Source organism: Numenius arquata, chromosome 15 (assembly GCF_964106895.1).
Source record: "Numenius arquata chromosome 15, bNumArq3.hap1.1, whole genome shotgun sequence".
Classification (NCBI taxonomy): Eukaryota; Metazoa; Chordata; class Aves; order Charadriiformes; family Scolopacidae; genus Numenius; species Numenius arquata.
In genome coordinates, this window is record NC_133590.1 from 9,525,264 (window position 1) to 9,795,638 (window position 270,375).

At 38.8% G+C, this 270,375-nt stretch overlaps 2 protein-coding genes across 2 annotated transcripts; one reads left to right on the forward strand and one right to left on the reverse strand.

Moving 5' to 3' along the window:
- Positions 1-56,101: 56,101 nt before the first annotated feature.
- Positions 56,102-199,180, reverse strand: GFRA1 (GDNF family receptor alpha 1). Its single transcript, XM_074158963.1, has 9 exons — positions 199,079-199,180; positions 197,697-197,999; positions 196,327-196,410; positions 108,867-109,206; positions 92,019-92,128; positions 86,667-86,801; positions 81,996-82,174; positions 58,291-58,347; positions 56,102-56,263 (listed from the first exon to the last, which is right to left on the reverse strand). The coding sequence occupies exons 1-9, from the start codon at positions 199,116-199,118 to the stop codon at positions 56,102-56,104; spliced, it is 1,410 nt and encodes a 469-aa protein (XP_074015064.1). The 5' UTR covers positions 199,119-199,180.
- Positions 199,181-225,060: 25,880 nt separating this feature from the next.
- On the forward strand, positions 225,061-246,066 carry CCDC172 (coiled-coil domain containing 172). The gene is made up of 8 exons (XM_074159141.1): positions 225,061-225,139; positions 225,375-225,460; positions 228,880-228,996; positions 230,888-231,053; positions 233,007-233,108; positions 234,078-234,180; positions 245,106-245,193; positions 246,034-246,066. The coding sequence occupies exons 1-8, from the start codon at positions 225,061-225,063 to the stop codon at positions 246,064-246,066; spliced, it is 774 nt and encodes a 257-aa protein (XP_074015242.1).
- Positions 246,067-270,375: the final 24,309 nt, after the last annotated feature.

The following is a 270,375-nucleotide window of genomic DNA, read 5'->3' on the forward strand; positions in this document are numbered from 1 at the left end:
AGAAAAAATAAACACAGTTTTGGAACATAATGTTTAGGTTAACCAGTATGGATGTTCTTATGACAGAATACCAAAAATTGTCTGTATCCTAACGTTTTCTCTTAGAAATTCGTTAATATTCCTGCAATTGTCCTCTTCCCCTCTCCCCAAAGCACAAAGAGCCAGATTGTTAGATATAAAAATCTTTCCCAATGTAAAAATCTTTCTCAATGTATTAACACAGGTAATTTTGTTTCTGCTTCTAAATAGATGGCTGGAACATGGCAAATCATTTTTCTGCTTCAGGTTTCCTAACTGAATACTTAGGAATGATGAAATTAACCTTACTAATGACATGGGAATATTGAAGATTAATTAATTAATGTTTAGAGAGTGCTCAGAGCTCTTTAGTGGTCTAAAAATAACAGTCACTGTATGAGTGCTAAGTATATTTTAGCTAAGTCATTTAGTATCAGATTTATTTAATAGTGCTAGATGTTGCAGTTTTCTCTACCGCAACCTGTGACATAATTAAAAAAAAAAAAAAAAAAGGAAACTAAAATAAACACTTGTTGGCAGATATTAAATAATTCATACTCTGTGCGTTTCAGACAATAGCGGTCACAGAATTTGCTCTCAATTTCTCATATCAAGGTAATTTCCCCATTGTTGGTAAATCATTTTACTAATCTACTCAATTTACTGATATCTTTGATTAGTCAGGCTTCTCAGATATCTGATTTTATTTGTTCTTTGTTTTTCTTCCTCAAGTAGCCATTCTTTGTACAATACCTTCTGCTTCATTCACAATTGCCCAGGCCGTAGGATCCCAAAGGTGCTCCACTATTTTGATGTTCATTGTAGTCTGAAAATGTCAGTGATTGTACTGTTTTAACCATGTTGAAGAATATCGTGGATAATGCATTTCCATGCCTTAATCCTTCATTTATAGTAAATGGGCCAGAAATTTTACACTCTCTTCATGCTCCATCTTCTCCATTAAAAATAGTGTCTATGCCTTTTTAAAATGTTTTATGAATTTATAAGTTCTTCAAATGTAGCTCAAAGGCCATGATATACCATCATAAGGTTTCTTAAAATCTATAAGTCTGCGTATTCATTCTGATTATAGTGTTATATGTTGTCAAATATCTCATGAAAATATTTAATTTTGGTAGCACTCTTTTCCAGAATCCTCATGGGTGTTATTGAACTGTTCCTGCTTTATTTAAAACAAACAAACAAAAAAGTTAAAAAAAAAAAACCAAACAACCAAAAAAACCAAAAACGTAAAGCCTTCTGAGAGAGCTTTATAGATTTAAGAAAAAGACTCTACACTAGCTTTTACATTTCATTTATGAAAACCACCTTTCATTGCTCTGAAACTTTTTCAGATATCTGAAAACAACAGAATTACTCTGTACAGCCTTTGGCTTCATTTACCTCCTCCTGATTTTAATAATTTAATAGCAACCCTGTCAACACATGGTACCGAGCTCTTCCCAAAGGGTTGTAATTGTTTTTTGGATCTTTTCAGAACTGAGCTCCACGAACAACTCCGGTCCATCCCTCTGTAACTTCCTTCTTTGAAATCTTTGAAAAGATTTTCATTTTTTGGCAGATTTGCAAGAAAATTATACCCTTTCCTCCAGACATAGATTCTGCCTTCTCAGGCATTAACGTTCCTCTTCTGCTCCATTCTCTCCACCATGCCATTCAAATATTGTCTTTTGCGTTGGCTTTCTCTCTTGGTATTTTCTTTTGATTCAGTCTTTTCGTGAAACCAATCCAGCCGCATGGTGATCCTGATTCCTTTCCAAATTCTTTTATCTTTGCTCTTGGAAATTTGCTGTTGGCTTCTTCAGCAGTTCTCCTACTGTATGTATGATCATCTTACACTTAGTGTCAGCATCATCTGTGCACTTCATATAGAAATCCTTCAAAGCTTCAAACTTGTCCTTAGCTGCTACTCAGTGGTTACCCAACCCCTCAGAACTTGTAAGTTTTGTTTGGAGCATGTGTGTTTAACCTGACTCAGATAGGACAAAGCTGCCTCCTGTATAGGCCCTTAAAGTTTTGATATCCAGACAGTTGTTCCCGTTCCCTCACCCTGCATTTTTGCTTCTCTTGCACTATATACGCTCAAAACATTCTGTGTCCCTGGTTTCCATCCTTTCCTTAGAGCTCTGCCATTTTATCTGCTTTCCCAAGACTTATTTATGTGTTTTCTAAGATTTTTTGCTTCTTTGTGAAGAAAAGGCCTTCAAATCCAAGCAATATTACTATAATATGAGCCCAATCCTTTATCCTGCCCAGGTTTTTAAAGTCAGCAGAGCTTTTGGAGTCACACACGTATCCGAGGTATTCTGTTATGTCAAGATCCAGGCAACTCCAGCCAGAGCAGGTGTGCTAAACCATTGCCTAATTTCTGTAGTACTGCAGGTCTAGCAGTTGTATTGCAAAATACTTGCAGAGTGAGGGAGAATACTTGAGAAATTTAAGTATTTTAAGTGAATTAATCATATTGCTATATAGATGTTCTTGTCTTACATAGCCTGACTGCCATTTTATCCAGTTTGCCTCCCACTGTACCTCTGCCAGACTCATCCAAAGGAAAACATATGGCTTTATGGTCTCTTCACCACTGAGCCACTGATACTGCTAATGGTAGACTTCATGTTGTTATTTAGTTTATTTTATAAACGAATCAACTTTTCAAAAGGGGCCTTTAAAATTGTATGGCTCAATGGTAGCTCAAAATTGAAGCATTCAGAACTTGTGATTTACCTTGTCTTTGCTCAACCTTCTGTTACAACAAACTGCCTTTGTTATAAAAATTACCAACCCACAAGGAGTGCTTTGAAGCTTGGTTGGCTTTTGCCTGCTTTGCAAAACCTTGCTTTGATGGCAAACAATATACAATTGCAAAGGTTTCTTTATTTGTGTTCATGTGACAGTGCAATGTGCAAGCAGTAGTTTCGCTGTCTGGGAAGATCAACTTGTTTGGTTTATAGACTCTAAAAATGAAGGCCAACAGGAAGGGCATCAGTAGCTGTACCCATACAGACTATTATTTCAACAACAACGAAACTGGCATCAGTAAACTCTAGATAAGTAAAACTTAAAACCAGTAAACAACATGACATTTTGCTTTCTGATTTCTCACTTGGTTGTTAGGAGTGTGATACACAGGTGAAGCTCTGTTTCAGAGGAGGAGAGACAAAAAAAGTGCTAATCTAACTCATATTTACCCCAAATAGTGCATTTGTGCTCACACACACACATATTTATATGTGTGCCTCATCTATAGAAGTATTAGTTTGTCTCAAGGTCTGTGTTTTTGTTTGCAAATATATATGATAGCTTTCTACACAGGGAGCAATGTCCTCCAGGGGCTTGAGTATTTTTCTGACTTTTCTTTCTAGTTTTAAATAGACTGTAGCTAAAAGGGGGTTTTGCTGTATGAGTGCATACCATCTGTAGTTATCTAGGAGAAGAATGAGACCCAATGAAATCTTTGAAATCTCCAGGTGTCCGGTTAGATAGAAATTCATAGCTATGGACTCAAACCAGCATAAGGGTCTGGATGTGGCATTCTTCTCTTTCAGGTGCCAGGGTGCAAAGGCCAGAGCGTAACATTTAGATCAGGTTTGTTAGTGGATCTTAGAACCACCTGTCTGAAGTACGTCAGCAAAAATTTATTGATGACAGAGGAATGGCACAGTTTTCTAGGAAGTGGGAGCAAGCCCAAAACTTTCCTGTGGTATAGGGACTCTTTTTTTCAATTTATTACTGTGGTGTTTGTATTGGGATCATCTTTTTGTATCGACTGCATATGTTGTATTACATTGCATCAGGGTTTTGTATGCCAAAGATTGTAAGAGTGCGCCTAGATAGCGTAAGATATTACGGTGCAGATCTCTCCAGCTAACTCCAGGTGAGTTAGTCTGGGTACCAGAAGGGCATAGTTGCATCAGCACTGTACTGCAACCCTGCTAATAGCCTACTGCTCTGCAGAGCTAATTAGCTCAGCGAGAGAGCACAGGATACTGGCACTGGTACAAGCCAGCTTGTTCCCAGCTAGCTCAGGTAATTCTGCACCGCATTTAATTTTGCTGTCTCCTTTCTAAGTTAGCAACACTTGCTGGATTAGCCTTAGTGCCAAAGCAATGTAAATAACAGCCATGCTCCAGGAACACGTTCAGTGCTATTGAGTAACATTTTTCTGCAGGATTTCTTCTATAAACTGGTGAAGCAAAACAAATGTTAAGATATTCATATTAGTAAGTATATTGTGCCCTTAAAAAAGTCAGTTACTCCTTCTCCTATGAAGGCTGGCACTAACCATGCTGATCTGTGGAATCTGAGTCATAGCTTAAAAAACAGCAGTGAGAACTGTGTACCAAAGAACAAGGAACCAAGGAATAGCAAATATTCCTTGGATTCCTTTTGAGCCAGGTTTTATGAAAGTTTGTTGCCTTTTTGTCTGCTATTTCAAGCTGCACAGTTACTCTCTGTACCTATGTGTCTGACATTTTGTTAGGTGTATCTGAGTAAAATGCTCCAGAAGTATTTAAATTTGTATCAATAATGAAAAGCTTTCATTCTTTCTCAGTCAATGTTGGCATATGCAAAGCAAATTGAAAGCTATGATCAACATAATAAACTGACACATCTATCTCTTCCAGTCAGCCGTTACCTTGCCTTTTTTTTTTTTCACTTTAGATAAACAATCTACAATGTGTTTACTGAGGCTTGTACTGATATCCCTCAATGGTATAGGCGAGTCTACTTTTATTCCAGCAGACACAAAGAATAAGCCCATGGTGCACAGTGCGTGCAAACCCCTTTGAAACCTAAGATTATTTGTTCTCTGACTGTTCTAAGGTAATTAAGGAGCATTGCATGTTTCTCAATTAATGATTCCTCATTCAGCTGGGGATCTTTGATGCTAATTTGTTTTAATCAGGACAGAGACTGCTAAAAAACTAAACAATTCAGTGAAGAGGAACTAGGAATTTTTAATCAAGTGGAAAAGATCTAAATGCTATGAGGGACACATCCATCATAAGTTTTCACTTCTTGTTCATTTAACTTCGTTCTTTCAGGTCTCATAAAACACTGTGTTAATCAATGAAAGAAAGTTCGTTAAGATGAAGAATGTGCGGTATTTTTTTCCTCCAGCTGATGTGAACATTTGTGCAAACATGAGGAGCTGGAATGAGAGTCATGATATTAAAAAGCATTCACCACTGGTTCTTAGTTATGCACTAAAATTATAGTTTAATGTTTTGTCAAATATCGCATAGAAAGTTGTCAATAGTTGTGGTGTTAATATGCTGGGGAGTCACTGGAAGAGAATGCTGGTTGTGTGGGGGATAAAATGCTCTCCATTTAAATGCTAATTTTTTAATTATTTTGGTATCACACTACATGCATATGTTGAGCAAAGTGACATTCTGTATTCTTCTGCACATGGAATTAGTATTTCAAATGCTGCAGCTCGTGCTACTTGAAATCACGTGGTTTCCGAGTAGACCATGTATATGCTTGATAAAATCATGTTTTATTCCTAAGTACATTTATTTATAGCATTAAGCAAAAGCACTTCACAGTTCTGCCTCCTCCAGCTGCTTTACCATGATAGACTTCGTGTCTTCCACCATGCAAATAGTACCAATGTGCATCTTCTATTCCCGTAGTTTCAAGAGAGGGGGGTGCTCCCAAGCCTTGGCTTCCAGGAGTCTTCAGTCATGTGACAGTTTTAAAGCCATGAAGGACACTTAAATCCAAAAAGTAGATCTTCCTGTATAAGCACTAACTCGGTACCTGTTCAATTAAAGGCAAATTGTAGGTGCTAAGGAATTTCCAGATCAGAAGGTGAGGCGTTTAATAGCTTTGAGGGTTTTAGTGTTAAGAAACATTCTCAGATTGCAAATTCTCATGTGACCTCCAGCATCTTCCCAATTACTGCTTTTAATGCACAACCGCTCATTTGGACTGGTACCTAACTTCTAGTTCTGAATCAGTTCCTGGCGAGGTGCTGTGTACTAAGCTCTAAACACCACCAAAATTATGCAGAGAGCCCAGATGGCTCCCTGCCACCTTGCCCTTCTTTCTTTAAAACTGTGAACTGTGTTCATTTTGTAGTTCAGAGGTCCAAAACAACAGAAAAATCCTGCTAATAAATTCCTAATGTCCTATCTTCAGGATGAATTTTATGTAATATAATAGCAGCAAATTCTCAATTTTCTATAGTTGTTTTTTTTTTAAGCAAGCTTAAATACACCACAGCTAAAAGTAGAATTCTATATGTTAAACGATTCCTGTGCAAATGGAAGCACAGCTCTTTAAGAGTTTTCTATAGAAGATGGCTTTTTTTCACTCAAAAGCTGTCTGTACACTGTGAAACACAGTTCAGATGCTTGAACTTATGCTAATTGAAAGATCAACATTTTTCTTTCTTCAGTGAGTACCCTGCTCTTTTCGTCTTCAAGATGGCTCTCCCATGTGCAAAAAATGAGCTGTAATTATGCCCAGCTCAAGGCAATCTCAGGATCTAAAATATCCTGCCAACCAGTGTGTTCTCAATCTGCCTTGTTAGTTCACAAAATTGTGCATGTGCCTTTGCTACAGTCTCAAACCTGATAATGTCACATCATTGGGACAGGAAGCATCCTCTGATCTTATCTGAAGTGACACTTGCAATTTCAAGTTCTAGCTTGATGAGATCACATTGTCAGGGCTCCACGTAAGTGTGATCTTTCCTGATTTGCAATTGTATCTGTTTTGAACGATCTTTACACTGTTCAAGCAAAAACATATGATAATATATTTTGTCAGATGCAAGGATAATGAAAGGGTGATTTCATGTTTCCACTTTTAGAAAACCCAATTCATGTGACTAAACTCAGTTTTCTTATGAGTTCCACCCCATCTGTGTAATCCTATTTGCACCTGGAAACCCTAGTACACACAAAATATGAGCATGTCAAGGTAGCTCATCCCCTTCATAAAATATACAAGCCTTATTGCCTTTAAACCTCTATTAATTCCATGAAGCTCAGGGCTATAAAATGGTTTGAACATGGTAGAGTTTTTAAAAACGTATATTATGCCTTAAGTAAAAATATTTAACATAGTAAAAGCTTGTAAAGTTGAAGAATACTTAAATACCTACATCGTGTTATTGGCAGTAAGAAAGTCTGTAATATTTAAAAACTCTGACTCTGAAGTCACATTTCAAATGTTTTTATTCATGATATTAATTTTCTTCAGATTTACAACATTTTGGAAGGAAAGAGCTGTTGCAAATGCTGTATTTCCCTTTTTACCATATAGATTACTGAATCCTGTAACACCAAGTAAAAATAGAAGAGGGAAGAAATATTGCATATAGCTAACCTGTTGAGACTTCAGGAGTTTCTGAATAAAACTATGGTGGTAAGGTCAAGAGACTTAGACCTTCAACCCCTCTTTAATATGCATTATTACAACAGAGCCGTACATCAATGTGGACGACCAAGACAAAGTACAAGTTTTGACCTCTCTTTTTGACAATAACATGATAATGCATTTAATTTTCTGGACCGTGGCATAAGGATCATAGTCACAAGCAAGAAAAACCACGGCTATTTGACTAAACTGCTGCAAAGCTAAAAAGTGAAAAAATATGTATTTGTCCATTTAAAGTGCCAAAAATTGAAGGCAATAAGAATCTAGAGTATTTGACTTTCTTGAATAATAAGGTGAGCCTGGAGTCTTGGTCCTGAAAGGCTGGAGGAGTGGAAATAGAGGACTTTCTTGGCAAACAGTTTTGAAATCCATACAAAACCTTTGACAATTATATTTTCGGCTGAATGTTATTCCTAAATAGTCATGTCCAAGCCAGAAGGAACACGATTTATTAGTTATTTCCATATTGCAATAATAATTGTATCCCTCCTACTACAAGATTGCGATATACAACAAAACTGTTTATTTATCTATACTGATATATGACCCAGATAAATCACTAAAAATTAAACCTAAGGTGTTGCATTTGGACTGACTAATCCTAGACAAATACTATTTCTTTAATAATGAATCCAAGCCCAAAATTCATTGTATTGTAAGGGAAGTGACAGTTCTGCCAAAACCCTACATAACTTGCAAGATGCGTGCTCATGTGAGATTACTGTGTACTGTGCTGACTAAGAAAAAGAAAGGACAGAATTAGGTTATTGTGATGCTACCATATATATTAGGCCATTGCTGTGATGAGAAATGTATATATAGTGCTGCCTCTGTGCATCCCTTCCAGAGTCAAAGCACTTTCCAAGTTTTGATTGTATTTTGGGGAAGAAGTGGGCAGATGCCTCTGTCTATCCAATATGTAGGATATTAAAAGTACTTTTACTGAATATTGTTTTGTCATATTTATTACAAAGCTAGTTGGATTAATACAGCTGAAGGAGGAAACTGTCTTGTGTTATTTCTAACAGACTGGATTTCTTCAGTTTCACAATGTGGTTTAGTATTTATTCCCATGCTGATGTTCAAACTTTATGACTGGATAGTCTAAAATGTTATTAGATGGCAACAATAGCTTCCAATCTATTGCCTGGTCAGCTAGATTTTTATTGTTTAAAACAGCTTAACCTTTCCCTACCATTTTATAGTGTATATAGAGCTTATTCCAAACCCCTTTATGCTTTGACTGAAAGACGTATTTAGTAGATAGATTTCAAAAGTGCTGTGATTGAAAATCTGCATCCTATGGAGACATTTGCAGTAATCTATTCTTGGCCTAATGCTAGTTATTCTTTAGCAATGATCTGGAAGAAAACAGAAAATCTCTGCTGGTAAATATTGCAGATGACATAAAAATTAGTGGAGTGGTAAATAATGACAGGGCAGATCATTTCTATATTCTGGTTTTGCATCATTCAGTAAGGTGAGCTCATCTGAACAATATGCATTTCAAATACAAAGTCATATGCCTGGGAACAAAGGATTCCAATCACACGTACAGAATAGCAGAAAAGTACCCTTGAAATACAGTGGTACTGATGAAGATTTAGAGTTTGTGATAGGTAGTGTCTGAATATGAGCTCCCTGTTCAATATAATGGCTAAGAGAAAAACATTAGCTCTGAATGGGTAAGCAGTGAATGTCATGCAGGAGGGAGATGAGTTCGTGGTATGACTGAGATAATTGCTAGCATTCTCTGTCCAGATCTTGTTTTCATCCATTAAGAAAAAATCTGAAAAACAGAAAAGACTCAGAGGAACAAAAGAATGATGCAGAGCCTGCGGAAAAAACTTCCAACAACATGTGATTTAACAAGATTAATCTACCTAATTCATATAAGAGTAGGTTAATAGATGAATTGATAGCCTTCAATATCTACATAAAATAGCTACTTTATGATTGTGAAGAAGTGTGAATCATAGAATCCTAGAATAGTTTGGGTTAGAAGGGACCTTTAAAGGCCATCTAGTCCAATCCCCCTGCAATGAGCAGGGGCATCTTCAACTAGATCAGGTTGTTCAGACTCCCTTCCAACCTGACCAGGGATGGGGCATCTACCACATCTCTGGGAAACCTGTGCCAGTGTTTCACCACCCTCAGAATAAAAAAAATCTTCCTTGTATCTAGCCTGATTTTACCCTCATTTAGTTTAAAACCCATTACGCTTTGTCCTACACAACAGGCCCTACTAAAAAGTGTGTTCTCATCTTTCTTACAAGCCCCCTTTAAGTATTGAAAGGCCGCTATAAAGTCTCCCCAGAGCCTTGCCTTCTCCAGGCTGAACAACCCCAACTCTCTCAGCCTGTCCTCGTAGGAGAGGTGCTCCAGCCCCCAGGTTGTTTTCGTGGCTCTCCTCTGGATCCGCTCCAACAGGTCCATGTCTTTTCTGTTCTGAGGATTCCAGAGCTGGACTCTGCACTCCAGGTGGGGTCTCACCAGCCTGGAGCACAGGGCCAAAATCACCTCCCTTGACCTGCTGGCCACGCTGGTTTTGATGCAGCCCAGGATACAGTTGGCTTCCTGGGCTGTGAGAGCACATTGTTGGCTCATGTCTGGCTTCTCATCCACCAGTACCCTCCAGGTCCTTCTCGGCAGGGCTGCTCTCCACCCCTTCATCACCCAGCCTGTATTGATACTGGGGGTTGCCCTGACCCAGGTGCAAGACCCTGCACTTGGCCTTGTTGAACCTCATGAAGTTCACACAGGCCCACTTCTTGAGCTTGTCCAGGTCCCTCTGGATGGCACCCTGTCCCTCAGGCATATCATACATCACTAAAAAGGGTAACAGTGTCTAGTGGATGGAAGCTGGAGCTAAACAAATACAGACTTAAAATAAAACACACAATGTTTTAAAATGGAGGGTAATCAATTACCAGAACGATTTATCTAGCATTAGAATGTATTTTCCCCCTCTGATTATCTTTTTGAAAAACGTACTATTGTTTAAGCAGAAGTTAATTTAAAATAGATTATCGTAACAATCCCTTTGGTTTTACAATCCATTAAAGAGACATTACAAATCTCCAAATATGACCCAGAATGCAGATTTTTGTTTGAAGAAGAAAATATTTACAAAACGAAAGACCTATAGGAATATGTGCTTGATTCATTTTAAAACTCCAAAAGAAGTGTTTAAAAGAAATAAGAAACCTCCAGTGATAGCTGCAACCCAAATATTATGCATCAGAATTTAAAAGGGAAAGCAGAAAAACAGCGACATAACTTTTTGTAAACTGTCTAAGCTGTCCCAAAATGCCAAAGGGAAGTAACAAACTGGGAAGGTACAGCACTAAGAATTGAATGCAGTAATGGCATAACTATTGGCATATTGCTTATGATACATCTTGTTTATTGCCCTTTTTAACTTGCCACTGACTTTCTCTTTTTAACACTGAAATGTAGCCAAGATTGTGACATAAAACTATAGCTATTAAATGAAAGAGTTTTGATGAGACATTTTTCTGAAATATTGGTATCGCTGCTCTATATTTCTGTGGCTCGTCATGTGAGAGAAATAAAGAAAAATATTAGTGAGGCATTAGAAAATGTTTGACTCTCTAGTAATGCTCTGTACTAAGTCATGCGAAAGAACTGCTCTCATTGCTGAAGACACACAAGGTAAAAGATATTAGTATGATAATGACACCAGGAAGGGTCAAAGGATGAAGAAGTAATGAGAACAGATATGTCAGAAGGATGAATAGGTGTGGTCATTAATTTCAGTTGAAGAGGCAAAAATGTAGATTCTGGCAAGATTTAGAGGACAAGTAGAGGCTGAATATGATGCAATAGCTATAGGACAGACAAGAGTAGAACACATTTGGATGGGGCAAGAGAGAAGAGAAACACTCGCCCTGAATGTAACATTTATTCTTTTTTACAGGGTAACACTTCATTCTGCTACAGGATGAGCTCAGGGACAGAAAAGGAAAGAGAGCTGCCAAAAGGCAGACTGCTTTTGTCTACCAGGTATAGCTTTTCAAAAACTGCTCACCTGAGTTGATTCAGGGTAGCGTCTGTTCCAGAGCAAATGGTGGTAAATGCAATGACTGAACTACTTGTGAAAGAAAGTGCTTAAGTACAGAAACTCATGGAAGATAAATTTCCCAGATTCAAGAACAGGAGCAGCAGCAAGAGAGAGTTTATCATTTTGTACCTCTCCTCTTGCTTTAGAGCCATTATTAACACTTCTAGGTAACAAGAATGTATAGAAACTGGGGGCAAGGATCTCAGCAGGGTACCATCACAGCAGCCCTGAATTCCTAGTGAGTGCATATGTTGGTTTTATAGCTTTGATATGTGTGATTCTCACCTAATCATTTTTCTGGCTGAGTATGTACAGGAATGTAGTAATCCTAGAAATGCAGTGACGATGAGAGGATATGTATATATATTTTAATGGCAAGGTCTTGAGCACTGAGGTAATAGAAATAATTATCCAAATATCTTTGACATTCTGATCAAACACACTCAAAAGCAAAGAGTTCAGTTACTTAGTTTAAACTCCCACATTTCAATTAACTTTCAAAGGAATCTCTCCTTCTAAGATGCACAGAAATGAGTTATTGATATAATTATACTAACGAGGAGAAAAAAACCTTAAAATGCTAGTTTTACCAACAGATACTAGGAACCTATTTCTTTTCAATTTCCCATTAAAGGCTTTTTCTTTTTCTATTTGCCAGGGCCTCAGTTCAGAAAAACATTTAAACGTATGAGGTAACTTATTCTATTCAATGAAACACACAGTTACATACTTACCCATATGTCCCGTTGACATTAAGCACATACTTAAAGTTAAGCACACAATTAAAGGCTTAGCTGAACTAGAGACTAAGCTCTTTATACAAGAAGTTAGTTCCAAAGAGAAAATGAGCAGGGGTTCATTTCTACTCAGTTGCACTTTACAGCTAGATCTGTGTTTAAAGAATATAGTGTCTAAAAAGAAATAGGTAATCCTAATTTGTCTTGCAGGAGTCTCTAGACAGAGCGAGCTGCAAAGAAAGACTGATTGGAAAATTAGGATTTTAGGACTGGCACATCAAGAACCATCAATTCTGTCACCCAATGACTGTAGACAATCATGTTACCTAACCCTTGTTAGCTCTTTGGGTCTAGTGGCCAGATAGGTCCGGAACTGAGGAACCATTGCCTGCCTGGTTACCTGGGCCAAAACCAAGACTTTGATGGCATTTTATAGAAGCTAGTGTTTCTGAAAAGATGTCACAGTAGTGTATAATCAGGAAGGTAAAAAAAAAAAAATAATACGCATCCTTTTAGTTTGTGAAATCTTTAGCTAACTTCCATCTTGTACTGCTTTCTCACTTCTGAGAGTTCTTATGTAGACTTAGATGTGATGCAGACCCACCACCATGGTTAGACAGTAAAGTTCATAATTTTAAAAGATTAAACTGTTGTTGCAGTTTTTGAAAAGTGTTTGGAAGAGATGGTGATTTTCCTTTTTGAACTGTCAGGCACTTTTATCCTAAATTCCCTAAACCACAGATTGATATCTGAGTGTATGTACGTGTTATCTTTTAGACCTCACACCGTTCTCATAACCATTTATGATTACTGTTATTAGTTTGGGTTTCGTATCACCTACAAGTCTGTTCTTGTAATAAACAGCGTTACTTATGTATGCTTATCTAATTTGATAAACAAAAGATTCCAAGAGAATTTTTATGCTACAGTTGGGTTCAGATAAATAGTCTTTTCAGCACTGCTGTGAGTACAAGTGACATTTTTGAACCAAAACTTAATAGAGAGAGACTGGAATAGCTGAGTCCTGATTTTTTGTGGAGATAAAATGAAACTTCAGTCTTCAGACAGTCCTATCATTGATTTTAGTCTTTTATCTCCCATGAAAACATCCCCCTCAAATATCATTTAGCTGTGGATTTAGCAAAAACAGAAAGCAGATTTCGTCTGTTTTCAAGCTACCCCAGTAATACAGTTATCTGGCTTTATTAGGGCATACAGATGCTAGTTGGAGAACAAACCCGATTCTAAGCTAACTTAACCCATTTCTTACCCTGACAGGAAGAACTATATTTAGTATGTAACCTTGAAAAGTCACACAGAAAGAACAAAACAGAGGGCAAAAAAGAGCAAGTGGAATAATAAGTGGAATGAGGTGTTCTGGCTGACCCATAGTCCAAAATTGTGGGTTCCCAGCAGCTTCATGTTGGTGATTGTAGCCTTGCTGCTGACCACGTAGTACAGATCCTCCTGCCATCTGTCCTCCTTACCTATCATGTTTACTTAAGCCTAACTGGCATTGCAAGCTTCATAGGAGTATTTAATCACCTGCTTCCCATAGGTTGCCAGGATTCATCAAGTCCGTGGTCCTGCGGTAGGCCAGTGCATGTGGCTAATGCAGGGGACCACCATAACTGGAACAGAAGAGCCAGGAGAGGAAGGTTGCTAGCTCTCATCGGAAATGTTGTTGTGCTTTTTCCTCTGCTGACACATATATACTTCTGTGGCCAGAAATGCTGTCCTCACCTAGGGCTGGTGTTGGTGTTCCTGTAGAGGTGCTGGCTGGCTTGTGTGCCCCTGCACAATGACCTCCAGGACCCAGTTATCGTCATGTCAGCCCACTTCACCTGCATAGCTGTACTCCTGTAAGTTAGTAGTAGTACACTGTTGATAACTCTCAGGCTGTGCAAAATCTGGGACAAAGTCATGGAACAAGGCTGTCATTCTCTGGTGAGTCCAACAGCATGCTCTGCTTGACAGGAGTACAATATTCCTGAGTACATGAGTACAGCAATCTGCTCATGCACTCTAATCCCCACGCATGGTCACGAAGTACCACTTGTGAAACTGTGGTCTAGGAGCACACTTTATCTTTTGGCTGAAAATGCTGTGGATAGTGACTATGACCATGTGAAGCTTGCACCTGAGACTGATTCTGTGGGTACTTCCTGTTCTTGGACACCCCTCCAATTATGCAACCAGTCTTTCAGAGGAGTGCTCCCGGTCTGCCGGCTGTAAGTTGCCAGTGTGGCTGGTTTAGTACGGTGGGATCATCTTATTAAAAATGGGAAGAGTATGTGTCCTGCTTGTGCCATGGAGTACGTGAAGATACATGCTACTAACTGTGCTCTGATTGTGCAGGCCTTATTAATTAGCCTTGTCAGACATATGGTGGCAGATATCAGGCACGAAAGCCTTAGAGCATGGAACATGTAGATTTCACATACCAGTACCTCAGCCAGGTCTTCTTCCCTACCAGGAACATACAGGCCAGAGTGCTTTCCAAAAACCTTCTACTGTTGAGAAAGACTGTGGCAAGTCAGAGATCTGAACTGCAAAAATGGGAGCACTACAACAGCACGATGTGGACAATGCCAGGTAGCCTCTGCATCACTGCATGGACTTGTAGGTCTGTTCCTGAAGGACTCTGCCTGCAGGAATGGACCTTCAACATGCAGACTTTGCAGGTGTCTAGTTTCAAGAATGTGAGGAGATTCAAGCAGTGAAATGAATTTCTGGATGCTCAGTATGATAACAAGGGAACAGGATAAAAGCTTCTCTCTAGTTCAAGATGAACACAGGAGGGAAGGAGGGAAGAAACAGAATTTGCTTATGAATACATAGTAAAGCCTGAAGCAAGTGTACTGGATGAAGGAGCAGAGAATCTATTTGCATTAGCTTAGCTGTGTGTGGTTATGTTTGTCTAGTAATTGGGCAACTAAAACCTTTGGGAAGTCTTTCCCTAAGCGCAAGTTAAATGAAAGGCAGTAGTTACAGAACGAATGTGTGCAGGGATGTGGAGAGGAGGAGGATAGAGGTTGGGTTTGTCAGCGTTCTGCAGAGAGAGGTGGGAAACTGCTGCTCTTTGTTTAAATGCCGGATCCCACTGTGGAAATTCTTCACTGCTATAAAAAAAAATGCAGTGGGGACAGAATTTAATTGCCTAGTTACTGAAGAGGAGAAAATGGTGACTCTATTGGAAACAATGGTAATAAGGTGATAGCTCACGATCCTGCCACGGGCTTTTCTTTGGTAGAGTCCTGATCCTCAAAGTTGCTGAGTGCTAAGGTAATTTATAGAGTGGGACTCCGTATGGAAACAGGTTGAAGGAGGTCAAGTTTTCATGGTGACCTTTGCAGTCATCACCAATCGGGTGGTGTCTCAGTGTATCGCTCAGAATGGCCCACATCTCACCATTTTCCCAGAGCATTACTAGAGCTAGCTGGTAGAGTTGGCATATTTGCCTGTTTGCAAAAGGTAAAATATTGAGGAAGCCAACTATTGCTTTCATTTTGATAAAAATTTGATTGTGCATCCTGTGCTAATTGTAACAGAGCTCTTCTGCTGTCTGTCCCTGCACATGCATCTCTTGCAAACCACTGCTTACTGCAACTCTCTTCACAGTGCCTGGCAGCTGGTGCTGCGAACAAAGAGGCTTATTGAGCACTTCTTGGTGCTGGGCACTGCTCTGGTGGCTGGAGCTGAGAGAACTGCATGATTCAGTGTTTGTTGATCCTCCCCTATTGCACTCTACGCTTTGTCCTGAGCTTGAACCCCAGCTTTCAGTGCTGGTTCATCTACCCTGTATAAAGCACCGGGACAGCTGCTGGTTGTAGCTTTTGATCTGTTACAGTACATCCCCCATGGATGATCCCCATGTCCTCATACATACCCTAAATTCTCGTCTCGCTCCTGTGCACTCAGAGTGTGAGGACAGGGAGGAGTGAGAGCTGGGAGCACAGCCCCCCCCTCCCCTCCTTGCAGAGCACAGACTGCTTCTGGCTTGCCCATGCCATTTTGTTTTGGCTTGTTTTGTTTTCCCCTCATCTAACCCCTTACAAAAAATTACCGATGAGCTCTAAATCCTAGGGGCAAGCCATCCTGCTCAGTGCTTTGTTGCAGCCCATGTTTGCCTGGTGCAGAAAAACCTGTGTGCAGCCCGAGCTGTGTACCGTACATGACAGACCTCAGCGTTGTACAATGCTGAGATCATCCCAGGGATGTGAAAATAACAATCAGGCAGTGAAGATCTCTGACAGTCAATACATAAAACCAAAACTTGTAGAGGGGGAGAGTGGATGTGAAAGAAAGTAATACGTAAAATTTAATGTGGTGGTTTTTTTTTTCATTTAAAGCTAGATATGCAGTTTCCATGGACACCCATTTTTATCTTATAGTATGTTTCCTTTTATTAAATATGCATAACCAGGCTTGCTCAGGATGTGAAGTCTGGTGTTTGATTTTTCTTTACGTTGTCACTAGGGAATTACTAATAGGAAAGCAGGTTTCTGAAGACATTTAGGACAGTTTTACCTTCCTGCTATCAAAGATGGCTTAACCCTTAGGAAGCCAGCCAAATATAGGGAAAGGCCAAAGAATACAGGGAAGGCAAACTCCTGCAGGCAGTGTGAAAGGTTCATCTTCCCCTAGCACAGCCCAATTTTACACTGGAGTGGTCTTTTCTTTCAGCAGGCTTTCTCACCATCTAGTCCTCCTTGTTTTGCCTTTTTTTCCATAGCCTTGATAGCAGCAATTAGTTATTGCTGATAAAATCTGACTGCCATGAGAGGTGTTGGCCATGGGACTTGAAAACTTGTGGCTGCATGGGGAGCAGGTATGTGAAGCAAGAAAGCCCAGTGTTTAAGGGGGAGGACTTGGGGGTTTTATTTTGGTTGTTTTATTTTGGAGACATCTTGGTTTAGAAGAGGAACGTTTAAAAAGAGAAAAGGCCTCATCTGCTTTTTAGGATAGCCTAGGAGGTACAGTGATGTCTTACTAAGGTGTCCTACTTCAGAAACCCTAAGCAGTGAGTTACACTGAACTTAATATAGTGCATAACCAAAGAGAAAAAGTAGATGTGCAGAGGGGTGGGGTCTTTCTTTTTGAGTTTTCTTAAATTTTAGTGCAGAATTATTTCTTCTGGCTTGCTGATGAGAAGGAATTATATGTGGCAGGCAGTTTTCTAGAAGTTTTCCTTCTGTTTTCCAGTTAGCACAAAAGCTCAGTGTTCTGAATATCTTCAACTTAGGGAACAGCATTCTTCATTGATCTGACCTTCAGTTAGCTTATACCACAGATGAGTGGTTATGAAAAGCTATCTCACCCATATGGAAACTCAGCTTTGGCCTTAGAGAGGGGGGAAAGAAAAGAATAGCTAAAGTATCTTGATTCAAGTGATGGTATTTCCTATACTTATGTAAAGTCAAAGAGGATGCAGAAAAAAAATGGTTCTGTTATTCTCTTTTTCTTTTTTTTTTTTTTTTTTTTTTTTTAATCCAGATGCCTTCTTTAAAGTAATTTCTGCTTTGATGTTCAGGAACAACTGGTGCCAAATTCAGCAAGTTTATTAAAAGCTATTGATCTCACATTGTTCTGTGTTCAGGTCCCCACCTGGTCATCTAGTTCAGATTCGTACTGCTTTTTACATTATTGCAGCCTTCTGGAATCAGGGAACATATATTTCTCTGTCAGGTTTAATGGTGAAAACCTTGTCAGTGTCTCACTGATGTGCCATTTAGAAGAGAGAAGGTAAAAAATTCAGAATTATTCTATCAACTTCATTTTACTCTTCCTGTTAAAAAGGAAGAATATAGGGCAGGCTCCCCACAAATGTCATCACTTATATCTGCTCATGCTGCAAAGTCTTCTACCTGAAAGCTCTCATGAAGTTTTTATCCATTAGCTCCTTCTTTATCAGGTCCATTTTATATTATCTTGGACACTGTGCTGAGCAGCAACCTATGAAAGCCAAGAGGCAGAGCAAAGGGCAAGTGGCATAGAGGCTGATGCGGAAGGAGGTGACTCATTTGGCATTTCATCCTGATCAGATTACTACATTTAATTTAGACATTGGAATCTGACGTCTTCTGACACTTCTTATGGCAGACAGGAGGAGAGGTGGATGGGGGAAGAAAATGCTGTATGATGCGTCAGGGCAAAAGAGATTTGTTGCCACTCTTGTATTGTTACACTGGCAAATAGTAAATAATTGCTTTCTGGCACAGGTATAGGGTCCCTTGGATGTGACTAGGAGGCAGGTTACGCTGAGTTCTGTGCATGTCCTTTCTGGCAAAGGAGATCAGGCCTGAAAATGCATCTATGGAGATTGCATAACTCTGTCTTCATGAAAGGCACGGACAAAGCGATCTGAGTTATAAGAAGCCCTGGTGGCCTTAGTTCCTTCTCTGTTATATAGCAAGTACAGGATCCTGTCGAAAGTCTGTGGTCTGACCAGGTGTATAGTCATGTGCCTTAAAGTTCTGTTATTAATCAGTGTTAGTTTACAGCCTAAATGTGAGTTGGGTGGTTCTTCAATAAGGCAGAAATGGATTCTGCATAGTGAAATCTTGAATTCCTTATCCCAGTGCTACTGATGAGAGCGTGAAAAGGACTTAGAGAGGTATGTTTTTATCCCGTTATCTGTGCCGAGGTAAATGCACATGCCTGTCGCTTACCTGCCTCAGGGAGCTCCCTTGTGCATCCTCCTTTTACCATCACTGTCCCGCTGTCTTGTGGGAGGCAAGGAATCAGAATTAGCGATTAACATTGTTTCACTAAAGTGCCTTTAGAAGTGAGATTTTTTAGCTGAAGCCTCTCCAGTGATAATGATTTCCAGCAGGGCTAGTGATAACCTGCCGCCAAAGGACTAAGCAATGCTTCGATTAGCGCAGCTCACTGCAGTGTGTTCAATTTGCACTCAGTGTGTAGATGCACTCTTGAGTTACTTTTCACACCAATCTTCTTTGGCATGGAAAGATACTAGTGAGCTGCATTGCTTTAAGCATGTAGACACGGTAGTATATGTAGTTTTGATGACAAACAGGGATCTATATCAATGCCCCTTCTCTGAGAAGGTGGTCTATGGTCTACAGCTGCCAGGGCTGCGTATGATTAGTCAGCCCTAATGCTGAACTCTGCAGATTAATGTGTTGCTCTTCTCCCATTATATCCCTTCTCCATGAGGCAGTCTATCTCTTGCATCAGTAATGACCAGCTGCAGAGCCTCAGGGTTTTCTCTAGCTGCTTTTAACTGATCTAGCAATTCTTATTTTTTCCATGCTCTGCCCTTTCCTTGATTGGTAAATTCCCCAATGGCTTTAATCAAGCTGTGTTGAGCCTAGCAGCTCTGGCGAGTTTTCTTTTGTTTTAATAAAAGGTGAGTTTGTTCCCCAGGCAGGTTCTGCCAGCTCAATTTCAACTATTGCCCATTTGTCTTTAAAAAAGGGGCCTCCCATCTCACAACCATAGGCAATACAATATCCTGGGTGAACTCCTGCAACCTGCCCTTTCTCCTGCAGACGAAAAAGGGACTTTTCCCTCCCACTTCACTGAGGTCAGTGTTTTGCCCAGTGCATTCTTCATGCACAGCTTCAGGCTAATGGACCCAAAGGATTTAGTTGTGTGACTGGTGTTCAGCCCAGCCTCAGACCTCAGCTGGCCACTTGGGCTCTCCAGAAATGTCCTTAATTAATACGGATATAATGAAGTTTGAACCTGCAAAGGCAAAGTTAAGCATCCCTGAGATCTCTCTGCCTGTCTCAGTTCTCAGCCTATCCCTTTTTCAGTCATTTGATCAAAGCTGGGAGAAATGCTTCAAGTAAACAGGCTCTTTGGAAAATTGCACCTAAAATGGGAGAGTTCTTGATACTTACAAACAGACACATTGGTTATGGAACTGGATCCCGAATATCCCTGTAACTTTTCCTAGTGTTCCATCTAGGATATGTTGTTCCTTCTGCCAAGGTTGTTTTAAAAACCATTCTCAGATTTATTTATTATTTTTTTAAGCTTCCAGCTGACAGTAAAGCCAGAAAATTCAAAGGCAAGGCTGATTTATTAGGAGTACTTCCAAAATGTAGACACTAGAAGTGTGCAAATGGCTATTAAGACATCTCCGTAATGCATCCAGTCCTGTATAAAGAGACGTGCAGTGAAAAGTCAAGATGAGAGGAATTTAGGGCTGTTTCAGGCAGGAGAAATCAAAATTGAAATACTGAACCAACTGGAGCGAGAAATCATCAAAATTTATAAAATGCAGTAATTTGTTTAGTTCTATGAATATAACCCAAAATCTGTCATTCTTTAAACACTGCTTACAGAAAACAGTGATGGCTAATTAACAAAAGCAGGAGGGTTTAGATACCTTCGTCCTCTTGTTCCGTAGGTCATTGATTAGAAATTGTCACCACAAGATGGAAATCCAGATTTAGCTTCTTTCCTGCCTGATGGAGATAGAAACCACCTCCCCACCTCCCAGGAGAAGCAGCTGCTGGATGCCATGCACTGAACCAGTCCCACCTGTGTAAAACACTTCAGCGCTCTCAGGAAGAGTGAGGAAGGAAGGGAGAAGCTGTGAACCTTCTGAAACCTCGGGTCAGGGTTTTCAGCCGGGATGTGGAACTGCCCCACAGGTCTTGCTCCAATTAACATATGCACGGACAGTGTCAGAGGACAAATTACCTCATGTCCCAGGAGGGATGTATGAACCCTTAAAGCAAGGCCATGCCAGGATGGGCTGGATCAGGTCCTGTGCTCATTTCTCTGATGCATCACTGCAGTTCCGGATATACAATTCAAGCAAGAGACCCCAAATTTCTTGTTGCTCACCATTCTCTAAAGACTTGCTAAGTGGGAAGGCAGGAAAATGAGGGAAGAGCTGCAATGGTCCATCTTGGCTGAAAAGACAACATGCAAATCCTGGCAGGGTGGGAGATGGCATTCTGCTTTCTGCTGGACCTCAGTAAGAATTAATTGAGTGGGTCTGCATTAAATTGTTGGATAAAAGGTAACAAAACCATCTACCATTTCTTCTGAGAGTCCTGGCTCAATATTTTTTTCTCAGGTGGAACCATTAGGAAATTCGACCTGAATTCAGAAGTAGTTTCTGCACAATGGAAAGTATGTTTTTGGGTGACTTTATTATTGACTGAAAAAAATATGTTTACCCAGCACCACAGCAATATAAATAGCTTTTATCTCCATTACAAACATGCTTATTTTATCTATCAGTGATGTACTTTAAATCTCATATTTCTGTTGAAAACAGGTTTTACTGGTGACTTACTTTAAATCTTGTAGTAGAGTTCTGCCAACCCTGATTTTCTTTATAGCCAGACGCAGACCAAAGAAAAGTAGGTGCCATATACTCCACATTCACATATAAAAAATAGTGGGCTTGGTGGCTTTCCTTCCCCGTTCAGACTTTTTCTGTACAAAACAGAATTTGAGGGAGGTATTGGGGCAATTCCTGAGGCTTTCCAGTCATGGAGGAGGGAGAACTGGTTAAGTTTGGGACTCCTGCAAATAGGGATTGAGACATGGAGAAGCTCATGCCTCAGCCACCATGCTGGGGGCTCCGACAACTCTAATGCTGCCTCTGCATGGACCACCAATTATACAAATGTCATTAGATATAGGACGCAGTGTGTCTGCATAAATAAACCTCCCAGGCCCTGATCAGGAAATTATTGCACTTTCTTTCTGAACAGAACAAAGATTAGCGTGGTGATGAAGCTGTGCACTTAGCATTGAGGACATGAATGTATGAAGTCAATTATAAAAGGAAAGCTCTGTGGTGCACAAATAATTGGTACGACTACAGTGGCTCTTCTGTGTGGAATATATCCTTAGTGTATTGCTGCAGCCTTCCTACACAAGCCAAGAAAAATAAGTGATTAGGAAAAATAAACACACCTTACAAAGTAAGTGTGAGTGGAACAAAGATGGGGAGTTGGGGGGGTTAGCAGTGGGGTATGTATTAATTAATATTTTGAAAGCCCAACATGAATTTCCATACTTTGAGATATTTGAGGTTCTTTTAAGTACAGCCAGAACTCAAAATCCTCTGGGTCGTTAATGGCTGTGGTGATCATTAGTGCTGGGCTCCCAGTGAGTGTTAGAAACAAATAAAGACATAGTTTATGTTCAGAAGTATTTACAATCTGAATTGAAACAGGGTGCAGTGAGCAGAAATGATGAGCAAACAAAATACAAGAGAGAGGTTGTTAAGTCAGAGTTTTGGTATGGCTTCAACACTCCAATGAGACTATTTCAAGTGTGCAGGTTGCGGTGGTGTTACTGCATCACCCCTCTGCATCCCTTCTCCACAGCGCACCTTGGCCAGAGTTAGTACCCAAGGCTTCTCCTGCCAAAGTTTCAAGGGTATGAAATTCAGGAAAAGTCACATAAACTGTCATAACATCATTCCCTCAAATCTTTGAATTAGCTGATCTAATTTAGTCACTTAGACTACGGTCATTTCAGGGTATACACAGCCTGTCAGAGAACAAGTTGCTTCAAAAGTTCTTGTGGGGTTGATTCACATCAGTACCTCTCCTGGCATCTTGGTGAGTCCAGCACTTTTCATCCTGTCATGTGTCTCTTGAGTGCCTGATTTCCCTCTCACCTCATCGGCCATCGAGGTAAGAAGGCTGCAGATAAGCAGGTTCTTGAGGATGCTCCATCTGAAGCCTTCGCAGTAGGAATGGCTGGCAGGCAACACCAGCACCAGCCATGAGAGTGCTCCAGCTCCCCTCGGGAGCCACAGAAGTGGCCGTGGCCCTCTGCGGAGCTACCTACTGGTTGAAGAGGAGGAGGATATTGCCTCCTGAGAACTAAGGGCTCCCCCGGTGTATTATTCATGGTGTTCCGTGTTTGGGATGGAGGATTTCACTACGTAGATGGGATTTTGGGGATGTCTTGGTGCTAAGCAGTGCAGTGCTTAATTACAGCTATATCCAGAGAGTGTAAGTACCACGTTCCATGCCTCATCTGTTATGAGTCTCATTAATGGGCCTAGTTTAAAACTGTTTAAAACCCAAAAAAGACTCATGTTAGCTCTTGCTTCAAGGAGCAGAGGAGCACAAGAAGTATTTAAACAGTGTTCAGTATTCAGTATTAAACTCAAGTTAAATAGAATTCTTTGTCTAAATGATAGGCAGCCTTTTCCACAGCCATTTAGAATTGAAGTGAGACTAGCATAATACAGACAAGAAATTAAGGCAATATTAAAAAAGATTCAAATGACATTTCAAAGGAACTCTAGCTGCACACGTAGTTGCTTGCACAGTGGATGGTCCATCTGGCAAGTCATTAGAAGGCTGGAGAAAAAGGAAAATGGGCATTGAATAACAAGATGGTATAAATTTTTTAGACATGGTGAACTATTGGTCCATTATCTAATTGGGTTTTCCTCTCTCCCTCCTCCTTGTTTTTAGGGTTTATAATTTTATCCACTGTCATAGTCTTGAGGGGATTTTGTGGAGTCTCTGGCATGTCTTAGTTTTTTTAGATTTCATTCATTAACTCTCCTTCCTTCATTTAGCGGTGGGAGGGGAAGATTCTGTCCTGTTCCAGGCCAGAAGGAGGTGTTGGAGCTTGGATAGCTGCAGTGACATTTCCCACTTAACCTCTTGGCTGCTTTCTCTTTGGTGGAGGACGGTGACTGTGGAAGAGCCCCCAGGGTAGATCCTACCACAGCTGATTACTTCTCTTCAGGAGCAGAACCTGGGCAGGCAGTGGGGCTCTGGCAAGCTCTCCTGGCTCATAGGTAGCACAGCAGGATTTGGACAACTTTTAGTCTTTCTCTGGTGCTTCTGCTAAATATGCACCTTTCCCTGAGCTGCCCTAGTACTGCAGAGGTAAGAAGAGGTTACGAACAGAAGTCTTAATTCCTTGCACAGCATGGAAGTAACACTCAGCATCTAGTTGCCAAGGAACAAAGTTCTTCCTAAGGAATAATGAACAATGGAGAAGCCAAAAATACTACTAGAAACTATTTGGCAATATACCATGTTTTTACTTTGTCTCAAGCCTTCATCTTATGATTGCCTTGATAAAGGTGTAGAGCACAGAATAAAATGATGGAACAGGCAAGGAGTATAGATCATTTGTTTCGTGTTCTATGTCACTGCTTTGCAGAGAGGATGTTCCTGCCAGGGGACATGTGCATCATTTTTCAAGTTCTGTGTCGATCTTCTAAAGAAGATATCTGTTGATCATGCTCAAATTTATCTAGGGAGTATATCTGTCTCAGCAGAGAGAAAAATAACTCATTTTTTAGATCTGCCAGTCAGAGCAAACATCTGTCCTTACAGTGAGGAAAAATGATAGGATCCATATCCATATCCTCTGTGACAAGTTATCCCCAAGGAAGGGCTGAGTCTCACTGTTAACATGATCTGCAGGAGAAATAGTGGTATGTAGCAGTAACAAGAATCACTTTCCTAAACCAAAGAATATTTATCACTAAAATTTCTGATTTACACTCTGCATCATTGCTGGGAGAATTTCATACCATCTCCAGAAAACCTTCAACCCTTTTTTGTCTGCAGAAATGGAGTATGTTGTGTCAGAGAGGGGTCTCACGACCTGCATGAGACTACAGACTGCAAGGAGACACCTTCTGTTATTGAGTCCCAGTTGTAGACTGTGGCCTTCCCAATCTTATCAAGGTGTTTAGGACAATAGAGTGTCTTTAAAAAGTAAATCAGACTTTGAAGTAAGACAACAAAGCTTATCATGTCAAGTGGCAGGACACAGGAGGAAAGGAATAGTGGCTATAGACTTTGATGAAGACACAGGAAGGAGAAAGATAAAATGAATGATAATCAGGTTGTCATGTTTACAGTTTTATGACCTGTACAAGCTTAATAGAGTTTAATAGAGTGGAAAATCCATACCTTTGAAGCTGCTATTGGAATGGATATTGCCTTATGGGGTTAATTGAGGAAGGCCCAGAATTCTGTAAAATCTCAATAGTGCCATATAAATGGGTAAAATAAATAGTCATGGTTATGCTGACAGAATAAAACAATTAAAGCAGTGGCTGTACTCATAGACTATCTGCTGTATATTATCTTATCCAACTTTAATATGTTTTCTTTATCCTCCCTGTGTGCTGTCAAACCATCCCTCTCCTACTTTCCTTGTCTTTTTTGTAACTGTAGACACTGTGTTCCTCTCCTTCCCCTTTCTCTGCCCACAGCGCTGCATTCTGTACCCCTTGCATTTTGCCATAGACTACACAGGGTTCTGTTTTGGAGCCCTAGTTATAAGGGAGTGGAGAGATGAGCAGCAGCACCTCTGGAAATGTGCTGCAAAGCCCTTTCGCCAAAGCTATTGGGATGTCATATTTATCATTGTTGGCTTTGAAAGTTTACAGCAATTTGAGACAGAGCTACTGATGCAAAACCTTTATTACAGGAGGAAGCTTTAAACCTGAGAAAATATGGGAACAAGTATGACTATAATATTTTTGTGAGGAGTGGGGGAGGTTCGTGTTGCTTTTCTCAGCTGAATTTCAGTTTTGACTTGGTTTTGCCTTATTGGGTCGATTCTGCTAATGCTTCACTAGGATATACCTATACAACTATAATTCTTAAGGCTCATTAGTTACGTAGTCATGTTTAGACTTTTGAAAACAAGTAACATATCCTTAAGGACTCTTAAGTACACTAGCGATAATAATAACCGAAACAGTGAGAGATCTTTCCTTTCTTGGGTAAAATACTTCTGCAGGACAGTGCCACAACCCTGGCTATATTCCATCAGTCTCATCTTCCCTGGCTCACTGTCATGGCTTGCTAGTCCGGAACAAAGCTCTCAGACGTGTTGCAAGAAATAAAAAATCTTAGAGAGAAAGAGAGTTAATGACCACAGTCAGAACTATTAACATCAACCAAAGCCGAGTTAAAGGAACATGTGGCAGATCTACACACTGGGCTCCCTTTGTGACTCTTTGATCCTGTGCAGCTGTAGAACAATTCAGCATAGCAACACCTCCTGTAAAACAGCTCAGTGACTGTGCTAATTGCTGAACTGAGGAAAAACAGCATTAAATAACACGAGGGTGACCACACTGTTTCCGCCTTCAATCACTCGACAACAGATCAAACACGGAGCTCTGCTGATGAAATGCAGTGAGAAGGAACAGGAGACCTGGCACTTGTACTGTACTTAGAGCCTGGGTCTCATCTGATACACTTGAGGGAAGAAGTTGAGGATAACTTTTAGTCATTTGGGGTGTTTGGGGACCATCTTTTCTGCTCTTCCATCAACGCAGAATATTTCTGATGAATGGGTCTGGGGGCTGGAAGGAAGCAAGTGTCTGCAAAACCGTAAACGTGCATCAGCCAGCCCCAGGTTTCTGATGAAGGAGAGTCAGTGAGGAGCTGTGAAACCAGCTCTTCACAGACGGGACAAAACTTCTGGCCAGAGGGATTTTTCTCAGTAATGTTTTTGACCATGCTGTAAGAAGTCTTTAGGAAAAGATTTTAGCGTGTCTGAAATGGACTGGTAGGTGCTGGGCTGAACTACATTGAAAAATGTAGTGGATCACCTACCATGGATGTGGGTAACTATTATTCAAATTACAGGGCATTTTTCATCATGAATTTAAGGTAGGTTTGAACTACAGGAGTGGGATATTACCTTACTTGCTTTTTTTCCCCTTGCAATAGGTGTTACACTGGTTGCTATTTGCAGATCTGAAGCAGGCAGCCTTTTGTCAACTACAGTCATTGCAGGTGTTTTCACTGTAAAGATCCAGGGAATGCAACAAGATGGAGATTAATTTGCAGGTCTTACCTAAAATAGCCCAGTCCATGTATTTTAAGCATTCTTTCCAATGCGAGACAGTGATAAATTAGAAATCCCTGCCCCAGTAAGGCTTGTTAGTAAATCTGATACACAGTTAGCTGACAAGGCTGATGCATGGAGTTTCAAACCTGCTCTTTGGAAACCCTGCCTTCTGCCCACCTCCCAGCCCATTGTTAGAAAGTATATCCATCAAATTTTACATGGGATAGCTCAGATTGCTATCTGGATGATAGCAGCAGCATTTTCTACATTAGCAGCTCTCTGCAGATAATGTCTTGAGGATTGAGAGAGGGAGATTAAGTCTGAATAAATATCCCATGGTATTCATATTTAATCATTGTACTTAGAGACTGTCTAATCAGTCAAAGCAACAACTGTTACTGACGTATAGGTTTCATAAAAATATATACTAAACTGAAGCAATAAGCCTTGTCCCTTTAAATTCACCTTGAGCCTGGAAGCGGCTCCCAGACAGAACAAACCGTGACCTTAGAAATAGAAACTGATGGCTGCAATGAAAGAGCCATGTTACCCAGGAACGACAAAGAGTAACTTTGGACATATCTACATGGCTGGAGGAAGGGGAAAGGAGAAATTGTTCTTTGAGTAGCTTTGGCAAATTGTGTACATTTGTAACCCTATTAGCTTCTGAGTTTGGGACAGATTAAAGCTGTTAAACCCATCTACTCAAGTACACATTTTAAGATCACCATTGTAAAGTCTTTTTCTCTAGAGTATTTTCCTCCTCTTAGGAGGAAGGGGAGAAACAGCAGGGGTGGGGGGGTTGGTTTTGGGGAGACTAAAATGTTTTTGTTTCTCTGGATACAGAACTACAGTACTTGGCAAAAGGCTGGGGAGGGATATCTGGGGGAAAAAGGGAGAAGACGGTGAAAAAGTGCTGAGAGAGGGACAGAGATGGGGATTTGAAAATTTCCAGAAGACACAGAGCAGATATATTGCTGATGTGCCGTAAGCAGAATGCACCATAACCAGTTCGGATGAGGTGAGCTGGTATGTGCTTTCACAATGAAATTTGGCCTCTCCATCCCATGAAATATTCTCTGGTTGCTGCCCCATCATTTAACAGCATGGCATTCTGCTCAGGAGAGAGCAAGCTGTTCTGTACCTTTGAAGACAGTGAGTACGTGTAGCTATGTCTTGAATGTTTTCACTGTAGCATATAATAGAAAGCCTCTCCACTGTAAGCATTAGCAATGCAATTTCATAACTATCTGTTCAGACAGTGCACAGGAGCTTGAAAAACAACTTGAGACACTTTATTCCCTCTGGGAAATGCCATCCGAGAATATGTTAATCTGACAAATATGCAAAAGGCTGTCCCCTATTGGTGAACCATGAAGAATACCACCTTCTTTTTTTTGTACGTATGTGAGATGTGCTCCTCCCTGCCCAGAGTGGAACAATCCTTACACCCTCATCAAACCAGACAGCTGAAAAGTACAGAGACATTGTGCTGCCTCTTTTGCCTTGCTATGTGAATTTGATATTATCTGTATCACCTTTGACAATGCACTTGAAATTAATCAGAGGAGAAATGTCTTATTTGATTATATTTAACCATGAACATTGATCAGTTGCATGCAATTTTAACTTCAGAGCCGTGTGTCCAAAGTCCTTTCTAAAAAGGGCAAAACGTTACCCAGAGATATATGGGATCTTGCATTATCTGAGTCTCTGAAAAGACACACTCAGGGGAAATAACTGTACATCTGGGAAATTAAGAATCATTTACTATGAGACTCTCTTTGAGACATGGACAGTATCAAAAGAAAGATCCCCAAAACATCAGTTGCCTGCCCATTCTGTGTTTTCATTGCAGTTCTCTTAGCTTGTCTTACTCTAAGATTCTTGCATTAATTTCCGGCAGACTAGAGACTCAGTCAAGTCTCTGAGGAGACCACAGCAAGACCCACTGTTTCTCAGCATTTCAAGTGGCACTGGAAGCATCTGACTTCCCTGTCTGTAGTCTAAAAAAAAAAAATCTGTGGAAACTACATAGTCCTCTAGTCCTTTTTCAGGCCTCCTTTCTGCCACAGAAAGCTGGCACCTAGCTGGTGTGCACCAAAACTGCTCCGTAGAATGAACCAGCACAGAACTGCACTGCACTGCTCTATGGAGCAAAATGATTGTGTTCATGAGTACTTTGTAGAATGGCAGTGGAAAACTTTCTACTGTTATTACTTGTATCTTAAATAAGTAGAGATCATCACTTGTCAGTCCTGGCCCTTCTCCTCCTATGTCTTTGGATAGGGTAGATCTCCCAAATTTGTTTTATCTCACGATGCTTACATAGGCCAGCCCTTTTCAATGATGAAAATAATTTAGCTTAGGGTGAAAAAAGGAAGAAAGGCAGAGAGGAGCTGCTTACTGTAGCATGTAGCAGGATAGAGGCCTGAAGGTCAAAATACGTCTGCCCTAGTCTGCTGTGATAACTTATCATTCCTCAACTGCACGGGATCTGTGAACTCAAATAGGCTCCTCTTTTCCTGAGAGAGAGTTAGGATTGCCATGTTTCTCCCATCTTTCTCAAAGACAGGAGACTTCAGTGTAGTGAGGCAAATTTACATGTCCTGACAGGTTTTCCTTGACTCTCAGATTCATCATTCCTTCGTAAAGGGCAATAGCTTTTCCTACCTCTCACCCCCTAACCTTCCTGCTCTCCAGACACCCTAAGGGTCTCGGATGGCATTTCCTGGAGGGAGAAAAGTGTCTCAAGCTGTTTTTCAATAGCTTTTTTTGGAACTTGAGGATGAATTAATATTACACAAAAGTGACTGGGTGGGTGGAGAGGGGGGAGCCTAAATACAAAATCCACTTGTTGATTGGGATTCTGGGGTGGGAGCAAAGGAAGAAAGCTTTGCAGGGAGTGTTTTCAAGCTCTTAAGAGCATGTTTTTCCAAGTGCTGTTCTTAAGCATAAAACTGTTAATAATAAGAGCACAGTAGGGTAATATAAATGACACAAAAGGCACTCTTTCATTGCAAAGCTGAACGGTTTGTGGTTTAGTAGATTTTTATGATAAAAGAGACAAAGGAATAAAAGTTTTTCCTTCTCAAAAGCTACCATGCCTAGTAACATCTTTTGCTAATAAAAAAACCCCAGCCTCCACCCTCTCCTGACGTGTTCTTACCCAATTAAAGTCCTCCTGCAGATCTGTAGGCCTATTGACAACTTGTTCCATGTCACTAAGCTTGGTTTGCTGCCCTGATACAGAAATAACAATGCAGTGCCTCTTAAATGGTCTTAGTGTTAATAAGTGGCAGAAGAGATGGAGTTTTGCAGGCTGGCAGCTTCCTACCTGGAATCTTCATTCAATCGCTTATCTTTCTCTTTGTTTTCTCTTCCAACTTGCTCTTTGTCAGCAGCAGGGCTTACATACCAACAGGAGGAGATGCAGGTTTCCTTTGTATTGTAGAAAATCAATTTTTGTAGTTGTTGCTGCTGTTGTTGTTGGGTTTTGCCTTTTTTTTTTTTTTTTTTTTTTGTGGCCAATTTGCCCAAGGCAGGTCGGAGGTGAGAAGCTCTGACGTGTGAAAATCTTCCACGAAGGTACACAGAGAGGTTGCTATCTGTGACCACATGGAAAGGGGAAAGAAACTGTGGGAAAGAGTAGCCAGTGTCCCTTAATGTGAAATCAGTCTGTAAAATCCTGATGGAAAGGAGGCAATCCGTTTCTGTGCACAATACAAGAGCCCAATTCTAGTCCAAAGAATGAAACCCTCTTAAAGTAGCCCCGTAGATAAGCTGTGCAAGCAGCATTAATGCCAACTATGATTTCAGCTGCAGCCCACCAGCTGGTGCAGGCTATTTGTAAATCTGTGTATGCTGTTGAAAGTGAGGCGGTGTCCCCCATTAGCAGTTCAGTCACCTTCTCATACAAATGTACAGAATCCAAATAAAACCAACTTCATGCCCTTTTCAACAGGAGCATTAGGAAAAGGGTGTCACAAGTTCAAAACATTGAACTGAGGTTCTCCAGCCACGTCCTCCTGAAGAGTTCACTTGGTGGTGAAATCTAAGGATGAAACCACGAGGCTCTAAAGAGGATACACGTGATTGTAATACCTACAAGAGGGCTTTGTAGTCGTTTCCCATCTCTTTCACAGACTTGGGTGAGTATCTCGCAAGGTTTCTGTGAGTCACTGCAATATTTAACTCCCACTGAAATTAAGGCAAAGGCCTTAAATAACTTTCTGAGGAGCTGTGCTATGTTTTATTATTGATATATAAAAGTGAAATGATGATAACATATCGGGGTTTCTTTTTCTCCTGTTTATGTATATTGCTTGTTTATCATCCTTGCTGAATGAGCTTTTTCCAACCACATACAGAGCTTGGAGGCCCCACCTTTTGGCACCACAGCAGTTTTAAGCATGGCTCTACTCTACAGACAGAAGGGTATAAGCAGCCTGTATTCCTTGAGTTACCAGGATCTAGCACAGTGCTTGCAGCAGAACACTTTCCCTCTCTGCCCAGCTGGTGGATCCAGTCCTGGCCACACATCTGGTACAATAACCCTGGGTGAATCACCAATGGATCTGTGAAAATGCATGCACGAAGGAAAGAGCTGTACCTTGCTGCATGGCTCGAGGCCAGCTCACACTGCAGCATGAGAGAAAATACCTAATACACTGTTAGTCTTGGTCTTTGTTTTATTTCTCTGATTAAAGGCAAAACTTTGTCTCCTCCACTGGATGCATTTGTTATCATTAGTTCATTGACTAGTGCATATACAGCTGGTTTTAGCCTCCATTTAAAATGCAGTGAGTTTAAATACTGATGTGTAGAGTGCAGCAAGATAAACAAAGACGTACTTGAGCAAACATACATTTAGTCATTTATTTTTCTACCAGCAGGTTTAGAGAGTTCTGGGGTTTTTTTAATCTAATCCATTCAGTCAGCAGTCTCAAGAGTAAAACCTTCTGCCTCAGCTTGGTGTTGATGCTTGGTCGAGTTTTAAAGCTTCATGGTTTTTTGACACTGCACTGAGTCTGAAGCTTTGATGTCTGAGACTGCTGCCTGCACAGAGTAAATCATATTTTAAAGTTTATCAGTATGAAGAGTGTGCTGTTTCTCAGGCATACACACATGCATCCACACACAGCATCTTTCAACTTCTTTTAGCTACCTAGTAGTTTCCCTAGAATTAAGTGATTCTTTGACTTACTGTTTCCACCCAGATGTTACCATCTTTAATTGAAAGCTCGCAGCGTTTGTGGGCTAAGGTAATACATACTTGTGCTTAGCAGTGCCAGTTGAGGGCCTAAAGAGAAAAAAAAATATTTCTTCTCACTCCACTACTGTAGCCACTGTGCCTGCTCCATGCTGGCTATGTAGCTCCATGTAAAAGCAGTTGCTGAAACTGGTGGCACTAAAGTGAAGGCTGGAGATAGATAGCTTCTGTACATCAGCAGATACTTACTCCAGTGACAGTGCTGGCTCACTCTGCTCTTAACAGTGTCATGAAATAATAAGTTTCTTCAATGACAACCAGGAGCCGCCACAGAGACTGACAGTCACTTTTGGTGTGTGCATACAGATGAGACCAGCCTCTATGGACCTCCAGGGAGCTAATTTCACAGGTTGGCACAATTGCCGTGTAGCTCCTTTGGCTGCAGTCTCGCTGGTCCCCTTTTGGTTGGGTCTGGGGAAATGTATGAACCACCTTTCTCAAGCGTAGTGTGCCACCAGTCGTGAAAGTCCAAATCTGCCTTTCACAGGCTAATGGAGCACATCGGGGCATGGGATTAGTGGGATTAGTGGGATCAGTGTCTGAATTGTAGCTGTTCAAAGCTTTCTCCAGTGTACAGATGACTGCTGTCAGGAAAGAGCCCCATGTGAAGAACAAGACACTGACTCAGCAGCCACAGCAGCCACTCTTCTGTTACAGTAAGTTTCTCTTTTCCCAAATGTGCTTTATATAAGAAGCAGATTGTACATTTTGCACGTGCTCATGTGCCTTTGTACCAGGTGTAAACTTCTGGAGAAGCTATTCAAACCCTTGTGACTGTCTTCGGATGTCTCCTGGTTTCCATCCACACAAGTGAGAGTACAAAGAGATTGTGCAGGCTAAAAATAGTGCTGAATTTCTTTGCACAAAGTTGTAAATCAGAGAGAAGCATCCAACATAAGTCAGTGTACTTGGCACGGAGGGCTAAAGAAGTTGTTTTTCAGTTTAGTGTCTTTTGAGCAGACACTGGTGAGACTATGAAGGAAGGTTGGAAATGGGAGTTTCTGGTGAATGTATGGTTCGAGCCACAGTTACCCCATGACCGAGAGTCCTTAGAAATGTAAGGCTGTGACACTGAAGAGCTGAAAGAGCAGAACTTCATTCCCAGCACAAGTAAAAAAACCTCTTAGCATAATAAAAAAATTAAATCTAATCCAACATCACCTGTAGTTATGAAGGATAATGCACAAAATCTGCTGTTCCAGGTGTTAATTGTAGTATGGCATTTCAGGTAAACCTAAGGAATGTAGTACCTGTCAGTGGGACTTATGGTCCTAAATCCCATAAGCCCTTTAAAAAAATCCTCCCTGGCTTCCTCAACCATTACAGTTACCACTGCCAATGTCTCCTGAGGTCTTTTGCCCCTACTGGGGAATGTCTGGAAGTTCTCAGGGCAAGAAATAAAGCATAGGGGCTTTCTTCTCTTATTTTTAATAAAACCCTTTCTTTATCAGTCATTCTTTAAAGAACTGGGACAGTCTCTCTTTAGCACCTAACACAGCTGTTACCAAAAGGAAAAAGCCAAGTACTCAGCCTTTTTCTCTCTTTCTTCAGAGTAGCTACCCAGAGCTCAGATGAGGAGTATATTGAAATACATTAATGGCATAGAAAACCTCCTCCACCTACTCTATCATCTCGGCATTTTTCCTCCAGCTTCTATTTATCTTCTATGTACAGATTCCCTGAATGAAGAAAATTCTTCAAGAATTCATGATTCAGGCTGTGGGGCCAGGAGGTAACCGGGGACAAAGAAAGAAAGGGCAGGTAAAACATAATTAATTGTACACTGCTTTCTGTCAGCCATCTATATAATGTTTTCCTATGGAAGTTTAAATGCCTTGATATAAAGGTCAAGATATTAGCGCACTGGGCATGATTCAGACAATCTTTGTTCAATTCCTGCTATTGACTCTTTGTATGACCTGAGGTAAGTCCCTCATTTCTCTCTGTCTTAGATCTCTATCTGTAAAGTAAGGATAAGCGAATTTCTTCTCCTTTCTCTAGTCTATTTGAACTGTCAGCTCTTCAAGCCTTGGTGTTAGGAGTGGATGCAAACACATCCACAGCCATGGCTCTCAAACTAAAGTGATGGGAATCCAGATATATAAGACTGTGCCTAAGCTTCAAAATCTGAAATCACAGTTTACCTGGCCTCAGTGTTTCCTATATTTATTATTATTTATATTGTTTGTATTAGTTACAATCCATGCTTTTAAAACAGTAAACTAAGTATGAGCTCTTCTGTAAAGCACAGGGTGTTTGTGATAATTTTAAGCCACCTTCAGACCACTGAAGCCAGTAAGAAACTTCCCAGGCAACAGGTTCATGTCTAACTGCTGCTTTGAGCTGTACAGACTTTCTTTGGAAATGCCTTGCTGGCCAGGTTTACAACAAGGCACTGGACTACAGAGATCACAGGCTGATCTGGCGCTGAATTCCCTGTCGTCCTCAAAGGTACTATAAGAAAGTGTAGCAGAAAGCAGTATGCTATTTAAATTCGCAGCAGTAACAGCAATAAAAGGTTTAAATATCCCCATGAACCAGCTTCTTAATATCTATGTGGATATTAATATCTTAATATCCCATCAATGCTACTTCACTAACACCCCTGCTGTAACCGAGAGGAGCAATCAGGGAGATAACGGGTTTCAGCAGCAAAGCTGGCCAAAGATGCATTTTCCCCCTGGCCAATTCCCACCTACCTTCTTGCAGTTCATCACCCCTCAGCTGTGTTGATACAACAGTTTATTATTAACAGCTATTTTCAGGCTGTTCATTTCAGGAATCCAGGTTGCGGCTCAGCTCCACAAACAACCCCAATGGCACAAGCGAGGCAAATCAGTCAGGGGGGTCAGGAGGGGACAGGCAGAACGAGCAGCTGGGGAGCGGGGACTTTTGAGGCTGGGCTTGCTGCTGAACCAGGACACAGAGCAATGACCCAGGTCTCACTGCATGCAGCCTGATGTCATCCTGTTAGCAGCATGTGAACGAGCGTATGTGCTTTCCTACCTTGGGTGCCTAACGAATTCCTAAGGCTATTCACGGCATAGCGTTCCTTGGGAGCATATCTATGCTAATTCAAATGTTCATCTCACAGTATCTAGGAGTTGGAGGCACTGCTAGGCAACATCAGACATCTGGACACATGTGGCACTTTGTGACAAAGAACTGAGGACACTGAACACAGACTCTGAGAAATCATAAACAGGGGAGTCAAATAGAAAAGGAACAGATTATTATATAAACTAACTTTTCCTGATTTTTTTTTCCTTTTATTCTTTTTAAAGGGTGAATAGGAATGATGGCTCAGGTTCCAGCTTGTAACCTGTAATTTTAACAACAATCTTACTAAAACATTGTTGAACCTCATTACGCCTGAGTTACCAAAATTGACTTCAATTTGCATGCTTGTGCAGAAGCATGTAGGATCACAACATTTATGGTCTCCAGATGGTAGCTGTTTTGATACATGAAGGTCACATCTTTTTTAGATCCGTTTGTTCTGTATCCATAGGCAAATTGGTTGAGATTTGGGGCTGCTTTGAATCAGAATGAATGGCTGAATGATGGAACCTCAGCTTCCGTGCAGGACAAGAGGGTAAAAATTGAGAGCTACTAAGGATACATGTATGGATCAACAGATTGCCAATGCCAACAAGCACTTTTTTCATCAGAAAAAAGCCATACCTGGGGATACATGCTATGAAAATTACTGGCAGGGGAAGGAAGTGATTTCACAATGAGAATATTGCTAAATTTAACCTTCCTAACAGAAATTGTAGAGATAAGCCCATTAACAACCTTCTGTTTCTGCTTCTCTTTGCATTATTTTTCTCTTTCTTAGTTGCAAAGTTAAAGAAAGCATTTAATACTTACACATCATATAGTTTTATGTCTACTTGTCTACTTACTTCCATTAGCAAGGGTAGAAAGAATTTTTTGTCAGTTATCATATCATTAATCCTGAGCTTCTAGGCTTGATTTGACTCTTGTGAATAGAATCGCTTCTAGAATCTATTTGAAAATTATTATATCCATGCTTTTCTTGTGCGGAAAAATTGGCCAGCTTTCTGAAAAATGGTGTTCATAACACCCAGTTGCGTTCTCACAGGTGGAGACATGAAACCTTAACACAACAGAATCAAAGCCCATGAGAAAGTACAGACTGAAGAGAGCAGAACAAGGCTGGATTCTCAGAAGTGACTAATGATAAGAGGGGCCTAGAAGAAGATCTGGCTTTCAGCTAGCTTTGAATGCCTGACCTCTGAAGATTAGAAACATTTAAGATGTCTCAAACCTGAGCCAAAATCATCTCTGACTCTAGAGTTTTTTCACTGATACTTCTCCTCTCTTTGGGCTGATGACTTCATTTGTCCCACAGGTCCTTTATCAATGCATTTCCATATCATGCCTGTACTCCTTTCATCTCGCCTCATTTCCTGAGAGAGCTAAACTACTTGGAATTCTTTTCTTTTTCCAAATTGAGAGTTCAAAGGATGGATTTTTAATTAACTATTCCTGCTGAGTGGTTTCATTAAACGAACAGAAGGGAAATTGTTCTAATAACCTTCTGTGTTGTAGAGGAGAGGGACAGTGAATTCAACATCCTATGAATAAAGGGGCAGCCTCCCACAGTATCGAGAACTTCCCCGAACTGTAATATGTATTTTTCTGCAGAAGGATGTGGATGGTTTGGCATGCTGCTACACCTCTGCTTTGTTGAAATCAAGATGACCTCCACTACTGAAGACAGTGCCCTTCATTGTTCACTGTGGGGATTGTTCACTAGAACTAGGACAATTTCTCCATGAGGAAAGATCATAGATGTAGAGCAAAAATCTTAGTGCATCTCAAAGCCTATGGGCTCATTAAGAGAATATTTGTACAAGGAAATGCAGTATTTGCATGCACTATGACTATTTTTGGGTAACATACATGTTAGCTATAGACCATGTAGTACACTTCCTTCCAAAATAATTGGAGTATTGCCACTACACAGTGATCTGAACTGTGTGAATAAACACAATGGGACTTCCTAAAGCTGTGATGGCATCAACCATGCTCTTAACAACAAACAACTTATTAGTATGATAGATGGGATTTATTCTACTGTATTTAGAGGGTAAGACTAGCCTAGGAGAGTCTGTGGTGCATAAAGCTTAGAAGAAAGGGTAGTACCTACTCACTAACGGTCACTGGGTCAAACTCCAGAATGCCTGCAAACCTCTCTGATGAGGCAAAAAAGGGCTGCTAGCCATGGATTTTCATGAGTTAACCTTTTATCCTGTCCTTTTCAAAATGCTGTCACGTAACATGAGTTATATGCTACCAGATAGTTTTCCTAAAGTGGTTACAATATGCACCAATGATAGCTATGCTTTTTGTCTGGACTATCATTTTAGAATATGCTTTAACTGCATCTTCTGTAGGATGTAGACACTCAGGAAGCCTTTCAGAGACACAATTCACTGCAGACAATCCATCTCTTATGTATAGTCATGGAAAAGGAAATAAAACAAATTAAGAATGAAGGTATCGGTCGTCTTTGAATTTATCCAAATTCTTTCTTCCAGGAGAAGACAGAAAGACAGTTATCATAATCTTGCTGTAGCTTGTGCAACACTTACAACGCTGATTAACACTTATACACATGTTCTCCCAGATTTCAGTGGAAATTCTATGTGGGCCCTGTGCATTTTGAAACTTTCAGGTGAGGAACTTGATAAGCATTAGCAGCTACAAGGAAACAACAACTAGCTCAACCGGCATTGATTCCTGAAGCAGCTTCAGCACAGGAACCCAACATCGCCAGGCCTGGCTTTGGCCATAGTCTCATGGTTTGTCCGCCTCTGAAAGGCACAGTATGAGTTCGAACTTCTTCAGGCCAAGCAGGGTCTAGTCTCTCGGTTTCCCACGTTTTGCAGAGGTCTTTAAGAAACAGCGATTAGCAGTAGGAGGCAGCACCAGCACAGCACCCTGCTCCACCAGTGTTTTCCATTGAGATCCTGGGCAGAGTTGGGGTGTTCTGTGTATCCTTGAGGCATGATAGCACTTTAGATAGGAGACAGGCGCCTTTCTGTTCCATCCAGGAAGCCGCCCAGCATGCAAAAGTGCTTAATGAGCTCTGGAGTCCAGCATGGAGGCGCTGACTCAATTAAGTCATCTTTGGGATTAGGAAGTGTGGAGAGCAAACACTGTACATCACCTTCTAAGAGTCTGGCTCCTAACTTCAGACTGTTTGAATCTTTATGTCCTCATCCATAAAATGGATTTAACAGCATTTGCCTGCCTCTCCAGACAGCTGAATAAGCACATAAAGGTAGTGTGCTTTAGCACGGATGAGATCTTATGAATACTGTAAATGAGTACCCTCTGGATTAAAAAGCTAGGGGACTTTTATTTATTTTGCTGAAAGTAACTGAATCACTAAGATCACTTTTGAGGGGGTATTCCAGAAGAAACCTTTATATTTTGTGGAGAGAAGAGTAGGGCCAAAACCCATCAATTGTAGACGTTAATGCATAAATACCCATAGAGCAGTCGAACATTTTCACCCTGGAGAACCACTTTATTATTTTATTTTATTTTATTTATCTTATTTTTTTTTCCCACAGCAAGAAGACTTGAGTAGGGGCAACTACACTAGGGAGAGAGCAGATCACTGTCTTTGGGCTTTGAACCCCAAAAGCGATGTAAAAATTCCCAGGCTTTTCAGTCCTCCCTTTGTCATAGAAACAGAGGGTCAAATGAGAGAAGAAAAAACCCCATTGTTTCATACACAAATTATTTAATCCAAATCCACCAATTATTATGATATGTGCTTGTAGACTTTGACTAGTGTGAAATATGTGAAACACATTTACTCTTTATCAGAATATTGTACAGTGCAGAAGAAGGGACAAACATGAGTTTGAATTGCATATGTGACAGCAGCCTGTACCTGCTTGCCCAAAGATACAGAGGAGCTATTCCTCTTGCGCCTGGTTTTCCTTTTGCTCTTTGCTCATGTGTGTATCCCTTCCTATGCTTGTGCCCATCACTAATGGTCGATGCAATAAAATGTTAATTTGTGTGAGGAGCAGGAAGCGATAACTCTAAGCAAGAGAGGAATATCATGGCATAAAATGGCTTGAACTTTAAATTGCTACTTGGGGCTTGAATCCAGTGGACTTTATAGCTTATAATTTGAAATTGAACAAAAACTCTCTTCTTTTCTTGGTTTTTCTTTCCCAGGTGTTTGAAGTATGATCTTTTGAAGCATCCTCTGCTGTTTATCAAAAAACAGCTGCAGAGCAGAAACATGTAAGACGTACAAGGCAAAATGAATAGAGGTTGTCATTCTTTTTGATTTGTCTCTTCCTTTAGGCTTTCTGAGGTTCCCTTGCAGCGATACCAATCATGTGTGATTATAGTGAGTATGTTTATGTCTGTATGCTTAGTACCAATTTCCAAGCTGAAGACTATGATTTTATTGTGTATTATTTATAAAGTTCCTGCTAGGCCTAATGCTTGCTTCACAAGAAATCATCGCTGACTATTTGAACTGAATGTGTCTCATTCCACGTAACAACCCACTTTATCAACATACTGTCCACAGTCACGCTGACCCGGGCCCGCTTCACACTGGGGTAAATTTTAACTGTTCCGTTACTTTTTCAGAAGATTGGCCTTCCTTGTTGATAAATACCTTCCTAACACCTTGTACCGAGTGTGCCACCTGAAAACAGGATCAGTGTTTCTTGCACGCAGTTGAATGTTATTTCATCACCAGCATTTTACACTCGAAACTTTGGACTATTCTGAGATTTTTGAGTCAGCAATTGGATCATATTTATTTAGGTCTGGCTGTGCAAATGTATTGATTTGTAGCCTGTTATTGTTTTGTACTTTGTGTTTATGTAGCTCTAATGGACTGAAAGTGTTTCAAAACTGAAAGGGATTAAAATATAGAGCTTTTTCTCTGAGTAAGTGTAGGGAATATCGGCAACTTGAAATCTGTTTTAAAATGTGAATTTACAGCATATATACTGTTATTTTAAACCTAGAGACACTTTGCCATCCAGTAATTGAGTACAAAGCCAGGAAAAGAGCAGACAGAACGTAGCGTACAGAGAGGAAACAATGAAGCTGGCAACACAAACCCTTGTCAAATGTGAAGAATGAGCTCTGAAACAAGCTCTGACTTTGCCTTAGAGTCACTTGCTTGGTCGACCAATCTCAACCCCTAGCCAGACGTCACCATATGGCTGGTGACTACTTTCCATTAAAGGCCTGTTGTGTTTATCATCTCCTTTTACATGTGGATAAAAAGCAGTCCTGTGATCTGTCTGTTGTCTCCGAGTGGTGTTTGTGCTCCTTCTTTAAAAGACACATGTGCCTAGGCTCGACCTACCCTTACTGCTTTAAGTTTCCAACCCCAGTTTTAGTGTTTTGAACCCTTGTTCAGACATCACCTACCCTGAAAACTGAAGTGAACCTGCATTTTCAGCAGTCCCTGGGTGTTGAGGATGGTTTTTGGAGAAGCGTAGGGCTCAACTCTGAAAATGGCACTACAGAGTTTACTCAAGCCCCACATGTTGCTGCACCTGCTTCAGCTGCCCACGTATCCAAGGGGAATTTTCAGGGCATGGCTACACAAATACGAATGTTGTGTCGTGCACTTCAACTATGGAGCAAGGAACCCACTGTGTTGTAACAGCACCAGTCACACGTATTAAGGAGTCCTGGTACCCTTAATGAATGAGGGAAAGGCGCTAATGATCCAATCACCCACTCATTCCTGAAATTGGTTAATCTTTATACAACAAATTTGATTATAGGAATTACCATGTGCTTTAAGTTAACTGGATGTCCTCATATGCATGGCTGGGCTTTCCTAGTAATCCTATACAGTGCATGTATCCAAGGCACCGTTCAGCAGCTCCTTGCAAATCCCCGCAAAGCAATTATTGGCCTTTCGACATATTCAGGAATTGTCAGTTTCAGATGCAATTAAAGTAAAACTGCTTTCAGTAGGTACTTGGCTATGATGACTTTTGCCAGTCATAATTCTCCCTACACTTTGTTGTTTCTTCAGATATAAATTATGTTTCTCTTGTGCCCTGGAATCTCAGGCTCATTTTTGACCCAAAGTATCCTCAGAGAGTTATAAAACTTAGATGATATAACTGCACATTACCTAGTAATGAACATTGTGAGAATCAGGTTGGGAAGATGAAGACAAGAGATATGAATTAATGTTTTAATAATCTTCCTCAGATTAGTACAAGTCATACAGGCTGGGATCCCAGTAACTGCTGGTAAGTGATGCAGCTCCTCCAGTATGGACCAATATTGCTTTATAACTCTCCAAGGAGATGATACTCTAATGTCTGCAAGGACAGATGGTCACTCAGCTACCAATAAAGTTATGACCTTGTCCCAGCAGTATGGTGCAACTGTGTACTTTGGACAGAACTGCCATTTACAATGCCACAGCTTTTGCTGAAGACACAGGAAGCTGATTAGTTTATTTTCACTTCTATTTAACTCTAGGCTATGCAAGATCCAGAGCATTAACTTTTTTTGTAATGGAATGTGAAGACCTGTTCAATTTCTGATAGACTAACACTAGACTGAATTGAAATACAGCTGTGAATCATAAATATCGGAGAATGGGCTTTATCCATTATCGACTAAGAGGCTGTCTTCTGGCACTATGCAAGGTGTAGGACTTTCCTGAATTATGCTTTGAACACAGCTTTTCTCTGGGAAAAACACCTTGTCTGGTTTTAAAGATTTTGTTCAATGGTGGAGAACACAGTACAAATCTTGTTTACTTGTTCCTATGTTTGCTTACATTCTCTGGTAAAAATGTGACACTTTTCTATTCTAAGATGGCTTAGATTTAACATCCATCTATCCAGCTTTGTTAAAGCTTTATCTATCAGATGGAAAACTTTCTATTTTCTAATTTCTGTTCCTTGTTAGGTACCTAAAGTCACTGCTCAAGACAATACACAGTGGTTTTGTGATGAGATTGCACTCTTAGAGATTTACTATTAGCCATGCTTTTCACAGACTCTTTAAATCATCCTTGTGGCTCTTCTTGGAACCATCTTCAATTTTTCAGCACCAGTTTGATAACATTTACTGAAAAGGGACAATACTGACCTAGATGATGTCCTAGCCAGGGCTTTCAAACCAGACAACACAACTTCTGTGCCATGCACATTACTATCAGTATAGCAACAAACACTAAAAAGGATTTAATCTTACATTTTTTAAGGTCCCAACTGCTGTGAGGTGGGTGCAATCTCACAGAAATAGCACTCAGCAAAGACCGTGTGCCTCAGTAGACTCTATTCCTCCATTTAGGTTGTCCAGAACATTTGGTTTCAGTACAAAAGGGCATACATCTGTATTGGCCTAGCATGTATAATCTTTTGAGCACATTTCACTGATGTCAGTAAACTAGGAAATTGGAAACGGGGCAGTTAGCTGAGAAACTGTTATCACTGTAACCTCCTATGTTTTCTTTAATATAACTCTTGATATGTTCAGTGTTCAAGAGTTACCTTCCAGTTCGTCAGCCACTGTTAGTCCTGCTCCTGGTTGCTGAGTGTTTAAAAAAGTCCGTTAACCAATAAAAACCTCAGCCAAGCTCCAAATGAGCATCTGGCATTGGTTGTTTATATGTGTCTGTGAGTAATGGCAAGCTACGGGAAAGCCAAGCCAGTATTCAGACATTACTTTTTGGCAATGGGGTTTGCTGTGTTATTTCTCTTCTGTATTAACAGAAAGGGTCTGGCTTTTGTTTTTTAACCTTGTTGTTTCAATGCCAGAACAGCAGAAATATAACACAAGTTAAAACAATAGCTCTTTAAAGATGTGATATTTTCTTTCATCTCCTGTTTAGTAAGCAGCCTTGGTAGTGCCATTTCATATAAAGAACTGCAAAAGTCACAAGGTCCAGAAATACAATAATTCAAGCAATGACAAAAAAAAATGACCTGCTTTGTCTTTTTATTGACTATGAACGTGGTGAAAAAGGCCATTCCACATCCTCAGCCATAACTAGTTAATTATTTTCTGTTGTTTTTTTGTGGATGTTTCTAACCAACATTAAGCAAAATGTACATTGTGGAACAAACCATCCATACAGTATATGCCATAATTACTGTTTAGCAATTTCACACTAGCAAAAATTTATTAAAACTTCATGACTCATTAATAGTAAGTGATCATAATCGCTTAATAGAAAAGGAAACTGAGCTAATGATAGAAGTGCTGATTAATGTTTTTGACCTTAAGACAGGAAGTCAAGTGAAATTAATGTCACTGGGTGTTGAAAGTTAAGTTATTGTCAAGTGTAGATAGTCTGTAATCACACAAGAAACTCCCCAACTACACAAATTTTGTGTTCTTCAGCAGAAAAATATTCATTTTCTGCACTGAGTGACATTTTTGAAAATCTCACTGCTACATTTCAAGTAAGTGCAAGATTTTTTCATTTATTATAAATATTGGTTAAAAAAAAAAAAGAAGTTATCTAAACATGCTTCCTTCAGTAGGAAATCTCACAGCAATATTTAATGTGCTAGCAACCAAGGGGTGTTATATGTAGCTATTTGTCTCTTCTTTGGTCAACAGGATTTCTTTCCTGAGCTCAGGTTAAATATTATTCAAGGGAATAGCACAGCACAGCTCACCAGTCAGTTGCCTATTCACATATCAGATAGTTGGGCACCACCGGACCTGACAGGACGACTGTTTCTACGGCCAGCTGTGTGCCTGGAAAGCATCTTCCTCAGCTTAGCATCTGGCTGCTTCTGATGCCCACAGGGCCTGTAGCAAGTGGTGGCATTTGAGGCACAGCAGGCATTGGGCTGCACTAAGAGGGCTTGGACCAATCTTGGGTCAGAGTAATGTGGCAGTAAGACAACTGTGTAGACCCCAATGCACAAGGGTCCCAATGTCTGAGGTAACACAACTACCAGGCTCTAGGTGGAAAAGTCTCCTTCTTCAGCAATAAATATATTTTTTTTACATGTGCTTCTTTCTTTTTTTGAAATGAGACATTAATTTAAATCAGAGTCACCAGGACATGCTTGCTCTTAATTATGCCATAGTCCTGTGTGTGGCATGTAAGGAGGACGAAAGCTCTGGAGCCTCCCACAAATTGCTCTAATCCCATCCTACTGAAGATGTTGAACAGAGATAACTCAACCTTTCACCCAAGAAGGCAAACTTCTTTCTGTATGCTAACACAGGTTGCTAGTGTTCCTAAACTTAGTTTGAGTAATCTTCCTTAGGTTATTCAACAGCTCCCATGATGGACAGAAAGGGAGAGACAATTCCTTGCAAGTACAAGCAGAATCCTGGCTACTTGTTAGTAGGCTTTAAGTTCATTTGATATCAGTCAAAGTCACAGAGGGAAGGACAATCCCCTTCTAATAACGTCACTCAATATTTAGCCTGTCTATATTTGTATTAATAATAAAGCCCTCAGGCAGTGAGTTATGTAGAGCCATTGATCTGCTTAAAACTCAGCACTGCAGTATTGACAAATATTGTTTTGGAGATGAATAAAAGCTAAACTGTATTTATAGCCACCAGCTTCTGACTTCTGACAAACAGACAAATATCACTGCTCAGCCAGGTTAATACTACCTTTGAGGCCTCTCCCATCCAGAATGAAGCCAGCAGTGGATTGGTGAATGTAGATTTATTTTTTAATTTTTGTTTTTATCCTTGTATATCTGTGTGTGTGCTTTGTGATACACTTTTGCAACTACCTCTCTTTAAGATTTTTGGCGTTAAAGTCTCTTTTGAAAGCAAGAGGGATGTGGCACCCTTGCAAAGCCAGAAATAAATGCCATCTGTTTAGCTAACCTCACTGAGAATGTTGGTGGAATTTTGTTGTTTTTTTTAAAAAAAATATATACAATAGCAATTCAGAGGCTTGAATGCAAGGTCCTTCCAAAGCACTTGTCTTTATTTTATAATGCTATGAAGCATAAATGAGTTCTTTTATTAAAGACTGTGAATTATGCTTTCTACCTTAAAGCAACATACTTTCTAGCACCTGCTTTGGAAAAAAAAAAAAAAAAAAGCAAGCAAAAAAGGAAAAACAAAAACAAAAACAAAACAACCCAGAAACCTTCTGCACAATTACTTTGGAGCAACATTTCCCAGTGCTGACTTTGGCTGGTTCCTGGCTGTTGCTCTGCAGTTTTCGGTAATTAATATAGATAAGAAAATTTGGCGATGCAGAATTAGGGGGTGTAATTTGTATTTGGGGCCAAAAAAGACATGTGTATCACCAAAACAATTGAGTTGATTGTTACCAAAAAATTGTTTCAGGAAATCATACTCCTGTCCCTGAATGTAGAACAGAATTCAGCATGAAGCAGACAATAACACAGACAGTTTTTGTTGCCAGCACAGAGGAGCTGTGCGAGTGTCGGGGCTGGACGATTGTTTGGGCAGGGTGGCCTGGAGAGCTGTAGGAGCATGCTTGGAAAATTGTTTGGACCACCTTTCAGTGTCCGTGTCCTATACAGCTGAGACCCTCGAATAGTTTAATGACACACTGGAACTGCATCTCTGAGAAAATTCCTAATGAGAAGTTGGCCAATTTGCCCCCTATAACACATCCATCGTATCCCCGCTTTGAAGATGTCAAACCACTTTCTTCATCTGCTTAGCAGGGTGTCTTTTAAAATGTCTCTGCATAAGTAAGTCAACCCACTTAACTGAAATGATTCTATAGATGTCATTAAAAGCAGATAACCCTACTTATCTGAGTATCACTAGACATTTCTAACATTCCTACTGAAAGTCAGATAAATTGCCTGGTGTGATGGGCGCTGTTGCTTTAACACCTAGCAACCAGGAGAGTAGAGAGAGAACCCAGGTTTATCACGAGTACACCGGTCCTCTCTGTCATGAGAAGAGGTTGATGCTATGAGGCATCATTCTTTATTACTGGTGTAACATATACATGTGGAGGAAGGGCAATGTGGCACAATGGCTTACGTTTGTGCACCTTTTAGACAGGCCCCTGGTCCTGACTTGCCCAGTTGGCCTTTGTCCAGTAAAAGTAGCTCTGTTACCATTATCTCTCAACTGAGAGGGAAATTGTCAAAGGGAGCCTGTGTGTAAATAGTAACAATTAAATGTAAAAAAAAAAAAAAAAAAAAAAAAAAAACACCCAACAAACAAAAACCAGCAAAACAAAACCTAAAAACCAAGCCCACAGATGATACACACAAAAGAACCCATCTGGTCATGCATAGCTGGCTGCTTCGTGGTGTTGAACACAGCTTGGTTTCATCTGTCCCCGGAGAGGCTGCTGCTCAGCGAGTTTGTGGTGGAGCTGTACCTCCTGAACGGAGGCTTCGCTGCTGTCCCCCCCAGCCTGTGCACCTCTTTCACAGCCCTGGTGCTGTGGCACCGTAGAGAAAGAGGGAAAGCAAGTAGAAGGAAGCCCCAATGTAAAACATTTTGATTGGTTTTTTGCATGACGTTTCCCAATTCTGTGTCTTTAAAATGGTGAAACACTTGGAGCTGGCACTGCAGGCACTGAAGTACCTGCAGCACTTACTCCACAGGACCATAATAGCAGGAGAGTGACTCCTAAATCAAAGCAACCTCAACAGGCAGCCCAGGAACCCAAGCTGAGGTGTCGGATGCTCCCATACAGATTCTGCTGCCTGCCCTTCCCACCTCCAGAAACACAGAACATCTGAGCAGCAAACGAACTTCAGGACAGCTAAACATCTCCTCCTGCTTGCATCACCCCATGCAACTCTAGCCCCTTCTGGAGCTGCAAAAAACATGGTGGTGAACATGTAGGACAGTGCCCTGCTGCTTAGCCGGGAAAGTATTTTCAGCCCTAAAAGAGCAGCCCTTTCATCTTGGATTATGTGCATTTCTACCACTCCCATCTTTCCTTCCTGCACCCTGTCCCCACACCTGGCTTCCCCTCTCTGAGGTGACACCAACTGAAACACTCTGGTCTTAAAATGGTAGGAGGCTCTGGCCCGCCCTTTGCTGTGCAGCAGCTTTTTGTAGGGGGGTGTGATTGCTCTCTGCCCATAATATATTCATTTGTTAAGTCTCAGTTTGACTATGAGTAAACGCTGAAACAATTTTCCTGGTTTCTAGTCATCAACATGAGCAAGTGTGTCATGAAAGCATGTTTGTCCACCTTCCCCTTCCAGCACAGTGTGCACATCCTAAAATATCCCCCACCGCTGGCCCTTTTGTCCTTTGCAGCTCTTTTGCTCCCATTGTGTGAAAATAGGGGGGAGGCCTTTCTTTCTGGCCTGGCAGGACGGAGGGGTGGGAAGGGTGCGGAGGCGTGTTTGCGTGCCAGAGAGTGAACAAGGATGAATAGGGCCAGCTGGCCACTCTTGTGCCCGTCTTTCCATCATTTCCATCTGATACTCCTTGCTCATTGTAATTTTGCAGGCCACATTCACTAACAGAAAAAAAAAAACAAACTAGGGAGCAAGCAAATGCACGGATATTTAAAGGGAAAAGCTTTATTTCTTATTTTCTGAGATCATAGTGGACTGTAAAACAACAGGGAACAATGAGATCAACCTTTTAATAAGCTTGTTTTCCTTCTTTTCTTTTTTTTTTTTTTTTTGCCAGTCAAGCTTCCTTTTTTTTGGTATAAATCAAAACAGAACAACCAACCAGGATTCTTTTTCTCACAAAACCCATGCTTTTTAATAAAAAAAGAGAATAATGTTTATTAAGAGGGACTGTTTTCTGGATATGTACAATACTAATGCAGGAGGATTATGCTAACAGAAAATGCCAAACATGAATTGACTTCCAAAGTGGGGACAGTCCAAAGAGCATTGTCCTCAGAGCAACGTCTGAGTAAAGTCAACAGGAACAAGTGAACAGTGCTTTCATTTTTTTACAACAAATTACCAGCCATTATGACTGAAGACCTGACACATAATAACCCGCAGTGAGATGTACAGAAATCCATAAGACAGGATAGAATTTACACATGAAGGTAACTATTTGTGTAAGAATTTCCTCCAGAAAATGGAAGCATGTTCTAGACAGATAGTTTTGGAAAAAGAGAAGGAAAAAAAGAAGAAAAAAAAAAGCAGAACAAAAAAACCAGGAAAATACTAACATTGGATATTCTCAGTTCACAGTGAATGCCAGTCTTCCTGGGTCCAAATGCTACCTGTTACCTTTGTCTGCATCCTTTCTGCCTACCCTCAATTAATCCCTTTGTCATTGTGATGTAAGAAAAACTACTTTTACCTGAGACTTCCCCTGCTATTTCCTCTTTGCTGCAGCTCCTGTCAGCTTGCACTTTGTACAAAAAGTGCAAACCTAGACATACCCTCAGGTGAAAGACACATACACCTTCCCAGCATGAGTGGTACTAATCACAGCTAATCATTTCAGCACTAAGTAATGCTACGCTAAACATCACAAACCATGTTAAGCAAACTCAGTAGCAATAATTTTGGGGGAGGGGAGAACACGGAGATTAATAATTACCACCAGTTAAGTTTCCCAAGTGTTGCAGTGCTTTGAAGCAATTTCTTCCACTGCCTGCCTTTTGGATTTATTGGTTCTTTTTTTCCTTACCCAGAAACAGCAGAGGGTACTGGGAAGAGGTAAGAGGTTTATTTTATGCCTCACTTCTACTGTGACCCTCTAAGAGAGGAGGCAATATAAAATTCAAGACCATATTTTTTGCTTTCAATTTTTACCTCCACTTACTTTTCTTTATAAGCAGTATGTGACTCAGCTCAGTCCAGGTTGTGCACTCCCGACTGCCAGATGCCATCCACTGCGGGGCTTTGTTCCACCTCTAACAATCCTTACAAACACTCTTCCTGAATTAACTTTCACTTAAGGGTTAAAGCCTCTGTTGCACCCCAAAATGTGCAGAGCATGTCATTACTGCTAATCAGGTTTAGGGCTGTGGGAGGAAGATGCTGTGCTCCCATCAGCTGCATTTTGGTCAGCGTACTCCTAAGAGAACTGCTTCACCTCTCAAAAGGGAGAAGAGTTTCCATGGGCCAGTTCATGAAGCCAAATAAAGTATGATTTCGCTGTCTTCTATCGATTTGGACACACATTTCTGTTTCTCAGCAGTGTGCTCTCTGCAGCGTCTCCTGCTAAAATAAATGGTGGTTCCCTAAACAGTAATTTTTGCATCTTCAGCCTTTCTCCTGTTTTTGACAAAAAAAGCTTCCTTCTGTCATATATATCCCATTCCATAAATACTTTCAGGAGATGACCATGATGTTTTAATTTTATTTTGAAAATTACTCCATAGTTTCAGCAGATTTGCTGGCTTCTGTGCTTGAAGGAGTTTACATCTCCCCGTGGTTCAGTAAATCTATGGGGTTTAGCTTTTGTACGTTTTAGATTTCCATCTAAGAACATGTGCAGTGGTCAAAATCAACTTCTTTTTCCTTGCAGACCAGCTAAAGAGCTGGAGCTAGAAAACCTGGCATGACCTCCTTGTCGGCTTGTAGCTCTGAATTAGTATGGTCTTTAGTAGTATGGTCTCGGTGAACTTTGCACTGCCTAGACAGGCCTGGGTGATGGAATAGACACAAAGACTAGGTACAATACAGACCAGGCAGTACCATCATACCTCCTGTTACCCGTCTGTGGTCAGCCAGAAGAACGCTGCTGCCTGTTAGTGCCCACTCTGGTACTTTTCTGGTGCTTTTATGCACCTGGCCAGTAAATATGGACTGAGATCACTGACCTGAGGTGGTCTTAGGTTACTGAGACTGACACCAAGAACTTGGTGGCATCAGTCAACCATTTCAGCTCTTTAGTGCTTCCAAGCAGATCGAGCAAATGAACTCAGAAAAGGGTGGAGCAGGGGCTGTATTTCAGACAAGAATAAAACAATAAAGATATTACATTTTTCCACTTACAACAGCAGAACTTTGAATGTCATCTCCTATTGTCAAAGCTATGTCCAGCTGAAGGAGTCATGAGGAACTTTGCATCATTGGTACCGATACTGGAAAACTGCTTGGCCAACATGGAGAGCAGTGTAATGCCATGACACCATCTCTAATTACTTAAGTTTATCCATAATATTAATTTGTAGAATGAGTGGCTTGAAGAAGTCAAAGAAGAAGAAACCAAACATGACCTCATTTATTGAAGTTGAATCCCCAAAACTCCTGCTCAGTTTCATAAGGACTGAAGGTGCTGGGCAGGGGGTATTCAACACTTTTTGGAGGACCGAAGTCTGTAAGAAGTCAATTACTGTATTCTGGCAGGAGGCATTTGAAGAAAATTGCCCTTAAATGTGTGACTCATTTTCTCCTGGGTTTTAGGAAATACTCCTTTTGACAGATTAAAAAGTAATGCAAAAGAATTAAGGTGTGCCGGAATCACTAAAAACAGGAAAAAATGAGCTAAGGGGAACCCTTGCTGAAGCGGGATCAGGTTTGGCAGCTGTAATCTCAGCAGCGATTAGCTGCCAGTGTAACACACGGCAAAATTCAGCTGCTGGCACCTGGCACAGGTAAAACAGCAGGAACCGCAGCTGCTCTGGTTAAATAAATGTACTCGGAGAACTTCAGTGACTAGTCTGGGTGATACCGATTAATAACACACAATCTATATTGATCAGAAATGCTACTGAGAAATTGGTCGACTCTGTGCTCTTTTAAACTTCAGATAATCTTTAGGCTACATCTTGAATTTGTTACTCTGGCTTTTATGAATTATAAAAGAGATGGAGCACCTTATTAGGAGATATAGGACTTGGCTTCCGATTACTGAGGTGACCATATCTAATATGTATCTATTAAGCATAACGGTCCCCTAAAGGCAAACACACTCAGATGAAGAGAACACGGAACAAGGGTGTATGAAAGTCAAGATAATATTGAGTTAAAAATGAGGACTCACCACTCTCCCTGATTTTACCTTAAAAATGGACCCATAAAATTTCCCAATGAAACTTCTTACTCTTGAAAAAACCCACTACTTAGTAAGACTTTATCTATTTGACTGAAAATCCAACTGGAAAATACATTAGAACTATTTAAATATTTCTAAAAGATTGTGAGAGTTTAAAACTTTTTAATCCTTATTCAGTACCAAACTAAATTTTAAATTCCATCTGGGGAATAGCAACATCATGTTTTAGCTTGTTCTACTCAAACGAGTGCTAAACAGATAAAATAGGAACTTGCAATTTCCTCCCCCGTAAAGGTGTTGGTCATTCAGTAGATATATATTCCTGATCACAATTTTTTTCCTCAAAAACGAAGGCTGTAATTAAAAAAAAAAAAAACACCCAAAACCAACACTGAGGCAAATCTATAAAGTGGATTAGAGGATGGAGAAAATGACCTTCCGAAGTTAAAGGAGAAGCTGAAATAGCCAATAATTGAAATGTCATAGAAAGAACTGAGCTGGTAAGAGAAAGCAAATATTTAAAGATGAGAAATATTTAACAAGTCACTGGATTAATTTTTCTGCCAAGTTCATCAGAAGCAAATATATTTTTATTTGATGTCAAGGACATCAGGTAGGATCTGACTAACCTTATGGGTATAAAACAACCTTGGGGGCCTCTTTATCCCAGAATAGCTTTAATGCAGAAGTCCTGTCAGTAAACATGTATTTTTCAGTGAGGTAGATCCACCTTGGTGTTGAAGACAAACAGTTGCATTTGACAAAAGAAAGTTATAATTGCTGTACAAATAACTGCTCACTCTTCCATCTTTTCCTGCTTCCTCTGAAAGAGCTGCTGTTCCTACCCGAACCCAGCTCTTCTATTTCAAGCTAAGCGTGAGATACTCCCATCTCTTGACATAAACAAAATTTATGACCCTTCAGGGAGCTGTTCTGAGTATTTGCTCTTCGCCTTCACTGGTTTCTCGCCATCTCTCCTTCGTGGAAATAGCGTCCTGATTAAGCAAACAATCACAAATGAAAATTAGATTGTGATTTCAAGGTGATTCCTTCTCTGTTTTCTTCATCTCCAGCCTGATTGCACCGGCTTAGCAAAGGTGTGTACTCTCATGTTTTCAGTCTGCTTATTCAAACTGCAACATCACTTCAATTGTGAACAGCCTCATAATGAAAATGCTGGGTTTTGGAGGGACATAATTTCATTTAAAAACAAGGCTTGGAGCAGGTCTCCAGACAGAGTCTGCCCATGCAATGCTTTGAAATGATTTAGAATTCCTGTTCCTCCTAACTCTTCCTAATGACAGAGTGGGAACAAAGCTGCTCAATGGAAAGAGGCCGCTGCCCCAGTGAAGATGGATGGACGGTGCCTGCTCAGTGCTCAGTACCTCCCTCCTCATTCCCTTGGAGCAGCCAGGATCTCAGGGAGCTGGGTCAGTGGAAGGAGGGCTGCACCCCTCCTTAGTGACCAAATCACTGCGCGGCCACTCTGGGAGGACTGCTGCTGCCGTCGGTGGATGGCACTGCCTGCGCTGGCTCCCCTGCACTGGGGCAAGGGAAAGCCACAATTGCTATTACTTTTACTAATATCTGAAAGGTTCAACTTCAGTGCCTCTTTCATTGGACTGGCTCGTGGAATTAACTTCTACCTTAAATACTGCAAAACTGTAGCCATATATTTCAATCTGAATTTTATCTTTGTACTACTTTTAAGAAATATAAACATAATAATGAGGTTATTTAACATGGCAGAGTATACACACTCCTAATAATACTAATGACAATGTCTGTTCCATTATGTTAAATGAAAAAGATGATTTGTATATGTTTATGGTAGCCCATGATTTAATTTACACACAACTGAATTGGTTAAATTTACAATTTAAACAGTAGGTCATCTGTACATACATCCTGTATTTGGACAGTTCCTATATTATTCTTATATTGATAAAATTAATGTATTAAAGGAATATATAAGGCCCAGCCTAAGCTTGTTCATTGAGCACTCAACACATGGCATTCTAGTAACTGGGAGGGGAAAAAAATTAAACAATTTGCATAATTCAGTACTGTAGCAAATAACAGCATTGACAAGGTCACCATGCTAAATTGACATCATCCACACCTCACCCAACTTCTAAAAATCCTCCAATATTTGCACAGTATGCCTGTAGAAACCTCAATAAGTGTCAAACTCTTAGGGTTTATTTTCCCTCTCACCTGTTTAATAAGCCATTTATTTTTTTTAATTAAGAATTCAGTATGCTTTTAATTTACACGGGAAAAAAAGCTTGAGTGCTCTGTTTTGTTTGTGGTAACGTGGCTATCTCTATAAAACACCATTTCTTTCTCTACTACATACATAATTGTATTTCCAAAGGTAACTCTCATTGAATCAGATAACTAGCAATTTCTTTTGTAATCAGAACCTAATTAGGTTGTTGTTTACAGTATAAGTGATCAATAGCTTTTATTCTGGATCACACAGTGTCAAAGCTCTAATAATTGATATTAAATGTAATAGAGATATTGTAATCAAACCAAATGTAAAAAAATCTTCAAAAGGTATGTACTATACTGGGAGGTTATTAAAATTCCCGATACTGCTTAAAATGTTTAATGTGCTGAATACAAATGATATTTTAAAGAAAGCTTTGTGGATCAAAGATGGATTTAATAATTGTAATGTTTATGAATTTGTTTTGAAAATATTTTTAATTGGATAATGTCAGGTTTGAAATATAATGCTATTTCATTAGCATTTTAATAGGTTATACTATTAACTCCTTTTGACAAAAAAAGAATTTGATTTATTTTTTAAATCATGAATCTCGTAAGCTTCTTTCTGTTGTCACTAGTTTTCAATAATTTGATTAGCTTCTAGAAGAAGAGCAACAGGAACCACATGGGCTTTGCTGGTAATGATGTGCTACATATTTCTTCTCTGAAAGCAGCTCTGATGCCTTTGAAAGTAATTTGCAGTTTCTTATCAGCACAGAATTAAAGAGTAATATTGTCTAATTTGTTATGTTCAGTGGCACAGAATATCCTAGAATTCTATCACATATACAGTGCTTTGAAACCTATATTATGTGACCATAATCAAGAGTACGTAAGTGAATTTCAGAATTTATGAAAGTGTTTATTATTAGCTATGAAATGCTCAGAAGATGAACTTGTCAATAGTTTAATATTCTCTTAGTAAGATGTGCATTTTGCACACTCCCAAACTTGATTGCAGTTTATAAAACAGTAATTTGTACTTTATAGTTGTATTGCAAATAACTGATCTGGACATTTCAGAGCAGGCCAGGGAGTAATTGTGCAAGTCTCAATGTAAATCTGTAAATTCAACATGATGAACTTCTTGCTTGGTGAAGTTATCTTCTACTTTCAATAGAAACAAAAACTGATTACTGTTGATCATTTAGACATAAGTGCTTGTAACAGTCAACAAGCCATCACAGTAAGGTATAAAGACAGTCTTTAGGAGAAATGCTGCCTATTTGGTGACATTTAAAGCTTTAAAGAATTCCTTCTAGATACCCCAGAAAATCATCATGAGCCAGCACAGGCTGTCAATCTCACTGAATGAAAACCAAAGCCATCAAATCATGTGTACTGGCAATATTGCCATCCAAACCATTAAAACAATTTGTGGAACTGGTCTTGCAAGCAGTTCATCGTGTCAGCAATGCTGAGGTCTGCAGCAGGAACTACCAAGGTGAGAGAAGCCTGACACGTGGGCAAGTGTGCGGCGCTGCCTTGTAATTGGATTAACCATCCTTTTATATTGATTTTAGCAGTCTAAGAAATAAAACACAGTTTAAATGATATCCTACTAACTCTTTTCCCTCTATGATGTTGTGATAAGAGAAGTAAAGCATAAAGTTCCTGTAACTTTTTGAGCTGACATTACCAGCTATGTATGAACAGATAATGCTGTTTTAGTAGAGCAAATTAATTGTATGTAATTTTTTATTAAACAAACAGTATAATAACTGGACTATATTATCACAATGGAAGCATAGAAGACCATAGACTGTACAGCTGAAACCCTGTAGCAAAATTTGTTTCTACCGCTTATCCTCAAATTTAAAGAAATGTAGCTTTATCAAGCTTTCACAATGGCTGCTCTTTGTTAAAGAATCTTCACCCTTGTTAAGGCTAGATGATTATAATTAAAAGATAAATGTACTGTTAGAAAGTTCTATGCCACACTCTATAAGATTTTAACTGAAAGACGTACATTATACCTGTATGCGAATTATAATGGCTTCTCAGCAGGGAACGCAGAATCACTTACAGTATGTAAACATTTAAAGAGGAAAATGCTAATACACTGAAAGAGTTTAACATCAGTAGCAATTTATCAAATGAAGAAGTTTCATAAAGTCCACTCTCTGGGAGAACATTCACCATTAGACAAAAGCCTGGCATCCTTGATAGTCTGAACTTCAATCAATTCGAAAACCAAAATCATTCAATGAGATAAATAGGATCTTAAGAAAACTGCCATCCTCCTCCCCAGGTAAAAGCCAGAATTAAAATAATTATTATTAAAATAATCCAACCAGGTCGCTTTACAGGCAAATTTACACACCGTCTCTTTAAAACACTGCATGCCCAAAAGCCTTTTGGGTTTGGAATGTAGCACTGCACCAAGTATTTCACAAAGCCTCTAAATATCACAAGAAGCTTTTTTAGAGAGAGAAAAAAAATTCCAGCTGACTGAAACTGTTCTAGCAGGAGTGCCTCAGCTTAGCTCCCAGACCTGGAATTCCAGATAAACAACAGAGGACAGGAAACAGAATTTTTTTTTTTTTTTTTTTTTTTACATGTCCTTTTGTAAAGCAGCTACAAGACGACTGATGAGCTTAGGAACAAACAGAGTGAGAGTGCAAGTGTCATCAGAGTGAGCGATGTGCTTAGATAGAAGCTTGTAGGAAGAGCGAGCGAATTCTCCGAAGATATGTGACTGGTGGAGACTCCTGCTGTGTTGTCTTTCCCAATAGTGTTCTGCAAGACACAATACCTTCCTTGGTCACTATTACACATTTTCATTGCAATATATTTAAATATACAGCATGAAATTAATCTTTTATTTCGCGTCCCACCCTCCACTATTACCTATATCTCACTGTCACAGATTGAAAGATACAAAAGGCATAAAAACAGATGCTAAAATGACAGTATTTTGAAGTTAATTTAAAGGATAACAACACCATTACAGCACAATTTAAAAAAAAAAAAAAAAAAAGAAGAAGAAAGTATTAAAAAATTCCCTACTTTAGCAGTGGTAAAACCTACTGTTATTAAGTACGGCAATTTTTTTAGTAATCTGTGTTTATCATGCCAGTTTATTTTAAAAAGAAAATGCAGGTCCTGCAGCGAAACTGCAACTTCTGCAGAGTCAACAGAACAACTTTGTTTGGTAACAAGTTCCTTCTGGATAACAATAGATAAAGTCTAATCCATGGGATCAGAAAGACAGACATTTATAGCTTATGAAAATATTTCTTTCTCAAGCCTCTTTCCCTTAATTGATGCATTATTTAAGTGCCTTGTCTTTTTTTGTCTCAATAATTAAGCACTACACGTATGCAAGTATGGGTTGGCAGATTATAGCGAGCTATTTAAGGAGGAGGTCCAACAGAATATTTCTCATTGCTTACCATCTTCAGTTTAAAAAAAAAAAACAACAAATATACAGGTCTAATCACAGAACTAGAACAATTTAGACTAGAAGGGACCTCTAAGGTTATTAAGTCCAACCTACTCCATGCAAAGTTGCTCAGACCCCGTCCACTCAGGATTTGAAAATCTCCAAAGATGCAACTTCTACAAAGGGGACAAGCCTCCCTCCACCCTTGGCAGACAATGGACCAAGGTACAAGCTGAGAGTACCCAGAAAAGCAGATATAAAGAATGAGTAGAGAGCATCAGTTTACATAGGAATGACTGTTCTACAGAGCCAGGGAAGCATTAATGGATAATACCTCCCTCATGGGGGGAGCATGGATAATGCTATTCCCCCACTTTCCTATCACCTGCTAGCACTAGTTAATTGGAAGGCCTTGAGATGTAAACTGTTAGAATAGAGGCATTGGTGGGATTATCACGATATGCTTTCTTATACCCAACCGTGGGCATTTGCTTTTTGGAAACTGTCACAGACAGAGCATGGGATAAGACAGACCAGCAGCTCTTACAGCAAGCTACAGTTACTGTGGACTTCTTTGAAAGGTCTTCTAGCCAGCAGAAGATGTCAACAGATCTGTTAACATTACTGCATTTTTCCCCCACAGGTTATTAGGCTTCATTCAAGCACTGTGCAAATTCGTACTGGCAAAGGAGAACCGGAAAGATATGGTCACATCCATTTGGTGGTTTATGCCAGTGCAGCTGGTCTTGCTCTGATGCCTTGGCTACGTGCTTACACATTGTAAAAATTAATTTATGTACCTCTAATTATTAAGCTTCCTGAGAGACTCAATACAAAGGATATGGACTGGCAGACATGGAAACTGATGTAATGTTTACGTCTGAAAGGGGGCCTTGGAGGTCAGGCTGAGCAGACTGCTCAAACAGCACTGGGAGGTTCATGTCTCTTGGGGCTGTCAATCTGTCTTCTGATGTATGAGCATCACATCTCCTCATGCGAACATCATTTCATGCCCTAAATTGGCCATTTTTGCTAGCCACAGAACGATGTCCAGTATGCTTCTATGAATTTGTTAAAAGCTGTATCATCTTGTGTTCCTGTGGATTATTAACTAATTATACTTGCTAGGTGCGATGGTAATTACCAGAGGATCTGCCTAAACATGCACAGCAGAGCTATTAAAATATAGTCAGCAGAGGCCACTTTGCGCCCAGCTCCAGATTTCTGAGTAAGATCATTCTTTAATACATGATGGTACCCAAACATAACACTATCAAGGCTTTAGTGTGAGGTAAGCCCATTGTAATCTTGACAGACGTTGAACCTTTTATATTATGGGGAGCCACCTGTGCTGTGAAATATACGGGATCCACACTCTTACCTCATTAAGACAGAGCTCTGTGTCTACAGATTCATTGGATTTCCTCTTCTTCTGTGCCTATGAACAAACACGAAATTTATTCCCTGTAAAATTTAAATTTACACATACAGCAACACAACACAATTAGGTAAATTCACATGGGCTGTCATACTCCTATAATTTTGACTGTGATTTGCACATGATTAGCAAATAAATTCTCCAAATGTAACTGCATGTTTTCCAATAACATTCACATTCGGATTTGAATTTACAGCAAAACTTCAAACAGTCAGCTAAGGGTACTTAGTAATTACAATGATGAGTGCCATCAGTTGCAGAGAACATTTCATGTTCTGTGGCCCCTTAAAAATGGTGCTGGATGTTCATGAGAAGAAATGAAATACGACAGTTAATAATTACCAAAATGCCACTGCATATTAACAAAAGACCTATAATATTTGTCAGTTTTAGGAAAATATACCACACAGGAGTATTTTATCCTTAATGATTCTTGCAATTTCTTCAAGTATTATTATGAAAATACACATAAAATTTTAATATATTCCATGGCTGCCACACAGTCTCTTCTAGAAAGTTACAAAAAGAACATTTCATGTCTTTTAACATATATAGCTGTAAGTCAAATTGAGCTCCTTGTTTACATTGCCTTCACTGATTATTATACATAGAATATTATTAAATGCAGAATACTTTAGATGATCAAAGCCTAAGAAATGAATCTGCTATATCTTCAGCCATGTCTTATGATCATCTGTTGCTATTACTGTGTGCTCTCCACACTGAGTCAAGTAAGAAACATTTCTGGTGGCAGCATCATCCAAAATGAAAGCAATAGTATGCACTCCGTCTAGCATCATAAGGTGTTTAATATTTCCATTGCTCAAGTGAACATGACTGGGCTGGGAGTTTTCTGCTTTTCTATAATAGCAATAGCAATCCCCACAGTGCTGAAGATATTTTCAGTAAATGGTGCTGTGGTTGATTTAAGTACTTCAGTGACTCTCAATATCATTTATTTCTTTGTATATTCCAGAAATATAAACAGCACTCTTTTATAGGAGCTACCAATGTTAAACGTACAATCAAGTCTTCTAACAGAAGAATTGGATTCACACACTGAAACTACTGACTGCACTGAGCACGTCTGATATTCCTGGAAGTTTCGTTGGACTTGCACTTTATTTCCTGCAAAAATTGAGGATCTGAATCTCACTGTGTTGCATTCAAATTACACTACAGAATCCCACTGGGTTTGGCAGAGATGGACTGGACTAAAGCTGGTGCAAGGAAGTGCTGAGCATTCTGATTTTATACCCTCAGAAAATTCAGTTCCACATACGGATATTTTATTTTATATCTGAGAGCCATTGGTACTGCCCATGGATACAAAATACTCTTCGACCTAATTACTGATTTTAGACTCCAAATGAAGGAATTGAACTTCTCATTAGGAAGAACATTTTCTGCTTTTCATGATACTTTTATGTTTATAAATAGATATGTTAGAGACAACTGAAAAACTAAACTAGCTGGGACTTAAGAGAAAGACAGCTTAACTATAGTAAGAATGCATACTGTATATATGTTGATAGTTTTCAAATATATGACAAAATAATAGCTCAATTCATTAATAAACACCCTCAGTGAAATCTCTCTCTTACATACCCTTCCTTCTAATTAGTACCATTAAAGTGGTTATGGTAAGCATATATTTAACTATTTAAATGGAAAAAGAAATGCCTGGAAGTAAATTTGCTGCAACAAGAAGGAACACAGTGAAGCCTTCCTGCTGTGTTTGCAGTGCTGGTGGCATTCATAGAGGTTAGGAAGCTTCTTTTAATGGCAAGTGGGTAGATTTCAACTCCTAAATGGATGGTTGCAAGGAGATGGGTAAAGAAGGAGAAACTGATTTTCTTATGTCCTAAACACCCATACTACATTGAATTGGAACGTGAGGATTCATAGGAGGCGTCAGGTTCAGAGCTTCAAATCTTGACAGTGTAAGCTCTAAGGATGGTAAAAGCCTCGTATTTCTCAGTTCATCAGTCAGTGCTAAATTTCCTAATTCACGCAAGCATCTGCCTATTGGAAACATTGTGCTTTGCTGCTTACGCCTCCTCTGGATTCATAACACTGTGCTAACTACAGGTCTGCTCTTGGTAGTTGGTCTCAACACCAAAGGATTTTTGTTCCTTCTGTACTGTGTTTCTCAAAAGAGAAAAGAGATGCAGTAAAGTCTTTCTTTACTTCATTCAGCCTGTTAAACAACAGAGTGCAGCAGATAAAACATATTTACCTTTGAGAACAGTACTTTAAGGGTAAAATCAACAGCTAGAAACAAAGTCAACACACAAAAAAAAAGCTTTTCAATCATTTTGATCAATATTCCCTAGCTTTCATTTGGAAGGTAATACTTCTCTGTATCCATATACCTAATGTTGTCATTCTAACATCAACAACGCTTATTCACATGCGTCCTGTATTATGAAGTCCTCCTTTCGTAGAATTGAAAAGTAATTTTAATAAATAGGCAGGCTTTTCTCTTATCAAAACAGAAAGGACAGTATCTTCCATTTAAAAATACAGCAAAAATGCAACCTCTTTTTTTTTGGGGGGGGGGGGGCGGGGGGAGGAAGCAGAGGGAAAGAAAAAACTACCATTTCAAGGATGAGATGAGATGTTATATGCCAAGTTTCAAATTGGAAGAGTACGTTTTTACTGTCGAGTTATAAACCTGTAAAAATGGGTTATAATGGAAATGCTGGCATAGGCTGCACTACTATGATACAACAGTGCATTACTAAATCACAAGTAATGGAAAAAAAACCCTACCTACATGTTGAAGAGAGTGCTATAGAAAGCGTATATCCTGTAATTACAACCTAAGGGGAAAATTCTTCCTGCCCCACTCTTGGGCAGAAAGGACTCTACATGTAGCAGAAATGCTGTATTTGTGCTACACCTTATTAGAGGTAAAAAATCAGGACTTGGAGATTATGCAGATAGCCTTGGTGGAAATATATCCAGGCTGGGAGACATGTATTTGTATTGTGAAAGATATCCTCAGCCATTGGATATTTACCTTACAGCATCTTCCATTATCCAAAAAGATTAAACAATAGAAATGTGTGCCCATCATGTACAGCTGCAGACAATTCTGACACGGAATATCTAAGCCATCAACAAATTTGGGAAATGAGAGTTCATTATGCCAGATGCCAAAGATTCACTGCCAACTCCCATCTCAGGTCTCCTACCTGCTTAACATACAGGCAAGAAGGTACTTTCAAAGGTGCTAGAAGTATCTAATTCCACAGGAGTAAAATAGCACACACAAATGGCTAATAAGTCTGTATTCAAACTTTTTTTTTTTTTTTTTTAAATTTTAATATAAACCTCTTATCTGCTGAAAAAAAGATCTATGGGAATTTCATCATTAAACAAAAGCAAGGCTGGGCTGATAAAAATAATAATGAAAATAACAGTGAAAAAAAGCAGCTTAAAAGAACTGGCTAAACATATGGAAAGAGGTATGAGATCTTTTCTACTGAGGTAAAACAGCATTTGCTAATGACTTATACGCTCAGCTGTGACATGACTGTAACACAAAGTACGTAAGTCGGGTTGACACTCACCCCGGCTTCACAGGGAACTGTAATTCAGTGATGTGGGCTTCTCTGACGAAGCTGCCCCCCATATCGCCAACAAACTTGCACTCACCTAAGCTTTTATGGTCTGTAAAAATGAACATCTGCTTTTACAGAGCATCTTATCACTGTGGTAGTAAGCAACAGATGTTATTTAGAAATAATTATATTCATGCAACTTCTGATGAGCTCTTCAGTATCTCATACGTTAGTCACACAAGCCATGTTTTGGTCTTTGCAACCTTTAGCTTTTAATATCCAAACTTAAGTGTTGGATTTAGTCAAGAGCTGGTAAAGAAACCAACTGCGTGTCCAGAAAAGAAAAAATTCTCATGAGCAGAAGCAGAATATTACTTATTTCTTTCCTAGAAAGGAAGGAGAATCAGGGCCAGCAGAGGAACTAGTGGTTTTCTGAAAAGAGAAAGAAACATTGTTTATAGAGATATTTCTCCCCCAGACACAGGACCCTGTGGACCTCCATGTTTTGTTCTAATCCCAATGGCTCCTCGATGAATTCAATCATATGTCCTTGCTCACGACATCCTCTAACCTAGTCTTCTCTTGTCTTCACCTAATAACCGCCATAAGATCCTCCCAAATCTAGTCACTCTCTACTTCCCATCCCCCAAATCCCTCTACCTCCATCCTTTGCAGACACTATAGCCCTGGATTTATTCCCAGAAACGCTATCTTGCAATTATGCATCCAGCTCCTACAAATCACAGCACTACACGGTTAATAAATGCATTAAACACTGCAGTGGTATCTCACCAGGAGTCAGTACACACATTATTTATGCCTTGTCATCCAGCAGTATTTTCATATATCTAGTACAGCATGCATATCTGTGTTACTCACAGTAAGGAAAAGGTCTGACTGGGGATGGCTCCAGATGGAGGTAAGCTTTAATTTGGAGGAGGGGAGGAAAGGAGAAGCACGTAAAGGGAAATAAATGCATTGGACCTGAATGCGAACAGGCACAGAGCGAGCATCCCAACTCAGAAACCAGTCCCTTGCTGTTAGCTACACACTTTGGGCCTTGTGTGCTTTATGAAACATATTGCTTAGACATTACAGTGAGAGACAACAGAAGTATCATTCCGATAGATATCTGTTATGTGGGTTGTTTTTTCAGCTAATTTTAATGAGTGTGCCTTTGTCCTCTCCTGAGATGCCTGGTTAGTTATGTTCATATTAACAAGCCTTTCTGAAGAAGAGGGACAAATCTCCCAGAATACATCCTTCAAATGACCACGCTTCTGAAGTAGCTATAACAAATGAGGGTGCTTGTTCTTTTTGTTCTTCTCTTGTGTTGATTAGAGAGATTTACTATGCAACTAACCTGTTTTTCCACCAGCAGGACACAAACAATAAGTGGAGAAATATATAGACTGTAAAAATGCAATCAGTTTAACTCTTCTGCGCTCACTAAGCGGTAGGTGCATTTATCACAATTGTCAATAGTATTTTCTTATTAGCACAGTAGTACTGTGCCATGCTGGAGTATAAATTACTTTCAACAGGGAAGATAAGCAAAGTGTGGGTCAGAGACACAGGCCACTAAAATAAGGATCCAATTCAGCGCAGAGTAATTTTGAAACCCATACCATACTGCCAGGGTGCAAAGCTATTTAAGCTATAAAAACAATCAGCTTTGCATAATCCTATAACAAAGAAGTTAGACCTTTTTTTCTGCTGCTTTGGTTTTTTTTCTCTGCTGAATCAGCCCTCAAGATACAAGCTTGGGGCATGAAATTATCAGTCATCATTCTGCATAAAAGCACTACAGTGCTGTCATCCCACTTTGCACAGTGAAGAAAGTATCTTTTAAAAACAAGCATTACCAAGATGTTGCTGGCACTAGTATCCAAAGCTATGTAGGTAACACCCAGCACAGTAAGAATCAAATCACAAGTTTTTCAGTTGGGAAATATTAAATAAAGCAAATCAATTATCCCCTTGTGCCCAAATACACACTGGGGAAACACACACAGAGCTTTACAGGCTGCAATACAGTGCAATGAACAGTTTATCAGCCAGTCCCTTCAGATCCCATCACCTCCCAGCACTAAGCTCCTGTCCCCCATAGCTGTGTACATGTCCTAAAATCACGCAGTCTTTCCCCGTTCTCTCACAGGGGTCTTGTCTGGCAGCGGACCCCAGGCAGCCCTGAGCACTGCAGGATGCCCCGGCTGCCCCCAGGCCCAGCCACCCTCTGGTTTGCCAGTTCGAGCATTCAGAAATCATGAATCAGGCCCCATAAAAAACCAGCAGATAGCTGCTCAGTGAGGAACACCACGCAGTGACAGATCTACCTTCACAAAGCTCTGGGTTTTTTAAACGAATAAGCATGGCACTTTAGAAGTCCCCTTATCCCTCAACATTAATAGATTCTTGCTGGTTTTGAGTACTTAAGCAGCAGAAACAAGAGACAGAGGGCAACCTCAAAGCAAGGGCGTTTGTTTTATGGTCAGGAAAGGGAAAAAGTGATGGTGAGTTTCCTGAGATAGTTCCCACACATTCCTTCAAGAGGAAAGGGGATTGAAAAGAAAAGGCTCCAGCCCAGGGCAGACAGGTGGAATCCTCTTGGAAGAGGAGCTGGGACACATGTAGGTCCCTGTTTTGCTAAAGCCAGTTTTCCAGCTCTTCAGGCACCAACAAGGTAGCACGGCCCAGTCCTTCTGGAAAGGGCCAGGTGGGCTGGGAACAGTGTCTCTTCCCCAGACCACTGGGTAATGATGGGCCAAATTAGCTCTGGTCTAACAGGTATCCAGTGCAGAGACCTGGATCTCTTGATAGCTGTAGCTAAAAACATACTTAGCAGCAGACATGACTTTAGAAATCTGAGAAACAGGCCTATTAGTTGATAAAATCAAAATTAGTTGATAAAATCAACAAGTAGAGAAAAACCTCCTCCCTCCAACCTCTTCAATCTTAAAATTATGAGAAAATTTGATTGGGCTGGTAAGGTGGGGGTTGGGGAGTAATTCCTCCAAAACAAGTGTGGAAATACCTGTTCTGTATGAACTATTGCTGGACCATTCCCAGGTCCTTATGTTAGTAAAGATGAGACCTAATTAAGCCCCATCTCTCACTGCACTTACATGGCTGAGACAATATGGCACAGAAAACTGCCTAACAGCAATCTTAAAGGTTTTATAAAAAACAGATCCTATCAGAAACACCAAACTGATCAAACAGCTTACAAGGACCAGACACAGAGATCTTCAAATATTTATTTCAAGCAATTAGTCTCCCAGTGAGCACAGCGCAAAATATGACACCCAGCCAAGACAACGGCACTGACTGACTTACCTTTCATGGCAGTACAGTAACTTGCTAACAATTTTGTTTTCGTGTTCAGTCATTCATTTATCTGAGCAAAATGAATTTCTATAGTCCTAGATTCTTGCTTCCTATTTTTAGGGGATATTATGCAATTCTCCTAATATGGTCTTTTTATGGATTTGCCTCAAGCAAATATTTTTTGCATTAAGAAGGGCAGAGGAGAAAACAGAATACTAAAAAGCATAGAAGGAATAAGTTTTGTTAGGTTACTATCTCAATGGTTTAGGTTTTCTTTTTTTTTCTTTTTTTCTCTAGTTACAAAACGGAACAGCCATGTAATCCAAAGTCAAGTTGTTTGGAATTTTATTATTAAAACCCATTTCCCTGGTGATTCACTACAGCTATCAACCCAGTGCATACATAGCAGTTACAGGTAGCATCTGGCTGTTGCGCACTGAACAGCATCTAAAAAAAGCAGCACAAACACAAAGCCATTACAATCCCGGTTAAGAGACATACTCAGCTTTTGATTTTGAACAAAGGTAAGCCATTGAAGAACTGCAGATCCCACAACACTTCCCCAGGCTGGAGTGTGTGCCCTTGCGTGTCCCAATATGCAAACAGAGTTGTTCTGTCTGGCAGCAGGCGAAGTACCTACCTCCCCTATTAGACCGGGCTACGTGGTGCACTGGAGTGTGCCGCAAACACTCCTGAGCAGCTGTCAGCCATGGCTAGTCGGGGACTAAAAGCAGCTCAGCCAGAACAGCACGGGCCTGCGTCGCGCTAATGAGCCTTGAAAAGAAGCACCGCACAGTAACGCGGCTCCCGCGCATCCACACCGCATCTCGCGCCTCCAGGTGTGCCTCGGCAGGTCGCTGCCGGTGCGAGGGCGGCTGGGAGGTGTTGCTCTGTGCCAGGGAGATGGGCACTACGCCTGGTGCTCATAGCCACATTCTCCTTCGCACCGAGATGACAGGACGGTCTGTGGCTGGGACTCTCTGCTGAGGAAAACTTGGGAGCCTCCCAAGCCCAAGAGCAGAGCTGCAGGGAGAGAGCTCAGTAGGGATGCTGGCCGCATCGGTCAGCCTCGTGAGACATCCAGCTCCCAGCCATCAGCAGGTGGAAGAGATTGAGAAAACAAGGTCACACGTTGCCTCCACGCTCGGGCAGCAGGACCAGGGGTGCTGTCCTCTGGTTCTGCAGCTGGAAGGAAAGATCAGGCAAGCTTGCTTGAACACCAGCCTGCATGAAGCCTTGAGCGCTGAGCATTACAGGAAGCTTCTGCTCCTGCTATGCCAACCTTAAGCAACTGATATTATTGCTGGTTTCTTGAGCACCACATTCACTCATAAATTTTAAAAGGGAAGGGAAGAGAATGACCATGAACATCTGCTTTGGGTTAAGTGACTGCAAACGTTCAAGAATTTTCTCTTTATTAACCATGCAGATATGCGCGTTTGTGTTGTGAGTAGTGGCATGGTTACGCACAGAAAGAAAACACAGAAAGCCTTAAAAGGCTTTCAAAACACTGCAGATAACAAGTGGCTTCGCTGCACTTCGGAGGAGGAAAAAGCAAAGCTGCTGATACTAAAGTATCCTTGCACAGAAAGGCAGAAGAAACTCACCCCTTAGTTGAGGCGCCCGTCATACAGCTATGCCCTCCCCTCCTCTGTCTTATTTACACTTTTCGAGCCCATTTCCTTACAGCCGCAGTTGTGTGACTATGCCTGTACCTGAGTCCCATCAAATCATGGCATTATTTAGAGATTTTTTTTTTCTTTTAAAGTAATTCTGTCTTTAACAGCTGTGATTTGCATTAATTGGTGAATTTTGCATTTTTGGCACAATCTGCTCTTCAGAAGCGCCACTGAAATAAAAATTTAAAGCATTTTCTCCCCGTTCCTCTAATCCTGTGGCTGAATTCTGCAGGTGCACAGACACATCCTCAGAATGGGCAGGGCTAAAATTTTACTGAAGTTGCTGCAGTACTTGCCTCAATATCCATGTTCTTTTCTAGCACTGAAAATACCATTCAGGATAAAAATATCAGAGAGATTGTTTTTAAATAACGCAATCAAATTTACCAAGGTGAGTCTATAACAAAACCAGGCTATGGCATACTGTGGCCTTGACAGGCAGCTCTTCCCCAGGAATTCAGGCAGAGCCACAAACATAACATGAAAAATTTCACCCAAATAGTTAATGTTTTGGTGAAGTTCAAAGTCACTGAACACAGGATTTTTTTAAAAGCAAAATGTAAGACTTCAGCTTTAAGCATAGCTGCTCTGTGTCTATAATAATTTTTATTTTCATTAGGATATATGCCTTTATACTTGTGTAGAAAGGTATTCAAATTCACTGTTAGCATTCCTGATTAATAAATTTTGATAGCATTTTAATTTCTAAAACTGAATTAATATCATAAAATTTTGATTGTTGGCATTTTATTTTTCTACGACAAGCATATGTTTCAACAGCTTTAAGTCATACTGAAAAAAAATAAACATGCAGCTGTCCCTGTCCACAGATCTCCATTAGCTAAGCTAGACCTTGGTTTGTCCTGTCAGCTTCCTAAACATTATTAAAAGGCCCTTCCAGTATGGATCTTAAAATTCAATACTTGCGAGAGAGTTTGATGTAGCATCCCACATTCATTCTTCCCCTGCTGAAGTGAGTGAAGGAGAGAAAAATCATCCCTTCTCAAAAACACTAGGAGTGAAATCCTAACACTAATTCTCTTTAATGGGCTATACTATAGCAGACTACACTTTAACGGATGATGTTACAGTGGCCTTCCTCACACCCATTATTTACACGTGAACGATGCTCACACACAACAGTTACGCTGTAATTAATGATGCTCTTCAAATAAGCAGAGAAATTCTCATGTAAGAGGAATCTGCAGAATCCTGACCTTATTAAAAAGGTGCCTTATTCTTTACTGCCCTGATCCCACTGCACCCACAGGAATTCTTCCACTGACCAGGCAGCAGCAAGTGAAAATGAAAAGTAACTTCCTAATATCATCTGCATATATGGTCTCAAATTTGAACTCAGTAAGAAGCACTGAGAACTTTTTTCCATCACTGAAACAATCTCTTAGACACAGAAAGTATTGTGAATGTTAAATGTTTAACAATTATAACCCTATTAAAACAAATCTGAGCCTATAATAACCAGATTATGCAAATAATTATCAGATTATGAAAAATTGTATTCACAGGATGTGATCCTGCTTTGTTTCATCACAAAGATCATTCACAGAAGGACAGAAGGCTTACATTTCTGTTTACATTTAATAAGCCAGAAAATACAGAGACGAATGCTAATAATGCAAGTAACGGAGATCAACAGGATCACTTTGGGTATATTTTGTAAGGTTTCCATTGGAAGGTTTCCACTAAAGTGGAAGAAGCTTTTGAAGATTTATTGTGAGTAGTTTGCCTACTTTTTGAAGTATTATGTTGTGGCAGACTGGATAGTTCAGGGGATTATTAATGGGATATACAGCCTTATATTCTGAGGTAGCTAGTTTAATCTAGCTCAGGTCAATACTGACAACTATTCTGTAGTATTTTTGAAATGAGGAGGCGGTTCTGGAGCACTTCTTCTCTTAAGAGGACAGGTTCAATGCACAAAAGTGGCACTAATTTGCACCTCAGGCAGTGCACTTCATCAAAGAGACTGAGGAATTAATGGGATATAGGTTTCTAACGTTGCAAAGCACTCAGGATGTTTCCCCATGCCCTTCATTTCCCTTTCTGGGAGATGAGCTGTTCTGTTAAAAAGGGACAAGTCCTCCTATACCATCAGATTTTTCTAATTCCACTGCAAACCCTACAAGAAAAATCTTGAAGGTGCCCTATGCTACCAAATTTTAACATCCTTTAGTGGGACTCAAGAGAGAGATAGAAGATTTCACCTAGAAAAACATCTTGAGAGTGCTATCTGAAGAGAATCTTGATTGATGATGGTTGGCAGCAAATATTTCCCTGAATGCATAACAGTTTTATTAATAGCTCTGGACTGAGCTGAGGCAAGTAGAAAACAGCACCAAGTGAGGGGTGTTTTTTGTCGTCTACCTACTCATGCATCTAATACGTGCAAGCATCAGCTTTGTCTTACTAGGAAGCCTCAGTGTCAACATGTTGTCATCAAGTTTCCAAAGAGGAAGCATTCCAAAAAAAAGTACATCTGGGTGTGTGTCAACTACAGCAACAATATTGTGTTACTCCAACCTCCAGACCAGGGGGTGGAAAGTCAGAACTAAGACAGCATTACGAGGGATGAGTATAATACAGACTGCGTCTACTGTATATGAATGTATATTGTATATATGCAGGCTGCATATGCACACCAGCACTGACATCGCACGAGTGTATTGAGCTGTCCCAGTGAGAAGTGAGTTTAATGGGTTGAAGAGATGCCACCATCAGTGGCCAAGACGGGATTAGCCTCTCTAGTATTTGAGAGCAGTGTGCTTAAAAGGGATCTGGGATATCACTGTGCTGCTCACACTCAGTGGCCTCTTGAACACCATAGGACATCACGTTTCTGATACGCTGTGCATGGATGAACGTAATTGCACTACAACAGGCTTTGAACATAACAAAGGGCAGCAGATGATGAACGAGGACTTGCAGAGCACATAGGAGCAGATGCGTCTCACTGGCTTGGAGATTATTTTGGAGTTGCAGCTTTGCCAGTTGCTCTCTTTAAACGTTCATGAAACACCAAAGTCCAGTCCCCTGTTACGCTGACATGAGCCAGCATGACTTGATTTCAGGGGTTGTCCCTGGGATGGGGACCCAGGGTGACCAGTTCAGCTTCCAAAGAGCAGAGCTCTCTCACTAAGGGCACTTACCAAAGAGTTGTACTGCTGCTAAGTACAACATTGTATCTGAGCCATCAGCCTGAAGGTGAAAAGCCTGTGCTTAATTAATGCTTCCTAAGTATCCTCATTAAGCTGTTCTCTGGCTATAGACCGTGTGTGTTTTTTATCTAAACCTTTTCAGTTGTGCCTGTAACAATCTGAATTTCTCATCTGCAAATAACCGTGACTGAATGCTTAGGAATAATCAGGAAATCTTAATTAAAAGTAATAGGGGTTAAGCCAACTCTTGATGAGAGCATGATTCCGCAGATAGTTGCAAGAATTTGTCAAACTAATTAAGTTCAAAATCAATATGAAAAAAAGGACAATTTTTCCTTCTGAATTTGCATTTGACTTCTGAAATTGTATATAGGCAGTTAGCTCCCTGCAGGAACAGATCCCTAAATTCGCTCTCACAACCAGATAATTACAGTGCACATGTGACTGAAGTGTGCAGAGCAGCATACTTACATAGAATTCATTATATCACGGTCTTCAGATACACAGAACTTTTAATGCACTATTTTTTCCTAAAGGAGGGCCAGCAATTGTAAAAAACGTACTAAAGACTGATCATCAGAAGAGTTCTGATCAAACTTTTTTATATTTGTGCAAACACGAATTTAAGAATGGGTTTTCACAGATACTTGTAACCGCTTTGCTTTCATCCGTGCACACTTAATTTATATGCCACTTATCCAACTCTGCACAAATTAGGTACTTAGGACTGCAGGTAGCTATTTAGATCCTACCTGGTACACATCTTACCTGCCATGTACGTAAAAACTTTGAATGCACACATTTCAAATCTGAGCATGAATGCAGTACATCCAAATGTTTATGTGCATGTGGTAATGCCTATCTTGCCTTGAATTAGAGGCAACGTGAGGCTTCTGAAAATGTCAAGCTGGAAAAATAAAGAAGTACCATGTAATGCACAGTATTTAGTAAATTACTGCCCTGAATACCTAATTCTGTTTTAAGAAAGACATGAGGGAGGATAATCCTATAATTCTTTAGGACACATGCTGAGTGAACCTATGAAAAAATATCCCGCATTATGCACAACAGTCAGTCTGTTTACTCGTGGCTCACAGAAACAGCTAAGCACGCAGGAGGGCTTAACCTGAGGTGGAGTTATTAGGCCAAATCCACTGACTAGAACTACAATTTGGTGTGAAACAGTTAAGCTCTCCTCCAAAGTACAGACTAAAATAAACTTTTTGAACTCCTACTGGTTTTGAAGGCAAGGAACTGAAATGGGCGACAGCATCTCACGTTCTGGAACTCAACAGCAAGTTGAAAACTGCTGTAGAGTACATAGTTTGATAGTAACATAGAGATCTATTATTCCGGTAAAACAGCTGATTAGGAGTCATAGGGATAAAAAGTAGGAGATAAAGGGTGTGATTTATTATCAGTATTTGATTAATAATGTACAGTGAAGACTATAAGTAAAATGAGCAGAAAGGTTAAAAGCAGAACAAAAATATATTTCTGTTCAGATGTTTTGTTGTAATTAATTTTTTATTAAGAGTATATGTTAGCCAATTTGGTTAAAAGGCTGTTTTTCATCTTCTGTCCTATAAACTTGGTTTGACTACTTGAAAAATGTAGGCATGCTATGGAAAATGTTCCAAATTTGAGCTCTTCCACAGTATATTTTTGCAGCTATGCTGCCTTGTCACCAATGTATGATTTAGAATGATTACTTATTATTGTATTCTAATTTCCATTGGGCTTTTCTATATTTCATTTGCTGCTGCTTACAAGGAAGAAACTATTCCTAAAAAATCTTCTTTATTACCACTGAAATGCTTTTGATCATATCTGCCACATGATAACTATGAGCCCAGGTAGTTCATTTTTTAAGAACAGTAGTTTATGGGTTACATAGAAACATCAAAGAATGATGCATATATATGTAAGGAGAAACTGATAATTACAACGTACACTTAAGGGATAATTGTAGTGTACACAACTGTGGAGTTATTCCATTTTTACAAGTGTATAAACAAAAGCAGAATTTGATTAGGTCGTGTGATTGCCTCTTTAGACTCAAATGACTTTATACGCGTAAACATACTTCATGTACTTGGGTTTGCTGTTGGCAGAGGAAGGCAATGTATACTCTTTAATCAAGGATAAGGAAGCAGGGTTGCCTCAGAATTTTTTCCCAAATCAAAATACAGACATACTCCAATCTGTTAATCACACCTCAGTATGGTCACAACCCCCAGCCCCTTCCTCCTTCCTCACTGGAGCTTCCAAGGCAGCCAAGCCAGTGATGGCACGGTGACTCCTCCTGTCACCTCCGTACAGGCTCAACATACCTTAACATCCCTCCTGATCAGTCTTGTGCAGTCTTTTTTTCTCTCTCAATCTGCATTTAGCCATTACATCATTAGAGGAAATATAGAAAAATTTATACTGATAAATTTCATAGCAGAATAAGTCTATGAGGCAGTTGAGTGCCCAAAGATTACAGAACGGATCTGCAAGAAGGACACACACACAACATGAAATATAAAGAATGGACAGACAGGAAAAGGATCTAATAGAGACTAATGCTTAACTGGAAGTGAGGATTCAGAGATGGAATAGATATGCCAGTAAATTGAGAATAATAGTCTAACAAAAATAGGCAGAACTAGGCAGTCACACAAATAGGCAGAACTAGTCTTGGTTCTCGTTTCCCGAAGGAGAATTCTCCTCCACGGTAAAACAGTGTATTTCTTGATTTTCTATTATTTGTAATAGGGAGGGTTTCCAAGAGTACAGGAAGGTGTTTAAAAAAAGGTCTTGGTGTTTAGAGCTGCTATCTGTGTATGAGTTGAAGGGAATCTATCTCTCTAAAAGCACTGTGATTTTCTTTGCTGGAACTGCAGAGATGTTTAGACCTCCAGAGGAAAGCTTACAGTTCTGTGCCAGGGAAAGTAATGTTGCCACAAGACTGAGTGTAAGAGGATGAACAAAGCTGCCACATCCACTTCCACAATTGGCATGTTCTGCAAGATGCATAAAAGGACAGAATATGGTAAATGCCTTCCATTTTCATCCAGTGGGTAACATCAGGTTATCCTTTCTACTTTTCTGAGCGCTGGAGTACTCAAATTCTTACATCCTCTTCAAATGCTTTAATTCTACTATATTCTTCATAATGATTCAGCTAAAACCAGCAACAAAGCAGTCTGAACACTTCAAACTACTAAGAAATAGACAATTAAATGGGCACAAGGCTCCTGAGCCTTGTGGGAACTCTATTTGCCAGATACCTGCTAAGGACCTACCACAACAGGGCAGTGGCTTCTGCATACTACCCAAGTCTTATCTTCTTTAAGATTACTTTGGATTGAAAATAAACCAGACTGAGCTGTGAGCATAAGACAGGGAACTTTAATCAACACTTTGCTGTAGCAGTAGACAGAATACCATCAACTACTTGTCCCAAAGAACAGTATAGGCTTGCTGTGCTCTAGGAAATAGATAGCTGATCTACGCAAACAACCTCTTGATCATTAAGAAGCACAGAAGTGTCCAGAAGTGTCTGCAACAAGCAGACTGCAAGAGTCAACAAACGTGACAGCAAATCAAAGAATTATAGCCCAATTTGTACACAGTGATCATCCACGAGCTGTTCTCTACCCACTCATATACCCAAGGACTCATCAGAATACCAGGGAGCAAAGGTTTTGGGAAAAGACTCTGGGGTGGGCAGCCCCACAACACTACTTCAGTATCTGAGACCATCTCTCCAACCTCTGGGGATTTCAGGGAGCAGGACAAGCAATGAGGGAAACCTCATGACCCTGCACCAGGATTGTGCACGACGCATTAGGGTGCCTCTGGGAGTGAGCCTTCTCCCCCATGGAACGAGGAGGTCGTGCAACAAATTGCTATGCTGCTCCCCTGACTTCTCACCCTTCAGCACCATCCCCCCACAAGATGGAGAAGGCATGGAATTTGTAAAACTGTATGCATCTGTGATTAAAATGCTTCACTATCCAAAATTGTTTAGCCTCCATGCTATTATTTGTCTTGAACTGTCACACTACAAAACAAAACATCAATATCTGCTTCAATAACAGTGTACAAAAATACATTTCAATTATAAAAATCTTGTGAAATCCTTTTGCTTGCCTAGCAACTAGCAATTCTTTGCAAAAATGGCAGAATTGATAAAGAAAGATTTTATTTGTTAAGTTTTGATCTATTCTGGCAACTGCCGAGCTATTTTCATACTTCAGAAATAAACACCTCTGTATTGACAACTGTATCAATTATCTGAGATAGTACCAGTCTTTTACCTTGGTTTTCCTCATGTTATCTCTGTGGATATACTTTCTGAGGATGACATAGTGCATTAACATAGTTTATAAAAGTAAAATATTTATTGTCTCTAGAGCACTCAAATACACTATGTGTTTTTCAGAATAAAGAAAGGCTGTGAGGTGACATCGTAGCTTCACAGAATGGGTTTTTAAGGTCAGGAGTAGCACTTCATTATGAGCCTGTGGAACAGCTGGTATGATGGGAGTCTGGTCTATAAGTAGGACTCCTGCAAGCTATTCCTATTAAAATAAAAAAGTACTAATGATTTCAAGGATTCTATTCTTGTTCTTTGTTCCATTAGAAACCCTGGTGGCATGGTGGCTTTTGCCTGCACTTGCTTTGCAACAGGGCCAGCCTGCTGGCATAACCAGAGTTACTTGTACTTGCACAAGTGTAAATGGAAGCAGAATCATGGCAAAAACCTAGTATTTGCAACAGCAAACTATATGTCTTAAAGAAAGCACTTTGTCAAGTCCCATAAACGCACAGTATATTATGAACTATACTTCCAAAGACAATATGATTAAACATCTACCATCACAATGCAATGACCTAGAATTTTTATTAGTAGTAGTTATGCCTTAAAATTAAATTATAATACTGTACTCCATTTTATGGCTGTTTTTTGCAGCTACTTTTTGCAGGCTATAGTGAGCTATCTGTTTTGAAAGGGAAATACATGATGGACTAGATATCTGATTGAGAACTAAAATTGGCTGACATTAGGAATGCCTTCAGTATGATGAAGAACCACGTAAAGTAATAACACGGGCTATGAATAGTTCGATTTGGCTTATCTGATGTGATCCAATTTTCTGATTCCGGTTTATTCTAGCACTTTGTATTTTTGTGGGTATTCCTATAAAAGGATACCGATGTGAAATGTAGAAACAACTTTGGCTTGGGGGAACATTGCAAATGCTACATCTGCTTTTAGTAGCAATAATTTGCAAAATTCTTTCTGAGGACAAAAACTATAATCTGTCCATAGAAATTTCAATTTTCTGTAAAGGTGTGTAGTACATTTTAATAAAGTTGTATTTTTGTAAGTCATTAAATTGGTTTTTAGTAACCTCATACTCATTTTCAATTGAACAATTATTAAACTATAAAACAAAATTGCATGATTCCTAAAACTGTAGTCTGGAGTTTTACAGTCTGCTATAAAGCGCTGTATTATTATAATACACTAAAGATGCTCAGACTATTAAAACTTTTTTTAAATGAACTGTAAAATATTTTATCATTGATGAAATAATTCCAAAGTATTATTCTCTCCAGCAGTATATATGCACAATATTTTGGTATAATGAAAAGCATGCTAATCAAAAAACCATAATTTAAACTGTAATTCTAATATGCAAAATAAACCATTTTGCTGTCTTTCAGTAACAGAATTTTATTACACCCATCTTCCAACATTAAAAATATTTCATCAGAGTAGTGATCATTAAATACAAGGTCCAGCCTCACAGAGAGCTGTACTTGCAAAAGAGTGGTCGTTAACCGGTGTACATCTGTGAAGCTCTGATGATAACACCAGAGATGTGCTGACTTACACTGTCAAGAATGTTTTAGCCTGTAGTTTACTCCACAAATCATGACTGATTATGCAAGGGGCCCGGCATTCAACTAAGAAGTTCAACCAAGGCTGGTAAATGAGAACAATTTCCTACTGACTACTGATGGCTGATGTCTCATAGCAACGCTGACACTATGACACATCTGAGCCTATAGGGTATGATACTTGGCTACATCCTCAAACTGTTCCTCTGATGTTCAAAAGAGAGGCAGAAGACCCCCTGTACTTTGAAATTAATCAGCTGTATTAATCACATCTTAAACTTCAGCAGGATTTCAACAAGCTTGAAAATGATCTATCTTGGGTGGTCCTGAAAGTCTTTGGCAAAGATGGTGATGAACCCAAGCGCAGCCTTGCTCCGAGTGGGAGCAGTCTCCATGATCAGACCATCGGTACATATGTATGTATATGTTCACTGCAAAGCAGCCCTTTGCCACTGAGGTCCACTGTTTGCACAGTAATGCCGGTGGACTGCTGATCGCTTCCCTGCCTGTGAGCACCGAGACTGCCATACAGACTGGAACCCCAAACCCATCCCTCACTCATGGTGACCTGACCTTCTCTGGTTCTGTCTGAAAAGTGCAAGAGACATGTCGTAAATGAATGCAGTCTCAGGGAATTTTATACTTCCACATTTTTGAGGACCCACTGCAGCATGGTGCCGAAGCAAACAAGGATTAACTTTGCTGAAATCAATGTCAATGAAATCAATGGACAAAACTGCCTCTGTTTTGGTAAAACACAGAATTTTGTTCAGTGCTCCCCAAATTAGGAGTATAAAATCAAAGACGAAACTTGAAATTATCCCTGGCTGTCAGATTTTACTCTGAAGATGCAAAGCATTCAAGACTTCCTTAGGTACAACGGAATTGCTACTGAAGCAAATTAAAGATGTTGCTTTTTCAGAATAAAAGCTGCCAATAGGTATTCTGTAAATCACTTGTACCAACAGGCTGACCCCATTATGTCAGCTAATCCTGGAAATACAGGAGGAAAATTTAAATCTTTTCATTTGAAACATTTAGTCAATATTCTTTTTTCTATTTTTTTTTTTATTTTGTTCAGGCACAGCATTGGGAGTTTTATATTCCTGTCCATCTTTTGCCCCAGACTAATACTTTCTGCTTAGTTGCAATGCCTGGAGGAAGAGGTCCAAGTACAACTTCTCCCAAGGGACAGAGCAGACGGGGCATTTGAAAGGACTTGTTTTCACAAAAGAAACAGAAAGCACACAGGCTGTGTGAAGGGATGGGGAGAAGAGGGTGCCAGATATGGGCGAACTGACACTGGTCCACAGGGGATAAATCAAGTTCCCTTTGTCTCTATTCCAGCGTACCGTCTCAGCAGATGTACCGTCCCCTCATCAACAACACACCTACATGCTGCCTGCGTTTCCTGCTTACGTTCACCCACCACCCAATTACCAGCCCATGAAGCTCCACACCCGCTGTGTCTTGATCCTCAGAACACTATGCTGAAGCTTTTAACCCTCTCCAAACACCTACACAATGCTTTATAATAATAATACTTAGCACATGGGAAGCTACATTAAATAATTACAGACAGTACTTCAAACACCAGCTTAGCAGATCCTTACAAAGGGCTGAAGATCTGCAAAAGACAGACCTACAAGGGAAAAGCACGGTCATTTTCAGCCTGTGAGTCGTGTTTGAGTCCTAGTCTCCCCAGAGAACTTTGAGCCCTGTCTCCTGTTCTTGTCCTAAGATTTGCCATAATAGATATTTTTTGAAGTCCCAAGCTCATGTAGAATTATGTGAATTTGTGGAAGAACAGCTTGCGATATGACCCATGTCTATTCTAAACACTCGCTAATTTTACATGTAAATAGAAAGAATTGACATATTTAAGTATCTAGATTTCACTTTTCGTCCTTGTTCCCCACAAAATATTCGAGCTCTTTAATTCCTATCTCATAATTTTTAAATTTTGCTGCTGAGAGAATAGAGACATTCACGTTCTGGACTTGACTGAAAAGTACTTGCCTTCAGTCTTAAGGGCCATGTGTCTCAATTACATGTGTCCACCGCTCACGCTTCTTCAAAAGCACCAAAACCTTGAATTCCCTCTGAATGCTGAACTATGGTAAATTGGAGCAAGACATTTATAACAAACATGGGAAAACAAAGTATAGAGCTAGCTAGGGAGCTGATAGATTTCAGTACATAAATTTAGACTTAAGTGTCCTTAACCATCCTGACTTCTAACATTTTTGTCCTGTACAAAATGTCCTCTAAAATATTACAGCAAAGCCACTATGAAAATCTTAAGTTTTTTTATCTCTGATGATGATGTAGTAACAATTGGTCTAATCCAGTTTCATCTATCACTTGAAGTTTATTTCATTACCATCTTTCAGTTCCATGTGTCTCTCCTAAATGCAAAAGCAGCATTTTTCTTGAAGAATATATGGTGTGAGTACACATCCAAATTCATTCTTTTGTCCTTTTCGAATAATCCAACATGACGGTTCAAGCAGTGGTGGTAGAACATGAGACTGAAAGACCATAACCATTTTTTGACTGGCCTACTGAACACAAGTTACAATTGAGAATGAAGGATGAACAAATACATCAGTTACATAGAAAACATTACAGCGAAGCAATCAGAAAAAAAATGATAGGGATGGCAATTACTTAATAAAATACGCCTATATAAGGAAAACACTATTGGCATTCACCTTTTTTGTTCACAGTATTTTATAAATTATTTTATGTGGTGCTAGGATCCTTTTCAAGATGTCAAGCACCTGAAAAAATGCTTGAATTCAGAATTTTATATAAAACTAACCACTATTTACTCTCTGTGTTTAGCAAGCTTCATTAGAAGCCAGGTTTGTAAAGAGTTTATAGGATGCTTGATGAAGTTAAGCATATCCCTAGCAAAGCTGGAGTGCTGATTTAATTTAGGGAAAGAAATAAAGAGTATATTACACAAATACATGCATATGGAAACATAAAATAAGCATAAACATAAAATAAAAATAATTAAAAAAGAAATTAAAGCTAAACATAAAATAAGCATATGTATCAGAAATCAGTATTTCTCTGTATTGATTTGAAATAAGAAAATACCACCATAATGGGAAAACTGTAAATTCTTGTAGCCATGGTAAATTGAAATGAAGAACAATTTCTAAACAGCATGACTGAAACAAAAATTATTTCGAAGTCCAAACCTTCAACAGCTATTAAAATAAATACTGAGTACAGGTAAACAAAGAGCATCTCGTTATTTTCTTTAAGCATTCACAACCCTTCCCATTCCCAGGTTTGCACGTGTGCAGAAGAACATGGCACAGCGACAAAACCCTGAGCGTATTCTTGCTTTTCATACAACCACTCTGAACAAGTCAGAAAAAAAATGTATCAAAAACTGTTCAGCCGGCAACACTCTTGGCAGATTGGGTTAGTGCCCTGTATTTTGCAACCCCAGGAGGTTAGTATTTGTTCATTTCTATGGCAATTTATACTAATCAATCACTTCCTGCTCTTTCTTCCCTTACTGTATTTATTTCTATGGCAATTTATACTAATCAATCACTTCCTGCTCTTTCTTCCTTCACCCTATTTTTAAACCCACTAACTAGGATATGCAGCCATGTAGCATCTCAATGATCATTTCCTTATCCCCTCTCTGCCATTGTCTTTCTGTGCTGAGACTAATGCTTTTAATTTGACTTTTCACAGCGTTTAGGCTATATGGCCTTTTTGAAACCTTTCAGCTCAACTGCTAAGCGTACAACAAAGCCCTTCAGATTGCTTTTGGTCGTACTAGTTCATGTTTTGAAAATACTACAAAGGCATATTTTTCATGGGAGGAGAGCCTTGGAATGAATACCCTTCTCCAAGAGCGATATGAATGCCTCCAGTTCTTTTGTAAAATTTGCATTGAGGTTTAAGTCCCACATGCAAAGTGGCACCATACTGTCCAAAAAACATAGGTTTCTTTTTAAAAAATTGTGGGCTTGTTTTGGCTCTATTCATAAGTTATTTTTTTGAAAAATACATTAAAATATAAGAGCTTTGCTCTTCATGTTTCAGTTCTGACACAAGGAAGGAGCAAGCCCCACAATGTTGTATTTCACAAGAATAAAACTACTTGATTCACATAACTTCAGTGACCTTTTAGTGCAAACTTACCTACAGTTTCTACAAAACAGCAGAGATCATTTATTTAAAAGAAGCTGTTTTTCCTACAGACCTCTACGTCTGGTGTCAAGTATATCAGGGGTGCACCTGAAGTCGTAACAGAGCTTTAAACCAGCGCTGATAAACGCACGTGGGATGTGACTTCGAAATGCCAGAGTAACAGGAGTAAGGACAGGGTAGAACTTAATTTATTTTCAAAATACTGGAAACATCTATTCAGCCTTGAGGAACATTTGCAAATCAAACTGAATCCAATGAGATTTGTGATCACTTGCCATTTCTTCAGTTCATTATTTATCATGTGTATTTTGTTAGCTTCTGGAGGCCTTACTCTATAGGGAACTGTGCAAGCACTGAAGGAGAACGTGCTCCCATAAAACAACATTTTAATATAACTTGAAGTGAATTAATAATATCCCATCAAGGTCTTGCTTTAAATGCAAGATGTTCCAAGTTACAGGTTTAAAAGCTTATGTAACTTTTTAGCATATTCTATTTGGTCAAGTGACCATATAGAAATATTATCTCCCTCTCATCAATAACTTACAAAGCTTAACAAATAATGAATGCACAGATATGAAAAATAGAATTAAACCAGAAGGACCTAAACTCAACACCACCTACCATTAACCCCACACTTTGTGACTCCATAATGCCTCTGATAAATGTTAATTCGTATGCAATGTGCTAAGGCAAAATAAATGGAAAAACTAGGAAAGGATGAAGATGAGAGAGTGGTGCAGGAAAAATTAAGAAGCAAAGTACATTTCCGAGGGATACAAATTGTCCGTTTTAGTGTATGTGGAAACTTTGATACAGTGTAATGCAAAGAATATAAAATCAATTTTTTAAAAGTAAGTGAAATGTCAATGCTATGAGTGTGGAGGAGTTTGGCAATCCGGAAAAGAAGTATCTTAATACCAGATGAGACCTTAAAACTTGGACACTTTCATTTGTGTCACATAGCAATCTTCCTTCTGCAAGACAAAAATAAACAGGCCAAGCTCATCTACCCCTTACCTAATTTTCAGTGCAGACCACCAGAAATTTTTATAAGCCCTGGCCTAAGGATGTTTCCATCTTACATTTCCTGTTACCTCTTTCCTGCCTCGATTTTGCGGTTGTCTCCTGCCCAAATTCTTCAAACTTTCTAAGAGCTGCACATACTACCTTCAGCAAGCGACGAGCCTCTTTAAACCCGGAATCAATGACACACCGTGAAGAGCCTAATTGAAGTGTCAAAGAAAATCGCTACAGCCATTGGCCAAAATGACTTCACGACCTTGACTCCCAGTTCAGGAAAGTACCTGATTCAAAACAGCTTCTATCTTTGTCCAGCTTCTTCACCATGTAGTTTGTAGCAACACATATTCTCTGATATCTAGACCTACTAAGCCAAAAAACCTCTTAAATTTACTGCCAATAACATAAGAAAGAAGGCAGCAGGACATGCTAGCTGACATTAAGAGTTCCCACTGCATTTGGATTACTCAAGGGATTAATTTAATCTGACGTATCCTGGCAGGGACTGAAGAATGCCACATTCATATCCAAACCTGTGATAACAAATTAAATACTATGCCCTGTTTCAGAGTCAGAGAGGCAATAAAGACCACTTTGAAATATGCATTTTTTTGATTTAAAATAAAGAGTGTCTGATATTTTGCAATATATCTGGATAGTAAGTACAACATGGGAATAAACAGATATTCCAATTTAAGCAGGCATCTACTTATGCAGTAGGAGACTACTCTGAATACATATCTATGAAAAACTTTCATTTACGCGCTGCAACAAGTACAAGACTCTCTTACCTGCAGGTTTGCACATGCTGGTGAATCGTTGTGGGTGGGTATTTCATTGTTGGTGGTCTCTGAACCTGTGTTTTTAAGTCTGGAAGCTGTTGTAGTTGTGGCTGTAGTGGTCTGTACTGGTAAGATTGGCTGCCACACATTCACATCAGTACCATTGCCGAAGGCCTGAATTGCATTTTCTGTAAAAATAAATAACAGGCAATTTTCTATTTCTAAACAAATGGCAGAATGCAGAATTGACTTTTTAATCACTGTTATTATTATTTCATTGAAAATGAGTATATTTAGACATTCAATTTTTATGCTGAAAAATGTGTCTTAATTTTGAACATATCAGAAACATGAACTGAGAGTCTGGGGTCACAGAATTATCTGGTGCAGCCTGCTCTTTGTAATGTTCCCAGTAATTCTTGACAGAAGTTCTAGGACTTACTGTAATCATATTCATTACCATCCAAAAGCCTCAAAAATTCACTTTTAAGATTTAAAATACAGTTTCAATATTATGTCCTAATTCAGGGAGGTGATGTTACATAGCAAACTAAAAAGAGAGAGCAGGCAAAAGATTAATTTATTTCTACAGCTTGTTGCAGTAAAACTAATATGCCTGTAACTAAAAAATGGTTTAACTAAGACAATCTTTTCCTTACAGTTTTCAATCAAAATCTGCATAATTAGGTGAGGGAAGCATGCTTACACTAAAACTTTAGAATATAAAAGTTAAAAAGCTTATCATAGTTTCATGGGATTAAAGAGTGTGTTTATGGCAAGAGTAAATTGGTTGGGCTTTTTTATAAACAAATAGAAAAACAGTTTTAATCAGGTCTTTGGGGATTCAACATGGATTTAGGGATTTCTTATTTCAAATTCTTTGTACAAGAAATCAAACAATTTCACTGGGGACTAATATGTGGAAGTTATTAATACTTCTTCTCAGTGGTATTCCTTGCCTTATAAAATAATTTACATTTAATTCTCATCTGAAAAAAAAAAAAAAGATGTATTTTATTCTGATATTAGTTCTTAGAACTCCAACATGCAAAGAGAAAAATTTGTAAAAGACACAAGAATCAGCTGGGTTGATGGAGACAAAGTGGAAAGAGTGGAATGGTATTTTTCTTGGTTTTACATGAATAAGGCAATATATAAAGCAGTATTTTCCTATGGCTTCCTAAATTAACAGTAACTCTTTGTTTCCATTATTGCAAGAAGGATCACAGAAACACATGCAATCCTTCCAGTTTTCTAAGTAAAAGCGATCTTTACAATTAGCCTTCTTTAATTATTTCATAGAATCCTACTTGGTGATTGTCGCAGATGGAAACATTTGACACAGTTATGATTTATCAGAAATTCAAAATTTATTAATGGGGAAGTTGCACCACCACAATGATACTTATCGGTCCCTTCCAACTAGAGATATTCTATGATTTTATGATAGATTCATAGAATAGTTTGGGTGGGAAGAAACCTTTAAAGCCCATCTAGTCCAACCACCCTGCCATAAGCAGGGACATCTCCAACTACATCAGGTTGCTCAGAGCCCCGTCCAACCTGACTTTGAATGTTTCCAGGAACAGGGCATCTACCACCTCTCTGGGCAACCAGTGCCAGGGTATCACCACCCTCAGTGTAAAAAATTTCTTCTTTATATCTAGCCTGAATCTACCTTCTTTTAGTATAAACCCATTACCCCTTGTCCTATTGCAACAAGCCCTGCTAAAAAGTGTGTCCTCATCTTTCTTATAAGCCCCCTTTAAGCATTGAAAGGCTGCAATAAGGTCTCCCCGGAGCCTTCTCTTCTCCAGGCTGAACAACCCCAACTCTCTCAGTCTGCCCACATAGGAGAGGCGTTCCATCCCTCCTCATATTTTTGTAATATTTCAAACACATGTTTTAAATATATATTATATATATAATTTTCATACGTATTTTTAAAAAAATAATGACTGTAAGGAGGTGCTTCAAATGTCTAACTGCTCTAGTAAAGGTCCTCTCAATGATTTTTATTAACTAACTCACTGCTTTATGCTTTTCCTCCCACTTGTCAACTCTTTTTACTGCAGTATAAAGCAGATGTGAGCAAATCCTTTGAGCAGATAGGTAGATACACTGAATCTCATTCAGTTCAGTAGGAATTCTAGAGTATGTAAACGAATGTCAGGACACTGAATTTCAGAGAAGTTAAAATAAAGTCTTAAGATGGATTTCTAGAATTTAAAATTTACCGAAGCCTAACTGGAGAGGCAGCCATTAGGACCACTCTAACATTACCTACAAACTTGCATCTTCCAAGAAAGAGGATAAAAGTACAAGCAAGGCAATACACAGGCCCAAATTTTAGGGTGAAATATATCTTATTTAGGGCCTATTAATTTGGATGTTTAGCTTTCTTAAGATTGGGCCAATTTCACAGTTCTGATATAAATTCATATTCTGCAGGACGATGCTGAGATAAACAAACATTTTACCTGATACATGTAAAAAGAAAATGATACAATTTTTGTCTTTATTGGGACTAATTGTTAAAACAGACTGGAATTTTCACTTGAATTTTCACACCCACCTTTTGAAATCAAAACCTCCACTCTAGTTTCATCTGTTGCAAAAGGCTTTTCAGCTCTAGAGTGGAATTTCTAGGCAAGTGCACACAGGACCAGGATTTCAGGTGTGTATGTGGGACATGGTAAACTCGGCTTCATATCCCAGCTCCGCATCAAGCGCAGTACGAATGGGATCCTGGGTCTCCTGCTTTCTCAGCCCCCTGGCCCTCAGGGTACAGTCTCAGTTATTCCAGTTTCAATAAAGAATAAACATTTAAGCTAAGTTTTCCATATCTTCTGTAAATGCCCCAAATCACTGGTTTATTTTCCAGTTTGAAGGGGAAATACACTTCAGCAAAAAATTCCTAGTTTCATCCCATTGTGGAAAAAGGATTTTTGTTTTGTCTAAAAAAAGCGGGAGGGATTTTAATCTCATCCAATAAACAAATGACATTTTCTTCAGGCACTGTAAGGCCCATTAAAGACAATAACAATTAAAAAAATAATTGGAACTTTTCCCATTTTCTGTAAGAGAAACAACTTTTTATTAAACCAGAAACATCTTTAATTTCTTCATGACGAAGACATCTCTTACAGCTAGGATGACTATAATTTGTCTTACAGCAACCTCTAATGTCTTTGATTTGCCTTCATTAATGATTTTATACTGATAGCAAAAGAAGGGACAGGGGATCGCTCTGTCTTTATGTTCTAAAAGGAACCTGTAACATTCTAGCAATTAATATATTCACAAATGAATAAAATCTGATGTATTGCAGTATATACAAATGGCAGCCCCACTAGGTTTGAAGTTTTGATATTATATTGTTAACTTTTACCTAATCACAGCCTGAATTATTTTCTGGGTTCTTCTTTTAAATGATCTTGAGTAATTGATTCATTCTTCCAAAGCTTCAAAAATAGCGTATCAAATAGCAACTCAAGTCACTCACTTTTTCTACGCAGATCTCCCCATGTCTTCACAACACGCTGCCTGTTGAGAAGCTACCAATGGAGATTTTCAGACCACTATACTAAAATACAGAACCTGCATTAGCATTAGCTCAAGTACATTGGGCTGGATGGGACAGTCTCGATTATCAAGTTCGTTCGCTATTTTTGAAAAAAGCAATAATATATGCTTCTTTTCATAAGCCGATGAAACTTGACTTTTGAAACCAGTCAAAATTTTTTACCTTCAGAACTACTGCTGGAAGCCTATTTCTTAACTTTAGCTTGATGGTTAAAAACTTTCCAATTTCGAGCCTAAATATGTATGGCCGATACCTCCAATTTTGATCTTGTGCCAACATTGTCCTCTAGGTTAAGTAATCCTTTTCCCTCCCTGGGCTTGCCCCTCTAATGCAATTTTCAGAGGACAATCACATATCCTTTCAACTTCTGTTCTGCTAGGCTAGGGAAGCCAAGCTCTTTTGGTCTCCTCATTTATCTGAAATTAAAACTCTGATGCACACTCCGCATCATCCAATTATGCTGCTCCAGGCAGACAGGAAATTTGAAAAGAGAACCTGCCAAAATTGACTCCACTGAGCCATTCTGAATTTTATAATAGTCCCTAATTTGGAAGTGAGTTTGACTGAAAAAAAATTCAATAATTTAACAAAATCTTGAAAATAGGTACCATCCAGACCTGTGTTAAAACCAGGCATCTGAGATCAAGTAGCCTAAAAAACCTAAAGCTTGGCTATAAACTGCAAACACAATCCAATTTATACTTACCTACAGCAAATCCTTCAAATCATAAACTACATGTCTTTTTTATATGAAGTTCCTAAATTATACAGAAGCCCCTTAGGTGTTGCAATCTTTTGGTACAGATGCTGCCTGACTTTTTGTGTGTGAACATGATCTGTGATATAAACATATTTCTATAGGATACAACTTTGTTATTTGAATTTTTTTCCAAGAGCTTCTCATGTTTGCAATCTTCGCCATCAACCGCAGCATCAGGCGTATTTGTTCATTTGTTTAATTCTTACACCTACAGCAGAACCATGGTTACAAAGCGCAAAGAGACAGCCTTGATGTAACATGACATACTTAAACAGTAAAGAAAGTCTGGTAAACATGCTGAAACACATTTAAAGACATCTAATTTTGTACTCACTAAGGCATGTATTGTCCTGGAAGAAATTCAGAAATTTCAGGCATTCATCTATGTCATTTCCACTGTTGCTGCAGTCACACCATGGGGCAACGCTGAGACTATTTGAGTCTATGTAGTTTGGTGTCATCACTGTGCCTATTAACAAAGAGTGAAGTGCAGCACCATGAACAACTTTTGTACTGAAATATTCTTTCCATACTAAGAAGAGAACAAACAGCACTTGGTAAGTCGTGTATTCAGAGCTGGATTCACAATGCAGACCCATGGCAGGGCTCTGACTCCCAGACTTACCTGGCTGCCTTTACCCTTGAACACCCAGCCCTGTGCCATACTTTACACCCTTGGCTGTTTGAATGCAACCACATTAGGGACTGTAACATGACTCACACATTAAAGACCTGTTCCTTTCCTCCCGAAAGGTTTAGATTGCATTCTCACAGAGAGCTTCATCAGCAGAACTGACAGGTGGAAAACCGTGACAAATGAGAAGGATGGATTGGGAGAAGGTGGGAACCTCTTAAAAGGGCTTTGCTACTAAATCAAACATAGGTGGGACCTGTGCCCTTAGAGTTGCACTCTAAAAATCCAATTTTTTTCCTCGCTTGTGTTTTTCCTCATTTTTGTCCTAAACTGCAAATAAATGGCTGAAGCTAGACATGCAGACCTGAGCTTCCCCCTTGCGTCTGCAGCCAGCCTAGAACCAGTTCTGAAACACATGAGCGAGGAGAACACTAGTCATGCTGTGAGGAGCCCTAATATGTCTTGGAGGAGCACTGACCCCAAGGTGCTCGTTAGGGACCACTAACAGTGAACAAAGGAAAAACTTAATGAGCATGCATAAAACGCTACAGCAGATTGCTTGCAGGTAATAAAATTACTATTAATCTTGCTGTGTCACTGCCTTTTCAATACAGTGATTGTTTCCTAAACATTGTCAACAACTTGCAACCACAGGTTCACTCTAACTCTGTTACAAATTCTTGGGTAAATATTTGCACATTTATATGTCAACTCAAGGCTATATGTCAACTCAAGGCTAACGAGCATGAAATGAAACCAAAGAATACTTTTTGTCTCCTAAAAGATATACAGCAACTGCTCATCACTCAGGCAACTGTTATATGATCAGCACTTACTCAGACCAGTAGTCTCACTGAAGGCATCTCCCCAGCAGGTCAGAGATTTCAAACTCCCCTAAGGACCGAGAAGTTTCACTGAATTTCACTGAATTTTTAGAGTTGGAAGGGACCGGTTTGAACCTTTATTTTATTTGTCTGACCAAAGAGGAAAAATTAAATATAAAAGGGAGGGTATTCCAGACTTGTACTGATGACAGCTTTTCCAGGAAACATGTTCCTCACTAGGTAATCTACAGTTCTTGGTATCATGAGGCAATGTGATCACATCTCCTCAAAACTGACATCAAAGTAGTCACTAAGAAGACGGAATAGATGAAGGATAAAGAGACCCAAAGTGTACACTAGCAGAAAAATTTGGTCCATAGGCCCAGGGTCCCAGAGTCTGCAATAACACACAGGAAAGGGCTATGAACCACCAAGCTAAAAAAGGAACATTAGAAATAACACAAATCACAGAATGACATCAAATAGCCTTTCAGACACCACGCAGCGCTGGGAACTGAACAAACCAACATGCAAATCGCTTCATACATGACATGGGAGACAAAGGAGAAGAGTCATTAAGGGCTGGCCTGAGAAAGGCAGTAATGTATGTGAAAATGAACGCGGTCTCACTGCCAAACTCACAAAAAGCATCTTTTGTCTTGTTTTGGGATGTTCTTAAATTAGAATGCAATCCCATACCTTTATGCACTTCCAACTTTTAACAGAGTTGCAGTAATGATTGCTCTACATGAGCAAAATTCTACATGAGATAAGCATGTGAGTAAATAGCACAGGTCAAGATGTATTAAACGGAGGCAGAGAACTTAGTAAAATAGGCAAATATAATTTGCACCATTAATGGAAACTTGACAGTAAATAAATAAGAAGAGGAATGATGTTAAAATAAAATAAACCAAATGAAAATATCTGGCTATTATCCATTTGATGGTTCAGTACACTATTTCAACCATGTGACATAATCTGAAAAGAAGTGAGAGAAAATGAAAATCAAGAGGATTTTGCAAATGGAAAGAAAACAGTAGGGTTCAAAAAAAAAAAAAAGGCTAAGTAGCAAACGCTTAGTTAAGGGTTAAAAAAACAGGAAAGTATTGAGGCAATTAAAAAGGTCACTGAGGTAAGACTTTCTTATCATGAAAAGGCAATAAAGTAATAAAATGGGTCAAGACAGGGGCTAAAAGTGTAACAGATACAAAGCTACTATTGGGGTTGAACGCAGGAAAGACAGGACAAGGAATGTGTATACGCAGCACACAAACTGTACATCCAGCAAAAACAGAGTGGCTGAAAGAGTAGCTAGTAGAAAATCAGCCTGTCATTTAAACCTGGGGGCAGATGTGAACCCAAGCGGATTATATGCTTGGTTTCCTGGGGTGGATTTTCTTTTTTCCCTGCAATGCGTGTGCCTTCCCCTCCTCCCCCCGCTAGCTGGCATCTTTGAAATTCTGCTGAAGGACACTAACGGATCAGAGAAACCATGGTGGTTGGCAGTAAAATAGGACATGCTTGGTTTTCTGCATTCTCTCTATCAAATATTTCTGTGACAGTCTCAGTAGTAGGCAGTCGGGTCTCCATATTTTAGACAGAAGCAGAGTTCACCTGAATGCAGCCAAAAGGTTGCTCAAATTAGGGTCAATTAAGAAGGAGGAGATGGATGGTGAGTCCAGGAGGAGGGGCACACGGCTTAAGTTCCTTTGGCCCAATGCAACTCCAGTTTATTCACATAAAATCTATGTAATTCCTGGGAATCTCAGGGAAATTAGATGGATTTTACAGAAAACAGGTGAAAAAGTGTCAGAAAGTGAATGCTAAAGCAGGTCTTGAAGTCAGCAGTTAGAACAATACCTAACTGATGTGGGTGTGTGGACAGGTCCAGATGGCTTAACTAGGCTGTAACCAAAGCACTGAATCTCAAACATGGCTATCTCCAATCTTATTCTACATTTAATAATTTTTATAGGTTTCCTTTAATTTTTTTAAAGAATCTGAATTTAGCCCTATTACTATAACAAGGAGCCCAAAAAATGAATTAAGATTTTCAAAATTCCTGTAAAATATATATAACTTTAAAATTGTATATATAACACCTTGATGCAAACCTTAAAGAATCCTTTATAAACTGTTCTCCATTTAACCGGTAAAGCACCTGATGCAAAAACTCCCTAACTCTATTCCCACTTAAGTAATTTATTTCAGGTGGGATTCCAGTAATTTCAGTGAAGTTAACGCTGATTTACATCAATGTATGCGACAGCAGAATCACATCCACTGTACCCTCCACAGAGAATCCTCAATTTCCTGAACAAACTCTATGGAGGCACGTTTTTTTGCTACATTTAATGAAATGGCTAAATGAAATAATATTTTATCTTAATGAACAATATTTTATCTTAATTAAAACACCTGGAGATCCCGAAGCTCTAATGAATGAATGGATCTGTAACAGCTTCTTACCCACAGTCTATCTCTTCTTCCTGTGTTTTATATATTGAGCAGACATTTGAAAGATTGTACCTCTGACTTCTATCTCAGCATCTTACAAATTTGATCATCTTCACATAATTTACTCCACTTTTATATCAGCTTGATATCAGAAGCAGGAATTTACTGCTTCAGCACATAAAAGTTTTGTTGTGGTAATTTCCTTGGTTTATCAGAAGTACTACCAAGTAAAAGCTCTTGTAACTCTAGTCAGTACCCACCTTTTTGCATGTGTCTAGGGGCTAGCAGGAAGGAAGACAAATAATTATTTTTCCCTTCGAAAATTAGATCTCCTATTGATTTCAACTCCCTAGTGATCCATTCCACATTTCTGATGTGTGACAGTGTTTTGCGGCATGGTCATCCACAGTAACACAGAAACACCTGACTACTGGACTGGGTCATCCTTGGGGTTACATCGAAAAATGGATCCAACAAAACTGCCAGCAAAATTCACTAGGTCCAGCAAGAACTTCTTGGCAGGTCTTACCCAGAAGTATCTATTAGTAACATTTACCCTTTGCCAGCAGCTAGACTTCTTCATCTCATTGACTAGATCAGATTTCAAGGCTATTCAATTCTTTGTTTTAGAGTCAAATGACATTCTGTCATAACTGTTCATCTGTTATACCCTTTGCATACTGTCTTCATCTCTTAAATCGTAAAAGCATATCCTTTGAAACCATCACATCTTATTTTACCAGTTGCCACAGGGACTTACCTCACTTGTTAGCTGCTAGAGTAATAAGAATGATAACAATAAGCCTATGAATATAGCTTTCAGTCATTTTTCAGCAAAATCAACCTATTTTAGAAATATTTTATTTTGGATATTATCTCCAGAGACATTTATTTAACAGCAGGATCTGCTTCAGGGCCTCAGCTGGGACCTTCACGCCCAACAGAAGGGGATATTACTGCATCGCAGCAGGTGCAGGCTGTAAGCTTAAAAACATCTTATCTGGTGGCCTTTAAAAATTGTTTGTTTCAGAGTTTTGACATTCACTTATACTTTATTGCCCAACCACGGTATTTCTACAAGTTCACCTTCCTGAGACGATTTCTCTCTTTCAGGAATCAAATGCTGCGGGTGGTGTATAGAATCTGGCTTGCATAAAAGCATCCTTGTGCCTGTTGACAGTCAGGAAGGTGATAGCAAAGAAAATTAATTATTTTGGGGAGGGAAGGGGATTTCAGAAGATAAATTTGGTCTCAGTTCACTTCCATGGACAGGCATCTTAGAAAACATTTAGAGTGGACCGAAGGACATCATGGAAATAATAGCAGCTGGAAGTGAAACATGGTTGGGTTGGTCTATTGTCTCATTCCTCAAGTGTCCTGCAGACTTTCCCTGAAGACCAAAAGGTATTTACCCAACCTTGTGATGACAGCTGGAAAATCAACCAAGCTGCAGTTTCACTTCTTTTTAACTTCCTACTTCACCATCCCGTACAAATTCAACCGCCTTAATAAGCTTTACTTTGTTAGCTTGAATTTATTTGATTCAAGCACCTTATCTTCTATCCTTAATTTCCTTGCAATGTACAAATTTACCCCAGGAATCTCTGGAAGACAAAACAGGGCCGATACGCTTAGGTGGAGAATTTTGCCTAGTATCATATTGAAGAGTATTATATTCCACAGTTTTTATTTCATGTAGGCCTTCAAGATATAGTTTTGGTGTTTTTCTTAAGACTGAGCAAGCCCCCGCCCTTCCCTGCCTTCTTACCAATAAGCCCGGAGTAGGCGAGGAGGCAGTCAGCATAGTTCTCCTTCAGACAGCTACTAACAGACCGTGACTCGGGCTGGCAGTTTGTGAAGAAATCTGCAAGGCGAGATCTGCAACATGAAGAAAAATGCGTATCTTTAAAAACCAAGCCTGCAGGCATTCTTACCTTTTACACACTTTTTGGTTTTGGACAAGGCTTAATATTCTTTACCTTAAATATACATTGGACGCATTTCAGCTCGTGAGAGTGTCTTTCTAAGGCACATCTCTTTCCAGAATCCATTTTTGAAGTCAGAACAAGAAAGTGTAAGAAAACAGTAAGAAGGGACAGAACAACAGGGAAATGCCTGCCCTTTACTAAAAGAAATGCTCTGGATTTTCATGCCAAAAAGAAAGACAAAGAGTGATTTTATCATAAGAGCAGTCCTTTTGAATGGATCTGAACTCTAACTGGAATCTGTTACTCTACAGATTCAGAACACAGCTTCTGCTGTTTTACTGATTACACAAAACTGTATGTTTGTGCTCATAGAGTCCTCTTACTACATGACTTGAGGCAGGACCTGCTTTGGTACTGCCCTCACTTTCCAGGGAACGGGCTTACCCCTGCTCTGGACTGGCTGCAGAACCAGCTGGCGTTGGCTCCACAGCCCCCCAGAGCCATGGTACTGAGAATCCATTTGTTCTTGTAAAATGTGCGTTTATTCAAAGTCTACAGTATTGAGACCAGGGCTGAGAAGAAGGGAACACGTGCTCTGTATCGAGTTCTGCTGCTGAATGGCTATATTATCTTCACATACCTCAGTTACCCCATGTCCAAGAGGGGAAGAGCACTGTTTACTTGCAGAAAGTGCTTTAAGACTAGGACTGAAGCTGTATTGCACCTAACAGATCACTGCTACGTTGGGAAACAAGAAAAGGACTAACAGCCAGGAAGTCTTCTGGTTATTCATGCATTAAAGGCCACATAATGCGCTCATTCAGGTCTGTAAAATTTGAGAGGCATCACTGAGGTGGGTCAAGGTCCCACATCCTACAGCTGCTCTCCTCACCTCCACTAGTGCTTTCATTTGGACTTGTAAACTCGGAGCAGTGGCTTTTGTTTATTTATGAAGTGTAATTTAGACCTTTATCTCCATGAAAAAAATTATTTAACCTCCCAACTTCGATCTTCTCTTCTGTGAAAAAAGGGATGAAAATATTCTTTTGCATATAACAACTCACAGCGATGTTTCAGGATCAGGTGCTTAATCTTTGCAAAGCCCTCTCAAAATCAGAATAGTACAAGCTATGCATTTTCAGCACTGCTTTAGCATTATGTAGATTTGCAATATAAATGCTCTTCTTCAGTTCTGCAACAAACCCACAGAAGTTAGCAGAAACAAGTGATTTGCAAGAGATTTACTTTATTTGTTTACGTGCTCCAGAGACTAATTATCTTTGTTTGCTTTATTGCTTTACCTATCTCAGAATGGGATTGGATGTACATCATTAATTGGCCTGAAAGTAGTGATGGGCAAACTTCAAAAGGTTCACAGGCTTAGTTTGAGAAAGCATCCTATAAATAGACTGTATGCAAACTGTACCCGAATTTATCTGAGCTATTCTCATGACCTCTTTTTAGTTCCATCCCTCACTGACTGGACTGACAACAGCAAATTCATGGTTGCCCTCAAACCACAGTCAACTGTAAGCTGTTCATTCCCTTCCTTCCCTTATTTAACCATATAACCTTGAGATGGACATCTGCACCAAGTTGCCTTTAACAGCTTTAAAAAGACGAGCTCTCCATCGATCCTTCAAGATGCCCTATATGTATACACAAATTTCTAAATTTCCATAAAATCTCTACTTTGCTGGTGAATATATACTGTACTTACCACGGGACAGGCTGAGAAAAATTGGTTTGCAAGGTACGGGAAGAGATAAATAGCAGCACCGTGAAGACATCATAGGCAAGGAAACCCTATGTCACTGCAGTGATTCCTCTCTCAATCAATAATTAAGATAGTGGCTCAGATCCAGCCTTCTGAGCAACTGGGAACAAAGGCAGTTGACAGTTTCTAAGGTTTTTACAAATTCTACTAATACCTGGATGAAGTCTGTTTTAGGACAGAAGAGAACTTATTACATCTATCTAGTATGAAAAATCTTTGCCATGGTAGAAAGAGCAAGCCTGCTGTACGTGCAGTATTTTTGTGTTTCTAAAACAAAGCAGCTCCTCAGATTTAAATTTCATTATTTATGTGACCACAAATAAATCTTTTTGGAGAAGCAATTGTACAATCAGCACCTTGATAATCCTGAAAACATTTCTTACGATCATCTCACTATTCTTAAATGTCCAGTTCTCCCTTAGATTATTAGGTGCATTGGTCCAGAGATCATTTACTACATTCCTCTTCTCTAAATGTTTTTAAGGACTGATAAGTATGGAATAACACCAGTCATTTACTACCCAGTCTGCTTAAAGAATTTATTTGTTGTAAACCCTAAAGGAGGCTAAAAATTGCTCTGCTGATCTGTTTTGCCTACAGCTTGATTTCTATGTTAATTTCCAAAGAATTTTTGTGGTCATAAAAGGTAATGATGTGACAATGTTGCACATTTAAGTTTTCATAAGCCAAATATAGTTCAGATAGCTCTGGACCAAGCACTACTGGACATCACCATAAACCTCCTCCCTAGCGAGCCATCCAAACTCCATACTATTAGAGTTCTCACTCTCTCCTGAGCTGTTAACTACACCTGGTATTTATGTGGGTGCATTTCCACTGGAAGTAAAGTTAAGACCAGCAAATAAAAACAGAGACAGACCGCCATCTGCCATAAAATAACTCCATTATTTTCAGCGAAGATCTGCAGACTAACACTCACTGAAGATCTAGCCCCAAACATTTCCAGTAGACTGGCACTGATGAAAGTGTGCTCATCAGCAATACCAAAGCAGTGGTACTGCTCTTTATCTATCTAGAGAGAGACAATTAGCCTAATTAGGAACACAGAATCATTTATCCTAAAGTATTGCACGTGTTAATAAGAACTGTTTCGGTAAAAGAGACAATCCTTTTAGGGATGCTAAAAAAGATCAATCAGACGACAGCAGTGCTATAAAAAATACGGATACTGTGTTAACTACAGCAGGAAGCAACTTGTAGGTAGTAACTGGTGGGTAAGTGTCTAACCCCTGAGTGAGCAGTTTGGTGATCTAGAGAACAAACAGAACTCGCAACACCTGTGCCTTCAAGTGTGCACAATTTTACCTGTGCAATGTACATATATGTATCTATTTGCTAGATGGCTGGATGGAGACAGGCAGTTTTATATTGTACATAACAAGTAGCAGGACCAAATTTAAAAGGAACTATTAATTTCTTTTTTTTGTTGAAGAATCACAAATCCTCTTTGTGCACAGCAGCATTAATGATTTTTTTTCCCTTTCTTTGCATAAAGAAAAGGAACTGAAGAGAATCACACAGAAATCTTCTCCTTGAAAGCAAGACATTCCTCTCTTTGTAGGGCAAAAAACCCACAAAGTCCTATCTTAGCCCTGGAAAATCTTCTCAAAGTAAAATGCAGATCTTCTGGAAAGCTTGCTTTAAATATTTTGTATACCACTAACTGAAAAAATAAGAATAATCCTATTGGCAAATTCAAAGAACGGTCTTTCTGAGAAGAAGAGGAAAAAATCCCAAACCTGCTATTCTCTAATGCTTTGTATTAGCACCAGTAAAATCATTTGTAACAGTTAAAAATACAAAGAAAAGAAAGTTAATTTGTTTTCCTTATGATAGTGGTTCTTCAAATACTCAGCAGGATAAATCAAAACTTTCAAATTGTGCTTACAAATAAGCTTTGTTAATAGCAGTATTGCGTTTAATCTGCATATAATTTTTGAGGCAACTTGATTTTATATTAGCACAGGCTATTGCGTAGGCAACATTGATTCAGTTTTCACTATTTTTTATTCTCAAGGTTTTGTAAAAGTTCTTTGATGTTCTGAAATTATCTTTGATATTTATCAGTTCTCCCTCTTTAAAGTTGGTCAACTCAGCTTCAGTACTGGTGCAATATTTAAAAGCATGATATAAATGATGAAGTTGCAGAAAATTTCTAAAACTCCATTTTTAGTTTGGATCAGTTGTAAATCACGTCCTACTGGAAGGCAGCTCTACAAACCAGCCATGAGTCCTCCCCAGGAAATACTACTTTTGATGGGCTGGCAGGATTTGATTTCTCGTAGTTCTTTTTTTCTCTCTGGCTGTATGTGTCTTCAGTTGCTGGTACACAGGGGCTGAGCCTTGAGAGAGAGAGGTCTTCTCTCACAGCCTTGCCCTTGCATCAGGCATCTTCAGACCAAGGAGGACATTGAATCTGGATCTCCTGCTGACTGCATGCATGTATGCTGGGATGTCCAAGTGGGTGGTTACAACTACTTGCCCCGTTAGTGAGTGCAGGGAGTGATGACTGCTGTGCCCTGCGCACACCTCGGTGATGTTCGGTGAAGACGGGACACGCTCACTACCACCTCTCTTTACATTGCTGCTTGTGTTCAGGTACCTATTTATGGCTCGACAGCAGTAACATAAAGAGTACGTAAATGCCAGAGCTGAGTGACTGGGGTGACTACACTAATTAGTCAAAGCTGCTCTAGCGTCTAGACACCATTTGGCAGACACAGTATAGTCACGTAAGGGAAGTGCAGCATCAATATTCAAAGCAGCAAAGAAGTATAAATCTGACACTGAAAAAATTCAGACTAAGTCAATGAATATGTGTCATAGTGATAAATGACACCATTATAGAAAAAAAACAAGCCAAAATACTTGTTCTTCCTTTGTGGGGGTCAAATGCAGTATCCTCCTCTGTAGCTACAAATAGCTCCTGTATAGCTTGGGTGGTGCTAGTTCTGCTGGCATACAATAGTGGCAAGAGGGGTTGGTATGTGGCCAAACTAATGGCTTCATTGTTGGAGGAGCTTTTCATTTTCTCTGTTTCATAAACACACAGTGAGTGGGCAGCAAGAAAATGAGGCAAAGGCTACGTAAGAAACTCTATCAACCAGTGAGCCGAAAAAACCTCAGAGCAGCTCCATCACAAGAGAGATGACCCTCCCAGCACCTAGTAATAGAGCTTTGACCCATTTTTTTTTTTTAATTAAAAGACGCTAGAGCTGGGTAATGCTAATACATCTCATACCTCCTTAGTTACATACACACACCATTGAGCACCTGTGAGCAACTATAAATTTTGACAGTTTTTTTAAATGGTCATTTTTACATATCGTTATTAAACAGCAACTCCATTAATTTTTTTCAGCAAAAAGGTTATTTTTTTCTTTGGTTGCTACCTTCCTTCTCAAACAGTGACAGTGTCTGGGCTCTGAGTGCACTAATGTCCCTGCCCACCCCCAGAGCTTCTCCTACCCAGCCTATCGCCCAAGACCCTATTCCAGCCCCTCCAGGCCTCAGCCCCTGTCCCAGCAATGCTGTAGGACCTTGGACCTCTGCCCCCCACAGCCCTGCCCTGGCCAGCCATGGGGCCCCATTGAGCCAGGTCCACCCACGGGCCGACATCCCAGCCAGTCCCCAGGGAGGCGCCTGATGGCTGTCCCCCTCCCCGGCTGGGGTGGTGGGGCGAGCCCTGCCTGCAAGGTCCTGCCCTGCCTGTCCTAGGGGGGGTCCCCACCAACCCCAGGGAAACCCCCAGCCCACACTGCACCCTGACACTCAACTCAGAGTTTGTACCTTCTGGGAGGTGGGAAGGAAAGGTAAAAAAGTAAAGATCTGATGGCAGACCATTTGGCTCCCAGGACCTGAATACTGAAAGCGGCTTCTCTCACATGAGCAGACCCAAATCTTTTGCAACACTGGGAGAAACCATTACAGGATCTTGGACACCAAATACCAGCTACTAACCAAAAGAAGCTGCTTTTTATCTGTTTTTGCTTCTGCTTTGTTATTTTAAATGACTGGCAACCTAAGCCCATGCAAACATTTAACTCTGGATTTGATTTATCTCTAAAAATTTTGTTGTTCATCTGGAAATAAAATACAGATGATCCTCAATTACATACAGGCAGCCTATTTGGATTGTGGAATAACTGGATACAGAAACAACCAAAGACCACACAAGATACGTTCAGATGACTCTGAGCATCACAAATGCTTGCTCAGAGCATCGGGCACAGCCACAGGAGTCCACCAAAGCTGGTTCCTCCAGCTGAGCACCCACACTCACTCCAAACTGGCTGGCTGGCTGGCTGTACCGCCTTCCCCACCAGGTCTGCCAGTACCTTTGTTATCCAGGCTTTTTGTTTACCAGGGGCCTCTTAGACATGTAGTGCCCCAGATAACAGAGCTAACTATTAGAAATTCAGTCACAAAAAATGAACTGAACCTATGCATATTTATCTTTAAAAATTAACAGTACAAGGATGGTATTCTCTATATTCTTCTATTAAAAACCCAATTTTTCTGAGTAATAAGTGCTCTAAAATAATCACACCCCACACCCATGTTCTATCACTGTATTTTATGCAAAGCAAAATAAAGTAAGTTATGTACCATTTTCTGTTAATGTTACCCCTTCCCCGTGCTCGTCATCTGCTAGAGACCTGTTAGTTCTTTTTAGGCAATGTCTGCTACAGAAAATCAAAAGAACTTAACAAAGCACTAATCTCATAGCTTATCAATGTTAGTTAAATCTTCTAAGTGACTCAAGATCGTGCACGAGAGTAATTTTAATTTAATATATTAGGTCTCCTCTGGGTTTAAGGAAAACTACTAAGCTCAAACGTGATTCTAAACAAGTATGATTTATTTGCAATTGGCTAATATAAATATTTTTATGCTGCTGACCTTTTGTATAATAAAACCAATTTTGAAAAATATGGTGCAAATCCTGAGCACAAGGTAATGCAATAAAGAATTAGAACAGTGATTCTCAGATGCAGTGACACAAACCAGAATTTTCTCTTTCTGTTTGCAAAAAAATTACCTCAGACCATTTTTTAGAAGCCTGTTTGAGAGAACATCTGGAAAGCATTCCACAGGAAATCAAACCTATATTAAATATGTTTTGCGGGGCTCTGTTTCCTTGCATTGACTTTAAGCATGCATAATGTGTTTCTGTCTTCTCAGTTGCAAAGAAAACACTTCTCTGAGAATATTCTACAAAATGACAGGCTGGACTGTCAGGCTGCGACTTCTATCAGGGGATGCTGGTAAGGCTTCTATTTAGTCTATCTGTCTCTCTACCAAAGCTCTCCAATAACATGAACAAATCCACTAGCTGCGTTCCGAGTACCATGAGGTTGTACATTTTCATTTTATTTCATTTCCTTTATGCTGTTTAATTTGAAGCTTCTAAATATAAACGACTGTCATGTTTAAAGATGTCCAAGCCTCAGAGTGTCTCTTGGTAGCAAGTTACTCAGGAAAGAACAAGTGCATTACGGATAGAGTTGTTCTCACTTCATTAGCTGGGCAGACAGGAGTGTCTTTGAATTACAGGCTGGAAACCTAAGAAAATCATTGTCACCCTCAAAAAGCAAGCCAAAGAAATTAGTGCCACAAGTCCTTGAGGGTGCCGCTGGATGCTTAGGTGTTTATTAACAACTATATCGTGAGTGCTCAATGAAAGGATGTGGATCCAAGCATCTGAGAAAGACATCCATGACAATAATATTCTCTGTAACCACTTGAATAAACTACAATAGAGTATTTCTGGCTCAAGCATGAAGCCGTTGTGGAGTCTGGAGACAGAAAGCCATCTTAAAAGTCCAATACAAGTTTTCTCGTTACCAGAAAAGTTTCTGTTGGCAGATGCACTGGATCGTCAGGTTTCCTAAAGTTATGTAGGGATGCTTTTTGCATAGGAAAATCCCTCAGTGGCACCATGATATGTGTGGTGGCATTCCTGAATGAAACAGCTCCATGTCCCCCTGTCAGAGACCTGGCTCAAGGAAAGAAAGGGTGCCCAGTCTGTCCTTGCACTCAATCGTGCAGGGTCTGTAGGCAGCCAGCATACTTGAAACTCATCCCAAAGCTACTTGAAAAACTGTTCTGACTCCAGGAGTAAGACAACGCATATAAAATCAGAACTACAGCAGATAAAAGCAGATTAGAGTCTCTTTTATGTGAACCCTTTTTTTCATGCACAAAATAGCCCCATCAAACAGCAAGTCAAAAAGCTCTGGCAGTAGCAAACCAATATAGCATTGATCTTATTCAACACATTTTACTTGCTTTTAGAAGCTATATGTATATATAATGCTAGTACAAAAAGCACTGACTTGTAGTAAATGATTGGAAAATAAACCATTTTTACCAGTTAAGAATGATGTGGCTGTCGTAAGAGGGTTTTCCTGTCTCCACTGTCAAAAAACCTGAACACGGCCACTGAGGCTGAGAGCTGACAGCCTGTGCTATATCCAGATGTTTATAGAAGTTGCTCTAAAAGACACTGTCCATTCTGAAGAATATATTGCAATGCGGCACGATGGCCAGTTACTGAGATGCATCTTCACCATTTCACAATGCTTAATTAGAAAAGGGAGCATTGTAACTGAGAGGACAACCACTTTAATTTATGCTTAGATTGGAACAAAAGAAAATGAACTGAACATTCAAACGCTACGGTCAAGTTTTAATTTAACAGAAGTCTTAGTCACATGTGCTTTATAATAGAAATGCTTCTTGTAATGGTTTATAGAATGTGCTCGAACAAATGTAGTGTAACCACAAACATGTGAATGTAAGGTCATCTATTAATAATCTTAGGCAAGGGTCACAGCCAGCTCACACAGAAAATCTATATTCAACTGTAAACATGCACCAGAAAACTTTTTCTGTGTCACTTGTTTTGAGGCCAGCAGATAATCAAAGCACAGGAAACAACCACCACCTCTGCTGAGAAGTCTTTGCAGATAGTGGTACATTTACATCTGACTTCCACTTACCAGCAGTTACTCCATCAGTAACATGGTAGTGCTTAAAGCATAATGAAAGCAATGCAATTTCTATTCAGTAAACATTAAAATGCTAAAATTTGAAAATATACATGTGGATGTCACTTGCTCTGTTGAGAAACAAAGTTTTATTTTTAGTTCCAGTGCTTACATTTTCTTGCAGCTATTTTAACAGATGAACTGCCACCAGAAATATTCTCTTACTGGGGCCTGATGTAGAATGATATAAATAACCTTTACAAAGTCCAGCATAATGGAATGGTAAAATCAGTTGACATTCTTTTAATTAGCACTGCCTGAAGATTTACCTACACAGAACAGGAATAGCCAAATTCATCCCTGGAATAAATCCACTGAAGTCACTGATGTCAGGGGAAGTACACTGGGAATGGACTTGATATAATAGCTCTGTTATTCACATTAAACATACAGCAACTTCTTGCCTGTAGCATATACATGATTTGAGGTAAATGAGAAAACATTTTGATTTATTTAAGCAAATGCTATTGTGTGATATATACACCCTTTCTTTGCCCCAGAAAAATCAAGTTAGGCAAACCTGACTGGGTGTACATTAAAAGGGATCAAAAATCTTCTCTTTGCCAGACTCAACAGATTAGTGGGTGGAAGCTACTCATGCAAACCAATGGATGTTAAAACTCCTGCTCTCTACAAAAGCCTCTCAACTAACAGTTCAACAAAACAGCGGTAGCAGTACTCTTACCGGAACCCCATCCAGCAAAGCAATTAAGTGCTTGCTTAACTGTGGGAACAAGGGTAGCTCCAAATTTAGATCTCTATTAAAGTTTAATGCCAAATTTAACTTTTCTGGATTTCAATATTTTTGACTAAACATGGGTGAAACTGCTTCCTTAACATATATAATTTAATCTTCCCCCCCCCCCGATAAACAAACAAAACAAAATGGGTCACATTTGCCCTGCCATAAGCCCCTTCCTGGCTGGTCTTTCTAATCTGTAGTCTTTTTTTCTGATATTATAGAGGCAGTTTTCCTTTCTCACTTAGAATAACAAAACAAACAAAATGATGATGAAGGACCACATTTGGATGATACAGCCCATAGAATCATTTTGGCTAAAAAGGGACTGACATGGAAGGCAGGGTATCTAAATATGGCCTATAAAACTCTAATCCAAGTTTATTTTATGTTTGCTGTGTGTTCACACATACGTACTTTAATCCCTCTTTCACTTTTTCAACAGGTAATAATGAATATTCAGTGCCACAGTTTGTTCTCATCCTTAACAGTAACCAGAAAGGACTAGCAGGACCTCGGCCACGCCAGGGATGCTGCCAAAGCTACACCACGCACACCAGAAGTCGGCTGATTCAAACGGCTGACAATGTTGAGGTAGAAATTGTGTTTTGCAAATAATGGGCACAAAAGAATTACACTCCCTCTTCGTGGAGACTGGGTTTCAGGAATCAGCAGAGGTTCTAGCTGACTGAAGGGATGCCGCTTGGAGAGTTTCAAGCTTGCCTGACAAGGGACGTCAGCATAAAGATACTGTCTAGTTACGGCTTCTTGGAGCATAAACCCCTTGTGTGTGAGGATCTCTTCGTTGATAAAGCACAAAGTGATGTGAAAATTGGGTGCAGGAATAAAGCTGAACCATTTTTCTAATTACTATATCCTTGCATCTTTGCTTCTTTTGGAGAAATGTCAATCATCCAGCAAGCTTTTTAATCTTCAAGACCCTCTTAAGCAGAGAGGGAGCATAAATGAGGACTGGCCAAGCAGATCCGGGCACCACAGAATGAGATCCATCTACACATTAACAGGGACAAAGCAGTCTTGTTTTGCTGGGTGTTCTGATTTTTGGATTCCAAAGGCATTTATGGATATGTTTTAAGGAGGAACTGCTTGATTCATTCTGAGATTTATTCAAAGGAGAGAAATTTAAAATGGCCTTTGTTTATGAGGAGAGGGGAGAGTAATACTCTGTTTTACTCTGCTAACGAAAGACATCAGTGTAATGAATCATATAAGGGACCAGAAGGGAAGAAAATAATACAATATTGCAGCACTTTCTATCTTTACTTTTCCTTCACTTGAAAGGGTTTTTTGCTTATTTTGCAGAGACTGCATTAATATTTTTTTCCAGGCTAGCAATTCCCCACTCACATACTCCACTACACCATCATGTTTTCTCTGCAGAACACAGCAGCTTCTGTCCCAGCTCCCCCCAGATCTCATTTTTTTTAATTTTCTGAACTGTGATCATACCTGGTTGGGGTTTTTTTCACTTAAATAAATACGGTACCTCTAGCAATATATACATACATGCATATATATACACACACTTACATACACTTCTACATATAAAAATCATACTTCAAATTCAGGCTATGCTTACAGATGCGAGGTGAGCTTGTGGGCATGCTGCAGTATTTGGGCCAAAAGGTAGCTTTACATTTTTTCCTCTCCCACTTGGTGCTGTGCAGACGCAGGTCCTTTCCTGGCAAAGCCCCTGTGTCCCGCACAGGGAGGGCAGGGGGGGTTTGCAGGTGGCCTGAGCTCAGGCTACCCCCATTGCACTGCAAACACCCCACATCTATTGCGGGGTGAGTCAGGCAGCACATGGGGTTTTTTTTGCTCGCTCCCTCACTCAGTCTCCAAACATACAATATAGGCAGAGCCTGCACGTCTCTAGAAGTCAAGTGTCCCTGTTTTAATGTCCTTTTAACAGCATTACAAAAACTATGTTGTTGCCCTGGTTTTGCATACCCACAGCAAAACAATCATCTCAAGGAGCTGCCAGACAACTCTGAGTGCCAAACTGATATAAATACCCCGGAGGGATGCAAATCCAGCTCTGTTACACAGAACTGTATAATGCTACTGTGTCCTTCAAGAAAAAATCCACTAAGTGTCCTTTTAACACATAAAGCTAGAGCCAGTCTGAGACCGAGCAGTCCGGCTCAGTAGATGGGCAACTGAATTGTAACCAATATAAGCTACAAGGCTCAGAAAGGGAGGTAGGACCTGTGTTTTCCCCCTCCTTTTCTGAATTACAGATGGTCACTGGACTGTGGCAGGATATCGAGAGAGGAAAAGAACAACACACAGAGGAGCAGGTGAGGAGGGACTGTAAGCGGCCGTTATAGAGAGAATTCAAATGCGGCAGAGAGGTGGTGAAAGTCAGGTAATGACTGGGAGATCTGGAAAAAGGAGATGAAAGGAGACTAAGCAAGGGGAAGAGGCATGAGAAAATAGCAAGGGAGAAAGTGAGAAAAATGAGATTAGTCTAAGGAATAGAAAATTTGAGGAAAAAGGCATATTTCTTCTTCCCCTCTTCCCTCTCCCCTCACAGATCCCCTTAGTGCGCTCCTGCTCCCTGCTCAGGGCTCCCACCTAACACAAGGTGCTGGGCTCCCCCTCTGCTACAGCAGGACAAAAAAAGGCTGACTGCATTTATAACACCTCATTGTAGACCTGCCTACGGCGTTGAACCAGCCCCTTCTCTGGCAACTCTTACCCACGAGGGTGGAGGGTTTGCAGTCAGTAATGGTACGTGTCACAGGAACAGCCCACAAGTTGTAGGCAGAGAAGCCACTTTTACAAACAGTTACTTGGTCTAAAGCACTTGCAGATTTGCACATGCCTTACGGAAAAGGAGCAGATACAGTGCCTCCCTTTCCCTGGTAAATTATCATTAAAAATATTCAATGGAATATAAAGAAGGAAAATTAATTTTTTGGCAAGTTTCTTACGTTTTCAGGAAACATAGCAAGCAGCTGAGCTTTTATTCTGGCTTCTACTGTGGATGAACTCTTTTACACACTGATGAAAATGTTTGCATATCTTCACCCAGTGTTCTTATACCTGTAGCTGCAGATATCTTTCATACAGAATTGAATGGGTGGTTGCAACAAAATCAGGGCTGGACAGGATAGGTGACCAGAAACTGCTCAAGAGGTAAAAAACAACCAATGAAAGCACATTTATAAAGAATCAGCTCTCTGAATACACAGTGCTGAAAACATCTTTATTGTCTTTTCAGAGAGATGACCCATCTACTGAAACCTAATAGGACATTTCATTATTATCCTTCAGACATCCCACAAGGAAAAGTTATTTAACTACATTATGCAGCCATTTTATCTTTTTTTTCCCCAGTATCGAATAGCTGTAGCCATCAACATGTGCTTTTTACAGAACTAAAGGCAAAACATTGAGTTGTATTTCTTTTAGCCAAAAAGTCCAAACAGCTGTTTTCTGAAATTAGTCAAGAACTACTTTCTGGCTATTTTACCTTAAAAATGAGCTTCAGTGATTTGACCAACCATTTTGAATACAGTAATTGTGGAGGACAAGAAACATGCTGTTACTAGATTCTTATATTAACAAAAAAATGCTTCATTTTATGCTATCCTTCTTTTCAGATCTTTGCAGCACATGACTAGATTGATACTGTTTTTTTAATAAATAATGTGTCTGTATCATTATCACTCTGGTCAGTGCCTTCTGAATATATCCAGGAGACACAGGAAGGATGCAAATTCAAAACACAGATTATTAAAAAGACCAAACTAATGACTCACACTTTCATTACTCAAAGAAAATAGTATTTGAAATACTGTCAAAGGTGGCAAAAATGAAGCACACTGCCCTACATTTACAGCAGAATGATATTTTTAGAACATGCCAGGCAACTTTCTGAAGTTTAATTGGTGGCTGAAGTGATCAGAACAGATGGTTCCTCATAGATTTGAGCTATTCCAGGACAACATCATTGGTGAAAGTTTTTGACAGTATATTGACTTTCCTTAGAAGATTTGTTTATCTTCATGAGAAAACAGAACTCTAATGGCTTCTTTTTGCTCTTTGTCTTTTTTGCCTTTCTTTTCAGTGAGCATTGACAGGCATGCCTGAGAGACTTCAATCAGTTTCAAAGCTGGATAGGGACTGGGATACAAGTAGAGGCAGCAGAAAAGTCATAATGAAAGTGAACCATTCAGTATTCTGATGAAGTTGAAAAATTAGGACTGTTTACATAAGTTAGAACTTATTTGCATTTCCTGACATTTCTGGTCTCTTTTTCCCCTTAATCGAGAGTTTATGTTACATAACAGATAAGTTAATGAATAAAAAAGAATAAAATAAGCAAAGCATCCTGCCATCTCAGTTAGTGGTACCTGAAGTTTGGCCAAATTGGTTCCCTGCTCTTAACTGTTTCAAAAACAGATTCAGTGATGTAAGCATCCAGGACAAAGCTTTTAAACAGCATCCTAAACAGAATGTTTAAATACTTATTTGCACAGGCCCAGTTGATATTTTATACAGAGTATGGGCAGATTCAAATCTTGCATTTCTGAGTAAGCAGCATTTGTAAACCATTTGTGAGTGCACTTTCAGAAACCTTCCAGAACTTGTCGCCTTTGTCTTAACTAGCATTAGGAAGAAGCTTTAATAGATGTAATAGGCACAAAAATAATAGCTTCTAAATGACTTGGTTTCACAGTAGGCAGAACATATTCTCAAATTACTCTTCCATTTTGATACTCTTTCTAATTTCAAAATGAAATAGAAGTTATCAAAGCTAGAATTATATGCTTACTGACTACTGCTTTTAATTATTCTAAACACATCTGGAATTACTATGTAGACTGATATTTATCAGTGCCAATACTTTAAATAGCAGGGAGGAGATCTTCTCCCCTTCCTCTCCTCTGTTGCCCAAGTCCCTGTTTTCCTGTGGAACAAAGGGAACAAATCACCCCAACTCCCTCTAAGTGCACAACAAGTCACAGAGATAAAATGTCTTTCACCGTGCTATGGATAGGCTGGAACAGCTCTGCTGCTGCTTCCTCCTCTCCATGACAGTAGTGAGGGAAGGTATTAAATACACTAGCCGAGTGTATTAAATACACTAGCCGAGGAGGTATTAACACCTACATGAGATGACTCTCAGCAGCACATCAAGCTTGCTTTCCCTCCAGCATAGGACCTAAGTGCCGCACTCACTGACTCTGCCCCAGACCCCGCAGGCATTTGCCCACCCGCTCCCTTCTACCACTGCTCCTCCTCACCCTCAAGCCAGGTCTCACTCAGCCTTGGAATCCGAGTCCAAACTTTTTTATTTCCGGTATTTTAAAGAAAAGAAGCCACAGGAAGAACCCCTAAAGAAATCCGTTTTCAATCCAGTGCCAACCGCAACTTAGGGCAACAGGAGCAAAGATTTTACCAAGCTTCCCTCTGCAGCATTGCAATGGAGAAAGCACACCACCACACTCGTGAAGTCAAATTAAACAAAATGCCATTAAAAACTTAAGATACTGAGACAACGTAGATCAAAGCTGACCAAAGGAAAACAGAGTCATGACAGAAGTAATGGCATTAATTTAACTAAGTAATTCCTGAACACTACAGCCTGAATAATAGGAAGAAGTCTCCCTATAAAATCCTCTCTCCAATTTCATTAGCACTACAACGCACTGGAAATTTGGCAGAAAACACAGTAAAGATATTGTAACTCTATTAATTAACAGGGCCTGTGTATAGGGAAGACAAAATATATAAGCAAAAAGAGTAATGGCACAACATGGAAATGGAAAACAGGTGGTTCTGAGACTACTTGTATCCAGCTTTCATAAACTGCTATAGCATCAGCCAAGAAGCTGCTGGATGCAAACTCATGGGACTGAAATGAGAATCCTGCTCTGATTTAAATCTTCTCCAGTTTGGGGCAGCATGAAACTGTCTCCAGATTTCCCCTGAGCCGTTAAGGATAGGGAGCTCCTCGCCTCGTCACCTCTGAACACCACTCGGGCACATCTGAGGTGCTATGGCTAAATGTTTAAGATCAGCAGTGAAGATCTCAGAAACAAACTTCAAAGTAAATATTTTACCAGGCATATTTAAGCACTTACTAAGATTTATATCATATCTTCAGTGTCCTTCACATTTTACAATAGTGTTTATTTCCTTGCTTGCTAATTCACAGAATTGGATAATCTACAAGGAAATTACACATTAAAAATAAGCAAGATTCTTGGGCATAACTTCATAAATATGACATTAGCACAACAACATTCTAATACAAACATACACAATGTTAAGTAGGAATAAAGCATTTCCTAAGGGCAGAGGAGGCCCTGTCTGCCACTGAATAAGCGTTCTATGACAACCTGGAGGGAACTGGCTGAAGGCGAAGGAGCCCGGTTTGTCCTGTGAAGCAGCGCTCTGTCCTGCCTCTCCGGGCTGAACACGCAGAGGAAAAAGGCTGGGAATTAGGTCAGCGAATCAATGACCCTCCAGTTGTATCAGCCCAGCACTCTTGTCAGGGGAGGGGAGATAAAACAATTCCAAGGCTAAAACAGCTCTACGAAGATAGTAGGATCTAGTCTGCAAACATGGACTCCTTTTTTTCCAGTAAAGAAAAAACCCATGAGTAGTCTGTGTATTGTGACCATTTATAAAGTCCAATGTGTGGCTTGTATTCCCAGTTATTAGTGCTCAGACATAAGATTACAACGGAAATAAATCCCATTATAATTAATAATTCTCTTTCCACCTGGTCACTAATGGGACATAAAAATCATTCTGAGATACCATTTACTAGAGACACCTAATGAAAATGTTTCCAATGAAAATCTGTAAAAATTATACTGGGGGTTTAAAGATTCCTCTGTAACGCGAGGGAGTAGCTGGGAACAGTTCTGGAGAAGGCACACGCTGCAACCAGGTGCAGGCTTTTGTTATTCTGTTAAGGGTGACAGAGTCGTTTGATTTTTTCCCTGACTCATCCTTTTCCCTAGTGGATATTCTGACCCTTAGCCCTGGCAAATCCAGCAGTACCAAAAAGTTCTCTCTGGTCCCTCATTAATCACTCCCCTGCCATGTGCTATCTTACCTGCAGATGTAATTCTTCTTGCAGGATTCTTGTAAATTCAGGCAGTTTGGTTTCTCCCTGTCCTCATATGAACACACAGGAACAATAGTCTGCCGTCTCCTTTCTGTACAGGCTACGTCTCGACAGGAGCAGAAGAGCATCCCGTAGCTGTGCTTTGGGGGAACTTTGTCAAAAAATAGCCGGAGGGCCTTATGACACTTCCGCTTGTTACAGATTTCATTAGACGTGCTGCTGGTGCAGGGGGTAATGTAAGCAGATCTGAACCTCTTGCAGGTATCATTTAGGTTACAAGCTTTTGCTGCATCCAAGCAATTGTTCCCCTTTGAAAGTACTGGCTCCACTAGAAAAAACAACACAACAGCAGTAAGAAATGCGTCACATTTATACTGTGTTTCCATGTTTGTGTTTATTTCACTGTTAATGAGATCCTGATTATATATTTGTTACATACAAAACTTTCAGTGCCAGAAACTGTGACCAGTCCTTTTGTTTCTTAGGGTAATGGCTTAATTAGTGAACAAGAGCACAGGCATGTGTTAAGATCAGAATGCTGGCAAATAAATGATGATTACACCGAGCAGGCTGTACTTCACCCCCTTCGTAGCAGACAAGCAGGATGAATATTGGGTAAGACTTGGCCTCACTAAGAAGCTATTAAAATTGCTGGTAAATTGGAAGGGATACATTTGGCCCATCGCACAGGAACACAGCGACAACGTGGGCTCCTAACTCTAGTTTTGTAAAGCTCTGACATTTTTTTATTTTTCCCTTGAATGGTATAAATGACATTCAGTGTCTACACCGGAGTAACAACATTTAGATACAATCCGAGTACTCTGCAGAATGTAAAAGCCACATGCCTGTTACTACAGTTTTTGAGGTATGAAAACAGCCCACCCGGCCAGAAAGGAAAGCAGGTGCAGCCCCAGGACTGTGAGCTCTCTAAGGCCACTCACAAGGTCTGTAAGCTCCACGCTCAGTTAAAGACATTGTTATAAGGTCTATAGATGCCACCTGAACCCTGGAAGTTTTATGAAGTTTACAAGCTCTGAAGAAGCTGATGTAGAATTAACAAGCGACTGTGAAAGAAACATTTTAAAACAAGGAGTATGCCTCTCTCTCACACACACGCTACAAGAAGTTATAGAAAAAATGAAACTCAGATAAAAGTTAAGACTATAATTACACATTTAATTTTGCAATACATTATCCAGATATTAAAACCCAATATATGCTTTCCTTGAAAATGAAGGCAACTGGCATTAGAATGCAAAATTCAATTAAGAATAATCGTAACGCTGCTTTGGATATTAGGAATGCCAAGATCACAGATCCAAGAAAATACATTAACTTCCCATTGCTACAGAATCTGCAAACTGAACAAAACATTTTGCAAATATCTAAAACTCTGCAGCAACCTCGCAGGGGGGCTGGCCAAAGATAAAACCTCTCAAATGATCTACAGCCCTAAGTTCTTCTTAAAAAAAGCTTTTTTTCTAGATCTTCCACCTTTCCCAAAAACTCAGTCCAAGGCCCTTCCACAACTCAGTGCCATTCTTCTCCATTCTCCTACCGCTTCGCTTCCCATTCTCAGATCAAGAAATCAACCTTTTATCTTTTTCCATGGCAGGAAAAGATGGTGTAGCTTGGCTGACATGCTGCACTGAGGTACTGCAACTGCCTGAAATGACTGTGCCCAGGATGGGCCGTGGTACCAGCACGCGCTTCACATCATACAAATAAAATATATAACCTGCTACTACCCCACATATCTTACCTATCCAGAAATAGAGCAACGCTTAAGTAGCATTAGATCTGTTTTTCACTCTCACGATACACTGCAACTATATTCAGTGGGTTTGTACATTTAACCTTTGTACATTTAACATTCATACTCCAAGTCCCTACCAGTCCCAGTTTCTTGCACAATAAACTGCAACTTTTTTCTTCTTATCTTCACAAATTACAAAATTATAAACATGCAACATTTGACTATAAATTAACAGAGCCAAGCATTTCTTATAATAGCAGCCTACCACAGTTTAAGCAACACCAGATGCAGAAGAGATGAGATACCCAAAACACAACCCTCTCATAAAATTGTAACATTTTTATATAAAATGCTGTATTACATTAGCATACAACTATAATCTTAACTATGAACTCTCAAAGTTTTTTTTATACAGCATATAGAATGATATGTTTAGTACAAATATAATTACTATGTAATCTGCAGGGCATGTAATTATGCAATATATGAATAGTACATGCTAATTACTATGTGATTGCAGAGTAATTACATAGTTATTTGTGCCTGGGAGTCAACTGCTGAATTCCACTCTTTAAAACAAGATTCTGTGGAAGAGCTCTGAATAGGGCATTTCAATACGAACAGACACCAGCTTACTGTATATTAGCATTCTTTAAAAGAAAACCCAAGATGTAATAAAGCACCTCTTTGCTGATAATCATATACATGTTTTCCATTAAAGGTCCAAAATGTAGTAAATGCTGATACAGAATTAAAAAGCGCTGTGAGTGTGAACACCTCAAGAATCAAAAGTGACAGGTTAATCAATCTTTTTAAAAAATAGAGCATAAGCCAATTCACTGACCACACAAACAGCAGTGAAAGTTATCTTGGATGAAAGTAGAATGAGGTACGAATTGTTCGTAACAATAGTTGTGTTCATTCACACCATTCATATAATTTATATCTACCCTAGACTCACATTCCTCTACATGTCAGCTCTGAACAGGCCTTTTGGTGTTTGTTTGTTTAGGTTTTTTTCTAAAACTACCCCTGGCTGTAACTTGCCACTTTCCTTTTCTATTTCGGTACATATGTCTCTAGCTATTGTTTCTGGCATATTTATCATCACTTCATAGAAATCATTTCTATATTTTAAAGTCGACTGACATACAGCACATAAGAGAGATGCATCAACTGCATTTGAATTGAACAAGACTGTCTAAACCAACTCTTCTCATTAATGCCTACTTCTCCCAAGCTTTTAAATCATGTTTTAATGCAAAATTTACAATCCGGAACAGACTTTATGCTTTATTTTTATTGCAAAAGTACAACATAAGTATTCGTAAGTCCTGTGGTAACTACAAACAGTTAACAATACTGAGAGTGTTTCTGAGGATTACTTACGCAGCAGTAATACATAAGGTCAAAATTTCACCCAGCTTCTGTTCTGCAAAGCTTAAATTATTAAGACAGGCAGGAGTTTGGCTCTTACTAGGTAGTGACTACGTTAAGAGCAAATGGATCTAATCCAGAGCTACTTTCCTGCCAGCATCCTTTGGGAAAGGTCTGTGTAAGGAGATCTTTTTCAGTTCCCCCCTCTCTCAGGGCACTTGGATACGAACGGAGGGTGGTCAGAGCAGCAGTCTGGGACAAGTAACAATTCCTTCCCACCACCATTTCCCCACCTAGAGCTTCCTCTCTCACAAGTCCGCTTTGCCTTGGACCCATTCTGGAAATCTCTGCCAAGCCATGCAAGCTCTCTGCTCCTGCCAAATCACTGTAGACTGTGAGGTAAGTTACTTCCAGGCAGGTGATAAGTGATGCCTCATGCCTGTATGCGAGGGACTGGTTCCCACCCACGGCAAGGGGCCCAGCAGAGCAGCTCTGCAATCACCAGGATGCTGCCTCCTGGCAGAAGTCACCAGTGGCTGCATGTTGTTTTGCTGCTACGGTTGCTACCTTGATGAGGTGCACAGCCAGAGCCAGGAGCTGCTGCCTTGGTGGGAAAGCAGCAGCTCCCAACATCCACAGAGTTAGGATGCCTAAGAACATCCTCCTACCAGGCAGTTTGCTGTCCCCTATGTGCAAAAACTCTGGGGCAATAATAATTTGGTTACTGATGCTAACACTAATTTACCTCTACATCGATCACTGGCTCACAGCTCTTCGAATGCACGTGTAGCATGTGCATGCAAGGCGAGATGTTTTTCTGATAAATTTTACTGATGAGAAAACAGGCCTTGTATTATAGTATTTTTGATATTTGTTATCTCCTGAACCCCCTCTCTCTCTGGACCAACATAGTTACAGCTGCAACCATTCTGGACTCGAGCTCCCGTATGACAGCAGAAAGAAGCCAGCCAAACGCGCCAGTCTTTCATCCAGAGATGTTCCTAAAGTTTTAATAGGGCTTCCTCTGCCATGTGTGATCTTCCTTATGCTTCCCCCTCTTTCACAGTCTCTTCACCTTAGTCTTTCATCTTCCTTGCATTTCCATTTCTATTTCATTTCTGCACCTACTGAGTCTTTGGCTGTCTCCCCAACTCCTGTTAACCCCATGGTGCACAAGAAGGGATTCTCGGTGGAAATTGGGAGCTTCTTATTCGTGCTCCCACTAGATGGAAGGAGTGAAAGGGCTATTACTTGTTCTATAAGATTCTTTTTAAGCAGCAAAATGGACACTTAGTTTTCAATTTTCTTACAGTACATAAAAAGCAATTTACTGAGGTTGCCATTAAAATTACAATTACTATTTGCAAGTAATTAGCATTAGTAGGTTTTCTAGGGGTTTTAGTGAAGGGAATGCTGTAAAGAGAGCTGTAAATGTTAATGAGATGGAAGGCAAAATTACAAAGTGATAGAGGCGACCACACGGGTATGGGCCTGCTTCAATGCAGATGCGGAATATGGCATATAGGAACCTAAAACCAACCAGAATAAAGATGAGAACCATGATCCCACTTTAACAGAAGTACTGCTATGGGGTTCACCAAAGTACTTCTGCTTTGTGAGAAGAATAGATCAAAAAAATATGGAAAGCATGGGAAATATTGTGATCTGCATCTAATGGATTCAAATAAACTACAATTTTCCTGAGCAAATTATTTCTAATCCCAAATAGCAGAGAAAAAACAAGTCATCCCTGAGAAATCATGAGACTGATGCACATACTTTTCATGTTATTCTGAGGTGGTTCTTGTCTTCTACTCAGTCTTTAGAGAAGTCAGGCTTACTTCAAACCTTTTCCACAATCATGATAAGCAGGTGCTTTACTTTTTAAAATTAAAGCTAATGCATTATCAGCTATACCCAGAGCTTTCAGAGTACTACCAAATACAGTAATATGCATGTTGAAATTACAATAGATGGCAGCAGTAGGTACACCAGGTGGCAAGGATGTTGAGACTGACTCCTGTGTGCAGAAGAGCACGCCCAGGGCTAGAGCAACAAAAGGACTTAAACCAAAACTGCCTAAACTGAGACTTTAAGTTCTGAGACCAAAGCTGGAACATTTTACATTCCCGGTTGGTCCTCCCCAGTGCTGGGAATGCAAGCCTTCGATAACAAAAATTCCACAGGTCGCTAGAATTCTTTTCTGACTACACCAATAAATCCACCTGAGGAGGTAAAGACTATCACTTGTGCAAGCCCTGTAGAGATCAAGAACGTCTACATTGCTTAGTGTGAACGAACAGACATGATTTGGAAGTGTTCATCACTATGTTGTTCTGTACAACCGCTACACCCAAAGTCTTTTTTGATACACCCTGGGCTTTGTTTTTATGAGACTCCACTGATGAATCATCAGTCAGTATCTAGGAGACTTTGGTTTGATGCCTTCCCTGACCTAGAGGCTCAGAACCACTGTTCTCATTTCCCAGAAGGGTTCTCAAACATCTCGCTGTAGGGTGTTCTCAAGAAGGTGCAGAGGAAATAGTGTATATTACAAAACACAAGAGAGAGCATGTTTCAGCCCAAGGATGAGAACTCTGGCAGCAGATTGCTGGGTTCTGGCCTGCACCCAGAAAAGAGAGATATTTCTCTTGCAAGAGCAATGACTGGAAACCAGGATTCCCTTCTTGAAGATGACTCCCTTAATTGTAAGTCTGCAGAGGCGTGATTCCACTTGTACTCTCTTCTTCTAATCCCTTCTAAAAAAATATAATACATTCTATACCACAGCTCCTCCCCTTCCTTCCAGACTAACCTACTGCCTAATCCATAACGTAGTCTCCCAGGCTTTGTGAAAACCCATAGAGGAGAGCACAGAGCACAGGCATCCCACTTCCTCGAAGACTATTCTGATGTCACGCACCATGACATCTTCTGTTAGATGCCCATTAAAGAAGAGTGGCTCTCTACTACCAAGAGCGTGTGTGGACAGACGTACCTGCCTGAGGCCATGAATCTGACTCCTCAGGTCCAAGGGCTTCCAACAAATCTGTTTCTGTATTTCATATCATCTATCCAGAGATTTATTGTGCAGGGTTTTTTGTTGGTTGGTTTTTTTTTTGTTGTTGTTCTGGTTTTGGTTTTTTGTTGTGGGTTTTTTGTTTGTTTGTTTGTTTTTCCCCACACAGTATTCCCTTAGCACTTTATAAAGATTCTGGACATTTTAGATATCACCTGGAATCAGGGGCTCCTGACTTCATGTGCTTAAATCTATCTCTTGGTCTGTTTCTGGATGTAATTCTACTAAGAGGGCCACATGCCCGATGTGCTGCACTTTGCATTACCCAAGTCCACCACTAGATCTGGCCTCTAGTACTTGGCAGGACTCTTGTCTCCATTTAGAGTTAGATCCCGATACCTTTAGTTGACCATTTTCTGGTGCATTTAATAGACATTACAGATAAAGACTGCAAGAGGAAACTCCTATGCTGGATATTTATTGATGAAAAAGGGGAGAAATGATGTCTTAAGATTTCCTTTGGTATTTTCAGTCTTTTCTGGGGAGGAATGGGGAAAGGCTGAGCAGAAAAAACGGGGGCTGAGCCCTGTGGGTTGGCTGAGGGACATCTGCTCGACTTACAGGTTATGTCAACGGAAAGTCTTGCAACCCCAGAGTGAACTGATTTAAATTTTTGTTCCATGAGAGCAGCCAGGGAGAGGAGAGCCTGCTCCCCAGTGTTAACAACATTGTGGTCTGCTGCTGAAATTCCTTCTGTCTTCACTCACACAAATATCCTTATCTATCACCTTCTATTTCTGCTACAAATCTAAAGGTTATGCCATGCCAGGGTCCCTAATTTCCACATGGCACTGAGGTAGCTCTGCATTATATTCACATCAACATAGTCAAATCCATTTTATTCACTACAGTTATTCTGAATTTTCAATAATCTAAGTTCAAGAACTCGGTTCTTTAATGCTTCTTTTACTTCTTCCGTCCAAGGTATCTCACGTAGGAGGCAGAAATGTATGAATTAAATCAGAGGCTGCTAAACAAAGACACATCCAATTGTTGCAAACTGATCCAGTCGCTGTTTCTCACATTACTGCACCGATGACTTCAGTTCTACCCTAAAGAGTTTTAGGGTGTAAAGGTCATTTTAACGTGTCTACACTGCACTAGCATTAGGGATGGATTATGCATGACTGGGACCATATACAGAATATATTTTTTTCTGAGGGAGTGATCTCAGTTATTCCATATACAATTCATGCTCTGTACTGAGTCAGAGGCTGGTTTTGTGATGTGGAAGGCTACCGCCACGGTTTCAGCTGAGTTCTTCTAATTAGTTTCCCCTTAAAATATTCAAAGTGAGAATGTGTTACTGCATATGCTCTCATGTTATACAGTTCAGCATTTTATTATTACCTAAATACTAAGTCTACAGAATGGTGAAGGAACTAGCACACACAGAAATACAGAATAAACCTGTGAAAATAGCCAAACCTACACGGTTGCCATGAGAAGTGATTTACTGCATGCAAGTTCTCAAGACACAGTGAGGGACTGTTTACCAAAGTCATGCCAATTTACAGGGCAACTTTCAGCATTTCTTTTTATTACTGCAGAATTGAATTCACAACTTGTTTCCTCTTTTCCTCGGGCTTGATTAATTACCGTGTTAACATAACTACTGTTCTCCTGCTTATAATGGGCTCCCTCTAAAGTGCTGCCCCAGCAAAATAAACCAGGAGAAATCTTCTAGCTCTTTGGTCTAGCACTGCAATCCTTTCTAATCTCACTATTTTTCAAATTTATGTTCCATTCCAATAAAGCTTGTGTGAATATTATAGCAAATCAGATAATACAAGGTTATGACCCTTGTAATTGATCCTTCAAGGTTCTTTTTGCCTTTTTCCAGTTGACGTGGTAAAAATTACATTTAGATGTGCTTGTTGACACTTGAGAATTCACTTTGTTGGTCATATACACTGTTTCAGAGAGATCACATTACATAGTGATGTATTTCTAGTGCTTTATTTCTTCTATACCTACAACCCCATTAAGCTGTAAGCAAACCTCCCGTGGGGCTGTAAGACTACAAGTATCAAGGGGGCAATGCTCCCATACTGTTCACAGGGAGCATAGCTGGGGAAAGTATTATGTGAGGATACAGGGTTAAACATCAGCTACTATTTTAAAATATTTTCAAATAAATAAAAGGACCTTTAAAAAAAAAAGTTAAATTTCCATTTGTGAAAAATACACATTTTAATGAACACAGACCATGTATCCCAGCACTAAAAATCAGTTATCTGTAGCAATGGTTTCTGTATCACATGACCACTGGAATAAAGTGATTAATTGGACTGTCTCAGTAAATGCGATCATTACACTTTTAATTAACCTTTTCAACCTCTTGCACCTTTTAGTTTTGTTATACATTATATTTTTGCAGTTTTCCAGTTATTATGCTTGACTAAGCTTAAAACAATGCAGAGTTGTGTTAGAAAGATAAGAAAAACAATTCAAGCAACTCTGACTGTTCCTAACAAGAAAATACTGCTGATACTGTCATCATAAGGGTAGTTATAAATCAGGTGGACAGACACTCTGAACTCTGTGGCTATGTTCCCACCTAATTTTTGTTTTGGCAGCACACTGTTATTTAATGGCTCTGGCTACCAGGAAACTAGCTTTTGAAAATTCTTTCTCAACCTAGTTATAATTACTCCATATAAATCATACAATGATCAATTATAATAATCTTAGCTTCATCCATTATTTAAACTTAGCATTTGAATCTACACAGCAGGAGTGCAGGAAATTCCAAAGTCCTTTCCCTGCTCGCTAACAACTGCTTTACTCCTGAAGTCCTGCCAGTTACAGACAAAAAGGGGCCAGATATGCTCTTAGCTATGCCATCGAAACCTGAAATAACCACAGATTTCTGGTGAGGAAAGGGGTTTGGCTCTGAATATAGTATTTTTTTCTAACCACACTAGCTTCCTGTTGTTGAAAATAAATTCAACATGCGATTTTGCTTTCTTTACATTTGTGCCCCAAAATCAGAGTTCTACAATTAAATACAGTGACAGCACAGTATATTCTTACCTTAAAATGGCCTAGATCTTTCTCATATATAAGCATAGACACTTTTATATACACACATGCATATGTACATAAAATGTTTCACTACTATTTGGCTTCATTTCTCATTTCACAAGATAGCTACTTATGTATTTATTGATAAGCATGAGAAATAATCCAAATGTTTTTGTCTAAATTAAAGTTGATTCTGAAGTATCTGAGCTCAGTGTGATACAAGCAATAAGTCTCATGGAAGGAGGAAAGACACTTCAAAGAAATGAACTTTCAAAAAGGCTCAAGCAAAACATCCAAACATTTTTCAGAAAAAACTTCAGAGCTATAACTGGATTTTGCATTAGTAACAAGGATTTTTAGAGCATTTTAATAAACTAACTATATATTTTTGATGATGGAAAATATTAAGCTTATGATTATTGCTTTTTTGTACCTTGTCCTATTTCAGTCTCAGCCATAATATGTGCTATAAAATGTAAACAATTGGGTCTGTTTTGTTTTGAGGTTTAATATTTTGAAATTTTCCCACACGTATTTCAGTGTTTCAACTACATGCCAAGAACTGCTTTGTCAATAAAGCTATATTTTTCTGTTTTACCTTTTTCATTGCATTAAACAATAAAGCTGTTAAAATGTGGGAAGCGAACATATAAAAAGTGTTAGGATTTACTAAAAAAAAAAATAAAGTGATGCTTTTGCACATACAGAATCACACTTGTTCTCACCATCAAAAGGAAGAGTAATAGGTGAATCAAAGAGGAAGAAGTCAAAGATGGGAATGTGAACACTGTCTGGCACAACAGGAAAAGGGCTGAGAAAGCCCTCAACTTAGACATTAAATGTACATACAAATGGGCACAACTCCAACACCAGGAACAAAAATATAAATCCCTATGTCCAAAATTGGACATCACATGAAATTTGTATATGGGTAAAGCACAAGCAGGAGCTCAGCAAATGGTGCATAAGTAGAAATTAACTGGTAGGATTTTCAATATATTTTGCTTTTAAACAAGAGATAAATATGAACCACAGCAACTCTCCTCAAGAGATATAAAAACTCTTCTTAAAAGTCTTAACTGGGAACTCCATTTAGCTCACTCAATGGATAAGCGCACAGTGGAGAAACCAAGGAACCTCTCCGTGCTCCTTATGTGGGCATACCATGGTCTGCCCAAAGCCCTAAAAAACTTCTGGCATTTAGATTCAATCAGACAAAGGAGATGCCAAGGAAGGACAGTTTGTCAGAGCAGGAAGGAAATTCTAGAAAGACAAGATCTCCTACATGATAAAGCTGGCATTCACATTTGAGCTTAGAATCACAAGGTTGGAAGGGATTTCATAAAATCTTCCAGACTTCTGCCCCATGGAAAGACCAGCTATAGCCAGAACAAACCCTGAGTGATGCTGTGTTAGACATACCCAAGTCCATAAGACCAGAGGGTATGCATGCAAGTGGCAAGGGATCTGGCCAATGTCACTGTGAGGCTGATCTCCTTTTCATAGATCTTGGTGATCAGGGGAACTTCCTGATGACTGGAGTAAAGCAAATGTCACAAGTATCTTCAAGAAGGGCAAACAGAAGGATCCAGGGAGTAACAGGCGGGTCAGCCTAGCCTCAGTTGCAGGGGTGTTTATTGTGCAAGTCCTCCTTGAAGCCATATCCATGCAGATAAAGGACAAGAAGGTGATGAAAAATGGTCAGCATGGATTTATCAAAGTCAAATCAGGCTTGAATGCCTTCTGCATTGCGATGACTGGTTCAGTGAACAGAGGGAGAGCACAGTGTCAATTTACATTGACTTTAGCAAGCCTTTTGATACAGTATCCCGTATTAATCCTTGCAGCCAAATTGGAAAACCAGAGTTTGGATAGGAGGACTAGAGGGTGGAAAGGCCCTGCTTTGAGTGGGACCTTGATGATCTTCAAAGATCTCTTCCCACCTTAATTATCTGCCTAATCTATGCTCTAACCTGTTTTTCAGTAACTCCGCAGCCTCTCCAAATAGGTATCCAGAATCCCCTTTGCACCCCATTAAATTTTTTTCCTGGTATCTAATCTATCACATCCTGCAACCTAATTCCCCTGTTTCCGTCCTAACTTTACTCCTTTCCTCTTATTAGAAGTGGCTTTTTAACTTCCTGAAGACTGTCATTCTCCCATCACTCCACTCTTCTTTTAAGCCAATCCTCCCTGATTTTCTAATTCTTTCTTCATAACATGTCATGTTTTCTAGATATGTAAACTTATGCTATTTTATTCTCAGATTTAAAAAAAAAAAAAAAGGAGATTACAACAATAATCCATTGACCGAGAGTTACTGTACGAGTTGTACTCAGGAAATTGCTACAGACAGACAAAACCTGTTAATTCAAGAGCCGCTGAAGCATAGCTTACTCCAGCCTCAAGCAATACCAGTGTAGGTAGGGATGGTTTACACGCATTGACTGTCTACTGCAGGAGTATATATTAGCTTATCTATGACAGCAGCTTGCTCCTGATGGCTATAACCTGAAAAAAGAGTCAAAGTATATAAAACCTGAGTAGAAAAATTATCCTGCTTATTCTGCGGTATTACTCTTTTGGAAGGAAAATCAAGAGAGGACAGGGGGCTGGAGAAGTGATTGTGAATCGAACCCGACAACAGCAGCTGATGGGATAAATCATGAAACATTTGAAAGCAGAGGGTGCAGAAGGATACTCGCTCCAGCATAAAAAGAGGAAAGCTCTGCCTTTTCTAAAGCTCTCCTGCAACTCCTATCAGGTAGACACAGATGTCTCTGCGGTCATGACAAAAGTACATTAGCACAAGTAAAAGAAGAGGCCAAAATCACAGTGAAAACAGAAGTAACAGAAACGGAGCAGATGCTCAATTAGTGACAGCAGCAGTAGGGGTGGGGCGAAGGTTGCCATCATGGCAGCAGAGAGAGCAATAGAGTCAGAGAACGGCAAAAGTCACAGCAGCTGTGGAGGCACCAAATGATCCCCCCTTTCCCTGCTGCTAGTGAAAACCATTTGGGGCAGTTATCTGGCCTATCTACCAAACAATACGAGCCTCATTCCATTAATCCACCACCAGCTGCTCTTCTTTTCTCTATCGGTTGGTCCCAATGCAATCCTGTTGAATACAAATAAATTCACCGTAATGTGAAGAGGGTAACACTGGTAACTCGTGTCCATTCATGGATTTGCTGTGGATCAGCTTCAGGAAGCTTATGTGAGCTGCAGTCACTGTCTTGCTGCTGACTTCATCTTAAGTCTCATTCCTGAGACTTCAAAGGCCAACGATCAAGGAGATTTGTGCACTGGGGCACGGGCACTTAATGGAACAAAGGAAATAGGATACTTCAGAAATAAGTAACTTAAATGATACTGACTTAGAGATTTAATAATCATCCTCATGGTCACTATCCTACTGTGTGTCCAGAAGATAAAGCAGTACAAAATGAAGGTAAGACAACTGCGTATGATGTACATCACTTACCTACATGCAACTAGGGGTTTATTACCTTGAGATCACTATGTTATTTAATAAATTAGACCACACTAATAACTAGACCACTGTCTACCCTAAATTACCTTTTACTTCCACTTATGGCATGTACCACACATGGCAACAGACAGAAAGCTTTTTTCTGCTCCGTCTTCAGTGTTCTGGTCTTTCCACTGATCCCTCTCTGAGCTAGTCTGGGTTACCTTTACTTATCTCTTACAAAAGTTCAACTTCTCTTTTTTCCCTAATGTAAAAATGTAGTTCTTCCTGAAAAAAAGCAAGCAGGAAATCAAATTATTTTGACTTGACTGTTAACTACATCGAACTTGTGCCTGTTTTTTGAGGTGCTGTCCCCATGCCTCAGCTGTCTGTTATTTATTGTCCAGTCTGAAGCGCACTGAACACTGTATTTTGACTTCCATTTGCTCCAATAAACTCTGGATCAAGGTTCAATAAACTGTGGATCCAGGTTTTATGCCCTAATTCAGCCTGTGCTTTAAACCCATTTGAAACAACTAAGCATTTGATTAAGTGCTATCATGAACTGGGCATCAGCTTATACTCTCCTTGGCTCCACTTCCAACTCTAAAATACACATGGAATGCACTGGCTTTTATGTAGTGTACATGTTTACAAATGTGTGAATGGACATGTACATAGGAGCAGAGTAAAAACAACTGAAAGAGAAAACCAGTGTTAAACTAAAATGAATTATTTCAAACAGTGAAGTGTAATGAATGTCTTGCTAATTAGTGAGGAGTGATCCTCACTAAGTAAAATGGCAACGCTATTTACATTTACATAGTCTATTTTATTCAGAGCCACCTCCCACACACGCACACTACTGAATTGCAGCCAGTTCTGGAGTGGAGAATGGTACCTACCCAGCACCAGTAACACGGTCTAAGAGGCACTGGAGGGACATGAATAAGAGATGAACTAAGAGTGGATAATACTCCTGTAATCAAAACTATAACGTGTCCAAATCACTATTATTATTTGTTTTCAACGTTAACACTCCTGACCAGGTAAGAAGTGTTACTGCTCCCAGGAGTTCAACCCATGAGACTGACATCCCAACTCACATCCTGCTGAGACACTTGTGCAGTATTGACCTAACTGAAATACTAATTCACTGGTATTAACAATATTAATCACATTCCCTTCATTGCAGGTGCAGCCAGTAGAGTTGCAGAGAGTTGCAGAGAGAGCAATTGCACAGTGCACAATAGTTGTACAGAGGTACAGTCATTCCTCTGGCACATGACACATCCCACTGACTGCTGTATGATGTGGCACCATGGAGACTACAGCTCCTGGAACCTCCGTGCATGAACACAGCTCTAGTTTATGGCATTTGCTCTGATTTTCTGTGTCACTGAAGCCATGGATGCAGGATGGGTGCAGAGCCTTTGTATTGCACATTTCTGTCTGCAAACCTTGATGCTTTACCAGCCTGAGGAGAAAACTTTGGCAAGTTTCAGTTTCCTGTTTTTCTCTGCTCTCTTTTTCTTGAAGAATGGATTCAGTAACACTGTTAGGAAAATCCTAGGAGAAGGTTAAAGTACTTAGAACCAGTGCCCCTCGCAAAGCAGGGTGATGAAGATTTTCTTCTCAGTCCTGCTGCAGATATGAGATTAACAGCACCCTATGTATATTTGCTCTTTGGTTGCATTTACACGCTTCTACATCCCCATCAAAACAAAAAAGTTTGCTTATACACCTATTGATTAGTGTTAATAGCAGTATTTTTACTTTTGAATATACTTACAAATGTATATATTCAGTTTAAAAATAGTACTCAGATTAAAGCCTGTGACCTAAACTAAACCTGCATCTTGAAACAAATTATGTTCTACGATTCTTGTGATGTATGAGAGAAACATCATATATTGTAGAGCCCAAACTCTCCCAAACAAGCACAACATAGAAGCATTGAGGAGAGAACAGAATTTCAAAATTCACTACGCATTGGATACCACATGCATTTCTCAATCAGCAACAACTCTCGCTCCCCAAGGCCCTTATACAACTGCGAAACTTTAATGTGTCCAATTAAGTGTACATGCTATACAACAACATAGAGCATAATTTCCTCTGCAATGCAAGAGCAGGAGAAAGATTAAGAACGCTATTGAAATCAACACCAAAACTTCAAATAAAATGAATCATGATTAGCTGTTAAAGCTAGAATGACGTAGAAAGGAAAGAGATCCACAGTACAGCAGTGCACCAGTAAATAAATAAAGTACAAAAGTCCCACATATTTGACATTTGGAGAACAAAACTATCCATCAATGTCTTGGCACGGATCGATCAAACAGAATGCTACTGCTGAAAACCTAATAGTATGATGGTAATAATGTAGCTATAAAGCCTCTACTCTATAATTGACTGCTTCCACTTCAAGCTAACATGTCTAAAAGAGTGACTAATGTTCACCTAAAGATTTCACTTGCATTGAATGACAATCAGCTGCACCTTGTGCTATTCTCCATAGATTGCTTATGCTGGGTAATTGCTGAGGGACATGAGCCAGAGGGAAAACAGTCTACTTAAATAAAGAAATTTATATGAAAAATGGTAATCTCAAAGGAAAATACACGGTTTCTCATCTGATTGTAAAACACAATGCAATACTCCAACCAACACATTCCTTTCCCAAAGCAGAAGGGTCAGAAGTGACTCCATAAATAGGTCAGAGTAGGTTTTATATTTCAAACAGGTATTTAAAATTTCAACAAGGTATAAAGAATACACTGTATGCTTCCCAAAATTACAGCCTATATACTTTGAATAAAGAACATATTTCTCATAATTTACAGACAGATTGTATGCTTTGGTCAGATTTTCTTTTGGCAGAGGAGGAATTAATGCAATTTCACTGAAAGTCAATAGAATTAGTGTTATAAAACCAAACAGAACCATACCCTTCAATGACATGATTGGTCCTTATCACTTACTTTTGTGATCTTACAGAGCAGACTATCTTAAAAGTAGTGTGAGATAACACACAGTTTATTTAGTTTTCATTCAGGAAACTAAGATTAATTTAAGCACATTTTTTTACTTCCCTGAATGAAAAAAAAAAACTGAAAAACTGAAGAATCGTTTTGAGGGTTTTTAATTTTTTTGAGGCCAGAATGAGAAATTTAAATTGGCTTTGTAAGTTTTACTGCAGATAAAATATATTTATAATTAAAATGTTTTGGAACTCTCTAATGGATCATGAGTGTAAGTCAAATTGCTCTGTCGCCTTTGATATATACTTAAAGGTAATTGGCTAGTCTTAGTGATGTATTTTTAAAGAGCTACCTATTGATTAATAATGTTTCAGTATTAATATAACCACTTTGTGTGGATCAAGAAACATCAATAGCAGAAACCCATATTTATCCACAAATTAACTGGATATAGATCTGTTGCTTTAAGCCAAATGGGGTGCGTTCACTCATTATTTTATAAGAGGAATGAGATAACTGTAACAGTGAAGATTAAAGACAAATTTGGGTTTATATTTTAGCTGCATACAATAGATAAAGTTCATGGTTTTATGCTCTTGCAGAATGCGTAAAGAAAGGACACAAAAGCAAAACTCCCACCTGTGGGAATCCGTCACACAGTAGTTTTGTACTTTGGGGCCTTCTGCTCAAATGCTGGACAAAATGAAATGTATAGTACAAACAGAGGTGGGTTTTTTCTTTTTTTTTTTTTTTTAATCCAGTTAAAAATGGATTAAACCAGTAAATGATCTTGTAATCTGATCCATACAGCCAGAGCTCTTACAGTTACACTCATCTCACTGTCACCCAACAGGCTCCATAAGAACACAGAGGTTTCCCGATTTAGAGAGATATTTGAAAATAATACCCTGGCCTGCATGTGGTCAGCCATCCCATAAATATATAACTGGACATGAAAAACTGCTTGCAGATGAAAGTTATCTACCTGTAACTATAGTGCACATTCACACAGCGTTATCTAAATGTGTGATCAAAAAACTCAGTTAATTTCCATAGGAAATGGAAGAAGAAAGAGTGTTGCACCTTCCTACTGCAAACACTAATGAATAAATTCAGGAAAGCGCCATTGTCAAGTATTTAACCAAGCAGTTCAAAACCTGTATTGTGCTGTAAAATCTTAACAAGATCAGAGAAATTCAAGGCTGGAAGGAACTGTAATGACTACCTACTTCATCCTCCTGTTGCAAACCAAACCGAGCCCATCCTTTGCAAAATATCTGTCTACATCTCCCCATGGAGGGGATGCTACAGCCTCCAGGGTATTACATTCAGCGCCTAGTTATTCTTAAAGTTAGATTTCTTTTCCCTAATATATAACCTAAACATCACACACTACAATTCAGACCAATTGACAATTACCCTGTCACAAAGGATATTAGACTGCTTTGACATTAGTTCTTAATGAATCCACACTGACCCTCCTTATCACCTTACATCCCCTGGACGCTTTTAAATCAATTTTTTTAATACCCTATTCTGTCATCCTTCCAAGCACTGACTTTGGGAACTGGATCATAATTCCCTGGGCCTTTTTCCTAGGTTTATTTTATTGATGGGGGTTGTGTGTGTGTATATATATATGCGTTGGGTTTTTTTTTTTTAATAAGGGAGATACTATGTTATTCTTTCCCCAGCTCCTTGGGATCCCCTCTTTCTTCCATGAGTTCTCAAAGATAATTGCTAATGGTATAGTGACAGCTTCAGCTTGTTTAAGTACACTAATGAATTTCATTAGGATTTGGGAGCGTTTTCAGGTCATCGGAAGGAAAAAATCCGTAACATTTTGTGTGTGCTTTTCTTCCTTTCTATTCAGAACACAATTTAACTTGAAACTAAAAAGGAAATATAAATCTTTAATATTTTAATTTTTGGTGCCCCGTCATGTGATAACATACCATATGTTACATGTCAAACATCTTAAAACTGTTTTGTTTTGTAAAAAAGCCTTCCTAAATTGCTCGCCAAGTTATGTTGAATACTTTTTAGACGATCTTTTATCAATAGAGAATAGTAGTTCACAAAGTGAAAAATCTGTCTTTTCACCTCCAATACATACAGATCATCAAGGAATAAATAGACATAGGAAGTAAGCCCTAAGGTGTTGACACTCTTTGGCTGCTTTTTTTGCTACTCTGGAGAAGGAAAACAAGCTTTCACCCCAAGTGAGAAGTTAAAGCAGATTTCTGATGACTTTGTCTCACCAAAGTGGCCCAGAGAAGTACAAGCATTCAGATAAATCAGGCTCTGAGACAGAGTAAAGTTGGCCAAAACTTTATTACTGTTGTTTCATTTATGATTTAACACATAAATGGATAGCCTTTCTATCCAAATTAACTAAAGCCACCTATGGCAAAAACAGGATCTTCCAATGTGCACTCACATCTTTAGAACTCCAAAGCCCCAAGCTATGGGTAAAGTGTCCTTTTTCAAAAGAGACCACAAAGCCACCAGATTAAGACAACTTATCCACTGCCAGGTGCCCCATCACCCTCTTAAACTTGTATCCAACCACCAGGAGGAATAAAATAAGGACCTCTTGAATCTCAAATGCATGAAACTGCTTACCTTCCTTCCTATTTTCCTGAACAGGAAGCTGGAATCTCTCTTAATCTCTTTTCTGGTCAACATATGGGCAAACTATTTGAGCTAGGACAACAGTGGCTACGGCTGATGCTATAAGGAATGTGTTAGACCTGAAGAAACACAGCAAATTCAGATGGAGTCTCCGCAAGGGGAAGCAAGACATCACAAATAAGATCACTTACTGCCCACGGCGAAGACGGTACCTGAATCATGGTTCCCAGTGCTACGTGGCTGTGGATCCAGCAAGTCAAAGACTTCCACAACATGTACTTTACAGTCAGAAAAAAGGAACTTTTTAACAGCATCTGTTGTCAACAAAATTAGATGATTTACTGTGCCTTACAGATAATAAGGCCTCTTGTATCTGTTCAGGAAAGTAGTGAAAACAACTGGACTGCAGGCGCTAACCTGCACCCCAAAGCCCTATCCCCGCGGAGCCATCAGTCGGTCAGAGCCTGGGGAGCTCCAAACCCACTCTCTGAGCATTTTCTGTTCACCTATAAAATGATACGAAGCAAGTGAAGGGACAGTGCCAGGAGCATCAGTTTCCATTTTTGACAGGCTCCTGAAAGAAGTGTCAGTTTGCTCAGCATTTAGCCCCCGAGTCGTAGGGAACTGAATAGATGGGATCAGGAAATACTGAGTCAAATCAAATGTAATCTATGGCCTTCAGATGAGGGCCACAGCCATTAAATGATCCCCCAAATGCAAAACTACAGAAAGCCCTGCTATAAACAAAGGAGATCCTAGTTCCTGGATTAAGAACTTTTTCCTTCCCTAATCAGTAATTCTTTTCAAGGCAAATTAAAGTGGTGGGATAGAGCTACTACGATGCTACAATGGCTCTTAGAAGTGTTCCCTTCTCCTCTGAGTTTGCAAAAGCTTAGAATAAGCTCAATAACAGGGTATCCACTCCACAATATGGTAGACCATGCCATCTCAGTTCCACAGCTGGATCCCTCAGTCTCCTGAAGCAGCAAGAGCAGGAAGGGGACAGTAAAGGAAGCGCAGTTTATTATAATCAACAATTTACTGTGGATCTGCATGTCCTAAAATTACAGCTACTGTAGATACAACACAAGGATTAGCTGCTTCAACAAACATACAACTTGCATAAAATTTCCCTATTTTGTTTGTTTCCTAAGAATAATTCTGAGGTCATTTTTGCTTTTAGGTAAAAAATTAGGAGTCAACTTTTCTAGTTTGTCTTCATCCACATTTACAGTTCTGTAAAACTCATTAATGATCGGACTGCTTCTGGAAAAGCTCAATTTGTATGTAAAGCTTGCTGCAAAGTACTTTGTGAAGAAGTAGTATGGCACTACTTCAAATGAAGTTGAACATTTTCCTACTTTCTTTTAACCAATCGCACAGGTGCTTTACATTTTGCTGTAACATTTTTATGCAATGCAGAATCCTAAATCACAATGACCCACCCAAATTCCCAACAAGTTAAGCAGATGCATAAGAAGCAATTCAGAAAACAAGCAGTAACACTAAGAAAAAGGCTATTGAACATGCAGAGAAAGCTTTTACCAGGGCAAAGGGATAGGTCAAGTTGTGCAAAAAGGAAATAAAAGAGGAAGTTTAATGGCCTTAAATGCAGCAGTAATTTTACAGCATTTGCTTTTTTTATAGTGAAAGGATGTACTCAGTACCTAAAAGCTACTATATTTAACTGAAAAAATGAGTGACCACTGTTTACTACTATAAAATCCAGGCCCTAGGTCCATGACAAAAAAATTACTACTTTCTTCCAATTAACCAGTTAAAAGGCTTTCATATATTTAAAATACACATATTTTTTTTTTTTAATTTTCATCCAAGATTCCTCATTGTCATTTTTGAGAAGTTGCAGCAAACTAATAAGGATCTCTATCCATGGCTGAAAATATTTTTTTGTATAGCAGTGAAGTCATTACTCTTTTTGTTTCTGTAAATTCCATGAGAGCAAGAAATAGAAGCACAATAAAAATCTTTTTCATAACAGTTGATTAGAAAATATGGCCTGCAGAAAGTCTAGCTCTCTTTGCACTTTGCACATTAAGAATCCAAATACGTTACCAAAGCTGGGATTTTAACCCCCCACAGTTTTAGCACAAAGCAGCACATTAATAAGATACAATTTAGATTTGCATTTTTTAATAAGCAAGGGGATCAAAGAAAATATGACTGCTGAAGGGATGTTTAAATCATGTGCAAATTCAAACATCAAGGTATACTACGGAATGAAGACACACTTGCACTAAATTAAGTGTAGTGAGGTTGTCCAGAAGTTGTGATGAACAAAATGTTCCTTATGAATTGTTTGCCTGTGCCTAGTATGTTTGGGAGAGAAGAAGATGCATTCAAATTGCACCAAATATTTTGGGCATTTGCATAGTGTTAATGGTTGATGGTGAATCAGCAGCGATGATGGAGGACCAGCAATGAAAGGATTAATCTTTCTAATAACCTAGTGACATTGTCATTAAAGACTCTGGCCTGTTTCTACACGAATATATGAATATCTTTAACTACGATATATTTTCATTCAGACATCAGGATGGCAAATCTCATTACATTGGCTACAATGCTGTGATCTACTGGGAGTAAGCATTAGTATGGGCATAACAACCACAATGGACTGGTACAAAAGGCTGCTCATGACCTGCCATCAAAAAGGGCTACATACACACAACTTCACATCCCATGGGGCGGCTGAGATACCTCCCAAACGGCCGAATGCAAAGCAGGACCAGCAGTTCTGCCATTTGTACGTATCTCGGACAGCTGACAGGTACATAAAGGGGTATACAGCTGCTGAAAAGGGCACCAAGAAAACAGGGAGGAAATGGCCTTGACAGGCTAATGACAAACATTCTTTTCTGTAAAACTGTTTTACATTTTTTGAAGAATTGAGTTCAGAAGCTAAAGCTGCCTCAAGGCGTGACCAGCATTTACTCATCAGATCACCACAGGCCTCGATGACCTTGGCAGTCTTACAAGGATCATATTTTTACATGGATGAACTGTTCCTGAACAATTTCTCCAAACAGCATTTCTATCAATGTCAGGCACACTTGTCTTCTCATTCCACTTCCCTTTCCTTGATTAAACATATTTATAGTGGACATTTAAGAGAGAAAAACAAGTCTTCACTAACATGCAGGTTTAATAAAATTAAACCAATCAATCATAGAGCTAAAATAGCGTTTGCAGTTATCACACTCTCCACTGCTTGCATGCTTTGTCCTTCTGTCTATCCTAGTGATTTACTTTGTAAGTTCATCAGGATAGGGATTATCTTGTATTCCATGTTTGCCTACAGCCTGGCAGAATGATACCTCATTCCCAAGTGTCTCTTGAACGTTATGTCATAAACATGATTCATATGTGGATCATCTCCATCCTTTTTACAAAGAGTGACAGAAGATAATACCTTCTGAAGGAATTGCTTTCAACACCTCAGTGTCAATGTGCAGCAGTGGTGCAGACCTACTGTAAACTTCCAGTCTAGGAGTTTCCCATGAATTTTGAGGGAAAATGCTCAATGTAATTGGAGTATACAATGAACTACATTTTCTGCTTGCAATTAGACTCTCAAAAACCCAGAGTAACTTTGTTGCCTCACTGAAAGATGTCAAATTCTGTCTCATTTCATAGCCTTCTCCCATCTTCAGAAGAGACTAACACAGAACAAGAAATCTAATCTAGAGCTCCTTAAGCATCACACAGAAAAAATGAGGATGATATTTATTCTTTCTCTGCATAAATAACGCATAACAGAAATCTATATACTAAGTTGGAGAAGTCTGTTCTAGCACCCATGGAGGAGCCTCTACTCAAACACAAATACTGAATTTATAAGCAGAATTAGTTCTTAATTACCTTTTCCTGTCTTGCTCCCACATTTACTAACAGCAAATTAAATGATACCATGCCACATACACACCTACATTGCTACAGTGGAGTTTAATGGAGAGGGAAAAGGTACAAAAATGTCCTGGAAAGCAGCTGTTACTGGATGCTGTCAGACAGGGATACACGGACATCCATTCTGATTCACTGCAGAAATCTTTCTTTTCTTAAATTCCAAACACGTGCATAAATCGTAAGAGGCTGAACAGAGCGATTACTCTCTATTTGAGCATTATGATTTTTTTCTTCTTAGTGGAAAATAAACTTGGACAAAAACATCACCAGAAAAACTTCTAAAAACTTGCCCTAATCTGTGCTAATTTTCAATAATATATTTTCATATAAGTCATATTTTCAGTCACAGAAATATAATAACAAATGGACAAATCTGCTGCTTTGAAAGCGACAAATGAGTTGAATTTCTCGATTCAACAACAACTCAGCTAGTGCCCTGTGAAAATTTTAAAGGTTGGCTGCCTGACTGTGAGATGGCATGTGTATCATGTGGCACAGTAATCATCTTGGATACATACTTGAATTACTCACCGGGACAGATCTATGAAGCTTTATTGAGTTGGTAAAAACAAATGGCTATAACGATCAACTTTGGTTTATGAATCTGGCCCATAGAAAGAAGGAAAGAAGCATTTATTCAAATCAGTTTCCAGCACAATAGCTGAAAGCAAGCAACAGACAATAAAACAAATTGGTGCTTGATCTAGTATTATTTGATATATTTTAAATATTTTGTGGTATGTACTGTTATATATGTGTTATTAAAAAATTCCTCCATTTAGCTGTTGAAACAATGCAGGATGATATTAATGCCAAATCTTAACAAAAGCTGTTTTGGCTCAGCCAAAGGGGAAAACAAAAAATCCTACAAAATTCTAATTTTCTGTACAGCACTGTCACTAGATATATAGCATGGATACTGAATTGTAAACCAACTAGAATAAAAGAATCACCCTTTTAATGAGTGTAATATATCATGACAATGTCAATTTGATTAATGTAATGGGGCCACATTTCAGAAGAAGGAAATTACAGGTCGTTAGGGTAAGTTAAAATTACGTTATAGATTTGAATTATTTTCTTCATTTTGCTAAGAATTTATCAAATATTTTTCTTTGAATATCTTCTGGTTTTCTTTAAAATCTCACACCATTCTTCTTGCCTCCAACCAGCTTTAACTCAGAAACTAAAAAGTGTGGATTGCAATGCTTTCTCTGATTATAAAACATCTGGATTGATCAAAAAAAATATTTTTCATTAATCTACTCTGAAAAATAACCTCCTTTTATTAATATAATTATACATACAAGTTCCTTTTTTTAACACAGATTTTTAGTGAACGTACAGTTGGGTAAGTTTTGTGCCTTGGAGATACAAACAAAAAATGACAAGACAAGGCACATGAGTTTAGAGGACAAAAACAAAGATTTTGGAGGCAGAGGAGGCAGCTTGGGGAAAGCACAATATAAAACAAACAGATGCAAAGAAAAACGGAAGGATGCAATAACATGAGGAGAGGCACTTTGGGCAGAATATGTATGTAGGGGAGAGTGAGAGCAATTGGGGTTTAAAGATAGAGATGAAGAGCTTGAATGGGATCTGGTACAAGATAAGATCTAAAGGATGCACAAAGCTCACAAAAACAAAGAAACCACTAGGCTTGCCAAAAGTGAGTAATTTCACGGGTTTCTACTCACAGAGTTTTAAAAAATTAACTGGATGCAAGGAATGGAATTTTCCCCACTACAGAGGATGGCAGAGAGCATTAATATAAACAGAGGGGAAGCGTGGAACCACCAGGGGTGCAGAAGATGCCCCAGAAGACAGTGACAGATGGAGAAAGAGGTCATCTATTCATATACACCTATACAAATGTTTTCTTTGGGGGGCAGAGAGGGTTCCTAATACTTTGTCTTTAGCAAACAGGAAGGCATAACGCAAGACTTCTATAAATCCACAGCCAGCTCCAGCCATCTTAAGTCACAGTGTGAAAGAAATGTGACAGTTAAAACCAATTCAGATCACATCATGTTGGTACTCGAAACACTTGAGTGCTATCCTGCACTTGGAAGGCTGCTGCAGAGTGGCTGCTTCACATGCTATAGAACCTTTCTGTGCACCCCACAGAGCTTCTCCCAAACACACTCAGGTTGCAATCTTTCTGCGGGATTATTTTGCCCCATTATCCACAATTGTTTTAAAGTAAAATTAAATCATCTCTTGACTCAGGCTACTGGAAAAAATAAAAAAGACTGATGAAATCCAGAAAGTTGAAGATAAGATTTCATTATGTTTTTTTGCAAAATCTGGTTTGTATTTGATTTGAACCAGGCAAATCATAATTCAAATCAACAGATCCAAACATAGATTTTTATATTTAATGTTTGAGTAATTCTGGTTTTTTAATCATTACATATTTCTTCCTACTACCACAAAATATTAACGAATTTATCGTTTATTCTCCTAATATCTCAGAGGGGCAACATGATAGATCCAATTTATAGGTATGAGAATCTAGGCACAGAAAAGTATTTATGACTTGGTCAGACCACATGTAAAATCTGTGTATTCACAAGGGATTTAAGAGACAACTTGAGCAGAAATCTTAGGTCCTCCAGTAATTTCTCAATCATAACACCATCTTTCCATACAAAATTTTGATATATCCTAAGGTCTTAGTTGACATTGCAAATAAATGGATTGAGGCATTGTCTCAAGCAGGATTGAAAGAATTATTCTTTCAAGGGTCCCAAAATCCAAAATCTAATAAAGCTTTTAAGGTAACTTTATACATTGTTAAGAAATCTTTTTCATGCATTTTAGAGAAGAAATCCCAACCAATCTTGAATAATGTCCCAACCAAATTCAAAACCTATGTTTTCATCAAGTTAGTGATCCATCAGTCAAAGCCACAGTCCCAGCCTGACAGACTACCCAGTAATATTTACAGAGGAAGCCAAGGTTAATATTGTTCAAATTTGGACAGTTGAAATGAGCTCTTACCCCAGTTAAGTCTTTTCTTCCTAAAATGGCCACAACAGTTTTTCAAGAAGCAAACTTGAAAAGGCTTGAACACTTCACTTGCCAGTAGTAAAACAATGACCCATAAACCAATGCACAACATTCACAACATTATACAGCATGACAAAGACTATTTTAAGTCTCCTTTGCTGTAAGAGTTATAATTCTAAATGGGTTAAAAGTCAATGACCAATGTACAGTTTAGAAAACATACATATACTATCTTTAAGCCACCATACATTTAGAAATTTCCGAGCAGTATGGACCACTTGGCATTTAGCCATGCATAGATTTATGTTATTCTTATGTATACTGTTTTTAATTAGGTATTATTTTAACATGTTCTCTTTGAAAGCAGAAAGACATATGTCAATAACAACTATGAATGATTAATTATTTTACTATAGGATCTTAATTTACTAAGCAGGTAAAATAAATTTTTCTAAATTGAGCCTTAAGTATATTACAAATGTTAATAGAGCGCCAGGTCGCTGTCTACATTAATTTGATAAAAAAAGTGACGTTTTTCGTTGTTAAAATATGGTTCGCTGAAGTATAGATGAAGAAAGATGAAAAGACGCTAAAGAAAACAGAGATTGATGAGATTTAGCTTTGTGCTGAATTGCATAGAAGGAATCTCAATGGCATGTAATCCAAGATGGCTTCTGAAATAACATATTAAATCTATTTGAATAGAACAGACCTCCAAAAAGATGACCTCCTTTCACCTGTGCATTGTAGTGAGAGAACCCAAGGAAGGAAGGAGTCAGGGGAAGGATGTCTATAGGCAAAGGTTTGTGAAGCTAAAATGCATCCGTAGATGGAAATGCCCTGCCAAAAGGTCTGATGGCATCAGGTCTGCTCTGTAGGTCTTTACATATCAGCTCCAGCGCCAAGGGAACAGTCAGTGCCCCAATCAACTAGAGACACAGAGTGCCTGATAAGTGAAATATGCTCTCAATCATACAAAGATACTCAAAGTTCATTAGATCTGGGAAAACTATTTCAGTGTCTTTGGATCCTGCAACAACTCATAAGAACTTAATCAGATTCCTATTTGTCATTAAAGTTCTTCCGTGGTAATATTATTAGAAAATTCCCCTAGCATGCTATACAGTATTCCAGCTTGGCATGATGTGCAATTTTCTAGCATAGTCTTTCAAACAAACCTACTCTGAAAACTAAGGCAAACAACTTTGTAGCTGAGACATGACATAATATATTTCCATCCATTATCAAAACTCATGGTTATACAGCTGCCACTTATTTTTAAGATTGTTCTGTTAAGTCATCCTTGACTTGGAATGAAAAGAAAAAAAAAAAAAGAGAAACTTTGCTGGTCAAAAATTTCATGTTTTTACCCAAAGGACATTTACCAGGTCATGTTCTTATTGTGTATAAATGCATCAACATATGGAGTCACCCACATATACATTCACTAGGTATACAGTGGAATGTGAAACTCAACATACTGCTGTATAGTAATATTTTGTAATTAGGATTAAGTGTACTGAGACCTTACATTGTTCAGCTGCTGCAGTAAGTAAGCTGATAATGCTGTTCTTCCATTACCTCATGAGAATGTAAGTAGCAAAAACACAGCAGTCCCTCCTGTAATGTGCAGTACACAGAGATTGAGAGAGAATAGGAGGGAGAGCATGAAAAATGGCAGAGGGCACTTAGTAATGAATAAAGAAAAAAACCCCACTGCTAATTTCCCAAGGGGTGGGCATATTTAACTGTCACATCTGGAATCCACGTTTAAATATCATTAAGGGAGTTGGTTTTCAAAGGAAGGTTATAAACTGAAGTGTTCTGAAATCACTATGCAACGCTGTTTACACAGCAGAGTGGCTGCAGGTTTTACAGCTGCGTGTTGGATCCTGATCACCCCAGAACCAGTAACCCCGCAGGGATGCTCACATGGATGACCTCCCCACCAAAAAGGGACACTCACAAAAGCAAAGCAGCTTAAGAGCAGCCAAAGAGTTTGAAAGTCTTCAGCGCAGTTCTAGAGCTATTAGTACAACAATAGACTCTCCCGGGACAAAAAAAAGCCATGTCAAAGTACTGCTTTTATAGATTCTCATCATGGTAACTACTCTCCAGCCAAGCGACTTGCTGAAAGAGCAGCAAAGGAAAACAGTAGAGATGTGGCGTTTGAAAAACACTTCACATATAAAAGAAAGTCTTTGTTTTCAGAGGTCTAGCAAAATGCAGGTCCCATTTTACTCAAGAAAATCTTTACTCCAAAAAACATCTTCTAAAGGCATTCCAGGTTAGTCGGAACTCTGAATTAGTAAAGGGCCTCGAGATTCAACCTCTATTCATCTGTGCATACGTGCACTTCACGTTGAATTTAAAAGCCCCTAAAATGAACAAACAAGCAAACCTCAGTAGTTTTGGAAAGGTCAAAAGCTCTTTGATTATGAGCAACATTGGTGAAGTGTTTTGGACTGCTAGTGTAAACATCTTAAGCATTATGGTAAAGATAAAAAGATAGAGAGCGGCAGACAAGGTACAAAGACTCTGTATTTCTCCCGCAAATGCATATGTGAATTCTGCATGTGCTAGTTTGCTTTGAGCTATGTTAGGTCATGCTGTGTGACACACATTTGATTTGATATAAGATTTAGAAGGACACACCTATCAAAATATGTTTGTAAGCTGCTTGCAGAATTAGTCAACTGCATTTTGCCTACATCTGAAGTAGATGTGGGATGTTTATTTGTAGACCCAAAGGCTAACAGCAGTCAAGGAGTGTTGCTGGATTCATTTTTTGTAGGAAAAACAACTGGTGTTCATTCTATTGCCACCATATTTATCACTGTTTTGTTTGAATATGGAACTTGGGAATTAAGGCTATTTCCCTCAGCCTGTTAGAATAATACAGTGCAACATCTTTACTTAATTATTGCTTTTAAATTATAAAATGGCAGAGAAAACATAAGACAAATTAAAAACCAAAATGATCTGTTTACTTCTGTACACAGGAACACTGGAATGAACGACTGATTGCCATTATAAAATAACATTTATGCTTGAGTAAATGAGGTGTTACACTCTATTGGAAGAACATAACTGTGTCTTGGAGAGCACTGTTTAAAACTGCAGCATACATAGTTTGTGTTTATAGAAAGTCATACTTTCATTTTTATCTATTATCGTAAGGATCTGTACAAGCCAATTTTTTCCTAATAAAAAGGTGTTTCCAAGAAGAACACCTATGGGCTTTCATCTGCTTACAGACGACTTCTTTTTTTTTATATCAATGTCCTCAGAAAGGGGACAAACAGAAAAAAGGAATACAGATCGGAAAGGACTATTCCTATATAAGGGAAGTTTAACATATGGTCCCATCTTCCTCTGGTGTGGTATCCTAGTCTGGACTTTCTCCCACGCACCCAAGGACCCACAAACCCATTTCCTTCTGGTACTTCTAGAATGAAGTGCCACACACAGCCACTTCTAACTTTAAGTCATCAGCTTGCAAGAAGAAAACATGCTCCATGGGTAACGTCTCATGGGTATGGGTAATCTGTCCAATTTTAATTTAGTTGATATATTAGGTTGGATTTTAATTCTGTGTTTACCTGCAGACAAAAGACTACATTCTTAAAAACATGGCTGAACTGTTCAAGTGAAACAGAGATCAAAATGCTAATTGAGTCTTCTCCCAGAAAGGTTTTGCTTAGATCTATGAGAATACACAAGGCCAGTTAATGGAAATATATGCAAGAAATTTTGTTTATTCGGTTCGAATCATATAGACAGGTTAATTAAAAATTCACAAAGGATTTGTTTTCTGTGTATCAAGCCTAGGGGTTCTTGGTGTTGTGTTTAAACAGGTGCATAAAAGAGCAATGAAGGGAAAATAGATATGTATCCTGAAAAAGGAATTTAAAAAGAAAATCAATATCCCAGGCAATAGAAAAGATGGAATTTATCATTTGTGCATGCAAATGAGAAGGCAGTTGGGATAAGAGCTAATGTAAATTTCTTACTCCTTTTGTAGTCCAGTCCATCCTGAGACTTCAAATTTCAGCACAGTGTAATGAACTGATAAAGATCTTATCATGAGAAGCCCCCAAGCAAAGAAGCAGGTGAGAGGTAGTACATCCCCCACGTGGTGCACTGAGGCCACCTTGTTAGGGAGCAGAAGACCAAGGGCCAAATAGAGCTAGATTCTCTCCCTCTCTAGCCCAGAGAACAAGCAATGCACTTCCAAGGAACAGGTAAGTTTCTTATGTCCGGATACAACGTATTTAGGCTGCCAAGAGGAGGAAACCACAGGGGCTGAAACAGTAACTAGGCGTGCAGCTACCTTGTGACTGAGGCCCTGGAGTTACAGCAGATTCTCATCCAAGTCAAGAAGAGTAATTCCTTAGATTTTATGGGTAAAAAAACAGATGTGTCATCGGCTTGTGCTTTCTGTTTTCTGACTGTTCCATCAAAGGGTGTTTAATACTTCTACTGTTTAATCTAACATGGGAAATATTTATAGTTGGTACACTTGAAGGAAACAGCTCTGTCCTCCAGAAGAGAGAAAGACCACCTTTAACCACCAGAAGACTGTGGTTTCCTTCAGAACAATTTGACACAAGGGCCACTGCACAGGCAAATGCAGACAGCAGCTCATAGCTCCACTGTGAAAGACCAAAGACGTGCCTCCAGTGGTAGACACCCTAAGCAAGGGGCACAACAGTACTATGGAATTGGTTCTGTCAGAGTAACAGGGTCTTTCTGCATCCCATGCTCCAGAATTCTGTATTCCTGACAGAGTAACTTTCAAGAATAGAAAAGGACGGCCTTAAATGCCTGTACAAAGGAGGTAAACTTTGAAGTTTTTTGGGATGGAATAACAGAGGAGAGGTGAGCAAAGCAGTAAATGGCATATGTAAACATATGCTAAACTAACACAGAAAGAGAAGAAAATGAACAGGTAACAGATCACTCAATACAAGTCATTTAGAAAAGAATTCATATGATATGCAGAAGCCCTGCTTAAAAAAATATCTAAAAAGATTACACGCTGATTTTTTACATGTGGCATGCTGAGTACACAAATATGATTTACGATACATAGATTTAAAAAGTTTTCCAAGCGTGCCATTTTTTTCCTCCCCTTTCTTACAAGTACAGAATTTTACTGTATATTGCACACTTTTTACCATTTCTCCGGACACAGTAACAATACTGAAAAAGCAAACAAGGAAAACCGATATTCCAGCAGGTACAGACAAATCTGCTACTACAGGCTGAGCTGGAAGCTCTCCTTGGCAGGGGAGGAATTGCAACCATTAATTCCTTCAGAACATAAGCTTTTACAAAAATAAAAAGCATGTTAAGAGCAAAATGGTACACCAGGTTACCTCATGTCATACTTATTAATAAAAGCATTTTTTTTCCCTAGAGGTATTCAACAAACCGAGGTCATCCTGAGTTACCAGGAGCCGGGGAAATGTGGCAACTCTGAAAATCACTGTGATCTGAGTACCTTGAGAGGAACTGAAATGCATACCTTGACGTATGCAGGGTTGACAAATTTGTCCACTGTTTCCCAACCTTTATGTTTACAAAGATAACCTTCCAAAAGTGAAGTGCACGTAAAGCAAACGCAGAATTGTCCTGTTGAAGCTGCTGGGGTGGAGGTGTTTGACACAAATCAAAACCCCAAACCAAAAAATAACTGAGGAAACAACACAACCTCCACCTCTCAGCTGCTGCTTACAGCTTTCTAATGTGGCAAAAAACCCTAAAATTGTCAACACTCCTGTCATAACACGGATGCTATTAAGAACTATGCAGGGCTTCTGCAAAGTTTTCAAAAGTCATGTCATTTTCATGCTGCTGTAAACTGGAAAATCTGGAAACTGAAGCACGGGTTACCACCGACTTCACTTTTTTAAGGAAAAAAGCACAGCAGAATTGGAGCCGGAGGTCTACTGCAGTGGCTGAGACCCCTCCTTTCCAAATCCAGAAAATAAAGCAGGACCGAGCATTAAATAGTACAGGCGATGAGACCTTTACCTATGCCAGAAGGATTGCAGAAAAGGTAGAAATGGCAAGGCAGAGAAATAACCTAAGAAGGATACTTCACCTTCCACTTCAGGCATGGTTATGCAAATCTGAGAATTTGCATAGACAGAAGAAAGCAGAAAGAGGAAGAAGATCAGCAAAAAAAGGTGTAATGTTTCAGAGTTAAAAGTTTGTGTCAAATCTAGGCTTCAGACTGAGCTCTGAAACAAAAGCTGGTGAAAGTTGCAAGTGCAAACGAGGAAAATGACATTCCCTCCGAGGGGCTGTTAGAGGGTCAACCGTTTGGCCCTTGTTTTCTTTCTCAACTTTAAATGCCATTCTCCGTTAGTAGCCATCTACAACCAGCTTTCCAGTAATGTTTCAAACGTATCTGTGCTGGCTCTTAGCTGGAAACTAAGTACTTAATCCAAAATTATGAAATTCCAGGTCCCTGCTCAGCAGCTACAGAGTGACACAGAAAGTCCATAAGCACTTTATTTACAGCCCTGAAGTTCCATATGTTTGAGGTTAGACCTTGGACTTTTAGTCATGGCTATATTGCCACCCTCATGTTACTGAACTGCATTGTGAGTTCAGTCTCTGCACTTGTCCATAACCTGTTACTGGGGAGAGCAGCTTTCCATTTAGCTGATAAGAAAGTCCCTCAAGATCCACAGAGGAAATGTTCTCCCTCCCAGACCTAAGAAGCTTAAAGCCTACTGGAATTTATTTGAACTTGCTTAATAAACTGGGTGCTGCAAAAAATGCAGTCATTTTAACATGGAGCCAGTACAGAAAATAAGAGAGTGAGAGTCATCTGATTCAATTCTTTCTGTTAAATCATAAAAAACCCTTGGAGCAGAGCTGGAATGCTGTACTCCACTTCCCCAGGAGAAGGCTGACCACTAGGTTACAGAATCACTAGCACTCTTACATCCTCTCCCCTCCTTTTTGTCACAGAGTGTAAGTCCTTATGTGGACATAGGGGCTAATTAATTTTGCAACTCTAACATAATGTAAGTGTCCAAATACATTTAAGCAGTTTCCAACCGGGGGGGGGGGTGAGGGGGGGAAAGAAGGATACTTGAACCTAGCAACACTACCCTCCCCCTCAAGTTCTTGAACTGCATCCATCACAGCACTGTCTCAACACTTGAGGGCACAGGAAAATCCTGATTAAATGGACAGGGCTTGGAACAAATCCAAAACATCAAACCTCAAGCTTAGTTAAAAAGTACCTACTATTGTGTAGGACTTATTCTCAGTGCTACGTAAATCTTAAACTAAAATAAAGACAGAATTGTATGCTGCTTGTTCAAAAGAGAAGTAAAGACCTTATTTTTCAAGTACAAATTGTATGTGACTTTAATAGTATGAATTCTGTCAAGTGGTCCATAGAATAAATTTGCACACAGTTCAACATAACATGTGCACATTAAATAGGATTTGGCATTAAAAGACCCAACATTGAATGGAAATCGAAAATAAATGCCCACATTCTCCCCAGAAGACTATTCACCCCAAGGCCTTAGGCATTAATTTAAGTGAATGAGGAAGCCACTAGGGCAGCTGTCGGTAGCTTATTTGATTTGTGAATAAACAATGGCTTCATTTTAAATGCTATTTACTCCTACTCCATACTAATGTAAAAATCGAAAACACAAAAAAGAACTGACTACTTAAAAACACACATTTTTAAGAAAGCTTTTATACTACAAAGTTCTTCATTTCAACATGGTAGGAAAATAAAATAGTAAGAACTTCTGTTGCATTATTAATTTTAACTGCTACTAATGTTAAGAAGCCCTGAGGTTGTATCTTATACTTAATTGATATTGTGCATTTGGCTGTATATTAATGAGAAGTTAGGGTATCATAGGTCATTCCAATAAAATCTTTGGGCTTGTCAGCTTGAATTATGTATCTTTACATCTGTAGAAAACAGTGGCAATATGATAATTACAGTAGTTGATACATGTTGTTATAACTTGTTAGTACAATCAGGTACATCATGTCCAAAGTGCAGATGCCAATCCAGTAGACACTAATAATCCATCAAACAGATTATTAATTATGAACAGTTTCTATGCAAAGAGAAGCATTTAACTGCACAATGAATTTTCAGATTGGGGCACAGTAACTTCTTGATACTGTACAGATTTCATTGCAACACAAAGCCACCATCTCCCTGGCACTACAAGGTGAGAACGAAGACCTTTATCCTATACATCCATATAAGTGCTGAACTTTATGTGTAGGTGTTCCTGTGGGTTTGCAGATAATATAACCTCATGCAAGAATTTAGTTTTCAAATGAAACAGCTTCATATTATCAGGATTCATATTTGTATGTAGGTTTTGCCTTGTACAGAATTCAGAGAGGATCTGTCTAGAAAGATGTGGTTCTACAGCCTTCCTTTAACAGAACACACATGGTGAACACTTTTTGGTTTCCACGTAATTTGTAATTTAAAAGGCAATGGAATTCAGCTGCCCCAACCTACACCCAATTTCTATTTCACATATAGACATCGTGCCCTATGATCAGATTCTTGTTTGACATATAATAGAGGTATGGGAGTCTAAGAGAAGATGAAGAATTTACATAAAAGGAAAGGACCTGTTCCAAACAATAAGCAAATTGTATCTGTTCATGAATGCAAAATTTGACTATAAAGCAAACTGAGTGCACAAGTTAAATAAGCCTTTGTGCAACTGGCACTTACAACAGCCAATAACCCAAGATGAAACTGCCCTTGAAAGCATTGCAGTGACAATCTATGGATAAATTGTTCTTGAACAATTTCTCCAATATACGCTAAGCACAAAAAGGCTTATTTTCAACACACACCATACAAGTTCAGCCCTCTTGGTTTTCCTGGTAAACATGAATATTCAGGATAGCCAAAGAAAGGAAAAAGAGAAGTCCCACTGAGCAGTTCCTATGCTCATCTCGGCTGCTAAGATGTAAACCTAGAAAAACCACACTGAGCTCCAAAAGGTGCTCTGAATTTACAGTCTTTTTGTAAAATCAGAATACAGTCCTATGTATTCAAATACATGGCCTCCAAAGGCCTGAACCCACATATATATAACTTATGAACAAATATTTTTACCTTATTCATTTCAATTCACCTAGGCTGTCCTGCACAATATAGCGGGGTTTAAGGAAAGATAAAAGCATGAAGAAAACCAGACCGCAGGTACTCCTGTCCGTGTGCAATGAGCCAGTCCAACAGCTCAGGACATTTCCATGCCCAAGTCAACTGTGCAGTGCATGTAGAGGGAGGGAATCCAGCTCCTCCCAGTGTTTGCTGTGCGCGGCTATACCAGATATTATGTGCACACCAGTTCCAGCTGGACTGCCAGATGTCTGAGATTTATGGACATATGGCAGCCTACACAGTAGCATCTAAACTTCTAGGACATCCACAAAACCCAGACTAATCTGTTAAATTCTTGAAATCTACATAGACAAGAACTCTGCATGCAAAAGGGAATGCATCCAGGAGAATGCAGATGACTGGTGGCTGACACAGATTAATGGCCCAAACAATCTACAGTCTCTTATATTCAGAGAGGAGCCGTGATCCCCACTAATTTTTCTTCCTGAGTTACGAAGCAGAGCTCACCAGGTTGTAAAAGGGTATATTCAATATATTAAGAGTGTATTGGCTGTAAGCATAATTTGTCTTCCTGAGGGATTGCTCAGGTGGTGCAGTTCCCCTTTTCCTCCTCCATGGGCTGATATGTAGCAAAGGAGGCACAAGAGTCCCAGCTGAGCACATCAGGGTTGGTGTATTACAGACAATAAATTGTTGCATCTACAGTAAAGGATAAAGATAAGAAAAGAAGGTGGAGTGAGTTGCTTGAAAAATTTCTATCTCATCTACGGACTCGGATCTATGACTGAGTTGCACATTACACAACATTTCAGCACGTTACCTCTGCTGGGCCGCAGTCGCTGGCTGGGTGCACGCTCGGGGGGAGCAGCACCAGGTAGGGCAAACTACGTCCATCATTAACTTTTGAACCACAGTTTTCTGTGCCAGGCTTCAGAGAAACATAAAGCACAGCACAGCTTGGGGAGGAGTTTCTGGCAGCTCTTACCAGAACGATGCTTCTAAAGCATCTGTATTTTCATTTCCTATTTTGGTTCAAGTGTTTAAGCAAAAGAATTCTCCTTCTGGGCTCTTGGATTCCAGAAATTAAGAGCTGAATCTGTATTTCAGTACCTAAACAGTGCTGGCCTGTTTCTTGGTACCATCAAAGCTGTGCACTTTGAGCCAGTGCTTTTCAAGTTCAACTGTTCTTTCCCACTCTTCAAAAATTATTCATCTTTTTCCTTGCATAAAGAATGCTCAGATTAATAAGACAAGGAAGAAATGTCCTTGTAAAAGAAAAAGCGAGGGACAGACATACAGACACCACACTCACTCAGGCCTAACAACAGGCCTTTTCATTAATTATCTTCCTAATGATGGTTTCTCGAACAATACTGCAAAATTTCATTCAAAATCGAACTACTCGCTGGGGAAAGAGCGTATTTTATCTTGTTCCCTCAAGAACTCTGAAGCCATCTTCCTCGTATTTATATTCTAATCTTTCTATGCTCACTTGTAAAAGCTGATAATTAGGAAAGCCTCTTTGATGGTCAGAAGCTGCACACTATTTCTGTGTGCATGGTAACAGGATGAATCACTGGCTGCACTAATCCTGTAAGAGTGTTAAAGGTCCCATGTGACAGTCACTGTGAATGCTAAACCTGCCCTATATTATGCTATTTCCCACTAATCCTAAGAAAATTAATGTTAATTTATCATGAAAAAAGGTTAATTATACATTTACTTCTGATTTGGGCACATTAGACCAGACACAAGAATAATACAGATTTTTTTTTTTAATTTTTTTTTTTTTAACAGGAGGATTTCCCTTTCAGCCTACAATCAGGGCCTATACTCCAAAATCATATCAGATTGGGGAAGGGGGGGGGGCTTGCAGAGGCAGGACAATGACAAGACCCGATGGTAATTCTAATTATCCTTCTGATCCAGTTTAAAAAAACTTTAGCTTTTATTCTTTATGCAAAACTTGCAACAGTATCTGCTTCATCTCTTCTGCTAGGAGTTTTCAAGTATGAACTGAATGTTAATTCTGGTTCCGAAAACAGATCCAAGTCATGTAATTACCTTTTCATTTCTTATTAAACTAATAACTTATAGAACAAAATTTGCTTCTTTATGAAATACTTCATTGTAATTAAATCACAGCATTTAGTTGACATGAAGAAAACAACAACAAACCCCTACATTTTGAATGATTTATTAATACCAACAGCCTCTAATCCTTAAGTACAACCCTGGCATTTTACCCAGGGTCACGTAATAGCTGCGCTACACACCATACAAACTGATTTTCACAGACTGTTCCCTGGTCATCCAGTAAAAGTGGGAGTCTCTTGTAACAGCCTGCTTTTAAGGTTGTTCAAAGCATCTCTGATGAAGGAAGAGATAAACCACTAGGAAGATCTTTTGCTGAACCGCACAGTATATCAGTTCCAATACCGGTGTAGCTACCTGGGTCTGGTACGACTTGGTCACCTACTCTGTTCAAAACTAAACTGACATGCAAATAATATGCTGCAGAATATAGGCAGCGTACCATTTTCAAATTAAAGGTTTAGATAGCTATTATATCTTCTATCAGGTACCAGAGTTGCCATAATAATGTGCCAAAAAGGGGCAAATTTTTTTTGCCAAGAGTTAACCCCAAACCACATTTCATATAATACGCCTTTTTAAAAAGTGGGTTTAAGAGCTGCTATTGCCTAAAAGGAAATGCATTTTTTCACATTATGCTTAAAAGTGACTTGTATGCTGGGAGCATGTCCTAAAATGTTCCATTCTGCCAAATGTCTGACCAAGTTCATTTATGACCCAATTCCCACCCAATTTTGGCAGATGCAGCTCCACTAACTATATAATCTTGTGTTTTTCTCTAATTTTCCACTTGTCTTAACTGTTGGAACTAGAAATGTTTAAAGCAATTGCTTTGAGGGCTATTTACAGTACTGTTTAGACAGGTTACCTCATGGTGAAAATGATAGAGCCTTGTCTCTTCAAAAGTGCATAATACAAGAAAGAAAGTGTTTGGGTTGTGGGGTTTTTTGTGTTGGTTTAGGGTTTTTTTGAGTTTTTTTTTGGGGGGTGGTTTTTTTTTTGAGACCAACAAGCAGTCAGTTTAATTATTAGGTTATGCACCTTAATCTACATCCACATCTTCTGAACATGTTCCTGCTGCAGGACTCAGCCTCCATCTACCTTGATGCTTTTTCAAGCAGATCAATATTTGCATGTTTGGGTTATTTTCATTGCCCACAACATGAGGCAAAGAGGAAGGGGTTTATGAACAAGGGATTTAATTCACCCGAGGCAGCTTCCTTAACATCTAAACAGAAAAAAAGCTTTCCCCAAGCCTCCCCCTTACTGCTGAAGGGTGCATCCTAAAATTATCTTTTGGGCCAGTGCTCCCATATCTCCCTATCCCACCACACAGACGCATCTGCATATTCCTTAAATTCAGCACAATTCGTGAAGTGCTGCACAGTATCTGCCAGGAGACACCACCAGTGGGTCCCCCATTGCTTCCAGCCAGAAACCAACCAACAAAGGCAATAAGGTACATCACTAACATTTCTCAGTTACAGAAGTTAAAATTCAATTTACCAGAAATGGAAGGATTTAAACAGACATATACTAACTATATAATTTGCATATATCCCAGTGTTTTCTCTGGTCAACCTTAACTTCTACTACATCACTATTTATAGTTAAATGCCTTTATAACATGATGTGGATCAGGTCCAACTAATATTATCAAAATAGCATTTACATTTTTGCTTGCTTTTGTATTAGATGTGACATCATAACGTGTGATGAAAAAACATTTCAAATTCAGCTGCTTTTCAGAAAAATTATAACACTCAATTATTAACAGACAGAGTCTATCCTATTTCCTGCCATCTTCCAATAGCCTTCTGAAACCATTTCTCTGCTTAATACCCTATATATTTTTGTTAGAAACATTCTTTAGTGTCTGTGATAGGAAAAATGTGCTGAAAATCAATAGTCTGCATACTTCTTTGCCTGCAATATGTTATATATCATAATCCTGTTTTATAAGAGTCTAAAATGAGCTAAAACAGATTCAATTTTAAGATTCAGAATTCAGACTAATAGGTTTTAATTTAAGAAAATATCTGTCACTGTGAATAGGCAAACAAATGGATTAGATTCTCCAGTTTTATTCCTTAGGCCATACGTGTTAATCTCTCAGCAGAACCAACATAATATACCACTATAGATTATCAAAAGTGACTACTCGCTGCTGTGAATTATTCATTCGAAAGGTTACGCACCAGTGATAATATAAATTATATTTGAAAAATATTCATATAACAATTTAATAAGCTTTAAGAAATGATTTCTTTCCCAGTGTTTAAACTAAAAATAATATTTAGTGTCTCAGAAGGAATTATGGATTTATTGGATGTGTTCAAAAGTCCTGCCATAAGGTATCTGAGACTCAGGGGGAACTGATCATCTAAACGCTCCTTAAGATGTACTTGCTCCATAAATTAAAGATAATACATGTACATTTCTCTCAAAGGTCTCTAATCAAATTATTCGCATGTATGTAAAGAGCTGGTGACTGTTTACAATTTATGATAAAGCCCAGGAATTCTTGCCTGTGCTGCCTGGGAAAAGGATCTCAGGGAGGAGCTTAGCACTCAGGACAGGCAAGCACACACACCACCAGTGTGTTTGGCACAGCAAGGCAAAAGCAGCTCAAGTTTCATTAGCAACACCCAGTGCAGCACCTGAACTCAGTCCAGTGTTGCAGTGTCTCTGCACTGCTCCCTCCGATACAATGAACTATCAGAAAAAGAGAAGGTTTGAAGATTTTGAAAGCATAGCAAGAGCTTTAAAAACACAGTGATTCAGGGTATGTTACGCATGGAAAAAAGTGCCTAATAAACACTGCCGAAGAAGTGCCATTTTCTCAGTATCCACTTACAGAAGTGAAGGTCCTTTTAAAAAAATATTTTAAAAAATATTCTGAAATTGAAACATAAGAAGTCTCACATTTGAAAACCTTAGTCTTCAATTCTTACATCATCCTAACATTGCTAAGTGAGAGTTTTGATTTATTCTAGTGTATAATACAAGATTTGGTAATAGTTTACAGTTATATTTGAAAGTAAAGTCGTTGAATCATGGAAGGAAGATTCAGAAGTTCTTCATCTACTTGTTGATAGCAATGTCTGACATCTTTGTCTACTCACCCAATGGCAATAAGCTGAATAAAGTTAGACTTGACCCGAGGAATGAATCCTACACATTGGATTGAATAACTGTACCAAAATCTAAGGACACTTCTATGCAGCAAGAATGGAATATCACAATGTCCCATTTGACCCGCCACTAATTAATATAGATTCCTTCTCCTAAAAATCCATAACCAGCATTCTAATTACATATGTAATGGGGAACATCTTCTACTTATAAAATACTTCTTACCTTGCCCCTTCAGGTATAGTGCATATGCGCTTTGGGGTTTTTTGTCTTCAGGCTCTGTAATTACTCCGAATATTCCATTTACATCCCCTTCCAAGCTTCATATTTGATAAGGTTTTCATTATTGTACTTTATTTGTGGCGAATACACTCACTATTCACTCCTCTTTCCTACCATGGTTGTCCACTCTAGGATTTGACAGGTCAGTGCTTCCTTTTTCTTCCTTTTGCTTTCATTGATCTCCAGTGCAAAATCTCAGCCAGTGCTCTCCCTACTCCTTTCTCAGTGAGTTCATCTGCCCTCAGCTTCCAGCACCATTTTGACACTGATGAGTCACCGATCTTCACTTGCATCTTTCATTTCCCCTACGTTGCAGGCTATCTCACTACTTTGCCTGCTTCTCAAACACACAATTTTGATGTCAAAGTCAGCCTCTTGAAAATTGAACTTCTTATCTTTTCTTCCAATTCTCACCCCCTTGCCATTACTGTTGACAATACCACTATCTTTCTCAATTCTCTAGATTTCAAATTTCATGGCCCATTCAACTCTTTTCTCCATCACTTGATCACAGCTCAAGCTGTCATCAAACACTATCAGTACTTTTCTGTATCTCCAATATCCACCCTGTCCTTTCCAATCCTTCCACTAAAATCTTTGTCCAAGACTTCACATTACTTGCATCAGTTAGAGCAAATTCCCGTTTAAGGTCTTCTCCCCCATGCTCCAATACATGTAAAATATAGCTGCTAAAATAATTACCCTCCTTGCCTCAATTGACCATATCAGTATGGTCACCTATTAAAAAAAAAGTTACATGAAGTTATCAATTACTTTCTGTATTAAGCTGAAGGTCTTGACTCTTACTTCCAAAGTCTTGTACATTTCCACTCTTAATTATTTTTTTCACACTTTCTCCCTTCTTTTCTACAAACTGACTTACTACTTCTTTATTGTTTTTCTTCTCTCAAAACGTTATGCATGACACCATAATCCTGAATATACAAAATACCTTTGTGTCTTCCCTTCCAAAACAACTCTCTGTGACACTTACTCAGGTATCTCTTCTTAAAATTCTCTGCTTCTTTTCACCTGCAGTTAAACAGTAGAACATAATCCTTGCCTTTATTTTGAAGAAGGAAGTAAGCATCACAATCAAGCCACTTCTTATGCTGTCCAGAGTGTTTCTGCTGCTCCTGCCCGGAATTTTTTCTTTTGAACTAGTACAAGCAGATCATTCCACAAGAGAGACATCTTCAAAGATTTTAAAAAAACCCAAGCAAATAAACACAAACAAGCCCCACAACCCTCTCCTCCTAAACAGAAATAATCAGTTTAATTCACTGTGTATTTCATTGAAAATCAATGCTTACTACCAACTAGAAATCAATCTTTCTTTAGAACAATCATGAGACAGTAGCACGCAAAGCAAAATTTAAATCAATTATGCAGATGGGGTTGCTTTTACGCCACTATTTAAATAAAAATTAATTAATTAAAATTCATTAAATTAATCCACTCCAGCCCAATGTAATACCATAGTACATTACATTACTTACATAGCAACACAGATATTCAAAGTCCTTTATAAAAAGTTGCACACACAATCTGATCTGGAGAAAAGCTGAAGCTATTTTATTCCCATAGAAGAGATGAACAAGCTGAGACTGAGATATCCAGTAAATCGGTGGCATATCAAAAGCCTTGAACTAAAGTCTGCTCATCAGACAGCTCTGCCCTCCCTAAAGAACAAGGGTGGTGGTCATCAGTTGAGCCCCCTTGAAGATTGTGTCTTTGGTCTGCACATTTGGACATTGCTACTGAGCCAACCATTGAAGATATGAAACCTGAACAAAGACTACAGGAACGGGCCAACTTCAATATCATCACGATTTTCCAGATAAATTATTTGAGCATGGATATACAATAACTCCATAAATAGCTAGAGTGACTTAACAGTATATCACCCACAAGGCACTTGATATGACCTCTACAGAAGAGACATTATAATGGATTATAACGTGTCTTTCATATGAAATCAACCTGCAATAGTAATTCAAAGTTAGCTCTACAGAAAAACACTCAGAATTCTCCCATGACCTATTACAGAAGCTCAACTATGGGGAAAGGGAACACCCAGCAAAAGAGCAGCAAGAATAATTAAGCCCAACAGTTTCTTAAACTTCACCAGAAGCTCCCGGAGACACCAGAGGGATCTCTAGCTATAATTCTGATTGTTGTCACATCTCACCTGGGGCAAAAGATTTTCTGGGAAGGGGCCAAATGAGTATTATTATAATCTATTTTACAAATTCAGCGGTGTTTTCAAACTCCTGATAGCTCAGACGCTACTGGAAGCCAGTATTTTTAAAGCAGTACAGCAAGCAAAATATTCTCAAAAGTAAAAGACACTTCTCAAAAAAAAAAAACAACTCTAGGATTTTCACGGTGATAGAAAAGATTTTATATAAATGTCAGTACACTGGTCAAAAAGCATCTTTATACCACAAAAGCAAGTAAAGCAATAAAACTTAAAATTCACTGCCCTTCAATTAAATCTTTTATTATTTCATTATGTCATAGGTACAACCCCAAATTTTAATATTATAAACATTTAATTCAGAGGTTTTTCTAGCTATGAAGACTCTTGAGCACTAAAGCAAGAAGAAAAACAGACCTAAACTAAAAGTGCAATGAAGTGATTACGATGGTTATGAATCAGCCCTCCATTATTGAGCCACTTTAGCAGCATGTAATAGATTCTGATTAAGCTCTTTAAGCTGAATTACAATGTACTATTAGAAGATGACTCAATTAATATTTTTCAAGGCCCACAAGCTAATTTTACCAGCATCTACTAATTTTTACCAAGGTCTGATCAGACCTTACCACAGTCTGCTCAGTAGGAAGCAATGAGCCAGGTCCAACTTTACCAAGCCTGCTAACAAAAACTTCAAGCTGACGTCAAAGCTCAGAGCTCTGCCACTGTCTGGGAGCTTCTCTCCATGCCACAGGTAAGAAATACAGGATTCCTCATGGGAAAGTTACAGACATATCACAGAATGGTAGGGGGTGGAAGGTCTCTTCAGAGACCATTTAGTCCAACCCCCCTGCCTAAGCAGGTTCACCTGGAGCAGGCTGGACAGGAACGCATTGAGACGGGTTTTGAATGTCGCCAGAGAAGGAGACTCCACAACCTCTCCGGACAGCCTGTTCCAGTGCTCTGTCACCCTCAAAGTAAAGAAGTTTTTCCACATGTTCAGATGGAACTTCCTGTGTTCCACCTTGTGCCCTTTGCCCCTTGTCCTGTCACCACTGAGAAGAGCCTGACCCCATCCTCTTGACACCCGTTCTTACACATTTAAAAGTATTGATGAGGGCAGTCTTCTTTTCTCCAGGTGAAACAGACCCAGGTCTCTCAGCCTTTCCTCGTAAGAGAGGTGCTCCAGTGCCCTGATAATCTTTGTAGCCCCCTGCTGGACTCTTTCCAGTAGTTCCCTGTCCTTCTTGAACTGGGGGGCCCAGAACTGGACACAGTACTCCAGATGTGGCCTCACCAGGGCAGAGCAGACGGGGAGGATGGCCTCCCTCGACCTGCTGGTCACGTTCTTTTTAATGCACCCCAGAAGACCATTGGTGTTCTTCGCCACCAGGGCACATTGCTGGCTCATGGTCAACTTGCTGTCCACCAGGACTCCAAGGCCTCTTTCCACAGAGCTGCTTTCCAGCAGGTCAGCCCCTAACCTATACCAATGTATGGGACATCACACACTTGAAACAGAAGCAATTCCAAGCAAAATTTGCCTGCGGTCTGGTCCTGGACTGGAGTTTCCCACTTCAGAAGCACTGCACTACTGTGAAGCTATTAGATGCCATTGCAAACATTTAGAAGCCGAGACATGAACAACTCAAGCAAGTTTTCAAATCAGTTTATACAGTGCTCCTGGCAATCGAAAGTGATAATCACAGCATACTGTTGCTCCTTTACTGCACAATAGATTTTGAAATGGTGCAATCATTCATGTTCCCATTGGAAGAGATACAAGACGCACACAGTATTGTGACCCGTTATTTACACAATATAAGCAGGACTATCCACATTTACAGGAAATACCAACAACTGCAACAAAATGGTACTCCAGCAGCTCCATCTACAGAAACTCTGTGTAGGAAATGACTGTGTTTACCTTAGAGACAGCAAACAGCTGTCTCTGACCTATGGGTCACATTAACATCTAGGGAGAAAAAAGATTTCTTTTATGAGACTCCTAAGTGAGAAGATATCTTACTATAACATTATAACTTAATTTTACCTAGCCTTTTTCATCTTAGTAAACATTTTGAATTATTAGAGTAGGCATTGCAGTAATAAAAAGAAGTACATTTTTTCCTGAATGCTTTAAAGAGCTAGTTTTGGTATTGAGAATCATGTAACCAAGAAAATACAAGTTTAGCATTCAAAAAAAGGTTTTTCTCCAAGTTTCCAGATGTATTTCAACAGTCTGAACTACTTTGCATGCCAGCGAAGCTACACGGCACCAAAATCCAAATATAATTCAAAAGTTTGCACGCTGAATGCAATGTAGACACAGCCCATCTAAACCAAGAGGTCTCCCAGATTAATATGTAAAAAAGTGCATGGTCATATGCCAGTTCATACGAGCCTGACCATAAAAATCCCTTGTAATAAAAGGGATTCCTCAAGCAGGTTTGTCTACATAGATCACCCATAATCATCTCTGAAAATGTACTTAGAAGAGTTTACTTTTCTAATCCACTCAACTGTCATCCTTTTTCGAGAATGTTGTAGTCATTCTTTATGACTTCTACTAAGCAGAGCCTTTGGAGCCAGATTCTTCAGTGGCATGGTTTAACTTCACTGCTATCTGTTTTTAATCTTGTATGTGAAAAACTTCATTTTAACTTCTAGTACTTATCAGTAATTGATAAAATATGTTTCAGTATCTCCTTTGTTTTATAGTATTTTCTTTTCTGTGCTTTTGTTTCACATGAAGCAATAAGCAGCAGGTGTATTTTCTTACAGTCCATAAATATTTACGGATTGTGAATAACAAATAGCATTGCTTTAGAAAAAAAATCCTCTCATATTTTCATATACAGCAGCAGGAAAAGGAAATTTCCCCTCCAGAGCCCATGCGTGGGAGTGAATGTCTTGGCATTGTGTGTCATGGAACCATCTGAGACAAAGGGGCTATGTCCATATTCTTACAGTCATCCAATTATTCATGTATATATGTATGCCTGGGAGTCCATGACATCATGCACCTTTAATAAATTTCCTATAAATTCAGGCAGCTGGTCTTTGAATCAAGTTTTGAAATCCCACCAGCCTGGAGACAGTAGGAATTTGGAGCAGGTGAGTAAGTTGTACTGGGAATTTCTCAAGTCCTACACTATTATTTCATTATTTTAGATTTCCACTTAAAAAGAACCGGAAATAGTTTACATATTAAAACCAAATCTTTTAGTGGTTTAGTGCCAGCTGGTTTAGTGCCAGCTAAAATTTGTGCAGTCCCCAGATATTTACAGCTAAACACTGGCTGAAATACACCTCGGGTGATCCACACTTCTGTAGCACTATTTGAGGCCAGCTGTCTCTCAAGGAGGGCTTTCGAAATTTGTATGAGCAACCTGAGTGGCACACAAGTGGACAGGGAGCCAATTTTTCCTTTGGAGAAGCAGTGCAATAGACTCTCTGAATGTGCTGCCATCAAGAAATGTCCACAGTTGCACTGAGGACTAGCTGTGCGCTTCCAAATAACGTTTGGAGTTATCCCAACGCCTTTTGGTGCACTGCCATACCGAAATGTGGGGTTCGTATGGGTATAAATAAACTGGTTCACAGAGAAGTAGCTACAGTGAGTAGACTGAAAAAGTAGTGTCAACAAATTCTTTTTGAGGGTTATTGTTTACAAACCTGAACAGATGTAAATATCCTAAATCAGCTCTCTGTTGTCCTCTCCTCAGCATGGAGGAATCTCTAGGCTTTACTTCTCCCAGAGAAATGGTTTTATCTCCATATCCTTTATCTCCTTTATCGCTGAGTTACTTAATTGTCACTCAGGTTTTGACCTTGTCTAGACTTCAGGCAAGATGGTCTTTGCACCACCATCATTTTTACTGGAAGAACACGGCTCAGTCACCCGCATAATTATTATTCAGGCTAAACCTTACTCTTCCCCCACTGTTCTTGCACAGATGACTAAGGACCCCACCAATTAATTATCATGGCCCAGCTGAGCACTAAAAACAGGATGAAAAAATGTTCAGCACTATCCACTTACACATCTCTTTGAAGGAAAAGGGAAACTCTTCCACCTACTTCATCTGAAGTCCACAGGTAGGTCACTAACACCTGTATATCACTGTCACAGAGCTGCTGAAATGTTTACAGTAGCTTTGGTTTAAATCTGCCCATCTTAATAATAATTTAGTTGAGATTCCATGAATTAAAAGTAGTTTCATGCAACGTGCCTGATCCTAAATCTGTACATACAGATACACTGTCCCTCCTTGGCTGTTCAGTTGAAAGGCAGCAACAGCACCAGTGAAGGAGGGGACGCACAAAGTGCTCCTGCACATAAAACACGTGCCTTGGAGAACAGAGGAATTGTGTCCTCATAAGAGGTGATCTGTAACAGAGTAGGTTTGCAAAGACACTCTTTTGATCTGCAGAGAAAAGGATGCTGAAACACTATCATCTAGCAAGACTTTCCATCTTGTTTGCAGCCCGTGCTTATGGTGGTTTAATGATTTCTGGCAGTTTCGTTACTGAGAGACATAACTTCACTGTGCCCTTCTTTGTGCCCATTCCCCCTAATGGAAGGATGGCTGAGAGCTCAGAGAAGCCTGTCCGAAAAAAAACCACCAGTAAATGGCTTGCCATTGACCTAAGCAGGTTTAAGTACAAACATTCCCTTAAAATAAGAAAAAAACATAATTTTCAGTTCTAAAATACATGCTCTCAATTGTATGAAATCTAAGTATATTAATTAAACTCTACATAAGGTAGGCTGCTTTGGAGATGTGTTACCTCAAGAGCAACCCTTCATATATGCCTACTGGATAAAAATACATGTTTGTAATTGCAAGTATAAAAACTCTACACTCTGTGATATTTTAATGATTCTATATAGACATCTTGAAGCATCCAACTATGTTTGTATTCCAGGACAGATGAAACGTGATATGTGATATTTTTTTTTTCCAAATAGCAAAATAGCATGAGGGAGAAAAAGTGTTATTCACATACAGACAGTGACAGTTTCTAATTATTGATGCATCACTAAGCAAGGTTTTGCTAACAGCTAAATGAGCTATTGCACTTACAAAATGAGGGCACGTGGCATTTCTGATTAGTTTTACTTATATGTCTATGATATTATGTAATTCTAGAAGGTTGATATCTCTTTATCTTTTGGAAAAATGTGCCACATAAAGGAACAGTTGTATTAAATGCCATATTGTTTTCTATCCAATTATCTTTTGTTTTCAGCATGCAAACGGAAAAATGCTGAGTGCTCATTTTAAGTCCTATATATCATCATAATTAATTGTGAACTAGCTTCTGCTTGCACTTGTTACATATAGAACATAAAAGAAATTAAATATTCCTGGCAAAAGAAGGCACAGTATTCCAAGAAATCTGCTTTTTGCAAACTAATGAAACAATTTTTAACAATTTTTATTACAAGCATCTGTGAGCTCCCACCAGGCAGCAGCAACAGACTTGTTTCTGCTTATATTGCTCAGTTCCAAGCTAATGTCCCCTAAAGCTGTTAGGCTGAATGCCAACAGAAGATATATCCACAAAGAGACCTGATCCTTATCCCTGCAACTAATAATGTCTCCTGGAAGTTTTAAGTTAATAGTCTATGTGAGATTCTTATTAGCGAAACTTTGCCTTTTTCCCCAACCATATTTGGTGAATTATACTCTTCAGGCAGTAGAAATCATGTACAGGAACCAAACACACTGACGTAAAAGAAACAGACTGAAGGGGAAATTCTCTAACTACAAAATTTTTCAAGTCTCTTAAATAAAAAAATAAAGCCTAAATCTAGCCTTCTCTTTTCCTTTCTGTTTTTACTAAACGTGGTTTTACTTTTCAGCTTACCAAAGCTCAGAAGGTCGTGGCTGGAGAATTTGGGTGCCTGTGAATTCTGTTCTAAATTTCTTTGTTCCCACACTTCAGATATGTGAGGGAATCTTTCTGTGAACTATTAGATAGCATAAGGTCTCAGCCACTGTGATGAAACCGGGTTGTGGTTTTGTTTGGTTTTTTTTTTTTTTTTTTTACCTGTATTGCCCTAAAGATTCCGGCAACAGAGGCTACTGCTTTGACCCTTATCAAATGCCCTTGTTCTTGAGACAATTTTATGTTTCCACTACTGCAACTAGAAAAAATACTGGACAAAATGGCATCAGTAACCTTAGTAAGTGAACCGACTCTATAGTGGCTAAATCATGTGTAGTTGAGTCTCTGAACACTGGAAACCGAATGGGAAATAAAATCAAAGAAACCACAGAGGTCAAGACTTCTAGAGCAGGAAGCTTCAAATTAGGCTTCCTTGTCCACATTTCAATACTTAAGCAAATAGTAGTTGACTCTTCTGCAACAGCTTTGACCTATACTTAAAATTAATCCAATTATAAGTTGCGGGTTGTTCTGTTGGTTAACAGCCAAATTCAGAACAGAATCTAGTCTGGTGACTCTGAGGCCAATGCCCTGTCTGTGGTAAAGCACTGTCTAACCAGGAATCATTTAACGCACAACTGAAAGTTCCTCTCATGGCAAGAAAGAGGTTAAAAAAAAAAAAAAAAAAAAGAAAAAAGAAAATGAAGAAGGAGCTGAAAATATCGGCTGCGTGAGCCAATGTGATATGACAACAACTTCAAGGAGTGGGTCCATTTCTAACACAAAGCATTATTTGTAGGTAAGATCTTACTTCTGAATACTGTCTCAGAGAAGATCTACAAGAACACAGACACAAACTCCTTGCCACAATGGGAGCAATAAAAGTACCAACCAACATGGTCTTCTCTGCAGCCGTTGTTTGTACCGTGCTGCAGTTCAGAGTACCTTGCACAGGACAGAGCAAGTATTTGTCAAGTTTTGAAATTATGATTTTTTGAGTTGTGGAGTAACTCAAAACTGCTTTTTCATTATGTGACAATTAATGTGAAGTACTGCCAACAAATCTATCATCATAGATTTCATAGGTATGTGATAACATAATGTTGTGCAAATACCTGCTCATGTCTGCCTGTAAGCTATTACAGTGTTTACTGATAAAGAAATGCAGATCACATGGAAAGATTAACCCAAAATGTATCTCCCATGTAGTTACACAGGACAACTATACTTCACAGTAGACATTAGCTAAAATGTACTCCTTCAGCTCCAAATCACTTTGCTTGCTGGAATTTCAGGAGTGCAAGTTTTAGGGAACACGGCAGAGAAAAATCTATGAGGCTTTATAGCTACCAGACCTGAACATCAGCTTATTCATTACTTGATCCTGAATAAAATCTAGATTCAGGCTTAATTTAAGGGATCACTTATCTTCTAGGGTTTTTTTTTCCAAAAAGCTCTTAGCCCACATTAAAGGATTAATGGATATGTAAAAAACAACAACTAAAAAAGATTTTACAGAAGGCAGTAACATCACCACCTGAGTCCCTGCACTAGGATGTATATAAGAGCTTTAAAACAAACCAAACTACTAAAGAGAAAACAGCTTGGATATATTGAAGTAGAATTTATCCTCGTAATGATCAAATTCTGACACTAAACATTCTGAATGGTACAAATGGCAATTAGGCATCTAAGTCACCTGGGAGTTTTCAAATTTCTCCCTCCATAATGAAATTGAGATCTCCCCAAGGTAAAAAAAAAAAGGGAGGGCATGTTCGTAAGCATATGCTGTGATTTAACCCAACAGGCAGCTAAACACCACACAGCCTTTCACTGTTGGGTTGGGTTGGGGGAGAGAATCGGGGAAAAAGGTAAAACTCGTGGGTTGAGAAGACAGTTTAATAGAACAGAAGAGGAGAAAGAAGAACATGGATTAAAAAGATCTGATAAAACAATGTGGAGACAGAAGGAACGTTAAGTTTATTCTTTTCCCATATAGCAAAAGAGCAAGTGCCTTGTGCAGAACAGTTTGGTATAAACGAAATAATTTCTGGATAGCCGCCAGTGCTAAGGTTAAAATGCAACATTACAAGACTTCCATGATGACAGCCTACTGGGAGACATTTGTTGAAAATTGCTTTGCCTATCATTTAGTCAGCAGAAAGAAAAAAAAAAAAAGGAAAAAAAAAGGCCTTGCAGTACTAGCTATGTTAGAACTATGTTGAGTATCTATAAATGATTCAAATTGTAAGCTTATAAAGCCCCCATACAGGTGCAATCAACATAAAAGCCTAGCATTTCTCTTCTTTTCTTTTCTATCTCAAAGTTCTATATATTTTCACCATATGCTCTTCCAATAAGTGTGTGTAATTATAAAGGAAGTATGATCTAAGATTTAGATTCAAGTTTCAAAAATTAAATTAAAATGATCTTTTTGACAACAGGCAATAAAGTTTTCAGCAGTTACACTGTGAACGAGTAGAAGCCTTAAATCTTGCAACATCAAATAAAACAACATGTTTTAACTATACTCTTTTACTCTGCAGGAAATGACAACTTAGGCGGTGCAAGTACTAAATTGTAGTATTTTAACCGCACTATATATCTCTGCTTTTGAAAGTCCACTAAATACATGAAAGTCTTCTACAATAGTTTGAAAGAAAGAAGAATAAAGAACTAAACCTCATATTTTGAAAGAGGTCCATACAGACTGTCATTTGACTCTCATTTAAATTAATGGGATTCATTCAGCTACTTCCCAGAATCCTGCTTCAAAAACACAGGGCTAAGTGGTCAGAAGGGTTTTTTCAATATGGTTAACAAATTAATATTCATATTCTAAAACAGCTTTTATCTTTATTATCTGTTACTGACAAAGAGAAATGAGAATTCTGATCTGTGTTTTGGTATCACTAAGTGATTCAAGAAAATATCATGTGTGGTTTCCTTTTTTAAGAATTAGCCAGTATCTTCAAGTGAAATGGGATTTAAAGTGATTCTACCCTTGAATCGATAGGCAAGAGTTTATGCATATGCTACTTCAAAATATGGTGCATTTTACAGCTTTTCTTACCTTTCTGGACCAATCCTAAGGCAAAGGTTTGTGCTTTTGCAACAATTTCCATAATCTATTTGTTTACTTATTGTCGTGGTTGCAGCCTCTCGCTCACCCCTCTTTCCCCACAAGACGGGTAGGGAGAAAAGGAGGGGAAAGGAAAACAATACTTGTGGGTGGAGATAAAGACAGTTTAATAGAACAATAACAGAAAAGGAAAATAATAATAATGGTAAAAGAATATACAAGCCACAAGTCACTCTCACCCCCAGCGAATTGCTTGCCCAGCCCGACCCGAGCAGAGATCGTAGAATTCCACCCCCCAGCCAATGCCATTTATATACTAAGCATGACATCTATGGTATGGAATATTCCATTGGCCATTCTGTTGTTCTGTCTATGTTCCTTCTCAGCTTCTATGGGAAGCTGAAAAAAGTCCTTTACGAGTATAAAGATCACCGAGCAGCAACTAAAACAATATGCATTATTGACATTCTGTTTATACAGCAACGACTAGAAAGAAAATTAACTCTGCATCATCTGAAACCAGGACACTTATCCACAACGTGTGGAAAGCCTTAGCAGCCGAGTGTCACCACTGGGGACTCAAAGCGTGTGTTGGTGGTTTTTTTGTATTTTCTTTTTTTAAATTAACTTCCTACCTCTCTCTCAAGAAATGACTACTTTTCCTAGAAAAATGAATATAGACAATCTAGCGATGAATTCCTAAATCCACTGAGAATTCATAACTCTGTCACTAGCTCCCCTCTTTTAAAGGATTACTTAGAAAGTTCCTCTCCAAGACTTGACTATGGTAAAGTAAAATAGTAAAAAGTGTTATTTGGTGTAAGTAAAGGATTACTCTATATTGGCTTGGTTTATCCTTGTGACAACTGTATAAAGGTTCAGTGTAACTCAAAGCCAACAGAAAAACTATTTATTCTAGCACTTCAAACACAAATTGGTCTCTGATCCTTAAACCAAATTATATTTGTGTATGTGTATGTCCTATTTTAAATAAAGGGAAAGACAAAATAGATTGTCTGATGCTGGTCTCAGGTTAGAATCTGCTCACACGGTATAAGAGAGTTTCTGGCTCTGTGCTACGACATAGTCTAAATTTTCCTCTAAGAAATAGGAAACTAAGATACTGTTTTTACACCACTAGTACAAACTATACTCATATATTAAAGCCATGAGTTTTCTTATCTTATACTTACGGAAAACAAATTACTTCCATGCTGCCACTTTGGTAGAATTATTGCAATTTGAAAATATTTTTTTTTCACAAGACTTTCAGTAATTATGCTCCTACTGGGACCTCACATTGTTGTGCATCCATACTTTTTCCATTTATAGCTATTAAAAAAAATTGCTTCTGCAATTCCATAAATGGAATATGGATTATATTTGAGTTCAATTTAAATTCTTTATCAAGTGTTTCACTCTCTAATTAGTTTGTATACCAAAGTTGGAATTCAGTATAGCACAAATAGATAAAAATTCAGTGGTGTTTTATTTACTTTTACACAAAATGATGTTGGTTCTAAATTTGACCTCTTCTATCATACCAATCAGCCAGTGACTGTCAGCCTTTTTTAGTTCCCTAAAAGCCGTGAAAACCACCAAATGTCAAATCTGTGCCACCATCCACAAACTGACTAGAGATGGATACAGAGATGGAGACAGAAATGCTAAATGATACTGACAAATTTAATCAAAGGGAAAAAAACAACCCTTACATTTTCTACATAAAATAAACCCCTAAAATTAGGTTTGTACAAATAAACCTCGATTTGACAAGAAGTTAGACAAATCTAGCTATAGTGGTTGACATGCAGCCGTGGCATTCCAAATAAAAAGTTTATTTAAAGAGAAGTGAAGAAATTTCCTTTTTTCAGTTGAGCATCAAACAAATACAAGTGAGAACAACCTCCTGGGCCTTCAAAAGAATCATTTCTAGTGCCCTGTGTGCCTGTTAACTACTTTGCATCAGTACCATCACCTCTTTCCAGTCTGAGATATGCTTTCCCATAATGTATCTTCCAGCTGGGTAACCTAATTTAGATAATACTTGTAATACAAAAACCCAAATAAAGTCATGTAGGTATAACTTTTGAGTTAGTTTGCATAGGTAATTTTTTATTTTAAAAGGATACTGAAAGAAAAATGTGAAGGAAGGAGAAAGGTAAGAAATGGGCAAAAGGACTGTGGTGTCAGGGAGGTGCAAAAGAAAGGAGGACAGCAACCGATATCACTCAGCCTCTTGTCCAAAGTTGCAGAATTATCAAATGTGACATCAGGACATTGATAACATTGACAAAAAAATTTTACATACTGAGGCTGGTAGGTCAGAGAGCCCAATGATACTCCCCTGGGGAAGAAAAGTTCAATGCAGAGATTGGATAGGCTTCACTCACCATATGTAATGTCACAGGAGCGGTGGAACAGCTGTGGAGCTATGACATATCTATGCCTGCTATGTAGATGTTGTGCTGGGGCACTGGCCAGTAATTTGTATGCTTGCAGGCTCACCAACTGCTACTGCCAACCTTCTCAACATCTTCAACACACCACTGTGAAAACAGCTACCACAGAAGTTACCAGCTCTCTACTGCTTGCACCTATCCTCTACATATAAACACTGCAGCTGTGATCTTTTTCCTACTTTCAACACTTGCACTCCAAGGGAAAGAGAGACTGGATTCGGTCCAAAGGATGTTACATCTATAAGCTTTTAGAAGGATGAAATAGATAACAATTTCACTCTGACCTCTAGTGTTATAAAAGCTGTCACCAGAAGATATTAAAAACAGCTACATGTGTGGCAACTGGAAATGAACGCAAAATCCACTGACTCCTGCATAAACAGTACTCATCTAGTCCTTTCTTGATTTTATGCTGATTGCCATGCTGTCGGAACGCAGAAAGCACCTCAGGATGAATACAGACTTTGCTTACGAAACACATGTACACACATGTACAGAGCCAAGCAGCCTGGTAATTTAGGCTATTATATACTTATTATTACACTTCAGAAAACACAGCTCTGAATATATTCCACACTGGTCTAAAACAGAGACAGGGCAACAGGAGATGGTGTCAAAATGCAACAGCACTTCTCAGCAAATGCAAAACGGCATCTCTAACAAATGTAACTCTAAAACTTACGGTCCACTGGCCCCAGCATTTAAAAACCAATCGCAGGGAGTTTGAGAAGGATATGGCTCGTGAAAGGATCTCTGTGACAGCCTGGATGGCAGAATTTCTGAACTGGAGAGACACTGGGCTGTTATTTATGCTCAACAATAAAACACCTACAAACACATAATTAAAAATAAATACTGTACAGGCACCATACTACTTAACATACAAATGGAAACTAAATAATTGGTTAAAAGAGGCAACAGTGAAAAGGGAATCAACTTAGGTTTTGCAAGTAAAATAAATACCAATTCCAATAAAATAAAGTGTGTTGAGGGAAAAAACCTCCCTCCAACCTCCAGATCCTTCAGGCCTTGTCTTGGTAAGTGTTTCTACCTGTTGCATGGGGCACTAAGCATACATAGACTCCCCTGTCATACTGAGAGTAGAAGGAGACAAGACAACCCCAGGCATGGTAGCTCCCAGGGCAGAAGTCAGGGGTCTGCCCTGTTGAAAAAGGAAAACCCAAGAAATCACTTATTTTTTTCCATGCAGGCTAAGAGCTGTAGCTACAGCTCTAAGTTGAATTTCAATGAAACAACAAATATTATTCAACGTCCTGCTTCTCCAGCAGTGCAAAGCATGAACCTGCCAAATCTATCTGTTTTACAACAACACAGCAGAAGCTACTCTGGGGATGCATTTGGCCCGGGGAGGGCTTCTTTGCAGAGAACTCAGGACCAAGTAGAGCCACAGACTCTGGACCAGAGGGTACCAGGTGGTACCAGGCTGCCAGATAGCGAGTCGGAGCGCAGATGCCAAGCATCCCTGCATGTGTCCTGTCTAGTGGTGGCCTGAGAGGCATTACCAGCAGTCTCACAAACAGCTTATTCCACATACTGGCCAGAGGGCGAGTGCTGCACTGGTTACAGCAGCTGGGAAGGAGTGTGTGGAGAGGGGAAATAAAAATGGGGAAACGTGGAAGGTCTCACTAGCCAAAAGAGATAAACACACTCACGACACAAATAATCACTGCAGCTTCACAGCCTGTTGGAAAGCAGCACTAGCTGCAATTTCTAGATCTTTCTGTCATATTCATGATACTCAGTAACAGGCATAATGGAAGAGATTATTTTTAGAGGATTTCTTAAGTTTGCAATATTAACTGGGGTGAGAAGAACTAAAAAGCCCCCACAAAGGACTACTGTAGGACTTATGCAAATATTTCCATCTGGGTTTAGAATAAAAATCAAAGCCCTGAACCAGCCAGCAGACACTGTTTCACGCACTGCTAATGAAGAGAGAATTCAATTCTCCTGTTTGCTGAAATGAATACTGAACTTGTATCTTGATGTTTTACAAGAATACGGTATGTGTGTCAATACAAGAGTTTCACAATCACAGGAGCACTGGCAGCTTCCCACAATGCTTAAGGGCTAGATCATGGTTTTAGCCTGAGTAAAGGACATTGAGCAGCCATGCTGCTACCTCGTAATATTTGGAATTCATACAGTAGCCGATGTGATGGTGAGGTGCCAGTGTGTCCTTGGCACGGCCCCCTTCCCTACTAAATGGATGATACACACATACAGACCAGGATACATCTCACAGCAGTGCAAGTTAACTGAACACATGCTCCGGCACCTGAACCTGACAACTATTTTCCTCAGAAAAAGGACGGGGAAGAAGCTGAGCCGAATAAAGCCCATCCAGCACTTAGGGAGGGCGACAAAGGGACAAGTTCCTGTCACTGGGCAGCAAGGATGAACACACGCATGTTGCTCATATAGCAGTCTGGAAACAAACAGCAAGGGCAGGATTAGAAAAGGAGGAGGGGAAAATCTGTTGTTTCACACTGGTGATAGAAAAACTGAAAAAATGGTAGGATGATAGATGACTCATAAAAGTGTTAGACTAGTGCCAAAAGCAGTCGATTTGGCAGCAATGCAAGATACGCTGCCTCAGGAGAGTCACGCTTCAGCCCCTTCCTCCAGTGGGGAAGCGAGATGCATGAGCTCCCATCCAGGGCATCTTCCTTCCTCCCCGCCGCAGGCTCCCCTGCACCACCCCGGCTTTGCTCTCCGCAGCACCATGGTGATGCCATTAGCCTGTCTTTTGCTCCTTGGTCCCAATGCTGATATAACACTTCAAGTAACAATTTGACAGTAAATTAATAAATGTATTCCTACACTGCTAAGTTTGAAATGGTTTATAAATTCAATTTTTTTCCCCTTACCATATTACTAAAACTCTGCTTTCCTTCCTCCCTCCTTCACTAAAATCTTTTGTCTTAAATTTTTCATTTGTGGCATGTGGACTTGGGATTCTTTTTTTTTTCCCAGAACTGTTCAATATAAATCAGACAGGCATTTGGGAAATAAAGGAGATCTGAAAAATGAGAGGAGCTGAACTTTTGGAGATGTGCCAAAAAAAATATGAGACAAAATTAAGGCAGTAAATACATATCGATTACTCAGGGGAAACTTTTTACAATGTTTTATCAAAGGTTACCTGCTCCCAATCCTTTCTACTCTAAACCATTATATTGCCAAACCACAATACTGTTTCAGCATTTGAAATTTGAAATGGACAGCATATCTGTCCATTCTTTAAATACAAGACTACAAACTGACTCTCACTCACCACAGGCAGGCAACCAAACCACACAGACATTCCTTTGCTTCAGATGCATGTGTTGACTTCAAGAGTCACCAACAACTTTCCCAATCCTTCCTTCACCTATAAATGTAGGCTACTAAAGCTGTAATACATGAGGAGACTACCTGGAATCTCAGGTTCCATATCTGTTGGGTCTTTGGCATAGGTTAATATCGAAAAGCTTCGTTCATATCAACATACTTTTTACTGTATTTTTGTAATGGGCACTGTTAGCGCTACAGAGCTGTACAAAAAATACAGCAAAAGTAACATTTCCTCTTGGCACTTGAGAGTACAACTTTTTTTCAAGCAGTCTCTTGAAACAGAGTATGCACATGGTGTCCTCCTGACACTTTGAAGAAAGGTTTTAAGGTAAAAATAGCAACCAAGTGGGTCGGGTTTTTTGTACAGGTCTGGGGGTATGAAGAGGAGACATCCAGAGAGTCAGGGAAAAGAGAAGTTTCATGTAGCTTTCAGATTCAGGGAAAGCACAAGCCCATCTGGACTCCATTGACTTGGTGGCCATTGGACAAAAGGTCATTAACAAAAAATTGGGTTTGCACATATGTTTATGTGATCTTCGTAGCCTTCTGACAATATCGTCTAATTGAAGATTTCCTACCGGCATTAGGAACTCCCCTCTGTGATGTGATTCCTGTCTCACACGAACATGAAAGCAGAAGTCAAGTCACCAGCCCAGAGAGCTCCGACCACAGTGGCCAGAGTGATGAAAGCTCGGTCACTGCCTTGTCTCTGAAGTACAGATGAAGCAGATATTGCAGCTGAAACTGGTATATGCTCAGCACTTTTAGGCAACAGTACCACTGATATTGCTATTCTGCAGGCTACAGTCATCTTTTATATTGTTAAATTTTTGTTACTTCCATTTACAGCCAAAGAAAACTCGTCATGACCTTCACGCTACTGGCCTTCTAGCCCTGAAAAGCTACAGTGCAGGTGATGCAGCAAAGCCTGGGCAAACATCCTACAGGCCCAAGTAAAGCGTTGAGCAGGACTTTCACCTATTTAACTGCCACCAAACACCATGAGGAAGGGGAGACACCAAGTACTGCTGGCATGAAGAAGGGCACCCTCACTATGGCTGCTGAAAGTGTACTTAGAATTTTAGTCAGCGCTCAAACAGAATCCCACCAGCAGACCCTGAGGTTCACGTGTGCAACATCTCCATGGGTGTTTCAGGACTGCCCAAGTTGTCACTTCTTTGGGTGTTCCATCCCATCTAAGAGTACTTCTGACACTGTATGGGAATTTTACTATTTCACTGAGAAATTTCAGAACTCCAGACATTTCCATTATCAATCAAACTTACCAGAGAAGGAAATAAGAACAATAAAATAAATGAAACTAACCCAAAATATTTACTACAGATTTGACAGACAATTAGATATTTTGAATGAGGGCTACATAACTGCAGCAATTATGCAGATATTGACAAATATAGACAATTTTCAAAATTCGTAAGTTTCTCAAAAAGCGTTTCCTCAGTATGTGTTGAAAATTAACCAGTTTCAAATATCCACAAATCATCCACAACGTTCTCTCTGTCTCAACATTGAAAACTTCTTAAAAATACTGGCTGTTGTGTCTGTTATAGTTTGAAATATATGTGGACGTATGTGCAAACATGGCAGTATGCAGGGGCCTGGCTGTGGCCCTTTCATTCGACCACAAGCTACATCACCACTCTTCCTTGCTTTTTTAGTATTTCTTCTCCCAGAAGTTCAGAATTAAGTTGTCATTATACACAAAGTTTGGATTTTATATGATTCTGCCAAACATCCAGCACACTACTATGCAATGTGTCGTTCAGAAAGCAATTGTATTTATAACTTTTCAATTGCACTTGCTGAATCTAACACCAACTTTATTTGGCTTTTGTTCAATGTTCTAAGCAAAGATTGAATTAAAATAGTGAGACCAATAAATCATATATCAAGCCCAACAACTCTAACTGCCTTACATCTAAAAACAGAAGAAAACTATAAACACTGAATTTCTATGCCTTTACATAGTGACTCTTAAAGAACTGCCTTGCACAGAGTAAAAATGTTTAAAATGTTTTTAGTACTTTAGTGTTTTTAATGTTAGTAACTCCTCCCAATAAGAAAACTGTTCTCATATAATAATGTGCGGAAATAACAGTATAACAACAACTGCTCCAGTAGTTAAAAAAAAAAAGCTACTGAGTTTCCAATTACGAGAAATTTTCATAGGGTTATGCTTAACAGCATACCATGTTACTGACTGGCAAATCCTACCAACAGAATGGCAAATTTTACAAAGTAAGGCAAGCTATTTAGGAATAAATCTAAATTTATTCTTCGCACTTCAATGGTGCTCACAAATAAAGCACTTAGATGTTATCATCATCATAAATGATAAACCTGTCTTGTGTTTTGCACACAGAAAAATTGTTTCACAGCAACTGCAGTAACATGAGAAATACAGTCTATACTCTTGATCGTGGTTATTTCTAATTCATAAAATATATTATAATCAAAGCTGTCTAGATGGCTCAATCCAATTAGAAAGATTCCCAATAGATATGCATTCCCACAATAGGTATTTCATTAAAAAAACAGCCTCATCCCCTTTTCAGTTTTGTTTGTTCAACCTCAACTAAATATAACCTCTAATGCAACTTACAGCATGTTGGGTTATACGCATTACAGAGAACGTCTCTGTAGGAAAAAAAAAAAAGATAATATAGCCTCTGGAAATAAATAATGGATAGCCTACAAACAGTAAGCATCTTCTTTCCCATACCATATGTCCCCAGTAATCATTAAGACATACTGATGTTCGAGAGACAGACAGACAACTGTGTAAATAAATAGACTACTACGGACTGCATTTTGATAGCCATATAAATGAAAAGCATATTCACTATTTAATTAATTTAATTAATGCAGCGGCTTCCCAAGTCTTTGGAAAAACATCAACATCCCTATAGCTATCCATTCCCAAAGTTAGGTATTTCATTTATTAATCTTAAAAGGATGTCATGGATCTGCAATAGCAGCAAGGAGACACTGAAGTCTACACCATTTGTTGAGTGGATCAGTTCTTCCCACCACAGCATATACCCTTCTTTGAAGAGTCTCTGAAACCAACCAAGTCGGTGAGAAGAGAAGAAACATGAGTCATCCTTCTTCGTGCCTCTTACCCTCAACGTCCTTGGAAAGCACAGTGAAAAACATTCAGGCTCAATCTGATTTGACAAAATGTTTTCTGCCCATTGTGCACAGGGACAGTGACTCCATAAAGCAGAAGGCAATAGAGAATATGACTCATGAATTGTGAATGAGAATTCTGAACCTCCCCTCTGTGGATGGCAAAACTTTCAATGACTCTTACCCCCAAAGAATTGGCCTTCTATTACAATCTGTTATTCATACACAGAGTAATGCCATATTACAGCATAATGAGATCTGTATATTACATCCAGATACCATTTAGGAAAAAATCAGTTTTGCCTTATTTAACAAATGCAATATACACGTATTCTCAAATGCTGCTGATTGTTTGTTCATAAAATCGTAGAATAATTCAGGTTGGAAGGGCTCTCAAGAGGGCTCTCTACAAAGTACTGCTAAAAGCATGGTCAGTGGAGGTATCAGACCAAGTTGCTCAAGCCTGCCTGGCTTATCCAGGCAGGTTTTGAAACCTCCAAGGATGAAGACTGGACTTCATACATTTTATAATCAGCTTGCAGGGGGGTAAGCAAATAGATAACTTGTGCAACTGGCTTAACAAGCACTCTGTCAGAGGGGAGCCAGGAGACATGGCATAGCCAGAGAGTCAAATTTGGTCCTTCGTCCATAAGGTCTGCTTCCTTCTTAATAGCCAGGTACATCTTCCGTCTCTGGGAGATTCTGTCTTGACTGCTCTATCAGCACTAAAGGTCATCTTCATCTTCTGTGTAAATCAGGACAGCATTTGTACATTGCCACTGACAACCCCTCAAAAAGCAAAAATGTGTCTTTAAAAAAAAAATCAGATATTTGAGTACAATCACCACTCACGCTACAAAAGTACATTTCTGTTTTTACAAAAATATCCTCCTATTTACAAGAGTATCCTAAAATGTTAACCATGACCTAATGAGAAAAGAAGCCTTACACAGAACAATCCAGAACACAGGTTTTTTTCTCCGTATCTTCCTTGAAGTGAGCACTGAACTAACTCCAATCCGTAAAATTTTCTCCTTTGTTCTCATACAATAGTAATATTGATAAAACAAATAAATCAGTCAAGATTAATTTGCCCCAAAATCCATTATTATATCAATAAAGCTATTGGTCTCAAAACAAAAGATGACAGTATGAAAGCATGAGCACAAGGTTTTTGCATGTTGAATAAAGCTTTTGAAAATGTTTTTCTCTAAAACAAATGCTGGCAATGCGAAATTTGATGACCTTAACAGCAAGTAATCATAGGTCACTCTATATGAAAGATGAATCCTAGGCCTAGGGACAAAATATCCATTCCTGGACTCTTTCCCAAAGTTGCTGTACAGAAGTTGTTTCAAGAATTCTTTCTTTATACTGTCCAGTGAACCACAGACAGCTGTATACAACATAGTCACAAGACTTTTAAAACTAAGAGTTGTGTGTGTTCTTCTGTTGTGGGGCTTTTTTTAATTTCCTTCACCTGTCTCAGATATGCTTTGTCTGCAGAAATTTAGTTGGAATATTTATATCACCTGTCTATTCCATTTTCAGGGAGTATAATAATTTCCTTTTTCTGCAAGAACTTTCACCTTCACACCTTCCCATTCTGTCTCTAGTAATTAATTTCCACTCTCACCCAAGCTCTATTCATTCCCATAAGGATCAAGATAACACCCAAACATTTAAAACTGCTTTACCTAACAAACCCGAGATTTACCATGGAAAAAAAAATAATCTCAGAGGTCATTCATGTTTGGGAACAGAGCTTCGGCTCTCAATGAACTACACCTCCTCTGTCCAACTGTAATATTTAATTTAAAAAAACCACCCTACATCTGATTTTCTCTTTCCTAGACACGTATCCTCACAGTGTATCTCAGAAGAGGAGATCCCCATGATCTCAACCAGTCTGGTCAAACAGAAAAGATTTCTCACCAATTTTAAAAAGATCCCAGTAAACTGGGTAAGTGCACATTTGGATATAAAGCTGGAGTAGGACTGGGAAAGAGTCTGGATGGGAATATAACACACAACCAGTTCCTTTCTACGTCGGATGAACCTTGATGGGATGAACTAGAAGTCTTCCTTGCTTAAGGAGTATCTCCTCCTTCCATACTGAAACATTACCCTTTTCTTCTGTCAAGCAAAGGTCAACCCTCTACCCCATAAACAAGAGCAAGTAAATCAGACAGAGGAACAAGACCTTCCTCTTTCTCTGAAATGACAGGAATCCCAGACGAAGCTTTCCCCTGGAAATGATTTCAAGCATTGCCCTATTTTAAGCTTTCACACATTTCATGGTTCCACGTGCTGCTTTACAGCATCCGAGTAGTTCACACCATGCCTTGTTTCCCTACCATAACAATTATTCTTATTCTCCTTTTATCCAAGTCAGGGTTTAATCACATTTGCCAAGTAAGCAAGCATTAAGCTGTATCACTGGGTGAATTTCTAATGCTAACAGCATGCAACAAAAGGAGAATCCCATCACTTTATTGATTGTCTCCACAGAAAGGCCAAAACCTGATTTAGTATGAATGGGACCATTTCTTATGTTTAAAGGCTATATCAGCATGAATGCTTATATTGCTTCTGTACATGATCTGGGGAAAAAGAGTAACAGATTGCTCAAAGTTAAACATAAAACATATTAAACCTATTTCAGAATCCCCAAAATCTGGGTAATGATTTGATTGCAATATGGAAAATCATCTAGAAAGGTAAAAAAACTGGACAATAATCCATCTTCCAAAATAAACTACACTCATTAGGACATTAATTTTGTCTGGTTAACCTGATGGTAAATCATATCATAGAGTGCAGGGATCTAAAAGCTGTAACTTAAGAAAAAAAAGCCCAAACAAACCACTTTTCTTAGAATAAACTGAAAGGTATTTCTGAAATAATAGCATAGGAGCATCAGCTTAATGCTTATTTTGCACTTGAATACCTTCTAATATCCAGACAACCTCAGTGTGCAAATTGGTGTTGTTCGTAAAACTAATTAAGAAGACAGGATAGAATATCTAGACATTATAAACATTTTAGGCAACTGATAAAGCTTCCTCATCTTTTCTTAATAAGTATGTTCAACTATTTTTCCACCCACAAGAACATTCTGAAGAAAGATTATGGAACAGGAAACATTTATAAACAAAATAAAATAAAAATATGAACCCCAAAAGACAAGCACTTTTTCAGTTCATTTTAGAAAATAAGATTCAGAAGGAAATAATACAACGAGACAACAGAGGAAAGATCACCCTGTTGCAGATCATTACACTCTGACATTATGGGGTTCCTGCCAGAAATTAGTTGCATTAAATGGAATTCATCGGTAGTGATGTAATTTAGGGATGAGAGATAGGGGCTGCGAACAAGGAGGAGAAGTAATTTCTTTCATGTAGGGTCACGGGTGCTTATGATACTCAACACTAACTCAGAAAAAGTGAAGATTAGCATGTTTTGTCAGGTTCTGAACCAGGCATCCAGCTCCTGCCTGCCCTGACCCCTACTACTGCCTAGTCTGGAAAGGAGCAAACCCAGCAGCGCAACTGCAAAGATGGCCAGTTCAGACAGACAGGCTCTCAAGCGAAGGGCTCTGCGCTGCTACACACCACTGCCTGCAGCCCCTTCCGTTAGCAACCCACCGCTGCCTATGGCGGTTCTTTATAGATACGTAGGTACATATGATAGATACAGATACCTCTCTGTAGATTGAGCTCTCTAGAGAAAGAGGGAGGGATCGAGAAGCTCTGTCTATTGAATACAGCACTGCACAGAGAAAGCGAGGAAGAGCTCTTCCTATACACAAACTGCAGCCCAGCTTCACTCCAACTGGCTTCTTGGAAGAAGAATCTCTACTCTCCACTGTATCCCAGAGTGGAGAGCCAAAGCTCCGCTACCCTTCGAAGAAGTACTAAATACATTTTATAACACCACTCGGGATCTGTCTTTTGAACAACAGCAAAACATTAAGTAACTATATTCCTTTTCACATTTGATTTGGGAGAAATCACAGAAATTCTAACATGCTTTTCTCTTTACACAAAATATAGCTGAATAAAGAAAGGATGAAGTAGGATGTCTCAATGCGGATCTATTTAAAAGAAAAAAATATCAGTGCTCAACCTGACCCTGCAGGATAACTACTGCTGCAGAAAAGGAGTGACAAAGCACTTTGCCTATCGTTTGAGGTCCCCATAAAAATTTTAAAAAGATTGCTCCTCTGTACCCACATGTCATTACTGAGAATATTGACCCATTGTGGTTGTATGATTTCTTGACAGGGACACAATTAGTCAGTAGCAAAGGTAGGAAATTTAAAGTCTAACTTTAAAGTTTGAAGTCTTAATTTAAAGTTGAAGGTCTTACTTTGAAATTTAGAATGAAATTCTTTCTAATCCACGATTTTTGAAAAATTTTGAAAAAAAAGGGTTTTTTTAATACCTGTAGTAAAAAATCAGACCAATCAATCTAATTTTTTTTTTATTTATTGGGCTAGTTGGCAAATAAATATCTATGATTTTCAATGTTTTCTACATATTTTTCTTCTGAGGAAGAGGCCTGTGTTTCTTGGTAACACTAAAGGTTCTGGACAGAAAAGTACAATTCCTTTCTCTAGGTCTTCAGGTCTCCTTTTTTGCTGCCTCATGGAAAGCAATTATGACAGCATTGTTCTATTTTGGTCTGCTGAATTATCATGGTTTTTGATACATGCTGTAAAAAGATTTACCATTTCTTCTGGTTTTGGATTCCCTTCATTTTTTATGATTAGGAACAAGCCTCTACTTGCCATTTGCTTTGCTTCTGTGTCTATTCTGTCTCCAAGTAGTAGGTTCAATTGAAGATGTTTTCCACTGTCTCAGTCCAGTGCTGCCAGGGCTCATGTTCTAGACATTTCGCTACCATCCCTCGAAATTCACAAGTTTCAGAATACCAGCCCCAGATTACTTCCCATTATCAATATGATGCAAAACACAAGGTCTTTCTGCCATAGTTTTATGTTTTCCTTCTTCAAATCTTTAAAGTATGATTATTTATTACAAAAGCTATAAAATGCTTGCTGTGCTCTCAAGGAATCATGGAGAAAACATCTGACCAGAAAGAAACACCACATACACTGGCATATATTTGAATGGACTGCTTTTTGCTACAATTCTTATAAGCTTTGATTTTTTAACAGATTCTATATGTAAAAATAAAATATTAAAAATAGTTTTGAATTAGTAATACATTTACAGTTTTTATGGAGGGCTTTCATTTTTCTGGATCATACTAAATTTATAAGACAACCCGATTTAGTAGTGATGTTTTTAAATGCATACATTGAAGTGCAGTGATTTTTTTCTGTTCATAAGGTAAAAGCAAAATTTGGAACAGGGCATGTTATTAGTCGAAGTATGTAAATACCACAATTTATATCCATTTAGAATTTCTTAAATTGAATTACTTTTTAATTACAATACACGTAATTCAGGCATAAGGAATTCAAGTACAAATATTCAGGCTGTATTATTAAACTCTCTGGGATATAAAAATATATTAAACTCCATCCCTCTAGCAGCTACTGATGACTTATCTGAGCCTAGCAAAGCAGTATAGATTACTTTTTTCCCCAAAATACCTTGGCAAGGTCACTTTTTTGAGAGTTGAAATGTAAATTACTTATATTACAGCAGTATCCTCAAAAGTTTTCATTTTGTAGATTAGTTTTCTCCTAACTCCCCCTCGCTCCATCTGTGCTATTTCAGGATTGTGAAGTCTGAAATGTTTGTTTTCATAAAAAGACATGCTAGGATAGAACTGAGACAACGATCTGGAAAATTAGTTTCCCTTAATGTTACAAATGCGGCCAGGTCCTCCCATTGCCAATCCTTCTTCACCCTTGCCTTACAGAACTTTGTATTTATTAAGCAGCTAATCTCCCTTTGGTCCCTGTGGCCTCTGCCACTCTAATCTCTCAAGGTCATTGCATTTTGGCCCAGCCACAAGAGCATTCTTGGCCCATCTGGTTTTGTGTCACCAACAAATTTGATCATTGTTGAAATTGCATCAAAGAAACACCCAACAAAGAAGATGTGAAGCAGCTGCACATCAGACAGAAAGGCAATAGTTTATAGTTTCCGTCATGAAAAGAGCTTCTGTAAATGCAGCTACCAGAATAGCCAAACAGTACTTGAGAACGAGTACAAATTTCACTAGTATAACAGATGCCACGCACCAGTATGGATTGTCATGCAATTTGTCCCCAAAAAGGCATATACTGTGAATAAGAGCTTTCCCAAAACATGCACCACTATATCTAAATTACGTTTCTGAAAATGAAACTATAAGTGTTTCATTAAATGATAAACTACAATGTGATATCCTCTGTGAAAATAAAAACACGTGCAAAAAGCCAAACAGATATGAATATGCATTTGTAATAAGACCGCCTTGTTTAAGCACCCTGTTCTTTGAAATGGATATTCCATTTCTTCCTCCAAAATCACAGGCCATAGGGAAATACTTCGCCAGTACAAATGATATCTCCCAAGTTAACAACGTATTCAAGTTGCTAAACTTCACAATCTTTTTTCTAACTTTCTAAGAAATGGTCTTTCAGCTGTATTTACAAGTCAACTGATAATTGAATCACATCTATATATTCCCTATGGAGAATACATGAGGTATTTCAGAGGTCCTATTTAACGTTTACAGCAAGTAAGGTCCGAATTCAAACAGGCTGGTGACTGACCCCAACTGTACATACTGACTTGCTCTTACTTAGCTTTTATTTCAACATACTATTTTAAAAATAAATCTAGAAGAATGCCAATAATCATTACTATGCTAAATTGGCACAAAAATATTGTGTAATCAGAATCTCTGGATGTGAAATGCAACAAAAGCTTAGAGAAGGAGTCAGTTCTGGTATTGAATTCATCACTAATACCCAAGCATTTCTTAACAGGATGTAGGTGATACAGTCCTGCTACGCAGCAACAGGCCTAAAAATGAAGATTGCTGTACAAAACGGAGGCGGGAGATTTCAAAAGAAAGAAAGGGAAATCTTAATTTGGACATGACATGAAAGCAGATTCCACAAAGATTTGGGAAATACAAATTCATGGGAATTTCAAGAACTTTAGCAGAATCTATGAGGAATTACAGGTTTTTTTTCTGTTGAATGGTGATAAATGAATTCTCTGTCCAGTAATACCACAAGATGCAGCTAGTTTCAGTAAGACTGCGGGAAGACGATACCCCAACAATTTTTAATGAGTTTTTCCTGAGTAAGAAAATAGCAAATACAGCAGCAGCTAAACCTGAAGACTGAAACCCATTCATCCCCCTGGGGTGCTGACAGTTTTCCTTGCCTCTTTGTTTTCCATTGTTAGGTGTTTACATCCCAGAACATACTCACTTTCCGAAACTCTGGAAGCTCAAGGATTTGTTAGTAACAGTAATTATGATATTAAATTCATAATATGCCCAGTCAAGTCCCTTGGGCATTGCAATAGAATACTCATAAGCTTCCAAACACAAAGAAACACCAAAATGTGTTGGCACGGGAACAAAACAGAAAGAAAGAAAAGGAATGCAAATTATCCATGCCCTTCCTTTGTTCTATCTGTTTTCCAGTTTATGTCAAAGCAAGACTTTTTGCGGTCAAGTGCTTCCCTAAAATAATGCAGACACTAATTTCTCTAACTTGAAAACACAGAATTTTTTCTTAAATCCAGTCAGAATTAAAATATTAAACATGACCATTTTATGGACCTTTAAAAGCAATTATTTATTCTTGAAAGCAATACATATCCCAATGTCACTATCCTAGAGACTCTAGAAACTATACTGTATTCAATTCGCCCACATCAGTTACATTTCATGGCTTTAGACGGCAAGACACAATACAATGTGCTCAACTACACAAGCAGCAAGTAAAATGCTTGAGAAAAATGAGACTTCTCCCAAAGTAGGTACGAGAAAGTAAAAAGCAACAAAAGTATTTCTAAAGTTTTTCTGGTTAAAAACAAAGACAACTCAGGAAGGGAGTCAAACAAACATTGACTGAGAAGATCTGGCACTTTGAAAGAGAAGAATTTGAGAGTAGTAGAAATCTGATATAGTCTATAGCAGTGGTTACAAAGAGTAACAAAAATCGAGCGTGTTATTGACAAGTTTTATTTAACTTAATATGAAAGCAAACTTCCTTTGAAACAATGCAAAATATCTGAAAGCTCAATAATATTGGCAAAAATATAATAATAATTAAAAGTCAATGAGGAAGGAAACGCAATTGCCAGATACCTCACAGAAAATATACCTCTGTCCTTACGTTTGTAAAGTTCAATGTCAGTCAAGCCTAAACATAACCAAAGCCACTGGAGGTGCTGAGGATTGCACAGTGACAGTCAGCAGATGGTGTGGGTTCACTGGACGGTCTGTGAACTATAGGGGAAAATGCTCACAGCACCTCCTCCTTGCAATTAATGCACTCAGTTCAGGGTTTCATGAAGACAACTTCTTCCACCTGTGGCACCTTTGCTTCCTCAGTATGTTAAATTTGGAATCACATATCCACAACTAGAGAATAGTTCCTGCAGTCTCTATATACTATTTAGTGTATAGCCTATATACACTATACACTAAATAGACATGCTAAAACAGTGCTATGCACACTATATACTGCACTGTTTTAAACAACTCTTAAGCAACGATGATTCTTCTTTTTGATTAAATCCCTTAAGAGGTCCAGTTGTGTTGCTCTCAACCTCTTTATTAAATATAAGACTTTGGCATCATAGGGTGTGTCTATATAGCACAAATGTATGTTGAACAGAATAACTCAGGTTCCAGATAGCTGCATTAGCACTTTCATAGAATCATAGAATGGTTACTCAATCTAATTAACCCAACTGAAAAGATGCACTTTTCCCCACAGCCTGAATTCAAATCTGACTTCGGATTACAATTTCAGTTATAGTTGAATAAACAATAAATAGGATGCTATATGCCACTAAATTTTTTTTCAACACAATTTTTTAGAGAACTATTTTATTTAGACTCTAAATGGTAATTAACTTAGGAGTACACTCAGTAGTTGTAAAATTCATGCTGTTCTGCACTTGTAGAGGTACAAAAGGTCCCTTGTTTGCAGTACTATTCTGATTGATTCCTATGGTAGAGCTGTTGATTCTCTGCATGAGTTTTCTCAGATAACACATGGCCTTTTAAATATTGGTGCGCTGGGTATTTATAAAGCATATATTTTCTACAGATAAGCTGGGCAAAGAAAGCTTATTGAATTTTGTAATTTAAATCACACATTGAAAAATTATTAAAGTTTTATACAGCCTATTTTCAAATTATGAAGGCACATTATATAATGACAAAAATGGCCAGTATCAAAGAGAAATACATTACAAATAACATTTATATACTTTTAAAATTAATTAAAAAATGTATTTGCGACAAATATACCCAAGTTTGCTTTACCATATCAAAAAAATAATTGTCCGATAAGTATCTGTGATTTTTGCAATATCATGGGCAATGGGGCTGCAATACAGTGGGCAAAGTACCTCAGCTCTCTGACCCTGGGACCTTCTAAGGTCTGTCCCCAGCACTGTATATTGCTGCATAAATGACCTCTAGCTTTCAGTGCTTCTACACAGAGAGATAGAAGGTGGAATAGTAGTTACTCTCTCTCCTTTTCCTTGTAATTCAAATCTTTTGTTAGCAGTGTACTTCAACTGACTAAAGTATCTTGAGGAACTGAAGCTGCCGTAGGAGAGCTGCCTTATTTTTCTTTGGGTGCTTGCCAGCATAAAGCCAGGCAAGAGTGACTGCTAAGCTGCAGTCAATTCCAAGTGGTGGCATGAAAAATGCCAACATTATCAATTAAAGAAAGATGGGAATACTGCTCCCCCAGTGCATCATCTCTGGATCTAGCGGCTGTATACTTTACAAATACAAGCAGCTCTTTCTGTTTGCGAGCCTTCTAACTTTCATAAACTAGATGGCTTTACAAACAGGACAAGATGTTGCTGAGGATCTGGCAATGGAGCAAAATACAGCTGCTATCTGATTGCTGAGCTATAAAATGAGTTTTCCACATAAATAATTCTCTCCATCTGTAGTATGAAGTTTAGGGGAAAAACATAAGGCCACCAATTCTGTTCTGGAAAATGCAGGCATCATCTTTATGAATGAATTTCATACAAGGTCTCAGTACTATTTGTTCCTGATAGAGCAAGGCATATACCTTTTATACCATAACTGCCTAAAGCTTGCTTGCTCTCCTGAAGTGAATACCAATTTGAAGAGTCAGACGATGATCACAGCAGTGCTTAAAATACACACAAGATGCATGACAAGCATCATAAACAGGACACTGAAGTGCTCCACAAAAACCTATTTTGTAGCTAAAAGGGTCCTTAAGAACTTTCAGCAGTATGAGACAGAAGACCAGAAAGTAAAGGACTGAACGGTAACACACACATGTCACTCAGACGAACTTTTATCATTGTAAGAGAGGGCATGGAACATCCTATGCATTGTAAATAATTACAGATCTGTAATTTCAAGAGCTGCCCACATGGAAAATCTCTACTTGGAAGGAATTTTCCTGACTCTGAGTGACGTAGTCTCCTTATCGGATTGCTCAAAGCAAAGAAGCAGTAGTCGTAATATGAGAATAATTATCAAGAACAAGTCCTGTTTTGTGGAAGAGATCTCTCTAGGATTATCTGTCAGAGGCATCAGACTACTGCATAAAAGCCTACATAAAACCTCTGAGAGCTTTTAACCCATATTTTTTATGACTAATGAAAAATAGCATTTAGAATTAGACCAAAGGCATGAAAAATATTTTTTTAAACGTTATGGAGCTTAGAAATATACCACAGGGTAAACACAATCCTCTTTCTTCACATAACTTAGAGGGAAAGTAATAGCTGTGTCCCTTTTACATGTGAATAAAGCAGGCACAACACACATATGGAGTTTCATAAGATGCAATTAATCAAAACATCCTAAGGTCACACAGGTGAGGTATATTTGCAAACTGGAATACACAAAGAAACACCATTGTTGACAGTGGTTATATTCTGCAGCTTGGGAAAGCTTCAGTTGATCTTAATAAAAATTTTGCCCAAAGAGGGACTAAAAATCTCATCTAGTAAAGCAGATTTTGATCCAACTCTGATGGAAAACAACTGGAGACTCAATGGTAGCTGAGGGCCTCCGGTACTCGTAACGAGACCCTGATAATAGAATGTAAATGAGTATCCTGTGACTTAAAGCCAGAGAAAACACTCTTCTGCAGTTAACTATAAACCATATCCTACAATAAATATTTATCATAATTTAATGCTATGAATATGGGTTCTCCAGATTAAAATATTTTTTTTTCCAGATGAAGAGACAAAATAATACAAAATGTGTTTTGCCCCAGTGTTTCCACCATACGGGAATGGAAAAACAACGATAAGCCAATTTCACAGGAGCTGATCTAACCCCCATATTAAAAAAAGCAACCCTGTAATTAAAAGAAGTAATTGGCACACTACTATAATTACTGCAACATATATTCTTCAAAGAACAACCTGACCTGATAATATAAACAGGTTTAAACAAGCAAATATCACTTCTCTTCCTCTGCCAAGTGTCCTTAAGAACTACTGTTTTGATTGCAAAATGGCTGCTGCAAGTTGACTGGTCTCCATATAACCAAATTTCTCCATAACATATCTCTAAGTTTCTCATTAGCTACCAACTGACAACTACTGAAAATAAGAACAATTAGAATAATTTTTATACTTCATTACACAATAGGATTGGCTGTATTAGAATATATCATAATACCAGAGTTTATGGAATCCTACCACGTTAGAAAGCAAACCGGTCATTTCTTTCTCTCCAACACCAAATAGAGGCACTACACATTCTCCATCAAGAAGATGTTTTGGTACTCAGTGGAGTAGCTTTTTGATACATATGAAAGGAAAGTGAAAAGAATCAGAGGATTTTCTGTTTAACTATATCTTTTACACTACCTGAAGCTCTCCAATTTAGAGTTTCACAAACTCTTTAGTTTTATTCACACACAAAATGTCGCCTTCTTCCCTTCTACTAGTCTGCCTCATTTCGGATATTAATTTTTAAAAATTTTATTTCAATTCATTATTCAACATTTACTTGTCACCAATGAAGAAAAGAAACTGCCAGAAATTCAGGTATTTAAATTCTAAATATGGCATAAAAATTAATGTTATTTGTCAGTCATCACAGGATACATTCTCTAAACAACAAAAGACAGATTTTCCTTATGAAGCAAATGCAACTTGGTTCTTCCTTGTTTATTTTATTAAATAAAATAGTGGTGTGATTGTCTATCTGAAGTACAATTCACTTGATTAACTTTAATAAAATAAATGGGCTCTGAAAGCCAGGTGTGAGATGGGACTTTGCATGCTTGTTTCCTACCAACTAACGCCCTTGAACTCCTTTCGCTGTGATGCAACAGGTACAGACAGAAGAAATATTAGAAGGAAATAAACTGTGATGTAGCTTGCAATCCAACAGCAACAAATACTGCTTTGAAAATATTTGGCCTTACGCTGCTAGTGTCTTTAAAAACACACTGAGCTACGGGAACCTATGGTTTAGGGACCCCACATTGTATTACAAACAGGAAGGTTTGGCTCTTTACAACTTGCACGCTGTTGTTCAGCTGTACGGACAGGTACGTGCAGACACGTCTCTCTTCTGCACAGTCCTTTTAAAACACCCTATGGCACAAACTGGTGGCCCTTCTGATACCACCTGGAAAGGCTGTGAAAACTCCTAACAGGAAGAAAAATGCAGTCTCACAGAATGACCGACTTAGAACACAGTCAGGAAATTAGGATAACTGCATTTTTTCCAACGGAAAAGAGCTATTTTGGGGAAAGGTCTGGAAGTTTACACAAATGAGCCTCCTAACCTTCCTTTCAGTAAACCTGCTGTTGAATGATTTATGAAAAGAAACTTTCCAGTCAGACAGGCCCAGAATTAGAGATGTGTTTTTACCTTAACTCTCCCTTTAGTATATGTATTAGTCAGATTTTAAGTACATCAGCAAAGGTGATCTTAGGCACTGGTACAGCATTGATTCATATCACATACTGGAAAATGAGTGTTTGAATGTAATTTCAAGCCTGTGTCAGAAAGGAATTGTACAAAAAAAAAAAAACAAAAGCTAAAGTCATACGTTTCCTGACCTCCAAGTGCTTGTGTCTGCCAAATATACATTAGCTCAGCTTTTACATTTAATATGAAAAAAGCAAGAGTCCTGCCAGCACCTATTCACTCAAGTCTTAAAACAACTAAGGATAAAACAGTCAAAAGAATGAACTCAGCCACATCTTCCGCAAACCATGCAACTTCTCATGCTAGCATTAGATGCAAAGAGAAACAACCTGGGTTAACATTTGGGTGTTACAATGTGAAATAGGTAAACACTTTTTTTGCCAATCAGAATTAACATGATCTTCTATGACAAAAACGCTGGCTGCGCCTCTTCCAACACCAGCACATCCCCCACCTTTCAGGTGAACTCAATCATTTAAAGCAAATCTGGGGTACTTCAAACTGTACGGAAGAAATGTGAACAGCAGGAGTCCCCCAGTGGTAAAAATACCTCAAAGAAACCTTCTCCTCTTCCCAAGTAACTACTATACAGTATTTTGGGCAGCTAGCCAAAACCTTGTCTCTAAATAGCTGTAGAGTGATTTAGAGAAGTTTTTTAATACTTTTGCCACTCTTTAAAAATAAATAGTTCAAAATAATACATTTACTGCACACTAATAATATACATTTGAGAAGTTAACACCTTTAAAAAGTCTTTCTAGCTTTCCTGTTACAGAATCTAATAAATCATTCCTAACACGCATGGCAACTTCTATAATTTTATTGAAATACTTTTCTGTTATTGTATCATGTCACACAACAAGAAGTCATTACCCAGAATTAGACCACTGCACTCAGCTACAATCCGCGGAAAAGATGATTTGTAAAGTATTACTCTAAATACCAAGGTTTTACGAGTTTAAACATATTTCAAATATTATAAAGCCTTTAAAAATTCTGAAAACCATGAGGCAGGATAAGTAATAAACCTTAATTCTCTATGACATGCTCCTTAAGACTCTGATCTTGTTCAACATGTAGCACTCACGCTCAGGAAACATTATGAATTGTCACCCTCATCTATCAGCGACACTCTCTTTGCCATGGAAGTACAACCTGCTCCGCAGATAGAGGAGCTATCGCTTACAAGCGCTTTACACGTCTCCTGTTCTGATAGCTGCCGGGGGAAGTACCTCTTCTCATCACAGCCCAGGTCCAGAATCATTTATTATATTTCTCATTCTGGCTAAAGACAGAAACTAGTCACTTTAAGTATTCCACAGGCTTGAATACTGACTCTTATAAAGCAATCCTGAATCCTTCAATTAGCACAGAGTACTGCTCAAGGGGAGCTAACTATTGGCTCTATTTTATTCTTTTTGCAACAAAATAATTCACTCTGTAACTTGCAAATTACATTTCTCTTCACAGACTAGACCAGCTATTGCATACTGCCTGCATTACAGAAATCTGATTTTTTTCTGAAGATCCTACAGAGAACAGCTTTAGAGAAAACACTGCCATTTATGAAATCAATTTCTTCTGCCTCCCCTTATAGTCACTTATCTTTTATGAGACTTTAGTTTTATTATGTCTGTGTACAATTAAACACATTTAAATCACCAAATTAATTTAAAATAATGATAAAAAAATCAGTATATACAGTCGCAATGCTACAAATGCAATTTTGAAAAGCAAAACAGAATAACATTTCTTTTTTTTTAGCTTGGCAAAGTATTGATAAGTGAAAGATTTTTATGCTGACGTTTTCTCTTTAAAGCAGGACCGAAAGTTTGCAACATTTAAATCCTTGACTGAACGCAACAGGAAGGAGATAACTCTCTTTTTAATAATCTGAGGAATTTATAAACTTACTTGCAATTAGCATAAATGAAAGCTAGTATTAAGAGTGTATAATTATTGCAGAGCAACGCAGTACCTAAGCCCTAAAGATGACATTCTCTGTCTTGTTAAGTGACTAATTTAAAGTAGATAATTAAGAACACTGCAGAGTGGCTGCTTGCTCTTGATATCACTAAAAGTCATCTGTTTTCAGAAGTATCCCTGTAACATCAAAGATGCCCAGATACCAACACATTTTGTAATGAATAAATAAATAAATAAAGCTCAACCGTCACGATAATTCACTGTTTATGGCTGTAGCTATGCCATTAACGATGTCTTTAATATACTGACAACCTCACCTTTTAGTCACTAGTTCAAACACAGTCCAAGAGGGCAATGACCGGAAGTATTTATACAGCTGCACCGTGAAGCACACGGAACAAGCCGGAGAGGAAAGGAGTATATTAAGGGACAGATATCTGAGCTACAGAAATCATCATTATAATTGGCACCTTTGTTGGCAGATTCCACAAGGAGGGGAAGGACTGAGTGGGAGCGAAAAATGAACTACCTTCCTATTTCTAGGACTACTAGAGCCCTGCTCCAGTAGCAGATTGCTTCAGTCAGCTCTGCCAGACTGGACATGTTGTAGGATTGACAACTTAATACCATTTTGTGGATAGCTAAAGCATTTGGTACTAATTTTCTTCAAATAGGCTAATTCTAAATTTATTCTTATTTATGCTTTCTAATCTTCCCACAGCTCTTAGAGAAAGGTCAAGGGCATGAAGATATTTTTAGCTACACGGCAGAAATTTATTAAAAAGCTAAATGAAGCTCTGAGTCAGATTCAAATAATTCTCTACTTACTAAATCAAAAAACATTGTATGCCTTTCTTCCTAAACATCAGTGCAGTTAGAGTTAATGCATTCACTTTCTACCCAACCCAGAAGAAAGCTGTCTAGATATTTTTAAACTCTGCAGAAATTTAAAAACCACAAAAAAACCTAAAAAAACAAATGCCAAACCCTGTGTTCAACAATTCTCACACCAATCTATAGACAAGATTAAATACACTGACACACCATATTTCTTTGCAAGTCTCCTTCAATTTTGTGTTGTGAAGGTGGGACATTTGGCAAGGGGAAGAGACATCTCAGGCATCAGCAGCCTCGGGGAATGTTTGCGTAGAAACACACACAGTTTGACCTCTCAAAAGATCAAAGCAGTTTTACTTCATCAGGTCATGAGTGTTATCAACCACTGCAAGTTTGCGCCTCCATTTCACGATTTAGGAGACTAAAATTAAATAAATAGATTACGAGAGAAAGAACTGACACAATTTCTCAGTCTATATGGTTTATTATAAAGCTATAATTTTCAAGACTTTTCATGTGAGAATACTATAGGTAGTTCCTATCTATGCAATCCTTTAAAGAAATCTGACAAGCAAATTTATCAATTTCTAATAGAATTTCAAATAGTGCAGACACCTCATTGTCCTCAATCATGTCTTGTTTCATGACTGTGTATGCTTAGAAAAGACTTGTTTTCCTGGGTCCTAATGGATAACATGATGTACATTCCCATGGCAATATAAAATGAACAACAATAAAAATGATGATTTACTTCACTGTCACGTGCTGATCCTGTAGGTGTGAAGGAAAGCCAGTAAAGCTGCAGGGACCGGCTTTTGACCTGGTATTGCATTTAAATATTCTGTAGTTGAGATCTAATTGCACTTAATCTGCTCAATAAAATTATCTTCACTGTTATTAGTATCCCAGACTTGTGTTATTATATAATCCCAACCTATTTTTTAAGCAGACATTTTAATCTGCTGCTTAAACGTTCATTAATGCAAAGCCACTGCTGTGCAGAATACATTTCACTCCATTTGCAAGTGGCAAAGCTGGGGAAGTCTGGGTATTTGGACACAAATTCTTTGAAACTACTACCAAATGCTAGTATCGCCTGCCTTCATTTTGTTTATGACCTTACCACAACAAACATCAGCAAAACTGAATCCTTAATCCTAAAAATATTCCACCCAAAAAAGACGACGACTCTAAAAAGTGCAGTGTCATTTGTAAATGCAATGTGGTATCAGCCAAATAGTCAGATGCAATATACGCCTTCATATATGACAGCTTTTGGATGGCTCCTTTCTTTCGTGTTTCATTTCTAAATCTGAATAAATAATCTTCATGCCAACTAACCTAAATGCATGAATTGTTTCCCATTTTGAGAATCCTGAGATGCTCAATTATCTAATACAATTGCCAGCCATCAGCTGTACTTAATTGTCTGTATGTTTCAAGTCCACTGCATGTTTATTTGTATTACTTGCACAACACACTAGATGTTTTATGAGACTAGAATAAGATATATCACAGTCTAATGCTTAGTGATATGACAGGAACCATATTTGCTTTTTTTAATCCTTATTTTTCAAGGCAACATAGGTAAATTGAATATTAGCCTCTATCTTCTCCACACCCCTGCAGCTCCTAGTCATTTTTTAACCCATAGGACATGCTCAAACAAGTTCAAGAGAGGAATGAATATGAAGTTCTTTCAAATTTTATGAAAAACTGCAGGTTTTTAGACTCAAGTAGACCTGCCTGCTGAGGACAAGGCAGGCATGTCTCTGGCTTGGAGCCATTCCAAGAGGGAGCAGGTGCCTGCCCACCCATACGACCAAGCCAGCAGCAGCACGTGCTGCCCCCCAGAGACAAGAGACATGGGGCAGAATTAAGGACTACTGAAGTGACGAGGTGGTACATGTGGAGAGGGCACAGCATGGGGAGAGAAGACAGGAGCTCTGTCTGTGCAGAGTGGGACATTGGGGAGATGGAGGACTCTGGTAGGAAACCAGGCTGTATTGGTTCCGTTACTCAGGAACAACAGAATCATAGAATTGTCTGGGTTGGAAGGGACCTTTCAGATCATTGAGTCCAACCGTCAACCTAATGCTGACAAAAGCCATCACTAAACCATATCTCTAGGCACTATGTCTACCCATCTTTTAAATACCTCCAGGAACAGTGACTCAACCACTTCCCTGGGCAGCCTGCTCCAATGCTCAATAACCCTTCCAGTGTGAAAATTTTTCCTAGTATCCAATCTAAACCTCCTCTGGCGTAGCTTGAGGCCATTTCCTCTTGTCCTGTAGCCTGTGACTTGGGAGAAGAGACTGACCCCCGCCTCTCTGCAACCTCCTTTGAGGTCATTGTAGAGAGCGAGAAGGTCTCCTCTCAGTCTCCTTTTCTCCAGGCTAAACAATCCCAGCTCCCTCAGGCAAGCTCTTTGCAGGGAGGCTGAGAGAACAATTTGGAGAATGCTGGAAAAAGCAGAGTTTAAGGGAAACTTTCAAGGAGCAGAGAAGGCATTGCCTCACCAGAGGTACTGAACAAGGGAGGACAGGGAGGCATTGGGGGAACAGAGAAAGGGAGAGCAGGGTGGGGGGCAGAGGCAGACTGCAAAGGAAAGACATCAGACAGGAGAGCAAAGACAAGCCTGTCATTAAAAGGAAAGGGAAAAACTGTAGTCAGATTTCTGAGAAACAAGTAGCCAAAGTGGAAAGCTGAGCCACTCCATGCTGCAGCGACAGAGAAAGAAACCACCAAAGTCCTACAGCCGGAAGGGATTTGGTGGAGGAGGTACAGTTCAGGGAGAGCAAAGTCGACAACCAAAGATGGCACGGGGATTTATGGAAAAGGTATGTCAAGGCAGGAATGAGCTGTGGTTATCAGCTCAAGGAAGTGCCAGCAGTTAGTATGAGCCTGGCTGTCAGGGTTAAACATCAGAAACATCAGCAGTGGGCTGGAGGCCGTGGGACTGGGGAGCAGGGAGAATCATGGCACCATTCCCTGCGGAGGAGGAACAGGGAAACTACGGTTTCTGGTTTTGCTAAACTGAGCTTTAGTACTGAATTTAGGGTGCAGAATTTAAAAGGAAGAGAGTGGAAGCTTTTAACACTTCTGAACCTCATCAGCTGCATGACAAAACGTTAATGGGAAGATGCATTTTATGGACACCAGACAGTGATAAAATCGTATAACCAGTGAATGCAGAAATTCATCTTTATTTATGGGTCCCTGCTCAAATTGTTTGATATCTTCAAGTCCCATCATTTCTGCAAATTTCTATGCAGGAAGAGCTGTATCTATGCCATTACACTTTGTGTCATGCATCTCTCATGTTAAATTTCAGGCTGAGTGCAGATTGTACAGGACAATAGCCTGACACTTATAAAAATTGTCAAAGCATCACAATAACTAAAGAACTATTCCAAAAATAACTTAATTGCATTAATGCCCTAAGTATACTGACAGCATTGTTGCTGCACTAGTTTCATCCACAGAAAATGCAAGAGTATAAAAATAATATAAAAAAATATGAAATAAATTACAGAATTAGTTTTCATAACCAAAAATGGTCACGTTTCTAAAAATCAAAGCTGTAAACTCATTCCTTTCTAGGGTTAAAACAATATAATTTACATCTTAAAATAAAAGATGTTGGATACTTATGGCAAATAAGTTCTGCCTCACAATCCAGAAATTCATATTTCTTTTCATCACACACAGGCATTTTACTCTTAGCATTTTTAACGTACTGTCAGCTCCTGACAGATACCACTGGCTCTTCCAAGACTGTCAAAGTTATCCCTGAGAGTCAAATATAAATAGGGTTATAAAAATAAAGTTTTAAAATATTTTAAAATGTAAAGAACCAGAGTGCAAATCATCTGCTGTAAACTGCACCTTGCTGTGCCATCAAGAGACAGAAAGCTGCAGGATACTGCTCTTTGGGGCACTACTCTCTGCATTTCACCAGGGGACACAGCTCACAGACTTCAGGAGCCCTCTGAGGAAGACTGCCATGGAAATATGCCTACTCAGCGCAGGCATCTCCTCTGCCCCAGCCCTTACACCACCTTTATCACCGCAGTATTCCAACACTACACTCAGCACTGCGCCAAAGATGGGCCACATGAACCAGGGGCTTTTTCTCACTCTCCCCATGCCGTGCCTTCAGCAGCCCCAGCAGCAAGCTGGTCGTGTCCAACTGGTTACCCCTGCCACACAGCCGTCTGGGGACACCTGACAAAACAGGGAGCTTCCTGGCAAGTTCTGAGTTTCTAAGGTCCCCTGGCAGCCCATGCCTGCTCCTGCTCACCACGTCCTTGAAATGGTGGTACCTCTCCCCATAGGTAACCAGACCCTGCTTCCCTCCTCAGTGACTGGCACGCACCCGATCTCTCCTCAGAATCCCACCGATATCACTCGCAGTACCTGTGTGCTTTTCCTCCTCTTTCAGAGGAACTAATTTGGCATTTACGCAAACCATAATGCTGGCCTGTAATGGGAAACAAGAATATACAATTTGCTCCTCAAAAGGGCATACGCATTTGCTCATTTGATATCTGGCCCACCACACTACAATTGAGGCTTTCCTGTGAGGATACAGATTAAAGGGATGGCAATTCCACTCTCCAAAGATGCTACTCTAGACAAAGAAAAGACGTGATTCACTGTATATATTGCAAGCAAAATGCTGGGCCAAGCTTATTCAAAATCCATCACCCAACACTTTCCTTTGAGGCTCCAGGAGAACACTGCTCTCCTTTGAGCTGCCTTCAAGACTATTATTCTCTCTTACTACTCCCAGCATTCAAGGAGATGCTGAATATGCATGCATAACTGCTCTGTGTTGTATCATCGGATGCTTCCCCCTTCCATGGGATGGATTTCATCTTGTTTCCCATGTTGAAACCAGTTGACAAAGCCTCCCTAGAGTACTAGGACAAGCAGAAACTACATTTGCTCAAATCTGTGCATTTTAAATACTTGAGGAACAAACCTTTCCTTCTGTCTTACAGATCTTCAAAGGAACTAGCAAAAAAGTTCCAACAATCTCACCAAGGAAAGCAATGTGGGCTAAAATGAGGATAGTTACATGTTCCTATTCGAGGTTTCAAGGCCTGTTCATGTGTCTGCTGAAGTTAAAGTGCCTAAGCACTGCCTTTATATGTTAGTCAATCAGTCACTTCAGCAAGGTACTTAATTCCCCTCTCATAATCAGATCTAGCTTCAAGAAATGTAGAAAACAGGAAATTCAAAGAGCTCCTGCAAGCCAACAGTCACCAAAGTGATTTTCTTTTGTGTGAAGTCCAATCTGATTATGAAAATGCAGAAGTGGAAATCAGCAACTAGCATCTATGCACTCTTGATAACTCGTTATCTGACTGGACACCAGCCTAGTTGTCCCCGCAAAGAAAATCTACAGACAGAAATGTCAAAGAACACAAACATTGTACATGTTCATATTAGATTTATTTTTGTCAAACTATTTTTATTCTGTTAAATGCAGCTAGAATAGATGCCTGTGTTGTTTAGGGTTTTTTCTTGCAACGGGCAAAGGGCCACAAATTCTCACTGGGGAAAGAAGAGTTAGTCTGAATTTGTAACCGTAAAACTAATGTTATATATTGGCCCAAGGCCTATTATTTTAATGTATTGCCTTAAAAAGTAAAATATAGTTGTGCATGTGACAATCTAGTGCAGGCTAAATTAACAACATGTTTTTACTCTTCTGTTATCAAAAGGTTCAACCTCACATCAGAAAGCCAGAACTAAGCCCCAAAAAATTACCACAGGAAACAGAATACATCATAATCAAATAAAAAGATTTTGATGTGTTATGCTTACTTCAGTGGGAACAGAATCAGATTGCAAGACTCCTATTAACTTAATAAGATCTGGTTTATTGTTTATGAAATTGAGTGAATGTGCAACATAACTAACATGAAGTATCTTTTTTTTTAAATAAACTGCAACAACATGGGAGGTAAGAGCTCATAAGAGCATTGTAAATAGTCAAGAGAAATCAACATTTTTAATATTTTGTAAATTAAATTGCCTTTGTAGAAATGTGGCATCTCAAATATTCTTACAGAAATGTCAGAAAAAGACATAGTGTTAAATTAGAAAACTATGTAGCATTTGAAATATACACAGATTTAGGAATAGAACCAGGATTAGAGGCCTCAGGCAGTAGGAATTGGGGATGTCATACAATATTAATTCATGGGAGAAGCAACTAATTCACATGCCACAAACCCCAAAAGGAAAAAGCAGTGAATCTCTTGGCTAGGACAGAGAGTCTAACTTATCTTTTTGATAAACAATTTTAAAATGCTATATATGGATTCAACAAAAGAAAAGTAATTTACCAGGTAGGAAAAAAAACCCAGCAAATTATAATTAAAGTGTCAGGGACATGCTACCCGGAACACAGCTCTTACATTACTTCAAGAATTGCAAAACTTATGGGGAAATGTTTGGTTCTTGATTAAAAGAATTTTGGGGTTAGGAAAGTTTGGGCAAAATTAATTCACTACGACACAGTGTTTTGTAGTTCTACAGCCCCTCTTTACAGAGGGAGCAGAAAGAGAAGGTATGAGGAACCCTAAAGGACGTGAAGCACACAGACAAGGAAGCTCCCTTTCTCTGGATCCTGGGAACTTGTATTGAGAAACCTCAACCTTCCTCCCCCACCTTTGCTGATAACTTTTCCAAAGGAAAAACATCTGTGTGATGTCTCTACCCCATCCCTGAGAAGAATAAAATAATGGGGAGGGGCCAGATAGCTGGCACCAATACTCAGAGCAGGTTTTATGCTGGGGAGAGGGAAGTATCCCCTTTTAAAAGTCTGTCAAATCTTGAAGGAAGTGTTTTGCATACTGGACTTCATTCTTTCCCAGCATCGACTTTCTGACCTGTGAAGGAACGCCAATGACACAGGATGCCTAAGACTTCGAAAAACTCAGAGGAAGAAGGGAAATGCTAACTAACCCACTCTGCTGCTGAGCGATGTAGAGATCCCAGAGGGAGACTCAGACACATCTTCATCAAATCCTACTGCCTAATTTAAACGGCACCAGCATCCACACCCTTCTGAGAGGTCCAGCACTGCTAACTTTTTATAGTCTCAACGTCTTAAATACAATAAAAGGCCATCGTACTGACCATAATTGTTTGTATTTGTACTTCCAGCTTATTCAGTATGCAAATCAAACACACTTATTTCATGTGCTGTGCTACCACTCCGCTAAAAAGCCTTGTGTGTTGTGCTGTCTACTGAATTCTTGTTTTTAATTAAGAAATTTACAATAATAAATGTTAAATATACCCTTTTTTAAATATAAGCTTGCATATACCTTCTGCAACAGAAGATTCCCAGAGTTTTTTAGAGAATAAACAGCCTCTCATGAGAATGGCAGAATCAGGAAACATTCCTTTTTCACGTATAATCATATGAGCCAGTCTCTTTCTCTCATTTGTTAATGATACAAAAGGCACTTTGCAAAAACAGTTTACCACACTAAAAAGAAATATTGGCGAAATAATTAATTTCTACCTGTCTTGTATTCTCACAAACAAACACAACTAGCAGCATGTAACAGACCAATTCTCCACAGAATACCAGCAAGACCTACACGTTTTAATAAATATTCTGATTTATGTAGCCTGTTCTATAAGATTATTTCTGAACATAATAGATGTAAAAGAAAGAAGAAAAGATACACAACGCTGAACAATGTGATAATAAGCCTATGATTAACTAGGCAACTTAAAAGTGAATCCATGGGAGGACAGCATTATGTCATCCTAAATACATTGATATAAATAGTCAATTCTTTTTAACATTAAGTTTAAAATGTGGCATACCACATCACAGATATGGCCTAAGGAATTTTATTCAGAGTTAGTGGCTCTCCATTTTGTGCTGAAATGAATGAGACACTTCAGAAACTTTTATTTTTTAATTATCTCTACACGTACGTGAAGCTACAGTTTTTATGCAGGATATTTTCTTACAACATGCCACAGAGATGACCACTACCCTGTATTAGTTGATACCAAAATAATGATATCTTTCAGTTGCGAGGCTCAATGTCAAACACAATACAAATTCAAGAAGCAAAGTGTTCCCCAGGTAGCAAAAAGCTGTAGATAGCTTTAACAAGTGACTAATTCAAGCATCTATCATTAATCCGGTGTGAAATGCACCTCTGAAATCTAATCAACAGATTTTGCATTTACTGTAGTTGTGACAGAAGTCAGTGGCCTTAAAATGTTTTCACCTCTCAGAAGTTGTTAAGGTTTAAGCAAAAATGTCGGTTTAAGCAAAAATGTCTGTTTAAGCAAAATCTTTACATCATAGTAACTAACCCAAATCTGTTGCTCTCTAAAACACATACATGCAAGCACTCAGTAATTTGAAAAGCTGCCTGCCAGGAAGAAATTCACACCCTTGAGGCAGAAGCACCATATCAGACATAGTTCTAAAGAAAATGCAGACCTAGACATGCCCAAAACAAAAATAAGACAGCCCTGTCCTTCAGCTGGGAAGTCTCACAATCCTGGATTTGGCCATGTGAGGTGCCAGAGGACTAACTTTACAGAGGGAGCTGAATTATGAACTTGAAGTGTAGATGGAAAGGAAGGAAGATCAGAGCCTCACTCAGGATACATCATCACAAGTAAGTTGAACACTGAACTCACATTCCTATTTTAGCCATTAATTATTATTTTTTTCAATAAACTACACTTTCCTTGCAAATTTAGTAGTAATTCAAATGCAAAATTCATGCTTATTAGTATCTAAATATATGATATCCCGAGCTTAACAGCTAGAACTGTGATAAATAATTTTGTAGGTTTAAATTTTTCTTTTCTGTGTTGTTGGACATTGTTTTAAATTGTATATAAAGAACTTAGGTAGTCCTTCTACTTCTAGACTAACTACATCACTAGTCCCAGCATAACATAGACCACTTAAAAATATAAAACAAAGCTTCACTTTAGCAATGCAACTGCATCACTTGTTCCATTAACGGGAACTGGAGAGAAACTCAAACTTAGTAACAGGCTTAGCAATATACTCCTCATTTTTGTTTTAAATCAACATATTGATGCTTGAACTATTAATGAGAAAGTGGCATCCCACTTCCATAGAGGATGCAACTTTGAACAGCTTTCAGTAGAAAATTAGACCAACTTTAACTGTTTTTAAAAACTGTCCTCCATTTCTAGACTTATGTACGCTGCAAAAGACTTATGTAACACACAAAGCAGTCACCTTAGCTGATGTTTTTCCCCTTTTTATGTATCATAAAAGACAACTGTTTTGATTTGCTATACTGTCTCAAACATAAAGATGGCAAAAGCATTACACTTGATATATACCAAGTCATACAGTACCACAGAATGGCCTTTGTGAGATGAAGGGGTTAATCGTTGCTTTTAATTGCACCCAAGTAACTTTAATGAGAGTGAATATTGCAGCAACATCTATAAAGACAATGACCACATTAGCAGAACACCAGTTTCTTAACTGGTGACACTGCTCGTACAGGGCTTTTTTTTGTTGTTTTAATCAAGATATAAAAATCTTACCAACTTCTGCTGTTTAGGGTATTTGCAGAGCCCTGCAAAAAAATCTGTAAGACTAGGCAGCTTTAAAGAAGGTAGCATGCAGTAGTAACCATGACGATAAGAGAAATGCTTTTGCTAATCTTTTTCTTTCAGATTACAATACTTCCAAATACTGGTGTTTTCCCACCGTATTACAACTTCTGTTTATTGCTCTCTCTGAATCTCGGCTTCCAGTCCTTGTAAGCCTGAAACTCCTGACAAGTGAACAACAATTTGGGGTGCACTAGTAACACAGAATGAGTCCTAATCAGTCCAGCAGCATCTTCAGTGACTGTGGTAGGATGGACATCACTTGTTGGCAACTATGTCTTATTTCATTGTTGCACAGAATAGGTAGAAAAAAAAAAGATTACATTTTTAAGATAATAACTTTGCAAGTAAATGGAGATACTTAAAAATAACAGAGAGGCAGAGCGTACATAGAGTATTTCTATGGAGATCATAAAACTGCTGAGGTAGGTTAGAACTATAAACTTTAAGAAAACAGCCTTGAACCCTCTGCATTGATTTTTGTCTTGGTTTTGTATTCAGTTGGGGGTTTTAAGCCATAAAAACACAGAATAAATACAGATTCTTCAGAAATTAATCTTTGTTCTCTATTATTTCTCCAACAGACTTGCTCACCAGACTACGATAATGCTTTCAAAAGATGTTATGTGATTTGGATCTGAAGTCATATTTTGAAAAGTGACTAAGGGGCTGATTTTTAAAGGCATTAAGATACCTAAAGATGCATTAAGCACTTAGAATTTTTGAAACTTCCTGGGCATCTAACGCCTCTTTAAATCACTTAGTCCTTTCTGAAAATCCCAATGGGCAGTTATCTACATTTTATGTGTCTATATGCCTTTGAAAATCTGTACCATTAAATACTTAACAACCTAAGTCCCCCTGGCTTTTAATGAGACTTGGGGTCCTAAAAAGTATAAGTACTTCTGAAAATTGGTCAAGCCATTCTCTCTGGTGTTTTCTTCTTTCTTTTAAAGAGCCATCTACTAGTGCTTATCCATAGCATGTCAGTTAATGACAGCTTCAACACTGTTGGACTTACGCATTTTACTGTCCACATTCAATTTTTCTATGTAACTAAACAAATAAAGGTCCTTAGTACTGACTGCACCCTCATAAGGCTTTCTGAAACTCCAAAAAAGAAAATTAATTCCAACCTGCAACCCCTGTGAATGCCTAAAAATCATTGTTTTAATAAATATGCTCCAAAATGAGTATAATTTAGGCTGATAAAAAACAAACAGCATAATTACCGAGCAACATATTCAAATTACTACAAGCAAGTTCTGAAAGACAGCCACACAGCAACAAAAACGTTCAGGAAAAAAAACTAGAAAAAGAAGGAAGTTGTGAACAGGCTCTTTAAACAGGCAGCAGTTCAGAAAAAAAAAAAAAAAAGAAGCAGCCTTAATTCTGAAATTTCTTACAAGAAATATTTCTCCTTTAAAGCATTCCCTTACGCAAACATTTGAAAGATTGATCTTCTGATCTTCTTTAATGTCAATAGGAGGTAACTCACACTGACCACATTCCCAAAAAGGAACTGATTTGTAAATTAGAAACGCAGGGAATCAGATTGCCACCTACAGGAAAATTTAGCATTTATTGTCAAGAATGACTCAAGAAGAATACAAATTGCCATCCTGACAAGCACTCTTTCAGTTTTAGTTATTATTTCAAAACCAATTAATATTTTCTTTTGTGCGACTATATCATGAACTTCCCAAATCCAGAAAGCCATTAACATTTCTTTTTATTTAAGAGAGTATTGCTTGAAAGTTCCATAATTCAACTACAAAGCAGCAGATTGTAATCATGTTTCAGTTAAAGTCTTTTATATCTGCTTACCTGATACAATTGGTGCTAGCCTGAATATGTCTGATAGTCTGCTGTTAACTGGCTCATAGGGGGAATCTTCAAGCAAGTCATTTCCTAAAGACAAAAAATATTTGATTTTTTAAATACAAGAATTCAGGATAAGATTCTGTTGTTTACTTTTACTCTGAAATGAAGCTACTCTGTAACTACAAAAGAGATTCTCCCCTGATTTGTGTGGCTATTTCTCCTCAAAGCATTATCTGTAAAAACACCTGAAAGAAGCAAGTTGTTTATTCCTGTCACTAGTTCTTTTCTCTCCTTCCTCCATGGATAAGGTCATAATTTGCAGAGACAGCCTGTGACATCACAGGGACTGTCCTATCTCAGCAGGAGCGAAGCTGTAGCAAGGATGTTCCTCTCCATTCACCCCAACACGAGAGCTCTTTTTCAGAGGAGCAGCCCAGGTCACAGCCAGAAACTAGCGTGTTTGGAATAAAACACTCCTAACAAGATGCTATTGGAAGGGAAACTTTTTATGATGCAGAACAGGTCCAAGAGTAATGTAGTTTATTATGGAAGTTAGAACAAAAATATATACTGAGTCGTTAAAATGTTCCAGTTGATGCCTGGATAAACAAACAGAAAGGGATTCCCTTTTTGCAGAAGCAGCTACAGAAGAGTTAAATGGGGACCACACTGAAGTAAAAGACTGCATCTTCAACTCCAGGGCCAGAGCAAAACAGGGCTAAAAATGATATATCTCATCTAAGGACCTGACTGTTCTCAGTAGAGAATGGGAAATTTGCCAGTGATATCAAGAACAGAAGTCCCCAGTCAATCACTGTCATATCCCTTCTAACTGGCACTTCCACACACTCCAGAAAGCACAAACCTCTTTTTTTTTCCTGCCTCAGCACGCCCAGGGAATATTGCTAGTAAACACAGGCAAGGAAAGAATAAACTTTTCCTTATAACAATGCTCCTCTTCATACTACATTTAACTTTCAGCAAAGAGCTAAGAAACTAGTTCCAGTGCCTTGTGATCTTGTTAGGTGAGTCCTAATTAAGGAGTTTAAATATTATTAGGAAAATGTCTCCAAATGATTGTTTTTGTAGCTCTTGCACTTGCTAATGCCCTTATCTTTTGACTGGTTTAGAGAGGTCAGCTGGGTCCCCTGGAGGAAACCCTCATTGTGGATTTCCCAACAGCAGGACAAGGAGCAGCAGCTGTTCTTGAGTCAGATGAAAGGTCCTCAGTTTGCAGCTGAAGAGCACAATGTGAATTACGGGGTCAGACCCTCGGTTTAGCCTCAGCAGCAGCAGCTAGCTGCGGATGCGAGGGGCTGCAAAATCACACACTGCATTAGGGGAGCGTAACGTTTCTGGGTTTCGCAACGTACCCTGTAAGCTCTGGTACATGCTCCAGTAAATGCGCAGGCAGTTTTTCTCCTTCTTCATCCCCCTCTTACAGCGGCAGTTGTAGAGAGATTTCTGCTTGAGAGCTTCCATGGCGCTTTTGCATTCATCCTTTGCCTCCAGGCCCGTCGCCCGGCTGAAGTTGCTCTCTTTGCCGGCTACACACTGCCTCAGTGTCCTGTATTTAGTACTACAGCTCTGCTCCTTCAGACACTGATCGCTGGCTTTCACGCAGTCGAGGCGGTCCCCTCCAGGCAGCCCGCTCACTTCTGCGGACAGAAGTACATCTAGAGAGAGGAGACACAAACCAACAAACTCCAGTTGAGGGATGAGGCTGGTTTAACCCGGGCTCCAAAGCAGGCATCTGGGGAAGCACAAGGCACCTCCTCAGGCAGCACATGCTGCCAGCCCCATCGGCAGCACCTTGCAAACCTCCTGGCTTCATTGCTACACCTCAGGAAAAAGCACACGGGGGTTTCGTGGTCTTAGATCCAACTTTTGTGGGAGCCCAAGGAAACAGTATGTTTTAACCCTGCCGGTTGATTTACGAGAAAGTACAAAAAGGAAAGAAAACCCACAGGGGTTAATGTGCCTGACAAAACAAGCATTCCTTAGATCCACTTTGGTGAAACAAATAACCTTGCCATTTGAGTGTTTAACTGAGGGGTTAAATATTCGGCCTCACTTTCCACAAGAGCTTTGCTGTAATTTCAATTACATCCACGAACAACCCGCTCGGAGAGATCAGTATCCTCACTGATTGATATTAGCCTCTTTTTGCGTCAGTCACTTTTTAAAGGCTATACACATTTTTGCTTATTCTACATATATAAAGGTAGAATTTATGACTCCCCCTCTCCATTTCTCTCCACGTATGATGTTTTTGCAGGAGAACAAAGCAAATTACATTAACTCCCTCCTCTCCATTGTGCCCCCTGTCACGCTCCCTCAGACACACGCAGATGGAAACGCAAACCTCTCCTATGGAAAGGAAACCAGTTTGGGCTGCAAACCACTTGCAGCTGGGCAGGCTGCCAGGTTCAGGTGAAGATGTAATCCTTCAGCTGCCTCTCGTCACCCCCCCACCCTCCCCAAGCAGCCTTATTTTATCAAAATGAAAAGTTTCCCTATAACTTGCAAGAACCCAATTTAACAAGAGGCTACACAGGCAAGTATTTAAGTCTGTAATCTCCCAGAGCTTTAAACGTAGACTAGGCTAACTGATGTGAGGCAGAGCTGTAAAAACTACTGGAAACTTCACTGTTCTGCCTAAACAATAGACTGACAACCGTCAGACACCCGATCCCATAAACCCTATGCTTTGCTTTATGAAGCGATGTACAGAAATCAGATGCCAGCAACTTACCCACTAAGGGCAAAGCGAAGTACAAGATAGCGAGAAACATCTTGCTGTCTTCGGATGGTTTCCCCAAACGAACTGATGTGCCACAACAAAGAGGATCAGCATGTAGATATTCCAAAACCGCCGAGGTCCAAAGACTCCAAGTTCAGATCCATTGAATTCAAGGGAAAAAAAAAAAAAAAAAACACCCTCTCGCCTCTTCACCACTGCCACCACCAGCGGCAGGAGCAGCGACGCAAACGCTGGGCTTTTTCCTTTAGATTTCAGGTCTGAGCAACCTGAAAACACAAGCACTGACTTCAGTGAGGGAGCGAGAGAGGCGCACGCACGGGTATATGTGTGTGCGAGTGAGCAAGCGGCAGCGGGGCAGGAGCGCCGGTCGCCTCCTTGGGTGGGCAGCGCCTGTTCCCAGGGAGGGACCGAGAGCATACACGGGGAGGGGGGAGAAGGGGGGAAGGGGGGAAGAGATCCGCGGTACCCGCCCGCCCCCGGCCCCGCAGCCGGGGCGAGCCGCTGACAGCCCCGCAGCCGCTTGCAGCCCGTGGCTGGGGCTCCCCCAGGGCTGCCTAAGCGGCGGCGCCCCCCCCCCCCCCGGGGCAATTCAGCTCTTCCGCCCCCCCAGTCTGCAACTTTATTTATTGGTTTCCGCGGGGGGAGGGGAGGACGGTGCGCGGGGGGGGGGGGGCGCGCAGTTTGCGCGGTGCGCTCGCCTCCGCCGCCGGATCGGGGCGCGGCGGGGGCAGGTGCCGCGCTGCCGGCAGCGGCTGGGAAAGTTTGGCGGGGGAAATTGGGACGGTTCGGGGCGGGGAGGAAGCTCGGCTGGGGGCGCGGAACCCCGGCGGGGACGGCTGCTCCGGTTCCGCTGACCGAGGCGGAGCGGCGGAGGCTCCGGGAGCACCCCGGGGCGCTGCGGGCGGCGGGAGCGTTTCCCCAGCGGAATCCGCCGCCAACTGAGGGAGCCGCGGGAGAGGCGGCGGGGCCGGTGCCGGTGGGGATGACCCCGCTTCCTTCCCACCCGCCCGCCCTCCGCGGTGGGCTCGGCGGCCACGGCCTCCCCCTGCCGGCCCCGCCACCGCCGCCCGCGGGGGAAGCCCGGGGCGTCCCGCCGCGACCCGGAGGGGCGGCGAGGTAGGGGCGAGGGAGGGAGGGAAGGAACCCGCCCGCGTTTCCCCGGCAGCCCTCCTTAGGGCAGGCCCCGCGCCTGCGGAGCGGCGCGGAGGAAGCACCGCCCGGCGCAAGCTGCGCTCCGCCGGGCGCGAGGGGGGGGGGGGAACATCCCCGCGGTGCTCGGCCTGGGCCAGCCCTCGGCCGGAGCCGAGCTGAGTGTATCGGCTTCCACTTGGCTCCTGAATAAACAACGCGAACATATGTCCCATCTTCGTGACAGATGGTTCAAACAGAGAAGTATTTAGTGGTTTTCCCACAGTTGCTACTATGTAGCGCTCCCCCGAAACCCAACAAAATGCAATTAGCCGAAAATAGCGTCAGTTTCCAGATTTCCTTGTTTTCATACACAGAAAATTTGATTCAGGTGTTCTTATGTTTTAGCTGTAACCAAATGTTGGTTGGTTGTGGTTTTGTTTTTTTTTTTTTAAATCAGTATATACTTTATTTATTAATTTTGCCAACAAGCTGTTTGGCCCATTTGACTTAAGGAGTTTGCTTCTCACAATAAATTTTTCTCCTCGCGATAAATTTTGCCTAAAGGAGTTTGCCTCACCTCAGGAGATGGAAAATGATCAGGCTGGCTACTTTTATAGCGAGAACTGGGTGGCAGATGGAGCTAAACTGTTGTAAGGTACTTCAGAAACACCTATTTAAAAGCTTAGCATATGCCAGGATATACAGAGAATACGACATTCACAGAACCTGAGTGGAAGCTTTATATTTATTTGTTTTTTCCTCTCCTGCCCCTTTTTCTTTACAGACAGATCTCTATTTCTACCAAAAAAAAAAAAAAAACAAAAAACCTAAACCATCCAGAGCACTGATTCTCTCCATGAAGTCATAATAGTGATGTCAAGTTGCAGCCGATTAAGTCACAACTGTTTGTGTTTTGGACGTTTAATATGAAGGACCATCTACTATTGGTCACAAAATCTATTATCTGCTGCATGTACCAGGGTATCATTGGAGAGACAAAAACAAGAACCCGATTTCTAGAGTATTTCAAGATAATTAGAAGGTGCTAACTTGGTGATGGCATTGATGATACAAGTCATCTTCAGCTGATGTTTAATTAAAGCGGCTGACCTTGCAAACACTTCAATACAAATTGAACTGGGTGCTATAGAGAGATGATTACTACTTCACTGGTAATTTTGACACCATCATGGCACATGATAAGCTTTGTATAGAAATTATCTCTATGTCTAATACACAGGTAGCATTATTCTCCTGTTATTTACAAGTCTAAGCCAGGAATAGCTACAACATTCACAGCAGAGCAAGACAAGTGAAAATAAGACTGAAATCCAGGCCACTATTTACAAAACTATTCATGCATTCATGTTGTATATATACGTGTATATATATACACACACACAGAGTATTATTTCACATATAAAAGCAACACATTGCAAATCTCTGCACCAATAGCTACTTTCACTGTTATATAAACCAGCTTTTGTGGGGTTTTTACTGTTACGGTGAAACTGAAATCATGTTTTAAGTATTAAAAATTGAATAAAATGTTACCGACAGTTCAGCTGGAAAGCACGCATCTGAAATTCTGAATGTTGTCACTGAACACTCCTCTTGCCAGTATTTTGACCCATCCGTGGAAAAATATCACCCAAAGTGAAAAAGGTTAGAATCTCTTAAACCAAAAAAAGTTTTAAAATGCAACTATGTTCTGAAAAAACAAAAAAAAATCCAAGGAGAAAGTCCATGCTACTTACAGTTGCTCAGAATGTCCGACTGCTTCACATTCTTTAACAGGACTATAGGTATGAGAAAGCTTCTTGCAAATCACAAGGACATTTGTTCCAGAGCAGAAATTAATTATTTCTCTTTCAGAGATGGAATTATTTATATTTTTTTGAACTTGTTTCTAGTATTTTTTAATTAATCTCTGGATGCCATCCTTTTGATTTATTACTGAACTAATTTCCATGTCCTGCGAGCACTGAGACAACATTAAGTACTTTATTCATAGAGGATCGCTGTGCTTTTGGGTAGCTGAAGTCACTTGTGTGTTGGACTGGTGTCACTTTAACACACAAGGTATGCCGCTTTCCTGAACTGAAGTGCCATGTTGTGTTGGTATTGCTTGTGTAGACTCTGCCACAAATTGTAGCTACAAATCATTTTCAGTTTTTTTAAGAATTTAAAGAGATACCAGAAAAAAACCCGTAAGCCACTGTGTGGTTGGAGTCATAATCCTTCTACTCTTTGCACATTCTTTTCCAATTGCCTTTTACCTCCTCCGGGGTAAAATTAAGTCAATGTATTCTTTGCCATTGATTTCAGCCAAAGATCTTCTATCTGACAATTGCTCAAACCATAAGGCTCTTCAATCAAAAGAATAATAAAAAAATAAGCTATACAGAAGTCCTTGATGTGAAAATTTTAAGGATATTTAAGCTGGCTTTATAATTGTGTTGACTGAGTTTCATAAAAAAGTTCCAGAACAATTAATATAATATGACATATAAAAGGTACAGCTGGTAAGGACAAACACTTCATCAGAAGGCAGATGACAACATAATCACCACTGAATTATTGTTTAAAGGCCATTACAATATAAATAATGTGGAAGACAGCACTAACTACTTCAAGCTACTTACTGCCAACATTAACTGCTAGTACTTCACTCTTTACATAGTTTTAGTTACTTGGTTCTTTATAGTTAGCTGCATTAGGTGGTATTCTTTCATTGAAAACTTTTAATAAAGAAAAGACAAAGTAATGACGATAGAGGGGTTATTTGCTACTAAAAATTCTATTAAAAAAACCCAGTGCTTCAAACACTGTTCTTTCAAAGTGGGTTGAGATAACTGAACCCCTAACTGTGGGCAGTTTAAAGCTCCCTGTCACCTTGCAGGCTGAACCCGAGTGCTCTGAACACAGCAACGGCATCAAACCACACCTGAGGTCAGGGCCATGAGGTACCTGAGGCCAGCCATTTTTCCACGATGTGCAAAGTTAGAATACTACTTTTTCTGCATTCAGTTTTACTGAATTTCCTTCTGCCTCCTCCTTTGCATGTAAATTAGTGGTTGAATTAATGCATTGGCTGGCCCACAGTTGGCCTGCAGATTCCCTATGCCATCTCTGCCATAGACCTCCTTTTAAAGACTGAACCCTGCAAAGAAATACTGGAGTTGGAGCCACTGAGCCCAGGGAACATTACACAGTATTATCTGCAGGCCCGGTAGATATGCGGAGAGAAAGTATGCTGAGAATAAGAACAGTGTCATGAACTTTAAATATAATTCTTTGGGGAAAGAATAGGTGAAGCAAAGCTGAAGCTGAACTAATGAGTCAGAGCAGGTGGGGGAGAGAGCAAGCAACTGATGGGAAACAGTCTGTGTGCCATGGGAGCACAAAAAAGTAGTGTTTACGCAGGAGGCTTTATTCAATAATGAGAAAGGGAGAATAGACAAGTTAGAGAATTACTAGGGACTGGGGGAACAATCTGAACAGCATTTTTTGTCTTACATTTATCTGCTTACCATGAAGTCAAAGCGCCTAGTGGTGGGAATAAGGCAAGAAGGATTTGCTCAAGGCATTAAAGTTTTGAAAGGGACAGATTAAATAACAGCGCTCCAAAAATCAATTTTGAGGGGCTTATGAAGCCTTGAATGGGCTTTTGCAGCACAAAAGCAAGATTGAGTTTTTACTGAACCTGTCATTTATTTGGGTTTAGAGTTTTCAGTAAGTATCAGGGAAAACATAAAACAAAAGCAAAGTAAGCAATGAGCATTCACACAGTAATCAAATAAAAAACACATGGAAGTGCAATCCGAATTACTGAGTGACTCGATGCAAAAGTATAAGAAAAGAAAGCCCCACTCCCCACCCCTCCCACTTTAATCAGACCTGGTAGTAAATTCCCACAGCTGTTCTTGGGCAGGAAGTTTTTCCTAAACTTGTTTCCCTGTTCTGACCAAAGGTTGTGTACAAGTAGTATCAGGCCACCTGGAAGAAAAAAAAAAAAAAAGATCCAAAACCAAAAAGCTACAAAATTCTTAGGTGAATTCATATTTAATATTTGACCTGATTACGATTTCCATAGAGCAGATAGATAAATACTAAAACAGTACAATACAATTCACAGAGCTTGCATTTAAGAAACACAACCCACTTAGTTACCCTTAAAGCTTTGAAAACACGGACAAAACTGCAGCCACTTGAAGTTCCCTATCTTATACAAACGATTCCATTAAACTTTAAATCCTCGTATACAGACTGATATACATACTGATATACACTGATGTTTGCCCAAACTGGTAAGGAAAAAGTTGTTAAGATCGACTGGTAATAGTTGTATCCCTCGATTTACGTCTTGTTGCTTTAAAAGTGGGATAATACAGCCCCCTAGCTGTTCGTAGAGGCAATTCATGCTAACGTGGGAAAGGTGATACATGTCTCTACAGCAAAATGACGCGCTAAATTCCATAGGAAAAGAGGACATGGAAAGAAAATTGATATGAAGCAGTTAGGCAAAAATATAAAAGATTTAAAAAAATGAAATATCGTATATTAAGTAATAGCAGTTCACATGCCTATAAGATCTAGTGCAATACAATTCAGATGCCAGAACAACATAATTCGAAACTTCAGCTTCTAAACCATATGCCAGCAGCATCAACCTTTAGCATCCCCTGGGTATTAGGGATCTCATGTGATTGAACCAAGATCATAATTCGGTTTGTTAACTTGAAACTTTCCTTTTGTCTTTTTAAATGTCTGTGATTACCAGCAACTTGGTCTTCTGGAAACCATGCAATTCCTGAAACGCAGGACAGAAAACCCTACCTTATACTATGTAAAATATATTTACATTAGTGAACCTCATAGTCTTTGCAGAAAAACTAAATCTCTAGAAAATTACTTATTCTAATTGCCTGATGCTGTAGGAATGTAACATCCAGGCAGCTTTAAAAACATAATTGTGGAAGGCTTTAACATCTTAGAACATTGAAATCAGATTTTTGAACAGCATCTGAGAACACCCATGTAAAAACTGAGAAAGCTCCTTCTCTTACATGTAGGTTCATTCTCCCTCCAAGTTTAATTGAAAGTGATAAAATGTCTCCATATAAAATAGTGTGTAAAAAGTGGTGCTATTTTCTTTTCAGACATGCACAGCTCTATATAGTGATGGGTATTCAGCATGTGTATCATGCTACGCCAGATACACACAAAGTTACAGAGCAAAGAATATTAAATCACAGAGGAACATTTTGCTTTCACTTACTGTACATATTCTAAGTTGTAGGACCAAATCTGCCCTGACTCCTGCCCTATGTAGGGAAGTCAAAAGAGATGCATGGAGGTTAAAGTCATCTTAGAATTTAGTGACCAAAGGCAAAATTATCATCTTAGATTTTCAAAAGTGTATTTTCTGTACATTTTCTAGACTAGCCCTGACAAGTAAAATAAACTTTTCTCCTGATGGTGAATATCACCAAAAATTGCAATTTTATTGGAAGTTTCTCAAAAGGTTAGCGGCTCTGTCAGTGTTAATTTGTACAATCTGTGTTTGATTGGTCTTCCTCTGAGGTGAGAAATTTGGGGTACAAAAAGTCTCAAGATATTTATACTTGAGGTGAAAGGAGATCAAGAAAAAACGGAAGTGGAAGAAACTAGTGTTGTAAATGCCTTGAGAATTTGCTCTACAGAGAAAGGGTTTGTGGGTTGTTGGGATTTTGGGGGGGATTGTTGTTCTTGTGTTTGGGTTTCCTTCTTTATTTTGTCGTGGTGTTATTTATTTATTTGTTATTATTTTGTCTATAGTCTTTGTTCACTCAATTTCCTGAATAACTCCTAACACTGGGAGAAAAAAAATCCACAGAACACAATTTAAAATTAGATGTTTAGTCATAAAAAGTATTCAATAAATATGGCATAAAAAGACTAAATATTTCTTGAGACAGCAACAATGGCTCCTTAATTAACATATGCATTTTTATAGTTTAGGAAAAACCTTATGACTGACAAATGAGATAGTTCTCCTGTAATCCAGTTGATTATCAGCTGGAAACGTGTTGAATATCAAGACCTGTTTGTTCTACTAAAATACCAGATTATCCCATTTCTTGGCTTCTCTGCTACTACTTCTGTAAAATTCTGATGACAGCAGAACACCCACTGGGCACCGTACACACCAAAGGAGTAAACACAACAGGCCTCTCTGAAAGGCAAGTCTTAAAGCTGGAGCCACAACTGGTGGTACTTGCAGTTTCTTCCCTCCACGCTTTCCTGCGAGCATTCATTACATCAACTACAGCTCTATCTGTTAAAGACATTTTCATGGTTTAATCGCGTGAGGCGCAGTTAAATCTACAGCACTTTCTTTAGATGGATACAGTTACCTGCTGGTAATGCCAGTAAAAAAGCTTTTATGATGGAATGCCTGCATCTATCCTGCAGCTTTACTAGAAGACCTAATTCAGATGAAAAACAACAATGCATACTTTTAAATTATGAAGGTGAGCTATTCAGACTTCCTGGATGCTGTCTAAATTTGATTCAGACTCATGCCACTTACATGTAGCTGCATCTTGAATACTCCTAAATAAACTGTATCCTAACTTGGCAGTAAAAGTAGCTAAACGTAAAGGACTCCACACTTTTGTCTATCTGTCATGGATATGAAGGTGGATTTACCATCTTCTTTAAGCAGAGACACCAAAGCCTTCTAATCTCAAAACTATATTTTATTAGAACAGAAAATAATGGATTAGACTGAGCTTTCTTTTTTAGTAGAGAAAACTCATTTTAGCTGGGTGAGCCTGACTAAATACAAGGTTTGAAAACAAGTCTTTCCCCCCACTACTGCATGGATGAAACATGAGTCTTTCTCCAAGTGGTTTCCTGGCTTGAACAAAGTTTACTTGGATTCTCAGAAAAAACTGTTGTGGGTTTTTTGGGGGTTTTTGTTTGTTTGTTTGTTTTGTTTATTTGTTTGTTTGTTACCATCACCTCTGAGGCTTCCCTTTGGGTCTATTCAGGCTTTCAGAGAGAGAGAGGATCCTTAGTGCTTCTTAGAAACCCTCAGCACCCATCTATCTCTCCAGCCCTTGCTGACTTTGTCACACTTGCCTTGCCATCCACTGCAGAAGCTTCTCACTCCTCCTCCTTCTAGATGACCTGGATGCAGGAGCCAGGCCAAGGAGAACATGCAGGCATCTTTCCAGTTGTCCTGGGACATCTTTCTAACAGTTGGCATAATATTTGAAAACAGCAATCAGCAGTTTCTTTGAAAAAAAAAAAGCAGGTTAAATAAGCACCTATTTAATTTACACCTGTTATGGTTTGAGAGAACCCATAACAATCTATTGTCGTTAGACAATTATTCTATCACCCGATGACCCCTCCCCCGCAGAAAGGGGAATCGGGGAACACAAAGAAACACAAGGGTTGAAATATAAATAGATTTAATAGACTAAGACTAAATAATTAACAATAATACTAAAGAACCAGTATTAATCCCAATACTGATACAGGAATTATACTCAGCCATCTATATCAGTAGGAAGCCGTGCACTCCCAGCAGTGGACAGCAAGTATCGGACACCGGGAGCGCAATGGCTTCAGGAGGAAGGGAAGGCCTCAGGGCTCTGGCACCGGGGCAAGGAGTTGTCCGGACCCACCGCCATCAGGGAGAGAGCCCGCTGCGCAGCAAACTTTTCTAATTTATATTGGGTGTGACGTTCATGGTATGAAATACTCCTGTTGGCCAGCCTGGGTCAAATGCCCAGGCCTTGCTCCTCCTTGTCCCTGCACCTGGCAAGGCTCAAAAACACTAACCTTGAATCCCACAGAGCCTGCCTGGCTATAAAGTAAATATTTTCACAAATTCAGACACTAGAGTCTTCTAAAAGTGCAATTTCCCCCAGCATTAGAAGAAAAGTTAGTCCTGTGTCTCTCAACCCAGGACAACACCTTGTCTCAATTTTACTTCATTTAAATCACACTAGCTCAGGTTTTCCTGCACACTGGTGAACAACTGTTGGTCCACTAAAGGGAAGAATTTGCTCCAGACTCTGGAGGTTCATCTGTACTGTGTCTGTAAAGCACCTGAAAGGACAACATCCTGACCCTAAAAAAGGTTAACAGCCGATCCTGTAACATAAACTGGAAGATCATCCAGCACACAAGATTGTCCAATGTCTACTTTTTTCCCCACTTTTTACAAACCTTACCTGAAAAGCATTTCTAAAGCCCATACTTCTGAACACAGCAATGGCTGTAGATATGAGCAACTGAGCCATATAATTTATTTTATAAATAGCAAAAAGCCTAGGAATCTACAGCACCAAGTAAGGAAAAGAAGGAAGTTTCTGATGAACTCATTTTCATAGGAATTTATGAGTTATTAATTTATGAAAGAAGAAAAAAATATGTTTGCAGACAAAATGTTAAGATAAAATGTAAATACTTTATAGTACATTTAAAGCTGTAACAAATTACTTACACCCCCATAAAATGTGACCCTTCCAAGTTTCTTACTTGGTTAATTACATGGTAGATCACTATTTATAATAAAATAATGAAAACTTGTTTAAACATGTACAATAATGGCATCTTAACAGAATGAAATGTAAGTATGACGTTCCCAGAATTACAAAAATCCAGATCAATTGTGATTAATATCATGATTTCTGAACTGCACTACATTCAAATCTGTATGACTGGAGCTAGTCAGAACATCCTGACAGAGGCACAGTCAGGATATTGTGAAATACCAGCACAGCACATCTGAGTTCTTTTTCCTTTTTTATACATTAAAAAAAAAGGAAGCAAGAAAAAAAAAAAAAAACAAAACAAAACCCAACAGATATTAAGGAGATTCAATTTAGGGGGCAGCACAACTGAACTTTCAGGGATATCTGGCTGTGGAGGATCTCCAGGGATGTATGGGACCAAGCTCACAACCACCACACATAACACCCTGCTCCTCCAGATCGCTAATTGCCACTGCTCCTATCAGCAAGAAAAGGGGAAGCAGAGCTATCCACACTCCTACAAGATATTTGTGGCCTCTGTGACAGAATGACTATTAATACACAGAGTAACACTCACTTTCATTTATCATGTAGTAATTTCTGCATATATTTAGTCTGTCCTGACCTAAACCATGACATCCTCATGAAGAAAAACTTGTGCATTTCCCTAGAATACACCCTTATACTTAGATCTTCCAGATTCAGATTTTGTCTTTGTAAACTGGGTAATCACAATTGTCTTCCGTTTTGGTCTTGACTACATATGTTGTAAATGCTTTGAAGCAGGTACTATGTTGACACTGCTCAGAGAGTTAGAAAGGAGGCTACAGTCTTGGCTAGAACTGCAACAGTTTTCAGTGAAGACATTTTGAGAAAGAAAATCTTCATTCTAAACATCAAAAAAAACTGGCAGGTGATGGCACATTAAATTATTTGCTTTTTGAATAGTTCGCTGGGCTGCAGTAGTTTTTGGAGTCCTAGAGAACACAGGGAGAAGCAGAAAGGAGAAAGCTGTTCATCCCAGGGTATCTATTTCACTGTGTTAGCACAGTCTTACTTGAAAATGCATACTTTGCACATTTTGGTGGAATGCCTTAATATGTCTACATGTTCAGCCTTCAGCCTAATGAGTTATGTCTTTTAGAATCACAGAATTATAGAATTGTCTAGGTTAGAAGGGACCTTTAAGATCACCCACTCCAACCATCAACCTAACTGATAGAAAACCATCACTAAACCACGTCACTAAGCATTATGTCAACCCGTCTTTTAAATACCTCCAGGGATGGTGCCTCAACCACTTCCCTGGGCAGCCCATTCCAATGCTTGATAACCCTTTCAGTGTAACAATTTGTCCTAATATCCAATTTGAACCTCCCCTGGCACAACTTGAAGCCGTTTCCTCTGGTCCTATTGCCTGTGACTTGGGAGAAGAAACCGGCCCCCACCTCTCTACAACCTCCTTTCCTTAATTCACATTCAGGTAGAATACCGTTATATTTTAATTTAATTCTCATATTTGGATGTTTAAATTTCAACTTTTACTTGTTGAAAATGGTTGGAATCATCCCATTGTCAATAAATAGACTCCACAGACAGATGATCAAAGTCATAGAGCTGACCATACATTTATATAACAAAAGTGAATAAATTTCATCTTCAAGATGCAGACACCCGTGCAATATGAAAACTGAACTTCAACAGAGATGCCTTTGTCTGCTGGAAAATACAACATCCAAATTCAGCATCCTTTTTTTCCTTCTCAAAACACAATTTGGAATTGGTTTGCATTGCTGCTCTTAATATTGAAGTTCACGTTATTGACAACACTGCTTTGCTAGTCATTTGTCCACCTAAAATACTTAGAAGAAGTGTTTTTTCTTCATTAATAATATGTTTTATAAATTCTTAAAATATTTTTATATTAAAAATATATTTTAGTGTGATTGTGGTCACTATCCACAGGTTATATGTAACCTCCAAAACCATGCTATTTGCTATGATATTTTTAATTTGCACTTTTTTGCAGAGCCTCAATAATACAGTTCATAATGTAAATATCAAAAATATAATCTTTCTACAATTTAAAGGAATATTATTCAGCATATTTATGTGCTTTGTGACAATTGTCCATACCCACTTTTATTCTACGGTAAAAAGACTGAATTAAAGTGATACACCAAACGTACAAATAGCACAAATTTCAAAGTTATTGATTTCTGACAGTGCTTACAGGCATTAAGCAATACTTTTGCAGACATCTGAAATAACTCACTTCAGCAGAGACACTGTATTGAAGGAAAGCTGAAAATGTGTTGACTGTCCAGTCGATATTAATTTAAAATTGAGGTTTAGAACTTTTTAAAAAGTGAAAAAAGTCAACTTAATTTTTCAATCATCTTTTATCCCATGGAAAAATAAAAAGAAAGGAAAAAAAAATCCCTGCAGAAAGATAATGTAGTGGTTTTTTTACCCCTGCAGGAATAACCAAAAGCGTTCATACTGCAAGTTTTCCATGAATAATGACAAGTGCTGTTCCTGTAAGATTTCCTCTGTATGTGGAATGTCCCAGTTGATGAATATTGACTAAAAATGTTTAAAAGAAGTGTCAAGCACAGAGAATTTTCCCTCAATCTGTTTAACTCCCTTGAACATCTTTAAGTGATACTTTTAACTAGCAGAAGTCCTGAGTAAATAAATCCTAAACTGAAGGTGAAAGAGAACAGCTGAAGGGATCAGTAAAAAGACTTGGACTTACTTAGTTACAGTTCTGAATCCAGCTAAGATGTTGGTATCCAAAATCTTGTGACATACTGTTTGTTTCAGAGTACCAGATGTATATTTGGCCCAAATGGAATCCAGTACTATAAAATGAGATGACAACCAGAACATAAAGCCTCCTTGGGAAAGAAAATAATAATTAAAAAAAAAAAATTCCTGCCCCCATTACAATTGGAATCTGTTAGAAGCCTGGTTTTGTAATTTTCTCTAGAGTTTAAAGTGAGAATTACATTTTGATTTGGAGTACATATTCAGACTAATACTGTTACTGAATTGATACCTAAGGCAAAGAATAAAAATTTATGCCAGATTTTGGAAGGTCCACTGAATACCAAATCCATACTCTCAAATGTCTCCCCAAGGTAACCCATTTCTTAAAACAATTTGTCATATGGATAAGGCCCATCTCATTTCAATTGTGATACTCCACAAAAGCCTAGTCTATAATGAACTAAGAATACACTTCAGACTTAATATGTAAAAAAAACTGGAAGAAGCATTCTGAAGACTCTAGATACATTTTGCACAGATAAAAACAGCCCTGGAAGCACAGTATCATAATCATTAACATACCATGTTGCACCACACCTTGCTTGTTGTGGTCCTTCCTCCACAACTCTTGCACAATTTGCTGTCCAATGTCTCCATTTGAAAGAGGTACTTGGTAATATGCTAGGAAATCAAGCTTTTTATTTCCCTAGTGCTGTGAGAGAACAGAATCAAAACTTTCCTGTCCTTGCAAAATACTCTAGCCTCTACGATACCTCTGCCACAACATGGTCTGAAAGCTCCATCATTCTTTCTCTTTTCCCTCTCCCTCAACGCAAATCACTGCATTCTTACCACATTTCAAGATCTCAATCCAAAACTTTTGCTGGGTAACACAATATCTTGGCAATTAAAGTGAACACTGAAATATTGCACTGACTTCTCTTCAATTATACATAGTAGAGTTCATTTTTCAGCTTGTGGGTGGACTTTTAAATATAAATTACAGGGACCTTGAAAGGAGATGGCTAGACACTTTGCTATTCAGCCTGAGGCAATCTGGGACACATGTAAAGCACACAAGTAAAAGGACAAGAAGGTAACTAACTTTCTGCCAACAGACAGTGGTGTCTGTTTAGCAGGAGGACTTTTTTGATATCAGGAACCTAAAGGCTTCCCAAGTTCCCATTTATATTTCAAAGTTTGACTGTGGCATAAAAGGAAAATAAATGTCTGATAACAATAACTTAGACGAGAGTAATAAGCGAGGAGTGGGTCTAGGAGAGGAGTATTAAGCTATCTAAAATCCTACAATGAAAACAATCTGACAGAATCAGCTTCAAAAATCCTGTATTTCTAACCAAAACTTAAAACGGGTAAACTTAAAATGACTCAGCAGAAACTTTTCAGCTTAAATTTAATCACACAAATTATTAGAAAAACTATTTTCAGCTGGATTTATGTACCTAAGATGATAATAAAAAGAGTTAGCTTTATTTTATTACTGTTCCAGATGGTAGCCAAAAGGGACTGAGAAGCGTGGGAGTAGCCGTTCTCCATCTATGAGGGGTTTGGATTTAGAAAGTTATGTATGCCATGCAACTGCCAACTATTTCTTAAAAGGGTCCATGGCTTGTAACACTGGACTCCACAGAGACAATCATACAAAGAAAAACTAATTTGGCGATTTTGCTGTTTGCATCACTAGCAGGTAACTAAATATTTGCTTAATTGGTTTAGAGACATTCATTTTCTATATATGTTTCAGGCCATCTCTTCACTGAAAGATAATTTATCTGAGTATGTCAAGATAGGACTCAAGAAAAAAGATACAGACTAGATTTGACCTGACTTATGAATCTGCTATTTTATTTCTCTGACAATAAATGTAAGGGAACAGACTGAGTAAGAGTAGATTATACTGCCATTTAGTAATCTGTGCTTTATAAAGAAAAACTTTCAAACTCCAGCTTCCTGTATTGCGAGAGATAAACCACATCGCAGAACCAATGCATCGATACCACTACGCAGGTTATGAGAAACAAACTGCACAATTTCAGAGTGCACTTATTTAGAATTCAAGAAGCAATACAGAGATAAACTGAATATCATGTTTTTATTAGTGGCAAGAAAAATGTCAGCATAGCCACTACAAGCATAGGTATATCAATAATTCACACTGAATTACCTAGTAGATTTTTAACACCATTACGTCCTTTGTGGCTTCTAGTCTGAGGATCCATATTTGTGTAAAAAGCAATCTTTAGAACTAAACATTATAAATACAGTACCTTTACACGCCATCTAATTGTATTCACTTAACTATGACAGGTGAGTTAGGAGCCTAATTGCCATAGACTCCTTATACATTTAATGAGATAAAGCACTATCGCTTTTCAAGTATTTCTTTTCAGGTAGTAGTAGTCAAGAAACCAAATCAGGAGGAAAAACAGTATGTCTGTAGGTATTACAAAATGGATTTTATAAAGTCTGAAGAACCTCAAGCATTTAGTAATAAGATGAGGAATCTTTAAGTGTGTTAGTGAAATACCTAAGCTAGAAAGCCCTGAGGATCCCAGTTAACAAAATAGGATATCCTCTAAATAGTTTTTAAAATTCTTTGAGCTAGAATCATCAATTAAAGGACTTTCTCTGATATAAGGTCTTAGGTATATCTGGTCTACAAAAATAATCAGCCTCTTCTTTTTCAAAACTTACCAATACATATGAAGTATCCTTGACTGTCTCTTATCCAGCTCCATGCTACCTCAAAAAACTAAGATTTTCTTATTCAGAGGAAACTCTTGAATGATCTGAAAAAGAAAACATCGAATCAAGTTTTGCAGTATATTGAAATAATGTCCTTCGTTGCAGTCACACCCTCTTGTACCTCAGGAGAAAAAAAGACTGAAAACCACCAATGTGTCAGAGGACAGTAGAAGTTATTAAAGTCATGAGGTTTCCTGATGAGCCACATCTCAACAGTCTGCAAGAGCAGGTATTTCACAAGGTAAAAACTCACATCCCATCCCAGACAGTTTATGTTATTGAGGAAAACAATACCCTCCATAGCCCCTCTAATCTGACTTAGAGAAAAATTACTTCCTGATCCCAATCAGGTGATCAATTTAACACTGAGTATGTAAGAAGTTATATCCAGTTAACAACTGACATCCCAATAAACTGCCCCATTTTTACCTGCTGCCAATCTTATCAATTAGGAAAGGGCAGTCCCCCTTCTCCTATACTTTGCACCAAGGAACATAAAAGTCCTGGTATATACAGAAGAATAGAAGAACTGGCACATGGACCAGTTAAAAACATTTCTGTTTAAGGGATTGTGTAAGAAAAGTACACAAACATGTTTCCCATTAAACTTTGGCAATGTCAGTAAATATCCAAAGCTTTATATCACAAACTTTATATTCTGACTCACGATCACTTCCCCATGTCACACATATCCTTTCATTAATTTATAAATTTCCATCTGGAAGTAGTTCAGGTCCCTGCCTCCATGACCTTGTCTGGAAAGCAGTTCTAGAGCTTTGCACAGATTGCCAAGAACCTTCTTCTAAATTTCTCATTTATTCATTATTGTTTCTAAGTATCTGATCTTGAAATACTGTTATCCTTTAACATAAAAGTCTTCTTCCCTCACATCTACCCCCACACGTACTTATAAAGATATAACCATATGCCCTTTCAAGCTTTGTTTTGCCAGATAAGCTATTTTCATCACAGCTGAGAAAATAGGTACTCCTTTCCCCTAACCATCCCACTCTGCACCTGCTGTGAATCAATGTGGGTCATAAGAACTGTAAACAATATTCTGAGAGTTGTCTCACCAATGCCTTGTAAAACAATATTAACACTTTATTGTCTTCACTGAAAATCCTTCATCTAATATACCCTGAAACTGCTTCATGGCCATGGCATAATGATGCCTCATAGTCACTGTTCAGCCAACTAATGCATTAAAGCTCTTCCCTTTACTATCACCAGCAATTATCAAGACACCAGCTTATACTAAAAGAACATGATATTAATCCCTAAGCACCCAGCTCTACTGCCTGTACTATTAGGTTTCCATTTTGTCAGTCCATAAGGTCATTTATTTTTTTCTGATATGCTATTCATGTTCCAATTTTGTGCCATCTCTTAATGCCATATCCATTCTCCTACTTTTAACAAGTTCAAAAATACTACTTAAATCAGTGCCAAGATCAGTCCTAGAGGAATTCTACTAGTAAATTTCTTTCATTTTGATATTTCCATATTTAAAAGAACCCTCTTTGAATATAACCCTTTACTTCCTCTTCTACCTTACAATTCTTGCATTAAAGACCATCTTCTCCACCTTAAATAACTGCCCACAAGGAACAATATAATGCCTTATTTCGATCAAGGTAGATTAGGTCTACTGCATTACTCTTCTCTGGGACAATTATCTTATCAAAGAAAGACATTAAGTTAGTCTGATATGATCTGCCCTTGATAAAACCATGTTGTATTTTTTCCCACTTTCCCATTTACCTCCAGGTCCTTGATAATTCTTTCCTTCAAAATGTACTCTAAGACCTTGCTTAATGTTGAGGTCAAACTACCATGTCTGCATTTTATTTGACCACCTTTTTTCCGTTTTATGAATACAGGGAATAACTTTATTATTCTTTAGTTTTATTGAGCTAGCTCTGAATTGAACAGATACACACAAAATCCCCACAAATGCAGTCCATGCAAACCAGCATTTCCATTTGCAGGTACTTTCGGTGCCCTGAAACAGGTATTATTTAGCCCTCTCCATTTCTTCACAGTAAGTAGGCTGTGTTTAGCTGATAGTTCATTTATGGAGACTTCTGTTGCTCTGTCTTCATTCCCTTAAGCACTTTTTTACTATTCTTAGACACTGTATTATCCCCACTGAAAAATGGGACAAAGTATTCATTTGCTATTTCATTCATACCTAGATTGTAGTTAATCTCCATTTCATTCCTGGTATTCTATGTTTCCTTACTTCTTCCTTCCGTGTTCCCTTTTACTCATGTGTCTGAAGAACCATTTTGTTTTTGGTTTAATTGTGCAAGCCAGGTCAGCTAAATTCTTGGCCATGCTGATATTTTTATATCACTCCTGAGAAGAGCCATTATGAACTGGGAAAGGGTGTGGAGTATGATACTGAGAAGACGTGACACAATTCTATCCCTTATTTCCTTCAGTGCTCCCCAGAAAAGTGAACTGTGCCTTGATGCATCATTACACTAACTTCAAAAAGGAATGAGGAGCATTGGCCACAATATAGAAAGAATTTACTAAATATTTAGGTGTGTTCATGCTGATAGGACCTCATCTTTTTCAGCTTACAAATTTGCAGGAACTATTCAAAGACATTTCTTAATTGCTAGAGCTTGTCTTAAAGAATTCATGGAGGACTGAGAAGTTCCCAGCAAAATATGACAGGCTGAACTTAATGTTTGTCTTTATTCTTTGGCAGAATTTTACACCAGACAGATTAAGTTTTAAGAAAGGTACTAGGAAAGATTATTAAACATTTAAACTGCAGGTACTTGGAAGAAAAATAAACAAATAAAACACCAGTCAACCTTGGTTTGTCACGAACAAATCATGTCACACTATTTAACTTTCTACCCTGATGTGGCAGCTGGCCAGAAGGATGAAAGGGAAGCAGTAAATGTGTTGTACCTTGACTTTGATAAAGGATTTTGACCCTGGATTTTCACACTGTCTTATATCATATTCTTATAAGTAAACTATTTTCTAAATCCAAATTTTTGCAAAATAGAAGGTCATACTGGGGGAAGAGTCATCTCATGCCTATTTTCTTCTTACATTCCTTGGGCTTCTACTGCTGGGTGTTGTAGAGGCACTAGGTACTCCTTTGGTCTGAGCCAGCGTAACCGTGGTCCTGATCTTCCATGTGGTCTACAGTACTTGCTGTTTTCAGAGTGCAAAGCTGATCAAAAACTTGCTCTTGGTGAATAGCTTTCAATTATTTACTCGTCAGGACTTCATAAAAAGGATGCCAACGAAGTCTGAGGCAGGTGTGATTCTATTCAGCATTTTTAACATCTTGGAATATGGAATAGGGAGTGTACTTAGAAAACATGCACAACTCAATGTATAGTCTTGGGGAGGGGACACAGAGGCTGGAGAAGGGGAGGAGAGAGTGTTTGGGAGGAAAGAATCAGATTTCAGAATACCCTGACAAATGGGAAAGATTGTGTGGAATATCCACTAAGGGCAAAAGCAGCACAGTTACACTTAATGACAATAAATCTAATGCACACATGCAGGATAAGGAATGTCTGGCCAAGAAGATGCCCAGCAGAAAAAGGATCTAAGAACACCAAAGATGGACAATATGGGGAAAGAAACAAAGCCAAGAGGCTGAGAAAGTATAACTGATGAAGAAAGGGTGAAGGAATTGGGCATGTTTACTCTAGATAAACACAAAGGACAGGGAGAGCCAGGCAGGAGAGCCATCTGCCAGACAAGTTCTGCCAAGGCAGCAGTTCCCTGTCCCCATCAGTCAGGCAACCCCCAGTGCGCTTTTTCTGTCCTGCCCGTAGAGTTAAAGCAGACAATCCCTTGCTATGCTTTTCAGCCCTCCGTGCCCTATGTCATCTGCTCGGTCTGACTGGATTATTCCTATAAATAAAGATTACAAATATAAAAGTGCGTGCATCAGGCTCTTTATCATTAAGTCCTTTGATTAAAGAACATTTCATTTTTTTTCCTCTTTTTAGCACTGTAAGATCTAACACATTCACAATCAACAACAATTGCTTCTGAACTGGAATTTAAGCAATGTTTATTTCTTTTAGCAATGGAAGAGGAAGGTTAAAAGCGCCATCAACAGAAGCAGAGTTATTGTATGATTTTTTTTAAAAAGAAAAAGGAACAGGCCAAAGCATATGTGAAAAAAACATATAAAAACTCTGTGTTATTAACTTCTATAAATTCTGCAGCCTCAACTATGGTTATTACTTTAGTATTCAAAGAACTGACTTACTGAGGGTATTTTAAATATTCAGATTTAATCCTCAAAATAGGAAAAAATGTAATTATTTTAAATGAAGTAACATTTTTGCTATTTATTCTAATTCACTTTCCTTCTGTTATCTTCTTGCTAAAAAGACAAGCTGTAAAAAGACAAACCCGCAAGAATTATTTACATACTTTTCACACAATCTGTGAATAGACAGGTTTAACGCGTCTGAAGAGAAGTCACTGTAATACAATGCAAATTATTAATTTATGAATGTGGCACAATTGCTAATACATGCTTACCGCAGCTGTGATTTTCTACTCTACTTGAATTTAATGCCTTTATTATCCTGCCTATGTGCTGAGTCCTGGCATACGTATGCAGATGTGTGCCATGAAGCCTTTGAAAATTTCAGGATTAAAGATAGTTAATCTCCCAGAGCATCAGTGGGAAGGAATATGGAAGGGATAGAAGCACACCTATACGTTCTCTTTTTTTATGTCATCTTTAAAAAAGACGAAATCACAGCATAACATCTGTTTCAATAGGCAGTTAAGTTTACGTAGTGTTATTTATCATTGTTAAGTCTTCATTAAATATGTTCCTCTGCCCCCAAAGAGCTGTACGGAAAATAGAGGGCACAGTTTTATAGAGATCTATTTATTAGATTGGATTTTACAAAGCACCTTTTAAATCCTGCAGGTAGAATATACCCTTTCCACAACATTCTGGAGGAAAGAAATACTCTGAAAACTGTTCAGGTTGTTTCAAAGGAGTAAGGACAACAGCTTTTTTTGTGAATAAATAATTAGAATTGGGAACTTTTTACAAAACAGTTTGTCACTAAAAAATACTATCTGGCCCAATTTTGGCGAGAGGTTTTATAAGACCATGCAGTTTCAATAGCTACATTAAGAGAAGGTTTTCAGATTCAGAATACATGTTTTAGTCAAACTGAAATAGCCCTTTCTCAAATAGGTAGTACTTCCTTGGGTTTGGGCACTTGCATGGAACGTGGAATAATCTCCACTGCTGCCTAATTCAGGTCATGGGCACGTATCCAAGTCTTCAAAATGTCTCAGGAAACGGTCGTATTTTTAAGCAGGAATGTGGATGGAACCAAAAAATTAATCTTTATAAACTATTAGCACAGAAGCCTAAAAGTGTAATGAACAACTCTTGGTTTCACATGAGAGTTATTTTCAGCATGCAGAGAAACTCATTTGGCTTTAATGCATATAGATAAAGCATAGCAGTTATCTAACCTAGCACTAAATAATGCTCCTGTTATGAATAAAGACAATATAGCAGTTTAATTTCTGTCACCTACACATATTCTTTTTCCTATAATTGCAGCATAAAGTAGAAATAAAGATTAAAGAACAAACATTTTAAAATCTCCTGAAATATTTTAGAAGAAATAGTGACAGCTGCTTACCGAATAATTTAGCAGCATTGTATATGAACTTCTGAGAATCAATTGAAATGGAAAAAAACCTAATTTTTATTTCTGTGATGAACTAACTTAAAATTGTTACTTTCTATGTTTCACCTTTCATTAAGATTTTTCTGTGATTAAGATAAAATTTATGTGACAAAAAGAGATAAGCTAGCACACTGGTGTTACATGGCTATGGGAAACATACCATAGGTAATTGATTAAAATGAAGTATTTTCAACAGATTTTTTTAATGCATTTCAATCCAAGATTACATCTCTTGCATAAGTCTCAGTCCTCAAAATGTTTCTTTAACAGACTTTCATTCAAAGGACCTAATGGCACCTATCTTCTTATAGGACATTACAATGTAATGGATCATTCATTTACTTTTCTGCTAATACAAAACAAAAAAAACCAAAGTCTATTTTCTAAAGGTAAGATACAAACAAATAAAATCCAAAAAGTATTCTTTCTCTGTTTCTATTGTAGCTTCCATTGGTTGCCAACTTAGTGATAAGTGGTATTGATGTAAAGCAAACTGCAGTTTTCCAGCCAAATAATTAAGAAAATTTACTATGAAAATGCAAAGCCAAGACAGTATTTTGTACTGTGATATTCACTCTGGATCTGAAAAATTCTTTCTCTATTAGAAAAGTTACTACCATTATGCCAAGATAAATAAGAGCTCTGATAAATGTTTCAAAATGCGAGCCTCATTTCTCGCTTATCCAAATACTACAGAACAGCAGAGCACAGAAGTTTTAAGATAGACTCTTAGATCCAGTAAAAGAGACAACTGAAATATATTTAAGACTCTAAAAGATTACAGAGGAACAACAGACATATCTATATATCAGCACAGTTACCAATCAGCAAAGAAAGCAGGTGCTGTGTGATTATAACCAAAGACAGTAGAAAACTTAGATTTAAAAACCTAAAAGAGTAATCTTTGCTTTTGTAACCCAAAGGAATCCAGTGAAGCCTTTCCAGATGGAATTAAACAAAATCTTGGATATAAGACTCAAATGGAGTTATCACAATGCAAACAGCAGGCTCTGTCCTTATAAAGAACATCTGTTGTGAAGTTGTTTACATTCCTACCAAAGTGAAAAAGAGTATAGCTAATTCTCCACTGCAGCCAGACATGTTGGGGCAGTACAAAGTTACTTCTTGGTGTTTGTTAACACATTATAAACACACACAGCTTTTCCCCAACTCACAATTTTTTTTACCTGAAAAAACAAATAGGGATTTGGAGCTCAGAGAAACATTCTGTATTCATTTGCATATAATTGCCAGGGGTTTATTTCTACATTTTCCTGTATTTTGTATTTTATTATACGGATTTTTGTAGTTTATTTCCTCCCTGTTACAAGGAGGAAAAAGAGTGTCTGTTCATGAGCCCCTTCCTGAGCAGTCTACTAGAAATGGAGAGCTTCCAGCCCATGGGTCAGTGGTTTGCTCTCACCCTTCTAGAGATAATAACTAGACTGTGTTTAACCTGAGTTCCTCAGGAAATTAGAGATAGGTTGTAAATTATAGGTTATTACTACATTTTAATATTCCTATTCCTAGCTTTCCCACTCTAGGTTTTCAGAAGTAGTTGAGTTCTTTTTTTCTTTCTTTTTATTACTAGGAACTCAAATATATTCAAGCAGAGACCACCAAGTGCTTGTTCTGCTGTTCCTTTGTTGCCCCATCCCACCCAGCCTGGGAAGGAGACTGGCCATGGAAGAGGCAGAACATTTCCACCCTCCCCTGCAGCGCAATGGGTGGCCAGGGGGAGGGGGAGAACAACGACACGGAATGTTCTTGATTTGCATTAAAACCACTTCATTACATGTTACCACTTGACACTGCTTGCTCTGTTTTAACGGTGAAGTTTTAAATAGTAGAGCTAACGCTTTGATTTTAAAAGCCACATTATAAAACTAATTTTGAATAAGTCTGCTATTTCTTCTGCTTACTTATGCCAAATGATTACTGGGTTTCTCACTATTTGTGGTGGCCTCTCTTCATCAACACATGCAGTGTTCAACACTGCATTCCAAGAGGTTAGTGCTCTCTATTTTATTTATATATATACACACACATGTATATATGCTATTTTTCAGTAAAGAATAGCTCAGACATCAGCACTGAACACAAAATGATAGCTGTGAATTTATGCCACAGAATAATTTGGCTTTATTCCTTCATGTAGGGTAGAAAAAAAGTTAATGCAAGAGTAGATAACAAATACAAAGACCACCAAGAGCAAAGAAAGACCAAAGAGATGTAGTTTGGGAAGAAGGTTTGCTATAGACACAACATTTCAAAAGTAAGCAGTGTAGTTTGTATATGGAAAAAATAATACTAACAGTGCTAAAGAACAAAAGAGGAAATTTATTTTTAACTACAAGCCTATAATTTCTAGCTTCTACTATATATTTTTGATGGTGAAGACCATATCGCATCATCTAATCTTTACGCTGCCACTTCTTTAACTTGCTTCTTTCATTTTTGGCTTTCATAAAAACAAATTTTGAAGGAATTTGAGCGTATATGATTTGGAAATAAATCACACATAAATATTTCTATCATGACTTGAAATTACAAGCAAAATCTTTCTTTTCTTCTTCCTACACAGACTGGAGAAGAAACTTGTAGAAGAAACTTTACTATTAGCACAGCAGCCTGATTACAAAGGGCAATTACTAATTTTGAAGTACACTAGAAAGACATGACTTGATTACAGTACAGTGATTAAGATACAGATATAGATTAAGATTAGGATGTACTGATATGACCAACAGAATAAAATTAAAGTCACCTTTCAAGCAGCTAGTGGTTTAAAAAAAGATCCTATGCTTGGCAAAAGTTGGTGTCGAGCGAAGGTAATTCACATTTTACTTTTATTCTGAAACATTTAGGTTCGTACCATCTCATCCATTTCCATGTGAGCCAGGCAACTACACACCTTTGAAGTAGTGGCCTTGATCCTGGTTCTGAAAGCACTTGTATACATTTCACACGCATGGTTCACGTTATAGAATCCTGAGTTACTATTGTGAGTTATTTACCATGTAAAAATCAGCCACATGGCAAATAGCTGCAAGAGTCAAAAACTATGAAGCTTAATGTCAAATACTTGGCCCATTCTGAGTTTTTTCAGTCTCTGAAGGAATCTTTTACAGAACTGTTAATCGCGCTGAATGGTCATTCTCAGACAGTGAGAAGTGTAGTTGGAGCCAGACTCTTCTTTCTAGGGAGAGCAGTCCCTTTGCCATAATTAGAGGCACTGAAGCACCCTCCACCAAACACAGTCGTTTCTTTAATAAGTGACACTGAACACTATCCCAGCCTACAGCAGCTTTCTCAGTTTGAAACACAAAAGCAGTCAAGTCTCAAAAACTTCAAAGAAAGCTTTTCATTTTATTTTCTCCTTGATCCACTGATAGAACAGTTCATTTTCTTGAATTTTGTAAAATGACTTTTTCACTCATCAGACCTGTGTAACAAATCACTGTCTCAATCGCCAAATGTTCCTGTTTGACTCATCCGCTTTTCTTTTGGCCTTTGGGTAGGAGGCTTCACTTCTGAAACATTTTCTAAATTCACTTTTGTGAACTCTTCTCCCTCAGTTGCACTTTGTTCCATTTTAAAAAATAATTGCATTTCCTGCAACATGATGTGCTAGTTTCAGGTTTTTAAATTTCATCAGAACCCACATTTTCTTTCTTATGTAGGGCAATGTCTTTTCTTTAAAACACACCATTTTATAGCACGCTATCAGCTATAACATGATGCTTTTTATCAGCAAATGCTATAAAATGACATTTTTCCAGAATTCTCTTTTGCATTCTACTAACTTAGGTCAGCTTTTTCACTAGTGAGACATTTACACTCATGTATATTGTTTTGCTTGTTGTGGTCAAAGACTTTCTCTTTGTAATTTCAGAACTTTGCTGCTGCAGTCTATTCTAAGACAGTATCTCCTCTCAGGAGAACTCTTTAACAACACAGGACTGTCAATAATCCTAATCTTTTTCAATGTTAAAAAGGCTGAAAGGGTATAAAGTTCCATTCTTCCAGGCTTTTTCTGCCTCAAAGCAAAATGGCCGACTTCACATAGGTATTGCCTTCGGGGAATGTAGTTAATCCTTTCAAGATGTAGGAACAAACCCTGTAATATGATTTATATTTTCAACTGGGTATTTGCATTTTCAGGTATTTCATCCAGTAATGTACAAACCAGAAAGTTGCAGAAGCTCAGAGCATAGTAAACTCATACACAAGTAGGCTCCAGAAGAGTATACAACGGTCTACATTATGATCTTTGCTTACTAAGACCAACTGGAACAGAAACACTGTAATTTTATGTTAATGGTGAACTGCAGCTGAGTTGAGTCTGATCACTGTTATTTAAGTCAGCTTTACCACCTTCTTCTGTATGATAGCAGATTTTAGCCTACTTCCTTAACTGCTAAGATTAGCCATCAACCTTCCTTCAAATGATAAATACACCTGAGCAGATACAATATTTAAGAAGGATGGTGATCACTCAATAGAAATAGGAAGGGGTATAAAGAAGCATCTTCTGAACAACACAATCATGTGGTCCCAGAGAAATAGTCAGAGCTGTTTGATCAAAACTCCCTAAACCCTGAGTCAGAACCAACGTTTCACAAATGTGCACAAGTTTGCCAAGATTCAGTGTCAGCTGCCTTTCGCCTTCTTTCTCCTGCTTCTACTGTGCTGCTTGTCTGCTTGCTCGTTCCCATCTCCCGTGTTTCCCATGTCGGCTCCCCCAGCCACTGCCCGAAATTCACTCTTGCCTCCCACTTTCCGAAGCCCGCACGTTCCACTCTGTCACCTCTTCCTCCTCATCTACCATGGTCACTTCCCTCTGTGGTAGGGGGCTTTTTTCCCGACCCCAGGGAGGCAGAGGCCAGAGGGCAGAGCCAAAGCCTGGCGGGGTGCAGAGCCCCGAGGGAAAGGCCGTGGCCAGGCCCAGCCTCCCCTTCCTCCAGGGCATCCCAGCTTTAATCAACCAGCCCTCCACAAAGAGAGCAAGACTCAGAGAGGCCACGGACTCCGTGAGATGACAGAAATGAACCTGGATGCTTTGTTCCATCAAATACAGCTCACAGAGAAGCAGGCGGGGGAGAAGAGGCGCCTCATCCAACAAGGTCTGTACTACGGCCCCCATCTTGTGCGTCCGGCAGCAGAACCATCCACACTTAATGTCCTCTCCATTTCCCTGAGGAAAAGCAGCGTGGCCCCACTGTGCCATGAAGGGAGCTTTGCTGGTGAAAGCTCTGCAGGCAGCCAGGCTGGCCGCTTCTTGCCAATGGCACCTTTTTATAAGAATGTAACTTTTTACAAACTGGGCACACAGTCTTACAGGTTCTCGTTGTGTTGCAGCTAAATTCGACATAAACAGAAGTTATGAAAAAATTAACCAAATAAAGGAAGAGCTGAGCACTGCAAAAATGAAATTAGAAACTAAGGTAAGCAGGCATGTTTATAGTATACATAATAATGGAATACATTATATTTACAAATATATGACCTATTCTTTCAGGAATAGATTCATAAAAACTTTTTACCTGCTGAATAACGCAGCATTGAGAGTATTTACTCTGTGCATGTCCATAGTGAAAAAAGGTCTGTCAATGGCTTTCCCTCTCATAAATATCACCCTGCAGGCTGGCCCCTGGGCATGTTCAGGGACTTGCTCACCTCAGGGGTAGGAACGTTTCCAGATAACCCATCCAAAAACCTGGAATCACTGGAGACAGCACACACACACATCTCCTGCTCCACAGAAAGATCTCAGCAGGGAGTGACCTCCATGTCAGGTCGGTCTGTCCCCAAGACAGAGCCACCAGACCTCAGCTGGGGACAGACGAGCTGTTCAGGTAGGGTGTGAGCAGCCCTGTCTTCACAGTCCTGGAGAGGACTTCCTTCAGAGGCCTGGAAACCATTGCTTCGTTGCCCACTACCATCCACTACCGGCCTCTCACAGAAAATATATGGGAACATTCCCTGTGTTTAATTCACAGGAGCTTGAGTCATTACTAAAGATCTTCCTGTGGGCCTGGGCTTACAGTTAGGGCTGACAAGGCCTAAGAAATTTTTCTGGGGGCACTGAAGACAGAGGAAAATTTCTGCATCTATTTAATGTTTTTAAGATTTTATTATGATTTCCATTTAATCAAACTGCAGACATACTTTTGGATTAAGCTTCCAGTTTTGCAGTTTTTCACCATTAATACCTGTGGTTACAAATGATTTAAAAATCCATTCGATTGTGCCTAAAAATAAATATCATCCCCTGTGCTCTTAAGTATTTGCGCTGGCAGAACATGTATGCACAACAGGAAAGCATATGGAACCTTCTTTGAAGTCATAGCTGGTATCCTATCACTTAAATAAGGATCTTCAAGAACCTTTGGGAGATTACCTCACCTATCTGTGAAAATAAACGTTTGGGGGATGATTTTCATCCTTCCAAAGACAGGTTCTTCTGCCTTTTGCGAAAGGCTATGTAATATATATAATAAGTAGCAACATTACTCATTTACAAATATTTACTTGTTGCAAAGTCAGACTATAATCATGCAAGCTGTTACTCGTGCTGGCATTTGTGCCTGCCACAATTGCAGAACCCAAAAGCACGTTAAAACGGGAATTTATTTAACCAACACAGATTATATCCTGATGTTGCTTGTTAGGGAAAGCCCTTTGTAGTCTTGCTCATAAATTTATTTATGAACATCACAATTTTATGTTTATACTACTAATTTGTTATTGATGCACTGTGATTTATAATCAAGGTTTATGAGGTAGGTATAGAAGGTCCCAAGAGTAGAACCATTATTGTAAATGACTAATGGGAAGAGATGAAGAACTATTCCTAATTAAATCTTACGTGCTTTACCCAGCAGAATTAATAATATTCTCACTGACGTCCACAAAAATACATTTTACTTGCGTGCTTAGTCTGGCATTGATTCATTTATAGATAGGAGATGATATAGAAAAGAAGTGGAGAGGGAAAATGCATTTCAATCAGACTGTATTTAAAGATTATATAGTTGTTGAAATTATTTAATTTATTTTTCAGTACAGGAATTAAGTTTACATATGTCTATAATAGTTAGTGTAATTCAAATAATATTAAATAATGCTGTTCAGCTAATGCCATTCAATTTGTCCTGCACCAAAATTGAATTTGCACCATTGCAATTGCAATGCATTTGCATTGAAATGCACCAGAAACTGCATTTCTTTATAAGCATACATATCCAAGCACATGCATGCACAGCAGCTTATTCCTGACCAAGCAGATGAGAGTGAGTTCAAAAGCGTTTTGACATCTATTTCACAGAGACTGCCTGTGGTCAATCAGAGATTCCTAGAAAATGCTGGTTTTTCCTCCATTCTGTAAAATCAGGTAGCATGTAATTAGAACCCAAATTATAGCATTTTGCTTTTAATGACTCAATGATTTCTTAAAAAAAAATCTGTTGTAAATGCATAGATTAAGTTGGCATCTTACAGGTGGAGAAACTGTACTGCAGCTAGTTATGTTCAATAGTAGAAATACAGTGGTATAAGACCATCTGATCTTTGAATTCATATGTAAAATAAATATTTCTGAGGTGAGCACTTCCTGGACATTTAGCATGCCAGACACATCAAGGATAAGGAAAAAATCTGGTCCTTTCCTTTACAACTCTCACATTTCAGTCGTCAGGCATTTGATTCCACTGTCCTCCTCCTTTTTTGATCGGATGTACTTCATCTGCACATTCTCCAAAATCTTCTACATTATTTAATTTTACAATCTTTTAATTTTTTACCTATGCAATATCACTATTATTTCTTTTTTTCTGCTTCTGCACACACAGTCATGTATCAGCTTGACTATTCAATTTACTTTCTGATACTTACCCTGTGCCTTTACAGACTGTGGGCAATTCTAACTTTACTTTCCCTACTTATTCTTCCGAGTATTGCAGTCTGAGTCATTCTCTTGACCTCCTTTTCTCCACTTCATCAGGTGAATGATTCTCATCCTTAAGACCCTTCAACACTTAGCTGTTCCCTATTTATCTGCTGTCATAGTTTAACCCACCATATAACTTAACTTAGGTTATGATACAGTGGATGGGATGGAAAATGAAGACGAACTCTTCAGTAAATTTTGAAAACGCAATGGTTGAAGAGCATTCCCTTCTGTCAGATAAACTACTATTTAAAATTAGTAAAACTAAAAATAAAACTATATTAAAAAATGAGTCTGTGGTTTGGCGGGGCAGGGGGAGAGGTGTTATGGTCAAACTGTCTAAGCTGTCTTTAACCAGTGAGCTAATTTCCAATACGCTTTCTTGGCTAAGAATTCCAGAAATTGTGCTCAAAAGAATATGACCGTATCCCTCCCTCCTTTGCCTACACAATAGTAGCATTGCAGAGTTGATGATATGTACAACCATTCAGTCAGAACAATGATGTTGGACCCCTGTCCCTCTGATGTTATTGTCTGATTTGGTACGTGATGAGCTTTACACAATTAGATGGAGGACACTGTATTATGCTGGATAAAAGCTCCCACGTGATCAATATTTTTCCTGGTTTGAACTTGAAAAAATATCTCCTAAACTGAACAGACTTTAAAATGCCATGTTAAATAGATGGACCAGCACTAAACGTGTCTTTTAAAGAAAGGATACTTTTCAAAAACCTAGTGGTATATTGGAAGATTATTGGGGGAAGAAAGAGCTGTTTTGCTTTCGCTATTCCAGCAGCTATGCCAGCTGTGTTTTAACTGGACCAAGATCCTTAAGTACAATATCAAAATATATGAAACAATAAAAAAAAGAATCTTACTTTATAACCTTTTCTTTTTTTTTTCTCTTGGAAGGTTCAGCATCTGTCTGAAAAACGGTTCTACTTAGAAATGCTGAAGAAACGTGAAGACAGCTTAGAAAAACAGAAAGCTGAACTTATTAATCAAAAAAGCCGTCTTCTTAAAATCTTTGTATGTTTCCAGCTACGGTATTCAGACAGCTCTTTTCTACTGTGTAAGAGTAGTTAGCTTTAAAATTTGAAAATATGGAAGAAGTAATATTTTAAATCTGGAAAAGAAATTTATTTTTTTTACTCTAGCATATGTAACAATGTAAATGTAGATAAATTCTCACATTTATTTTAAAACCTGATCTAAGCTAATGTGTACTGCAGTTTATCTACAACACTGATTTAACATTCATTTTCCAATGTCTGCTGTTGTAGGACTGAACTCCAATTCTGACTTTTTGGGTTTTTTCTGAAAAAGAAAACTAGGAAAGTCTCATCTTAAATTGGACTGCCTCATCCACAATAAAATATGTTAAGAAGGATCAAAATTCTGGAGAAGAGAAGGCTCCAGGGAGACCTTATTGCAGCCTTTCAGTACTGAAAGGGGGCTTCTGAGAAAGATTGGGACAAACTTGTTAGCAGGGTCTGTAGCAGTAGGAGAGGGGATAATGATTTTAAACTAAAAGAGGATAGATTTAGACTAGATATAAGGAAGAAATTTTTTACAATGAGGGTGGTGAAACACTGGCACAAGTTGCCCAGAGGTAGATGCCACCTCTAGAAACATTCAAGGTCACAGAAACATAGAATGATATGGGGTTGGAAGTCCAACCCCCGGGGCTCTGAGCAACCTGATCTAGTTGAAGATGTCCCAGCTCATTGCAGGGGGGTTGGACTAGATGGCATTTAAAGGTCCCTTCCAACCCAAACTATTTTATGATTTTGTTCAATGAAAAGAAAAACTCAGTGAAGGCAACACCACATTTTAGGAATCCTGACACACCACACTATCTCTTTGATGCTACACACACCTAGACACCTCTTCAAAGGTAGCTACTTGCAACATATACAGACAAAAAACTTTTCACTTCTCTCTTACACTTGCTCTTATTTCATTGTCGATCCTTAGATCTGTAGATATTAAGAAACACCACGGATGAGCGGTCTTCTCTGCATATATGTTTGTACTTTAAATGAGCAGAGCTAAATTTTAAACATTCATTATGAATCACCATAATATTTGGGCAGATATCCTTTTAAGTAAGTAATACTGCTTCAGCATCCAAATTATTCCCAATTCTAAGTATATAATGAAAAAAAGAAAGATAAATATTCTGTTTCATAGAAAAATTATTTAACTATAAAAGCTAAATATCCTTTGAAGAAGTGTGATGTTTCTTTTAATTGTAACCAGTCAAGTTAGATATATAGATTATCATTTCTTTCTTCCTGTATATAGAGGTCATTTATTTTTATTTTATTTAGCAATCAGCTAAGATTTTTTTTAAAGGAATTCAAGATTACCTTTCTCTTTAGAATGTTTATTCCAGAAAATGAAACAGTAGCTTCCTATCAACTATAGCTTTCTTGGCAGTTATTAAGGGAATTAAAGTAAGTCTGTATTCTGCAGAGGAATCATAGAATCATAGAATCTGTTAGGTTGGAAAAGACCTCTAAGATTGAGCACAACCATTAACCTAGCACTGCCAAGTCCACCACCAAACCATGTCCCTAAGCCTCCATATCTACACATCTTTTAAATACCTCCAGGGATGGTGACTCAACCACTCCCCTGGGCAGCCTGTTCCAATGCTTCACAACCCTTTCGGTGAAGAAATTTTTCCTAATATCTATTCTAAACCTCCCCAGCAAAACTTGAGGCCATTTCCTCTTGTCCTATCGCCTGTGACCTGGGGGAAGAGACCGACCCACACCTCTCCAGGAAAAGCAAATATAACACATTTACACTACACGTTTAAGGACAAACAACAGCGTGTTTCAGTCTGCCTAGCTTAACAAAGTCTTTCTTTTTTTTTCAACTGAACATTCAATTTTCTCTTTCTCTTTTTCAGACAGATGTAAAGAGAAAAATGACTGAAGAAGAAGACAATTTTACTAGAGAAGTAACAGAGTTTAATGATGAGTATGGACTAACAAGTAATAGAGATCTTCTGATTAAAAAAAAAGTAAAAACTGAAATAAATGATTTAGAGAATGAGGCAGCTCTGTTGAAAAAGGGTAAGTCTTCTATTAAACTATTTTATCTTGGATTACCAGAGCATGAATAAAAATCAGTAAAAAATAGCTGTGCAAAACAATAATTTTAATTTTATTCCCTTGCTGTCTGGAACTTCCTCTTAATGCTAAACTGAAAGAGCACAGTCTGATATACCACATCACACAAGCACAATTAAAGCCTCTTCTGTTCCCTGTCCTTTTCAGTCCTTTTATTATGAGCACTATGGGGAGAAGAAGCAGACCTGCAGAAGTGGCTCTCAATATCTAATGTCAGCCAGCACAAAGCTGCAGTGTCTTTGCAAAGATTATAATGACCTGTGGTGGAGCTATGTAAATTTCCTTAGGTTCAAAAGAATTATATGCACAGATATCCTGTAGGACTGATCTTTTATTGCCACAGTATAACTTTATCTTTGAGTTAAGATACAGAATATGAGATTTCTCAGAACAGAGTCAGACTGAAACACAATCTTTCAGTGAGGAAATAGGAGTCATCACGGATCACAAGCTGAACATGAGCCAATGACATCAGAATGCTGACACCATACCGAGACATAAACATAATTCTGACCCTTAAGACAATCCTTCACTCTACTTGGGGCAGTTAAGCTCTTAGCTGGAGTACTGTGCATCTGGTTTTGGATGTTGCACTTCAAGAAAAATGTGGACCAGCTGGAGAGAATCCACATGCGCCCAGTGAGAGTGACCAGAGATCTGGAGAACATGAGAAGGAAAAGAATTAAAGTATTGGGGCTATTTAACATACGGAAGAAAAGACTGATGGAAGATGGATATCAGTCTTCAAATCTTTAAAGGGTTCTGTAAAAAAGGAATTAATATATTCTCCATACCTGCAGTGACCTGAATAAGACCAAGTGTACACCACATAAGAGCCTGACTGGCTGTTTAGAAATCTTTCTAAGAACAGTGAACTACTGAAACATTCCATTACCAAAGGAATTAGGAGTCTCCGCTACCAAAGGTCTTTAGGAAAAGGTTAGACAAGCATCTGTCAGAAATCATAGAGGTACAGCTGGTCCTGCCTTCAGGAGGAGGAATGCAGTATGTTCCTTCAAAGTCCTTTCCAGTCTCATGATTCTATGATTCATCAAGTGCCAGCACTTTGAATTCCCAATATCTGGTGTAAAGTTACTGAAATATGTTTAAGTGTACTTGGTGGTGCCTTCTTTCCGTATTTCCTGTGTCTCTGATTCTGGTCCGTGACTGAAATAAAGCTTTTATTTGGTGGCACCTGTTACTTTTGTTGATTAATTTTTATATATGCAGAGACATCTGATCAGTGAAATGGACTCTTAAAGGTTAGATGAGTAGGACATGAAACGTGACTGACATTCTGCTCCGGGTTTAGTTGCTGTCTTGATACCATCCTTTTAAATTACGCCTTTTTTGAAGTACAACTTCTCCGTCTTTCTGACTGCTACAGTTCTGAGCACCCTGACAACACTAAAGAGAAAAGTTTAATTCATAACAAGGAAATTGTGTGAGGACCTCCAGTTGTGAGGGAAACAATCAAAATTAATTCCAGATGCTGTCAACAGTCAAGTTCAAATGTCCATAACACTAAACAAAACAAACAAACTAAACAAAGTTCTTTTCGGTCCTGCTGAGAGGTATTTGTTCGCCACCTATTCAATAAGCCATCTTCCTTTATAGCTGAAGTAACTCTAAAGCAAAATATTTGTAATTCATTTTATGCCAAATCAACAAAATAGGTCAAACATCTTAATAACATTAAAAAAATATTTTCTTTCATAGCTATGAACACATTATATGACATGTATTTTCCTGTGAACTGGGTTTTATATGACCGATTTTAGTTTTATATTTAAGGTTCTTTTTGACTAGCTGAAGATTGGTAGAAGTTATTATGAAAATTTAAGATTATATCATGAAGACTAAAACTGCAATGCATTTTATTTTTTTTTCCCTTAGAAATGGAGTCAATGGAACATAAAAATGTTCAGTTAAACGCACTCCAGCTGCAGAAGAGTGAATTAAAGCAGGATTTATTTACTCTCCAAAGTGAGCTCAAAGGTATGCCTGATAATCACTTATGATAATTATTTGTCTTGACAAATGCTTCTGAAAAATCTTTTCTGTCATGTTATTTTTTCTCAAGAAAAAGATCTAATAGAAACAACATTTGAATATATTCTTACATTATGTAATACATAATTTTAAACGTGGTTATAACAAATATTATGGATGTCAATAAGATTTATTTTAAATGTCAGTGATACTGACATCTACAGATTTGCTGAATCATAACATAAATATGAAAAGGAAATTTTCAGTTTTGCTGGTACTTAAATGGAGAACTTAGTGTTTCAAAGTGAACTTAAAATCAACATAAATATTGTTTAAAACTCATTAACCTATAATTAATGAATGTCATTAAAATCCAAATGTTTAACAAGCAACATGGCTTGTAGATAGTAAAGACAGATTTGGCCTAGGTGTAAACTCCGAGTTGTAAATTCAACTGTCATCTCGTTATTGACATTTGTGTATGAAAGTACACATTTCATGTATGAAAGTCTGTGCCTAAAAAAAAGAAGTCTACACACAAAGCTGTGTTGAATACACAGGAAACCCTATGAAAGAAACAACTAAAAAGACAGAAAGAACCAAGAAAGGTTCTGTGTCAAAGGGGGTCACAAGCCCTAGAGATGATTTTGAAATTTGGATTAAAAAATATAATCTATAAGTGGATAAGTAACTTTTTTACAAATGTGTAAATAATTTGTCACAGTAAGAGAGCTAAAAATGACAGGCCATAAATATGGTCATAACTTGTATGGAAAAGGAATGACATTTTCTAGAAGATTTCAATATGCATACCAATTACAATAATAAAATAATTCATGTTATTATTCAGATGCCTTTATCCTACAAACAGTTTCACAAAGAAGTATTAGAAAAGATAAATTTGGAAAACATAGGAAGTCTTTGAATACGGATGATTAATATGTATTTAGAAGGTAATTGTTATTTTATGTTTAGATCTTGAGAAAGTAATCAGAGAGGCTGAAAGAATGACAAAAGATTTGGAAGCAGAAAAAGTCCAAGTCACTAAAAAACCTGGGACTGATCCTGAATGTTTAAGGTATAAGTCTTCTGCTAATAAATTCCTAAATTTAATTTTAGGTCTGTAACTGCAGACCGGTCCTGGTGGTAATGAGTATTTTACCTTTCCTGTACAAAAAATTCCTTTGAAATCAAGAGAGTAATTCATTTTTATTACAGAATATGAATTCCTGTGGTTTATTACAGCCTTTCACCCTTAAATATATATTCCAGTGAACCAAAAATTGAAATTGTTTGCAAAGGAGTCAGTCAAACTTGGAGGAAGAGCAGAAGACTGCTCTTTGGGTGGAAAGCTAATTCTTAAGTTTTCATAAAAATAGTGGTGGCACACAGAATATTGGTGAACTACCCAGTGCTCTACATACTTCTGCTGACAGCTGTACAACCTTCCCCAGAGCCCGATGGCAATGGAACAGTTTGGCCACAGTAACCTCCGTGGGTCAGGTAGGCCTCGTAGTGAAGCTACTAAATGTAGATTTGTTTTCCCTATGATCCCTGCCTTCGGTACTAGTTTGCCTCCTAATCAAGCTAGTTTAGAACAAAATTTAGAAGTTTTAACCAAGACAGAAGACCTTGCACAGTCTCCCTGAATAGTGAATATTACTTCCCAGGAACTGAGTGGTAATGGCTCATTTCTTGTCAGTTTGCTCAAGTGTGACGTTTACGTTTTCACTATAAAGAAATGCTTTTCAACAAAAAAATCTTCCAATGCAGAAAGCCCCGTATCACAGAATTAACCATCTTTTTCCTATTTTATGGTGTTCCAGATGAAAATGCCTGTAGATATTTAAAAATATTTAATAGACAATGCAAAGGAACTTCCCTGAGAAATCTGGGCAAAAATATTCTCTAACAAAAATTGTTAAAGAAAACACATTTGTTACCATCAAGGATTTTTTCCTTTATATTTCTAAGTTTTTGACAAAAATAAATATATATAGTATTGTTTTTCTGAAAACTTTCAATGGAAAAATAAAGTTTTGCAGACAACCCTGAGCATTTTTCTGAAAGACAATTTGGTAATTTTTTGCTGAATATTGGCTTTTGAAAGAAAATGATATATCAGCCCTATTACTAACTGTCTTCAGCCTCTTACATGGTGTTGAGACATGGCCAAAATTCCCTCAGCATAAAAATTAATTAGCTCACAATTCTGCATACAGTAGCAAAAACTTTGCATTCAACATATACATAGAAGACATGGTATAAATAATAATAACAGCAGCAATTCTGTAAGATAGTATGTTATAATTCACTCTTTTACATTATTCATTTCATCGTGATATATTAGGTTTTGTGATACATGAGGTTGTCAACTTCCTTCTAAATAACTTATTTCCCTTGGAGTAGTTTACTGCCATGATGCCACCTAATATTCAAATTGGTGTAATTAGTTTTGTATCACAGGTTTCCCGTGTATACGGTACAGAAGTAGCAAACATTGTATTACTTTAAATCCCCAGCTCTGCCACAGATTGCTATGAGATCGTAGGGAAATCATTCAAATCCACGTACTTTTGTCTTTCTACGCAGTGAAATTGACTCACAGCTCTGTGGGATAATTGTTTGGTTTTATCTGGGTGGAAAACACAACAACAGATAAAATATATTAAATTCCATTAACTGCAAATCCAGCAAGTGTAATTTACAACCAAAGCAAGAAGGATGATGACATTTTTTTTATTTCATAAAATCCCTATTTTATGGTCAAGATAAGCTTACATTATTTGATAATGCATGTAGTGCAAAATATGAAGTGCTCCTGCTGCTGTTACTACTGTAACAAAAAGCAAGCACTCCTGAAGGTGTAATAATACGTTGAAGAAATTTTCTTTATGTTGAAATATTTTTTAATTTCAGATACTAGACAAAATTTAGGACAGATTTGCCTAAATCATGCTTTTATCATGCACTTGCTTTTGATCTCATATATACTCAGAAAAGCTCAACGCTTTATGAAGATAGCACTGAACAAGTTAGCTCAGATGCCAGAAGCAACGTAGCTATGTTACTGCATTTCTGTGTCACCACTAATAGATTCTGCTTTTCAGTAGAGCCAAGCAGGCATTCCTCATTTGTCTGCTTCTGTATGTCATAGCACTGTGCTGTTTAGAATTATCCCAAACCTTACCAGACTCATACAATTCTATAAACTTTTATTCTATTCTTTTTTAATGAAACCTACTCTTCACTTCTTGGTTTGAACTACTGAATTAAGAGAATGAAAGGGAATTTAAAGTATTATATGATATAAATAGTGCAGGTGCCTCCTGGAGGTACCTAATCACCCTCCAGTACCTACAAGATGGTCATCAAGATGATGGAACCAAGATCTGCAGAATGCTGCATAGTGGGAGGACAAAAGGCAAAAAGGAGAAGTAGAAATAAGAGGGGGTTAGAATAAATTTAAGGAAAAAAGAACTTAATCATGAGGATAGTACAGCAAAGGAAAAAGTTGCCCGGAGAGGCTGCATAATTTTCGTCCTTAAAGGTTTTCAGAAAACTGGATAAAGCCCTGAGTACCTGGTCTGACCTTGTAGCTGACCCTGCTTTGAGAAGGACACTGGGCTAGATGACCTCCTGACATCTCTTCCAGCCTGAATTATCCAATGAACCAATTATCATTGTGGATTGCACAAGGGGAAGAAAACAGCCCATAGATCAATACATATGCACTGGCTTATGCCTACACTGCTCAGAGGTGGCATTATTTGCAACAAACCAGTCATCTCCACACTGCCCAGCATCTGATGAGATCACATCCGCTCCAGTCCCTTTGTGGTGTCTGTCATTTAGATATAATGTCGTGTATATACACATATTCTCCATTCAAAATGCATTAAATACTTAAAGGAGGTTGTCCAGCTCAGCAGAGTGGTGGACAAATGGTTCAAAATGACAATATCTAGCATGTGTGTTGCATGCCCTGTGATGTGCCGCACAAGCATTTGAAGGACCAGAGCTGCTGCAGCAGAGCACATACTGATGCACTGCATGCCAATAGTCTCTCTGGAGCAGATCCTCGAGCAAACCACCCTGGCCACTCCTCTGGGTGGAAGGGATTCTCTGAAGGGAATCTGAGAATAAAGAAGCATTCGTGCAGTGTCAGTGAGGAAAACTAAAGTACCAGGCACCTGGGGTGAATCAGGAAGCCCTGCTGATGGTCTACAGACACCTTTGCTGCTAGCAAAGGACCTTTTGCAGCCAAAGTGCCAATCAATGCAATCTTACATATTCTAGCGTATATCTTAATAGGAGTCAGATTTTGTCATGTTAAAATCAATATGATTGAACCTACGGTGTTGGAGAAACAACCCTTTTTAGCCTAACAAGATAAGCTTTCCCCCCCATGTAGCATCTATTGCAAGAATAGAGTTTCAGTTTTTACTGAAAATCATATTTAGTATATATAGAAAGAGGAATATTTTGACACAAAACGTGGATCAAAAATACATATTTTCTTCTATGAAAGAATCACAAAATTTTATTCTTTTTTTACAGAGCAGGAAACCTCACTACTCTTTAAATGGTAAAAATACCAGTGTTTTTAATGCTTCCTTAGAACAAACGTGAAAGACAGTCAGCATCAATAACCTGATATATGTAGCTCCCAGACCACCCTGTAAGTCTGTTATTGTATCACATACCTAGTCCCAGCTTAAAAATCAATATCAAAAGTAGCTGGCAAGGCAAGAATCTTCATTACAATTAAGTATATATCTTAAAGTAAATTGCATTTCAGCTGAAGAGTGTAGCCAGCTAATTCAAATTACAGCAATTCATCTTTGATCTGAGAAAAACGCCCTACACCATGTCTGCAGTTTCATAAAATTTCTCCCAAATCCATCAAAGAATTACAAAAGGTCATGAGAAGCACACGCCGGTAATTCCAACAGCTGTTGGTGCTGCAGTTACAGGCTTGTTCTAATACATATCAGATACAGAAAGCTAACCAAAATTTCAATGTTTAACACAGTTACAGTTATGGATAAGAAACTATACCCTATTCCTCAAAGTAGGCACCCTGTAAATCATAAGTCTCATGATACAGGTGCATAATTCAGAGAAATATTTAAGAAAAGAGGGCTTTTTTTCAGAAAAGATCTGCAGTAAAAATCAAAAGCCGTATTTTAATTATCCATTCTGCCAATGCCAACCTCAAACACAAAACAGTAGGAAAGAACTTTGGCATCAGCTCTCTTGAGTCACGTTTCCCTGGCAGGTCACAAGTAGCATCACTTAAGTGGAACAATACAGGAGTCAAGCAGAGACTAACTGATACCAGTAAATTCCTAGCTATATTATTTCACTATTATATTCATTGTAATTACTTACTACATTAATTATTTATCTCCTTTCACATTTTAATTTTAAATTTATCTGTTACCTTCTGTAAAGTAACATAGGAATAATTTTAATTAAAGTTTATTTAGATTAAGAACAGACAGATTCTGCCTAAAATTGAAAATATTTTTCACACTATTCTAAAGGTAGACTAAGGATAAAACATTTCTTTGAAATCCGAATTTCTGTTCTACCTCAGAAAAGCAGTAGCTGAAGGGAAATGCATGAAGTCAGCTTACTTTTTAAATAGTTCAAGGCTTTATATACTTGCCTAATTCCTAAAAATATAGTACTGCTTCTTATACTTCATAATACAGAAAAAGAAACTCCATTACCAAAACTGGGAAGGAAAAAATGATGCTTTCTTTCATACAAATCTTACAGGAAATATGTTCATTAGAGCTGAACAAATGTTTCACGCTAGCAGCGTACTGCCTGAGGCCATGCATGGTTCTGGTGGTTTAAAAAAAAGAATAATTTGCAATTTAATTTTATGTTAAATTTTATAATCAGGAAATATCAATCTCTGGAGTAATATATGTGGTTCAAAATGAGTTTTTTAATGACAATATGCTCATCGATTTTTTAAGCTTTTCTTTTTAATAGAGGTGCCCAGTGGAACTATTATAGTTTGAATTATATTAAAATAGGTTTCTATTATAAATTGCAGTATGGATTTACAAAAAGTAAATCAAATCTGACCAATGGTATCTTTCTTTGATAAGACAACTGATTGGTTAGTCAAAGAAAATGCAAATGCCACCCATCTAGATGTTAGCAAAGTATTTGATGTTATCCCACATGGCAAACTACTAGTTAACTTGAGGAAGACATATTAAAAATTTTAAGTGAATAAGGAAATGACTAGTAGTAACAACAGTAATAGGTCTTAAAAAAGAAAATTTGAGGCTGGAAGAAGGTAACTACAGCCACCACAGGTCTTGCTTAATGTTTTAAGTAATGACTTTGGAATAGAACGTTTTTTAAGACAATAGTATAACACTATTGTAATTGAAACACTCTAGACCTTGTAGACTGAAGTAACTAAAAAAGAAGAGGTATGTAATTATATACTGTGCAAGTTTATGTACAACTAAGGACTTCAATAATAGGCACCTGGAAGCAAAGACCTGAGCATACTATGTAATCAAAAGACAACTATAAACAACAAAAGTAAATATAGCTGTGGAAAAGACAAAAGCAAGAGGTATTTTCAACAAAAACCAGAAAGGTATAAGAATACTGCGTACAAATCTCTCACCTGCTTTTCAAGAAAGGTGCATTCAACGGAAGATGAGCAGAGAATGGAGAGCCCGTAATGAAGAAGGAAACAAGGGCATTTCTAAATCCTCTCTAGCTCTGAGAAAATCATATAGGTCACATGAAGCAAAACAGTATAGAGATGCTAATTTCAGCAATACAGTAGCCATATTAACACATCCAGAGATCTAGTTTTCCCTGTACAATAGAAAAATCAAGATATTTGAACTAGAAGAATCATTGACCCATATATATTTTACCTGCCTTTCAATAGGAATCTTATTGACCCCTAGAAATGTATTTCAGTTTTGACGTGTCTGATGCTTGTAAAGTTTTTCTTTCCTATGTAACTGGTTCTTATTAGTTACACAGCTCCTGTGGAAAGTAGTCCATTTAACTTTGGTTTGCTGTCTGCACAAAAGCAAATCTAATCCTAAATGTGTAGTTTAATTCAGTGTGCCTTAACCTTTCCGTGCTTATTCATCTGTAATAATATATTCTTTAAAGACATCTTGTGATGTTTTATGTATTTGGGGAACATACATTTTAAAAAAAAACCAAACCAAAACCAACACACTTTTCAAGACCTATAACTACTTCTATAGATACTTGCCTGATAGCATTCACAAAACGCAAGCTTTAATCAATGATAATTATGTATTTTACAATCAGCGTTTGATCCAGAACAGTAAAAGCTGAAATTTTCTTATTTTATTTCTATTTATTTTAATTTGCATTTAATTCCCATAATTATGTACCCTAGTATTCCATTGCCTTTCATGTTTCATCTTCTTGCTAGCATTTATTATTTCTAATAGTTCACTGTCTTAATTTTTATTCTATTTCTACTCCATCGAGCATATACTTTTATAATTTATTTGTTCAACTCAAGTGCTTGACTTTATATTTTGAGATGCTGAATTCCATTTAGGACTCATTTTCTCCCTTCCTCAATCAATTGATAATAGTCTGAAATTTATTGACTTCTTCAGCTGTATCAATAGCATTCTGTGTTTAGTAGTGTCAGCAGAGTGTAGAAACCCAGCAAAATCTTGCTCTTGCTATAGAAACGTACACATTAATTTAGTCCCAGTACTGAACTGAGACTGAATAACCCCAACATGTTAGCTCTACTTCGTCTTGAGACAATAAGCTGAAGACTTCTATACTTTTCTCCAATCTCAGTAAAGTCTTACAATCTTGATAAATGTTTCTCCTGGTCTTTATGATAAAATGCAGGAAAATCAACTCGCATGCTCTCAAGTTTACATATAACTTCTTAGGGAACTTTGTTTTGTACCATAAATTCTATGCCCTATATATCAGCATCAAGCAATTCCATTTTATAATAAACTCTAATGTTGTTCCTTGTATTTATGGTTAAAAAATAAAATGGCAGTCATAAACAAGGCAAAGACAAGAAGGAAAATAAGAAAAAATATTTTACTTGCCTCAGCAAAACCTAACCAAGAGACAGTCTGCTCCTTCTGCTATTCCAACAATAACCAGGTAGAGCCTTCTGTCCCCACTTTAAAAAAAAAGAAAAAGGCTCTAAAAACACATATTCCCCCTGCCTTCTGCACAAACTATTTCTTGTTTGAGAACTCTTTACATACAATTATTTCTGGAATGCAATTTTTGGCTACTGAAGTCTTTATCCAGTAACATGAATCTGTGGATGATTTTCAGAGAAATGTGTTTGACAATAACATTATTTTCATCATAGGTCAATTCATAATACCAGCATGTATTGATTTGATAATTATTTTTCCTATTTGCCTTCTGCATATACAGCTGAAATTCAAGAAGAGTGCATATCAACCACAAATGCCAATGACATTTAATAGCTATGCTCATTTCAAAGCTGCAAAATCGATCATCTTCAGTGATCTCCTCCTTCTTCATCTCTTTGTCGCTTCTGGCATTCAAGAGTAATAGAAAATGGACCACTGATAGCAGACCTCAGTCTAGGACAAGCTGGCATCTGAAAAAATGCCGAGGCTGTTGTCCCTCCTGCTTGATTTAAGGCTAGGTTTTGCTATCGCTTTTGATCTTGAATGTTTTTCAAAGGAATAGTCAAGCCTCCTTTCACAAATATAGCATTGCAACTCCAGCTGCTCTTTAGAGCCCATTACTTGTGATGCTGTACCTTACCAGCACAATGTTAATCAGCACAATGACTTTTCTGAAAGATATATTTTATTATCATCAAAGAGAGCAAAATGCTAAAAATAAAAATAAAGGACATGGATAGCCAAATGTTAGCATGATTTTTCAGATTACTACTTTTTTTTAAGAGGTTTACTTTTTATCATAGTCGTAAGGAGGGCATAATTGTCATATTAATCCTTGGTCTGGCAAAAGGTACATCCCTTTATGTTTCCGAAGGTGACAGAAAACCTGCCCTCCATCAGACAGTATAGTTGCATGAGTAATTGGTTTACACATTCAATCTGATGGTGGAAAGATGAATATGAATATAGTGCTTATCTTAAACGTAAAATGAAAAAGCTAAATCTGCTTCCAGGTTAAGCATTTTTTTTTTTAATAGTTCCATTGTCTCACATTCCTTCTGGTAAAACTTCATCATTTATTCAGTAACCCAGGCGTCTCCGATGCATTAATTGTGGAGACTGTAACCTAACAGACAGCCCTTGTTTTCCGAGTGTAATATTCCTGGCACATACTGTAATTATCTAGCTTCTAAATAAGAAAAAAGGAAGACCTGAAAGCAGAATCAATTGATTAATGTAAAAATTAAACACCACATTTGAATTAATGTCTTTTATCACCACTACCCCATGCTACGTAAGGAGTTGTGCTGCCACCACATTTAAAATTTTTATAAAATATTCTAAATAAAATTTTAAAATCCATACGCAAAACAATACAGTTTCAAAGCACATCATCAATAGTAATTAATTCACAATCCCAAGACACAGATAAGCAGCTTTTACTGCTCATCTTCTGGTTGTTCTGTCCTTAGTGTACACCTAACATGGACTGGTATCATTCTCAGCTGACAACTAGCTGACAGACTGTGCATCACTTTTACAGTGTGGAAGACAATGAGAGAGCATTTTCTCTAAGATTAACAGACTATGTCTCTTTCTAAAGTAAATTAGGCAAAGTAGAGCTTTTGTTTGTCTTAAATAAATTAGGGTTCTAATATCACACTAACAGAGAACACATAGAGAAAAAAAAATGAGGAGGCAAAGCAATAAGTTAAGCTGATTTAATCAAGATCAGAAGCTGATCTTAGACCTTGAAATGAACTCCTCTCAATGAAAATGGTCTGTAAGCGAACAACGTACTACAGTAAAGTGAATACCTAATTTCTTAAAGTGTAGTTCAAAATTTCCTTTCGTTTGAACACTTGTATGTATTATGAATGCAGGAGAAATATTTCTGAAAGAAGAGGCGTTTACTCCTGTGTAATACAAACAAACAGACCTCATACTGTTTCCATATTGATGGTAAGATATTTACATTTGCCACAGGAACAGCAAAACCAATTTACTGTCCAGTCTTATGCTCTTGTTCTAATGCCACATGGTGACTAAGCTACTCCTCACATATGAAGCTATATTTTTACTTTTAATAAAGCCATTTTCTTGTGTGGAAAACAAACTCTATCTGCAGTAGGACAGCTAAAGTGGTGCACTATCTACGGATAAATAATTTGCTCCCTACTGTAGCATATGAAAGAAAAAATGGTTGCTACCTCCTCTTTCAACTTCAGAATAAACAGAGTCCTGCTTTGATGCATCAGTTTAGCTATTTAATGAGAAGCAGAATATATAATTTTCCTCCTTTTCTCACTCTGTCCATATGTCCCAGAATATTTCCTAAAACTGTATTAAGGGTAACTTACTTCAGCTTTCTCATGCTTTTCTTATGACAGCCATGGAAAGACTCAGTATAATCTCATCACCTTGTATTCATCAGACCACTAAAAGCTCTGGCATAGATTCCTCTTGGCCTTCCGAGTATTAATTTAAACCACTACAGCCACTGATGGGCAAAATTTAGGTGTCATCTTTTAGCAGGACTAATGTCTTACACATTTCCCAAACACTGATATTTCCCGTGGAAAGCCTTTTTCTATAGAGGGTTTTTTCCAATTAAACTACATTTTTCTGGTTCTCAAAACTCCAGACTTGTGAGCTTGGTTTGTAGACAGTGTTAGGTAAAGTCAATTCTTTTGCCTCTTTTCATTCTATGGAAATATTTGGAGAGAAGCTGCAGTGATTCAGGAGCTGCAACAATTGAGTATCCTGTTGCTACGGTTTGTTTTGTCAATTGTTTCCATACTTACAGCAAAAATTAGCCAAGAACTGTTTTTAAAACCTGCTTTGTGCCTCAAAGAGACAAAAGAAGGTTCTAACCCTGCGGGCGTTGCTGCTATGACTATCTCCACCCATTTAGGAAAACCAAACCTCACACTGCAATTTTTTTTGCTGACCACTTCCGGTGGATCCAGAGGTAGCTCCCTGCATGGTGCTGGCCCCATGCTGTCTGATTTCCTAACAGATTTTACTGTTAAGCTACTAATATTTTACATTACAAATAATTTAAAATTATATTTTTACAGATAATTGCAACTAGTGCCACTGGGGATATCATATAATCTTGAAAGAATGGTCAATGCTTTTTTGAATGCAAAAATCACTATGTTAAAATTAGTATTTATTATAGAGAAGTTGGAGAATTCCTGGCTGAGACTATTGGGCAACAATCTGTAAGTGCTGATGAGTAATAGGAGCAGTGGGGAGAGAACAGCAGCACCAACGAAGGGTCTGTGGAGGGGTACGGAGCAGTGACCGCACAGGAATGGCCGCACAGGGTCAGGCAGAGGACACATCCAATCCAACAGTCTGTCTCCACCAGCAGCTACAAGTAGATACCCAGGGAAAGCAAGAACAGTAACATATGGTACTTCCCAAGTATCAACATTCAAATTCACATGTTTAAATAAGGAAAATGATGACTAATGAGGCCATAAATCTTTCACAGTTTATGAAAGCAACATGGTCCAGAAATTTGTCTAACAAAGTACTTAGTCAAGATACACTTTGTAAAAACCCAAACTATCATTTTCTGAAGTTCCTCACATTGCCATCCCAACTGCCAGGGCTGAATGAAACCCAGCGATATTTCAGGAGAGCAGCGTATTGGACTGCCAATTACAAAACCAGCAAACTTAAATCCTGATCATGCAAATAGATCAATAAGGGTTTTCTCACATAAATCAAATTGACAGTTGGGACCGAAGCTGAAAAAAATAGTTACTGAAGCAACAGTTTTCTTATCCGAAAATGTATTTGGTTTTGGACACAGGCTTAAGAAAGAATTGGAAAATTGCAAAGATGATGATTGGGAAAGCATCTGTGAGACTCTTCGAACAGAAATTGAAATTCTGCAAATGGTATGCCATTTTCATTATGTATTTTAAGTGCTTGATAATTTTAGTTTTAAAGGTGTAATTTAAGATGATTAGGAGTAGTTTTAGATAAGCATTTTTTATACTATGTAGACAGCCAAACACCCTTGCATTGCAGGTGCACTTCAATTCTTATTTGTTTTAGCCTATTATTTCCAAATGTCCAGAAATATAATTTCTCAGAGAAAAGGAAAGCACAGAAAAGAATTTAAAAATACATTTTTAGCACAAGAAAGACCTATTTGGGGACTAGTACTAATCATTAGTTTCTTGAAAGATGCAAAAGATTATGCATTTAGGAGCTAAATTAATCTTCACCTCCAGCTGTCAGTTAGATGGAAGATGGGAATATGGAGAAATAGGACTATAATAGCATCCTTTTATGTAGTATTTTATTTTGTCCACTCACAAATTCTTTACAAAAACTTATTAAAATGTGTTTTTTTCTCTAAAAGTCAATTTCTTGATTGTCAGTCTTTGTAACAATACAAAGAGAAAAAATATTTTGAAGTCCCATTTTTGGAAACAAAGGGCTTTAAAAAGTTCATTTCAGAGCCCCTGGTAGGGCTGTATGACGATGCAGCTGCCGCTAGCATCAATAGCAGAGTAACAGCCATGGGAAATTCCTGTTACTCACTTTTATGATCAGTTTCAAATTTCTGTTGGAGGAATGTAACTTATCTGTACTTTATCCCTTAATTTTATCATGCTTGTCAAACTTTAGAAACAAAAAAAAACCCCAGCTCGTTTAAAAATGTCTCTGTAAAGAACACACTGAACTCATTAGATTTCATTTTCTACAATTCAATTCTTTCTCTTTTCCAGAATCTATCACAAAAAAAGTCTTCAGACAAGTGAATAATATGTGGTATATGATATGGAGTGTCATAGAAGTTAGTCTTTGAGTATTTTAAAACCTTTCTACTCAGGCTCTATCAGTTTGCTTCTTTTTTTTTTTCTTTTTTTTTTTTTTGATTAAACCACAGTTTGTATCTCCCTTTACTTTTCATTAAAATAAAAGTTTATTCATTTTAAGAGTGGTGCGGGTTTTGTGTTTTATCCTCAAGTTCAACAGCTATCCATCTTTAGTTTGCTCTTTGCTGCCCATGAACGGACAGTACGTAGACCGCTACACATACAGCTGAATTCCTGTATTACCAGCTCTGTTCACTATGTACTATTTTTCAGAATGAACACTCTCCTATTTTTACAGTAGTGATGTCTTATTTGAGAGGAAGACAGCTATTACCATTAAGAAATACTTAACAGGAGCTGCAGCTATTTAGTTTATACCTTGACAATGCAGTTCTGTAACAAGCTCTCTACAGCTCAACTCCAGCAATGCTGCATGATAGTCCAGAGTAGTTTCCAAACCTACTGCTTCGTAGATGCCTCCATTACTAAGCACTTGTCTTCTGATTACATCACAAGTCTTCGTTTCTTCCTCTACCACAATCCACAAAATACTGAATACATTAATACACAGCTTCAGCACTTGACAGCTAAGTTAAAACTGTATTCTAGTGCAAAAAAGTCCACATTTCTAGAGAATTAGTGAAGAATTTCCATTGAATAAGGAACCCTATTCATTCAAGCATGTAGGATGTATAACTGCTACAGCAGTTCTCAACCCCACTGTAAGAAATGACTTTATGATTCAGGTGCTTACAACAGGACCATGTAAAAACATTCACTCTGCTCAGCCGCAGCCCACTCTGGCCATCGTCTCATCACGTCCAACCGTGTGTGCAGATAATTTTCAATCTGCTTCCCCCCTGGGGGGCGGGATGGATAATTGTTCTTCACTAGTTTTTCCACACCCAGAGCTCTCCAAGCTACAGAGTGTGTCTGTCACACATAAAACTGCAAAAGATTTTTTATTAAGAAGGGAGGAATAAATCGCTTTTGGAAGCTGACCAAATTCTGCCTGCGATGGAGAAAGTTTTTGCCTCTTGGGACTCAGCTGCAGTTTGAAGTCTGGCAAGGTTTGATCTGCACCACTGGTATCAAAGAGTATTCTGATCCACTGGGCTAACTAGGATAATTCCAAGAGGCTGGAATTATCATTGTTAATAACCAGTGCTGTTGGAGCTGGCATCCTTATAAGGGCTTTTTTTTGTCTCTTCCCTAAGACAGATCCTCTTAGGATGTGCTTAACTTTAAACAACTTAGTCCCTCTGACTTCTGTGGGACCATCTGACTCTTTTAAAGTTGGGCAACTACTGCTGTGAGCTTTGATCAAATCCAGGGCATATTGCAAAGCGCTGCAGTTGCATATCAGAGTGTCTACAGACAGCTAAAGCAGTGCTATCTCTGGGTTTAAATGCTGGAAACAGACACAAATTTGGGATTTTCTAGGATGGCTGAGTTTATGCTGATCATTTTATTCATTTAAGGGAGCTTGCTTATGCTAAGTGTATTGGTTAATCAGCCAGGAAAAATGTATTTTTGAACTTCAGGTTTATCCACTTACAGTTGCTTTTATTTACAAGAATCCTGGCATCTCTTTTGCAATGGTCTCATATTTATATAGTTGTTTGGTCCATCTGGATTAAATACTCAATTATGACATGAAACAGAACTCAGAGGTTTATACCAGCATTCTACATATACATTTCAGGTAAACGGAATGAGCAATAGCATCCAATAAGTATCAATAAATAATATAAATTAATGTCCCTATGTCGCCTGAAAAAAACGTCTGGGGAAAAGAGATGTATGGTAAGCCCTTTTCAGAGATACTTCAGATTCCAGGAAACTCATTGCAACTTCAGGTTTTTTGTGGGGGGGTTGGTTGTTTTTTTTGTTGAGGGGTGTGTGTGTTTTGTTTTTAATAGCTGTGAAGGTCTAAGTTCTTGATTATTGTAGAATTGCAGCATAAATATAGCAAAATTCATAATAACCCAAATGGCTAAAGCTCTCAGAATCGATACAACAACAAAACAAGAATAAACCTCACCAAAAAAAGTGAAACAGAAATCAATACAAATCCTGTTGGACTAAAAAAAAATCCCTCAACAGCTCTGAAAAAAATAAATGCCAGATTAAACCAGCTGTTGCAGAGTGAATGTAAAACATACTAATTTCTCCAAATATAAAAATACATTTGTCACCCCTGTCTAATGTAATATGGGACCAATATAATATTTCTGTTTGGAAGACTCAAACTAAAAATTAACCAAAAGTTTGTGTTTTGTCGATTTTCTTTAAAACTCTCAAACCAGGGCTGAGTAATCTTTTAAATAATGAGTAAAAAAGAACAAAATATTTCGTCATGTTTCATAAAGATGTTAAAGAACAGAACGTTGCCAAATTGCCATGAAAATGCACACAGAGTTGTTATGAATAAATAAATTATTTCACAGATGACATAATAAAAATTTTTTTAAAAGGATAGTTTATATATTATATAGCTTGCATATGAGAGTTTAATCGAACCTCTGAGGCCAGAGGAAGTAGTTATGCCTTGGGAAAAGTCACTGAACTTTTAAAGAGTTTACCAGCCAGAGTGAGTTAGGTCTGACCCCAGAGGCCCAAAAAAGGAGGTCTGTTAAACCCTGAATCTACAAGATTATCAGTTTACAGATCAGCCTTGATGAGTTTGGAGGCAGAGGAAGGACAAGCCAAGGTCAGGAACTGGGAGGTATACTAAGCCAAAGTCATGGTCAGAGGCCATGCTGAGGAGCAGAAGACCCAAGAACCTCAATAGCCAACAAGCCAGCAGGCAGAACACAAACCACAGTGAAGATATGGCTTAACTCTGTCAGAAGCCCCCATCATGACCTAATGTTATTTACCCAGATATGTACCTATTCGTCAAGCCAGGAACAGCTACAACCGGGAGAAGAAAAAAAAAAAAAAAAAAAGGACTCAAAATGCAATTATTTTGTTTCTTATTAAAAGGACTTGAGTGACCACATTTCCATGTTATATTATTAACAGCCAATTCAAAGACTAGCAAGAAAGCCACTACAATATCTGACCACAGAATAAAATTACTTAGCTAGTATAACAGTACCCACACAAATTATCTCTAAGCGGTTGACATAAATATGATTGAATTGGCAATAGTGCCAAATTAATGTTATAAAACAAAGAACAGCAAGAAAAAACTACTAAGTCACACCAAAAAAAAAAAAAGGTAACTGAACGACAGCCTGAGTCGGTGAGAAAAAATTCATATGTATGACACGGGGCAACATACCACTTGAGGTCACACATCCCCGTTCAGCTGATCTAGCTTGTGGGGTCCTCACTCACAGAGGCAACTGACAGTCTTCAGCTGCAGGGCTGGCTGTCTACATAGAGCTTAACTGTTTGGCAGTTGACTAATCCAAAAAGAATTAGACCTCAAGGGAAAGGAATATTTGTTTTTAAAGCCTGTGACTGAATTACTTGTATGGATCAAAAATGGATAGGAGAAGTACCTACAAGGCCAACCCCTGGCACAAAGGTATGGTGGGAACCTGAGGGCACAGATCCTACGAGAATGATAACAAGGGAAGACCAGAAAGAGAAGATGTGTTCCAGCACCATCTCCCTGGCTAAGGCCGCCATGACTGACCAGCACCACCACCTACCTGTAACAGATCTTCTTTGTCCTTCAAAAGGAAAGAGAGTACGGCTTTTGGATTTGCCATTCACTGCATTTGTGCTGCAGATTCAATCAACTGTAGAGTTAGATCTTACTATATTGAATCCTGGGCTGCATGAAAAGAAGCATGGCCAGCAGATCAAGAGAGTTGATTCTTCCCCTCTACTCTGCTCATGTGAGACCCCACCTGGAGTACTGTGTCCACCTCTGGAGCCCTCAGCACAAGAAGGACATGGTTCTGTTGGAGTGGGTCCAGAGGGGGACCAGGAGGATGATGAGAGGGCTGGAGCACTTCTCCTATGAAGACAGGCTGAGAGAGTTGGGGTTGTTCATCCTGGAGAAGAGAAGGCTCCGGGGGGACCTTATAACAGCCTTCCAGTACCTGGAATGGCCTAGAGGAGAGATGGGGAGGGACTGTTTGCAAGGACATGTAGCGACAGGACAAGGGGCAATGGTTTTAAACTAGAGCAGGGTAGGTGTAGATTAGACATTAGGAAAGTTCTTTACAATGAGGGTGGTGAGACACTGGAACAGGTTGCCCAGAGAGGTGGTAGAGTCCCATCCCTGGAGACAGCCAGGGTCAGGCTTGATGAGGCTCTGAGCAATCTGATCTAGTTAAAGATGTCCCTGCTTACTGCAGGGGGGTTGGACTAGATGACCTTTAAAGGTTCCTTCCAACCCAACACATTCCATGATTCTATATAACACGGGTTAAATAGAATAGAGTTTTGAAGAGTTCTATGTGTATATCCGTGTGTGTCTACACCGGTTTAGATGTTTTCTGCTCTAATTGGTACCCATAGCATACAGCCAGAGTAAATTTGGATTAAACAATCAGTATCTCTCTATATCATCATGCTGGTCCAAATTTAAACTCATAGTAACTCAGCACGCTAGCTCAGGTCTAGAGGGAGCCAACTGGATTACCAGTTGTCTTCAGCTTGATGGCAGTTTGTAATATGAAAAAGGATTGTACCACTGGCTGAGCTGAAGTAATAAATAGGGACCTGTCCTGAAGCTTTTAGTAAGAGAAAACACCTCCAGGCAATTTCCATGCGAAAGATAACAGGTTCAGTAGATACACTGCACACCTATTTTTTAGGATGACAATGCAATAAACAGATACTGGGTAAAAAAAGACTAGCAAAATAGCTCCAGTTCCCTGGTCTGAAATTAAATGTGATCCTACTGTATGTTAACTGGGTAAAGGATCGGATTCGCTGTCTAACGATCTATGCCATACTTGTCAATAGACTATTAAGTAAGTAGTAGCTCTGCTTCTGTTACTGATTGCAGCTGATGTGCAGAGCTTATACATTCTAGTGGTAGCCCTACCTTCCAAACTCCCATCGTTCTCACTGTGTCTGCTAGGATTTCTCAGCCCTTCAGCCAAATGACTTAAGCAATTATTTGTTTATTCGTTTGGTGAATTTTTGGGGCTGAATTTATCAACTTTCTAGTTTGTCAGGTGTTTTTTACATTCTATGTAATAGAACAGGATCTATCTATCTATATTTTTATACCAGGCTGCTGTTAATAGCTCTTTGTGTAGCAAAGCATCTATATTCTGGGCTGAAAAACAATTATATTTAGTAACACCTTCATCTGCAGAAGGACAGTTCTCACCTGGCTCACTGGTAAACCTCCTAAAGCCCAAACTGTCAAAAACACTTACAGACTTTGTGTTCCAATTAGGGGACATGTGAGCTGTGATTCTCTGAAGGGCCACACTCAAGGCACATCCATACACTCACAGTCACCTCTGGTCAACCTGTTGACACATGAAGGGTTTGAATGCCTTCTCAGCAAGATTCTTATCCACGACAAGCTTGTATTTCATTTATTTTTTGACTAAAATTGTATCAGATAGTATAATAATACATCGCTTTCAATTTTAAAACACTAGATATGTTACACTTAACTATATACCTTCTGCATTTCTTCAACCAGACCTATAACGTAATTCCCAGATGTTATCGGTTTCACCACTCGTGATCGCTCCCACCAGCACAAGTCAGTCAGCCTGAAGAGCAGAGGAGCTTAAAAATGTCTCTGGAAATGTGAAGTCGGAGCTAAGTCCTTTCTTCCCACTTAATGTCTTGAGTATTTAAAGACAACATCTACTTGTTTGGAAGGAACAGCTCTATAGTGATCAATTTTACATGTAAATAATTTATTAAATGGATAAAACGCCACAAAAGGGTCTTTATAAGTACACAGCATATTTCTTGGGCTTTACTGAAACAAGAATTCCTGTTATTGTCTACTAACAAATATCCAAGCAGTCTTGATGCCACATCCTAGCGAGAGAGGAGCCCATAGCCTCTGATTCACTTTAGAATAGAGAATTACTGTAATTTATTCAACTAAATTTACTCCAGCAGGAAGAGAACAAGGTCTTGCCAGCAATCAGACTATGGATTGCAATGGTGTTCGATTCCGTGTTCTAAGGAGCATTTGATGTAATTTGGTGCTGATTAAGTTCCCTTAAACACAGTGGCCAAACGTGTAAGTGCATTAAGATAATTAAGATCATCATAAACTAAACCATGAATGGTATATTGTGTACAGTAAACAGAAACAAAGAAAATGCACCCTAACATCAGGAATTTTTGTCCGTTGAATTCTTCATCCTATGGTTCATAAATTCCTTTTAGTATTGATTTAAAAATATGGATAACCAGGCTATCATTCGAAGTGAGAGGGTTTTTAAAGGGATGTTTCAGTGCCATCTAGTGGTTTTTTCATATAATAAAAAATGTTCCCTCTCATATGACAATATTCATTTTGTAATTGTAATCAGAAAACACCTTTTGCAACTGCTATATGCTTACTTTTCCTCAGCTTTTATAATTAATGATGCTAGACACATTACCTTTAAAATACTTGCGTTAGCTCTAAGGACATACTATTTATGTGCAAAAATAGAATAAATATCCCACAGTGCAGGAATAAACTACACTGTATTACGTACAAGGGGGAGGCATCACACTGTGATGCGGAGACCAATAATCCAACCAGGAAAACCCCAACTTTTGGAAAGAACTCAGCTTCAGTTTGAAGACTCCAAGAGGGGAGATGCATCAGACCTGTTCTGCTGACGAAGCGGCACACTGATCTTTGTCTAATTGATAGTTTGAAAGTTTTTGCTGTAGCGTCTAGTCCTTGTTTTTTCTTATGCTTTCTTCTCTGAGATTAAAAAGCCTTTTCATACACGGTATGTTCTCCTACATCTGTGCTGCAATCAAGTTACCTTTCAGACTCTTCTTTGGTAAGCCTAACAAATTGTATTCTTTCTGCCCTTCACAGTGAGGCATTTTTCCAGTGCTCAGATAATCTTCGTGGCTTTCTTCTTACACCTTCTCCATTTCTTGCACTGATAGAAACACTGACACCTGACTCGTAAGCAATATTCTAGTGCTGGCTTCATCAGTGCTTAAATAAACGTAAAATTGCCTTCCTACTCCTCCACACTGCCTTCCTGAATAGATTTACAAATCCTTGTTAATCCTTTTTACCTCACACCTCACACTAGAAGTCCATGTTGACTCAGTTGCTCAAGATGATTTATGAGTACTTTTCAAAGTTTCTGTTTTCAAGGATGCTGTCCTCTCCCCCACACTTATAAACTGCATTTTTTGAGATATACAGCTTTGCATGTGAATATTAAGACAGGAGCTAATTGCGTGTGTTCGTTCTGTTTACCAAACTATCCATGTTACTCTGTGTGACTTCAGCATCGTTATCTATTGTGCTGTCAGTCTCTGTGTTATCTGCATATTTTATTGGTGGTGAGTTTATATTTACAGAATCACAGAATATTTTGGTTGGATGGGACCCTTGAGATCATCGAGTCCAACCAACAAAAAAAACCCAAAAACCCCCCACAAAAAAAAAACCCACCAAAAACAAAAACAAAAAAGACACCAAAACAAAACAAAAAAAAAATCCCAGAACACCAAAACCAAAACAAAAAAACCACCCACAACCACACCCCACACCCACCCACAAACAGACACAAACCAACAATCTCGGGCACTAGAGCATGCCCTGAAGTACCACGTCTACACGTTTCTTAAATACCTCCAGGGATGGCGACTCCACCACCTCCCTGGGCAGGCTGTTCCAGTGCCTGACCACTCTCTCAGTAAAGTAATTCTTCCTAATATCTAACCTAAACCTCCCCTGCCACAACTTTACACCATTTCCTCTGGTCCTGTCATTATTCCCTTGGGAGAAGAGGCCAACACCCACCTCTCTACAACCTCCTTTCAGGTAGTTGTAGAGGGCAATGAGGTCCCCCCTCAGCCTCCTCTTCTCCGAACTAAACATGCCCAGCTCCTCTTCTCCAAACTAAACATGCCCAGACCCCTTTAAGTCCAGGTTATACATAAAACCAGCCTCATTTCGCTTGAGTGCTCTTCTTTGGAAGACACAGTTGTAAACACCTTCATGGGATTATTATTTCTCAGTGGCATTATTTTTCAAAACCATCAGTTTCAGATTCTAATTAATCGCCTATAGATTGTATGTGCTACAGTGCTACTTATTTTAAATGACTAGTAGTATAACGTGCTAGCTGAACCTCTTCCAGCACTTAAAGCATACGATAGCTACGCAGTATGATTACATCTGTAATTTCTTGAAGAATTAAATCAGGCCTATTTTCTATAAAATCACGCCAATCAGCATTAATTGCATTCCTATAATTTAATTCGTTACCACCGAAATCCTTTGCCCTTTCCCACTATTTCACCCAGAGCTCGAGTCAGGTTAACAGGCCATTTAGCTACAAGTCCTTTTCAAATACTTGTAAGCTATTCACAGCTTTCCTGCTTCTGCAATTTCCCCAGCACTCCAAAATTCATTTCAAAAGCTGGTTAGTGTATGTGAAGTGCTGCAGCCAAAGGGATTTTCTTTATCGAATTTCAGGTGTGAATGATCCAAACTTGATCATTTTGAAAAACCTTATCCCTAGCAGATGCCTAACTTCTTCCTTCCTTATTAATGAATTCAGTGGAATGAGCACATTAGCATGTTTCTTTCCAAATACAAACCAGAAACATTATATGGAAGCTCTTTGCCCTTTCTGCATCATTCTAACTAGCTGTAATAATAATCTACCTGCAGGGACCGTTTGAAATTTGGAAGCACTGCCCAAAATCTTAAAGAAAATTCACCTGGAGTTGTAACACCACCAGTCATAATCTGTCACCCCTCTACAGCTCCGGAGGTAAATCTACAGCCACACCTAAACGTGACACCAAAAGGGAAACCAGTGAGACCACATTATAGAAAGAGCCATTGCGGGTGTGATGGACAAACTGTAACACCGTATTTGATGTTTCTCTTAGAAGAGCTTACTCTGTCAGAAGAGGTATGTACAGCTTATAGCTATATACTTACAATACTACAGCTTATTAAGTATTATTAAATAAACTGATTTGCATTCTGCTCATATTTAAACAGTTTCCAGGCTCACTAAAGTCCAAGGTATTATTCACCAACTACAAATTTGGGCCGCTAAGTCTGTACCCTAGGCTTTAAACAGATGGCTTCTCATGTAGGTAAGATCTCTTTGCCCAAATCATATTGGAATTCCAGACTAGTGAAACTTCTCAGTTATTTACGTGTTTATAGGGAGTTTGATCCTTCTTGTCTCTTTAGACCTGACTCTTTCAAATGAGGGAAATACAGAAAAAGAAGGGCCCTGGGAAAAAGTACTTGGTCAATGAAACTAAAATCTATTTAGTTCTTTCAGAGTTTAGCTAGCTCATCAACAGAACTGCTCTTAATATATTTGTATCATCTCTTTATATGAAATAAGTATACATTCTTTATTTTTGAGCAAGGGCAAATACAGTATAAATAAATATATAAATATAAACATTTATATTTTATATATAAATAAAATACAGTATTATTAGAGAAAGTTCTGCTGCACATTTAGTTAACTTTATGTGTATTTTCCATATTGACACAACATTAAAACAGGGCTGGGGAATTAAACGTAATAATCGAAGGCATCAACTTGGCTAACTTCTTTTTAAACAAATGATGATAAATCCACTTATGACTCTGAAATAATTCATTAATAGGGACAAAAATGAAGATTCCAATCTAAAAAAACCCACACCCAAGCCCTTTGTAAACTGACAAAGCTTTTATGTGTTTTCATTATTAAGTAGTTTTACTAATGACCAACATTATATTTGGCCTTTAGGATTTCTATTTAAATTATCCCTATATAATTTGAGGATGTTTATTTGACATACGTTTAAAAAAAAAAAATGGACAGTTTCTATGAGTGGAATGGCACCAAAGTAGAATGGCACCAAAGTAATAGCCACACACCAGGAATTAGCAGTTTAATCCATACTGTTCTTTGTTAAGATCAGAATTCTAATACCTCTGAACTTAGAGATTTACTGTGCTTTTACATACCACAGCACACAGGATCAAGACAATCCACTCTCCTTTTCCAAATCACACTTCAAATATTGCCAGGGTGCTTGTACAAACCAATCACTGTTCATTCATATAAACCCACAGCTGCATAATTCATCAGAGTGTAGGTGTGTATTATTGTGCTAGGGGAATGATTACTATCTTGAAATGACTACATACATGTGAGAAAATAGGCAGATAAAGTATGGAAGCCAGTCTACTATTTACAGAGGGCTTAGAGGGAGAAGAACAATCCTGTTCTGCTTCTGTTTCTTCCATTAATATAGAGTTATTACTATAGTCAATAAGTACGTCAGCTAGATTAATTATTCAGAGGAATTCAATAATAATAAAGACATCACACTGTATAATGCTGTTGCATTGAAACATGACTTGCACTAGGTGGCAGTATGAACCTACGCCTCATGAGAAAATGGTCTAGGATTAACAGTAATAGTTGTGATACTCATTAAAAAATCTGCAACGCTTTTTCCTTTAACCAGAAATCCTTTACCTAGGAGAAGCTACTAAGCTGAATGTAGTAGTAAATACCAAAAAGTGGAGAGATTTTTCAGAAATTAACTTCCAAAAAAGAAATACAACTCAACCTTGTCTCCTATTCATGCTTGTACATCTATAACCAAACACATATGATTTATCTTAATGATTCCTTAATACTTACAAGCTAAATACACAAGAAGGATACCAAGTCATAAATGGGTTCTAATCCTTTTTTCCAGTCCCTTAGTCCTTTTTTGGCTCCTTCAAAAAGATTTTTTCATTCTGAGTTTTCTTAATTTGCTCACTTATTTTAGGCATCTTTTCTTTTTCTGTTTGTTTCCCTTACCTACCTGTATCCTCAGCACCACTTTTTCTAGGCATCTTTCAGATGCTTATGCTAACAAATTTTTCAAACTCGCCCACTAGAGAGCACCACTATCAAGTTCAGAAGAACACAAAAGGTTTGGAAAATCTGTATGATCATCAAAATGGCTCAAATTTACCTCTCTGATGGTGGCTCAGTTCCAACACTCTATCACAGCACTTCCCATCGAGGTTCAGAAACTTTAAAGCAGGTCCCCGGATGCCACCCCACATGCATAAGGGCACTAGAACTCAATGAAGGTTTTATATAGGTAGGCACAGACATAATCTTCACACAAAATGTACTGCCTATAAATTTAGAGCGTTTATATTTATTTATGGCACAGACAGATTACTTGGGAGGGCCATGAAAATGATCAGAGGGCTGGAGCACCTCTCCTGTGAAGACAGGCTGAGAGAGCTGGGGTTATTCAGCCTGGAGAAGAGAAGGCTCTGGGGAGACCTTAGAGCCCCTTCCAGTATCTGAAGGGGGCCTACAGGAGAGATGAGGAGGGACTTTTTGTCAGGGAGTGGAGTGACAGGACAAGGGGTAATGGTTTTAAATTGAAAGATGGGAGATTTAGATTAAATACTAGAAAGAAATTCTTTCCTGTGAGGGTGGTGGGACACTGGCTCAGGTTACCCAGAGAAGCTGTGAATGCCCCATCCCTGGAGGTGTTCAAGACCAGGCTGGATGCGGCTTTGAGCAACCTGGTCTGGTGGGAGGTGTCCCTGCCCACGGCAGGGAGGTTGGAACCTGATGATCTTTAAGGTCCCTTCCAACTCTAACCATTCTATGATTCTATGGCATCGCGGAAAAGCTAAAAATCTCATTTCAGTCGCCAGCAGGAAGCACAAGTGCATGACAAAGGGAGGACAAGTGATGCTCCTGTAGTGAGGCTACAGAGGTACCCCCAGAGGAACTGAGTGCATCCTTATGATACTTGCACGTGAACTGGAGCAGAGGAATGTTTCACAGGTGATGTGTAGAAAGGGGATAAGCGATGAGAGCAGACGCCAAGCTCAAGTTCTGGGACTAGGAGAGGCTTAGTAAGAGGACGTGCACGGCAGGAGAGGTGAACAAACAAATCAAGGCTGGCATTATTGGCTCAGCGGTGACTAGAGCAGCTCAAAGAGCACAATAAAGTTGTGAAACTAAGTAGAGAAAGAGTCATGTTCACTTCTCTTAGGTAACCAGCTGTAAAGAAAAATTATCAATGAAACAAAAAAAACCCAAAATGCACTCTCACAGGAGGAAATTTCTGAGTATCAGCTGTTATCCATCTCTTTGTCACACTCAGAAATGTAAACCATAACTCTGGCTCCTGGCTGTAAATATGCCAGAATCAGTGAAAATAAACACTCATCCAATCAGTATATATTCTCATTAATTTCATCAAACAAAATAGCGCACATAAACAATAATAATTTAAAAAGACTGCAGTGTGAAGGATCCTTCTCAAGTTTCCAGGGAAACTACCTCAACCAATAGATTAGTGAAAATCATTTAAATACAGTTGTCTCCAACTGTATTTTCAATACAATTATTTAAATCAAATGGTTCATGCTAGTGCTTCTCAGAAAATACTCAAGCAAATATATATATAAAAGAAAACAGACATATTTGAAGATCATATTACTCTGGGTCTGATTTATTCCCATTGAACTGAATGCATGTAAATAGAACTTTTTACACCCTTGGAGGATTCAAATAACATAAACAGTAATTCTCTACCGGATAGAAGATACTAGCATATGCTACCTGTATGTGTGCACTTGTGTATGCCACTTCAAAGATCTCAAAGGTACTGGTACATACTTATGTCCTAAACTCTAATAACAACACGCAACAGCCACTTGTGGCTATATGGTTGTATGCAAATATTGCTGTCCAATTGCCAACACTCCTAGATTTGTTTTGCTTTGCTTTCAAATATGGTGCTTCTGTAGAATATGTACTCCGTTGAGTAACACCATTTTGTTCTCAAACAGGATCTGCTTCACTACCAGAAAGGTAGCTTCCAGGGATTTTTCCCCCCTTTTTTTTTTTTTTTTTTTTTTGAGCAAGTTAACATGCAATTTCTCACTGTAATTTCTGCAAGGAAATAAGGCATTACAGTTTTATTATTCAGTCATGAGGAGCAGCAAAGTGTAGCTCATCTCATTTAAGCCTTAATTCCAATTCTTAAAAAATTCAACCAACTTTTCATATGTGAGAACGGAAGTATAAACAAGAATAAATTTCATAGAAGAAATGTCACAAAACAGTAAATATGAAGGGACAAAACCACCAGACCAGTTGTCATCTCTGATTCCCTGAAATCCTCCTAAGAGACGCTGCAGCACAGTTTTAACCTAGAGAATCCCATTAACTGCTGACAGCTAACGAGGCAGACAGCAATGACCGGCTGTCAACCGTCTCACACTTCGCTTGGTTCATTGCTGTCTGCCTCTGTTTCCTCCACCCCTCCTCTTCATTTCGGCTGTCGGCTGCATCAGCACCAAGACCTGCCCCTTCCATGCCTGTGCCTCTAGGTGCTGCTGCGATGCAGGTAACTGGCAATAAGGGTGACGGAAATGACACTATAAAATGGAGTTTAGAAGTGTGTGCAAAACTGCCCTCATTTTCATGAGCCTCTATATTAACTTCTGAGCTTTTTTCTTCTGCATAAAATACATACAGGTGGCTGTTGAACCTGTCCTGAGTAGTAAAATGCTTGCTCTGTGGAGGGGTTTCTACATCCGTAATCATACTTATTAGCTTCATAGGAAACTCCAAGCACATTTCACGACCCAAACCATCAAGTTCAATTCACAAGAGTGTCTTGCTCTGATTAATACCTGCCTGTTATATTTTATTATCTTTTCTAAACCCTTATTAAGTGTTTCAGTACTTCAGGCCCTTAGATACTGTTTTGAAATTAATATCTGATAATAAAAACTACTTGCAAATTATTTTAAAGTAGACATTTTAAAGTATTTTCCCCTTAGGCAGCTAGTGAAGCACTCCTGCTTCAAGCAAAGCTTCCTAGGAACATCAGTATTGCAAACTGGTAATAAAAGCAGAATGTATTCCCAGTGCTACCACCTTATATGCTTAACTTATCCTTCCCCAAAACATCATTTGGCAAAAGCATCATTTTCAACCAGCAAACGCCCTCTGATCTGAAGACAAGAGTTTAGGAGGCCAAGTTTGCACTACACTAAAGCCAAGCCTTTTCAAGCCATCTATTGATCTACTCTCCAACCTAAAATGCAACCGGAGAAGTGATGTTTCTAGTAATTTACTTTCAGTTTTACTGATAAAATGCTTGCATATATCAGTCTAATGGGACTAACTAATGAGGGAAGCTAATAATTAATGCATTGTTCACAGGCTATACTATTTTAAGGCAATAATGAACTAGTGAGGCTGCTCAGCAATGAAATGAAAGCTGTTTTTTTCTTTAGTTTTACAGACTGGGGCAGTCTGTGGTGCTTTCTTCCCAGCTGGCTGCAATGTGAAAAGGGGTGGTGGGTGCTGGGTCTCACCCCTATATATAATGAGAGTGTTGCCAGAGCACAGACCCCAGCCTGCGAACCAGAAAGCATTCCTTCCTGGGGCTGATGCTCCAGATGAATCATCACATATAATTAGGGATCAGAGTGTCTTCACAAATCAACTGAAACTACGGGTAGAGATGCTGGTATTCACACATCAACCTACGTCATTCTGGAAGGACACCTCAGCTACTCAGGGAGCCCTCTGATAAAATGAGACCCTGATCCTGCTCACAAAATAATAATTTTTTGAGACATATTACCCTTTTTTATCAATTGTACATATTGCATCAGTTTGAGGCACACGGACGTTTATAGCACAGGCGGGCAGAACTCAGGGCTTGTTCCCTCTGCTATTCCAGTACCCCACACCATTACTCCTCTGCACTTCACTGTTCTGAAGCTGTTCATTGTTGGTATTTTTTATTTATGGGCAGGGCACGGGGAATGTCTCATTAATAAAAGAAATCAGTTTATCGTCTAATGGAATACCAAGCATGCCATGACTTTTTTGGCCATTGTGAAGAGCAGTCTTGCACGTGCTCCTCGCAGACTGGGAGGGCTGTAATTACCTCTCGTTGGGTCCCAGAGCTCCCTGGAATCAGCATTTACATAATGGAGCAAAGGATTGTGTAAATCTTGAAAACACATACCTAACTCACTCTCTGCCTACATATTCTGTAGTTGTCTGAGAACAATTCTCTCTTTTTATCACTTGAATGACTTAATTTCAGTGGCGTTAAAAATTACGCCCAGTAAATATCTCATTCATGTATCATACAGACTCACATACACAGAGTTCAGTAAACAGGTTAAAAGGCACACGTGGACAATAGTGCATAAGAAATAGTAATTTAGATTATTAAATTTCAGGAGTTTGTAAGGTATTACTGCAGGGTATGAGAAAAGTTTCAGTGATGAAATCCTACTGGGATAAAGGGTGCAGCAGAGAAAATCTATAAAGGCAAACCCGAGAACTCCTGAAGTGCCATTTCCACTGTATTTAAGTGCCAGTGAATGTAACTTCCAGTTATTATAACAACAGTCTTATACTAAAAACGCCTTTAACTTCCTTATTGCCTTCTTTTCATGTTATAAATTGAAAATTAAAAAAAAAAAAAAAAAAAAAGAGAGAGAATGTTAGCTTACTCCACCTGGTAAATTTTATATTTTATAGCAAAGAGAATATTATTGCCTTAAGAAGTGACAGCAGCTAGATGAAGGCCAGGAAAACCGATCCCTCTCAAGTGTGTTTTCATGGCTAGCAGGAAGTCTCTCAGAGAAGCAAAAGACCTGGTTTTCTCAGAACCCACGAAACTGCCAGCAATGAGGATGGCCTTTGATTTCTTGGCCAATCGCACCATCTTCTCAGGCCAGGCTCAGTGAGATCAGTGGGCTCAGCCAGAGGTGGTGGAGCAGTCTGGCTGGAGACCCCTACTTTTTTATCCCGTCTTGATGCAAGCTCTGACCGCTGTTCATACCCCAGTAGCCCTGAGGACTGTGAAAACCTCTGGCTTCCAAACTTGACTTGCCTGGCTGATGGCGCATTCTCACCCCGAATGAGTGCTCGAGGCTCCCCTTTGCCCGGATGCAGAGTCAGCCCATCATGCCTACCTTGCCTGTGAATAACAGAGCCTGGCACAGTAACCCAGCAGTGAAACACTGCAGCGGAGCAGGATGAAGTAGTTTGTCCCGGTGGTGGCAGTGGTCCTGCCAAGAGTCTGGCAAAGGCTGATCCTGCGTGTACAGCCTGGGCATCATTTGGCTCTCGCCTCTTGTAACTTGATAATTCTAGCTTTGATCATTAGATGTTTTACATTAATCTCAACAAACCTAAACTGTAGTCTGGCTGATAGTGACAGAAAGCAGATAATGGTTGTTTAAAACGTTTACATGTGTTGTGTATTCTTGTCTTTTGCAACATTAGTGATAATCAGTGCCGGCTCCTTTACATACACCAGCGTTCCTCGAATCAGTCCATGGTTAGCGTGTCCATAGCCAAGTCTCAGCATCCTCTCCCCTGGAGAGGAGACAAGGACGGACACAAGCATGGTGCAGAGCACATTTAATGTGCTCCAACGCATCCAGCCTTCTCTGCACAACCAACTGACTGCACACTGCAGCTGTAATGCATCCACTCATGAGGCTGAGGAGGACTAATAGCCTAGAAGCCCTTATTTGCCACTGGAAGATTTTATCCTTCTGTCACATAATTGTTACAATACAGCTTAGAAGGATGCCTAATAGATATTTCGTTTCATAAGATCTAACTATTAAATAATCCCAAAACAATCGCAGCTCCCTGAAAACCCAAGGCCTGCTCGCTGCTATCATCTACAAGGCACGTGTTCACAAACCTCCCAACTGGTTTTCAGAAGTACGAATCCCTTACAGAAACTAGTCCTAAAGCTTTTCAACTCTCCAGTTCTTCACGCTTTGCCTTTAGTGCTCGTCCAGCAGCAGATTAACGAAATATTACTGAAATCTGACATCTTCTTCAGGCGTTTGCATTCACCTCAAATACAAACCACAACCATATACACTCTGAAGTCAACACTGCAACGCTGGCTTCTCCCCTTGCTTATTGAAAACAATGGCAATAGCTTCAGCTGACTTAAAAAGAGGTCAGGCTGGACTCACATTATGAAATACTCCAGTTAAACTTATTAGGTCTAACCGGTGTGGTAATGCCTTCATACGCTGCACGCTGGGCCGATTGCAACATCCCACTCCTACATTCCTTGGGCTTAAAATGACTTTGTGCTTTGCAACCCTGCCTTGTAACTCTCATTTGGGATAGCCCTTTAAAGAGTTTTCTCTGTTCCTCATGACTATTTTCTTCACAATTTAAAAAAAAAAAAAAAAAAAAAAAAATCTATGTTTTCCCAACTTCACAGCCAAAAGGCTTAAAATTGAAATGGTGATGCTCAATTTTTCTGAAGTCACTTGGAACAGGGTACTGATTTAGCTGGCCTGCAAAATAAGTGGATGCCTTCCTGTGGCTTTTTTGTAACTTCATTTACAGAAAAAAAGCTATAAATTAGTTACTTTTCTCTTTTCTTCATAGTCTACCCTGTATTGGCTGGCCCCTCTCAAATGAGTGCTGGGAGACCTTCCAAAAATGGCAAAGGGCAGAGGCAGTGCTTCTTAAACCCTGATTTAATTCCACTAGTGGCCCACAAATTATTGAAGTTCTGACGGCATTCTCAAAGTATACTAAAAAGCCAAAGTGACTGAAGAAAGAGCCGTATTCAAAAGCAAAATAAAGAAGTCTTCCTGATTACAGTCAGCCTCGTGTCACAAGTAAATATGATATGAGGTTATTCCCTGTGTAAGTCACCCCTTTGTACCGGGAGTGGCAGAGCCGGAGAGAGGCACCGAGCAGACCTCGGGAACCAGCCATGTACAGCTTCTCCTTCCATCGGCCCCTTCCAGGGCTCCCTCTTAGGAGGAAATCTGCAGATCATCCCGTGCCTTCGGTGCACAGCTCCGCATTCAAACCTCCTCTCCCGACAAGACACACGTCAGGGACAAACACAAACCTGCCGTCAGGCTGCAAGCCCAGAGGGTACCAGGAAAACAATACGCGGTTTTACTGAACTATTGCATGTGTTGCCACACCGCAAGTGGTTAATAACCTAAAGATAGTGACACAAACATAAACAGCACCTTGACGTAAACCTCCTGTACTCCACGGAAGTCAAAGGAAGTGCGATGGAACAGAACCAGCGCTTGCAAAATAACAAACCAACCCACATAAACCCGGCCACGTATCACATCAAAGGCCCGATATGAAACCACCTAATTATTTTACTAGGTGTTTCTATTTAAAAGCAGCCAACAGCTTGTATAAATTAATATCATCCTATTGACTTTATCATCCATTTTTAAAGACGGAGCATTCTGCTCTGGCAATTACAGTCTTTTAATGGTTTGAGAAAAATGAGATACAAGAATATTAAAACCCTGATTAAGATTGAAATACAGAGGAAAGTGGGTGAATATCTATGTCCCTATATGTAGTCTTCTCTTTCAGAAATAAATACATAAAATGATTGTATCAACATAAAAAAGTAATTCAGCCATCCTGCAAGCTGATGTTACTTGTTTAATATAAAATGTCTTCTTTAAATTCAGACAGAAGTAGCAACTAAAAAAAAATATGGTGCTTCTACAGGCATAGTGTTTCAGTAATTATGCTACCAGATAGGGATTTTTCCCAATTATCTTATAAAGGGTGGCTTCCTATTTCACCAGCTTTAATTAACACAATCAAAAATTCAGAAATATAAAATCAAAGGCCTTCAGATAGAGCCTCCAACCACTTCATGTAACATTTAAACCATGTAACAAAATTCATCTTGATTAATTACAATTCATTTACCACAACTTTCTACAGGGCTTTGGAAAACAGCTATGATTAGAATCTTTATTCCATGCTTTCCCATTAATCTGTGAAATCCATTTTACATGGTATTTAATAATTTGAAATAATTTCTGTCTTTTCAAAAGTACAAACCCAATAATTTCATGCTAGATGGCTAATGAGAGAAAGAAAGAAATGGCAAATAGTTAGGAAAAGTTCAAAAGTTATGTATTTCTTTCATTTTTTTTTTTTTTTGCATTGTAGTTAACTGATTTAGATCTTGAAATTTAAATCAACACACATAGTGTCCATAGGCCTTAAAATACCTTGCTGGAGGAGATTTTAAATTTTCTATTTATATCCCATTCTTCAGTTCTCTAATTTGTACTTTTAAATTCAGTGCTGTCCTCAGAATATACGCCAAAGCACAAGAGTGTTTTATCACAGAAATGATGAAAAGCTAACTCACTTGGAATTCTGTTTGCCACAAACTTAGACGTAACTGCAGGAATACATTTATTTTGTTTATTAAGGCACAAATTTTAGATCTTACCTGGTGTAAATCAGTCTAACTTTATTGAATCCAGTCAGTGATTCTGACCCACTGCATGTGTTTCAGATATGTAGCCTAGACCCTGCAAGTAGCTGCTGTAGAGACGAACACAATCTATTACTAATCAGATAGTTATTAGTAATTGCACCATTATTATGTGAAAATAATAAAATACGTGTCTTCAAGTTAGAAAGCTTGAACTCACTAATGCTGCTTGAATTCTTTTCTTTTCTAAACTCTTCCTGGGAGAGGGATATTTTATCAAACTGAAGCTCTGTGCAAATATGACTTTTATCCCATTTTTTCCAATCTAAATTTGATGTTACTGAGTTTTGCCAAATGAAAGTTAAACAGCACTAGGGCTGAAAGAGGAAGCTTATCTCTGCTCTCTTATATTGACAGGATCTAGATCTCCAGTTTTCTAGGAGCTCTGAACTGACACTGAGTTAAATAACTTTGTAGTGTGGTAGTGGGATGTTTCAGACCTACTCAGATATGCCAGATATATCCAGGACAGACCAGGTGAGACAGCACTTCTTGATTTAGACAACAGAAGGCCAGATGAAGCTCAGGGGAATATTTCCTGCACTATTTCTTGTGAAGTTTAATCATTCCTCACCCACCTTTTCAGGAGTGCCAGTAAGTTTTATCATTAACTGAGCCAGAAAGCTGGTAAACAGAAAGGTAAGCAGTGAATAAAGGATGGCTAATTGCACACTCACATCCTTGAAAGTACGTATTGCTATGAGAAAAGCAGGTAGGAACCAACACTCTAAAACAACTTCTTCACTCTATTTCAATTACTGGGACAAAACACGGTCAGAAGCTTTACAGATCAAATCTCATAGTATCTCCAGACTCACCTCAAGAAGTACAAGACAAAAACAGGGGCTTCCATGGGAGGTACAAATAAGTCATGCAACAGCTGTTAGTTTAAATGGTATTAAAATTCAAAGCAAGTGGAACTTAACATTTCCTGCTCTCTCTTCAGCTAAGAAGTATTTTATTCTGAGTGATCCCATTGGGACTGGCATCAATAGAAGTATTAGAAACTGGATCATAATGAAGGAACAGCAGAAAAGAATAATAATCCCTTCATATCTATTTCAGCAGCCAAGCAGACTGGAAAGAATAGAAAAATACTTGCTGGTATTTAAGGTTTATTATTCAAAAGTGTTACTTCCTTAGGGAGGGCCTTACAACTGATGTGCTGGAAAAGGTGACCTTTACATTGCTGTTACCATTTACAATAAAAATTATTCATACACTACCCAAAACTGAATTTCATGCCCCACAATGTGCAGAGGTAGGTAGATAGGTAGGTCCATGCCCAGAAAGTTTACTCTCCAAGTTAAGATATGACAAGTGGGTTCAATTACAATTAAAGAATAAAAAGAGGAATAAAATTAGCATAAATAGCTCTGCACAATAACTTAAATGAATTATCCCCATTAGTCCTATTTTTTATCATATTATATGCACCGTACCTCATCACCTAAGTTCGGCTCTTACAGATGTTGCCATAGAAGGGAGCTTTTAGGAGAGACTGCACAAGGTTGTGTTTGAGATGGAGAAAGAACCTTCTTCCACTTTTGGCCACTTAGTCCTTCAAGAAAACACACGTTCATTGACCAGACTTCCAGATAGAAGGAATTTTCCTCACTGGTTTTGGTAATAGAGGGCAAAAGTCTAATGTTCATCTACTCCTGCTGAAGGAATAAGCAGTCATTTTCCCACCTCCCCTGACATATAAGGGAAAAACAGAAGTCGGCCTGGAAAAGAGATAAAGGTATGAATGTGGTCTATAAAATTAAGAGGATCACGGAGAAGGCAATCACAAAATGACTTGTTAATTTTCTTTCACACTAGTAACAGGGGGCATGAAACGAAGCTGGCAGTTCCACACCTCAAGCAAACAAAAGGAGATGATTCTTCTCACAATTGCATCATTACAACATGCAGCTGCTTGATACAGGATGCTGGGTGTGCTACAGGTGTGCGTGAGTCCAGAAACAGCTTGGACAAATTCATGGAAGAGAAATTCTCAAGAATTTCTCAGGGATGGGGAGCCAGCACTTTGTGGCTTGATGCTTCCTGCATGGGTCCCAAATAGTACTGAAACAGTTAAAGTGAGAAGTTTTTTAGAATCTGACACAGAAGTGCTGACATCTAACAATGTTGCTGAGCTACGAGCTTTCCTGGTATTACTAAACCAGCATAAAAAACCCGTTTCATGCTTGTCTGCTGGAGTAAATCCTCTAATTTGTTACAAATACAAAGATGCCTTGCTCTCCCAGTCACTTTGTCTTGAACACTGGAGGAGAGCTGTGGCATCTCGCTGACTGCTGAAAGGCAGGTGAATGTCACCAAATCACTTCATGTGTTCTGGGAAAAGCCTAGAGAAGTAAGGTCCAATTGCTGCTCAGTGCTAGCTGGAATGATGATTTATAAGAACTGTGTAGTACATGTTTGCATCTAGGATGTGAGACAATGATGCTGTCATCATAGGTAAAAGTCAAAAGCCCTTAAATGTCTGTCATTCTACCTTTAACTTAGCAAAATCACTGAATCTTGTAAGTGGTCTGAAATCTTTACCACAAGACTCCTGTTGATGTCCATGTTGCAGCAGGGGGTTAAGGTATGGTTTGGGACTATAATACCAGGTTCCAGAAAGGCTTCATCATGTAATGGGTAATTCTGATTTCTTGAGCTCCCCAGAGAGCACATGCATCAAAATACTCTCTTTACTTTACATAGGTAAAATCTATGAATTCAAACTGATGAGAATAATTTATTGAATCAACTAGGTTAATTTAAAAGTTTGAGTGACCTGCTTCTGCAGTAAACTTTCCTTCTGAAGTGGGAAGAAATTGTGAGGATAGAATGAAGTGAGGTTTTGGTCCAGTATTATATATAATAGAATGAAATCAGAAGCAGGTAATGTAGATTAGATACTAACTTTGTAAATTCTAGTGAATCAGCCTTTCTGAGTTTGTCTATAAATGCTTAGACATACTAAAAAAACAGGCATCCACTTTTTTTGAATGTGATACTACATCACCTGGGCATCAGACCCGAGCATACCATACACTGCAGTATCACAGCTCTGGGCACCTCTAACTGTCACTGAATCCAGTTTTGGCCAGGAGGACTGAGGACATCTTGGAAGCACAGATTTGTTCTGAGTGTTTCTTTTAACCACTTCTTCCAAACACCTGGTCAGGAATTTTGTTTGCTGAATTCTATTGGTGACTGGTTAACTGATCAATTTGCACCCTCACAACACTCTTTAATTGTGTGAGCAGATCACTCGAATTTTAATGTAATTCAACACTTTATGGGACTAACTTAGTCCTTAAGAAATGAAAAAAACAAACTCCCTAAGATACATACTAACCTTCCTTCTGAATTTTTTGCTAGGGTTATGGAGCACAGAGATAGAGGATCTATTTGCTTCTACAATCTTTATCTGAAGTAGTTAACCTTTCAAGGCTAGCTAAGAAGAAAGGAAAAAAAAAAAAGGCCTGGAAATGTTTTTGTGCCTGGCATTCTTAGGAATCACTTTAACCCAGTTCATATTTGTATGTGCCAGATATGAGATAAGTCATCAGTCACTGCAAAGGATTATACCAAAAGGGAGTCTCCCCTTTTTCTACACCTTTGGCTTAGGAGGTGCTGAAAGTCACCCAATATACCTAAAGGGTTTAACGCTGAAATGTTGAGTTGCGAGTTTCTCATTTGTGTCTACATACAGGAAGAAAGATTTCCAGGGAAGCCTGAGCAGAAATGTTACCATAATAGTATGACAGCAATATAGTACTATGTGAGAAGACATCATTATCAAAACACTAAAAACTAAAATTACTGCAATTAATACAATTTAATTATGAAGATTCATGGTGATCGGATGTGGTGACAATCTGCCCAAGGAACTGTTCTCCCCTGTTTAAAAATATTCTGTCGTCTTTTCAAAGAAAAGTCAGGTAGTTCATCCACTGGTGAAATTCTAGACAAGAGAACTACCAGATGAAGAAATAACAGAAAACAGATTTATATTTTTTATCATTTTTCATCCTTCTCTCTTCTTTCTGCCTTTTCTCAGGTAACAGCTTAAACCCCACGAACATACACACTAGCTGATTCCACTGTTTGTGTCTTGATGTTGTAATGGTAGACTAAGCTATCAAATACAAATTTGAAAATTTGCTTAAGAATGTAAATTATTTAAGGCAGGAATCAGCTCCAGGAAGGATGGTTTCGCTACTAAAAAACTGGAGTAGTACCCAAAGGATTGGGGCTCTGCTAGGGTCTTTCGGTGTGATGCCAAGTCATGAATCCCAACTCAGCATTTCACCGAGACGAGCAGCCGAGCCGATGACAGAGCCTTGTTCCTGATCCTGAAAGGCTGTGTGTTTGTTCAGTGTTTACTTCCTAGTACTTTTTAGCTTTAAAAGTAATTACTGACGGGTGACAATAACACCCTATTTGAAACTTTGCATTAAACAGGTGGAGTCACGCAGTAACTGGTCTGACCTGGTTCGTGTTATCTCAAATGAAGCATACCTGACACAAAGAGATCTCTTTTGGCACTACCCAGCGAAGTCACAGATGCAGCTGGGAAGCACGAAGCCTCGTGCAGCAGCGGTGGGGTGAGTGTCCCTCTGCCGTATGCCCTCCCTGGGCAGGCACAGTGCTGTCCTGCTCCATTCCAGGCTCCTCAAAGGGCTTCTACAAGGCTTGCCGCAATCAACTGAGAGGTGGACCCAAAGAACTTGCTCTGAGCCTTGCCAAGGTAAAATGGGA

Coding starts and splice junctions, on each gene's coding strand:
- GFRA1 (XM_074158963.1), bottom strand. CDS start 199,118: ATGTTTCTCGCTATCTTGTACTTCGCTTTGCCCTTAGTGG. Junction 198,000..199,078: donor CTTCGCTTTGCCCTTAGTGG/GTAAGTTGCTGG, acceptor TCCTCTCTCTAG/ATGTACTTCTGTCCGCAGAA. Junction 92,129..108,866: donor AAGAAGAATTACATCTGCAG/GTAAGATAGCAC, acceptor TTCATGTTGCAG/ATCTCGCCTTGCAGATTTCT.
- CCDC172 (XM_074159141.1), top strand. CDS start 225,061: ATGAACCTGGATGCTTTGTTCCATCAAATACAGCTCACAGAGAAGCAG. Junction 228,997..230,887: donor GCCGTCTTCTTAAAATCTTT/GTATGTTTCCAG, acceptor TCTCTTTTTCAG/ACAGATGTAAAGAGAAAAAT. Junction 234,181..245,105: donor ACTGATCCTGAATGTTTAAG/GTATAAGTCTTC, acceptor TTTTGGACACAG/GCTTAAGAAAGAATTGGAAA.